The sequence below is a fragment of the Patella vulgata genome, chromosome 1 (assembly GCF_932274485.2).
Source record: "Patella vulgata chromosome 1, xgPatVulg1.2, whole genome shotgun sequence".
NCBI lineage: Eukaryota > Metazoa > Mollusca > Gastropoda > Patellidae > Patella > Patella vulgata.
In genome coordinates, this window is record NC_065879.2 from 64,262,785 (window position 1) to 64,549,946 (window position 287,162).

Here is a 287,162-nt window from a genome sequence, read left to right on the forward strand (position 1 = left end):
AAAAAAGTGAACAAGTTGCAAAATCCATAGAAAATACTCATAATTTGGATTTTTTTTATTTTTTTTTTATTTTCACAAATATAAATATTATTACCATGTCAAGTACAAATGTACAAAATTACATGTAGTATCTTTCAAAATGCCAGCGTAGGAATTAATAGTGAGCTGTGTCCATATTCATTGTTCTATATATAACCTTCTGTTACAGAGTTATGCCCACTTTTCCAAAAACCATTTGAACGCTATAGAGATTTTTTTTTTAATTTGTTTTGATGCATTGGGAACATGCGAGAGCCAATTGGTGTTTTTGTGACATTATTGCCACTTTAAATTGTACTACGTGCTAAATCAATTAGTTATGTTTTGACCTTTAAGGTGAATAAATAATTACGCGTGTACCTGGTATCGTACAATGTTGTGCTCTATCAGCAGTCCCTATAGTTTTATAAGTATAACACATTTTACGCTACAATCTTTACTACACAATGCAATACGTAAGCTTGTGCAATTTATATCCCAGCTGTGCAATGAACTATACGGTCAGTGTTTTGCCTACATATACTAGACATAAATTGTATACATAGAGTAGCCTATATATTATATCTCTCTATATATTTATAAATATATATATATATTATATGTTTATTACAGTTAGTGAAGTTATTGATATCGATTCTATAGTATATAATGTATATAAATAAAATATTTATATACTCTTGATATCCGTGGATACCTGTATTTAAGTGGAGAAGAACAGCAGGACGTTAAACCCCAAATTCATTTCAGTTCACGAATCTGAGAGAGAACGCGTCATTGAAATAGTAAAGACCAAGGATTAGGATATAACCCAATTATATACATGTATAGGTAAGTACATCTGCTCTTTAACCATGGGCTGGTCTTCTACTTCCAAAACACCTGTGGTATAAAATTACATAGAAGTATATTCGCATGAATACTGTGTAATACCTCGCTGGGCTTAGTATGTATATTTCATGTGGAATGATACTAAATGATGATATACAGGTGAATATTACATAAATATGATATGCTATTATCGTGTTTATTTTGATAAAAGCAACTGGTGATGCAATAAGTGACGTCTTCACAAAAAGTTAGAGCTTGTGTCAGTGTAAGAGTTAAGATGAGCCCCTTTGTCGGATGTTGAGGTTAGCGAGGATTACACATTGAAAGATATATTAAAGTTTAAAATTGTAACCCATGGTCCTTTTCGTTAAATAATTTGTTCTATTTGCATCTAAGTAGATTGATTGTAAGGGGGTCATTAAATGATTCGATGAGATAAGCACTTAAAATATAGTTTTTATTTAAATGTTTACCTCAAAACGTAACACTAACTCAATGACTCCGAGAGTAGTTTCACGCTATTGTTTACATAATCTCAGTTCATGGAAGTTTTCACATATTTTAAAATGGACCCCAATAGCGCATTTTTGGCGCAAGATAGTGCAACTGGAGATGACGTGCCACAAAATTAACAGTTAACACTTGGTGGAGGTCAAAAATATATGTGTAAAGTGATATGTGTAAAGTGATATAAAGTGATAATTTTCACAATATGTTGCTATTTTTCGTCTAAAATTATTTAGAATTAAAAGCCTTACATGATATATACGAACACGCATACTTTGGGGTTAAATGGGGTCAATTATGCAGAAATATGTAAATAAATTATCGAATTGGAAGCCATTTTTGAATTTCTTTTTTGTGACTAGTGTTATTTGGGGATCAAAACACTAGGATTAACACTCGAGTTACCTTACATTAAAAATTTAGTCTAACACGGCTTTTGACATCATCCAGTATCTAGTCAAAACAACTTTAGTTTATCATTTGGTAATGTTCTTTCAAAGGCTACATACTACAATACGAGGTAGGGAATATTGCCCGGACAGTGTTGTTTCTGCCTACATTCCTTTAGGTGCACGTCAATCTGTACGTGAGTGGCCCTCTGTTTTGGGTTTCATCCGAACATTTTGGCACATATTTTGTGTCCGCCCCACCTTACAAGTGAGAACCGGGCTTGAAATATCCCGAAGGTGATAAAAAAAAGCATAGCAAATAGCAACGATCATTAACCATGCATTATGCAAGAGCTAAATCTGCCTATTGCAGGTCTTCCTTTAGGCCTGAAATGTTATCTAAATTATTAAATAGACATTAATTAACTTATCCAGACCATAATAATCAGCTCTGGATATCATCGCTAGCCTGCTATATTTACTGGATTTAAATCCAATCTGCTGCACAACGCTCATTGATGATTAAATCCAAAAATGGATAATCGAGACTATGTTTTATTGTACCGACTTTAGTAATGGTAATGATGATCGAGGCTAGGCCTAAAATTCAAAACCAAATATCTCGGTTGAGAGGGGAGCAATTTGACTGAAATTTTTAGTATAATTCTATTTACGTTATCTATTTGTTAACTACTATAGTGAGAATTTCCAGCTCTTTATCTAACCTCCCATGATTCCCCTTTAAGCTGTGTGGATGTCATGTGACAATATATTATACATGTCCAACACAGTGATTCAGAAAGTGTGGTACTGGCTCAGTAATCAGGAGGTTCCGGTTTCAATTGCTCTCGATAATGTTCCTCGGAATTTTACAGTCTGGTTTCCCCTTGTCAGTAATGCAGGATGGGTAGATTGGCAAAGAAAGCTGTTCAGTCGTTCGGATGGTACCGGTATCAGATGTTCCGTGGGTAGCATGTTAGAGTCCCCCTGGCAAATGGAAATTGAAATAAGAGTAGGTCGTAGTGTCGTATTACATTTATAGAAAGATGTTACGTTCATCTACAGCATATAGATGTCTTTACCACTCATAACCTTAACAGGACGATTCCATGATAATCTTAAGGGGAGTCACTGTGTTTATTTGCTTCTAACTACGTATAGGCAGTAAGTGTTAAAACTTTGATCCATACTGGTTAGGCCTAATTAGGTTAAATTAGTTATTGCGACAATGAAACCGTACATCATATTTCGACTTTCTGCCAAAATTAATACTCTATTTTATAACAGATTCATATTATTAATTATGCTAATTTTCTATTGAGTCTTTTTAATTCTAATTGCCCTTTAGAATTGATATAGTTCTATATTTCATTTTGCCCATATTCTGGCTGGGATATTTTATACATATATTATGCTGATCATCTCTTTCTAGAGCCGGCATTCTGGATCTGATGTATTTATGGTTGATCGAGTAAAGCCGATGCGTGCACAGGCATAGTAGTGTATGTTGTGATTTTTCCCCTGGTCAATTTATTTAAGCAACTAGAGCTCCGGATTGGTGGTTAACTCTTATTCTTTTAAGAAAGGTCACATTGATAATCACAATAATCTGCGCTCTCGATGATACCAACTAGATCTCGGCGCGAGTCCTGGTTCCGTATTCAAAAGATATCTTAAGTCTAAGATAGTCACTTAACTACTAGATTTCACTTAAATATACGTAACTTCCTGTAAGTTAAGGGTAAGTGGTATTCAAAGGCAGTATTAAGTTTTAAATTTTCCCTTAAGCTGCCTTAATTTTTACGAGTTTAGTCTTTTAGCGGTTTCAAAGGCCAGTTTAAGTGAGAAAAATCCATTTAACTTTAAGTGACCTATGGGAGGTACCTTAAAGTTAAAGATACATTATGGGAGATTAGATAAAGAGCTGACAGTACTCACTGTAATAGTTAAAAACTAGATACTGTAAAGGGAATTTGCTGAAATTTCAGTTAAATTGATCCACTATGAACTGAAATTTTAGCGATTGAATTTTCGGCCTAGCCTCGATCATCATTACTGAAGTCGGTAGGATAAAAACATAGTCTCGATTATCCATTTCATGATTTAATTATGAATGGAAGCCGAACAGCAAATAATAACTTAATCCAATAAACATCGCAGCTTAGCGATGCCATCGAGGTTTGATTATGGTCTGGATAAGTTAATTAATGTCTAATTAATAATTTAGATAACATTTCAGGCCTAAAGAAAGACATGCAATAGGCAGATTTAGCTCTTGCATAATATATGTTTAAGTGAGATTATAACCGGAGTACACAATGTAGTAGCAGGCCCGTAATGGCGATTTTAAAAGTTAGGGCATTGAGAATGAAACAAAGAAAATGTGGCTGAGCGTTGCTGGCCGCAAACATTTTTTTCATTATCAGCTTTGATTTTGTAGAGCCATGATAGTGTATAAGGTTACTACCACCGAAATGGTCATGGTGTTTTCCCCGACCATCTATCATTTTCGTATTGCTTAATCATTCACGTTTTCCACGACTGTCATATAATAAAGTTTGGTGACATTGTAGATTTCAGCAAATATTAATATGGCCGCGAGAAGCAAGGCACGGTTTATATTTTGCAATTCATCCCCATATAATATTTGAATTAAGTTTTGATTGCTACATGTTCTTGTCTTCGTTTGTATAAATTTACAAATATGATGATTACTGCTGACCGAAGCGTGTCACCAGTGATTTACAATTAATTTCTTATGTTACCTATTGCGTTTTAATCGGTAGTATTCATTCGGGAATACAAAAAAGTGCCATGTGCATCTTTTGTACACGCAATGTACCGCCATGGCCAGGCCTTGGGGATTCTAAAGTGTAGGAACTGACACAATTTCTATGAATTTCTCAAATGATAGATTGAAAAACAACACCGAATGATTTGTTCAGTCTAACTTTAAAGCCAAAAGCCCCGCGTATTGCTAATTATGTTGGGGTTTTTTTTTATTCGTTATACATTGTTAAAATAATAAAGTTTACAATATCCTTCATTATACTACCACTATTCGATAACTGCTATTGAAATTTATTGTTTTTGAAAAACATCTAAAGAAACATCTGTTCCGGCGACTGATGCGTATTATCACAATTTATCATAAATTATAGTCATACTATTTTTATTCGTTACAATAATATTTCGACAAACATTTTCCTAGTAATGACAACTAAGATTTTAAAGGACAATATTGGTGTCAATTATTATCACATATGTGATAGAACTGGTTAAACACATTTCAGATATAGTATTAACACAGAGATCATTGCTACGATAGATGCGTTATGAAGCGTTCAAGACAGGGAAGGGACGAACGCAAAAGGAAAACACGAGTTATTCATAACACGAGTTATTCATAACTAACTGAAGTGACGAGTGATAACAGATTCACAGGCGAATTTCCGCTCACTAATAATTCCTTAGAAGACCAAAAGTTGTTATATGAGACTGTGGGAGGATATCTGACAATTCAAAAAAATAATTGACTCTCACTAGATAAGAGAAAACAAGAAAAAGTCCGTGCATTACCATGTTTTTTATAAAGTATAGAATGAATAGAAACAAGGGAATGTACGGGCTACTTATATTTTTCTCGTTTTCACTTATCTAGTGGCATTCAATTACTTTTAGCAATGATCTATGTATTAAAATTATATTTGGAACGTATTTAACCAGTTCTATCACATACATGAATATGGCTGACACCAATAGTGTCCTTTAATAGAGTATGCGGTGCTTTTTGGCTAGTTCCATATTTTAAGTCTGCAGTTAAGTTTTCACATATGTAAATTAGAGCCTTTGAATACCGATTTAAGGTAAGACACTTGGTTAAGTAGAAAAATTAAGTATGTTTACTTAACTTTAAGAAAACCTTTGAATACGGACCCTGGTCTTTTATATCACTGATATCTCGGGGGTTGGATGGCTCAATAGTTAGCACATGCGCGCTGCATCATAAAGTCTATCATTGAGTCAACTGGCGTAGTTTCGTTCCATTGGTAAAGACCCCTAGGCGCAAACGAATTATTGAAATAAAATTGAACCATATGTTAGTCCCGAAATGACCTAGTTTGTGTCGAGTGGAAGTTAAACCCCATTTCTCTCAATACTATATACCTGAAAACACCGGAAAGCAACCGGAAAACTACCGGAAAACACACCAAATACCGGAAACATCCTAAATAGATAACCCAGACCCTGGTCCTCTGTTTGCGGGGAGTTAGGGTTAGGGTTAGGTTTTTCCGGTGTTTTCCAGAGGACCAGCGGTGGTTTAGGGTTAGGTTTTTCCGGTGTTTTCCAGAGGACCAGACTCTGAGTTACCTATATTAGGGTGTTTTCCGGTATTTGGTGTGTTTTCCGGTATTTAGTGTTTTTCCGGTGTTTCCGGTATTCAGTAAAACATGGTGTTTTCCGGTAGTTTTCCGTTTTTTTCCGGTGCTTTTCGGTGTTTTTCGGTATATAGTATAGCCTTCATAAAGAATTGTCCAAATGTGGACTATGTAAACAAGAACAACCCGCCTAGAATCTAGATGGTATTTTATTTAATCTATCTGTTTGTGACTTGCGTCTACAAACAAGTTTATTGTGAAATAAGAATCATAATTTGAAAACTGGTTCATTACGATTTAAAATCACAGACTATTTTAACCCTACTCTGCGATATCACTTCTGTGGAAGCAGACATTAAAGCACCAGGTAGAACAGTGGGCGTCGCCATCATGGGTGCTGCTGCAACCCACTTTAATGAGTCCAAAATATGTTTTTCTATCAAAATGAGGTTTTGAACAAATAACTTTTTTTCGTACAGTAATTAGATATGTTCAGTCAATTATCGTTAAAATAATTGAGAACCCTTCCAACCATAAAAGGGCCAGTACGCCTTTACTCATATGTATATTTCTGGGACACTGTAATAAAATTTTAACAGGTATGTACATAACACACGGGAGTTTACGTTAAATGTATACCTATTGTTATACTTGGCATCAGATCAACAGTAGAATAGTTAGTGTAAGCCAACATCATGATTGACACCACCCCTGAACTCTCCAATTTATGATAACAAGAGGTAGACGTGATAACAAATAAAACATAAAGCATAAAATAGAATTTTTGATGGCCATGTTTTATTTCACTTATTACGTCATGCACCGATAACCGTTAAGATAATCATTCTTTATGAAAGATATATATTCGGTCATGTGATTGCAGAATATCATGCGCTATATTTCCAGAATAGGTTCTAGACTAGAACTATTAGGAGCAAGGGGTCGAGTCCCGTGTACCCGTTGGCTTGTGTGTACAGTTAGAATGAGATATAAGAGTAGGTCTTAGCGCCTCTGTCCGTACAAAATTTCCGCCCATAGAAGTGAAATGAAATGGGGTTTAACGTCCCACTGTTCTGCTCCTAAACTGGGCTAATGAAGACGGGCTGGTGTAGAAAAATAGGACTTTACATAGCGTGCATATTTTGGATCGTTTCCGTTCTTTCCACATTGAATCAGTGCTTCTACTGAAATTATTTGAGGAATTGTAGATCATTTGTCGTTATCTCCAATGAGTGCTTGTACTGTTTAGCAGCGGAAAAATAATGTACAAAGAAATGTAAATTATAAAATTCTTGTTTCTGTGGTGAATCCAAACAAGCCAACAGTGAGGCTGATGTTCACCCCGAAATCCCAAAATAAATAGATGACACATATTAATTAATCGCGCATTTTTTTTTCAAAAGTATCGGGCAATCAAACTACACACTAAGTTCCATCACTCTCTATCAGATAGAATCAAGATTATCTTGTCCAAAAGCATCGACCAATGAAATTGATTAGCTTTAGCTTGAAATGTTAATCATTGAAATCAGTCAAGACATTCACCTAATGAACATCTGCATCAGGTTTAAACATTCTACCTCAATTATAAGCAGAGTTTTTATGTTCCAAAATCTTTACCAATCAAATTGTTTATCGCTCCTTAGCCCAGACAGAAAATTCGCAAAATCGAACTTAGTCAAGGTTATGATATAATGAATCTATATTCAGAGTTTCATCGCTTTCACTTCATTATAACCAAAGTTATCGTGCCCCTAAAGCATCAGCCAATCAGATTGCTTATCTCTGCCTACCGAAAGCAGACAATGTTCATCATCGAACTCCATCAAGGGATTCACCTAATGAATGTCTACACCAAGTTTGAACATTCTACCCCAAGTAGAAGGAGAGTTATTGTGTTCCAAAGTCTCGACCGATCCAATTGCTTATCGCTCTGCTTACTCTTTCAGCAAAAAATGTTCATTATTGAACTTAGACAAGGTATTGATGTAATAAAGCTATACACCGAGTGTCCCCACTCTCACTTAATTAGAACTAAAGTTATCGTGCCCCAAAGCATCAACCAATCAAATTGCTTATCTCTGCAGAAAATGCTCATCTTCGAACTCCATCAAGGTATTGACCTAATAAACACCTACACCAAGTTTGCACATTCTAGCTCAATTAGAAAGAGAGTTATTGTGTCCCAAAAAGTGTGACGGACGGACGGACAGACAAACGGACAGACGGACGAACCCATTTTTATAGTCCCCTGCTTTCTTCGAAAGGCGGGGGACAATAATTAAAGGGGAATTATGGGAGATTAGATAAAGAACTGGCAGTTCTCACTATAATAGTTAAAAGCTAGATAATGTAAAGGGAATTTGCTGAAAATGTCAGTCTAATTGATCCACACTGAACCAAGCTTTTTTATTTTAGGCCTTGCCTCCATCATCATTACTGAAGTCGGTACGATAGTCTCGATTATCCGAGTTTTGGATTAAATCAGTAATGAGCGTTGAGCAGCAAATCGTATTCAAATCCAGTAAAATATCGCAGGCTAGCAATGACATCGAGGGTTGATTATGGTCTGGATAAGTTAATTAATGTCTAATTAATAATTTAGATAACATTTCAAGCCTAAAAAAAGACCTCCAATAGGCAGATTTAGTTCTTGCATAATGTATGTTTAAGTTAATAAATGTCTGGTTTACCGTAAAAACAAGAAGATGAAATAGCAATCAGCTCAACTCATTACTCATAACACCTCTAAAGTTGGAAAATTCGACTGCATAATACTTCAAACGTGAGCCCAACCTCTCTTCCAAGTGTTGGAGGGAGGGGGTGTCACTATTAGTGTGGCGCTCATTTGTCCTACAGGGATTGGCTGTGGCATTCTAATTACTGTGGGATTGGAAAATTCGACTGTACTATACTTCAAACGTGAGCACAACCTCTCTTCCAAGTGTCTGGAGAGAGGGTGTGTCACTATCAGTGTGGGGCACATTGGTCCTACGGGGATGGGTTGTGGCATTCTTAATATAACTGTGGGATTCCCCAATCTGAATTTATTTGGTTTACATTTTATCTGATTTGTCTTGGCACATTTCATTTGATCCAATGTTTTATAGAAATATACAATTCTGAATCTTCAGCATAAAATTACTAATCGAATTATCTTTGAGACTAAATTAGGTTCTTTCGGAACTGAACATATGACAGTCTTTATTTCAATAATTTGCTTCCTCTCATCGATTATTTTATTTTATAGTGGGTGTATTACATGATCAACATTGTTCTGTCTGACAAACTCTTAATAGCAAATGAAACAAATTCTTCCTGGTCTTCAGTACGTATTTAGCTAATTATAACTAATAGTAATTGATCATAAATGATTAATAATAATCTATTTATAAAGCGCTGAATATCCAACCAACTGGTTGCTCAAGAGCGCTATCTACACAAGATATCTTTAAAGGGACAATAAAACTCTTGCTGGATTGACAGCTCCAGAAAATAACAAAAAATAGCCTTATTCTAAGTACTAGATGTGTTAGTGTCCTACCTGTTGTGTAAATTATCCATTAAATCCTATTTTACTTGTCTAGAGGGTTCAAAAATATTTTTAAATCCAAGTCACATTTGAAAAGCTTTACGTCAGGCTTTTCAAATCATTTAGTTGAATTTTTCCAATTTTTTAAATTAGGTGTGTTAAGATGAAATTTGTATCATCAATTAATTGGAATATTGTAAAATAGTACAATTTGTTGACCAGAATAAAGATTGGGACATATTATTCAGTTACAACAAGAGTGGTATTGAGCCTTTAAAAGATGAAAAATAACCATGACACGATAAACATTTAAACACATTGAAGGAATGAACAGAATAAATGCCCGAACTGGTAAAATTACCATAAACAAAATAGTTATTGACACTAAGGGTAAATAGATTGAACGAGTTCAGTCTTAAGAGATTTCTCAAAAGATGTAATGTTTTTAGAGTCTTTAGTCTTTTTTGATAGCCTATTCCATAATGTTGGGCCACTATGGGCAAAAGTTATCTCGCCACTTTTAGTTTTCACTGCAGGACATATACGAGAAGGTTCTTATTCTATGAGCGAAGTGAACGCGAGAGTGTGTAGGGTGTAATGATTTCTTGAAGATATTTAGGAGAGTCCATATTATTCAGCGTATTATATGTAATAACATTTATCTTAAATATTATCCTTTCTCTAACCGGGAGCCAGTGTTGCTGTTTAAGCACAGGAGAAATATGTTCACGTGTTTTTGTTTCAATTACGATCCGAGCTGCTCGGTTTTGGAGCTTTTGTAGTTTGTTGATATACAAAGCAGGTAAATTGAACAGAAGAGAGTTACAGTAATCCAAGTTCAATAAAACAAAGTCATTAACCAATATTTTAGCAGTGTCGATGTCGATGTTATTTCTATTTTTGTACAGCCAGACACCATACCTGTGTCGTGTGTGTGTGTGTGTGAATAGCTTTTAACGTCCGCTTCCACAGAAGTGATATCACAGACACAACCTGTGTCGTACACATGGTGCTTTATGAAGCAAAGCTGGTGATAAATAAATCAAAATTCCAGTCCACCACCTCATTAGTGATCCAATGCCCAACTCAATTGACCACCGTGGTTCCTCATCTTGACCATAAGAGTAAACTCTCCGCGGTTTAACCAATATTTTCAATTGCAACTGTTGATTGTTGGAGCTCGCTTTATATTGACGTTACACGCTTGTTTCGTTCAACGTTTGCTGCACTTTGGATCACTTTATTTGGTGTTAGCACCATATGGGGTTAAATCGCTTTTTTCTTCTCTTATCTTCTCTTCCCTTCTTGTGGCAATTCGTTTGTGACCGGACTTTTGACAGCAACTTGACGAAGCTAGCTGAATTACATTTTGTTATTAATTACTCCGGGGCGTTAGCACCATTACGGGGTCCAATTCACTTATATGTTATATTCCCTACAATATGTGACAGCTTTGAGCCATTCATGGCTAAGTGGGTAAGACGCTAGCTCGCTAGCCTGGAGGTCGGGTGTTCGATCCCTGCGTTGGCCGAGAAAGTTCATCCAGATTTTCCGGCGTGGTTCTCCCTTGTCAGTGATGCAGGACGGAGGGGCTGACAAGGAAAGCTGTCTAGTCGTTCGGATGGGACGAAAAACCGAGGTCCCGTGTACACATTGGCGTGCACGTAAAAGATCCCTTGGCAGTTGGAATTCGATATAAGAGTAGGCCGTAGTGCCGCTGTCCGGGCAAAATTTCCCTCATAGCACACTGTATGGCGTATGCCCGTCTTCATTAGCCCAGTTTAGGAGCAGAACAGTAGGACGTTAAACTCCATTTCATTTCTTATATAATGAATTTCATTTCATTTCATTTCCATTCATGACCGCAACTTGACGAAGCTCGCTGGAAGCCACGTCGTCATTGTTCAATAGGGAATCGAACTTGCTAAAATTGATCTAAATCCACCATCATCGGATATAAGGACTGTGTCGCTGTAAATTATGTTACGTGCCTATGCAAAGATGGATACTGTGCCACGATTGGCGTGAGCAATGACAAATAAAATCCACGATAAGCATTTCGTGTCGTATTAAAAAGAGCTCTATTGATTTTATTATGTATCATTAGCTATAGTTGTCAGTCTAGAAATAGGCTTGGTGACTTTAACTTACTGACTTTTCTTGTGTGAAAAACATGTATGTCAGGGTACTCATAGAGTTTTAAGAAACGCAGCTATATCCTTAGTGTCCATTCACAGTATTTAAGAAAGACGACGATCGAAAAAGGTAAGGTTATGCTTTGTTCGTTATTCATCCTCAACACTGACAAAAACTGTTCGATTTATTATTCATTTATTAAATAGCACAGCATTACGATCAAGTTTTCGTCATTATTGTTGTAACGTCATTGCACTTAAAAAGCCAATTAGGTGATATTCAGATATCACATAATCTCATCACTGTAACTAAGACAAAATCTTTTTCTACGAGGAATTAAAAACTTTACACTATATACGAACACGGACGTGAATTTCTTTAATCATTCAGCTATTTCAGAATTGGACCATTTTATTAACAGAGATTATACGCTAACCATTTAATTTTAGTGCTAGTATATGGATTCTTTTAAACCTGATACCGCTTATTTGCTAAGCTCATTATAGGTAATAGTTTTCTATGTATTTTCTGTCGTACGATTGCTAACATTGGCATCAGAAACCGTGAAGTATTAGTTTTGGCCTATATGAACTTATATTACAAGATTAAACGTTTTTATACGCCCACGGGTATTTTGTCGTCGCCCCTGTCCGCCCAGACGTCCGCATTTGTGGACTCAATACATGTCACAATTTTTATCCGATTTTTATCCCATAGATCTCGGTTCCTTTCGATATTGGCATGCATCGGACCATAACTTCATGGATTATGGTCCTTGATTGTACGAAGCATTACGTTTGTAGCTTGTGGGCACTCTAGAAGTCACAATTTTTATCCGATTTTAATAAAACTTGTAAGTTTATAACTCAAAGATCTCAGTTCCTTTTGGTCCCTCTATAGGTCACAATTTTTATCTGATTTTAAAAACCGTTCAAGTATATCATCGTTACACCCTAATGACGGTTAAGTTCGAATTTCGTGAGAATGGGACCGAAATTGCATGAACAAATGACGCTCCTCGTTCGCAAATAGTGTAAAAGTATGTAATAGCAAGGTTGTGGACCTTTTAGGGGTCACAATTATTATCCGATTTTGATGAAACTTGAAATATATATTTATATCCCAAGGATCTCGGTTTCTGTCGATATTCGCGCATATCGGACACTTATTTCCTGGATTATGGCCCCTGGTTGTACGAACAATTGCTTTTAGCTTGTTCTCTGTTCATCTCTTGAAAAATGTGGGCGTATCTTGTTGGCAACCGATTGTCTGTCTTGTCATGTAGGCAGGTCCGTCTTAGCAGCTTTATAGACCAACGGGCAAAGCAGTGTATTGGGGCCCCTACCTACACAACCACTCACAGGAATGTTAATGTCCACTTGTAACACAAGAATAACAAATATTTATAGTATGGTATTTGTTTATTGACAGCAAGTTACAACATACATAGATTAGTAGGAGAAACCCGTGCTCGTGGGAGCCTCGGACAACTGCCCAGCGTGCCGATGTGTTACGAGTGTGGTATTTTTATTTCTCTACTTAATGCTAGATTCCCACTATCACGATTCGTGCTGCGATTGAAATCGTGGTTTTAATCGTGGTGTAATCGTGTTGATCATATATTGAGATAAGTCGTAGCAACCGTGTTGATATTATTGAAACGTATTCGAACGTATCTGCACGTACCAGATCGTGGACTCGATAGGGGCAATCCTATCGTAACGCATCGCACGAGAGTGAAAACCTAGTATTAAGTAAGAATGGATACAGACTTTGAAACCGATTTTTGAGACAATGACTATTTTCAATAATTAGTTTTAAAAACTGAACACTTATTCACCGTTTTGACCTCAACCATATTAGGGAAACGCAGGAGTGACGCTAGAGTTAGATTCAGTTCAATTAATCGGGCAACTAAAAGCTAAAAGAATGTTACAAATTTGGTTGACCTCAAAACAGCGAGTTAAACGTATTTAGGTAAATAATTAAAGGAACTAAACCTCTAACTCAGTATTATCCATAATATTCAAAATTAACAATACGAATAAGAATTCAATATTAGTCTATTTCAACCAATATTGATGTTGTTATCTTACCGTGAAAAAATGGGATCCTAATAACCAACATTTTTAAATCAGTATACGAGTCGTTTCGGCGCCATTCGTAATGGACAAAAAACATACCATTCAAGACAATGCGGAAGTAATTAGTAATGGTTGCTTCGCGAACAACAAAATAATAATTTTAATTTATTTATTTTATTTTTTTTCTTGAATGGACGAATCAGGTGTAAACGACTTGGGCGGGGGTGGGGGGGCGAATGGTTAACGTGTGCGTGTTAGATCACTAGGTATGTCATTGAGTAGTGTGGCATGGTTTGTCGATTCCCCGCTTGTACGTGGCAAGCAGTATGGTCGCCTGTCCAACCTCGTGGGTTTTCTCAGGGTCCCCCGGTTTCCTCCCACACCTAAAGAACCAAACTTTCCAGAGAATTATTGAAATAAAATTGAACCATATATTAATTATTAGTGCCGAAATAACCTAGTTTGTGTCGAGTGGACGTTGAACGATCTCTATCTATCTCTCTCTCCTGTACACGACTATCGTTCAGTGAACATAACCGATGAGAAGATACAATAGAAAACCTTAAAATTGAATACAAATCACTTTATATATATTCATATGACATTTTAAGGTTCCAACCATAGAGTTATACACCCTTTAAGTACAAAATTAAATTGTGACTATTTTTCTCACCTGAATCATGTAATTATCTAAATGTACTTATACGTAGATAGAACTAACTAATTATCGACTTTCAGTTTTAAAATTTAATATTTTTACCAAAGTGTAATCTTTTTTGCTAACGTGAACAGGGGCTCAGGTTAACTCTGTTACTGACACAAACTCTAACACTATTTGTTCTGACCTCACACAATGTATATTATATGTACGTAGGATATAACCAAACAGCGTTTATTGTAATTTTATTGTAATGTTCTCTTATATTTTAGAAGACTACAGTTATTTATTCTTGAGAATCATGTTTTGTTTTGTTTTAGAAGACTAAGCTAAACTCGTAATCTTTATTGTTGAGAATTATGTTCTGTTTTGTTTTACAAGACTAAGCTAAACTATAGTACTTTTTATTCTTGAGAGTGAAGTACTACCCAAATGTATTGTATCAAAAAGTTGAAATATTTAGATTAACTCTACTTATTGATTTAGCTGAAAATAAGTTTTATGTTATAACGTTTGTATATCTTTTAAAGAATGTTTAGCTTTACACGCATACTATACTTTTTTGCTTAATATTATACATAGCATGTGCAATGATATTCGATAAGCTGACCTTTGAAGGGATTAAAGCATTGATTACAATTGCCTCAATATATCCAAACATGTGTATCCATAAACAGAAAGCTTAAACGTAATGTATGTTATTTATGAAATTTTCTTTAGGTGAAATAGGTTAGCAAGTGCGTGACGAGAAATAACGACGAGAATTTCAAATTACAGTTTTATAAGACAGATACGGGTAGTAAGCATTATAAAGCCGATCAGTACGTTATTCATTGAATGTGGCAGTAGGCTGCTGCCGAACGAAGTTCAACGAACCCCAATGTAGGTATCATTGAAAATACCCTCGAGATGTCATTCTGTGGGCTTGTTTCTTTGCAAGGTGCGTGCATATCTCCGACACTACTGCACTGATCTTGACAAAACTTGCGTGTCATGTCTGAACTATGACTTAGTTCTGCACTTATATATGTCGTAACCTTTTTTTCTTTTTCCATATGGTGTTAAATTTCGAATCACATATGCCCTACTATTTATCTGAAAATTTATCTTCAGGCACACGTTTCAGGCTGTAATTGCATTTAATTATGGCGGTTAGAGGCAAAACACTTCTTCATGGTGCTAATTTGTAAAAAAAAACTATTTTACATTCTGGTCGTTGTGCCATTTTTGTGGTCCTTATTGGTTTATTGTCGGTCATTGGTGGGTTTAAAATATACGTGCTTCCTATGGATTTCACATGCATTCGGCAAGTTGATGTTACTAAGAATATTAGGATGGATATGTAGGGGTGTAGTAGAATGTGTCGCGGGGGAGGAGGGGTAGACAACAAAATATCAAATTTTAAATCCAGAAACATATCCAGCAACACAACAGCGACGTTGTTCAGTCAAAAAGCACAGAGCATTATATAGAGAGAATATTGTCTCAATGGGCATGTGAGTCTAAGCTTAGGAATGTATCTTTAAACTTACAGATTGGTTAACAAAATGGCGACCACGGAAGCAGTTTTCAAGACTCACTATGAATGGCTCTGTTGGCAGGGTTTGACGACCAAGTGCTGTAAGGCATATGCTTTTGAGCATCAATATATGGTCTATCTAGAAGTAAAGGGACGTTCCCAGAGTTGAACTTGACATGGAGTAGAGAGGATCGCCTGCCTAACGTCGTACCCTTTTGCCGCCCTCCCTCCTCCACACACACACCACATACAAGTGATAAGACCCAAGCGTGCAAGCGAATTATTGAAATAACGATATATCACATGCTATCCCAATATGTCCTAGTATGTGTTAAGGCAAGTCAACGTTATACCCATTTCAAAACAATATTAAGTGACAGCAAATCAATGTTGTATAAAGTAAGCGCTATTCACCATTGGTACATTTTGTTTTATAGGCATGATAATATATATAAATGGGTCGTATCAATCGTGTGTCAAATCAAAGTCAGCGAACCGTTCTCATGTACAATCGATATTGCTTATGTACTCTCTGACTAGTCATTAATAAATAAACTAACATTCTTACCGTTAATTCATCTTGTTTAAACGAGAACATTGATCTATATCTTTGTTCTGTAGACAAGGTTAAGTGCATCAAGATCTGTCCCGAAGTTCACAAAGCATTCTCTGATTTAAGTTAAGAATTTACTAAACTCTCAATCTCTGTTTATGAGAAATATCTTTGATCCAGAAACACAAAACTTTTCACATAGTTTCTTATTGGTATATTTGATACATTAAAACAACAAAAGTTTTATAAAGGGCTATATTTCAGTTGAAATAAGGCAAACAAATTTGAGTAAATTCTTATCTAAAGTCTGTGAATACTTTGTAAACTCGGGGCCTGATCCTATTATCTCTGAACCCTTCTCAAATCTTGAGCCAATAAAACTGATTTGAATATGAAGTTAACAACATAGATTCGACCTCAATGATGATTTTTCAAAAAATCTAAACTATATACATGTATATGTCATTTTCGATATCAAAGCTGGTATTAGTTCAGCTCTGAACGTAAGTCTCTCGCCTTCTACGTTCAGTGACGGGCCTATTGGCTCCTTGTCAAAACGTTTTGACACCCCGAAATGCATAAGGTCGCCAGCAAACGTGAACACAACGCGAGAAAATGTCCCCAATTACAAACTTGAAAAAAGTCGAGTTCTTACCGCGACCTGTGCGATTATACTGCGTTCTCATGGCGCGCTCGTCACGAACTCTCCGCGCTTATGGCGTTTCTATCGAGATCTGTTGGCTTGGCAACGGCGATCATCGGCGAATCGGGGCGCTCTAACCACACTCATGGAGTTGTCACCAGACGTCTTCTACGTGTATTACGACTGCACGTGCGTTTTTACCACGTTATCACGGCGACTATATAAGCTGGTCAGATTTTTGAAATTTCAAGATGACGACATACACACTGATGTATGAACTTTGAATCACCTGTTTTTATAGCAAGTGGTACACGAAAAGCATGGTCGCCATAGGAGCGTAATGCAAGCTTGGTAAACGCGCCATGGTCGTATTAAGAACTCCATAAACGCAGTGGGAACCCCATAAGATTGCCATAGGCGCACTGGGAGCCCCATGAGGACGTGGTGCCATCGCGCAATAGTGGGTAAATCATCGTAACAACGCCATGACAACACCCTAAGGACCCCGAACGCTTGGTGGGGTTGTGGCAAATGTTACAATTTTCGCAGCGTCTTTGCCACGTTTATTGAAATGTTACCACGCTTGTCTTGCGACCTTCGCAACCCCACTAGGTCCTCGATGGTTTCCAGGTCAGATCACAGAACCTTGGCGTTTGTTTGGAACATGCTCATTGGCGACCATGGAGACCACAGCATGATATCTGGCGTTTCCACCACGCTTTTACCACGCTTATGGCGATCTTAACGCGCTCTGGGGCCATTTTCCGTCGCCGAAGCAGCGAAGTAAGTGCACCTGTTTGACAGGGATATAAAGGTGAGAGAGAGAGCGAGAGAGAGAAAGAGAGAGGGGGGTTAGCGTCCACTAGGTCATTTCGGGACTAACATATGGATCTATTTTATTTCAGTGCTTCGCTTGCAGGGGTCTTTAGCAGTGGGAGGAAACAGGAGGACCCGGAGAAACCCCATGACGTTGGACAGGCGAGCTACTCCTTGTCACGTACAACCGGGAAATCGAAACCATCGCTGTTGACTCAATGACAGACCTTATGATACAACCCACACACGCTAACCATTCCCCACCACCACCCATTTTAGTTAGAAAATAAGATCCTGCTTATAGAAGACACAACACGCTATCAAAAATACTTAACCTGGGGAAAAAAATGGAATCTATGAAAAAAATAAAATTAAAAAGGTAGGCAAAGCAATAAATGACTGCAGATTCTAATTTTTTCAAAGATTCCAATTTTTTAATTCGTTTCGTCTTCGTATCGCCGACGTTCTTAAATTTGTGCGTTGATCACTATTTAAACTGCAATGGCCGCGCCCAAGCTACATGGCAGGATGAGACGTATTTTTAACAGCGTGTTGTGTCGCACATATTGACTCCAGAGAGGTAAGCAAGGTCTTATTTCCTCACTAAAATATTACTTTACATTGTACAGGCGTTCACGGGCTCTGACACGCGACCGTTTAGCAGTAAAAAGTTGCCAGTAAATTTACTGGGGTGGCTACAAGTTTCGACAAGACGCTAATAGGCCCGTTCCTGAACGCAGAGGGCGAGTGTAACAGACTTACGTTCAGAGCTGAACTACATATTAATAAACATTTACCTTATATCCCCCAATTACCTTTAACGGAATATTTAAACATTGATATGGTAATTAATTAATTTCATGTTTCAAGAAAATGTTGGAAGTTGAGATTCACTAGGTGTATAACGCAATGAAAATATAATTGGATTTTTAAGAAGCTACGAGGTAGTTAGACGTTGTGATTCTATATTAAAAACCGAACAACCGTTTTTTTATATAGAAAAAATCAATTGATCAATCTATTGTTAGCCGTTCTTTATTTGCCCAGTGAAGAAAACGCCATGCTTGCAGTTAACTAGGTCAGCAGTGTTTATCTAATGGTTTTTAATTGATTTTCTTCATATTATTTACTACTAATTCATAGCATATTTCTGTGTTACTATAAGTTATTATACACTCATTCACCCTTTAATCAGTTCTATGGCCACAGAATGTAGTAGGAAGATAAACATACCTATAGTTTTAAACCATGTGTCAACTTTTGAATTTTGAAAATGGTTGTTCATGTAATGATAAATTCCCTGGTTGTTTTTTTTATATCCTGCTAATATTATTAAGTTACCTGTATTTTTCTTATTTTATATAATTTTAAGATTGCGAAACAGAAAAAACCTATATAATCCCTCTCCCCAAAATTTTAACAAGAAATAAGACAAAAGAAATAAATCCATGGAATGGTGGAATCTTATATGACTGTCGATAGTTATGTTGACATTTATTACAACTGAAATGTCCACACTGTGAATCATTTTTAAAGGGATAGTCTAACTACGATGCTATTTCCCGTGGAGAAGAAAGTTGACGATGTAATCATACAACACCCAAATTACTGAAAGGTAGTTGAAGTTATTTCACCCTTAACGAGATCAAAGCTCATTCTCGCGAATGCATAGACAAAATCATGACGTTAATAATTATTTTGCGTAAGATTTACGTACAAATGGTTTACCATCATTTTGCGCACATTTTTAATGTTAATTTAACGTTAGCAATTTACTCTAAATTTACGTCAAGTTTACTGTGAATTGTCATAAATTTCGTTAATGCGTTGGATTATCGTCATTTTGGACGTTACTCTGTCGAAAAGTTTACGTTAAATTAAATACATTTCCAACGTACATCTAATGCTAAAATTACATAAATTATACGTATATAAAACGTTAATCTAACATCAAAACATACATTCTAATTTGAACATGTGCAGTTTATATCCACAGCAATCAATTTTATATACTCTGAAATGTTAATAATTTAGAACCAATTCTTCTTACTACATGTACATTGTTTAGAACATTTTTGCACGTTATATTCAAAATATATTCGCACAATTAGAGTAACTTAATTTTACACCGGCGTTAGTTAACCTTCTCGAAAACCACTAAAAATTGTACTACTCGCAAATTAAAAGTTAAAACATGTATAATTCTGCTATGTTTTGATATATTTTCCTAAATTTTGCATTCAATTTAAATATAATATTTTTACTAACCGCTAAAACCCCAAAGCACTTAAATGCATCTGTTTAGTCGTATTACAATTTCAAGAATTTTCAAAATCAAATGCCTACTAACATTAGTGTGGGTGATATTAAGACTTGCTTGCATCTTTGTAAATTAGAAACTAACAAAAGATATGACTGCATCTTTTGTTGGGGCCTTGTAAAACTATTCTGTGAAGGAAAGAGATCAGCACTATATCTCTCCAGAGTCCAATATTTTTAATTACGACATTTCTTTTGGTATATCAACTAAATACGAAAAGAGATTTGAAATCAAGCTCAAGCGAAAAAAAAAATCGATACTAACAAGATCATATCCAACACACTGACCCAGTAGCCGACAGAACTATATAGACTACATTGCAGCGTAAATGGGCCTACTTTCAAACAAAGACAGTAATATAAAGAAATATGAATCGATAACAGATCTACATACTTTAAATATATGTATATACGAACTTAATTGTATTTAATAAAGTTATAGTTTGTGTGTACGCTATTTCTGAATTCACGTTGATTGTATATTAATGTATATTAACAGGAAGAGGCTGAAAAGTTCTAAGCCTATCAGTGAAAGACCTGTGCAAAGTTCTAATCCTATCTAAGAAAGACCTGTACAAAGTTCTAATCCTATCTGTGAAAGACCTGTACAAAGACAATGGTTTCCATTTATTTGTCTACATAGTCCCCTTCGTGGTGTCCACACTCTTGCCAACGATGTTGCGAGACCTGAATGCCATTTCGGAAAAGAAAATTCTTCAGCCCCACCCCACCCCCAAAAAAAGTCGTTCACAACTGACATGACGTCATCATTAATAGGAAAATGATGACCGGATAGTTCCTTTTTCATTTTTGGAAACAGGTCTCATCCATGGTTGCAAATCTGGCCAAAACATTATCAAAACGGCGTAGATTGTCACCGGACGTCAAGAACCTGACACGTTTCTGATCGGCAGTCTGATCTTGCAGAAACTTTTTTCATTCCTAATTCGTTGCCCACAATCTTCGATCAGTCATCGCCATGTCATGAACCCGGTTAATGTTTTTTGAATGGTTGCTTTTGATGGTCTTATAGGACACGGGTCATCGTCAAGACTTTTTCCGCCGTGTTTAAAGGAATGGGCACCATACCCTAAAGTGGAGACTATGTCGGCATGTATCTGTGTTGGGGTTAGTCCTTTCAGTTGCAGGTACTTGATGACTGCCTTTTAGCCAGTTGTTTCCATTTCTGGTGATTTCAATGGGTAGGTTCACAACACTACGATTTCAGTTCTTATATTTATGATATATTATTAATTGGTTGTACTTGTTGGTGGCAATAGATCTGCCCCGTTCATGCTTAGAACTTTTCAACCAGCCCTCGTAAATACTGTATTTATGAATTACGATTACCACCAAAATACAATGAAGCTACAAAGCTTACACTAACTGTGTAATGTGTGTGTCATTAATTATTAAATGAAATTTATAGTGTATTACTACGGTATCTCTTTCGGCCTTGACGTGTTTTAAAATTTATCTCTTTGATAATAAGTATAAATATTAAAAAAAGTACATGCATATACATAAATAAGAAATTCAACACCAAATCAAAGATTTATATTGGCTTGAAAGCTCTCTAGCACATGATAAACCGACTGTTAAAAATATGTTTCATATGAAAACGGAGAACCAAATAGATACGTAACTGACTCTTGGTCCCGAGTTCAAATGTGTCATGTGTAACACACCTGGTACTGACGAGGAACGTCTCCATCTGTGCACACAGTGGAGTGCACTTTAAAAAAATGGACAGTTGGAATTCAAAGAGTGGATGAAAACACCACTATCACGACAAAATACTACTCGCTAACATTGTTCACGTTACCGCAGAAATACCATAGTATGTTAATCACTAAACGAGACTTGGAACTCCAGTCACATCCTATTCTGTTTTACTAGTCCCCTTTAATGCCTTATTGAAGAAATAACAAATTTAGCCAAAGAACTGACGCACGTTTTCAAGCGTATTCTCAAGAGTGTATTTAGTTCTTTCCGGGTATTTAAATTATACTACCAAGTTTACTGGGGTTTTTACGTCATATACATAATTCCGTGATCTCGAATCTTAGTCAGCAAATAAGAACGTGTTCTTCAACTTAGAGAGAATTTCAGGTCAAAGACCTCGTGCTGTCCTGATCTGAGACCAGACATGGTGTCCAAGGCGATTTGTGCTCCCAAGAGTTCGTTGGCACTTGACATTTCCAATGTAGAATGTTTCCGTGTAATGTCACGTCAGATAATTATATTAGTCTGTCGCGAGGACATTAATATAGACCTTTCACATGTGTTTTCATGGCGGTCATTATTAAAGAAGCAGTATATTCGATGGGTGTATGGACTTGATTTTTCTATTTAGGCCTATGTTGAGTTTGTGCATGTTTCTGTTATTGGATTATGCGTATATATTTCTCGTTTAATATGTAGAGACCGACTCTGGAGGATAGTTTAACGCATTGACCTATGTCACGGTAAAAATAACTGCACACTATATTGGTATATGCTTAAGGGGGCGGGGGTGCGAGTAGATCTGGGTAGTGCCATAACCAAATAATTTTAGATTCAGCCATTTCTTGGTCTATAACTTGTTTTTAATATTCCAAAGATCTTAATCTTTTAACCACAAAGGGCTCAATTTGTCCCAATTATTTGATAGCAATTTGGAAATGAAATGAAATGAAATGGGGTTTAACGTCCTACTCCGACTGGGTTAATGAAGACGGACATGCGCCATGCAGTGTGCTAGGCACTACGGCCTACTCTTATATCGAATTCCAACTGAAATGGGGATATTTTACGTGCACACCAATGTGTACACGCCTGAGTTTTTCGTCCCATTCGAACGACTAGACAACTGTCCTTGTCAGGCCCTCCGTCCTGCAACACTGACAAGGTGAAACCACGCCGGAAAATCTCGATGAACTTTCTCGGCCAACACCGGGAGCGAGTCAGCGTCTTACTCTTTTAGCCACTATGACTCTCAATAGCAATCTGAAACGAACCGTCTCTACGCGAGGTAAATATAATTTATAAGCCATGACTTCATTAATAGGCGATTTCTCTATTAAATGTCTGTTTTCCCCATGAGCCCCCCGCGTCAAAATCATGAATATTCTCCAAAAGCTGGTGGGAAATATAAATTCAAGTCTCGTCCTTCTTGTTGTAATTGATATTGTCACAAAAATATTTGTATGTAAGCTTAAAACATGTCCTTTTCTCTGCTAATAATGCATACGTCAGCAACTTTCTCGTTCGTCTTTAACGGTTGAAGAAACAATGTGACATCCTGATAGGTTTCTTCACTATACTTCGAACGCCTACTGACCATCTATTTTTGGTATAATAGGCTAACGTGTAATATATGGAAGACCAAACGGCACTTTATTCAGTGTTCTTAGTCCTTATTTCTTAATTCATAGTCCTTAATTCTTATTTCTTCATTTGTTGTCGTATTTCGACATTTGTATACTAAAATTAACATTTGTATCTTAAAATCAATATTTGTTTTACAAATCAGACATTTGTCATATTTGTAAAATGTATTTTAATTGTATTTCAAAATTAGCCTACATTTACATTTCATTAGAGAAATACAACGAAAAACAAATCTGGAACAACAAATTTCTAAATACAAATCTCCAAATACAAATCTTGCAAAATATTTCTCCAAATACATTTCTTCTATAACATTTCTCCCAAAACATTTCTCGAAATCCATCGAACCGGAATATTATGTTTGTATTTAGAAATTTGTTGTTCGAGATTTGTTTTTCGTTGTATGTCTATGATGAAATGTAAATGTAGATTATTTTTTTTGATTTACTAAAATAAATTTTATCTTTATATTAAAATAAAATTAAATTAAACAAAAATACATTTTACAAATCTGATATGACAAATGTCTGATTTGTAAAACAAATATTTATTTTCAGATACAAATGTTAATTTCGGTGTACAAATGTCGAAATACGACAACAAATGAAGAAATAAGAATTAAGAACTATGAACTAAGAACTAAGATAACTGAATAATGAGCTGTTTGTTCCTCCATAGCCATATGACTATCAATTTCGCTTTGTTTTTTGTCTTATAATAGACCTGACACATTAAGATATGTAGACATATTGTAATTGGTTCAGTAAATTAAAGATGCATTTTGCAAGAGCTAAATCTGCCCATTGCAGATCTCTTTTGACTTCAAATGTTATATTAAACATACATTACGCAAGACCTAAATCTGCCTATCGCAAGTGTTATCTAAATTATTAATTAGGCATTAATTAGCTTATCCAAACCATTAATCAACTCTCGATGTCATCGCTAGCCTGCGATATTTACTGGATTTGAATCCGATCTGCTGCTCAACGCTCATTGATGATTCAATCCAAAATTGGATAATCGAGACTATGTTTTTATTGTACCGACTTTAGTAATGAAATGTTCAGCATATTCCCTTTAAATTATTTTTTAACTATTATAGTGAGAACTGCCACCTCCTCATCTAATCTCCCATATTGCCTTTTTAATTGTTATTTAGGCATTGATTCACGTGGCAAGCCCATAATCAACCCCATAGATAGACCGTCGAATGGCCGTGATTGTGAATAGATTAAAACGCGATCGCCATATCATACTTTAATATAACATGGATAATTGGGCCTTTATTAATTATCGTAGCAATGGTACTTGACAATCGATACAATATTATGAAAACCTCAAAAACTTATAACTCAAAATACATTAATTTTTCATTGTCTATTTTTGAACTATTATTATAGAAAGAACTGCCATTTGAATCTGCTATGGTTTTGATACGCCATATTATCTAGCATCTGTAGTATAAAATTCGGTTTTAATCGAACTGTATATTACATGATCAATATTTCGTTTGACGAAAGACGCATTTCATTCAGGCATTACTAATTCTTTTGTAAAATATTTGGATTTGAATTCTATTTTCAATGGTCTATATTTACAGATTTAAACACGATTTCCTCTGAGGTTATTCGACCACCAGGTACCTTCATATCAGCATATTGGGTGTGTCTGTATAGAACTACCTACTGAAACAATTGTCTTCCTCAATTGGTTTTGGTAAAACAATCAAGACTGCTTGATGCTGTCATGAAAACGTGACCAATATAAATGTTCGAACTCCTGATATTGGATAATATCATTTCATTCGATACCATACACTTGTCTCTGCTGACACCATAGATACGTGTCCTCTAAGATAAGTGTTTAACGCCTAGTATCCCGACATGTAGGCATATAAAAATATATAAGGATTTTGACTCTATGTTTTAGATGTTACGGTACCAGTAAAGGTTTGGGTGTAAAAAAATCTTTTAAAACTTGGTCATCTATTGGCTTCGCGCACACTGCAGATATTAACAAAACAATACAAATTCAGGTGAGTTGGGTTGGGTTGGGTGAATTAAGTAAACGAGTGAAGTACAATCTGATTCCTCGTTAAATGATTCCTAGTAGTTATGTCAAGGACTCTAATCGTCGACTCATCATATTACATAATAAAAACAGATCTGTTTTACAAATTGGATGTGACCTCAGGCAATAGCTTCCGTTCGTTGTCATTAAAACAGTTTTGGCTACGTGGTGATTACGTTTTGGCATAAATGATGCCCTGGGATATAGGGGAAGCGAGCATTGCTCTTGTTTTTCTCTGCTAAAAACACCCGGAAACTAAATATGTCTGAAAATTAACATGATTCACGTAATTTAATCGTATGAAGAATGAACTCGCATAATTAAACGTATGACTATTAATATAAGACCTGTTTGTTTGATTAAATACTTTCGTAGCAGGACTGGCGACAGAATTGTCGTAAAAAGTATACTACGTTAATTGTCTAGAAATCAGATAAATTTGCGACGAAACTTTGGTAAAAGGTATGTTAAATTTTATCTTCCAAGAAATTAACTTCTTCGTTTAAGTCTGTCTTAATTTTACTCTGACCATTTGTATAGGACAATTTCTCAATTCGAACTGTAAGTAATCTTTAATTTTGTACTTTCTATTGGAGATGTTTGTTTATTATTGGAGCTTGTTTTATATTACGATCTGCCATTAATATATTGAAATCGATATATTTTACCAGAAATAGCGTAAGCAATAGTACTACGCTTTATGACCCGTTCGTTAACGTTAATGAGTTTACCATGCCGTTAATGGGAAAAACAACTTTTTTGTGCCACCATCTGAGCCGAATAATAATTATTTAGGAAATAAAAACTACTGAATATGAAACTGAAAAACAATCGGAGGAAGACAAATCTCCACATGATGTTTCTTGATAGTGATGACTTTAATCCTCTACATCTGTCATTCTACAAGTGGGAGTGATATTTTAATCTGTACTTAAGCGTGTCCTTGTAGATTTGTAATCCCTTGCGTGGACATACATCATATACCTGAAGCATGTTTCAAGAGTGATCAGTATTATTTGTGTTGAAAATTCCATATAGAACAGGGGTCGTTATTTTTTTCTTTTATTATTTGTTTTATCAAAATAAATTTAAAACTACTATTGAAAATGCCAGGACCTTGCTTTTTAGTGTATGTGATTTATTTGTTTTTTGATTTGGAATTTATTTGGAACCGGAGGACCCGGAGAAAACCCACGAGGGTGGACAGGCGACCCTACTGCTTGTCACGTAGGGAATGTTAGAGACAAGAGTTAACATTAAAATCAATAGGAACATATTTGGTGGTCTTTCTGTGTACTTACTAAAGCAGCGCGGACGGCAACGATGTTCTAGGCGTTTAGGTTGATTATAAAACATGACTTTGATTATTTATGGTAATGATTGAAGCTGGAAACTATGTAGTTGTAGAATAAAAGTGCATTTATGATGTCCTAGTTTCAAATGTATATCAGACCTCGCACTCGGAAGGAACCGTAACTCTTTAATTTTCTCACCAAATAATCCCGTAACCAGTTTAAAGTAGCTAAGTCTCTAACTCAATATCATCCAAAATCTTCAACATTGAAAACACGATTTATTTGTCGAATTAAATCAACATTCATGTTGTGATCTTACCGTAAAAAGGTGGGCTTTTGATATCCAATATTTAAGACAAAATAAACATTTTATCATTGGTACACGAATCGTGTACCATAATGCACTTCAGCCCCAGTTGTATCAAGAGACTCGAGGGACGAGGCTAGACACATTGCACCAAATCAAACGGCGTATGTAGACTGGAATAACCAGACGCTAGAAATTTGCACTCGCTTGAGACTGCTGGCTTATTTCGCCGAACATAACTGATTTGAAATTGGAGTAAAATCGGAAACCATTGAATCTAAATCAGTTTATATACATTCATATTACAGTATTATATGCGTTGCGACCCACTTTTGCCAATTTCTAGGTCCCAAATATTAGCGATTTAGCTCATTTAAACATTAACTTCCAGAAGTCGACCCATAACCAACACGACCTAACCAAGTTGATTACGACAGGTTTGAAAAGCTAATGGAATAAATGTGATCTTCCGTTACGTGGCCTTAAAGTGGATTGATCATTAAAGATATGATAAGAATAACAATGGCCGTTCCTTTCTTTTTGTAGCTTAACAGTGACAGTTTGTCTTTTAATGAACTTATCGAACGTGCCTCATTAACAGTTCATTAAGTGTCACACTCGTTAGCAAGTCTGAGCGATTTTTCGCATTGGTCTACAATATTCTTTTTTTACGTTGTACTTCTAGAAACCTATTGAAATAACAAATATCATTTCCCACTAGAGCTGTCATTGACATTTCTCATTACCAGTAAGCAATATTAATACGTTTTTTGACTTAGTGATAGGTTCAACTAAGTAGTTCAAATCAAGTGCAATGTAATGATATATAGATGGCTAAATATCTGCTCATTTAAATTGCTTAATGAAGAGAAAATTATTTCAGATTTATATGGATAGGCCTTAGCACTTTATTTAACCTTGTCGTCATTTCTAGGAATCAATTTGATTACGTAATATCTTCTTGACTGATATGGAGGTCAGTCAGCCTATTATATCTTACTTGTCAAATCATTGTTCAAAAAGAGAAAAAAGAGAGCGTCCAAGTAGATAAGACGCGAGAGTGTCAATAAACGTTGACATATAATGCAGGCAAACCTGTGTGAATAGGATAAGCTATGTGATAAAACAGCAGAGTTATCTGTTAGTGTTATTAGAAACGTTTAATAGGTTGATTCTATTTACGATTCGGAAAGTTTACATCTATCTATTTTTACATATCTAGTTTGTGTTCCATTGACTGTTAAAGATCTACTGTGTATACGTGCGTAGATAACAACTAGGTCGATATAAGAAGTGTTGATACTGACTGAGACAGAGATTACCTCGTAGCTGCGTACTTGTTCTGATAGTACACTATTCGCGTTTTTCTTACTTGTCGATTAAATGGATAATTGTAGCGGTTAATTCTGGATATGTGTAACAGGAATGTGAATTGATAGAATATCGAATAGGTAATACTTGAATTTATATTGTAATCTTTCTGATTATTCTGTAAAGTAGGGACAAATGTAATAATCTGTTAAAGATGCATTTTAGATAAAGAGCTATAACAGTTCAGACATAGATAATAAAACATGAATATATTGAAAATTTCGGGCATAATACTTTATTCTGAGCGAAGTTTTGGCAAGATATAGCCTAAACTGTCTCCGCCGATTGCCGATTGACGATTCATATTCTCGGTTGTCATGTCCACATTGGCACGATAACAAACGAGGTCTGGATATTCAGTTCTTCAAACGACAATCTACGTTAGTGGCGGTCATATCGTTTACTGAGCATATGGCAGATATTGTCTAATCCACTCAACATCTAAGCCATCCGATGGTTTATAGGGTTGATTACGGGCTTGCCATGTAATTAAATGTTTTATATATCATTTGAAGCCAAAAAAAAAGACCCGCAATAGGTAGATTTAGCTTATACATGCATCTTTTATGAATATTTGCCTATGAATAAATAATAGAGTAAACGAATTCATAATGAATAATTGAAATTGTAATACAGACCCGGTGTTAATCAAATTATATTATAATGGCTGTTAAATTTTAATATTAAAGTATAACAGAACGAAACCAATGTTATAAATGCGAATTATGTACAATATTTATGACATACATTGTATATAATATTTATAATGTTTCTGGTTTGATGCTTATATAATATATAAGAACAAGTATAAAAATCGGATGTCTATAGCAAAATTGTGTTATTTTGGCGTTTCATACTTTACCTATAATATTGTGTATTAGCATAAAATACAATAATTATTATTTCATATAGTTTGCCATTCGGCACCATTATTTTGTTTTAAAGGGGCTAAATCTCTAACTCTATATTTTCCATAATATTTGAAATTAAAAACACGAATTAGAATTCAATATTTCTCCATCCCAATCAATATTGGTGTTGTTATCTTGCCGTGACACTATAGGTTCCTAATATCCAATATTTAAGACACAATGAACATGTTATAATCAGTACACGAGTCGTGTATTCTATGGCTTCGGTACCATTTGCAATAAAGAAAGAAAAACATATCCTACAAGACATTGCTGAAGTAATAAGTAATGGCCGATTCAAAAACGACAAAATAATAATAAAACAAACGTGTAAAATGGACTAAGACGAAAACCATTGTCGTTCAGTTTGGACTGTTCATTTACTTCACTGAACATTATTGATTAGAAATAACAATACTTTATTAAAAAAATTGAATATAAATCACTTAATATACATTCATATTGTATTAATATGTGCTTTTAGACTATTTTAAGGTTCCAAGGAATAGAGCTATACGCCATTTAAAGTGTTGTATATTTTTTTCATAAACACCCCCATTAAAGTAACGAAGCTCCATTGACATTTGTCGATAAAATATCGAATTTCTAATTTCTTAATCCACGTTAATAGGTACTGAATTTTTTTATTTAATATTTAATTAAGGAATCAATATATCAACGCTAGATAATGTCCAGGCTTGGACCAATCTGATTAAAACACAGATCATATTTCGTTTCGTTTTACTTGTCTTTACTACACTAGGATCTGGAAAAGTTGTTATCATTGACGTGCTCTGGATAATGTTAGGATTAGCCAATGAAACGGTCTGTTACGGCGAGCTTTAGGCGTGTTTTGCCCGGTACTGTGGGTAATCCACTAGATACATCAATGCTGATTGGTTAATCAAATGTCTGGCGTCATAGGGCCAAAAGCCGCTCGTAAGACCTCTGACGCGACCTATTGCTACAACCGGTCAGATCTTCATGTAATGTAGAACATCGAAAGTAAAAAAAAAAAGAAACGAAAAATATAGATCTGTATTTTAATCAGATTGGTCTCGGACTCATTTGGATTTAAAACGGGTCTATCATTAAATTTTCGTGGACAACCAAATGGCGGCGGGCTTATTGCATAAAGAGCAGCATAGATCGATAAAATTTCAATTCCGCATATCTTTGTAAATACTGAACAAAATTGAACCATTTAGCACACATTATTAATGTTACATAAAAATTTTTATTTAAATATCCGACCTTTTTAGCCACTAGGGTTTAGTACCTGTACTTGATGGGAAATTCAAATTTCTGGTTATTTTGTTTACTGAATAAGACCCACAAAGAAGACAAATGGTTATTATTTTAAAAAAAGGTTTGTTTAATTTAATCTATCAAAATATACAAAGGAAGTAGAGTACACAAGTTTCCGTTCACAATGGTTACGATAATGTTTTCGATAGTCGAACGATCCGAAATCTCGCTTTCCATCTAAAAACCCATGGACTAAACGACACCCATTCAAAATATCCAGAATATTATTTGACATGCACTTTTTTAAACCTGGCAATTCTGTATTGGAGAGCAGGATAAAAAAAATAATAAAAGAACTACCGTAATCCGCCATATCGTTTCTTTAAAACTGGCCCATATAATTGCCATCTGTGTTTATAGTGTGGCGGTTCAATGCCCGTAAGGTGTATGTAAGAACCATTTGTCGATTCTGTTGAAACCAGATGGGACTAATAATAAAGCCAATAAATACCGAAAGTTGGCCCAATTAAGATAGAATTCTGGAAATAATTATTTGGTTTTAATGAACGATATATCTTTAATTAGTGTCGATCTAACATTTTGAATTAATAAGCCTGGAAAACATCTTTCTGAATTAAAAGCTGTACTTTTGTAGAGTAGTTAAGACAGTGGAGGAACTTGCTCACTAAGATTACTGCTTTAAAAATTCAATCGCAACGAGGTTGCCTTATCACTTATCAAAAAGGTCAGTAGCAAGTACAATATTAAAGGTTGGTGCCAGTTGTCAAGTTCATAAATGACGATTGATAACTTAAATTCGAAATATGGATTATCATTCATATTGATGGATCGCTTAGTATTGTATAACATTTTGGTAAAAATTGACAAAAGTAAAACAATACTATTATCTGTGGCAACTTGCCATTTATACCTTGCCTGACACACTTACCAATCTTGAGCGATAGATTTGTTTAAAACTTGTTATTGCCAGCAGAGGTTCACGCTCGGGTAATGAATAAATTAAACTCAGTATTAAAGAAGACATAGTGAATATTTTTTTGAGTGGTCATTCCAATAATAGAGAGAATATTTGGAATGAAAGTCGAAGCTTCTAAAATATATTTTTCAATGCGTACACAACACATTAACCATTTTAAAAGAAAATTATTGCTACACAATGGGGAAAAAGAAGAGTAAAACATGCGTATGGTGGTGCCTTGAGACCCGCTACTATAAATAGTAGTCCAGGAAACTATGGCTACCATAATGTATCCAAATATCTAGTCTGTAGTAGTGAATGAAACTGTAGAATTTGACTTGGTACCATCGGTTAATAATTATTTCCAAATTGAAGTCTTAATGAACTAGGAATCTACGATAGTAAAAGTAATAATTAGATGAAATGAGATTAATAGCTGACTTTATACAACACCTCAAATATTCGTTGGCACATGTATACATTTCTGCTATAAAACGATTGCTGATGGAGAATCATGATTATGAGATGGAACTTTGGGTCATTTTATAATATTAAGAGTGTGAAAATGGTTCATTACTCAGTGCTTTGAAGCCGAGGTTCGTCGTTTGTAGTTTTACGACACTCTCATTTTTACTGCCTAATCCACGCTAAAATGTTTTCAGTTGGTAGCTAATATGTCGGTTGTAATTAAATCATGTCGAATGTTGCGAAATTTATCATATGAAATATTGAACGGATTTCAACCATTTTTAATCTGATATTCTCTCAGAGATTCAACTTTAATGATATTGTAGTTTATAACTGATGATGACCAGTGACCTTAAAATAGCAAGTGCTTTCAGGATTTCCTTTAAACATTACAATGGTAAAATGGGGTTTTCAAAGATTTCATATCTTTTATTGAACATATAGTCCCAGACACTGCTGTATCATTGTATTTATTATTTCAGATTGTTATGTTCTCTATTGAGAGAATACCAGATAGTGAAGGGTCTACTATAAAATTAGGGGTGGTAGATGAAGGCTACACAGCACCATGGCCCGTTATGGCAGAACAGGCCAATCGAGTTCTAAATCTAACATTTAATTCCAATGACGTCATTCTAGCTGGTTATGCTAAATCTGGTAAGCAGAGCTTGGATAACCATTAAGCAAACTAAGCACATGCTTGGGGCGTCATGAGAGAGGGCGCACCACATAATTTTTGCTTTGTTAAATGATCAATTTAAAATATTTAATTTAAAAATTAATTAAGAGCTCTTAATTGTTTTCACTGTTTTTGTCTTACTGTTACCTGCCTTGTCTCAATTAATAATGACGTATATAAACCTCATCTTGACAAATACAAAGTTTGGTCGAAAAATTGCAAACAATAATTATTATTTCATCAGCGTAGAATTATTAACACATCTAAGCGAATATTTAATGAATTAAGTCAATAGAAATTGCATTTATCAGCACATGGCATTTCTACGTTTCGTTGTGAATAAAAAATACGCGGGAAATAAAGGAATCCCGATCATCAAGTCGCATTATCCCTATTTTTTGGCGTTGGCCATTTTAGGAGAATCACAGAATTCGGAATTTATGATATAAGGTGAACAGCTTGGAAATATTTTATTTTTCTTTCATGAATATTCTTCACACTTGTCACATATGTCTATTTTGTGGTTGTGTTGAACACCTGCCTGTAAGGATGCTGCTTACCGGGTTTCTTATTTTGAATTTCGCATTTTCTAATTCTATATAATATATAGAATTATTATTTCAGCAATGCGTTTGGCTACAGTAATGGGAGCTTCCCGATTTCATTACCCTATTGTCAGCTTTGGGTTCTTTCCTCCGCTTTGGGGGGGGGGGGGTCATTGCACTGTCCTTGCGGAACATAATTACAGCTGGGGAGCCATGAATATAGTAATAAAATGTTTTAATTGCAGACAGAAAATGAGATTTTCGATTAAAGATCTAGTTCACTTGCTGTTGCAATCCATTTTTAATACAGTAGGACGTTAAAACCCATTTCATTTCATTTCATTTTTAATATGCGCACATTTTCAAATTTGGTGGGAAGCATTGACATCTTGAGAGGATATCGATCAGCGTTCCGCGACTTTCGGTTCCGGAGTAATCCCTCTTTTATAAAAGAAAACCTTGTAACCGCGATACGGGCTGTGGTAGTTGTGAAGGGAGGGTGCGAGGGTGAATCCCAATGATTTTCAGTATTCTGCGGTTTTCCGTCCCAGAATTACCTCCACTCCTCCTTCCCCGCCCCCCCAAAAAAGCTTATGAACGCGATAGAGGCTACATTTTTTAAAAACATATTAGTTTCCAAATTTGGTTTAAAGCATTGGGGTCATGAGAGGACGAACCCTATCAAATTTCAGCGTTTCCGTTCTAGAGTTATCTCATCTTTTCCGAAAACCTTGGGATAACAGGACAGAGATCAGATTTATTGAAGGCACCCCGTATCAGATTTGGTTATTTCCACGCTTTGTAGGGCTATCCTTTACTTTACTGTATTGATACATGCATTTAAAGGACCTAAGTCTGTAACTCAAAATCCTCCAAAATCTTCGACATCGAAAACACGAATTATTGGTCAATTTAAATCAACATTGATGATGTAAACTTACCGGGAAAAGATGAGCCTCTGATATCCGATATTTGAGATAAAATAATTTTTTTAACATTGGTACACGAATCGTGTACCATAATGCGCTTCAGCCCCAGTTGTATTGAGAGACTTGAGGGACGAGGCTAGACACATTGCACCAAATCAAATGGAGTTATGTAGACTAGAATAACTAGACGCTAGAAATTTGCACTCGGTTGAGATTGCTGACTTATTTCGCCGAACATAACTGATTTGAAATTGGAGTAAAAACGGAAACCATTAAATGTAAATCAGTTTATATACATTCATATTACAGTATTATATGCGTTGCTACCCACTTTTGTGAATTTCTAGGTCCCAAATGTTAGCGATTTAGCTCCTTTAACATGAAAGGGACACGCTTTTAACAAATTGGGTAAATAAACCTCTATCGAAAGAGGTCTGTTCAACCATTTCCATTGTCAATACACATTGTGTCTTTACTTTTACAAAATTCATCACAAAAGTTTTTTTTTTTACTTTGCAGGAACACATTGGGTTTGGGAAATCTTATCTATGTTAATGAAAGGTAGAGCAGAGCCAACTCAATCCACCAAAGAAATGCTCATGTTTAGTTTCGGAACACAAGAAGGATTTGATCAAATTCCTTCACCTCGGATATTTAATAGCCATGCTCCTTATAATGGAATGCCTTATGTGTTAAGACCGAACGTGTGTAAGGCCAAAATAATATACCTCTTAAGAAATCCTAAAGACGTTTGCGTGTCATTTTACCACCATCTTCGTTGTGCAAAAGATTTTGATTACCACGGGTCATGGAATGGTTTTTATTCGCTATTTATTCAGGGAAAGCGTAAGTATAGTCATTGTAGTAAATTTGGTAAAAATTAAAACCGGATATTACATGTAACTTAAAATTTGGCCTACCTAGCAGTTTCGTGAACGAACGTAACCGTGTCTTTTAATGCCCTCTTCAATTGTATATGAAATGAAATTTGGTATAACGTCTTACTTTTTTTCAACCGGCTTAGAGCCAATTAGTGTGCTTTAAGTGACATTTACCCGGATAACCTAATGTCACCTGATCGTCAACACGGTACCTCGGTTTTCGTCCTCTCCAAATAACCAGGGCCTCAACCCTGCACCACCGACAGGGAGGGGGGGGCAGGCTGGAAATTGTATATTTATCTTGAGATATATTTTTATACGTCCACATTTCAGTGTGGGCGTATTATTTCTTGGCGCTGCCCGTAAGTCATCAATTTGCTCGTGAACATGATAGAGGCGATGGATTCTTTTCGAATTCTGTCCTCCGCGACATTCCGTCTCAGAATTATGCCCCCTTTTCCGAAAACCGGGTGATTGAGATAGAGGCTATAGTTGTTTACGTATTATTTTCAAATTTGGTGTGAAGCATTGGGATCGGAGAGAATGAACCCTGTTGATTTTTAACAGTTTATGTCTTTCTTTTTGGTCAACACCCAATATTTTTTTTAGAGACATAGCTACTGCGTGGGAGTATTTCCATGCTTTGCGTGGATATCTTTACTTCTGTCAAAGTAGATAAAAGTTCTTGAAATATGTTGAAGCGGGTGTCATAAACCAGGCAAAGTATATACATGCCTGATCTTTTGTTAGAAGAAATTTTTAATGATAATATCACTTTTCAGTCTGAAAGTACACACAGCTAGGAATAAACGTATATGATTGTATATTAAAATTTACAATTGCAACAAAACATTCTTTTTCGACATTTTCATCTACTGAAATATCTTGTATATATATTCAAGTATTAGAGAAAAAACATTAAAAATTAAATTTTGGGCTAGTACTTTCATCGTTATCAAACGAATCGTCAGGCCATTTTAAACTATATTCTTCAAAAAAAGTAGGAGATATTGAAATGCAAATACCTATGCAGGTTGTGATATGATAAATAGTCATGGACACTTGACATGCTTTGAGAGTATGTTCACAGATGAAGAACTTGTCGCCCCAACAGAACCACTGGGCTGCACATGCGACACGCAATAGCGCCATACACGTGGGAAAGGTTCATTGTCAAATTTGACACTTCAAGGAAGGGTTGATGAAAACTGCCGCGTGCTGGTTTATCTATCCATGTTTGCTTTCCTATCGGTTCTTGCATAAGATTTACCGTTTAGCGTGGCACTGCAAGAGGAGTGGGTCAGATTGCCTCAAACCGTGATTGGACGGTTGATTAGGAGTATGCCACGACGAATTGCTGAATGTCTGGGGATTGGTGGAGCAATTACTCATTATTAAGACATAAATCAAAAACTTCCATTTTCACTTTTGACGGTGTATCTCTTTGCGAGTGAAATGGGGCCGTCAGATAAGCCGCCCATATGAACTGTTTATGTTCATGTGTAGGCAATTGGCCTGTTATTAACATACACTGGTTACCTCTAATAAAAACAGCAGTGCATTTCTGCAATTTTGTATTGTTTCTGAATACTTTTTTTGAAGAGTATTATATATATATATTACGTTAATTTCAGTTCCTGGTGGTTCGTGGTTTGATCACATTGTGGGCTGGCAAGAAGCGATAGAGTCTACAACAGATAGTCCTATATTACCAGTATTTTATGAAGATCTCAAGCAGGTTTATTATAATAAGATCCTAAACAGCTTTTTTGTGTGTAATAATAGCAATAATAGTTTCTTGATATGGACACCTACAATGTACTAAATTTAAAGGGAGATAATTCTAAAACTCAATCCTTTTTTAATAGCCCACATTGTCATTGGACGTATAATATTGTCGTCTCCCCGGTCCACTCTGTTCAAATTTTGTTTGTGGACACTCTACAGTTTACAGTTTTTTCTCCGATTTTCTCCGAAACGTTAGATATATATATCCCAAAGACCTCGGTTCCTTTCGATATTGGCACGTATGGAACCGTAACTTCATGGATTATGGCTCCTGACTGTACGACAAATCACGTCTTTAGCTTGTGGACAGTCTAGAGGTCACACGGTTTTTTTTTATCCGATTTTGGTTAAACTTAACACATATGTTTATATCCTAAAGATCTCGATTCCTTTCCATATTGGCGCATATCGGACCGTAACGTCCTGGATTATGGTCCCAGATTGTACGAAGAATGGGACGTACCATCTTGCCCAACAAGCTCTAAAGAAAGATCTGGCTGAATATGGGATTAGAAATTGTAAAGCAGGTTTTCAATTGTTTGGTTCCATGGTAGCACCTATTCTATATCATGGATCAGAACTATGGGGGCTTGAAGTAAGACCACAAAATTGGGTTTGTAAACAAAATATATTTTGCAAATGGTTGTTATATACCAGAGAAAGGGCTACAAATTATATGATTACTGGTGAATGTATGTTAACTAGCAGGTTTATCAAATATTTTCTTAAACTGTAACTCATGGTTGATAATAGATTACCAAAATTATGCTATAAAATGTAGTTTAAACAAGACTTCTTGGGTAGAAAGAATTCGTGCACGTCTGTTAAGAATGTTTTATATAAGTATGGTTTTGGGGATGTGTCGATTAGTCTAGGTAGTATATTACATTTCATGTTTGTCCTCAAACAACGTCTTCGTGATACCAATCTACAGCCTTGGCAATCAAACATCAGTGTGCATTCTACTCTATCATGAAGTCAGATTTTGAATGTGAAAATTACTTAAATATTAATCTACCTCAATCACCTGGATGTTAGATGTTCAAAACATAAAATTAACATTGAATTAGGCCGTAGAAAAGGCATCCCTGCTCCTAGACGTATATGTGAAATTTTGTTATTTAGAATGTGTAGAAAACGAGTACCATTACATTCTTGTCTGCCCAATCTTGCAAGATATACTATTCAAAAAAAGTAGGGGATATTTGATTTTGCGGGCATAATACTAAAATATGCAAATGACTACGAAAAATGTCACTATAGAACCTAACAGAAGAAACATTCCCAGTTACATGTGACGCCCAAACGCACCAATAGCTACCGCATGGAATGCAGGTGATGCTTGGGATCATCATGGGGGTCCAACCCAAGATTTGCACGACTCTGACTTTGAATGTTACAGTCATTGTGGCATTGAATTCCAGGGTGGAAACATCAGTTTAATTGTTTTAGTGACCAGAAAACAAATTTTGATATGCGTCGGCTTACCCAAAATGAAAGGTTACGTGCCCTTGGCATGCTACAGATCGGCACAACACAGGCGGTTGTGGCGCGGACAATGAATGTTTCTCAGTCTGTCATAAGCAGGCTATGGTCCAGATACCGTGATACACAATCTGTACAGGACAGTCCACGCTCAGGTCGACCAAGGGCGACAACTCAAGCCCAGGATCGATTTATCCGTACCTTGGCCTTGAGAAATCGTGTCATCACAGCAAATCAGATCAGCGCTCGTCTTCAAACAGACACTGGTGTGAGAGTGAGTGGCCAGACGATTCGGAATCGACTGCATAGGGGTCACCTTCGCGCCCGACGTCCTCGCGTGATCCCTTGTTTGAGAGATCATCACATTCAGGCAAGACGTCGTTGGTGTAGGGATCGTCAACACTGGGATAATCGACGCTGGAGCAATGTGATGTTTTCAGATGAGTCAAGGTTCACTGTTGATTTTTTGGACAGACGTAGGAGGGTGCGGCGTCGTCGAAACGAGCGCTTCCAAGACGTTAACGTCATCAGACATGATCGATTTGGGGGTGGTTCTGTTATGGTGTGGGGAGGCATCACTGTTGCTGGAAGAACGGCTTTACATGTTGTTGCAGGGCGTGTTACAGGCCAGTACTACCGGGACAACATCTTGGCAGTCCATGTTGTGCCGTTCGCACGACGTCATGGCCGCCGTTTCATCTTCCAGGATGACAACGCAAGATGTCACAGGGCCAGGATCGTTACAGGTTACCTCCAACAACAGAACATCACCACATTACCTTGGCCAGCACTGAGTCCCGACCTCTCCCCCATCGAGCATGTCTGGGACATGCTTGGACAGAGGTTACGTCAACGTCAACAACGTCCTGCCAATGTTCAAGAACTTGCTGCTGCGTTGCAACAGGAATGGGACAATCTGGACCAAAATGACCTTAGACGTCTCATTAGGAGTATGCCACGTCGGATCAATGCTTGTTTGGCAAACAGAGGAGGATTTACCCGTTACCGACTTGGTTGTGATGCTGTGGTAACTTTGCTGTTTGACCCCGGGTATCATTTTACCCTTATAATGGTCAGTCTGTGCCTTACTTAGTCTAACGATCATTTGGAATAAATCGATGAATGTGAACTTCATTTCATTTTGTCATTTGTTTCTTCGTCAGTTTCATTAGGTGACTTTAATAACACTTAAAAATCAAATATCCCCTACTTTTTTTGAATAGTATATAAGAATAAACTTCATTCCGAAATATTGCCAAACGAAATGAATTGAAGTCGTTATTCCAATGTAACCAGCGGCTGCCAGGCAGGATACGCCCACATTTTCGAGAGATGGATAGAGAACAAGCTAAAACGAAAGTGATTTTTCCTACAATCAAGGGCCATAATTCTGGAAATTACAATTCGATATGCGCAAATATCGTAAGGAACCGAGATCTTTGGGTTATAGACTTACATTTTAAGTTTCAACAAAATCGGATAAAAATTGTGACCTCTATAGGGTCCACAACCTTGATATACCATATTTTTACGCTATTTGAGAAAGAAGGGCGGCCATTTTGTCTGTCAGTTTTGGGCCGATTTTCACGAAATTCGAACTCAGTCGTCCTTAGGGTGAAACGGTGATATAATAATACGGATTTTTAAATCGGATAAAAATTATGACCTCTATAGGGTCCACAAGCTAAAAACGCGATTTTTCGTACAACCAGGGGCCATAATTCAGGAAGTTACGTTCCGATATGCACGAATATCGAAAGGAACCGAGATCTTTGGGTTATAAGCATAGATTTCAAGTTTAAACCAAATTGGATAAAAATTGTGACCTCTACAGTGTTCACAAGCTAAAAACGTGATTTTTCGTACAATCAGGGGCCATAATCCATGAAGTTACAGTCCGATACATGCCAATATCGAAAGGAACCGAGATCTTAGGGTGATAAACATATGTTTCAAGTTTCATTGAAATCGGATAAAAATTGTGACCTGTAGACTGTTCACAAACAATTGTGGACGGACGGACAGAGGCGACGAAAATATACGTCCACGTGAAAATGTGGGCGTATAAAAATCGAAAATGATATTAAGAATCTTTGTGTATATCAAAAATGTACGGAAATAAGGGACGAATTACTATCAATATAATCTACGTAAATGTAAGATTGTATATTTTTCCTGCCTGTAATGTGGGTTCTTTGATTTCTCCGTTTATACTGATTAACTATGTGAGTTTTTTATATTGTATACATTTTGTACCATTGGCTTTTGACCACAAATTACTTGAACAAAGATATTAATATTATTATAAACATGAAATATAAAGCGCCTTTTTTATTTATATTGCAGAACTGTAGTTATCAGATTAAAAGAATGTCTGAGTTTCTAGGGTTTAATTATAATAATGATTTATTCGAAGAAATAACTGAAAAATGTAAGCTGGAAAATATGAGAGCAAACGACCAGAAGTTGAAAGAACAATATCCTTTACACACATCTGAAGATGGTAACAACTTTATATTTAGGAAAGGTAACTATTTGATTTTATCCTATTAGTTGTTGGGTCATGTTACTGACTATTTGTTAAGTTGGACTCCTTTGCTGTTTTACCCCCAGTGAAAATGCAGACCTGACTACGGGATAAAAAATATAATAGTAGAGTATTCAATCTTACCATTTGCCAATCAAATCATACGCTCCTTATTATGAGCTATTATATATTGGGTATATTTCTTCTGTTCCAGGTATTGTCGGTGATTGGAAAAATTGGTTTACAGTTTCACAAAATGAGGAGTTTGACCAAATCACCCAAAAACGATTACGTGGAACGAACTTAAAATTTCTATATTCCATAGATGATAAACAAAACTTTCAAAATTGAGATCTACCTATTTACTTAAGTGTTACCGGTGACCTCTTGTCGTTAGACCACAGACTGGGATAATCCATTTATCAGATTTCCCAAATGTCCATTTCCTTTTGAAACTTGTTATTCTTTTATACCCCGTTAAGATTTAATGTTTTTATTGACGATAATATGCCTTAGTTGAAGGTCTAATTAACTTAAAGAATTGCCCAAAGCTTCTGAAAGAAAGTGATACGTGATCTTGTAAAAATAAGAAAGTGACTCTTGCTCTATTCTCGGGGGAAATATAAGGGCGTTTCAACACAAAGTTGTATGGAGTTGCCCCGGCTAGTGAGAAATACCTGTTACCGAATCAAACCTTCGTTATCAATAAAATACAGAGGAATAACTTGCTTTACTGTTTGGTTAGTTTCAAAATCTAGCAAATTAGACACAAGTATATAACGACAAGCATAATTTGTTATTGGATATAATATGTATTATTACTTTATAGAAAATATTCTGGGGCAAGGACAATTCTTGGGAATACCATATTCTCATTTTTAATCAATCGATTGTTATTACAAGACCACGGGAACGTTTGGGTTTGTTTGTTTTATTTCGACTTGATCATGAGAACGTATAGAAACTCATGGCCTTAAATTTGCTAAATCTACAATAAAAACAAAACCCCACGAAGAATTTAGATGTCTGTTGTACGACGGCCAAAACGTTTGACTGTAGTAATCAAACCAGGTGAACATATCATGCCTTTTATCAACCTTTGTGTGGTGATAGGGTCCGAATTTTATTATATATATATTAGATTGTGTTGTAAGAAACTGGATCAAATAACTAACTTCTTTGATCATTTTAGTTTCGGGGGTACGCTCTTCTTGAATTTATTAATATTGATAATGGACGAGAGCCAAGATGGCTGACAGTAGGAATCACACAAAACGATGATCATTTCATGACTTGACAATATTTATAAGGTTTTGCTATTGTCTTTCATGTAGATTAAGGTTAAGATTCAGGATTAAATAACTAACAGTTTAGGATCCTGCAGGTTCTTTGTTCGTTTTATGTACGAAGGGGAAGTAACACTTTTCTGGATATATTTTAATTTATTAATGTTGACAATGAACGAAATCCGTTTATGTTTTGTGCCAACTTGAGGATAGCATCCCGTGTTTTTGGGTCCTATACATCAACAGCACAATAGGGATCAACCCTCAACGTCGCCTATAACATATACAAGTTTAATTTTACCAGAGGTTGTGATATAATATATCTAACTACTAACAATTTAATATACATGTAAATCTCCTTTAATCACCATTTCATATTTCATGCTAAGCATATAGTTTCGTGGATCATATGTTGTCGCCGTTTTTAGCTCAGTATTAGACTTGATTACATATCCAATAATAAATGTCTATTTGTACACCCCCCATCCTCGTCTAAAAATAACGTTCACAATTATATTATTTTCAGATGTAAATAATGTCTCATATTAACAAAGTTATTAAAATCTACAGCTTAAGATGTGGCTTGTAAACCATCTCCAAATAATTCAAATTCCCTATTTTTGCATTCAATATCCGCTACTCTAAATCCATATTGAAATTATGGTTGAGCATTTGCCCTGTTTGTGTTAAAATCCCAAACTTTCATAGTGATAAATCTAACGTCCATTTAAATGCAAAATGGTTATACTGTATTTTGTTGTGTTTGTAAAACATATTCCGATTAAATCATCGAATAAAGAAATTATTCTGTCTGTTGTGTGTGTGTGTGTGTGTTTTATAATATCTGTAAAGAACATTGCAGTCACCCATTTTCTTTTAATCCTTGACATCATGCATGGACAAGGGTATTGAACAGTGTGCTCTGAAAATATGGACACTAACTAAACGTAATATAATTACATATAAAGCATCGATGGAATGACGCGGGAAAAACGTCTAATAATACCCAATTACAGGGTTTCTACATATTCCTGAAGCAATGACCCGAGAAATTCCTCTCTGGCCATTGCTGGATTGGCTTCTGATACCTGAGCTTTTGAGAGATGTGTCTATTCTTCCCGTTTAATCAAATCTATCCCAAGTACAGCATCATTGACAGCCCTTCGTTTAATCTGGGGTCTTCCCTAAAACTTTGGACAGTGATTTAAGGTATTAAAAACGGCGAAAGTCTTGTTCATCTCCATACAGTATTGTTTATGTGTTGATAGCCTCGTTTGTCACGCAATTAGTTTTTCTGCAATTCACTGGTTAATCGGGCATAATAAAATCGTGAGTCATGACGTAACGTTGTGTAAACATTACTTGGTCCAATTTGGAGCTTTGTTTAAAGCGTAATGGTATTGTAACGCAGTTAGCTATTGGTTTTTAATCGGACTATTGACAGGTCATAATTTGGAACATAAATTTGCTTCCATTAAAGCAGTGTTTAGTGGGATTAGCTCTAATCAAACGAAACACAGCGGGTAGTATGGGGTTTCTGTGATGATGTCCTAGAATGTAACAAACATTGAGCACAACAGAAAGTTAAGCGGCCCATACACGATCAACTTTATTGTCAATAATTTTTCAATGTTGAATACTCACAATATTATTCGAATTCAACCTTCATTATGATGGAATGGCGATATATTTAAACGGTCTTTAAAATCGGATAAAAAAAAAATTGTGACCACTAGAGAATCCACAAGAATCGTTCAATCGGGGGCCATAATCCAGGAAGTTACACTCTGATATGCGCAAGTAGCGAAAGGAATCGAGATCTTTGGGACATAAACATATATTTTAAGTTTCATCAAAATCTGATAATAATTGTGACTTCTAGAGGGTCCACAACCTTGGTATTACATACTATTACACTATTTGCGTACAAGGAGCGGCCATTTTGTCTGGAAGTTTCGGTCAGAATTTTACGAAATTCGAACTCAACTTTCATTGATGTGTAACGCTGATATATTTAAACGGTTTTCAAAATCGGATAAAAATTGTGACCTCTAGAAAGGAACCAAGATCTTTGGGTTATAGATATTCAAGTTTCAACAAAATCTGATTAAAATTGAGACCTCTAGAGTAGAGCGGGAGCCCAGGGGGTTAACCTAGCTGAAAGTGTACCAATTTTCTCCTATATGATATCAATGCATGTATATCGAGTATCATCAGAATTTAAGTCTGCCGGGTTTCTGGTGGTGGGTGTGGTATTCCACGCCCAAAATGCCATGCACCCCAACTAGGCTAGATTTGCTCAAAAGTGTACCACACGAAAATCTTACAGCAGTGTACCGTACATCTTCAGGTGTTACAAAAACACTCTAACAGACATTTCTAGTAGTGGGTTACCCCTGACAGAGCTATGTAATTGTCAGACATTTGTAGTGGTAGAGTATCCCTGACAAGAGTTTTCTAATTTCCAGACCGCAGCTAGGCTAGATTAGCTGAAACCTGTACCACCTAAAACAGTTTTGGAGTTGTTCAGTACTACTACAGGAATCATGAATGACCACTGCCAGACAGTTTGTGCGGTGGGTTACCCCTAACAGACACGCCTAAAATGCCCCCCCCCCCCACTACGATAGATTAACCGCCACTGTTCCCGTGGTCCAAAAGATTAGAAATTGTGCCAGGGTGCGTAAAATACTAATACCTAGCACGTATGGAAGGGGCGATACTCTGCGGTATCAGGAACAATTCTTTTTTTCAAGATTGCATTTTTAGCCCCATAAAACGTTTTATGCCCAAAAATCAATTTCTTGTAACAGCAGTTTATCGCCTCTTCCATACGTGCTAGGTATTAGTATTCTACGCATCCTGACTAAATATTTAATTTTTTAGAACACGGGAACAGTGCCTGCTAATCTAGCCTAGTTGGGGGCGTGGCATTTTGGGGCGTGTCTATAAGGGGTAACCCACCGCACAAACTGTCTGGCAGTGGTCATTCATGATTCCTGTGGTGGTACTGAACAACTCTAAAGCTGTTGTAGGTGGTACAGATTTCAGCTAATCTAGCCTAGCTAGATAACTCTTGTCAGGGATACTCTACCACTACAAATGTCTGACAATTACATAGCTCTGTCAGGGGTAACCCGCCACTAGAAATGTCTGTTAGAGTGTTTTTGTAACACCTGAAGATGTACGGTACACTGCTGTACGATTTTCATGTGGTACACTTTTGAGCTAATCTAGCCTAGTTGGGGTGCATGGCATTTTGGGCGTGGAATACCACACCCACCACTGGAAACCCGGCAGACTTACATTCTGATGATACCAGATATACATGCATTGATAACATATAGGAAAAAAGTGGTACACTTTCAGCTAGGTTGGCCCCCTGGGCTCCCGGTCTAGAGGGTGCCACAACCTTGGTAAACCATTAGTCTATCATCATAAAAAATATTCTACGAAAATTAGTCTGGATGCGTTGGCAACATTTGAGAATAATAGGTCATTGGCTAGATTATCCGGTCTTTTACATTATCATAAACAGCGTCTAAGGGAGGCAACTCGTCCTAAAACAAGATGATGACGCCCATGAAATTAATTTAAACGACAATATTGGTGTCAGTCATTATCACATATGTGATAGAACTAATTAAACACGTTCCAAATATAATTTTAACACAGAGATCATTGCTACGATAGCTGAATAATACAGGTTTCCTGAATCGGAAGTGACGAACGCCAAAGGAAAACACGAGTCATACCTCTATTTAACTGACTGATGTGACGAGTGATAACAGATACAGGGCCGAATTTCTGCTCACTAATAATTCCTTCCAAGACCAAAAGTTGTTGTGTGAGACTGTGAGAGGATATCTGACAATTCATAAAAAGAATTGACTGCCACTAGATAAGAGAACACGAAAGAAAAACAGAAAAAGTCCGTGCATTACCATGTTTTTATAAGGTATAGAATGAATATAAACAAGGGAATTTACGGACTATTTCTATTTTTCTCGTGTTCTCTTATCTAATGACATTCAATTACTTTATTGAATTGTCAGGTATCCTTACACAGTCCCATATAAAAACTTTTGGTCTTGGAAGGAATCATTAGTGAGCAGAAATTCGGCCGTGTATCTGTTATCACTCGTCACATCAGTCAGTTATATAGAGGTAGGACTCGTGTTTTCCTTTGGCGTCCGTCACTTCCGATTCAGGAAACCTGTATTACTCAGCTATCGTAGCAATGATCTCTGTGTTAAAATTATATTTGGAATGTGTTTAACCAGCTCTATCACATATGTGATAATGATTGGCACCAATATTGTCCTTTAAGAATGCCATTTCAAATAATCCATTTGATTGCGTGCCAGTCCAATTTCCAACACTCTTAATTTTTGTTATTGTAAATTTTCTCTCTTCATGGGCAATATCTATGTTTTTAAATTAATCATATTTCGTCCTCACGATTCATGTTTGTTTATATTAAAGGAGCTAAATCGCTAACATTTGGGACCTAGAAATTCACAAAAGTGGGTCGCAACGCATATAATACTGTAATATGAATGTATATAAACTGAGTACATTTAATGGTTTCCGTTTTTACTCCAATTTCAAATCAGTTATGTTCGGCGAAATAAGTCAGCAATCTCAATCGAGTGCAAATTTCTAGCGTCTAGTTATTCTAGTCTACATAACTCCATTTGATTTGGTGCAATGTATCTAGCCTCGTCCCTCGAGTCTCTCAATACAACTGGGGCTGAAGCGCATTATGGTACACGATTCGTGTACCAATGTTAAAAAAATTATTTTATCTTAAATATCGGATATCAGTGGCTCATCTTTTCCCGGTAAGTTTACATCATCAGTGTTGATTTAAATTGACCAATAATTCGTGTTTTCGATGTCGAAGATTTTGGAGGATTTTGAGTTACGGACTTAGGTCCTTTATTGCAAGAAATATGGGATTTATTGCGGGAAGGGGAGCAACTCTTACTTGACTTGGCCAAAGATACTGGATAATCAACCACATTAAAAACCACGCATGGACAATGGACCTTACGTCAAATATTGACAACAGTCCCGGGCCCTCCGTACGTTGAAGACTAGGAGGTTCTGGGTGACCGAGACTAGATAAACCATATGTTTACACTATTTGCGTACGAGGGGCGGCCATTTTGTCCGGCAGTTTTGTTCCGATTTTCACGAAATTCGAACTCAACCAATATTACGGTGCAATGGTGATATATTCGAACGTGTTTTTTTTTTAAATCGGGTGACCTCTAGAGGGACCAACGTGATTTTTCGTACAATCAAGGGCCATAATTCAGGAAGTTACAATCCAAAATGCGAGAATATCGAAAGGAACCAAGATCTTTGGGTTATAAACATGTATCTCAAGTTTCATCAAAATTGTGACCTCTAGAGGATCCACAACCTTGATAAACCATATGTTTACACTATATGCGTACATGGGCGGCCATTTGTCCGGCAGTTTTGGCCCGAAATTCGAACTCAGCCAACATTACAGCGTAAAGGTGATATACTCGAACGGTATTTAAATCGGATAATAATTGTGACCTCTAGAGCGACCACAAGCCAAAAACGCGATTTTTTTCGTACATCCAAGGACCACAATTCAGGCAGTTACGATCCGATATTCGCGAATATTGAAGGGAACCAAGATCCTTTGGTTATAAACATGTATTTCAAGTATCATCAAAATGAGATGAAAATTATGACCCCGTACACTCAGAGGCCATAATCCATGAAGTTATGGTCCGATACATGCCAATGTTTTAGCTTGTGGACCCTCTAGAAATCACAATTTGTATTCAATTTTAAATATATCACCGTTACACCTCAGTAAAGATTGGGTTTAAATTTTGGCCATTTTATTTGATTTTGACGAAACCCGGTTCCTTTCGATATTCGCGTATATCGGACCGTAACTTCCTGGATTATGGCCCCTAAATTGTACGAAAAATCACGTCTTTTAGCTTGTGGAAACTCTATAGAGGTCACAATATTTATCTGATTAAAAAAACTGTTTAAATATATCACCGTTACACCCTAATGATGGTTGAGTTCAAATCTCGAGAAAATCGGACCGAAACTGCTTGACAAAATGGCTGCTACTTGTACGCAAGTAGTGTGAAAGTAGTAATGCCAAGGTTGTTGACCCTCTAGAAGTCCTAGTTTTTACCCGATCTTGATGAAACTTAAAATATATGTTTATATCCAGAAGATCTCGGTTCCTTTCTTTCGATATCCATGCATATCTGACTGTAACTTGATTATGGCCCTGAATGTACAAACAAACGCGCTTTTTGCCTGGCAACCGCTGGTTAAAATCGAAACTGGATACCAGCCACAATGAGTCGATAACCAGCAGCCTTAAATGGTTTCCTCTCCCACTGCGGCTGAAGGACGATTGACCTTGGATTAAGAAAATTGCAACAGGAAAAGAGATCACAATGTTGCCATCAGTGGAATGGCAATATGATGACAATGAGTATTGAGGTAACTCTTTCGAAATTTTAGGGCACTTTTTCCTAAGAGAGGGCACTTCTTCAGAAGAGAGGACACTTTATCGGAAGGGAGGGCACATAACCACACACACCCTGGTAGAAAATCTCACCGGATACGAGGGTTATCAATCATTTCCGGTTTCTTCTGTTTTTGCATTTATTGGGACAGGGAAGGAGGTTGCCTACCCGCCTCTGTGCATAATACCGCCTTAATGGAATATATAGGAATTGAGCTTTAAATATTATTTTGAGAACACCATACGGTTACATTTTTATAATATTTACAATGGTTATGTGGTGTAGTAATACCGGGCTTCTTTGTTGTGTTCTCTTCGTGATCGTAAATATAACTGATGAATTTTGCTCAACACCCTCTTTTATATCCCCCTAATTTCTTTACGTCATAGACTGATCTTGACGTTAATTTCCTTCCCAAATATGCAATAAACATTCCAATACCCCAAAGACCGGGAGGAGAACTTTACCTTATTTGGTCTACCAAACACATGTCATAACAAGTTAGTATTTGATGGTTATTTTGACAATCGAAGGGACAAAACCAATGTTTTTACCAAATTGCCACTGTTTTTATATATAAACACATCAGTCAATTTCATTTGAGTGCGTGAGATATGACTCTGTACAAAGTGTGAGTCTAATAATTATAGTTAAAGATACAATATGGATGTAAAGACCATATTACTACAGTGGTTCAGTGCGAGACTCGCTTACGAGCATGTGCCATCAAATTGCGAACCTTTAAAATATTGATATGCAGAATGAATTTCAATATCTAATAAATTGACATTTTTTAGAAGGTAACGGTTGGGGATTCTTCAGATCTGTAATGGAATATAAATATAATTCGCACCTTTATTTTGAATTGGTGGTACCAAGACTGAAAGACTGGCGGTCTTCGTAGTGTGCAGTTCAGTGGATGGCGGTTTTGATTTAAACATCAACTATATCCAACAAGTTGGCTAGCACTGATCGTCTTTCCTCCAACTTCTTTCCACAGAGAACTTCTCCTTCCCCTGTTGGCCTGTGCATTTGAGAAGATGGCAGGTTAAGGAATCTCCTTAGAGCTTTGCTGGATCTCGGCCGTTTCAGGACGTCCCCTTTGTACATAATCTGGGTGAGGAACCAGGCGACAATCCCTTCTTTCCACATGGAAAGCTCTATCCATTGCAAGGCATCAGTGGGTGAACACGTAGATTCCAAAGGATCGTAGGTGAAATTCGGCCAACTTCGATTAAAACTAGGACGTCCATGCTTTCGTCCACACTTTCACCCCGGTATACTTCCCAGGAACGGGCCTATTCCTCCTCACTTTTCAAAGGGTCTTTTAGCTCTCGGCACCACTGCAATACGAGGTTTCTTGTCTTGCCCGATGGTCCATTCAGGTGGGCTACAACTCTTTTGCAGATAGAGGGAAAACCAAGATGAATTGCTCTCACCCAGAAAGTCTTGCTCATGGTGTCTCAGAAATCCTGGTGAATACATGAAAGCCCCTGCAGAAGATACATACGACTTTCATCTTTCGGTGAGGTAAAGTGCTTTTTGGTATTGAAGGCTTTGGAATAATCATCCAGACCGCAGATATACTTGAAAGAAATGATGAATTTAACTCTGAATTTAAACCTGAAATGATAAATGTGGGACTGTTTACTACTATAATAATCAAATCACCAACGGAATATACGGTACGAAAACGATCTAAGTCACGAAGATTACCGGGACGCGAATACCATCTACCGCAGTAAGAAGTACACGGGGAAATACCATCATTAGTTGGTTATGGGAGTATACACCAAGTTTCATCATTCTCACTTAATTTGAACTAAAGTTATTATGTTCCAAAGCATCAACCAATCAAATTGCTTATTTCTGCTTAGCCTAAGAAGAAAGTGCCCATCTTGGAACTTCAACAGGGCATTGACCTAATAAACACCAACACCAAGTTTGAACATTTTAGCTCAATTAGGAGAGCTATTGTGTCCCAAAAAGTGTGACGGACAGGCAGAAGAACGGACGGACGGACCCATTTTAATGGTCCAGGAGATATTTATTTGACACTGGTAGGTTTGAATTGAAACCGGCAAGGTGCTATTTCATTGGACCGATGTTTCGCCAGCATTCATGCTTGAGGTACGCGTGGAATTTTTAAAGTTTTTACGACGTATATATTGAAATTGAAGTTGGTCAATTGCCTCCTGTACAAAACATCGAATAGGTTTGATTTCGTCAGGTATATCACATGCTCATGATCAAGTATGGTGGCTGAAAGCGTCCATTTAGATCGGCGGGTTTCTAGATACAACGCGAGAGTCGCCGTTAAGCCAGCACGACGAAAAAGGCGCCGATCGGCGAATTTTTCGTCGTACTAGCTTAACGGCGACCCGCGACTTTCACAACACGAAAGTCGCCGTTAAGCCACGCGACGAAAAAGTCGCCGAAAAAATCGGCGCCTTTTTCGGCGACTTTTTCGTCGCTCTGGCTTAACGGCGACTCTCGCCTCGGAAGTTTATAGTTAGTTACATGCGCAATGGCTACATTTTACTTCTTGTATATAAAATCAGAATGGAGGAGATTTTGGGCTGTCGAGCTATATCAACATTTTCAGTGACACTAGGGCAAATTAAAATTTATGAGTGTTACAGACACGTGTACTTTCAAAACCTGTTTAGTTACACTGGAATTAGATTTAAAATGTACACGTCTTTATATCACTAAATATTTCCCCATTGATTTAATGTTAATTCTCGTGTCTTAGACCGGCTCTAACTTTTTCCCAAATTTTCGTTGGGTAGAACGCTTTCTGCCACAGATGGAACAACATGTGGCAAACTCTCGCACAAAAGCATGTATGAGGTTCACCATGAAAAACCTGAAATACACAAGCTGGAAGTAGAGACAAGTAAACATGCAATTTTCGGCCCTACATTTCAACCTAACCGACCTCTCAAAATCATGAATATTCACCAAAACCTGGCAGAAAATGTATTTTCAAACCCCCTTCTTCGATTCTACACCAAAAATCGCCATGCAAAAGGGGGAAAAGAGAAAGGGAGAGAAAGACTAAAAATAACTTTCGCCCTACATTGGTGGGTGAATGCGTAGAAATATTTGGTGATCTATGTGCGTAAAATGTAGCCATTGCGCATGTAACTAACTATAAACTTCCGAGGCGACAGTCGCCGTTAAGCCAGAGCGACAAAAAAGGCGCCGATTTTTTCGGCGACTTTTTCGTCGCGTGGCTTAACGGCGACTCTCGCGTTGTATCTAGAAACCCGCAGAAAGTCGCGGGTCGCCGTTAAGCTAGTACGACGAAAAAGTCGCCGATCGGCGCCTTTTTCGTCGTGCTTGCTTAACGGCGACTCTCGCGTTGTATCTAGAAACCCGCAGATCTAAATGGACGCTTTCAGCCACCATAATCAAGCGTGACTAGTAATACTTTACTTTAAAAACGTTCTTATTTTCTCACGTAAATGGTTCTGCATTTGATTTTACAATTCTGCACGCTTTCCTTCGGTGCCGGAATAGTAGGTCTCGCACAGCCCACGAGAGTTTCGTTTTATACAAGGTGATCATGAATACGGTCAGGTTTGCGTTGAGATACTCCCTCTTCGTGTTCTGCCTACAGTAATGAGGTTATGTACGAGGAACGGAATTGGTGTGGTTAGTAACTGTTGATTGCAGCGCGGCGACCTTCCTGATAATGTTCAAAAGGACATCGAAGGGCGTAGTTCCTGTATACGTAAATGATTGTTCCGGAATGGGTATGATCACAGTCAGCAGGATTCTAACTTAACAGGAAACGATCCCTCTGATTATACCCCTAACCTTGACCCGCGGCCGTATACGCATCCTGATGCTGAGGGTAAAATATATTTTGATTTTGTTTTAATTTTCTCACTGTTAAATTATCAATTTAAGATATTAAACCGTGAAAATAAAATATTGTCCGAAAAATACATTTGAAGATCAGCTACTCTGATCTAGCCTATCAAGTCAAAATCATCTGATAAAGATTTTGACGGGTGTTGACGGAATTTTTAGAGTCTGGCGTGATTTACCTAATTCACATCTGTTTACTTCCTGGTCCTTCCGCATCAAAATCATGGCTATTCACCAAATATCCTTCTTCAATTCTAGACCAAAAAGGTCAACAAAGTATGCCATGTAAAATTGAGAAAGAACTGCTAGAAATAGAGAAGCTAAAATCAGGGGAAGCAATTATAAGTCTTAGTTCCTCAAGTTTGGAGTTATTTCCCATTCTCAAATAATTTAAATATTACAGAAAGGGGACGAACCCAAAGTCTGCTGTCTTCAATAATGACTTTTTGATTATTGTAAATTATGTGGGATTATTCGATTGATCGTACTATATCAGCAGAAGATGTTAACCCGTGTCACTGCCATTGGCATATAAGTATGCAAATATTTTCCAGGCAATCTGGCAGCAGGGCTGACAGGTGTGGCTGTTCCGAGGTAGTCATCAATTACTGCTTGTAAAGCCTGGCGCACACTATGCGACAACTTAAGCGACGAGTCTGGCGACAAATATCGCCTCAATATAAGTGGATTGAGCACACTACACGACGACTTTGGCGATCACGCAAAAAAAACACCCTGACACCTGTAAATTCATTCTAGTCGTCATCGCGTTGAATACTTCAGTTAATATTGTTTTGTACATGATGATCAGCAGGCGGCGTAGCCGTCATAGTACAACGCCCGTCGAGTGCAGTGCGTTTATAGTATTATAAGTAACTAGCTCAAATTGGGCGACTCTTGCATGTATAGAAAAACAAGCTACCGTGAGGATGAGTCCAGAAATATTCCAGAGAATCCTAAATATAATCAATCCTCTCATTGCCAAACAAACAACCAAGATGAGACAACCAATAAGCCCAGGTGGGCGATCGACGGTCACTCTCCGTTTTCTCGCTACAGGTACTGGAAAAATAACGCCCATTCTAATTACCATCCATGAATCCTAGGACTATATTATTATTGAGTACATTGCTATATAGACGGAACAATCCACTCTGCCTACCATATGTATTCGACAGCTTTGCCAGAATTCCAAACTTAATTTCAATTAGTTAGTTAGGGCTAAATTAGATTACCCGAGTCACTTAATATTATACATGCAACAAAAAAAAAATACTGAGAAATCTCGTGTGTGGTTATGTCACATGAGAAGAATGACCAAAAATGATTGGTTTAATAGGTGAATTTATTTTCTTCGTTGTCGCTTAACTTGTCGCCGAGGTGAGCACATTAAACGATTTGTCGCCGATGAAGCGACGACTTGGGCGACCATATCGGCGACCATCGCCGCGATGGTCGCTGGCGACGAAATATCGCTTGCGATCGAGTGCGCACACTAGGCGAGTTTTTGATTCTTCATCGTCGGCGACCGAAATCGCCTATGTCGTCGCGTAGTGTGCGCCATGCTTAAAGAATAATTGGCCTTAAATATGAATGAATATAGGCCTAGTGAAATGCATATCCTGCAATATATTCATAATTATCCTGTAACATTGGGGATCTCAAATTGGGCCCCGCATTTTCTACAACCGACCCTGGATGTGGGTATTTTAATAAGGACATTGGATTTCACAACTGTTAAAAAATTAACCCCCAAAACTAAATAACTCACAGCTGAACACTGGGAAATATTTAAAAGACTTTAGAGAAAATAATTCGGATCTATATTTTAGATCTCCAAACAAAAGGTATATGTCATAACAGCTTTAATTTACAGGATAAGTCTATATAAAATAAAACATGAGTAAAAATTTTAGTAAGGTGATCTATAGTATTAAATATCTACGACTTCATTAATATCACTCATCCTATGTTTTGTCTAATAATGTTATTTTGTAACCTTTAAAATTAAATATTATAATGCATCACTACGTGAAATGTCTTTGTACCAACCACCCATACTCTTGATTATTGTTTTGGTTGTGCTTTATCGGCAGGGGTCCCGATGCACGATGGAGGGCCTAACACGGGCGTCTGATCGTACACTGGGACGACAACCCGAGGGGCACTGGTGTACTTGTTAGTTTGCCCGTAAAATGAAAGTTGGACTTTGAGAAATAGTGGGTCTACTTGCACGACGTATTATAGTTTTCATTATCCCGGTTGGTGTAGAAAAGTAGGCCGTTAAACTCCATTTCATTCATTGCTTTATCGGTCCTGTTCAAATAAAGCTGTTTGTCCCCATATGGATGGGGGCAGGCGCACGCCTATGAGACATTTTCACAATGTGGACGTATACAGGGGAGATAACTCGTTAAGTCCTACAGTCCAATGTCGACGTATATCGGGGAGATAACTCGTTAAGTCCTACAGTACAATTTCCAACTCTCTGCACGCACGCCCAGAGATCAACTCGGACCGAAGCATGTGTGTATGCAGAAGTCAATAATGAGGAAAAGAATATAATAGTAATGTTTGTGTCGCAGTTTGACTCGGTACCCGGGTTGGTTAGATACCTTACCTGTTTATACGCCCACAGTTTAATGTGGACGTATATTGTCGTCGCCCCTGTCCGCCCTGACATCCGTTCATTTGTGCCTAAGGAAGAACCTTGTCAGAATTCGGATTTTTCGAACGCAAACCGTACAGTTACACCCTATTGAATAAGTCCTCTGTGGGTAACTTTATTTTAAATCAGTGAGATTGGTCATTGTGCCATTAGAAAGAAACCTACCAAATTTCAAAACCATATATTTTCAGGTAGTAATCGCAGAGTTTGGGGCTAAAGTTATATTATCAGTAAGTTTTTATCGATACATGGGCAAATTACAGCCGGCCTAATATGGCGTTCACGGTAGAATAGCCTTCTTTATTACAGATAGTCTGTTAACATATTCGATTTTTAACTGGTTCTGTTAACAGCCTATATAATGTTATCTATTATTTAATTACAGATGTTGTAGAATTGAATAATCATTATTATTAACTTTGGGTAGACTTCTCGGCAAATTCTTGTTTCAAACGTCTACCGTTTCGCTGTAATCCATCATTTTCCAATTATTAGTAAAACAGAATCTTCTTCTATTAGTGTCTAATGTCCGCGTCCACCGAGGGTGATATCTCAGACATTTTCAACGATTTCTGTTAATAACTATGCCAGAGTTATGGACCATTATCACTTTGAAAAATGCCGTGGACGTGTTAGAGGCCAAATTTATCATCCGATTGACTTTAAATTTATACAATGTGTTTTATGCTGATGAGTCAAAAAAGATGTTTGATTTTCAAACAATTCCGATACTCACTGTTCGAGTTATGGCCCTTGAACAATCTTCTGGAGGCGAAAGTTATTATGCCATTGACTTCAATGTTTACCCGGTGTTTAAGAGACGAAGACTTATTAATTTTCAACTATTGCCGGAAATTATTGTCTTTAAATTTGTGCAGTGTTTATGTTAATACGATGAAGAATCTGATAATGTCTTTCGACGTTATTACCCATGATCACTTTTTTTTAAAATCGTGTAGACCCTCCAGTAGTACCTTGTAAATTGTCCCATTACCTACAAAAGAATAACTATGTGACAATTTTACAGACTGCCCGGACGTCTTAGCAGCTGTGGACGGAAACGCCGCTGTCTGGCCAAAATTCCCCTTACAGCACACTGCACTGCGTATACCAGTCTGTATTGCAAATAAAATGAACTAGAGTTTAATGTCTTGGATATCTGCACCAACCGGGATACTAAAGATGTTTTTACGCTATGCAGTGTGCTATAAAATACCATCAATTATATACACGGAACCTAAATGTCTAGCCTAGTTTCCCTTTGTCAGTGGTGCAGAAAGGGGTAAATGCATCTAGTCGTTAGGATGGAACAAAAATGGAGGTCCCGTTCGTTAAAGTTGGAAATTAAATGAAGAAGTCATCTAGCACTGTGTTGTCGGGGCAAAATATCCCTCATTGAATAATACGTGGCGCATTATCTCGGTTGGTGAAGAAAGGTAAGTCGTTTCATTTTCTACGACATATTATTTTCACCCAAAATTGTTATTAACCAGTTGATATTATGGGGAAAATGTTATTGTAGTATAGGGGTTGTTAAAAGTTGTTTTCAGGTAAAGAGTTAACCGCGGCTTTTTTCTTTTTTATGATCATCTCACTACCCACGCGTTCTGCATGAATAATTCTATCTCAACTGCTCGCGGCCAAAGTATCATGTGTTATTATTAACGTTGTTCATAGCAGCCTAAAAATGCGTGAAATTACCTTAAAAGGTTTTTTTTATAAAGTTGGACAATTATTATTACATACTGGTGAGATGTAAAACTCTATTCTGTTGGAAGAGTGCACAGGGTGATCTGACTATTGAGAGAGAGACAGCGGGGGGGGGGGTATTATTTACGTTGTTTATAGCAATATGGGGGTTGATGGCCGAATAGTTAGCACGTGCGCGCTGTATCATAAGGTCTGTCATTGGGCAAGCTGGCGTTGTTTCGAATCCCTTGTTGTACGTGACAAGGAGTAGGGTCGTCTGTCCCACCTCGTGGGTTTTCTCCGGGTCCTCCGGTTTTCTCCCACTGCTAAAGACCCCTACACGCAAGCGAAATACTGAAAAAAATATTGAACCATGTTTTATTCCCGAAATGACCTAGTTTGTGTCGAGTGCACGTTAAACCCCATTTCTTTCTTTCTTTTTTAAGTTTCTATAGCAACATAAAAATGCGTGAAATTACCATAAAAGATGTTTTATAATGTTGGACAATTTTTATTACATCCTGGTGAGACGTAAAACTTTATTCTGTTGGAAAGGTGCACCGGGTGATCTGACTATTGAGATTGAGGGACAGAGATGGAGAGACATGAGGTTTTAACGTACACACGATATAAAATAGGTTATTTGGGGACTAACATGGTTCAATTTTATTTGGACACGCGACTCTACTCCTTGCCACGCACAAGCCGGAAATCGAAACCACGCCATTTGACTAATTGACAGACCTTGTGATCTAACGCACGCGCGTTAAACTATTCGGCCACCCAACCCTCTGGTCTGACTGTTGAGAAATAGTAATTCTGATATTGTCCACAGTAACTTCGGCTTCTGAAATCCGTGTACAAAATATGATTTAAATACATGTTTTCTATTTCTAGAACACCTGATACCACTTCTTGTTAATTTGAGTAGTTCATATAACAAACGAGTTGTTGTTGTGTTCTGTATTTCAGAGATTATTGTCACATGTAGCTCGTATCAGTTTCTCTGTAAATCAGTATAATCTACTTACAGGATAAGATAAATATCTCACAGATCTCACGGGATTAACCCCCCAAAACACCTTTAACCTACCCCGAGGGAATATTAGTCTGGACATTGGCCAATGGTTATACTTCACTGACCACTGACTGGTGTCAAATTTTGTCTTCAGTAACAGAAACCAATTTGTGTAAAGGTGTTTCTGTTGTGTGTTAGATTTATCTAACTGCCTATCCCCTTTCGTTCACTCCGGTTTCTCCGGTTTCCCCTAACCCTAAAGCCCCCCTCCCCCCACACACACACCAGCTGTCTAAAAATCAGTCCATTCTACGTAGAGGTATTTATAGACATGCAAACTATGGTAGCGTTACACAATAACAACACGCTTTTCATTTTTGAAATATGTGTCCGATCTGCATGGTTTGTTGTGCGTTTAATTTTGAAAATCTGATAGATAGACCTTCAGATATAAGGTCTAAACCATCTAAAGGAGATAGGATTCTCATACTTAGCTGATCACTAACCACGTATGAATACTGATGGTTACTGTCAATGACCAGGTATTATGTGTAGGATAAAGCACGATACTGAGGTTATGCTGAGGAAGAAAGACTGAAGAAAATAAACCGAGAAAAAGAAAAACCGAGACCGATGGTTTTTCTGTCGAGGCTTACAGGTTTTAAGAAATATTTTCAGAAGAATAAACCCCAAATTTCCATGTATATATCCAAAGTCGCCCCCGACTTTCAGACCGCAAGTTATTCCGGGCATAGAATATACCCCAAAGATCCAAGAGATTTACCGTTATAGATTTATAATACTACGTACGGCGATTATTTGTTGGTCGGTGCGTCAACAGCCGGGAAGTAGAATCTAAGCTAATAGTTAGTAGCTACTGGTTAGTGACGACTCCCTATGGTATTACACAGTATATTGCCATTGGTCAGTTGTTTACTCTAACAGAGCATTTTGTTTATTTATACAAATTCTTTACATATATGTTATATATGGGGTCATATACCATAGTCACCAAAATACACATTTATTGTTCTATATATTATATATAGATACGTGTTGTATAGCCAGGTATAGTTTTAAATACTACTATATCTACATTCATATATCGCAAGGAAGGGCGTCTAGCCCGATTGGTACAGAAAAATAGAACGTTAAACCCAATTTCAGTGTTTTGCTTTAATTGATGTGATAAAGTATTTCATTGTGTCTGGTTGCTCAAATTATGGTTAACAAGCCCAAGACATATTTAACTTTTATAAACGTAATAGTTACCTAACAGTTTTAGTGATTTAAATGGCTGCAAAATCAATCATTATGAAAAGACCTTTTGTATATATTTTTATATATTATTGATGTCGAAACCAAGTTGCCATTGACCGACTGTTGCTGTGTTAAGTCAGGGATAAATTTCTAATCTCTCCTGTTGCCTCAAAATGAACACATATAATTATCTGTAGCCATATTAAACCACCAATATTATGCCATCTGTCTGTCTATTAAATATAAATATTCAATTTATTAGTATCTGTGGGTGTTTTTTCTAGACGTCCTATATCCGAATTGCAATTGGATCCCTAGACTGAATATCCTTTAGCAGTATTTGATTAAATAACGGTGACATGATTTTATATATACAATTTTAGGATTTGAGAACACTTCGTCTGAAGAAAATTGCTAATCGCGAACGAAGACTGTGGAATAATGTTGCTCTTTGAATTCCAACTTGCTTGTGATGAAAACGGTATAGGGAGATATTGTCATCACGAACATACGAAAGTGCCTTTTAATTTAAAAAAATAATTCACTCCGCCATATGGGTCACATTTCATTTGTAAGATATTTCAAATATCACTAACGGTGAAATGACCGATTGACCTCATGTGTCCAGTTATCGGGCATTGAAACCCATGTAATATGTATATTTAATATTATAGGGAATATTGAATTAATATTATAATGAAGGGTTGACTTCTCTATTAGTAACAGGTGATAAACAAATCTATGTTAAATATGTTACTATTAATAACATATAATATGCACGAGATACACGAGGCGTGGTACAATAATGCTAGGTGTGGTGTAAATATTGATAAGTGTAGCGTGCAAGCTGCATTCGGGCTTCAGATACGAGAGAGAGAGAGAGACAGACAGAGACAAGGGGTGGGGAAGGGGTCGCAAAATCTAGTCATCAAGTTCGATACAGACAGAATGTATTCTGAATTTGTAAAGAATCTAGACCCATCATACGACATAAGCAGAATGCATATTGAATTTGTAAATAATGCAGGTTTGTACAAATAAACACACCTTTAGTCTTTTTTATCCGTTGTATCATGCCATCAAAGGCAGAACCAGCCAGGTCGTTCACAAATCTCTAAAGAGTCAAATATTTGTACTCTTCGCCGCCATCTTCGAATTGTGACGTAATATCGATGCACGTCCAAGTTTCAAACTTGAATAGACGGTTCCTTGGGCTTTTTTCGAAGTGAGTCAACCCCAAGAAGAAGAACAACGACAACAAGAACAACAAGATGAGTAGCGCTTGGGGCCCACTTCCTGGTCAAAACACCTTATGACGAAGCTTAAGTGTGAAAAAAATAATGCGAAATAAATAAGAACCTATGTAAAATTTAAGTTGCTATATATAACTTAAGTTAGAATTGGTTGATTTAAAAACATTTGGACAAAAATGAACTCTATCTTTAACATTCCAACATGGTGGGACTTTAAGTTTAATAGCACGCCCTGTTATAACAAATAAACATTTATTACTTTTGTACTATCATAAAGTATATTACCATCGATCTCATAGGGCAAAGTCCATAAACATAAAATAAACATAGGACGTTAAACCCCGTTTCATTACCTTGATATACACGTAGATTGCATGATGACTGTTTTGTAGTAGTCCTAAATGAAGTTTGGGTACGTGGCATCATCATGAGCTGTCAATGTTACCATTTGGTCCATACATAGAAAGCACGGGTTACTTGCTAATGATCGCAAAATCCTGAGTAATGTCATTAGAATTATTTTAGAATTTTGCCAATTTTCAATCTACACTGGACGATATCTTGTGGGTGGATAGTATCAAGTGTTCGGGGTGATCTATCAGATAACCAAGTGATGTGTGGAATCAGATGTTCCGAAGAACGTGCCCGTCACAACTATAGTTGTATAATATGTGCCCTTACAGCGATTTCAATCCGCTCCACGTGTTACTTTGTGTTCGAGTGAAATATAGCCGTTAGTGGACACGGGCTATTATGTTTCATTAGTTTAAGCGAACAATTTTTATGCAACTAGGGATGCACGACTATTAGTCAAACAACAAAAATGTGCCCCTCGAGAGATTGCTTGCTTCCCCGTTTATAGGGATTGGTGTACGATTTCAGAGCGACGAGCAATTCTTTGTCACCGAATATTAAAACTTCTTTGATATTTAGTGAATTATAATCGCCAGCGACAATCCGTCGATGTCCGTTTCCAAGATGCCCTTGTCTTCTAGATATGTCAACAATTGGAGTGTTGTCTTGAGTCCATGCATATATTACATGACAAGTAGTATTATATCGGGTCGGTCACCTAATCTCGTCGGTTTTCTTTTGTGTCTTTCGGTTTCCTTCCACTACTAAATAACACTGAATTATTGAAATAAAAAATATACAATATCAGTCCTGAAATGACCTCGTTCGCGTTGAGTGGGTGTTAAGTTCCCCTCTTCCCCTCCGTAATATTGATGTACAGTGAAATGAAAATGAGTCGTAGGAAGTCTAAACGTCTTCATATGACCTTATCACACTTATTAATTCTTGCATATTTTTGTGACGAGTCATTTAATTAATTATTACCAGTCCGGAAAATATCAAAAATATCAAATTAATTTAAATCACTTTAACCTTTGCCACAATACATATTATATCACATCACGAAGAAATGACATACTTCCAGTTAAAAAATTTCCAGTTCTCGGGCACAGAATGACCTAAGTAACCTTGGGGAATATATCTTTAATATATTGTTTTTGCAGTTTTTGGATTGACCAAGTTTATGAATAAATATCTGTAATAAATAGACAATCTTGATTCATTTCGTTCTACCAATCTGAGCAGTTATCATGCTAATAACAAGGACTGGCAAATTATGCGAATTCAGTAATTTAATCGAGAATATCAAAATTTATCTCATCCCTTGCATTGGTTCCCATCCATATCTCAGTCACACTGTGTGTAATTCATTAAGTTCAACCAGTCTCATCTTTTGTTATGCTAACAAGCCTACTCTTTCCAAGATTGTCTAATATGGGTGCCTTAATGAAGTGGTTTAGAAGAGCGAACCTTGGTTAACCCCTGGAACACAATACAAGCATATTACAAGAACAATAGCCATGTCCCAATAACCATCCGTGAGTCACTGGTGACACAGATCTTGACAAATGGTTAAATAATCGACACATTCTATCACTGTTCTTATCTGGGCCCTTTTTCCACCTTCACGGCTTGGTTGATTGAAAGACGAGTTCCCATCTTCACAAGCCAGGCACTAATCGGCTTAGTTGATCGAGTCTATGCTTCATCCATTCTATCATCGATAAGGGGCATTAGGGGACGGTATAATAGTTTTTGGATTGAGAGGTCGAAAGGTAAACGATTACACAAAGTTTGAATTCATTTAAACAGATCACAGAAATTTCTTAAATAAAAGCACAATAACGTCATCGTGTGTTGGAATCACATCATTCTATTGCATGCCACGAACAATTTATGGAAACAATTTACTTTAACGCACGTTAAACCGTGGTACCTTTTCTTACCATTATATTTAGACAAGTATTGTTAGGTCAACGCTGTTTTTTCGTTCTGTTTTTAAAGGAAGGCACATTGATAAATAAAGATCATCTGATTTGTAGTTTTAGAGTACACGTGTGGAGGCTAGTCTTTATTTTGTTTTTAGCATTGGTGTGTGTCTTCAGATTCTTATATACATGTATACATATATTAGTACAACTAAACTAAGTGTGTATAAACATATCAGCTGTTAACCTGTGATCTTATTTCCTAAGAGGTCATGGTGGCTCAGTGATTAATAACCGGGTGGTGGCAGGGTTTCGATCCCGGTGTTGGCCGAGCAAGTACCCCGGGATTTTCAAGTGTGATTCCCATTGTCAGTGGTGCAGGGCGGCGGACGTGCACTTAAAAAACCCATGACCGTTGGAATTCGAAATAAGTGTCGGCAGTAGCGTCACTGTTCCAGCAAACTTTCCCTCATAGCACACTGTCTGGTGTATGTCGGTCTTCATTATTTTTTTTAAAATTAGCAATTTTTTTTTTATCTATTTTAACAATTCTTTGTTCTTTAAGATTCTTGACAAAATCCGTATTATCTAACGGCAAATTTTTCCCGGTTGAAATTATTCTTAACATACTTAATTTGAAATAGACGGTAGCCCAGTTGGGCAAAAAAAAATTCATGGCACGCTGCATGGCATATGTCCGTCTTCATTTGCCCGGGGGGTGCAGAACAGTTTGACGTTAAACCCCATTTCATTTCATTTATTACCTACAGTATCTATATCTTGACTCACTTAAGGGACCAATATTCCGGAATAAAAGGCCGCTATAAACGTGCAGACCATACACAATAAAATGTAATATGACTTTTCTATTCATTTCTTCGTAATCCGTCTGTCGACTCGTTTGATTGTTATAAGTATACCATCGGGTTTGGCAACCAGGCAGGGTATGTGGTCGTTTCTCGGGGGGGGGGGGGTAAAGAATAGCTTAATCAAAACTGGCTTAATATTTTAAAACATTTCTCTTCAACTCATTGCAATACAATTCCTCATGACAAATTTAAAGTTAGATTAATAGTAGTTTGCCAGACAAGGTAACGTATAACCAGGTTGTTATAAGATTCTTCACCCTGTTCATTATTATTTTTTTTAATATTTTTTAAAATAAATTTCGTAAGGGATAAGGGGAGGGGTGGAGAGGGGTAGATAACTTGGTGAAAATTGTTCAAAAACTTTTAAGTCCATTAAGTTACTACAATAGGGAAATATCCTTAAGAAACAATCACGGAACAATAACTCTAGATATTCTTTTGTGAAAATAAAACAAAATGCTCAGGAACCATTTTGCTGACGATTCTACTGAAGTAATCAAAAAGCCATGTCGCGATCAGTTACGCATCTCTTTAGTTCAATATTTTCATTTCATTGCTTTATCATATATTGCTTCACCTGTATTTCCATTGTTTTAATAAAACACATTGCTAGGGGGCTTTTTAACAAAATAACTTTCCGTTCTAAGTATCTTATTTATTTGTATAATTTTTTGTTTTACTTATTATTATTAGGTTCTTTGGTCGATTGGGTACTGTATTGTATATTATGTGTGTGTGCACAGATTTTAAGGCGTTTTTTCTAACTAAAATACGATAAGGAACCATGCCAAACCGCGGGCATGATAAATCTCTAAGTGGACCACGCGCCCCTATACATTATTAACAGTTGAAAGACATATTTTCATCATTTTATCAATTTCTTATAACTGCTCTTTTTCAACAGAAGAATGCTCAGTCCAAAACCAATATCGCATTGACAACTCGGCGCGGTTTTTTTGTGTTTTTTTTACGGTCATGAACTTTGACACACTGGGAGGTTATCACAGAGTAAAAATACTCTGTGAGATATGTTTGTCCAACCGTGTCGCACTTCAAAGAAGAACGGAGGATTAGTTGTGTTCTACGTCACCAGTCTTGTGAACTGTCCCGGATGTAAGGTGCGCGCCTACCTGTGTTTTAAGGGTGACGCTTTGAATTTAGCCGACATTCAAACTGATTATTAACGTAAGTAGCTGATTTTAAATGTTGCTTTCTGCAGTTCATATTCAATTTAAACAGTTTTTTTAGGCTGCACAAGCTTGACTTCTAAATGAAAAGCGTGGATGTGCATCGGTGACATTGTTTATGTGCTAGACGAACGTGTCTCGATTCAGTAGTACGAGGCACTGGTTAAAGTTACCTGTAAGCGAGTGAGTTGGTGACCCAACCAAGCATAGGTTTTGACCTAAATTATTCTGTCGAGAGGTATTTCTGATCGGGTACATGTTTTCTGAGTCATATGTATGGAATTTAGATTTATTGATATATCAAGAGGATAATTCATCTATAACATTGTTGTAAATGTGTATATATGTAGTGTTAATACATGTACGTATATCGTACAAGTATACATGTGGTCAATGTAAATAATGTCTTTTTCTTCCTCGAGTCTGGCTTGAGTTTTCATATATGTACTGGTAATGTTTATTTATTATAGTATTTGCATGTATTTATTATTTTAAATACTTGAATACCATTGTGTTCCGCCAATGTTAACAATACTGGTATAGCAGTTCATCCTGTTGTACAGTGTATATCCATTTTAGCAAAAAATAATACATCAGTGTAAAGAAATGAATTGAAATGAGGTTAAACGTCCTACTGTTCCGCTCCGACTGGGCTAATGAAGACGGGCAATTGGGCATACAGTATGCTATGAGGGAAATGTACGGCACTGTTGTTGCCATGGCAAATAGTATGTACATGTAACTTGTCAACATGTTAGAAATGAAATGGTTTGCTACAAGGGAAAATTTTACCCAGACAGCGGCACTACAATATACTCTAATTTCAAATTCCAACTGCCAAGGATTTTTTTGTGTGCAAGCCAATATGTATATCCGAACGACTAGACACTTTCCATTGGAAGGCCTTCCATCTTACACCACTAACAACGGGGCACACACTAGAAATTTCTGATGAGTTTTCATTAAGCAAAAAATAATTTAGAAACAGGTCTGAATGTAAAGGATGTAAACCGAAAGTTAGTAACAAAATAGCCTTGTAGATTCCCTGTGGTTTCATCCCAGCCTCATGTAATTTGTGCTTAGGCTATGATTTTAATTGCACATTTCAAGGTTAATTTTACAATTATATTTACATTACAAATGGACTATTTTCTCAAAAATTTACCAGTAACAGAAAAGACATAGAAACCCCAATGTGACGCGATATAAAATTTTCAAAACCATCAAACAAAATTATATATTGTACTTACGCATGGAAGTACCTTCTTTGGGCCAATATTTTGGCAAAGTTATTACCCAAAATAAAATCAGTTTATCAAATTATGTGGTCAAAATGTCCATTGCATTGCTTGGTAAAATTGTTATTCTCCATTTTAAAATTGAAAGGTCACTGTGCTGTTTAATAAGCCATCCAATAGAGCCAAATAAATCGTCCAATAAGCTATTTAAAGAAGAAATAGCAATCAACTACATGTATATCAAATATTGTTTCTGCCGACATTTTGAGAACAATTTGTCTTTTCCATTAATGCTTTCTTAGAGAGTTAACCATAGGCCACATTATCCAGTTGGTCAAAGGTGTCAGTGTCACTATTTAATCAATGTTATGATCAAGCAGGAAAACCCCACATATATGTACATGTAATAGAAAGAAAAAGTTTATAAAAATGAAAATCCAAACAATTAAGTTGACTACACATGGTTCTCGTGCTATATGCAGGTCTCTTCTGGTTGATTCAAAATCATAAAACACTGACTGATGGAGAAGTATTCTTTCAGAAAACCGGGAATAAGATTGTCAGAGGACAAGTTTTGAGTAAAAGGGGAGTCTAGTGTTAACAATAGTACATAAAAGTGGGGTCTAGTGTTAAATAATACAAGTATAAAATGGTAGTAAATGTTAGTAGTATAGAGGGGATTGTAATGTCAACTAATCATAGTATAAAGGAAGTGTCATGATGCCAAATAATCTTAGTGTAAAATGAAGCTAGTGTTAAATAATAATATAAAAGGAGAGTTTGGGTGTCAAATAATAATAGTATAAAGGAGAGTCTTAGTGTTAAATAATAATATTGTAAAATGAGTCTAGTGTTAAATAATAATATAAAAGGAGAGTTTGGGTGTCAAATAATACTAGTATATAAGGAGAGTATAGTGTTCAATAATAATAGTGTAAAATGAGTCATAATGTTAAATAATCATAGTATAAAAGGAAAGCCTTAATGTCCAATAATAATAGTATAAAAGAACAGTATTAGTGTCAAATAATCATCATATAAATGGAGAGTCTTAGTGTCAAATAATAATAGTATAAAAGGAGAGTCTAGTGATAAATGCATGTACATGTAGTAAAAGTAGAGTGAAATAACCCAGGATGAACTGGTTTGTGGGAGAAAACTACCTGGATTGATGTCAAAGATAACCCATCTCTGTGTTTCTGTCTATTGTTCACAAACCCATCCAGTTTATTTGTGGCACTATTGCCGGTAGTAGTAGATGTTATTCAATGTTTACATAGAGATTTGTTGACTTGTCAGACAGGTAGAAACCCTTCTTTATACAGATCAATACTAGCAACACTACATGTACATGCACATCCTCTATTTATAGCAGAAATAAACTGGAAAATGTACAGTACTATGTACATTTTAATAAACACTCTAAACAGATCATCTATTAAAAATCATGTTCCAGGGCTAAACAAGGGCACTTAATGGGTCTATATACACTATATAATACATTGTACATACTACAGTAAATATAAAGTGCTGGATCATAGACTGTGTACAATGACAGATCAACTCCTTGGTCCATGGTTAGACCTCAATTTGTGAGCTGAAAGGCACCTGTGGAACTGTCTAGTAAAATCTTACATAGTCGGATGGATAAGGTCCTAATATGTACATGTATACATTTGTATGGATGTACGTGTACTGTAAAAGAAGTCTTGACAGTTGGATTTTAATGAATGGTTTACAAAAAAATTAATCTCCCTAGCATTGATAATCATGTACATGTATGTTACTCTCAAAAGGACTGAAGTATTTTCATTTGATTCTTTATAGAAACATTCTGTAGCCATAGGATTAATCATAGAAATCGCAAGATTAAGTAACCCCACCCAGGTTGTACAATGTTTTGACACTTAACCTGTGTTAAATGTTACAGTTAATGTTAGTTGTATTGTTCTATACATGTAGCTGATGATGAGTCAATTAACACAAGTCGATTAAGTACTGTTTCTTTAATTACCACCTCTGATTTAAATACATGCTGTCGACATTATATCAACAATTAACAATTAGCTTGTCAACTGCACCCGAAGATTATTAATGGAGAGGTAACAGATATATTTTAATGAATAAAACTTGTTAAACATTCATTAAATGCAAGAGCTAAATCTGCCTATTGCAGATCTTTCTTTAGGCCTGAAATGTTATTTAGATTATTAATTAACTGATTCAGACCATAATCAACCCTCAATGCCATCATTAGCCTGCGATATTTACTGGATTTGAATATATTTTGTGATGGATAATTTAACGTAAAAATGGATAATCAAGACTTTGTTCATTTTCATACCAACGTTAGTAATGAGGATCAAGACTAGCCTAAAATTGAATTGGTGATATCTTGGTTCAGAGTGAAGCAATTTGACTGAAATTTTCAGCATATTTTGTTTTCATTAATTATTTTTTAACTAATATAGGACGAACTGTCAGCCCTTTATATTATCTTACCTAATGCCCCTTTAATTAGGGTTGACTGATTCTTAAAGATTGTCAGTAGTTGATTTGAAGACCTTCGATATAAGTCTTGTCAAATCATGCCAAATTGAAAATCATTTCTTTATCAACTAGCAGCACATACATGTACATGTACATGTAGTCACTAACATGTATCGTACAAGCCCTGGGGCCACATAAGGGATGGCACTGGCACCACTGTTGAGACACAGTCATATTCAGATTATGAATTAAAGAATTTTCTGTAGATGCACATATTTGTGTATCTATTGGATAATCATGAGTGAGAATTATACATGAACATTCACTGTACATGTGGGATGGCTAGATTATTAAACCTGAATGATTAGGTACATTAATAATACATGACCATGTACATGTAGATGTACCACTGCTTAGTGCCAACTGGACGTAAGGTCATTCTTCTGGACAAACTTGAATTTATTTGCACAAACTGGTTATTAACTGTTGACTTATTGAAGTCTAACAACTTTATGTACTGGTAGTTTATATAGTATATAGATACATGTATTCACATTAATGTCATTTTAATAAATTTGCACTGTATATGAAGATAATCACCAACAAACTTTTTTGGGGGGCTATTAACAGTTGGCTTGTTGAAGCGTAAAGTCTCTTTATGTACTTCAACTTGAATTTCTATTGATTAAGTTTGAGTCATATGACCTGAAATTTTAACATGTACATTTTATTATAGTTGTATAATAATATATTCAAGTTTCACAAATGACATCTTGAATTGAATAATATTTAACCATGTCAATGACTCAATATAAGCTAAATAAACAGTGTAGCAAAAGTCAAGATTATAGACCATTGACAATCAATGTTAAAGTTATTGTCAAAGATCTTTGCAGCGAAATAAAAATATAATGTTTAAACATAGCTCTTTTATATTCTGCAATTTTGGTCAGCTTAACTCTTAGAAAAATTGGACTAGCAATGACATGCTAATTGATCGCTTTAATATCCAGAGGTTTGAAGTGTCTCAGTTTTGAATATAATTATTTATTCAGATTGACTGGAACCAATCTACATGTAGTAAACACTTTGCATAGAGTTAAACTGACATTTTCTTGTGTTGTACATGTATTAAGCAGGGCTTATGTACATGTTCACTCAATCAGTTGCAGGGGTGCTTATGTTGATCAAATCAGCCTACATATTGAGGGCAACTGAGAGCAACTGAATTCGGAGTGCTCATGTCGCCTCGGAACTGATAGTGATTACACTTAACACGTAACAAATACCTGAGAAGAAGCCCCGAAAGGCATGCTCAGTCTTGCCATTACATTATTGTCAACATCAACATATGAAAAGCGGATGCCTTCGTTTGCCTCCTTTTGACCTATTTATAAAGTCATGTGATGTTACATGTATTTGCGTGGAAACGAGTTGACGCCAGATGTAAGAGCACTCATGTAGTTGCCGCTAGTTGAAGCGAGATGCAGAAAGTTAAACCTGGACAACTTGGTTCAACTGACCGGAACTAGTTGCTTTGAGTTGTAAGAGGTGCTCAGGTCGACAGTTTTCAGTTGCAGCCGGTGGCATTCCGTTGCTGATACGCCAATTTAGAGGGTCTGCCAGTGAGTTAAGTGGTGTGGTTTCGATTCACCGCTTGTACATGTAAGTGACTAGGAGTAGGGTCACCTGTCCAAGCTTGTGGGTTTTCTCTGGGTCCGTCTGTTTCCTAACACTGCTAAAGACTCCTACACTCAAGCGAATTATTGAAATAAAAATTGAACCATGTTAGTCCGAAAATGACCTACATGTAGTTTGTGTTAGTGGACGCTAAACCCCATTTCTCTCTCTCTTTCAGTTGTAAGGTCAGCGTAGGCCCCGCTTTAAAAAAAACAATTGAATTAAATGCAGTGTAAAAGCTTTATACAAATGTCTTTTAACTTTTATTGTTTGTTAGTGAGGGCTTCATCAAGCAGTAGTTGGGAAAATAAACAATACCCAACATGTATTTAAAAAGTTTACAAGGTATTTCAGATTACAGATTATACTTTGACCATATACATATTTGTAGCCTTCATGTAGCAGCAACTACCAGTACATGTAATTATCTGATAAATACTTCCTGATCGAGTCTTTATGGTAAATGTTTAAACCAAGTGTGAAACAATTGTAAAACTTAAAGGAGCTATATTTCTTTTTTGATGTCAAATGGAAAAGTAGTGAATTTTGTTGATCATGAAATTTTGATACAGTAAGTGATTGAAAAACATATGATAGATTAAATGTTTCCTTCCAATATATAGAGCAGAAGACAATTTGTTTACTAATTTTGTTTTTGATTACATGTGTGACTTAAACTGTCAACAGTTGAACACAAAATAAGTTTATTTAACATTGGCTCTATCTGTGGACCTGAGTTTTTAAATGTGCACTGATACCCACTACACAAAGTAAATCAACACACAAAATCAACATTTTTATTTTTAAATTTAGCCTAATCAAAGGAAAATTGATTCTTTTCTTATGTGTCTGTATACTGAAGATTATGGTTGCCTCCCATTTCATTGATAAGTTTTAGTTCATGATGTTTCATTACTTCTACTAACGCCTTACACGTATCGTCAAGTTTATAACCTATGTAATACATTTATATGGAAATTATTATATAATATTTTGAATTTTATCATACATTTGTACCATGTTACATGTAAATTATTTTTATTCCTAAAAAGAGTTAATTAAAAGGCATGTGGAATAGATGTACATGTAAGAACTTGGTTTTGATTTTATTGGTATTTGCTACATATACAGTAAATAAAGTAGGTTATCTGTGTGATTAACTAACACCGATCATTCAAGGTGATGACTGCAAAAATTAAGGAAAGGTTTAAATATTTGCAGAAATGGAAAAAATTATCATTCATAGAAATATTTTGATATTAAAATTTTTTGGGAAATATATCTTAATCTAAACATAAATGTAGGCTACAATTACATGTACACTCACAGCCACCATCGATACCGTTTGATGATCTGACCTTTAACTGTGAAATATGGTTAGTCGTCTTTTTTTAAAAGTGATCTACATGTACATATACATTAGAATATCCCACCATGATTTAATAATCCACTGGCTACTTGACTCTCTACTTGATATTTAATTTGGTATCCACTTATTTATTATAGATATGCATACTGAAGGTCATAGATTAATCGACATTGTGTCAAAGGTCAGAGGTTATACACTGTAGCAAGTGTATGTTGAAGGTTAAATAGCTAACCTGCACCATGTGTGCAATAAAACAAAGATGTCAACGATGAACTTAAATGTAGATAAAGTAATTTTTGTTCGATCAGGCAGAGTATACGCATTGTTAAATATCTGTGCTGTAAGGAGTGTCCATTTAGCAGAGTATGCAAGATTGCAATGATAAGTGACAAGGCGGTTAACTTATTCCTTTCCATCCTACAGGACTATTGGAGTCGGGTACTGTTGTTGACCTCTTGAAGGTACATGTACATGTATGCTCAGGGTTCTTGGCATTCCTTCTACAGGAAAAGGTTCTTTTGAGCATGTGCGAAAAACTTTATTTAAACAAGTAGTACATGTATAACAATCTAAAAAATTCCATAATGATAAATATTAATGTTTTATACAGGGCTCAATACCACTCTTGTTGTAACTGAATAATATGTCCCAATCTTTATTCTGGTCAACAAATTGTACTATTTTACAATATTCCAATTAATTGATGATACAAATTTCATCTTAACACACCTAATTTAAAAAATTGGAAAAATTCAACTAAATGATTTGAAAAGCCTGACGTAAAAATTTTCAAATGTTACTTGGTTGGATTTAAGAATATTTTTGAACCCTCTGAACAAGTAAAATAGGATTTACTGGATAATTTACACAACAGGTAGGACACTAACACATCTAGTACTTACAAGAATAAGGCTATTTTTTATTTTCTGGAGCTGTTAAGCCAGCAAGAGTGTTATTGTCCCTTTAACATAAAATGAAAATGATATCTACATATATGTACATGTAATAAAGTAATATATATTATGTAGAATAGATTAAGATTTTATTTTTCTGTCAGCTTTAATAAACCCTGTTAGATCAATATTTAAACAATACAGTATTATCACAGAACCCTGCATTTGCTGATAATATTGTTGTCACTTTCATCCAGTACCAACACCTGGATTAGGCTTACAAATGATATCTTTGTCACAATCATCCAGCTCGATACATGTATGTACATGTACATGTATGTACATGTACATGTATGATCGTTGTAAAAGCTTTATCATACATGTAGCTTATAGAAACTGTTTACAACGGTCCCAGATAAAGCATACATGTACAATTCCAGGTCCGAATCTGGCTTAATTAAAATTCATCAACTTACTACCAGTGCTGTAACAGTTCTTGGTGGATTACAGTTTAGCCTTATTGTGATGGATGGAGGTGGAAGGGGTCTCACATGTGCTATAGATCATAAAGCCTGTTATCTGTGCAAGCCTTGGTTTCAACCCCTGATTCACAGACGTTTAACTAATCTCAGGGGTACTCTGAATTTACTTTTACCCCACTTTAAAGACCACTGCACATAAGCAAAAAAATATACATGTACATGTACCGTGCATGAATGTTAGTCCTGAAAAGGAGCTACAGGTACATGTAGGATCGAGTGAATGTTAAATCAAATTAATCATTGGTGAGCTAAAATTAGATCTGGTTAATTTGTGAAAGTCTAAATTAAATTTCTATCCTGTGATACATGTAGTGCGCCCTGTGTAGACATGGTAAAGGGTTTGATAAATAAGGAGGGGCATATCATAATGAGAGGGATTCCTTTCGTAAAGCCTCTCACCCACCCGACTCCCACTTTTGGTTTTATATCTTTTAGATCAGAAGAGATTTACTTTTCCTGCTCTGCCGTCTGTCAACGTTTTTTGTTGTTTATTTTTTTTTTAACAACACACATTAATTCACATTTTTGTATTAGAAAATCTATCACTATTCATAAGAATTGATTATGTGTGATCACATACATGCAATTCCAAAACATCATCAAGAAGTGAGTTGATTCTGTTCCCTACATATATGACATGGTATAATACATGTTACACAAAAGCAGCTAATTCCTTTGATGTTGTCATATCAATCATTTTATTAATTTCCTATACATTATATTCTCTATTACATCAATTAGGTTTGACTGATTGACTGGGTTAATAAACTTATTTCTTTAAATGTACATACAATATCTTCTAATCCATTCATAACAAGCGGACTATAGGAATGATGTACGTGTACATGTCCATATGTATGAATGAAAGGAGACTAGTACATGTAGACAACCCCAATATTATCTGCCCATGTACATGTAGTCATTTTCTTTGACTGTTGGCATCATTAGTGTTCATAGTCATAGAAAATAAAACATTCAGTTAGGTTATGATCTGGATAAACTGACTGTTAGAAATAGTTTCTCCTATTCTAAAGAGTTTAAAATGTATAATTGGAATGATAACAGCTTGGTTGATGTACATGTAACAATCTATATAGTACATTTATCAGGCCTTATGGTCTATATGTATATAGTACATGTATCAGGCCTTATGATATATATATACGTACATTTGTATCATTGCAATTTAGTCACAGATCCCACTTCATCTCATGTTTGTATGTAACACGGAGGGCGATCATCTGCCTAATCTTTTCTCCCATATGTTAAAAATTCCATAGATTTATCTGGACTGGATCCACTTAAAAAAAAATATGCAATAAGCACCATTCACCCATACCTTTTTAAAAAATCAATTTCTTTCTACCTTGCACACATCTCCCTTATGCCCATAGATCCAATAAATAAACCAGTGTATAAATACATGTACATTTATATTTGACAAAGCACAAATAAAATATTAAATTAAAATCATTCATCTTCACAATTTTGTCTTTGGTGCTTAATCTGTAATGGATAGGCTATGTAGTTGTGTTACGGACACATACTCATGTCCTACCAACATTCTAAATGGTTTACCCAGAAATGGAGGTAAATTGTTGCAGATACTAAGAGTGTCTGATTTATTAATTGTATAATTAGATCGGATGTTAATGCAACTCATCTATCTCTTGTTTGTTAAAAGGTATATAGCTAGCGTGTCATTGGTTAATTAAATTGATGGACAGCTACAGTAGTTTGTAACTTGACATCTCTCCGATATCATGAGAAAATGAGAATAGTTACATGTAGCTACTAATTGGAACAATTTCCTATGATCCTAATGTATCTATAACATTAAAAGAAAGCAAGTTTTAATTGTTTGATCGAAGAAACTTGTCTTTTCTTCATAATTGGTCTCTTATCAATGGGAGTTATGAGTTTATTCTGGGGTTGTACATGTACTAGCAAGGAAAAGAGTCGCACCGTATTTAAATAATCAGTTACTCCCAAAATGTCTGTGTTGAGTACATGTAGCTGTTAAAAGTCTGTTTCTCTCACTCTCCTCTCTATCTTTAAGTAGCCATATTAGAATATTGACATGATGCACCATTAAATTAATGTATTTTTGGTTAATCACTGTTTTTCATCCATGATGCTCAACATTCTAATGACTAATTAACCTCTTATTAATCAGATTTCTTCATACACATTCATTATTTAAAAATCAGCAGAATTTAAGGCCAAAACAAAAACAGGTTTTGTTTCTCAAAAAAAATTTATATTATAACTCAAATCGGAGTAATTTCAGAATCGGCCAATTTTTTCTACCACTCCAGCTTAAGCGGCAGACACATGTGGTGAAGTTATGCCCAAATCATTTTGTCGAACTTATCGGTGTCAAATTGAGGCCTGAAGTGAACACACTACATGTACATGTAGATGAATTCTCCGCCCGATTCAGTGGACACAGGCGAATTCTCCACTCGATTCACTAGTCGATTGCACCACCTTTTAGGTCACGTGATTAAACATGACAGTAACCAAGAAACATATAAAAAAGATGTGCAGCTGTGGTATCTTTTAAATTTTACACTGTACACTGGATCCGTCACGCAGGTTGTTTTTAAAAATCTTGTTTGTAAATTGGTTGAAGAAAACGTTATGCCTTGATAGTTGCCATTTTGTCTTTAAAAAAATCTAGTGACTCTCTCGACATCAGTGATTGACTAATATTCTACATGTGCAAATATAAACAAAGCGAATGAAAATTCACCGAAAATATGAAACACATTTGGTTCGGGCGAATACAAATTTGACATCGATTGATTCGCCTAGTGTGTCCCCACTTTACCAGAACACTGCCCCGTCACTGACTATATAATGCAGATAAATGTGAGTGGTGGATTTTAATCCCCTAATTAACATTGATAAATGGAGTTGGGTTAATTAGACACAGCTAATAAACAATATAATTTTTTCACTTTGTCTTGAAGAAAAGTATTTATATGATTTGGCCTGTAGCTGACTAATTACTGGTAATTGATTAGTAAAGTAATCATAGGGGCTGATTAAGGAATTCTACAACCATGAAGATGTAAGTGGAACAATTATGTAAGGCGATCTGATCACCTAAAGTTTTGTGGAGTTTCCTTTCTGAATGATATGGAATCTTGAACTTTAAAGACAAAGACAAACAAAATTCAATATATTTTCTGAAGCTTGAATACTTTCCCTCTCCTATTTTTCTACCCTATTTCCTTTGTCTTGGAGAATATTTTTGTATGATTTGCCCTGTAGCTAATCTGCATAAACATGATTGGTTAGTGAAGTAATGTAGTGAAGAAAATTTCTTTGTTTTATTTGACATTGATTTAAAGCAGACATGTTTTAGAAGATAATCCAGAATATTTTTCCTCAGGACCACTGTACATGTACGACAGGAATATTTGAATTTAGAAAATGCACTGAAAACTTTTAGTTCACTTGAATAGTAAAATCAGCATTTGATGTGACCACACTATATGTCCATTTTGTAGCATATATAATATTCTGTATGAGTATTTATATACTGTACCCTTGTTTCTTCTCTGTAGTATAAAACCTACAAGAGATTGACAATTTTCAGTCCCTTTTGTTTTATTTTTGTGTTTTGTACAATTTATATAATGAAAGTAAAGATTGATGAATTAGAAATAAGTGATTTATGATGGTGGGTTAAAGAGTTTATTTGAAATTGTCAAATTTGTGTTAGATTAATGGAGAAATCATGACCGTAACACGTGTGGCTATATTTTAGACCATATCCTATCTAAGTGACACCTGTGTTTCTATAATAACTTCTATATCCTATCCTAGTCCACCCAGCTTAAATTACCTATAGAAAGTTATTTTGTTGAATCAGCTATTTTATCTTGACAATAACATATTTTTACCGCTGGACCAGGGATGCATTAACTTGATTTCTTAGTAGTTTTATTATTTATTACTTAATATATCTGTGTATTGTGTGTGGTTCAGTTCTCTTGTGTGCAGCATGGTGCTATTACATGTATCTTGTGATTGCTAAATGTAGTATAGAGAGGTAGAAGTATATTGCATACATGTAGATACTGTCTTAACCTGCAAAATTTCTCAGATCATACATGTACCACCAATCCTACATGTAAATTAAAATCAAAAGTCCATACAAAATGACAAATTACAGTAGTGTTAAAACTATATTGTACATGGTACCTGTACATGTGGTTGGACAATGACCAGGTCAGATATATTTTAAAAAAACATTTGATATGTTTTGTAAGGAACCTCATAATAATTGTATTGTGTTGGGGTTTATTGGTCATTATATTTTTGTTATGGTACATACATGTTCATGTATATATAGAGTTTATTGTGTATAAAGTAAAACAAACACGAAGGTTTTATTGAAGGTCGCTGAACACAACCATACTTGTACATGTACATGTATTACCAAGCTAGAAATAACAGAAGTGTTAGGTACAATCATTTCATATTAGATATTGTTGGGAAATTCAAATTCATGTCTTTAACAAAGCTATATTGGGGATACAGTGTACATGTAATTAACTTTAAACAATATTAATATGAGTCTCAGCTGCATTATTGAGAATTGAGGAAATTAAAATAAAATGGGGAATTTGAGCATTCATTGTTGAATAACCTGGGATTGTATTTCCCATAGGGTTGACATCTACAGGAACCATTAGTTGATTTCTGCCTCTAATCTTTTTCTCTCCAGAACAGTGTGGATAATTTTATGGAAAAAAAAATATAATGTCAGTGTTGTTTTTATGAAACTTAAGATATATGGGTGTAGATACATGTACATGTAAGTCACTAAGTAATCTGTGGAATTCCTGCTCAGGTTAATATATATATTTGAGATCAGTGATCATACAATGGGTATTATGTATATATGCCACATTGTATGAGTTATGATATATACATGGTCAGTGTTCTGTTATTTACTTGAGGGTACAAAGTAGTACACACCCACATTTTATAATAAAATATCATCAATCATGTACTGGGCTAAATATGCTGTTTATCTTTTGAACAGTACATGTACATGTATATGAAGATCTCTTTTTCCAAATTGGGGGGTTGGATGGCCGAATGGTTAGCACCCGAGCGCTGTATCATACAGTCTGTCATTGAGTCAACTGGCGGGGTTGTACATGACAAGGAGTAGGGTCGCCTGTCCAACCTCGTGGGTTTTCTCCAGGTCCTCCGGTTTCTTCCCACTGCTAAAGACCCCTTGAAATAAAATTTAACCTTGGGTTAGTCCCGAAATGACCTAAGTTGTGTTGAGTGGACGTTAAACCCCATTTCTCTCTCTTTTTTTCCAAATTGATTAACTTCAGGGCTCTAACTTACCTCTTATGGGCCCTGAAGGCTACATGTACAATGTATGCCAAATTATGGGGAGAAATGGACAGGTTCATATCAAATTATTAAACTATATATCATTGATCTTAAAACAATATTTCATTTGCGCTTGAATTAATAACTATACTAGACCAAAGGTAAAAGAGCGGATACTGGTTGAAAGGATGTGGGCTAGTGTGGGGTTATATTCTATCTATGATTGAAAAAAAAGTTAAGTGATAATACATGTGCATGTATTGGGAAAGTGTTCACACTTCCTGAATACATCGGGGTAAAGATGGGTGACACACCCCCAAATCCCCCCTTTGGATATGTGCCTTTATTATATAATTTGAGATGGTGTTATTAAAGATACATGTAACCAGCATGATGATAATTGAAGTAAAAATAGAAACCATGGTAACAATATAAATATTTCTGTTTGTTTATTGTGGTTAAATTCCAGTGAAATTCTATGGTTCTTATGATGAGGTTACATAACAGGCCAGATTATTTTTTGAGCATTTTGGTACTGGTGCAAATTTTGACATCCAGCAAACTACATGTATATAGTCACTACAGAGGCAGGACAGCAAATATTGATCATTAGAGCATTATGAGGAGCTGGGTGTTCTATGAAAAAAGACACGAAATAAACTTTTGTTTGGTGGGCATTGGGTGGTCTGTCTCACATTCAGGGCCGTCGGTAATTTTTCACAGATGATTAGCAGCACTGCTAATCAAAAAGTCCAATTTTGCCAAATTTGATTAGCAAATTTAAAAATTGATTAGCAGTTTTTCAGTTTCAAATCAACATAAAACACCTAAATATTAATAACAAGATTATTTTAATTTTAATTGATAGCAAATGATTAGATTTCATTCTTAAGATTTTTTTTAGAATTTTAGCACTTCTACAGCTAGCTGTGAACATTTCTGAATGAATGTAGACTTTTGTTAGGCCTTATGTCTGAAGCCAATTCTTGGCAGTGGCTTCTTATTTCTTCGTTAGAAAACAATTTCATCTGCTTTTTATCGTGTGTTATTATTTTTGTTCAATCGGAAGCACGCGGTATTTTACGAATAATCTCGATTAACTAGACGCACGCGATATAAACAATAATAGTTTACGGAAATTTTTACTTTGATTTCTCACTTTACAATACCTTTACACGTATTTATTTTTTATATTTTATTTACAATACGTGGGGGATACACTGAATTTATTTTTTTTCAAATTGAATACTGATATAATTACTCGAAATTGACATGTCTCGCAACGTGAGTGGTACTACTTGATTCCCTATTTCCGGTTTAATAGTCCCGATTCATAGAGTTATGTCCCTGTATTATATAGTATCATGAATTGAGTCTGGATAGTTCGAGAAGAAAATGTCACACGGGGAATTCCGTTTTGTTTATAAAATTTATTTGATGTTTTATACACGTTGAAAGTGTTGAGAAATGTGGATAAATCTTTGTGTCAATATCCAAAATGACAGGCATATTAATGATTCGCAGTTACTGCGAATCAAAAACGTTAGATTTTAATTTTTGATTAGCAACGGACAAAATATGTATCGCAAATTGCGCTGCGATACTGGTTGTCGGCAGCCCTGCTCACATTGTAGGAGCGGTTGGATGGCCGAATAGTTAGCATGAGCACGTCGTATCATAAGGTCTGTCATTAAGTCAACTGGCGTGGTTTTGATCCCCCGGTTGTACTGACAAGGATTAGTGTCGCCTGTCCAATCTTGTGGGTTTTCTCCAGGTCCTCAGCTTTCCTCCCACTGCTAAAGACCCTACACGCAAGTGAATTATTGAAATAAAATTAAACCATGTGTTAGTTCCGAAATGACCTAGTTTGAGTAGAGTGGACTTAACCCCCCTCTCTCTCTCTCTCTCTCTCTCTCAGGTTGAAGATCTTAAGGTATGTTAAGTTATGTCTTTGTGTTCAATCCTACATGTACATGTATATGAAAAGGAATGCATGCACATGTACATACATGTATGGTTGGTCACCTGCCTACATGTATCACCCACAGTTCGGGGCTATTCTTGGTTCGAATATGCACCCAGGTGATACATATGTAATATTTCATACATATGGACAATTTGTAGATGTGGATGAGCTAGGATTGGGGGTGTATAGCTCATTACTGGAGAAGTATTCTGGTGAAGGCGGTCACTGTTCATTAAAAGTCCAATTCCAAATTCATTTCAATATTACTTTATATACAGTTTTAAAAATACATTATTTACAAATTATATACAAGGCATTCGATCTCCTTGTCTGTGTGTCTCTAATTTCATCTGCCCTCTTGTCTGTGTGTAGAGGTCTTTTAAAGTAACTAATTTGTAAACAGACAAAAGGACAATGATTTCAACAAATCAAATTAAAGATAAAAATATTGTAACACATCAAATGAAAAGAAGTTAAATAAATATATAAATTTCATTGGTTGAAAGTTTCATAATGAAATATAATTTATAGGATCTAATAAGCTTTAAGCCATAAAGAATTAAAAAGCATTGACACTTGATTGGCATTGATCAGACTGCATTGTTAACTGTATAAATCTTTGCTCAAGGTTTCTCTTAATAAGCCTACTGGCATCCAAAGATTATAAAACAGTCAAAGCCAATCATGCTTTTAGGCAATTACTTTTTATAGACTTTAAATCAAAATATTAACACTAAAAGTAAAGAATGACCAAATGATAACCTTACTATTAGCTATATTGTCTATATACTTTAAGAAATAAATTCTGTATATCCTTAAAATAAAATTTGAAAAAGAAGTAGAATTTAGTATCACTGTTCGGTGATACATGTATGTTGTGAATTAGTCTGGACCGATTAGTATTCAATTTTGAAAAAAAAAATGTAACTACATTGTTGAATATGGTACATTGTATCTAGAATAACATCATCTCAAATTATTTAATTATTTTGAAATGTGCATGTAGAAACTAGAATCACAGTGATCTCATATATTTTACACTGATACATGTACATTGTATATTAACAGAATCAAACAAATGAGACCCCCACTGTGAATTAAATTACTAAAATAAAAAATAAATTATAGATATCTTATTCCAAATTTGGACTCACTTGTAAAGGTACATGTAAATTAAAGTTACATTTACACCAGGATCAAGTGTTATTCATGAAGGGAAGTTGAATGATTCATCGACTAGTATTTTCATGTATGTCTCGAAGTCATGAGCTCTATTCCCTTCGACCAAGAACTTGACAATTTTGTGGCTATTATCTGGCTATGAATCATAAATTTATACCACAAAGGATAGATTTTTTTTTACTTTGGACTTTTCAAACTTAAATTATTATTGTTATCAGGGGCTGACATGGGAACTCTGTTAAACTCGATATCCTTACCTTACCATACAAATTCAATCTTCATTTGCCCAGTCGGCGTAGAACTGTAGGATAGTTAACAAAAAGGGTAGCTAAAAATTTAGTTTAGATCAAATTAAAAAAATAAAAAATGCATTTACATGTAGATGTTACATTAACAAGGTCTTTTTCACCACAAGCTGTGCATTAAGTTGCAAGATGTTTCTTCGAAATTTTAAATGCAAACAATGATAACCAAATATCAACAGCACCATATGTTTCAAACTGTAATAGAAAATTTCACGCTTTTTTGTTAAATGATGGAAATATTGAAAAAAAAAAAGGTTTATTTTTTCCTAGGGTCGAATAAAGATCGTGGGTATGAATACATTAAAGGAGTATGCATATAATCTATATTTTAATATAAAAGATGTCAATAATATATGATAGCATACTCTGATGAACGACTGTACAAATCCAATAAACACAATGACTTTATTTTGAAAACAAAATTGTTAAGTGAATGAATCATACTTGTATATATTACAAGATGAAATAGTACGTAATTTTTAGAAAGGTATTGATTTTTGAAATTTACATGTTACATGTAGTTATTATGCATGTACTTTGAAAAATTGTATTTATTGTCATTGACAAAATGAGAAGTTTGGTGGCTCAATTAGCCTAGGATTTGGAAGGGGCCTTCTCCCACTGGAACAGCTAAAGATTGTTCTTTCCTTTTATTCAGTTCTGTCACATGTAAGTACATGTACATCATCAAACTGCACGCAGCGATCCATCTACGTCATATGTCATTATGATCACTGCCCCAGTTAGCCGCCATTTAAAACTGCTCACGTGATCATTTTGGGGCGGGACTTATCGGCCGGACTACAGCTTTGTGTACACAACAGAGTAAAAATAACCCAATCATGCATGTGTTTTATGTAAACACATGTCTTTAGCAAAATGTCAACTTCTGCCAATCCGGTAAAAGCGATATATAATATGTGCTAGTGGGTAATATTGCAATACATTCTTTGCCATTGTAAACTGTCTTTAGAGTTTCAATCTGTTTATCTTTCAAAACAAGGTTAGATATTCCTAAATTTGTCTTTGCAAACAAAACCACCTCTGTGAAATACCTTTTATGGGTGCCCCCATATTGAATAATTAGAGGACTATTTTGTGATTTGGCTTTGATTAGTTTGACATCTTTCATACACACAGCGGCTAAATAAACATATTTAATTTCATTCAATATGACAATAGAAGAGAAATAAATACTTCTAAAATTACTAAAAGCATACTCGGTGTTTTCGACTAAAATCGTCGATGTAGGAATTAAAATGTCGGGTAATTAGCTTAGGGCCTGTTCTCAGGCGGAGCTAGCTCTAGACAGGCAGCCTAAGTTTGGGATGGTACATCATATGTGTACACTACCGGTACATGCATATGACCATACATGTATCTAAATTATAAACATGTAGCACTGATTACAAATATACTGAACATTTTGAAATAGGGCCTATATTAGCCTAGGCCAGATGGGATCAGACTGATGATCTGTGGTAAATTACAGTCCAACAGTTTGTCCCTAACATACATGTATTTCACTTTTTTACAGTACATGTACATGTAGGTGGGGTTGTTTAACATTCCCAAGTGCTTAATACAGATTCAAATGTGACAAGTCAACTTCAATTATAGCTAGAATAATGACTCAAGGAACATTGATAATTTGCAATAATTACTTTAATAATCACTAAGATTTAGACATGTTTTTCACATCATACCAACTAAACATTTATGTCAGGTAAACATTATATATTAAAATAATCAGTAGGTATATGGTGACGGACATTAATTACTGTATTTAGCTAAATAAATATATTACATGTACATGTATAGGAACTCTGCTGCAATATTTTAGTTTAATTACATCTATTGGCCAGTATTTACCAGTCTTTTCTCTGTTGATGGGGTGGTGTAAGGGGATCATTGTCATGGTGTCGATTGAGTTTTGTCGTCAGCCAATAAATGATATGAGTTTTTTCCCACTCCTAAAGAACCATACACACTACAGTAGTTGATTATTGAATAATGGTTCCCTGTATTTTAGCCCCCCCCCCCCCATTAATTTCTAAACAAGGTTCAAAAATGTTTTACACCACTGCTACACTTTGCAAGGTTGTGCTTTACAATCATGTATCCACCCATGATTAATAAAAGATACAAAAGTTTAAATAAATATTATGGATGGAATTTAGTTGACGATATCACTTTAAATTGAGTGCTTTACATGTAATTTAATTTCAAAACTTTGTTTATGGAAACATGACAGAGAAATATGTTAATAGGCTGGGAAACAATGACAATTATGTCATTCAGCTCAGATTATCTCATCCTGACCCCCAATTATTTCACAGGCCTGGTAATTCAACTTTGACATTTTTCTGTCAAAATTGAAAATAACTGTAAACATTATACTACATCATGTACATGTAGTTCTAACCATAGTACTCTTATTGTTTCAAATAATTTTTATATATTTGAAACTAAATTGGTGGGAAAGTACATGTAATACATGTAGTCATTGAGGAGTGTAACTAGGGGGCAGGGGGTAATGGTGGGAGATAATACTCAAGGGAAGAAGGTTATCGGAGTGAAGGGTAGGGGGTGTAATAATGAGGGAGGAGGTTATGTAAAATAATCATGGGAAAATGGTAATAATGATGGGTTTATTTGTATAAAACTATGCTGAATTCAACAGAATATTATGAATAATATGTAGCCAGTTTATCTATGATTCTTCCCAGGACCACTTGTCCCCAGACCACTTGTCCCTGATGACAATTCGTCCTAACACTATTCGTTCCCTAGGATTATTCGTCTCTGGACAACAATGCTTATTTTTACGATAGAATGTCGGTGACGAATAGTCTGGGGATGAGTAACAGTTGTCCTGGGACGAACTGTCCCATACCCCTAATCTGCTTTGATTTGGCATTACAATTTATGTGTAGCACTGGGTCAACGACTTGTACATGTTTGTGAAATAAATGTAAATGTGAACGATCTGACCCTTAAGGAAGTTTATTAAATATGATACACACATTACATTGTATCTGCAAAATGAATAACATTTATTTGTTGTGAAAGTGGAAGATAAAGCCTCTTTACATCTATTTCAGGGGAGACTACATGATTTAATTTTTTTTATTCAGCAAAAACTCTTGGTAATCTCTCTGTCAATTTGAAAGAAATCGTTCAACCATTTTCTTTTCCATTAATTATATCCAGGAATTCTTTTAGGAATCATGAAAGATATCAATGGTAAAATCTCTAAGCAATTCCTCTGAGGGTTCCACATTCAAAGACTGAATTATTTATCATGATTCAATATCAGACAATTCCACTGCACTTAGCAGGATACATGTACATGTAGGATGGAATGTGATGTTTTTGACTGCTTCCTGGAAGTATTGCAGGAAATGAAAATAATTATTCAAATACTCTAAGGTACCTGACTGCACTAAAGTCATTTACAAACAGATTCGGCTGTCTGTCAATACCATAAAGAGCCAATGGCAGTCTCTGATACAAATCATTAGCAACACATTCTTTCATCTCTACTCTTAATATCTGTCAACTATCTTTCGATTGATTAGTTTTATGACCATTGGTGGGAGGAGGAAAGAATAGCTGTTTTATTGTTTACTTGTGGCCAGGATAAAGAGAGCTGTTTTGTATTGGCATGTCAGTATACGACCAATGTCTATTGTTTCTGTAGGGACATGGTGAAGGTTGGTTTAAAGCGAGCTAGTTAAATGCTTCTGAAGCTGTGTTGACAGTATACATGTACATGTAGAAGAAGCAGACTATATTTAGTAGGGAGTTAAAAGGAATAGCTATTTCTACCATATATTGGTTCCTGCAGTTCTTTAATGGTATCCTGTTAGAGTAATTGGCACTGGTCATGTGGGGAGTGGGAGGACTCATTTTAATAACCTTATATGGATGGTGATTCGATGTTGACTCTTCTTCACATTGAGTCACGATTGTCCAAGCGGGTGTTGTTGTTTACTTTCTTGGTTTTGAGACATTAGAAGTTGTCACAGTTAAGTTTCCATTTATTGTCTGCTGTAATACATTTTATAATCACATCGAAATCTTTAAAATTTGTCTGACTTTCTTTTATTCGTTAGTTTATTTATGGATTGTCTGTATGGATCAATACATTGCAGCTTAAAGGATTATTGTTGGTGTTAAATGTGCCATTTATTGGAAAATCATCACTCAAGTAAATAGACTAACCGTTGTGTTGTTTATGGATTAACAGAAGGTAATCATTGATTCATGTGTCCACTGTTTCGGTGTCCACTGAGTCTCATAAGAATGCAACTTGATTAAAATCCGATTTTCACTTTTGGCATTTTATATTCTGTATTTTATATTTTACCAGACTTAATTTTAAGTGGCGATTTTCTAATCAAGCTTCAACGTTGTCTACTGATTTTTTTTTTGTAATTACGTTTGTACATCAGGATTTCAGCCATTCGACGTCCTACATGCATTGTATTTCCCACTGTTGAATTGTTTGGTTTGTGGAATCAGCACTGTCTGTTATTTTGATCATATATTTTTACCACAGCTAGAATGAAATACTTATACTTTGGGTTTATTCACAGGTTTTGATGTAAAACTGATTATCGAAACTGTAATGGAACATTATTAGTAATGGTATAAATGGTATTGTTATTTTAAATGGTTTATATTTATTCATTTACAGTATTTGGTGGACAATAAAACAGTGGATTAATGTGGACAAGATTACAGGATTAACAAGGAGTAATTATCACCTGTATTGATTAAAGGTAAGAACAAATATATACAACTGACATTCCTCAGTTACTTATACATTAAGAAGTGACAAGTTTCTGGCATTGGGCAGGGTATGCTTTTTTTTCTAGAACCTCTGAGACATGTACTGTACAAATGTACATGTCCGTAGACCACAGCATTTCCGAATTGTTTACTACATACATGTTTGTTGAAATGAAATGTTTTTTGGTGGGAGGGGGGGGGGGGGGTGTTTTTTGTTTTTTTTTAGCAAATTCAAACTTTGCCTATTCTGTGATCACTGGTTTTTGAAAATTCGCCTTGAGTGCCCCTTTTTGATTTCGGTCACCTAAAAATTAAATCTCAAAATGAAAAGTTAGGAATATTTTAAGATGACAGGACATGAATGTGTAGAATATTGATTATGATGCAGAAATATTTAACATGTAATAATCATTTACTATTGTGTAATATATGAATTTTCAGCATTAATCATCATTAGAATATATGACCTAACTGGACTGTCACAGTCATTCATTAGTAAGGTGGGTTATTATATGACTGGCTTCATTATTAGGATGAGAGTCAACATGCCCTAGGGTATAAACTTTCTGGAATTAAATCGTAAAAAGAAAACTTTAATTCTGCCTATTGCAGGTCTTTCTTTAGGCCTGAAATGTTATCTAAATTATTAATTAGACATTAATTAACTTACCAAGACCATAATCATCTCTCGAAGTTATTGGGTGGCTATGATTTATTTAAGTAGATTTAATACATTTTGTGGTTGAAGAAGTTACCGTAAAGATGGACAATCGAGGCTAGGTTATTGTAACAGCGGTAGTAATGACAATCAAGGCTAGGCCACATGTATACATCAGAGTAAAGTAATTTAACCCTTGTGCATATACAAGGTGTATTTCGGGACCTCACAACCGTATCCTTAACATCAGGTACATGTATAATGCTGCAAATAGAATGGAAATGAGGCAGTGGCAACATTCACCATTTGACAAGAAATTAAGAGTATTGGATTATCGAAAACAAGAGGTCTTGTGGACCTCCCTTTTCCTTTAAAGGGACAATAACACTCTTGCTGGCTTGACGGCTCCAGAAAAAAAATAATAACCTTATTCTAAGTATTAGATGTTTATGTGTCCTAACTGTTGTGTAAATTATCCATTACATCCTATTTTGCTTGTCCAGAGGGTTCGAAAATATGTTTAAATCCAAGTCACATTTGAAAAGGTTTACATTAGACTTTTCAAATCATTTAGTTGATTTTTTCCAATTTTTTAAATTAGGTGTGTAAGATGAAATTTGTATCATCAATTAAATGGAATATTGTAAAATAGTACAATTTATTGACTAGAATAAAGATTGGGACATATTATTTTGTTACATGTACAACAAGAGTGGTATTGAGCCTTTAAACATTTGGCTGGTTATAAGTGTCCAATCTGTTCTGTGCTCACTGCTAGCTTTGTATTTGGAATCTTTCTTACTGATGATATTGTGTTGGTAATTCTAGTAATCTAGATCTGAAAAAAAATCTAGGTACTCTACTAATCCCGTGAAAAGACGATTCTACATGGAAATGAAAATTAAGTTATTTGTACATTTTTATGGTTTCAAAAATACCTGATAATTCATGTGTTCACCCTTAATACATGTACCTCAAATATTTTTTTTTTTACTTTGATTATCATTCAGTCTTTATATGAAGCTGTAGTTTGATCGTATTTGAATAAAATTATGCATCCAAAAACCAATTTATGTCTGGGGTCTTGGATTACCCCTTGTTGCCGACAATGTTTTTCATGTGATGTGTCCGCACAAGAGTTAACTGAAATTTTCAGCATATTCTCTCATCATTATCTATTTTTTAACTATTATAGCAAGAACTCCCAGCTCTTTGCTTTATCTAATCTTACCTAATTCCGCTTTAAATTTAATATTTTTTCATTGTCGAAGAGCTTTAATTTGAAAAAGATAATATGAAGGCATCAGATCATGGTGACTATTTTAACATCATATTTTACTTCATGTACATGTATGGTCAGGAACTGTGAAACAATCATACAAATTTTAATGCAACAAATACATCTCTAATTGACTTGTATGTTTCTGGTAGTCAGGATGATCGACACTATTGGTAAATGTGTGTAAACACAGCCTTCATGTGTCTGAAAACTCTATTGGTAAACCATATTGATTTTAAAACGAAATAAATGACATCTATTGCATAATACACAAATTACATATATAACCAACATAATCATAATGTGGCTACATATAGTAATTGGAGAGTCCTACATGTACATGTAAGGTCAAGATTTGTATTATATCATCTCAGTATACGGTTATTTAAAATTGTCTACATTTAGATTAATCAGTTATCCATGTTTTGTCTGGATTCCCAGTTTCAATTAAAGATGGTATTTTAGCACATATTTTAAATAATTGATGCATGTACAGTAGACCTATATGTAGATGTTGTATATTATCTGAATGGTTTACTGTATTGAATAAAATTAAGGTATTTCTATTTCAATTATGTAGCAGATACATGTAGTTGAAATAATTTATATGCATATTGCATACATTTACATTTTATTGTTAAACAATATACATCATAACGTAATTCACTGATTCTAGAAATTTTAATGGTATTCCAATATAGTTTATATAATCAGTGAACATATTGGAATATAGACCCAGATTTATGATGGTAAGAACAATGCCAAGATGTACTGAAACTAGAAAAATAAGATCAAATACTGTTGATTTATATGTCTGCCTGTAAATGCTGGAATACCGGCATGATTTGGGAGCCATGGGGGCTCAGTGAGTAAGGTGCTGGCTCACTAATTAGGAGGTATGGTGGAGTTTGATCCTGATGTTTACAGAGAAAGTTCTCTGGGGTACATGTACATGTACTTGGAATAGTATATGTACATGTACATGTAATTCATTGATTAGATGAATTATGTCATCATGTTGTCTTGTTAGACCGGTGGGTACAGACACATGCAAGTAGGACATTATATTTCATCTTATTTCTGATAATATGTACTTGTGTTTATTAATCAGATAAAACTAATAATATTGTTATAGATGAATCTGTAATTTATCCTCCAGTCAATATTGATAGAGTAAAAGAGTCAGTGATTATCATCAGGTTCTAGTATTTACATATTATAACTTTATTGTCATTACTGTAGAAAATATGGTGTGTCAATAACATATTATTTATTATCTTGTCACTGTATTGAACATTTATAAAAATCATTGCAATCATTGTGTTTCAATATGCTGACTTGATCAGAATAGTTTAAAGTTAGAAACGCCCCTATATGAAACGGAGCAAATTCCTCTTCTATTGCACGCATAAACATAGAAAGAAAAATTACGATATGGTTGTCATAAAATGACTGAAATTTTTTGTTGATGAGAAGTTAAGCCTCATTCTATTCTTTTCCAATTGTCAGTATAAGAGGAGGGAGTAATGATGAATAATGGAACAACTGGTTGATATCAAATCAATACATTGGTAATAATATTACTGTAGCTGTTATCCTATTGTCAGCTGCTAATTGGGATTTTAACTTCTGTAAAATAGCTCATTAATTATAAATATCTTAGAGATTTATCTATTTTGTCAGGCAATCGGGTTAGTTTCCGGGGAAGTTTAAATCCAGAACCCAAGTGAACAAGATTTTCTCTGTTCATTCTCTTAAGAACCTTTCAGCATGCAAGAATTCTTGTAACTTTTTCAAATTTGCTGCCCAAAATTCTCCTCCTCCCATACCCACATCGCTCTCCCTGTATTCTGTAGATAGATGTACAATGAACATGACAATATAAACTATAACTTGAGGGCTTATGCACAAAGTGTACCCTCTAATACAGCCTTCACTTCCATGTAGTTTAATCCCACTGTCTGATTTACGCTTGATGGGTCCCTAAGATAAATGTATATAAAAATATACACATTGAAAGCCTCTTGTTAAAAAGTCTGACAAAAGAGCAGTAGGCCTAGGTGTAAAAGACAGTGCCCGAAATAAATAATGATTCTTGGAATCAATAAATTGAACCATAGAAAATAAATATTTCTTGTCCATGTACTGGAGGTCAGTCTTAAATTGTGTATTATGTTGACGAGATGTTAAGGCCAATTATTTTCATTTTCCACATCATATAAATGGAGTACAACTCCAAACTAATTTTTGAAGACACACCATTTAATTGAAAAATTTCTTTGTCTTTTTTACAATCTGGGCAGGCTGACAGAGAGCTGATGAAATCTTGAAATAAATCTGGACAAGACTCTTGTGATAAAACTGACAGACGTCTTGTCAATGGCTTCTTTAGTTGAAGAAAGAAGCCATTTTAATTCTTCAGGAGGGTTGGGTCGGTGGGTCCAGTTGATAATGATAAAATAATTTAATATGACTCATGCCTTATTATTTCAAGGGAAAATTCCAACAAAGATTCTTCTATAAAAACTGGGGGAATTGTTTTAAGAAATGTAGGAAAAGTGTTTTGTTTTGTGGGATGACCATTTGTCATCAGTATACAGTGTACATGTACATGTAAAGAAAATTATATAATAATGCTCTGTTTACATTATATTACCTTAAAATGTATATGCATAAACTGTATCTTGTGTTCACTGTTGATACAGTAAGCTAAAAGTTAAACTGAAATAAGTAATTTGTGATGGAAACAAGACACCATATCAACCCAATCCATTGCTTAGGTTTACTTAAATCTGAGTTTTATCTTGATCCTAGTGTTAGAATTTTGTGTTTCTGCTTATTCTTGCCTGGTCGGGTTTTTCGTATTGCGAATTTTTAGTCTCACTAAAAGCTGACGAATACATACGTATCATTGTAGAAGAGGACCAATCAAAGCATCATGAAGTGACAATTCTGTTTCTGAGACCACTTAACAATCACAGAGATTTAATAAGAGTTGTCATAGTAACTGAAAAATCTTATGGACCACCATTTTTATAATTGTCCAATTTTCTGACCAGTTCTCCCGGAAAATGTTTTAGATTTGTTTTAGTGGACTGTAATTTAATATAATTACGCTTGTCCGAAGTTTACCCTGCGGCAAATCACTAAAACAATGTCAATCTTTACCTCCAAAGCTTTTAAGAGGAATTTTTAAATGATTTTGTCAGCTGTTCTGAAATAATTTTGGTAACATTTGCTAATTTCTGGTGTTATTGTTGCTTTAAAAGCTTTTAAGAGAAATTATGAATTACAATAATGGGGATCTGGATTTTAGACAAAATTAGTTCATGTTAAATTTTTATGACTCTGTACATGTACATGCCTTTTGTGTTGACACTGGAACATAAAATCGGTAGCACTCTGGATTTATCTATATATTTTGAGGACAGAAATATCAGTTGTTTAACTATGAAGTTGTCATTGAATGCTATCTGTATGAGAGCATGTTCACAGCTGGTGAAAAATTGGTAATTAAATCACACTGTATCGCAGCAAATACAGGCCAGCCAGAAGATACTTGACATTAGTATTTGATTGGTTAATTTCATTGTACACTGATTTCCATTAAGTTTGTCGGATCTAAATTCTCATGCGATGTCTCGGAACATGAATAATAAATTTTTAAATGAACTGTTGTCCTCTCGGGATTACTTTTTTGATTTTCTTTAAGGAATTTTAAAAAGTATTTCACCAGTTATCGGCTAGATGTCTGTCTGTCCTTTCTGAAAAGACAGCAGCTAAATTTGACAGCTGGTCAACATTTTACTTGCAATGTGCGTTCTTTTGAGGCAAAACATGTAATATTTTGCTCTAAATTCATTAGCAAAGGTCTTTGCAGAATACTTATTCAATTTAAAAACAATTATTATAAATCCTATCTATAGGTTAGATACTGTACATGTAGACTAAAATGACTAAGACAAGGTGTAAAATTAATAGACAATGATGTGAACTTCAGAAGGCTGTATATATTTATCTACTTTTTTATGGAATATTTGGCCTTTAATCTATATTATCACTTTTGGTCCCTTCATTTTGCTGTGACTTAAATTTATATGTTAGTCTCAAAGTGACCTACATGTACAACGTAGTTTATTAAGTGAAGGTTAACATATCTCCTGAAGGTCGTTGATCTTTTCTAATTAGGAATTATTTATATGGACATGTGAAACTGGTTTTGAAATCTAGTCGTTTATTCATTATTAATTTGATTCCAATAAATAATTAAGAGAAATGTCTCAGTCTGTTTGAACCTAATACAGGACGTTATTGTGTATCATTTTACAGTATTCTGTCAGGCACCGATAGTCGAGATAAATAGATCTGACCAGATACCGTCCGTCACCTGTTCACTAGTTTATCCGACAAGAGAACAAAATGTCAAACGAGCGGACTTGCGAACCTCAACGAATTCCCCTTGTGAGCGCCAAAGTAGCGAGTCCATTGGGGACCTCGCCAAGAAAATTTTGAAAAATAGACTGTCGGAAATGCTCTACAACATGCAAGTTTATGACTGAGTGGGGATGTGGGATTTATTGATTACCGAAACGTATCACAAATACTTTTTTTATTTTCTTAAATTATTGGGGGGGCAAACAGAGGGCAGACCAGATTAATGCCCCCCGGCGCCGACACACTGTCTGAGCAGTACAGTTGGATTTTACACCCCATTTCATTTCATTTCTTTTTGATTACTTAACTGGATGAAATTGAGACTGTTTTGGACTGATATTTGTTTTAGAGATTGTAGTTAGCAAGAGATTAAAATTCGATCAAATTATGATCAGAGACTTTAATAAACAAATTTTTTAATATAGAAAATTTTATATACATCACAACTTCAAAATGATATAGATTAATAATCAGTAATAAATCAGAGATAAAAGTTCATTTCATTCTATTACAGACGTTATTGCTCATTTTGAATTTGTTGTTGAATATTCATTGATCAATATTGATTAAATTAAAACAAATTCTAAACAGAAATCAGCCTGCAGTCAAATTATACCTGTATGACAACTAGATACTAATTTTAACTCTAATAGAAGAAATCTTTAAACAAAGAAAAATGGATGGCATTAAGATAGCATTGGATTATTTTAAAAATGCATGTAGTTAATTTGACATGTAACATTACTAACATACATGCATTGGCATAGGCGTACAGGCTCGATGAGAGATAGGGGGGCAGAACCCAAAGTCCCTGAAAAAATTTTGGGTTTACAGACAGCGGCGTCGAGAGCTTACCTTGCGTGGACACACACACCCCCCCCCCCCCCCAAAAGAAAATTTTGGAATATTTGACGGCTGTAAACTGGGCCGTTAGCAGAAAATTTAACTGCCGCAAACGCGTTTTCCTGCTATTCCAGCCTCTGAATACAGCAACTTCAATTTGGTCCTAAATTTGTAACCTAAATCCCATTTTGAATTCCAACCATTCAATCAGACTGTTGGAGCTGCATTCACAAATAATAATCGATGCCCGAAAAATGTCGCACAAAGTAAAGTGGCTCCAGACAAAATGTTTTAATCCATAGTCAACTCAGTACAAATTCGTGGTATTCAATTAAAAGATAAGTAAAATTAGTGTTTTATTAGGGCTCGGTGACAGGGAAGCAAAACTAGAAATGCCCGAAAAAATTTCAGGTTTACAGACAGCGGCGCCGGTTTTCTTCGAGACGCAAAGAAACGGAGCTGACCTTGTAAGGACCCCCCAAGAAAAATTTTGGAATATTTGACGGCCGCAAACACGTTTTACTGCTATTCCAGCCCGTAAAATTAGTGTTTATTAGATTACGGGCATTTTATTTTGCCAAGTAGATGAAATAAAAATTTTTTTTCACTTTACCCATCTGCCCGAAAAGTCAGCTTGCCCGAAAGTTAGGGGGGCAGCTGCCCCCCCTGGCTCATACGTCTACATGTACATGTATGTACATTGGAGCAAGGGAAAATTCAGTTTAAAGCCATATCCATACTCTTATTTTCCCTGGTCATAGTAAATTTACGTAGGGAGTAATTAAAGTTTTGTTGGAGTTTTTTTTTCGGCAGGGAGGGTAGCGGGGGATTTGAGTGTTTATTTCAAGTGACTTTCGTAAAAACAACTGGCAAATATGACCAAAAAGACAGTTCTATAATATATCACATCCTTTAATATTTGTGTAGACCACCAAATAGTCGATAGTTAGAAATCATAGAGGGGACATTGCACATGTACAATGAACATGTAACCATAGAAATAACAACCGTCCTAAAATGATTGAAATACTGTAATGACCGACATGAAACCCCATTCTTTTCTATTTGTTCAGGGTTTTCAAAGTCACTTTGTAGATTACTACAAAAAAAAATAATAGATTTACCTGCAGTAACAAATGACCACCGACTAAGTTTATTCTGTTTTAATGTATTATTTTTATTAATTATTTAGCTGCAAAACCATAAAGTTAGTGAATTAATTTGTAATATTGTTAGTCATGCATGTCCAGGTATTGTTAATGTGGAGTGTGTATTTGTATCCATGTTTCACCAATTGATAATGTGTGAAAACTCTGTGTTGATGTGTAGTAGACTAATGCTTGATGGTATAATTGTTGTATGACTAAACTTTTCTCTCCGAAGATTATGAATACAGGTGTATAATTTTGCTGTGTAAACATTTTTTTTATATCAGAATGAACTGTTTGAATAAATTAATTATTGTTTATGCAAGTGTCTAGTCCAAGTTAAAGATTAAAATTTTGTGTCTGGCTAAAATTTTAGCTTCTGGGTATGGTTTACATGTATGCTACCATAAAGGAACAAGACAATGGTTTTAAGTCTTTTCTCAATCCTGTTGCCCCACAAGCTATTGTTTACCCAAGTGTCTAGCCTAAGTTAGTAAATATAAATTTTCTCTTACTATTGATTAAATATAATGGTTTATTTATGTTTTCTTACTTGATTCACTCAAATTAATTACTTAATCAAGTAGTCTAGATTAGACAGATTTAACACTTGATAATGTTAGCTATTGCATTTTAAAGTCTGTTTAAGCAAGACTACATGTACGTGGCCAGTACCTATCAAGGTGTAAGACTTCCTTGTGATCATTAGATAACCATAAATATAGCTGACAGGTTGCCCCTAAGGGTCACTAAGGAGATAAAATAATTATCCGTTAACAATCTGTAATTACTAGGTGTTACAATCATTATGTAATGTTGCTTCAACCCCCTTTATTATCTACTAAAATAAAGTGATAAAGAGGCTGCCAATAAATACAGTAGATCCCCTGACATATTGTGTCTATAAGGCCCTGACCTTTGGCCCCTAGGTGTTGACCTTTCACACCTGGTTATGAGGTCCATGTAAACAAACCAGCTAACATAAAATTAAATTAACTCAATTTGAATAAAAAAAATACTGCCATTTCTAACATCTGGGGAAAAGGCTATCATTTTGGAAGCGACCAATGCTTTCTATTATGTTGTAGAAGATTATCAGATTAAATTTGTTGTTACATGTAGTGTTGTGCAGATAATAATAAGTCCATTTATATACCGCTAACTCCACTTTGTGTCATGCTCATAGCACTTAGACAAACAAAGTTATGTTTATAGCATTTATAGAGAAGTTCTTAATTGTGTCTTGAACAAAGTGACAAGCATGATTTGAGGTTTTCGGGTACATGTAAGTCTAGTGAATACATGTAGCTGTGGCAGTCCCCATGAACTACAGTCCTACAATATGATGAGCTGTCTTGGCTAAAATGTCCCCAGTTTGTCTTTGGTCATGAGCTAACCTGGAGAATGTGTCTGTATGTTTGGATTAATGTACATTAATGTGCACATGAAAGAATCTTTGAAAATGCTTGTCAGAAATCTCCTCGGCAGTGCACATGTCAAAATTGTAATGTTAATAAGTCATTCCATTTGGACAGGGCATTGCTAGCAAAATTTAAAAATTACAAGGTATGACTAATAAAATGAGTGGGTTTTAAAAGCTTATATTACTGGTACTTGAGAGAAAGCTAAAACTTTATCTCTGCTCAATGTCAAAACATCCTAGACTGAGTTACAACTGTTTCAAGGGCTTATTTATCAAACTTTTAAAACATAAAGAGGTAATTTCTATGGTTTTAGTTGTTAGACAACTCCTACAATACATGCAAACAGTGGATTTGAAATTTACATATCTTTGTTGTCAGGCATGTCTCCTATAATCATTGGACTGCACAAAAGTTAAAGAAAAAATTTGATTTGTTTTAAAACTGGTATTGGTGTATTTAGATTTAGACCTTTGATACATGTAGTTCAGTTTTGTGTAAAGATGCATTATGTAAGAGCTAAATCTGCCTATCCGCAGGTCTTTATTTTGGTTTGAAATGTTATATAAACTATTATTTAAACATTTATTACTGTGCAAGCCTGTAATCAACTCTCTAGGCTTTTGAATTGCTCCATTTTAAGTACATGTAGATTAGAATGCTTCGGCCATTTAATGATTTAATTTAGAAATTGTGAAGCAATGCTAAGTTTCAAATGATTAAGTACTGTTGTTACGATATTAAACAATCAATGCCACATCTTGTCAGAACTCAAAACTGTGATATTTTTGCTCAGAATAAAGTTATTAGAATGGTATTTTCTATATATTCATTTTGCATTATCTATTTTTGAATTATTGTAGCAAGAACCGCCAGCTCTGTATCTAAATCTTACATAATGCATCTCTAAAATAGTGCTTGTTAGCAGGGCTGGGTGGGGTTTACTGGTTAACAAGTAAAAGAAAATTAATTAAAAACTTTTTGGACTGACTTTGTATCTATTTCAATAATTCACTTACATATCTGGGTCTTTAGACAAAACAAGTTAGGACAGGAAACCCTACTCCTTGTCACATACATCTACAAGCATGGCATCGTAAAAACGGACAGAATTGCAATATTTGGAAGCTTTGATAATCACCTGGCAAAATGGGAACAGAAATCAGAATCAAAATAATGAATCAGATTAACCCATTAGTCAATGTTTTATTTTTTAAACTTGCAACACGATGTAAAATTGTGTGGGTGGGCTATCCTAAATCCCTCCTACATGTACATACATGTATATATATACTATTGCTGTATTGCTTGTTGAATCATTAACAAAAAGTAGTAATAGTTGTATAATTATTACCTTTCCATTGAGGAGAAAACTAATTACAAGCTGATTCCATGAATATGTTATTGAGTGCCATCTGCATTATTTTTGGAAACTGCATTTACATATAGTAAATACATGCAATGCCTAAAATTATGGCTTTACCAGGGTGTTTCTTGTTTTAAAAAAAACAAATCAACGAGTGTACATATACATTGCATTATTGTTCACCTAAAACAGCCTTTTGCAGTTGGAATTCTGAAGATTAAGTCATCACACCACTGTCTGAGCAAAATTCATGCATTGCACACATACAATGTATAACACCATAGAAATTGAAATTACCATAATATGTCTGTCCCATTCCATTCTATTCTATATTCAATCACCATTACAATGAAATCATCTTGATCTATCAAATTTATGATAGAGACATAAGATATATGTTTATGTGTACTTTTAGTCATGAAACCAATAACAAAATTTAGCCGAGGTGCAATGTCCTTTTAAAGAGCTCAGAATTATATACTCTCCAGAATAATTGATGAATTATACATGTAATACACTGACTGTACAAAATGTCAATTGAATATAATATATTTTATATCTTTCCGGATGCAATGCTATTGACAATCTATATTTATGATATGTATTTGTGACTGTGTAATTGTCGGTGTTTATAGGATTGTCCTAGTGTATGATATACACTCCACACTATGTGATAACCTATTCACTCAGGTATTTCCCTCACCCAGCTCTCTGTACCTAATGAGGTCATCTTTACAATGTGTTTAATCATAGTGTTGGTGGCTGTGCCCTGAAGGCAGCTCGGTCAGTTACTAGTAAAACTTCAGTTAGAGTATCTTTGTATATATTATTTGGAATATCCATAGGAATTTACAGGTAAATTTACAGGTTTTTACTGGTTTAAATTAAAATTGGATATTTCTACTGTACTGTGTTGAATCATACATGTCCTGTACCCATTTCATTTGTTACTGTGTTTTGGGGATATTCTACTTTAACAATGTGAAATCTGGTAAGTGTTCTATGAACACAGGCAACATGATCTAATTGTGGATATCTAGTCATTTGGATAATGATAATATTTGGTGGACTTGTCTTGGTTAGATTTCTGATGTCAAAAGGAAATATTTTTATTACATTAATTTCAGCTGAAAGAAACTACCGGTATATGATTCATTTTGAAGGAAACATTACTCCAGTAATGTGAGCTTTACAGTGAATTTCTCTTTTTCTTGTTTTGTTTATTGTAAGGAAACAGATTGTATTATAGGAAATATTGAGAAATTGATGAAATTGTGAGTCATTATCTTTTAGATAGAACATCATTGTGTCTCACTATGAGTTCATTGAAGATTTAGACAGTGTGTTTAAGTGTCTAATATATTTTTTATCATATTGAATCTTTAAGGTACAGTATGTGTTATTTTTATACCCTATTGAATTTTCACATTTGAAATCTGTTGATATTTTTTACTTTTAGAGCTTAGTACAGTGGTCATATACATATACATGTAGGTTTTGTGAAATTTAGATTTAGCATGGACTACTTTTCTGTGAGACAGCGTTGTTTTAAATACATGAACTATTTTCCAACAGCTATTTGATAGTATTTAGGGTATCAGTATGTCACGGTTGAGCTGGTAGAAAAATTACTCATTCAAAGTCAACCGACCGTGTTGAACACTCATAAGTCCTACCTTTTTTGCCTCCTTATAAATACATGTATCTCCTCTTAAATATAACAAACTAATCTCCCTTCAACAACAGCTCAATGTATAACAGAGTTTCAGATCTGGGATCTCTCCTTTAAAGATGCACAGAGACATGATCGTTGTTATATTACTATAATATTTTAAAAATAGATAATGAAATATTGATAGATTGAGCAAAAATATAACTGTTTGAAATTCAATTGACATAATAAACAAAGTCTCAATTTTCAGTAGTTCAATCAGCAGTCGACTGTGTGACTGATATCCATATATCTAATCCACTGAATATCTTAGCGATCCGATGTTCTAGCGAGTCGTCTATAGGTTGGTCATGTAAATAAAATAAATAATATAACATTTGAGCCAAAAGACCAGCAATAGACAGATTTTGCTCTGATTAATGTGATCTATAAAATACTGCTTTACATCATTGATTTTCATCATGAAGTTGAGTTGTGAGAGGGAGAGAAAAATGGGGTTTAACGTCCACTCAACACAAACTAGGTCATTTAAGGACTAACATATGGTTCAATTTCATTTCAATAATTCGCTTCCGCGTAGGGGTCTTTAGCAGTAGGAGGAAACTGGAGGACCCGGGATAAAACCCACGAGGTTGGACAGACGACCCTACTCCTTGTTACGTACAACCGGGGAATCAGTTGAGTTATGAGTACGTCAACCTCTGACATGTACATGTACTTTAAGGAATTTTCCAATAGCTTTAGGGTAGAACTTATATGTACTGTACATGTAATAATACTAGTATCAATTTTTTTTCCCGTTTGTTAAGTGAGAATTTGTATGACCTATTTGAAACTTTCTCACAGTTGGACGTTTATAAATATTAATGTTACAATCATGACATTTACGATTTTTATTGTGAGTTATGTCCCCTTATCTCTTTATTGAACTGTCAATCAGCATGAATGATTGACAGTGGAGGTCGCCACCTAGTGGGAGAAAGGTCAAACCATGGAACTTCCAACAGTTTTGTTGAACTACTATGGGAAACAAATCAAATTAGTTTCACTAATTTCATATTTAATTAGAATTTTAGAGTTTTGTGATTATGATGCATGGGGAAGATCTGCGATGCTAGTTCAGGAGATTTTATTAATTTGTTTCTGAAGTACTGTAAATGTAAGCTGCATTCAAAGTGGTCTTTTCCGTATAGGCCTAAGGATCAAGTCTAGATCAACCCCAATCGAACCGGTTTCCAAACTGTTTTTACATTTAATTACAGTCTAACACATACCCGGTATTTATTAATACATGAAGTATTTATTTGTGAATGAAATGTCGTTTTAAAATCATTGAGATATAATTTCTTTCTCGAAAGGTAATCGACATCTGATTTTAATCAGTTAGTGATGATATAAATTTCCATTGCAATATTTTCCATAGACATTGTTGAAACAAGATGTGTGATATGTATGTTCATGTAATTATGCCAACAGAATCCTAGTATCTGGTATTTCTCTATAATAGTGGTTACATTTCTTATAAATTTTAGATGTATTGAACAAGTCAATATTTATAATCTATAAAGACTGCATTCTTGAAATTCCATTAGCCTTACTTGATAGAAATAATCTATATCATTACGGTAAATATATATGGTACTGTGGCTATATTGTCTAGGATCAGCAGAAATATAGATGGTAACTAGTAGGTACATATGTATCAACAACTGCTGGCTACTTCTTAAATTGTATTACTGTTAAAGCATCTATACATGAACATCATTTGAGGGATTGTTGATCACTTGTATTGTAAACTACAATACTGTGACTACAATACTGTGAAAGTGGAATCTCTAACAGGAATATCAGTCCAAAAATGGTTTGAATTCTGTCGGTACATGTATGTAAATGTACAAAGATACATGTATGATGAATTGACAATTTCATAACATGCCCTACAGACAATAAAACTTTTATATGTTCAAAATCTGAACTGTGTAAAACTCCATAATCATACTCTAAACAGCCTGTTTACATGCCAGGAACTATGCCGAGAACTGAATACCGGTAGTTAATTTTTGTATGCTCACATTTTCATGTGGACGTATATTGTGATGTATGTCAGATTGTAATATCCTGGATTATGGCCTCTTTTTTTAGCTTGTTCTCTGTCCATCACTTTTAAAATGTGGGCATAGATGTATCATGCATGACAACCGCTTGTTTTGTAGTGTAAACGGGTCGAATATAAGCATGACGTACTGAGAACTGTGCAAATCTGGACCACTGCAGTGAGGTGGTCTCTGTACGGTTCTGGGTGTTGCACAGTAACATTTTGGTAGTGTAAAAGCTATCCGGTCTTAGAATGGAACATTTCCTGGTACACATTTCTTTGCATGGGTCATTATTAGGCTTGGACCTTTGATCCTTTCTGTGCGTCCTTGTACATGTATATGTAGGCTACAGGTATTTATAAACGATATCACTTTGATTTTGTCTCCTTTCGTAGGGCAATATCAAGATTAGCCCAAATCATTTATTCATGCTTGAGTGACTAACAATTTTATCCTGGCCTGGAAAAGGTTAAGGCTCATTGCCACCAAGTGTTATAATAATAGTCTAATTATTGTAAACAGGGATTTGAACTACTGTAGACCTACATTTGCTATGGGCATGTACGTTGTACCACCACAATCATCATGGTATACTGCTAAATATCTACATGCCAGGCTTCAATTTAGACTGAAACTTTTGAATAGCAAATGTTTTTGACCAACTTTTTGGCTAATCAATTCTAAATTTGAATAGCATTTCCTGAGAAATGAAGATCACTGCTGTTTTGATTATGTCACAAAAATTTAACTTTGTAATAAACAACATTAATAATTTTTATCAATCACTTTATTGACAAAATCTATTTTTTGGAAGGTCATGTATTTGGTTGTATTGATTTTCGAAAGTTTTTTTCAACACAGTTGACTCAAACTCTTTTGCTGGTGGTCCCTCTCATTTAATATGCACTAGATTTCCAAGGGTTGCTTTTGAAACATCTGTATACCGTTTATTTTACTTTCATGTTTCAAGCATAACATGCTCATAACTTGACAATGTCGCCAGTTTCTAACTCATATGCCAACCACTAACATTCTTTATCATACTTACATTGTATGTATCCATGAATAAATCATGGCCAATTTTATCCCCATACTTTGTCTTTTACTAGACAACATTTTCAATTTAACGGGTACAAGCTAGGTACCATAAGCAAGATCACAAGCTTTAGGTAGTCATGAATACTATTAGAAAATCATAGTATAGTATTGCACTGGAAGATACCGATAACATAACTCGGGATGTACATGTACATGTAGTTACGTAACGCTACAGTTACTGTACATGTACATGTAGCAACCAATGGTACAATAGGGTATACGTAGCATGGTTTGATTTACCATTCATATTGTCCTTATTGACAAAGTTAAAAATTTCTATCTGGGAGATAAAAAAGAAGGAAATTTCAGTGAACTTGTGTAAAGAAAGCAATGGAATTTAATGTAACAATGAAATTCTAATAAAAATATTTCTTACAGATTGTATGAATCGCGTTTCAGACTCTTGGAATGGAAGTTTGGCTAATCAATAAAATATTTCTATCGCTTGGTGATTCGAATCGCCTTTTGGGATGTGATACCACTTAAATTGAACCCTGCTACATGCTGGTGTTATTACATCAATGTTACCAGACTTATAAAATATATTTATTGACTATCTGATGTTATAGTCAGCATTCGGATATACATGTAAACATATGCAGGCATATAACCATGTTGGATAGAGTACGGAAATGACTATTGTCCGTCAGCCTGTTATAGCCAGCCCACTTTTCTATAGCACTGTAGTTGTCGTAGTTCGTTGTATTTAACATCTACTTCCACCTGGGGATTACAGACAATATCTTGGCTAGGAGCTGTGACTCGTGCTAGAACTCTTTTGACTGGGTTTAAGTCTCTCCTGTTTTGGGGTAAATGTGGCGCCAACCTGTAAAGATCACTCCTTTCTGGTTTGGCCGACTTTCTCGCACCAGACAAATATTTCATCACCCACAAACAATATCCTATTGACTATACACATTGTTTGGGGTCATGAGGCAAGGAAGCTATGTGATTTTCACCAATTTCAGATAATTACTGCCAGAGTTATTGACCTTGATCACTTTGAAAAATCTTCTGGAGGCTCTAGAGGCTAAAATTAATATCTGATAAACTTTAAATTTACGCACAGTTTTCAAGGCCATGAAATAAAGAAGCCTAATGATTTCCAACAAATTTCCAATATTTACTGCCAAAGTAATGGTCCTTGATCACTTCAAAAAAACATGTGGGCCCCCTTATTAAAGACAAAAGTTATCAAAAAATTACTACATGTACAAGAGTTACATTTAAGTGGAAGCCTATTGATCTTCAACAATTTCTGATGATTATTGCCAGAGTTATGTACATTGATAACTTTGAAAAATCAGGTGGATGCACTAGAAACTGTTAGCATGGGTTAGAACTAGAAGCCAAATAATTCCTAATGATAAATATTTCATGGTTTGTTACTCTTTATCAGTTTTTAGCGTCTAGTAATATGCTTTCATTACATGTACCAACAACTGAAATAATGTTTGACAACGTTTGTGAACTGCTCAATGCTTTGTTGCCAGGCAACCTATCTTTTTATTTTGGCATAAGGAAGGACCCTATTTAATTCTAAAATTTCCTGATCATGAACTGCAAATTGATTTCACATTAGTGTTTTTCCGTTCCAATTTTTTATTGCTACACTGATTTCCTGACAGATTTTTAACTACGTACATGTACATGTAGCTCTTTATAGGCGTCTTCATTAGCCCAGTTCGGAGTAGGACGTTAAACCCCATTCATTTCATTTTCATTTCTTTATAGGATTTGTTGACAATGATTTTAAATTTATAATGAACAACTTTGCAGATTGTAGGCATTTAAGAGGCCTGACAAGCTCCCATCTGTACGTTGCTGATTACTTTGAAATTCCAAACTTAAGCTACATGTATGTTTTCTCCCTGTCCGATCAGTTTTGACAGTAACACACTCAAATGAAATATAGCAACCTTTCCGGAAAACTTTATATTAAACAAACGTTTTAACTAGAAAGCCTGAGACTTGGTATTTGTGATGATCAAGGAATCTGATAAATGTAGGTTCTCATGCTGGGTGAATATCAAATCAAATTAGTGCCGTAATAATCAGGGTATTTACATAAAGGCCTTGATAAGATGTATAGCGTTAAAGCAAGATCAAGCTGGGTACATGCACATGTAGGCTGTGATTGACAGATCTTCTTAATTAAACTTGTAAGAATGCTATAATGTCAATTCATTGTAAAACAATTAATATTTAGATTTATTTCTTTTTATTTCAGTTTGTTGAGGTGGTATTAAGGACGCGATAACTCCAGTATTAGTTGACTTTTTAACAGCACGTGAGAGGAGATGGCAATTATTAAAATGCACCAGTTATTAATTTTCAGTATTATGTTTTGTATATCTTATGGACAAAATAATAGTAAGTGTTTATTTGTCTTTTCTACTGGACAAAAGTGTATATGGTTGTTTGATTACGATAAATACATGTACAACACTCAAACCAAAATATTATATGTTTTAATCCTGGCGTAGGCTGTCTAGAACCTTTAGAATGTGGGATCAATAATGAAGTGTGTCTTGTTCTTTAGATGACAAACAAAAGCATGATTTTGTATTGAAATTAATAGTGCAATAGGAGTTCGCAGAAGGTATACGTAGAAATATTGCACTGATGGTGGACTCATTCCTCACCCCCTCGCATTGTAGACATAATCAAAAATTGTTATATATTAGGCCTACTCTCCAAATGGCTTTAGCTGACAGACATTAAATCTGATTCAATTTGATATTTTTAGGAGTGGACCGCCATCATCTTGACTGAAGCATAGTTTTTAGAGCGGGGGTTTATAAATTGAAGCCAATAACATTCAGAAGAGTAAAATTCTGTAAATCAAATTCAAATGGTGAAGCTCTAATGTATTTTTAACGTAGTTTAGTAATGTCCATTTAACTTGTAAATTTGTGAATGTTTGTCAATTACAGGACTTCTACCTCCAAAGATTACAGAACCTGATGTCGAGAAAACAATATATTACAAAGCCCAGGATGAAGTGATATTAGTATGTCAAGCAGAAGCAAATCCTCAAGCTCAGTAAGAGAAATTTTTACAGATGTAATATATAGTTGGTGAAGCACACCTATAAGGGGGGGGGGGGGTGTCTGTCATTGGTAATTTAGTCTCTGATTTTTATACATCTACATGTATATTTATTGATATGTGGTGATATACTGAGTGCCATGGAAAACGCATCACTTAGTTTTTCGTATAACAAAATGATCCTGTAAACATATCTTATTTATTTTGCTTCTTATTTTGAGCAATAATCAAATGGGAACACATCAATAACAACACATTTGTACACTTATGGATGTTTAATCTGTAATCAAGGGTACAAAGTCAGAGGGGTCAAAACCAAAAGTACGACACAGATATCAGTAGCGCGTGTGTCCTCCACAAGCCATCTTCACGGTAGGCTACAGCATTAACGCGACCCCTGCAAATGCGTAGGGCAGTCCAGTGATGAAATGTGAAACCTCCCCACACCATTACACTTCCCCATCGATTCGTTTCGAAGACGCAGCAGTCTTCAAGACGTTCCCCAAAACGTCTCCACACACGTTGACGGCCATCAGCGTGATAAAGATGAAAGCGACTCTCATCACTGAAGAGCACACTTTGCCAGTCTACTCTTCTCCATGTTTGGTGTCCTTGAGCCCATATCAAACGACGCTGACGGTGATGACCCCTGAGGATAGCTCCAACATAAGGTTATCGTGCACGGAGTCCTACTTCTCTTACACGACGTCTTACGGGGTTGGCACAAACTGGTCCTTGTCTTCTGACGACTGCTGCACCTGTTCGAGTCACTGGGCGGAACCTGTCAAGCAGATGAGTGACCCGGATGTAGCGGTCTTGAGCCTGGGTTGTAACGCATTGTGGACCAGGACGTTGACGGTCATGTGTTGATCCAGTAACTCAAACACGTTCCACCAACCTTACAATAGTGGACTGATGACAATTGAAGTGTCTGGCAATAGCATGTGTAGACATGCCAGCCCGGGACTTTCCAATGGCTTCATTCCTTTGATTTTCTCTAGCTCTATTCCTTCACACGTCCAACAACAAATTACGACAGATTGACGTTTCACAGTTCATGTACTGCACATTAATTTGAAAACATGCTTTTAAAGGGCTCACACACAATGCTGCACGTGAATATTGGGTTTTTCATGTGCATCTCGTGCACTTTTTTTTGTGCACAGGGGCCGATATTTTTTGCATTTGGGAGCATTGTGTGAAACAATAGTTCATAGTATTGCATAATATTATACATACAAAACCACCTAGTAATAAAATATTTGGGAAAAAAAAGTGATGCGTTTTCCATGGCGCTCAGTATATTTCTGTCATTCCTGTACACTATTGGTTGTGGATGCTTACGTTACCATCCAATTAACTTGAACTGTATACAGTGTTTATGTTAATGAAATGAAAAATCCTATTGAATTGTAACAATTTATCAATTTGAAAAATATTGTCGATGCTCAAGGTACTAAAGGTACATATATTACCCAATTGAAATATATATATATATATAGTTATATGCATGAGACGAAGAAGCCTATTGATTGACAATGATTTAAAATACGTTGTAATTAGTTTTGAGTTATGGCCCTAACTTTGATGTTCATGAGATAAAGAAGCCTGCTGATTTTTAACAATTTCTGATACATGTAATTACTGTCTTGAATTTTCATCCTTGATTAATTTGATTGCTCGGGTGACTCATACATGTACATGTACTTAATTCAGACGTTTCAGCAACATTGTTTAACCCTAGACAAATGAAAGATTTTATTTTTATTTATAGATATGAATGGATGAAAGATGATCAGACTATAGTCAGTGACTATATAAAACAAGATCCAATTACTGGTGAACTGCAGATAGCCTCTTTATCTCGCAGAGAGATAGGAAAATACCAATGTTTCGCTTCTAATCAAATTGGAACTAAAACAATAAAATCCATGTCACCCGTCATAACAGTCGACTTGGCATGTAAGTACATCTATATCTAGTCAAAATAAACTAATTGTGGCATGTCTCCCCAAGGTTATCGTAAACCAACTAAACATGTACTGACAATATTATGCATGAACCAGAGTACATTGGACTCTGTCACATCCGACATCTGAATACTAGACATTCTGTGAAATCTGACATCATTTTTATGTCCCGATATATTTCCTTATTACTTCAGCCAAAAAACCTTTGAGTAATCCGTATTCTGAATATTCCGAATTAAGACATCAATCAGCCCGTCACATGAATTCCATGGTTCAACATTGTATAATCCGTCCTTCAATCGGTGGGTGTGAAGCCACAAAAGATTAACAAGCAATCACCAATCAATTATTGGTGCGATTAAAACTCACTCGCGTACGTCTTTGTTGATTACTTTGATAATTTTATAATCTCTTGTAAGAGAGCGCTTGGTATTTGATTTTAGTTTGTCATGTCAAATACGGTGACATGATATAAAAATTGCTGCGATGAAGAAGAATTATTATACAATATTATGTTCAAAATGTGGGATCGTCCTGCAAAGCATGCCCAAACGGACTTGACATTAGATGTCAGCAGCAACTTACAGCAGATTTCGAGAAAGTTCCACGACCTACATAGACGGGAATAACGTTCTGGGGATTCGGAGCTACATTATAACAATATTTTCGGTTTTCGAGGTTATAATAATACTTCAAGTTTTAAGAAAACTGAGTAATCCGACACTCTGCGTAATCCGACATACATGTAATGTAACGATCCCGTACAATGTCAGATTTGACAGAGTCCACTGTATAACTATCAAACACCTGATATTAATTCTAATTAACCTATTTGACAAATATTTGGTGATTATATTGCATGAGTGGTTTTTATTCAGACATTCTTCTTATAAACACTTTTTATAGAGTTAATTCCCTTCACTGAATCCCGGTAAACACTCATTATTGTCCCCAATAATTTTGCTGGTGTAGATGATTATTAGGTGACAGTCTTGGCTGAGTTTGAGGATTAAGAGGTTTTTTCCACAGAGGCTAAGCAGGGATAAGAAGTTTGTTTGTCAATGCTTTGTACACAATAACTTTTAATCTAATTGAAGGAGAGAGAAGTTGAAACTTGAATAGTTTCTGTATTTTATGCTTCTATTACAGATCTAAACAGTTGGGTGGACACAGGTCTGCCTCCTCCAAGGATACAAGCAACAGAAGGGGAAGCAGTTCAGCTGACATGTGACGATGTACCTTTATGTAATCCGCCTGGGCAGTTTAAATGGTATAAAGGTAACGACGAAAGTAGCGAAGTTGTACAGGATGACAGAATAGCTATAGATGCAGAGGGTACGTATACATGTTAATATAGGATGTTAAGTGGAACTACATAGCAAGATTATTATTGACAACGCTACGGCTACATGTAACACTGATTTGACTACGCCTGTCTTATACTCGGATCCTTATCACAAATGTCGCTAAAATCGTCAAGCACCTTGATAACAGTGTTATAATCCACTTGTTTATGCTAATACATGTATCATAGCTAAGATATTTGTAACCGTGATTGTAATTCCATTAGTTTGGAATGTTCAGGTTGACAGACAAGCTCCCCAGTTAGTTTTCCTATAACACTAATGTTGTGGACTGTGGTTTATTGAAACATCATATGACTTCAAATAATGTTGTATACACTATATGGATTGTCAGCAGACTGTGACTCTATATGTAGGTAAAAGTGGATTTTAAGCCCCACTGATTGACGGTGACCCTTTATTTTCACTAACATACTATCTAGGCCATACCTTAGTCCACTAATCAAGCTGTTATTATCATGTAGCTTTTGTGGAAAAGCCTGGACATTTTGATTGGATTTAGACAGAAGATATATCGAAGATTATTATGAAACGGTTGATAGCGGCGTTTACACGATACAACCAATCCATACAACTGTCTGATGAACTACTAACTTTATCCAATTTTGAGTTGTTATTTCTGTTCATGTAGGCCGCCATTTTGGATTCAAATGTTTAAAACAAATGATATTTTTAGCCGTTTGCTTTGATAATAAATTTATAAAATGCAGAACTATCAGGATGCATCCACAAAAACAACAACTGGCTCTCTATATTTATGGGACTTTTATAATGGTCTGTCCATCTGTCCTCGGTCACACTTTTTGAGACACAATAACTCTCCTAATTGAGGTAAATGTTCAAACTTGGTGTAGGTCTTTATTAGGTGAATACCTTGATGAAGTTTGAAGAAGAGCATTTTCGGCTTAGGGTAAGCAGAGATAAGCAATTTGATTGGTTGATGCTTTGGGACACGATAACTTTAATGATGGTGATGAAACTTGGTGTATAATTTTATTACATCAATATCTTGACTAAGTTCGATAATGAGCATTTTCTGCTCAGGGTAAGCAGAGTGATAAGCAATTTGATTGATGAAACTTGGTGTATAGTTTTATTATATCAATACCTTGACTAAGTTCAATAATGAGCACTTTCTGCTTAGGCTAAGTAGCGATAAGCAATTTGATTGGTCGAGACTTTGGAACATAACAACTCTGCTTTTAATTGAGGTAGAATGTTTAAACTTGATGTAGATGTTCATTAGGCGAATGTCTTGACTAAGTTCAATGATTAACATTTCCCACTAAAGCTAAGCAGAGCTAAGCAATTTCATTGGTTGATGCTTTGGGATAAGATAACTTTGATTCTGACTTCAAAACCTTGACTGAGTTTGATTATGAATATTTTATGCTTAGACTTAGTATAGATAATCACTGTTGGCTTGTTCCCCTTTTTTACAGGACAAAACATCTGTTTGTTGTGACCACATCACAAACTCAAGGATTTCTGTATTTACATATAAGCTAGAAAGGGGTTAACATGTGTAGGTAATGCTGGCATGCTTAGTCTCATTTATCCCAATCATTAACAACCTGACTATTATAATAGTGACCATTTCATGCAATTTATTATCTTATTATATATTTTCAGGAACTCTTCATTTCGTCTACGTAACAAAAGCTGATGAATTAAGTGGATTAAATTATCAATGTGCCATTTTTAATCGTCATCTTAATTCCATTAATTTAGGCAGTGGGAAGATTTTAGAGATTACGAAACTAAATCGTAAGTGTTTAAACTACACTTTACACACCAATAAGATAATTATGCAGTAAAGTTTGATTTAACGGAAAATGTTTTCTTTTCATACCTCCACACTTCCATGTGGACGTATATATACGTATATATTGTCATCCCCCCTGTCTGTCCATCCGTTCTCAATTTCTTTATGGAAACTCTACAGGTCACAATTTTTATCCGATTTTGAACAAACTTGAAATGTATGTTTATAACCCAAAGATCTTGGTTCCTTTTTGATATTCGCGCGTATCTGACTGTATCATGTTTTTAGATTGTGGTCCCTCTAGAAGTCACAATTTGTATTCAATTTTAAAAAAACAAGCATTTAAATATATAACTGTTACACCCCAATTTCATAATCTAGGTAGGTTGCCAAAGGATATGTTAGGAGAAACTTTGTTATCTACAAAACAGATGACCTAATTTTGCTTGAAGAAACAAATCTTTTAAAGGTTTTTATTTGTATTCTGTGTTCCAGCAATTCCAGATAGAGCACCCAGTGTGTTATATAGCAAACCAAATCAGAAAGCTCTTATTGGACATTATGTTGACATACAATGTATCTTTGGTGGCAAGTAAGTACAAAGTTATTCTTCATGATTTGATGTCACATTATGGTCCCTGCTATTTTTCATGATCTAAGGTCATATTTTGGCTCCTGTTATCTTTGATTTGATGTCACATTATGGCCCTTGCTATCTTGAATGATTTGATATCACATTGTGATGTCATGTTATTGGCCCCTGTTATCTTTGATGATTTGATGTCACTTTTTGACCCGTGTTATCTTTGGGGAGCCACGTTGGCTAAGTGGGTAAGACGCTTGCTCACTAACCTAAAGGTCGCCGAGGAAATTTATGAAAATTTTCTGGCATGGTATCCACTTGTCATTGGTGCAGGGTGGAGGGCCTGACAAGGACATCTGTCTAGTCGTTCTAGTGGGATGAAAAACTGAGGTCCCGTGTACACATGGGAGTGCACATAAAAGATTTCCAATTGTAATTCAATATAAGAGTATGCCGTAACACAGGGCAAAATTTCCGTCATAGCACACTGTATGGCGTTTGCCTGTTTTGATTAGCCTTGTCATAGCAGAACAGAAGGACGTTAAATCCCGTTTCGTTTCGTTTCATTTCTTGTTATCTTTGACATGTTAAATGGCCCGGGGGGGTTGGATGGCTGAATGGTTAGCATGTGCGCGCTGTATCATAAAGTCTGTCATTGAGTCGACTGGCGTGATTTCGAATCCCCGGTTGTACGTGGCAAGGAGTAGGGTCGCCTGTCCAACCTCGTGGGTTTTCTCCGGGTCCTCCGGTTTCCTCCCACTGCTAAAGACCCCTACGCGCAAGCGAATTATTGAAATAAAATTAAACCATTTGTTAGTCCCGAAATGACCTAGTTTGTGTCGAGTGGACGTTAAACCCCATTTCTCTCTCTCTCTCGTTAAATGGCCCCTGTTAGCTTTGATGATTTGATGTCACATTATGGCCCCTGTTAATTTTCATTATTTGATGATATTTATTGTTTTTGTTAAATTCCATGATATTTTTATGGTAGGTGTGGTGACCTCTGCTATTTTTCATAGCCCCTTTTCATGTTCCCATGATCTAAACACATGACTTAAACAATATTAATGTTTTGGACCCTGAAAATTTATGTTTTTGAAAAGATTTATAGATGATTTAATCAGAAGTCTCGAAAAATGTTTTCCAGGCCGATACCATCTATATCGTGGAAAAACAATGAGTTACAAGCAATTACAAGTAACTCTGATAAATATGAATTTATCGACACTTCACGACGAATTTTACGAGTTAAAAATATCCAGGAGTCAGACGAAGGAACTTTCACTTGTGAAGGTGCAAATACTCAAACCAATACAGCAACAACAGCTCTTAATGTCACATGTAAGTAACAATTACAGAACTTCGGTTTCTAAACTGTTTCTTTTTAAAAAAAACTCTTTAGGACAGTTTCTGCAACCTTTTTTATATGCTCACATTTTCATGTGGATGTATATTGTCGATGCCCCTGTCCGTCCTTCCACAATTTCTTTGTGGACACTCTATAGATCACAATTTGTAACTGATTTTGACACAACTTGAAATATAGGTTTATTGCCAAAAGATCTTGGTTCCTTTTGATATTGGCATGTTATGGACCATGACTTTATTGATTATGGTCCCTGATTGTACAATAAATCACGTTTTTAGCTTGTGTACACTCTAGATATCAAATTTTTTATCCAATTTATCGGACCGTAACATCCTGGATTATAGCCCCTGCGTTCACAATTTTTATTCAATTTAAAAAAACATTTGAATATATCACCGTTACACAATAATGACGGCCAATTTCGAATCAGGTCCTAACTGTCGAACAAAATGGCCACTCTTTGTACGCAAATAATGTTAAAGTATGTAATATCAAGGTTGTGGACCCTCTAGTGGTCACAATTTTGATGAAACTGAAAACGTGTTTACATTCCAAAGATCTAGTTTTCTTTCGATATTTGTGCATATCTGACTGTAACTTCCTGGTTGTACCTAAGAATCGCGATTTTAGCTTGCGGATACCCTAGAGTTCACAATTTTTTTCCAATTTTAAAAATCGTTTAAATGTATCATCGCTTCATGAAATTTGATTCAAACTGCCTGACAAAATGGCCGCTCCCTGTACCCATTATGTTAATAAATGTCTTAATCATTAATTTCCTCGTATATAACATGTGAGGCCTAAAGAAAGACCTGCAATGGGCAAATTAAGCCCTTGAATAATTTATCTTTAAGGAATATTAGTTTCTACAAGCGACTTAAAGGTCTTGAAGAATTATTTCAATTCAAATATTTGTTTGAGCACTTGGTTGTGGGGAGGGGACACTTTTGTTTTCTATGGTGTGGGCATGAAAATATAAATGTATAAAACAGAATAAGTGACACATCCAATATATTGTTCATATATTTATTCCAGCTCGTCCTATCTGGGAAAAGTCCTTATCGTCAATTACTGTTGCAGCAACAAGAGATGCTAGTATGACCTGTCAAGCAAAATCAGTAATAAGGGAGAATCCACCAGGACCCCCAGAATGGTTTGAAAATGGAGCCCCCATTCCAAACGATAAATGTAAGTTTCAAATATTCTTAAGATGCAAAAATCCATATCCAACCACACTATAGTATTGGCATTATGAAAGAGCCATAAGCTCTTTGGGAGTCTTGGCTGGTGGGTTAAAACAGAAATTTTCACTTGGATCTTATTTGAATATACAGTTAAATAAAATAGCAATGTTTAAGCTGTTGTAAAAAGAGCTGGTGTTTTTTGAAGGAGTTTAACAAATAATTTTGAAAAATGCCTTACTCTAGAAGAAATAGGTCAGCAGGCACAGATTTAAGGGGACGCCCCTAAGGTGTACAAAAAAGAAATCATTTTATGACATGAACTTTGTCAACTTGAATAAAACTGCTTTCCCGTTGAGATAACGATCGGCGAACTACTATAAAATCATGGATTCATAAATGACAAATTAATTATTAAAAAAACCTGTATGGAATGGACTAAGCTGGCACAAAAATCTGCCGTTCAATTTGACTGTTCACCTATTTCATGGAATATAATTGATTAGAAATTACAACAAAAAATTTAAATATCGAATGTAAATCACTTAATATATACTCATAATACATATATATTAATATGCTTTTAGACCCATTTTAGTCTTATTTCAAGTTTCCCAAATTTTGACCATATTACATGACCTTTGACCTGTATTTATCTTCTAATTCTAGTTGACAGTGGTAAATATGTGTTCAGTAATGATAAACAGATATTGATGGTGACAAATCTTGTAAAACCAGATGATACTACATGCTTCCAGTGTAAAGTTAGCAACTCGGAGGGTTTTCGATTTGCTGATGGATGTCTGGATGTCATAGGTAAGTTTAAGCCTTTTAATATCAAGCTGGTAAAGCAAACCTGATAGTATCCAGTTTTTTCAACCCTAAGAGCATTGACAATCGAGTGAATATGAGAATTTCATCAGACAAAACATGTACTGAGTCAATAAAAAAATATCCCTATGATGTCTCTCTTGTGTTACATTAAATCAAGATTCAAATGATGCGGTACCAGGTATCATGACTTAAAAAAAACATTGACCTGACTCAGTGTCAAGTATTTACTTGAATTCTACTCACACCAGATCAGGTATGGTAGCTTACACAACTGTCACACATTTTGATTGCATGATTTGAAGATATAGAACTTGAATCATACGTTTTATGATTCAAAACTTGTTTAACCTTAAGTGGCCCACAGGTTTGATGTCATAGCATTATAAAAATTCACATCATGATCAGGGGTATAAATTTTTAGGGCTGTGCAGTCGGTATCAAAATTATGCATCGGCAACTAAATAAATTAATGCCAAAATAGAAGGGAAAAATCCCAAATACTTAATTTATGTATGAATATATCTGTGTATATGTTTGATTGCTTTGATTGGATATCACAATACGCACCATTTTTTCAAAGCTCAAATTAATAAGAACTGCATTGCGTTCAGTATTGAAATGGGAACTCTTCGATGAACTATTGTCTCTTGTGTTTGAGGTTGACCAAACGGACGCGACTGATCTTGACAGAATCGCCAATTGATGGTCAAACTTGACTTTGTGCGGATGCTTGATGAAAATATGAGGACATAGTCATATCTTTGCTAATTAATTATGTATATTCACCATATAGATTCATGTATTTGATGTAATTATCACGCATTCACAGTACTTTGTTTGTTCTTGCAAAAGAATTTAATAAATAACATCAATTCCTATGCGTAGTACTCAATTTTACTTATGTTAGAAGTGTTTTCAGACCATCAGAATTCTGGAAAATCCAGGAAATTGCATGCCCCCGAACCCTCTAGAAAGCATGCACCTGTAGTGCTCGGCTCAAGGCTGCGTTGGTCGTATTTGGGGCCTCTGCATCTCATTTTTGCTATCCCCAACCAAAATCAAAATATACTATTCAAAAAAAGTAGGGGATATTTGATTTTTAAGTGTTATTAAAGTCACCTAATGAAACTGACGAAGAAACAAATGACAAAATGAAATGAAGTTCACATTCATCGATTTATTCCAAATGATCGTTAGACTAAGTAAGGCACAGACTGACCATTATAAGGGTAAAATGATACCCGGGGTCAAACAGCAAAGTTACCACAGCATCACAACGGGTAAATCCTCCTCTGTTTGCCAAACAAGTATTGATCCGACGTGGCATACTCCTAATGAGACGTCTAAGGTCATTTTGGTCCAGATTGTCCCATTCCTGTTGCAACGCAGCAGCAAGTTCTTGGACATTGGCAGGACGTTGTTGACGTTGACGTAACCTCTGTCCTAGCATGTCCCAGACATGCTCGATGGGGGAGAGGTCGGGACTCAGTGCTGGCCAAGGTAATGTGGTGATGTTCTGTTGTTGGAGGTAACCTGTAACGATCCTGGCCCTGTGACATCTTGCGTTGTCATCCTGGAAGATGAAACGGCGGCCATGACGTCGTGCGAACGGCACAACATGGACTGCCAAGATGTTGTCCCGGTAGTACTGGCCTGTAACACGCCCTGCAACAACATGTAAAGCCGTTCTTCCAGCAACAGTGATGCCTCCCCACACCATAACAGAACCACCCCCAAATCGATCATGTCTGATGACGTTAACGTCTTGGAAGCGCTCGTTTTGACGACGCCACACCCTCCTACGTCTGTCCAAAAAATCAACAGTGAACCTTGACTCATCTGAAAACATCACATTGCTCCAGCGTCGATTATCCCAGTGTTGACGATCCCTACACCAACGACGTCTTGTCTGAATGTGATGATCTCTCAAACAAGGGATCACGCGAGGACGTCGGGCGCGAATCGTCTGGCCACTCACTCTCACACCAGTGTCTGTTTGAAGACGAGCGCTGATCTGATTTGCTGTGATGACACGATTTCCCAAGGCCAAGGTACGGATAAATCGATCCTGGGCTTGAGTTGTCGCCCTTGGTCGACCTGAGCGTGGTCTGTCCTGTACATTTTGGGTAAGCCGACGCATATCAAAATTTGTTTTCTGGTCACTAAAACAATTAAATTGATGTTTCCACCCTGGAATTCAATGCCACAATGACTGTAACATTCAAAGTCAGAGTCGTGCAAATCTTGGGTTGGACCCCCATGATGATCCCAAGCATCACCTGCATTCCATGCGGTAGCTATTGGTGCATTTGGGCGTCACATGTAACTGGAAATGTTTCTTCTGTTAGGTTCTATAGTGACTTTCTCGTAGTCATTTGCATATTTTAGTATTATGCCCCCAAAATCAAATATCCCCTACTTTTTTTGAATAGTATAGATATATACACTGGTGGTCAGTATACATGTGTACTACAACTAGAAAAATAAGTTGTTGATTACTGCCATCACACTCTAATAACATAGAACTATTAACACCTACACGTCTATTATCACTGTCATAATCACTGAAAAAATATGAATCACCATCATTCAATTTTCACTGTTTTAACATAATTTTTTTAAGAAGAAACTGTAACATGAAGTTATAGGTATTGACGAGTGGTTAGGTAGGAGTTGAAAAGCAGAACCTTTGAACTTTAATATATAGTCCATCTGTATTCTGAATCAAACACTGTCCATCTGTATTCTGATTCAAACACTGTCCATCTGTATCATGAATCAAACACTGTCCATCTGTATCATGAATCAAACACTGTCCATCTGTATCATGAATCAAACACTGCCCATTTTTATCATGAATTGCAATCAAGCATTTGATTACTATATAAATAATATGATAGAGGTGTTTTTTTTTTCTTTTTAAGAACCCATTGTGATTACATCAAGACCTCCAGCTGTTCAGGAGATATTGAAAGGTGATATCGTCAATTTGACTGTTATGGCCCAGACTAACTCTCCATGGCCGATTCAGTATAAATGGTTCTTTAACAATCAGACTTATGATGATAAGCCACCTTTTGTTACTTACAATGAAACATCTAAATTCGCATACATCAACACAGAGGATTTATCGTTTGAGGATTATCGTACTATTAATGGAACGTACATACGGATGGTGTATAATGTACATGAAAAAATCAATGTTACAATTCAAGTTATCTTGAAAGAAGTTGGAAGTAAGTTTGTTTTAGCTTTTTATGCGCCTACATGGAAATGTGGTCGTAATTGCCGTCGTCCACACTTTCTTGTGAAAATCCTACAGACAACATTTATCATTTGATTGTTTTGAAATTGATATATGTTGTTTACATCACTGAGATGAAGAAACCTTTTAAAATTCAATAATTTCCGTTAATTTCTTCTAGAAATGTTATCATCTGATCTGTATGAAATTTATATACATCCTTTAAATTAGTGAAACATCGAAGCCTATTGACTAGCAGCAATTTCTTTTAATTACTTCTAGAGTTATGGCCCTTGTTTTACTTTGTTGAATTTTGTGAACTTTCGAACAATAAAATTTATTATCTGATCTGTATGAAATTTATATGCATCATTTAAATTAGTGAAAAAAAGAAACCTTTTGCATTTCAGAAATTTCTGTTAATACTGTTTAAAGTAATGGCCCTTGTTTCACTTTGTTGAACCTTGTGAACTTTCGAACAATAGAAGTTATCGTCTGATCTGTATGAAATTGCCCATTTACTACTTCACGAATTGAACCTTGTGAATGCTCTCACAACAAAAGTTATCATCCGATCTGTATGAAGTTTTCTGCATTATTTAAATTAGTAAGATGAAAGATCCTGTCAAATTTTAACAATTTCTGTTAATTACATGTACTTCCAGAGTTAAGGCCCTAGTTTCAGTTTGTAGAACCCTTTCGAACCCTCAAACGATGGAAATTATAATATGATCTGTATAAAATAATCTTGTAAATGTCCCCCTTTACCTACAAATGAATAAATATGCGACAATCCTTGTCGACCGCTTGATTGATTTAGTTACTGTGGGTGTATGTTTCATTGCCTATCTTTCTTTAATGGGGGGTGATGGTGGCTAAGTGGGTAAGGCGCTAGCTCGCTAGCCTGGAGGTCAGGTGTTCAATCCCTGCATTGGCTGAGAAAGTTCATCCAGATTTTCCAGCATGGTTCCTCCTTGTCAGTGATGCAGGATGTAGGGCCTGACAAGGACAGCTGTCTCGTCATTTGGATGGGACGAAAAACCGAGTTCCTGTGTACACATTGGCATGCGTGTAAAAGATCCCTTGACAAATGGAATTAGATATAAGAGTAGGCCGTAGTGCTGCTGTCCGGGCATAATTTCCCACATAGCACACTGTATGGCGTATGCCCGTCTTCATTAGCCCAGTTCGGTGCAAAACAGTAGGACGTTAAACCCCATTTCATTTCCTCTTTTTTTTAATGGCCAGTTTCCACATATGCATATTTTTTTTTTCGTGGGCTTAAAGTTGCCTGATCTTGGAATAACTTGAACAATTAATGCTTGGTACATGTATTAAAATAAAAACTGTAGCCCTTGTGTACACATGATGTCAGATTTTCACATTGTCTTGACATCTCTTTCTGAATTAATTAATTCTATGTAGATAAGCTACAATTATATGATAATCATATACAGACTATCTACATGTAATACATGTATGTAGAATATGACGAGTATAGTCTTGTATCATCTGATACTGACAGTTTTATTTATGACAATAATTTACATCTTTTACATTTAATAGATTCTACTTTTATTTTCAACCTTTTTCCATATTTATACTATATTTCAATATTGCAGTGGGGAAGCGATTATCCTGGTTACAGGTATATTTGAAATGAAAATATATACATACCTTACTTTGTATTTTAGTTGTTGGGCCAGCTACTGCTGCTGCTCCTGATCTGTGGTGGATAGCATTAATTATTGGTATATTATTACTGGTGTGTGTTATAGTTATTATCTGTGTTGTCTGTCGACGTAAAGCTCAGGAAGGTGTTTATCCATGTAAGTACACTTGATTTTACCACAAACAAGATAGAAGATGATTAGAGTGTATCAAGAACTTTCAGCGTTTTTTGTTAGGTAATGGGTAATTCCTGAATGACTAAAACAGAATGTATAAATTCCTAGTTTTTTAAATGCAACAAAAGACTGGATACAAGTTAAGAAGCCATGACGGTAGGAATTTGGTGTTAAAGGATTCGAAATTACCTCATAATTAACCCACCCTCACATTATTAGGCAAGTTTTAAATCCTATTGACTTGTAGATTCAGGCTTGAAAATATCCGACCACCCAAATTCTGGAAAGTTGATACTTTGTTTCTTGTCCCCATTTTCATTATCCTTGTTGATGCAGAAAAGTAGGATGTTATGCTCCATTTCTATATGTCAACTTTGACTAGAGAGACTTCTCGATGATTAATTAGATCAGAATACTATTGAATAGAACTATTGCTAAAACAGTAATATTATAGGCCTCTGTGGGTTAAAAAGCAAATTCTGTTTTATTAACAATCTGAAGTTTGTAAGAATTTATGTTATATATTATAATTTGTGATTGGTTGTATTTACAGTGGATAAGAAAGAAAGAGACAACGATTTAGATCCAGAGAAAGATTTAGCTGATAGTGGATTCCATGATCTATCTCGAGCGTAAGTGTTTTCCTGTTGTTTCGGAGAGCCACGGTGGCTCAGTGAGTAAGACTGGCTCGCTAACCAGAGCTAGCCGAGAAAGTTCCTCTGGACTTTCCGGTGCAGGCTTCCCATGTCAGTGGTTGGTGCAGGATCTGGCAAGGACAGTGTCTAGTCATTTGAATGGCACGAAAAACAGAGGTCTTGTCTACACATTTGCGTGTACGTAAAATAACCCATGGAATTTGAAATAAGAGTAGACCGTAACCCTGCTGTCTGGTCAAAATTTCAATCATAGCTGACTGTATGGCGTATGCCAGTCTTCATTAACACTGTCCGTGCAGAAAAGTAGGATGTTAAACCCCATTTTATTTCACCTGTTATTTCCATGACAAAGTACTAATAGATTTTTTGGAATGAGAAAGCATACTCTTGTCTGGTGTGACATCTGCTAGTGTTAGGGATATTGTGGATGAGTGATAGACTGCATTAGCTGTGGATCTTAATGTACATTACATCCCACTTCTACTCGTTGCCACTAGCAACCTTTGATAAAACTGTCCTGTTTATTTGCATTACATGCCTAAAAGTATCGGTGTATCAGAAATGTACAGAAAGAGTACTGTTCATTTCTGATACACAGATACTTTTACACCGTTTTAGATACCTATCCAGCAATAAGTAGCGGACGTTTAGTCCGACCCAGATCGCAATTGATAACGCTGTCTCTTATTCAATGTACATGAAACAACTATTCAAAATCATAGTAACAAAACAAAATGGGGGGGAACTACATGGCAGTTCAAAAACTAAATTAAATTAACATAACAACATATTACAAAATCAATTATTATACATATCAATTGGCATCTATTTCATAATTTGGTTTGATTTATATTAATATGCAAAATATATAAATTAGAATATTGAATAATTATTTTAATTAATTGTGATAGAAGGCGCAGTTCTCTTGCTGGACACTTCACAGGCATTGAAAATAAGCAGGATGAAAAAAAAAAACGCCTAGAAAGTCATAAACTTTATTACAAATAAATTTCAACGGAAGAACCATCCACCGATGCATACTTTTACCAGGAATGACCCACGTTTCGCATTTCCTTTACACTACATTTAATAATATCGCAGTCCTCTACGACATAGACATGTGGTCTAAACAAACACGTGATTGTTTTACGCTCAGAGTATCATACTCATAGCAAGACGCACGTGTAAATACTACTCAGGTCCTCTCTCCACTGCGAAATCATTCTACCATGAAATGTAACGGGAGGCTCAGAAAGGGATAAATAATGAAAGAGCAGAAAGTATTTGTCACTTTTCGGTTGAAATGACTCGATAATAAATACTATTTTTCACATTTTGCTTCACAATACTCGATAGAAATGTGATGTAAGTAACTTATTAGCACCTTTCCTCGGTGTATCGGTGAATATCAGGACAGTTTTGGTCGGGAGCCGCCTCGGCTGGGCCCCTCGACCAAAACTGTCCTGATATTCACCGATACACCTCAGAAAGTGTGCTAATAACTACTACTTACCTATTCAAGTTATGGATTTGATCCCAGATTTGTACTTGACAGGGGTTGGGTCACCGACCTAACCAAGTTCCCCAGTTTCCACCAAATTCTAATAAATTCTAAAGAATACCTTATGTAAGTCACAAATAAGCACCACTAGCAAAGTTCCGTAAACATACATTATGCAAGAGGTCTTTCTTTAGGCCTGAAATGTTATCTAAGTTATTAATTAGGTATTAATTAACTTATCCCAACCATAATCAACTCTCGATGCCATCACTAGCGTGCGATATTTAACGGATTTGAATACAGTTTGCAAATGATAATTAAACGTAAAAATGGATAATCAAGACTTTGTTTTTCATAAGACCTACTTTAGTAATGACCGACGCGAGCTTAAAATTCAATAGCTAATATCTGGTTTCAGAGTGTGGAGCCATTTGACTGAAATTTTCAGAATATTCTATTTACGTTATCTTTTTTTTAACTATTATAGCAAGAACTGTCAACTCTTATATCTAATCTCCCATAATGCCCAGTTAAGGAACCAAATATTTATCATACTATAGTCATTAGTCAAAGTTTCCATGACATTTGTGCCCCACATTAGTAACTCATATGAGCCTTCAACACTCCATATGACATTTTAATTGTCCCTCACCGTCCGTCCATCACACTTTTTGGGACACAATAACTCTTCTAATTGAGCTAGAACATTCAAACTTGGTGTCAGGGTTGGATGGTCGAATGGTTAGCATGTGCGCTGCGCTGTATCATACGGTTTGTCATTGAGTCAACTGGCGGGTTTCGATTCCCCGGTTGTACGTGACAAGGAGTAGGCTCGCCAGTCCAACCTCGTGGGTTTTCTGCGGGTCCTCCGGTTTCCTCCCACTGCTAAAGACCCCTATGCGCAAGCGAAATTATTGAAATAAAATTGAACCATGTGTTAGTCCCAAAATGACCTAGTTTGTGTCGAGTGTACATTAAACCCCATTTCTCTCTCTCTCTCTCAAACTTAGTGTAGGTGTTTATTAGGTGTATGCCTTGATGGAGTTGGGAGTTAGAAGATGAGAATTTTCTTTTTAGGGTAAGCAGAGGAGTTGGGTTGCCTGTCAACCTCGTGGGTTTTCTCTGGGTGCTCCGTTTTTCTCTGACTGCTAAAGACCCCTACGCACAAGCAAATTATTGAAATAAAATTGAACCATATGTTGCTCCTGAAATGACCTAGTTTGTCAAGTGGCCGTTAAACCCCATTTCTCTCTCTAATTAAGTAAGTGATGAAACTTGGTGTATAGTTTCATTACATCAATACCTTGACTTAGTTCGATAATGAGCTTTTTCTGTGTCACTGTTGGCTTGCTTATTTATTTTCTAGTGATGACAATGGTTTATTTATTTATTTTCTAGTGATGATAATGGTATGGAAAAGAAGGGATCTCCATTACAATTCACCGAAGAACCTTTAAGTTACGAAGATGAGGACAGTCTCGCAGAATATGGTGATGGAGAGGATATGGGAAAATTTAATGAAGACGGTTCTTTCATTGGTGTGTATATGGACAAGAAACCACCAGCGCCACCTGTGCGGAACGGAAACGAAACCCAGATTTAATCGAACCTCAGTGCTATAGACTATAATGTTATTATATACCATGACCTTATGACCTTCATTCAATCGCTGCCTTGCTCATTTCTATATATGAATCAAATGTTGATGACATCAAATCATTTGTAGGATATTGATTAAATATTGGAAACATTAACAATGGAAATATTATGTGGAAAAAGGGGCTCAGTCTATTCCTTTTCAAAATGGACTGATCTTAAAGAACATCTGGCTGATATTTGCTGAATTAATTGGTTGCTTATCAGTTAAAAATATCCAAAATACTTGATGTATCGGTGATACAAACAACCAGTATTAATTGTTTTCCATGGTTTGTTTATCTATATCTTTAATAAAGATTGATTGCTGCACGTACAGCCTGTAATAAATTGATGGTAAAATATAGACAATTAGTTCATATGATATATTTGTTGTATTTTGACATGTTGCCATGTGATATGTAACATGTTGTAATAGTATGCCACTTTATGCAGTGACATGAGATGATATAGTCATACTATGTTGTGAGATAAATGTCATAGGTGCATGACATGTCATCCTATACTGTATCATGATGCTACTGTTCTTGTGACATGTCATGTGACATCATATTGTCATTTAAACGTTGTGAAATTAGAATTTGTATCACATGCTGTTTAAACTTTAATTGTGACTTTAGATCATGACATAGAAAATATGTTGTGGTTAGAATTTTATTTTTTTTGTGAATTAATATAAGTACATGTATATTTTATTTGTATATTAAAGAATTTTAAAATTTGAATTTCGGTGTGAAATATAATATATATTTGATAATTTTTCTTGGAATGAATTAACTGTGTATGTAATAATTTCTTCTATAAATCCGCTACTGAATTAATATTTATTTAAAAGTATAAATTTTAATTTAAATTGAGAAAAAGAAAAGATGTTTGATACACAAGAGAAGAATAAAATTTGTTTTACTAGGAATTGCTCAAATATTTTGACTAGCTGCAACTACATAATAGGAGAAAAAACATAATTCTGTACATGAAAAGAAGATTCAGAATTGTTGCAAAATTTAATGTTAATTTTTACTGTGAATAATAATATATTTCAAACAAAATCATTTTCCTGAATATTTGATTCAAGATATCTGAGCATTTACTAGTTAGTAGAAAGGGGTTATTTATTTTTATAATGTAAAGATTAAGAAAAGACAAAGTTTGCAATTTTTAGTTGACTAGTCAGTTTGAAATCATCCACAATCAAATTAAGATATTGTATTATTTTGTGTTGAATAAAACCCAGTCAATTACTAATATTAGTCTGAAAAGTTCAAATTAAGAATTTTACAATTATGTGTAATATCTATCATACTGTATGGTTGAGTATACATGGTAGTCACTGATATTGTGTCGAGTACAGTCCATTGTGGCCTTCACCTTAGTTTACTACTAAGTTAGTTTCTTTGGCTCATTCTGTAGCATATTGGATAAGCAAGACACCTGTCAAATTTATTTTGCATTATCTCAATTTATAGATCTAATTTTAAGTGTTTTACACATAAAAAAACCTATAAATTTTACTGCATTTATTGTGTTTAAGATTAAATTCTATGAAAGGAGAGATCTGGTAAGGATTTCAAACTACTGATTTGGTGTTTTGACTTGGTCATCCAGTAATACAACAAATATAGCTTCATAAAGGATTAGCTACATCAAGTCACTCATATGATTTACATAATTAGTAGTCACCTTAGAATATATCTAGTATGTTATTAAATCCCATTAAGAAAGAATAAATTTTGGTTGGTCATATTGGTAAAACAAATTGCTGTGGTATAGATTATAAATTTGTAAGAGAAACAAAAAGTGTGAATGTTTTAGTTGTGTTGTATTAGTGCTATTTTCATTTGCCGAAACTTTCCTTTAGCTCAGATTTAGATTTAGTGTATTTGTTTATGACAACTTGTTAACCACGATTTTTTGTCTTAATATGGAAATAGTTTGCTAGATCAGTAGATAGTCATAATTTCATGTATTCTGGGCTATAAATATATTTTGATAAAGAAAAAATAGATTGTCAATCTTTGAAAAATATCGATAGTCTTAAATACAGTAGCTTAGAGATCATCCTATATGCTATAAAATTGATTTGATCACGATAAAAATAGATAAAAAACAATCCTCTATTCAGAAAAAGAATTAAATAAGAAAATAGTGTGTAACTTGTACACATTGACCATCAGACATTTTTTAACATCAGCAGACTCAGCGCTTTGTTCAGATTCAACTGCTATGCTTTAATAACATTACCAAACTGAGCAAAAACTTGCATTGTATGTGTTTGGCTTTAGTATATGAAATAACATTATCAACAAAAATCTTGTGTGTCGACTTGAGTATAAATGTAATTATTTTGTTTGTAAAGTTTTGTATCTTAAAAATGAGCTCATTATACGATCGAAATTGCAAATGTAACATCAATTTTTTACGCAACATGTCGCTCATCTGTTTATTGACATCTATTTTCACTTTAATCAGATCTATCTAACTTAGTTAACATTATTTCAAGTTTCAATTTCATGGCCAACATTTCCTTTATTCAATTTTCATTGATTTACATATTTTTGTAACTATGTTGAATTCAGTTTCTTGCGATATCATGTGCCACAAATTTGAATAAAGGCACCTTTATCAACATATATAAAAACGTATGATTATGGAGTCATAAGGATGCCAAAGTGTGAAAATTGTACTGCTAAGTTCCATTACAATTTATACATTTTGACCTATACTTCATCTCATAAAGACTGTTTTTATATGTTGATAAATTATAGTATATAATAGAATGAATATATATTCTTGTATATAGTGTATATAAATTTAGCGATTCAGAATTTTCCACCATTTTTGTCTGCATCAAATAGTTTTACTTTGGTGTAGAAAACTTGGTTGAGAATTTTGCAATTGCATTTGTTATTCCACAAACGACTAATAGTATGCCCTCCGTGTATATAATTTATCAACAAATTTATTTATTTTTGTTTTTTTTATACACGTGCGAAAGGTGTTAGTCTTGTGGTAATTTTTCATCATTTTTATTCATATATATATATATACATATAGATTCTATTTACGCTTAGTTTTTTTTGTGAATTTCATTTTTATGTATTAAATTTAATCATTTCGACATTCCTTGTTGTATTTGAAGTGAAATTAGAACTTTTGTGATTTAGAAAAATCTCCATTTAGAAATTTTGAGATTTGGAAAAATCTTTGTCATTCAAAGTAATGAAATCTCTTTGAATTTTAGTAATATAAAGTTTAATTATAGAATTTGTAATCTTATTTTAATTAAAATACCAACTTATGAAATCTTGATGTTATTCAAAATCATTAGGCCTCGGATAACTTAAGATATGGCTTCTGTGAATATTTCATAAGAAGCCACCCATACTAATTCTGATAAAGTTTGTCTATTAATTTTTTTTTTTTTTGTAATGATTAACTTGAACAGTATTTAGAATTGAAAGGTAGAATTTTTTTATAATTTGAAAAAAAAAAAAAATCATTCCATCAATTTAATAATTAGTCTCATTCCATAAATTTTAAGTGCTGTATGTTTTGTGTATGAACACCCCTCTTGAATATGGTAATACTATCCTCTTTGATTGAAATTCCAAGTAATATGGATTAGTCCATGTGACTATAGGGTGGTGTTACATAGATATGGAAAGGAAAGTATATTTTTGAAATGTTTTTAATCGATTTCATTATGAGTTAGCTTTTAGTTGCATTCCATTAGTAAAATAATAAGATGTACATTAATAATGCTGTTACATCTGAAGATGCTGGGTTGAACCCATCCGTGACAGACCTTGTATTTCCACTGTAATATCTCATTACTAAACCAAATAAATCTGGATAAGCCAGGCATCAAGCAAACCATACGTCTGACATTTGATGGTTCCCGTAGGGCTAACATAACAGCAATCTCACCAGTGGAAATACTGGAACACGCCTTGGGGCTATTTTGATCCTAGTTTTTGTCACCAAGATCCTTGTAAATTGTAAAATACATTTGAACTGTTAAATGATCTATTCTTGAATTAAATTTTATAGATTTTTGACATTCGTAAACTATAATTAAACAGTAATATTGAAATGTTTTTAGATTTTTTGGAAATTCAAAATTTAATCTTGTTCCGGTTCAATTATTTTGATTTCTGTACAAATAAAACTGTCATAATTTGAAATTAGATTAAATTAAACTATATAAATCATAGAATTTGTATATTATATAATTGTAAAATGTTTGGATTATCAAGTGATTAACTTAAGAATAAGATGTTAATGTACATTGATAGATTGTCATAGAATCATCCTTCACCATCTTGACAAAACCAATTCCCATGAAATGTTTGGACATTAATTTTGTTCAGCACATTTTATGTTATCATATTTGTCTGTTATTTTGCAATTCTCCTAAAAGTATTCAGTTATTGAAATTAGTGATTGATTGTTCACACTTTATTAGATCTAACATATTCAGAAGGACTACCATGTCCATGTAAGGTTAAATATCTTGGTGTTCTTGGAAAAGCCAAGCTTTTATTGGCAGGTTACAGTACACAAATATGAACACCACTCATTGATAAGTAAAATTGAGTCTGTTAAAATTTATTATAGGAAAGAAAATGAATTGAAAAATGTCTGATTTTAATCTAATTGGGAAAAGGGTTTGGTTTTGTCAAGAAGGGTAATATATTTTAGTATTAGTTATTATAGGTGTAGAGATTTTTTGCTTGCCACACAAACTAACTTTTATATCGGAGGGATCCTTTCCACGTATATTTTATAAATTGTTAAAATCTTTTTATAAATATGTCAAATTAATTGACAATAAAAAATCTCCCTTCTATTTACTTGGGTTTTCTTTATTTTGATTAATTTATTGTTCCTAAGCACAGAATGTTGGGTACAGTGTGTTGTGTTTTTGTGTATGGGGTCAGGAATATGAATAAGAGTACCGGTATGTGACAATTTATCATCTTTTGTTCTCAAATGACACAATATTATATCCTCAATTCAACTCCTGCAATAAATCAACATGTTTATGGCATTTGACAGTAAACCAGCATGTTGTATAAAGTAGATAAAGAACAGGTACTTCTATGTTTACGGTAGATAAATACATAAATAAATAAAAAAATACAGCGACACTGGTTCGCTGCATTATTGATGAGGAGCAGTCGGTTAATTAGTTATTGAGGTTAGTGTATTGTTATTAAAACCTGTTAAAGGCCAGGTATTTGGGGAACCTGACAGTTGGAGAGACCCCCAAAAGTTGTCATTTGTGAATGCGGAATCAGTCCATAAGTACTCTAAATTAAAATGATTTTATATATTTGTATTAACCCCATTACGGTAAAAATAGGATATACCGTAAACCCGGGCATCCGGTGGGTAAAGATATCCTAGATGGCTATGTTTCAGGTTCGCTATCTAAAACCATTTAAATCAAATTATCTAAAACCAATATGAACTATTTTTGGACTTTGTCCCCTAGTCCAACAGGGCTATTTATTGACCATAATGTATGCCACTTGTAAAGTATCTGTAGTTCAGATATGTATCCAGACTGGCTAGAGCTCTTTGGGCTGGGTTAAAAATAAAATTGTTTATTTTACTGTTTTTTTTATGTTGGCTTATTTTGTTGGATGCCAAAATGTTTTCGTGGAAAATCTTAGGTCTATAAGCAAATGGCACTCATAGACTTGAGTAGTTGCCGGCTTCTGTATATCGGTTATATTTCCAAGAAAGATTGACCTTCCTAAATACCAAATCCGTCGACAAATTCGATGTAAAAATGAATGACGAAATCATAATAATACTTATATTACCGGAACCATGTAGAAGTATTTAAAGTTGAAGTTTGAATAAAACACTAAATTTATCTTCTTTTAATTTTAATACCATGGATTAAAACATTTAGCCTGGAGCGACTCTACTTTGTGCGACATTTTTCGGGCAACGATTATTATTTGTGAATGCATCTGCAGCAGTCTGATGGCTGAAATTCAGGTCGGCATATGGAATTTCGGTTACAAAACAATTGGAAAACTTTGAATTTGCTTAACTCTCGGGCTAGAATAGCAGAAAATCGCATTTGCGGGGGTTAATTTTTTCAAAATGTTCCCCGGGATGGCGAAACCACGCGACGATTGATTGGTTTTCGGGATTCAGGTCAGCCACATAAGGTAGGCTATATTGGACCATATTGAAATTGCTGTATTCACGGGCTGGAATAGCAGGAATCCGCGTTTGCGGCAGTTAAATTTTCTCCCGTCTCCGTCGACTGTAAACAATTGGTAGGTTGATTGGGATGCGAGCCAAGACACCTGAATTAAGCGATATTAGACCATTCTGAAGTTGCTGTATTCATGGACTGGAATAGAAGGAAAACGCGTTTGTGGCCGTCAAATTTTCCAAATTATATTTTTTTTTGCCGGTCGTGGTAGTTGGGTGGGTGGGGGGGGGGAAGCTATTGGTTGTACCAGTCAATAAAATTCCATAAAACGTTGTAGATTTCGCTTCACCACAACAAATCGCGTTAAAATTCAAACACATAGTGTGTATATTTGGAAATGAAATGGGGGTTTAACATGGGCTAATGGAGACGGGCATACGTTATACAGTGTGCTATGAGGGAAATTATACCGAATTCCCGCCAGGGGATCCTTTACGTTCACGCCAATATGTGCACGTGACCTCGGATTTTCATACCATCCGAACGACTAGAGAGCTGCTATGTCAGACCCTTCATCCTGCGTCACTGACAAGGGGGAACCACGCCGGAAAATCTAGATGAACTTTCTCGGCCAATGCAGGGATCGAACACCTGACCTCCAGGCTAGCGAGCCAGCGTCTTACCCACTTAGCCACCGTGACCCCCATGTATATTTGGTCTTTAACAATAGTGGTCAGTGAAGTACATGTATAGCCATCTAGAAAAAAAAAACATGCCCTGGGGGGGGGGGGGGGACAAAGGTGTGTTAGGTGTTATTGAGATATTTATCCTACCCTAGATTATACTGATTTACAGACACACTGACAATGACAATAATCTCTATAGAACGACTGATCTGTCGGGACGAGAGAGAAGAATAAGCGATTAGTTTTAGTGAAACGTCATGTTTCTCTGACATAAATTGAGAGAGCTCAATTTAAACTTGCGTTTGACTAACAAATAAACATTAAATCGGATGCTTATTGTTGGTCTGCTCTAGATAAGATCTAACTAAGTCTATTACTAGAGTCATTTTGTTTGAATCCGTGATCATTTTCATAGGCGTACGGGCTCGATGACAGTTAGGGGGGCAGAACCCGAAATGCCCGAAAAAATTTCGGATTTACAGACAGCGGCGCCGGTCTTCCTCGAGGGGCGAAGAAGCAGAGCTTACCTTGTATGGACCCCCCCCCCCCCCAAGAAAATTTTGGAATATTTGACGGCTGCAAACACGTTTTCCTGCTATTTCAGTCCGTGAACAAAGCAACTTCAAAGGGGTCTATTATAGCCTAATTAAGATGGCTGACTCGAATTCCAATCAAAAGATCAATTGTTTACAGTCCACAAAGACGGAACTTCAATTTGGTCCAATATAGCCCACCTGGCTGACCCGAATTCCAAACAACCAATCAATTGTCGCGGGGTATGGGGGTCTCACACTCATGGAGAACATTTTGAAAATTTAACCGCCGCATATGCGTTTTCTGCTATTCTAGCCCGTGTAAGCAACTCCAAAAGTACCCAATGGTTTTGTAACCGAAATCCCATTCTGAATTCCAACCATCCAATCAGACTGTTGCAGCTGCATTCCAAATAATAATCGATACCCAAAAAATGTCGCACAAAGTAGAGTGGCTCCAGACAAAATGTTTTAATCCATAGTCAACTCAGTACAAATTCGTGGTATTCAATTAAAAGCTAAGTAAAATTAGTGTTTTATTAAGGCTCGATGACTCTTAGGGAAGCAAAACTAGAAATGCCCTAAAAGATTTCAGGTTTACAGACAGCGGCGGCGGTTTTCTTCGAGAGGCGAAGAAGCGGAGCTGACCTTGTAAGGACCCCCCAAGAAAAAAATTGGAATATTTGACGGCCGCAAACGCGTTTTACTGCTATTCCAGCCCGTAAAATTAGTGTTTTATTAGATTTCGGGCACTTTATTTTGCCAAGTAGATAAAATAATTTTTTTTTCACTTTACCCGTCTGCCCGAGAAGTCAGCTTGCCCGAAAGTTAGGGGGGCAGCTGCCCCCCCCCCCCCGCCCCCCTGGCTCGTACGCCTATTTGTTCCTACGTATTCTTCTTGGTGGGTTTAACATGCGCAGCCAATTTGTAGGGGGGTGGGGGATACAATAATAGGTTTGTACGAAGATGAAGATATAAATAAAATTTGAATGATTTTATGTTCAATCCAAGAATGAATACAATCTGGATCAATTAATCAAAGGTTATTTGTACTTCCATTAATTTGAACATAGCAATCAAGTACATATCAGTGAATGATAAACAGAATTATATCCAACAGCTAACGGCACTCAAGAGGGTAATGAAGCTACTTGAATGGTCAGTACTCAGGCTATTTCAGGACTACCCATCGTTCATTTTTAATCTAATAATCACTACAGGTGTCATAACCCGACCAGTAAATAACACTTTAATATCAACTAATGTGCTACAGTGGTCATAAAGTAGTTCCATTGAGTGTCCATTTAATAAACCTAATCATCGTCGACGTGGTTTGGTTTCGGGGTTAACCCACTGCGTGTCTTCTATTGGTGAAAAAGACAATATTGGTGTCAGCCATAATCACATATGATAGAACTGGTTAAACACACTCCAAATATAATTTTAACACAGAGATCTTTTGCTACGACAGATGCGTAAGGAAGATTTAATGTTTTGCTACGACAGATACGTAAGGAAGATTTAAAAGAAACGGAAGTGACGCAAAAAATGGAAAAGAGTTACCCTACTATATAACGTACTGAAGTAACGAGCGATAACAGATACACGGGCGAATTTCTACTCACTGATAACGGGTCATAATTCAATTTTTAAAAAACCAATTAGCAAAGGGTATACTCGATTGAACGTTCCGGAATTAAATTCTCTCAATGCCAAAAAATAGTGTCAATCGAGTGAAAAGTAGAATTTCGGAGTGCAACGCACATGTCGACAGCTTAAAAATATCTCAACCAATCATGACAGCTGAAACATATTTGCTACTTAAAATACTCACGATTCTACTCACGCCACCTTAGCTGTTGGGACTGACAGAACTGTGACATGGCTGAATTTCCGTAACACTTGTTTGCAATTCTCTCAATTCGGGACGTTCCGGGCTGACAATCCAGCACCACCGAAATCACACAAAACATGAACTTGAAAAACAAGCCAACAGCGAGGCTGATGTCCAACGCCGAAATCCCGAAATAAATAGATGAAACATATTAATTAATGCATGTCTATCTTTCTCAAAAATATTGAGCAATCTAACTTATTATCAACTATACACTAAGGTTCATCACTCTCCATCAAAGTAAAAGAAATTGCTTAGCACTGCTTAGCTTTAGCTTGAAATGTTAATCATTAAACCCAGTCAAGACATTCACTTAATGAACATCAAGGTTAATTTTAAACATTCTACATTATACCTCAATTAAAAGCAGAGTTGTTATGTTCCAAAGTCTTGACCAATCAAATTGCTTATCGCTCTTTAGTCTAAGCAGAAAATTCTCATCAAACTTAGTCATGGTAATGATATAATGAATCTATACTCGGGGTTTCACTCTCGCTTAATTAGAACTAAAGTTATCGTGTCCTAAAGCACCAACGAATCAAAGTGCTTATCTCTGCTTACCCTTAGCAGAAAAATCTCATCTTCGAACTCCATCAAGGCATTCACCTAATAAACACCTACACCAAGTGTGAACATTGTTGCTCAATTAGAAGGGGAGTTATTGCGTTCCAAAGTCTCCACCAATTAAATTTCTTATCGCTCTGCTTACCCTGTGCAGAAAATGTTCATTATCGAACTTAGTAAAGGTATTGATGTAATGGAACTATACACCAAGCTTGATCACTCTCACTTAATGAGAACTAAGTTATTGTGTCCCAAAGCATCAACCAATCAAATTGCTTATCTTTGATTATCCTAAGCAGAAAATGCTCATCTTCGAACTCTATCAAGGCATCGACCTAAAAAAAAAAAATACACCCACGCCACGTTTGAACATTCTACCTCAATTAGAAGAAGAGTTATTGTGTCCCAAAAAGTGTGACGTACAGACAGACAAACGGACGAACCCATTTTAATAGTCCCCTGCTTTCTTCGAAAGGAGGGGGACAATTAATGACAGACAGACGGGCGAACGATTTTTTGTAAATCAACACTTTTTTAATGAGAAAAGTTTGTCGGCCGTGTGCTTTATCCTTTATCGTCAGATGTGGGACAGGATGGCCACTCAAAGCACTAGATAATGATATAGACATTATGTGATATCACAATTAATGCTTCGCATCCATAAAATTGAATCGGGGGGTTGGATGGCCGATTGGTTAGCACGTGCGTGCTGTATCATAAGGCCTGTCATTGAGTCAACTGGCGTTGTTTCGAATCCCCGGTTGTACGTGACAAGGATTAGGGTCGCCTGTCCAACCTCGTGGGTTTTCTCCGGGTCCTCCGGTTTCCTCCCACTGCTAAAGACCAATACGCGCAAGCGAATTATTGAAATAAAATTAAACCATACGTTAGTCCCGAAATGACCTAGTTTGTGTCGAGTGGACGTTAAACCCCATTTCTCTCTCTCTCTCTCTCATAAAATTGAATCACAATGTCAATGTATTAATTCATAATAAAAATTGACGTCAAACAGGATGTTGGATTTCTCTGTTTAAAAAGCTTAATGTTTATGCATATACGCCAAAATGACGACAGAGACCATGCGGGACGAGGGGGGGGGGGAGACACATTGTCTCAGGAATCTGGCAACCCCCTCCTGCAAAAATTCTTGGATCCGCCCCTGTGTATTCAAGTTATAGCTGATGTAAGTGATGATAATGCATATTTAAAGACATTATTGTGCAAGGTTGTTGTTGTTAATCATTCCGATTTTCCGAGAATAAATAAACTAAGGTATTGTAAATGCTTAATTAATACTGAATTCAACCCGGAGAGACAGCACCGAAGCTATACGGACGATAGTTGTTCAAATCTAGCAATTATTTCCAACGTTAATCAAGTCCCCGAATAGATTGATTGGGTTAGTTATCTGCAACATTGTGGATAGGGCTAATAAATATCACACCCATTAATAACATCGTCATCATTAATTATCCACACGTTCTATTAACATACAAAAGAACATTCCCAATAATGTGCGGAGAAATGGCTTGGATGGATGATGATTCAAAAGAGCGACAGCTGTGATGTTTAGTTTGCAGAGGTCATCGAGATGCTGTGAGGGCGTCGTTGTTTGACTCGGTATCCAATTTGACTCGATGCCCTGTTATCTTTTAATTACAAAAAGTGATTTTAGCGATGACATCATTGTAAGTAAAATATATAGATATAACCCAATACATAATTCAGTACAGTACAGCACTCAATGGACAATCATTAAACTGGAAATTGACACAAATGAGTCGCAACGCATATAATAGTGAAAATAGTCTCTACCATCCAGTAGAAAAAAAATATTCTACGAATATTAGTCTGGATGCGTTGTCAGCATATGAGAATAATAGGTCATTGAACTCATTGGCTCTTGAAAAGCATCACAAAGATGAACTTTACATCAAATTTATTACAAAGAAAGAAAATAATAAAATTACAAAAACATTGAGTGGTGCAAATATCGCGTACCATATTATATATGTCCTAGAAAGTAAACATTAAATTAGATTTTATATTCGTTCCGTTTCTTGGTCATTTTTGTACACCGCCGAAAATTAAAACGGAACGACATGTTGGTGGAATTTTAACAAGAAAACCATGTGACCAAACTGTTAGTTATAAAGTCGTAACAAGCAGTCTGCGATATCACCTCAGTAAAAGCGGACGTGAAATACAACTAACTAACAACAATTAACTGTTCTATTTACAACTGGATTTGGTATGCATTTCAGAAACTTTAGTTATATCCACCTGAATAACAATGTTATTTCCATCGTCGGTAAAACCTGCCACCGGATTTAACAACATTTGTATATCAATCTGAGATTGCCATTCATAATATTTGCCATATTCGCCCGAGGTGAATTTATAATCTTCTTGTTTAATAAGAGACCGACTGGGATTCTTTCTGTTCATAAGTTTTAATGTAAAACTACATTTACACGATTCCACGCCTTCACTGACCAATCCCAATCCAATACGTAAACATTTGACCTTACCGTTCTTTTCCTTTATACCCAGAGTCCAGGATAAATCACGCGCTTTATATGGATGACTGTCCTGCCACGTGTATGGCCTCCTATTAGAAAGGTTAAAACTGTGTTGAAAAGTGTGACCGTCAAAATGATGTCTCCGGTTTTGAACGTCTTTAGTGTTTATTGGATTACTGGTTAGCTGGTTCGTAACACCCCTGTTTTGAAATGGAAATGATGTTCCTCTTCGTAAATTCTCCACCATGCCAATTGGCGGTAATGAAAGCTGTGGTGTATCTACAGTGTTAAATGGCGTTCTTTGTACATTATGATCGTTGACGTTGGGTTGCAATGAAAATAGGCTCGTATCCTCAATTTTGAATGCAGCCGACGTTGTTGGTAAATTTTCCGCGTTGCTATTGGGTAGTGTCGAAGACTGGGACACACCTATAGTTTTGAACGGAGATGATGTTCTTCTTTGTGTATTCTCGATCTTGTCGGTGGCATGTACTGAAGTCTGGTTTGTATGCCTTGTTTTGAACAATTCCGGCGTTTTTGATAAATTCTGGACATTGCCGACGTTCTTTGTATATTCGCCAATATGCCAATTTGTTCAGATAACTGCGCGATATTAATATCACCCGGATTGAACACTGGTTCTGTTCTATCTGATAAATCAGGCAATGGTTGCTTGCATATTTCATCTGTTTGCTTCCGAATTACGCCAATGGCGTCAAATAACCCAACGGTTGAACTACCTTTTAATGAATGGGTTATGCGAAGTTTAGAACTTACTATCTGAAAAAGAATTTCCTTAGCCTCACGATAGTCTCTACTCATATTGTTCATGTCATGCTGGTGACTTGTTTTCAGACTTTCTTTTGCCTCATCACCAAGATTTCTGAGTGTTTTACAGATCGACTCAACCTGCTGCTCAATTTCTGCACCAATTGTTTTTGTTGATGTTTTCATCTGTAATATTCTGGTTTGAATTGAATCTGAGTAGGGCTGAAATTCGTTAATTTTATCTTCTAGATCCTGGTGTAATTGTCTTAACTCCTTAATGAAAATTGGTCGGACATCTGGTAAATTTTGAACATCATGTTTTGCATGGTTTGACTTTTCACACTCACAGCAAATAATTAATTGACAGTCACAACACAAGGTATCCAGTACTTGGGGAAAATGGTGAACACAAAATTCCTCATCGTATTTATCAGAATCGTTAGCATAAATATCTTGTGTGGCTTCGTCTTCGATATAAAAGTTGGCAGGAAAACCCTTCACGCCATTCCTGGGTATCTTGTTACTTCGTCTACACAGTGGACAATCGAACGTATAATTAACAGTAAATCAGTTGACATAATCTTCTAAGCACTGTTCACAATACGTGTGATGACATTCAATAATTTTAGGTTTAGTAAAACTATTTAAACAGATACTGCAACTGATTTTCGCGTTTTTCTCCATATTACTGACTAAGTGATAAACTGCGAAGTTATCAAGTAATATATAGTATACAGCTTCCGGTTTAATTTCATGGAAGACTAGAGTCAAGATCACAACTACACCAGGAACTCGTAATCAGAACAATACGACAAAATATGGTCAGCGTCACGTCGTGTAAGTAGAAATTCGGAAAACGACGAAATAGATCATCATTGATAAAAGAAACACAACAGCTATGTTGAAAGCAATTACTCTACGTTTCTTCAATGATTCTCTTGTCGTTTTCAAGCATAATACTGATACAGTTTGTGTATTACAATTTTAAAGTCCAATGATATGATATTAATGACATTATGGACTGTATTTAATTTGTTTGGTTTTTTTTGGTTTTTTTTTGTTTTTTGTTTGTTTTTTTTTTTTTTTTGTTTTGTTTGTTTTTTGCTTTTTTAGAATTCGCTTGCTTTTTGTGGAAAAGCGAATTGTTTTGAGTAAAAAAAACATATATCGGGACCTATTTAACAATGCCCCCATTACAATAGAAATACAATGAAATGGGGTTTAACGTCCTTATGTTCTTCTACCACTGGGCTTATGAATGAAGACGGGCATACACGGGATCTGGGTTTTCCATCCCATCCGAACAATTATACGCATACTGCACGCATCTACATCATACTTCCCAGAATGTGACACTGCCCTGATTACCCTCCATTTAAAACGCTCACGTGAGCGTTATCGACTAGACACCGTTTTGTTTAGACAACAGAGTAAAAATAACCCAAGCACGTGTGTTTTAGGCTGCGTTTCCACCAAGTTTCACGTGACACGTATCACGTGACAAGAAATAGAAACATATGATTTTGGTAGGAACCATTTCCATCAATGTCACTTTTCACGTTTCACGTTGCACGCGTGAAATGACACGTTTTTGAAGAATGAACATGTTCATTCTTTTTACCCGTGTCATGTTTCACGTGTGTCCGATCTGGGGTTTCCCCTGGGTTTTCCACAGCTTTTACTTTCCCTTTTGGTAACTCCACGTGTTCGTATCGAATGTAAAAAGAGCCTGTGTTTTGATCGTCTAAAATTAGTTATTTACGCTTGTCCTAAACATGAATGACTATAAGCACAACCTGATATGCCTTGTGCAGAAAACCCCACTTCTGTGGGACCCCAGAAATAAAGACTATAAAAACAAAGACCAAAGAAAACAGGTGTGGGAGAAGATTGATGAAAAGCTACAACCACCAGTAGAAGGTATTTAATTTAATTTAATCAAACATAAATCAAGAAACAGATGTATGAACTTGGATTGAACAGTTTTGGCTTGCATATAGTTTCAATTTTTGACCTTTCTAGTCCTCGAGAAGAAGAACATTTCGGAACACATTCTGATCTTGCCACATGACACTACCGCGAGGATCGTTGAAAAATTCTGCAATCAAATCACGGATTTCTGTAGCCTCATCCGAGTTTCTGCCACCTTGCTGGGGGCGCAGATTCATTAATCCTTGTTCATTGTTAGGCCTGATGTCATATGTAATTTCTGATGACCGATCTATCATATGTCCATCTCTTCTACGGATAAAATTGTGCAGAACGGTACATGCATTAGTAACTGTAATTGCTCTGTCTGGCTGTAGGCGCATCGGGCGTTTGAAAACCTCAAACATTTTTGCCATTATGCCATGAGATAGCGAAACGTTTTGGTAAATTCGCCCCTTTCTGGACGCAATAAGTATTGGTCCCTGCACCATATTGAGCGCCTGCTGCAGTTTCTCTTCCTAGCTCGCCGGTACAACAGACATAGAGCAAGAATTTCCTCGTCAGATGAGTCTGAACCGTCACCCATGGCGAACACAGGACGAATGACATGTGACATGTTCGATGTGAAATCCAGTGGAAACCCCTAATGTCACGTATCACGTGTCATGCATGACACATGACACGTGATACGTGACACGTGAAATTTGGTGGAAACGCAGCCTTATGTTAACACGCCATGTCGCTGACACTCGCGTAAAAGCGATATAATATGTGCTATGGGTAATATTGCAATAAATTCTTTACCATTGTAAACTGTCTTTAGAGTTTCAATCTGTTTATCTTTTAAAACGAGGTTAGATACTCCTAAATTTGTTTTCGCAAACAAAACCGCCTCTGTGAAATTATCTGTCATAGGCGCCGCCATATTGAATAATTAGGGAATTTTTTTGTGATTCGGCTCTGATTAGTTTGACATCTTTCATACACACAACGGCTAAATAAACATATTTAATTTCATTCAATATGACAATAGAAGAGAAATAAATACTTCTAAAAATTTCTAAAAGCATACTCAGAGTTTTCGACTAAAATCGTCGATGTAGGAATTAAAATGTCGGTTAATTAGGTTAGGGCCTATTCTCAGCCGGAGCTAGCTGTAGATAGTCAGCCTAAGTTTGGGATGCAATTATACGCTGTCCCTTGCCAGACCCTCGGCCACTGACAAGGAAGAGCCACGCCGAAAAATACCGATGAACGTTCCCGGCCAACGCAGGTTAGCGAGTCAACGCCTTACTCACTGAGCCAGCGTACCCCTCTCATTACAATAGAAATGCCCTTCGGGATTTAAGCCGTTATGAATTAACGCTCTTGCGATATTATTGTTATCCTCAGCAACTGTCGGAAGAGTGGTGTTTGCGTTGTTTGGGTTTCAGTGGTAATGCTATGAAATGTTTTTCAAGTTAATTCTCTCGGCTTAAAGAAGGCAAGTCGCTAACTCAATATCATTCACGACTTGTTGTTCAGTTTAAATCAACATTGATGTTGTTATCTTACCGTGAACAGATTGAATTTTGATGTCCAACATTTAAGACAAAACGAAAATTTTAGAATTGGCACCCTAATCGCGTGCCTGAATGCCATTAAGCGCTATTTGTAATGAAGCGACTCGATGAAAGAGGCTAAACATATCCCACAGGAGAATACGATCGATGTAGACTGGAATAACCAGAATGTCATTCAAGTTGGACTCTTTGCGTATTTCGCTAAACATAACTGTTTAGAAATTAGAATAAAAACAGATACGATTGAATGTGAATCAGTTATATTATGCATTCATATTACATTAATGCGTTGTGACCCGTTTTTGTCCATTTCTAGATGCCAAGGAATGGCGATTTAGCTCTTTTGAATCCACTGATCGTCATTTTTGTCTCAGGAAAACGTCAAATTTTTCATGTCTTAATCCACGGCAAATGTACTGAAATTTGACATTTAATTAAACATAAATTATGCAAGAGCTAAATCTGCCTATTGCTGGTCTTTCTCTGTGCCTGAAATGTTATATAAACTATTAATTAGACATTTATTAACATGAAAAAATCTTAATCAACTATCGATGCCATCTTATGTGTTCGATTTTCACTGGATATGAATCCGATCTGCTGCCCAACGCTCATTGATGATTAAATGCAAAAGTGGATAATCGAGACTATATTTTTTTTTTATCGCACCGACTTTAGTAATGATGGTCGAGGCTATGCCTAAATTTCAATCGCTAATATCAGAGTGGAGCAATTTGACTGAAATTTTCAGCATATCCCCTTTACATTATCTGTTTTTTAACTGTCATAGTGAGAATTACCAGCTCTTTATCTAATCTTCCATAATGCCCCTTTAAGTAAACAAAATCAAAATATCAAGAGTAGATAATCCCCCGGCTTGGAATTGGTGAGAATAACAAGAGGCCTATCAAATGTTTTGCTTAGGTGGCACATTGTCTTTACAGGATGCCGAATGTTGACTAATTTTCAATTCCTCTCATTGTGATTACATGTACTGGACGGATTTCAATCAGTTTTGGACTGATATTTGTTTTAGAGATTGTAGTTAGCAAGAGATTAATAAACCATTATTTTAATATAGAAAATTTTATATACATCACAACTACAAAATGATAAAGATTAATAATCAGTAATAAATCAGAGATAAAAGTTCATTTCATTCTATTACAGAAGTTATTGCTCATTTTGAATTTGTTGTTGAATATTCATTGATCAATATTGATTAAATTAAAACAAATTATAAACAGATTGGAGCGCTTACCTTATTAGATTATTACCTTATTACCTTATTATCATTAGTGTTTGTTATAAACTCTTTGAAAACCAATTAAAGAAATTGTGCAACTTGTAAATTGAAAGTAAATGTGTTATGGATTGGTAAATTTCACTCCAATTGCGCATACATTCTAATTCTAGTCAGGGAACCACGGTGGCTAAGTGGGTAAGACGCTGGCTCACTAGTCTGAAGGTAGGGTGTTCGATCCCTGCCTTGGCCGAGAAAGTTCATCCGACGTGGTTCCCCCTTGGCAGTGATGTAGGACAGATGTCTAGTTGTTCGGATTGGACGAAAAACCGAGGTCCCGTGTACCCATTGGCGAGCACGTAAAGGATCCCTTGACAGTTGGAATTCGATAATTGCAATTCGATATAAAATTTCCCCCATGGCACACTGTGTGACGTATGTCCGTCTTCGTTAGTCCAGTTCGGAGCAGAACAGTAGGACGTTAAACTCAATTTTATTTCTAATTCTACTCTAACTGTAGTCAAAATCATGTTAACAATGAACCCCTTGTCACATGGTACATAAATGTAGCTGTCTATACGATTGCCATCTCTTAGTAGGTTAAACTGTTGTTTCAGAATATAAAAATGTGTTTGAAATTGTCCATATATGATGTAGTACAATCTTGTATGTTGGTGTTAAACAATTATTTTGCATGGAAGTCAATATTTCAACCATTCAGCGGTGGGTTAAAGGTCATTTTCCCAATAACATCCTCATTACGTATAAAGCACTACTAGCATTTACTGGTACACATTTCAGAAATAAAAAATGTACAGTTTTAATGTAAAAACTTATTATATATTTAAGCACGTCTGAGCTTAAAACGACCTCTGTGAAGAATGGGCTGGCCTTTAATGTACAGTTCATGTAACAGTACCAACAGTTGTTTGAACACGTGACAAATTATTTCAGTTTAAAGCACTGACCATTCAAGTAGCTTCATTACCCTCTTGAGTGAAGTTAGCTGTTGGATATAATTCTGTTTATCATTCACTGATGTACTTGATTGATATGTTCAAATTAATGGAAGTACAAATAACCTTTGATCAATTGATCCAGATTGGATTGAAAATAAAATCATTCAAATTTTATTTATATCTTCATCTTCGTACAAACCTATTTTTGTACCCCCCACTCCCCTACAATGGCTGCGCATGTTAAATCCACCAAGAAGAATACGTAGGATCAAAATGATCACGGATTCAAACAAAATGACTCTAGTAATAGACTTAGTTAGATCTTATCTAAAGCAGACCAACAATAAGCATCCAATTTAATGTTTATTTGTTAGTCAAACGCAAGTTTAAATTGAGCTCTCTCAATATATGCGAGAGAAACATGACGTTTCACTAAAACTAATCGCTTATTCTTCTCTCTCGTCCCGACAGATCAGTCGTTCTATAGAGATTATTGTCATTGTCAGTGTGTCTGTAAATCAGTATAATCTAGGGTATAGGATAAATATCTCAATAACACCTAACACACCTTTGTTTTTTTCCTCAGGGCATGTTTTTTTTTCTAGATGGCTGTACTTCACTGACCACTATTATTAAAGACCAAATATACATGGGGTCACGGTGGCTAATTGGGTAAGACGCTGGCTCGCTAGCCTGGAGGTCGGGTGTTCGATCCCTGCATTGGCCGAGAAAGTTCATCTAGATTTTCCGGCGTGGTTCCCCCTTATCAGTGACGCAGGACGAAGGGTCTGACATGGCAGCTCGCTAGTCGTTCGGATGGTATGAAAAACCGAGGTCACGTGTACATATTGGCGTGAACGTAAAGGATCCCCTGGCGGGAATTCGGTATAATTCCCCTCATAGCACACTGTATAACGTATGCCCGTCTCCATTAGCCCATGTTAAACCCGTGTACACATTGGCGTGAACGTAAAGGAACCCTTGACAGGGAATTCGATATAAGAGTAAGCCGTAGTGCCGTTGTCCGGGCAAAATTTCCCTCATAGCACACTGTATGACGTATGCCAGTCTTCATTAGCCCAGTTCGGAGCAGAACAGTAGGACGTTAAACCCCCATTTCATTTCCAAATATACACACTATGTGTTTGAATTAACGCGATGTGTTGTGGTGAAACGAAATCTACAACGTTTTATGAATTTTTTTTAAATGGTACAACCAATAGCCCCCCCCCCCCCGCCCCCACCCCCGCCTACTACCACGACCGGCAAAAAAAATTATAATTTGGAAAATTCGACGGCCACAAACGCGTTTTCCTTCTATTCCAGTCCATGAATACAGCAACTTCAGAGTGGTCTAATATCGCCTAATTCAGGTGTCTTGACTCGCATTCCAATCAACCTACCAATCATTTACAGTCGACGAAGACGGTACCGACGGGAGAAAATTTAACGCGGATTCCTGCTATTCCAGCTCGTGAATACAGCAATTTCAATATGGTCCAATATAGCCTACCTTATGTGGCTGACCTGAATCCCGAAAAACCAATCAATTGTCGCGGGGTTTCGAGGCTTGCCCATCCCGGAGAAAATTTTGAAAAAATAACCCCCGCCAATGCGATTTTCTGCTATTCTAGCCGGTGAGTTAAGCAACTTCAAAGTTGTCCAATTGTTTTGTAACCGAAATTCCATATGCTGCAGATGCATTCACAAATATTAAAACATAGATATGACGTCTCCCTTTGATGTTTTTAACCAGTATAGGAGAATGTACGCTTTTCTATTATTAATAAAACTGTCCATTATGTATTGAAAATAATGGACAGGTTTACCAATAATAGACACTTATCTGAAAAATGAACATGTGTTTTGGGATAATTTATTCTCTGAATGAATTAAATTACAGTACATGAAATTACTTTAAAACCTAATAGTTACCAAAATGTCACATGACCGAATGTATCCCAAATAACTCAAACCATCGACTCAAACACCCCAGTTTGGTCTTATTAATGCTTCCACTTTCAAACGAATTCTTGTTGTTTAGCTGACGGTGCCCTAATCCTATAGAGTGACTATATACATACATCAATGATAGCATCTTGTGGAATCGGTGGCGTATACACTCATGCCCACCACCGACACGCATGAGTGCATCTTGATGTAGCATTGTGTGGACAGTACACAGTACAAGTTACAAGGCTTAAATAGTGAAGTGGCTAGGGAATAGATTCGTCTTTTCCCCATCATAATGCCTTGCTCGCCTTGACAATTTTCGAGTCGCATGTTCAACTGGCTTTTTTGCTCGATTTTAAGGCTCTTTTTCAACGATTTCCGAACGTTTACTTAGACGAAAATATCAGCCAAATAGCTCTTGGAATGGCTACAGATGCAAGGAAATGACGGATAATTTTCTTTGGGGAACCCATCCACCAAAAACCCCCCTCTCAGCGGCGTGCCCCATCTCCGCGGTCAGTGCCCTCATTTCGCGGCACCCCCGCTCCTTTTTCAAAATTCCTAGATCCGCCCCTGGTTATATGTCACTTGTCCGTTTAATAGTACGTTCGGCACTAGATCGATGGTACGTTTTTATACGCCCACATTTTCACACCTTCTTTGTGGACACTCTACACGTCATAACTTGAAATATAGGTATATATCCCAAAGATCTTGGTTCCTTTCGATATTGGCTTGTATAGGACGTAAATTGTACACACAAGAGGTCACAATTTTTAGCCCATTTTGACGAAACTGGACATGTGTGTTTATAACCCGATTCCTTGCGATATTGGCAAAAAAAACTTCCTGGATTGAACTAAAAAAATTTTTTTGATCCTGTGGAACCTATACAGGTCACAATTTTTATCCGATTTTAAAAATCGTTCAAATATATCATTGTTACACCATAATGACAGTTGAGTTCGAATTTCCTGAATTGGTTTGTGCCTTTGATCCTGTGTCCTGTCACTTATATCAGAGTATATATTAAATTTAAAATCAAAATTTGGACGGCTAGTACCCTCCACAGTACTAAGAATATTATTAATATCTAAATCATTTTCGTGAGCAGCCTTTCCATCACACTTTGACAGCTATTATCCCCCATATCAAGAACATCACAATTTTTACGGCTATTATCTTCCATATTGAGTACATTACCAAATGTAATCCGTATCCAAATGCTTATCACGTATATTCTCATTATTAATATTTGTTTTCGACTGGGTTATAAACATGTCGTCTCCATGTCGAATATTTTGGACTGTCTGTGTATGCTTGCATTGTACGACTGGAGTGTTTTGTCACATTCATGAGCATGTGTATGTTGTTTTAAGAATATATCCATTATTTTCTGACTTGTTCTTTTAGAAATCTATCCATTATTTGTATCTCTATATTTCTATGTTTTAAGTTTGATTATAGCCGAAGACTGTCCATTATGTAAATAGAAAGAAAAACTTCGGGGCCAGGGGCGGATCTAGGAATTTTCCTTGCATCTGTAGCCATTCCAAGAGCTATTTCCCAGACTGGTGTGTTTGAGTCGATGGTTTGAGTCATTTGGGATCCCTGAGAAAAGGCACTTTCAGCAGTAAAAAAGGGCACTGTCGAAAATTAGGGGGGGGGGGGGGGGCGCCCCTCGCGCCCCTCATTGAATCCGCCTCGGGGGGCTAACGCCCCTCAGTTATTCTTTCTATTTACATAATGGACAGTCTTCGGCCATTATCCATCACATAATCGTTGCCCGAAAAATGTCGTACAAAGTAGAGTCGCTCCCGGCTAAATGTTTTAATCCATGGTATTAGTATTTTATTAGATTTCGGGCACATTTTATTTTGCCAACTAGATGATATTTTGCCAACAAGATGAAATAATACACCTATGACCATAAATAGCACCATTAAAGCTGGTTATTATCAAGGTTTTGGTCTTTTTTGAATTTAGAAGTTCAACCGTTTGGTTTCGTGTAGTGAACCTAAACAAACTTGTACAACTGCTGGTATTTGAGCACTGTATCCGTTCATGAAATATTTGAATTAACAATAAGCAATCTATGACACTTAATACATGTACGTCTATACTTCAAATACTTCAACATGGTTCCGGTAATATAAGTATTATTATGATTTCATCATTCATTTTTACATCGAATTTGTCGACGGATTTGGTATTTAGGAAGGTCAAACTTTCTTGGAAATATAACCGATATACAGAAGCCGGCAACTACTCAAGTCTATTTGTGCCATTTGCTTATAGACCTAAGATTTTCCACGAAAACATTTTGGCATCCAACAAAACAAGCCAACATATAAAAACTAGTAAAATCAAAAATTTTATTTTTGACCCAGCCCAGAGCTCTAGCCAGTCTGGAAACATATCTGAACTACAGATACTTTACGAGTGGCATACATTATGGTCAATAAATTTAATAGCCCTGTTGGACTAGGGGACAAAGTCCAAAAATAGTTCTTATTGGTTTTAGATAATTTGATTTAAATGGTTTTGGATAGCGAACCTGAAACATAGCCATCTAGGATATCTTTACCCACCGGATGTCCGGGTTTACGGTATATCCTATTTTTACCGTAATGGGGTTAATACAAATATATAAAATCATTTTAATTTAGAGTACTTATGGACTGATTCAGCATTCACAAATGACATAACATTTGAGGGGAGCTCTCCAACTGTCAGGGTCCCCAAATCCCTTGCCTTTAACAGGTTTTAATAACAATACACTAACCTCAATAACTAATTGACAATTAACCGACTGCTCCTCATCAATAATGCAGCGAACCAGTGTCGCTGTATTTTTTTATTTATTTATGTATTTATCTACCGTAAACATAGAAGTACCTGTTCTTTATCTACTTTATACAACATGCTGGTTTACTGTCAAATGCCATAAACATGTTGATTTATTGCAGGAGTTGAATTGAGGATATAATATTGTGTCATTTGAGAACAAAAGATGATAAATTGTCACATACCGGTACTCTTATTCATATTCCTGACCCCATACACAAAAACACAACACACTGTGGCTAACATTCTGTGCTTAGGAACAATAAATTAATCAAAATAAAGAAAACCCAAGTAAATAGAAGGGAGATTTTTTATTGTCAATTAATTTGACATATTTATAAAAAGATTTTTTAACAATTTATAAAATATACGTGGAAAGGATCCCTCCGATATAAATGTTAGTTTGTGTGGCAAGCAAAAAATCTCTACACCTATAATAACTAATACTAAAATATATTACCCTTCTTGACAAAACCAAACCCTTTTCCCAATTAGATTAAAATCAGACATTTTTCAATTCATTTTCTTTCCTATATTAAATTTTAACCGACTCAATTTTACTTATCAATGCGTGGTGTTCATATTTGTGTACTGTAACCTGCCAATAAAAGCTTGGCTGTTCCAAGAACACCAAGATATTTAACCTTATATGGACATGGTAGTCCTTCTGAATATCTTAAATCTCATGAAGTGTGAAAAATCAATCACTAATTTCAATTACTGAATACTTTTAGGAGAATAGCAAAATAACAGACAAATATGATAACATTAAATATGCTGAACAAAATTAATGTCCAAACATTTCATGGGTTTTGGTTTTGTCAAGATGGTGAAGGATGATTCTATGACAATCTATCAATGTACATTAACATCTTATTCTTAAGTTAATCACTTGATAATCCAAACTTTTTACAATTATATAATATACAAATTCTATGATTTATATAATTTAATTTAATCTAATTTCAAATAACGACAGTTTTATTTTTACAGAAATCAAAATAATTGAATCTGAATAAGATTAGATTTTGAATTTCCAAAAAATCTAAAAACATTTCAATATATAACTGTTTAATTATAGTTTACGAATGTCAAAAATGTATAAAATTTAAAAATCAGTTGACTGAACTGGACTCCCAGTATCCCTGTTCCTGAATGACAAAAACTAGGATCAGACTAGCCCTAAGCTGTGTTCGAGTATTTCCACTGGTGAGATTCCTGTTATCGTTAGCCCTACGGGAACCATCAAATGTCAGACTTATGGTTTGCTTGATGCCTGGCTTATCCAGATTTATTTGGTTTAGTAATGAGATATTACAGTGGAAATACAAGGTCTGTCACGGATGGGTTCAACCCAGCATCTTCAGTTGTAACAGCATTATTAATGTACATCTTATTATTTTACTAATGGAATGCAACTAAAAGCTAACTCATAATGAAATCGATTAAAAACATTTCAAAAATATACTTTCCTTTTCATATCTTATGTAACACCACTCTATAGTCACATGGACAAATCCATATTACTTGAAATCTCAAGCAAAGAGGATAGCATTACCATATTCAAGAGGGGTGTTCATACACAAAACATACAGCACTTAAAATTTATGGAATGAGCCTAATTATTAAATTGATGGAATGGTTATTTTTTTCTTTCAAAATATAAAAAATTCTACCTTTCAATTCTAAATACGTGTTCAAGTTAATCATTACAAACAAAAATTAATAGACAAACTTTATCAGAATTAGTATGGGTGGCTTCTTATGAAATATTCACAGAAGCCATATCTGAAGTTATCCGACGCCTAATGATTTTGAATAACATCAAGATTTCATAAGTTGGTATTTTAATTAAAATAAGATTACAAATTCTATGATTAAACTTTATATTACTAAAATTCAAAGAGATTTCATTACTTTGAATGACAAAGATTTTTCCAAATCTCAAAATTTCTAAATGGAGATTTTTCTAAATCACAAAATTTCTAATTTCACTTCAAATACAACAAGGAATGTCGAAATGATTAAATTTAATACATGTATAAAAATCATGATGAAATGAAATTCACAAAAAAAACTAAGCGTAAATAGAATCTATATGTATATATATATATATATATAAGAATTAAAAAGACGAAAAATTACTACAAGACTAACACCTTTCGCACGTGTATATAAAAAAAAACAACCAGCGGCTGCCAGGCAGGATACGCCCACATTTTCGAGGGATGGATAGAGAACAAGCTAAGAAGAAAGTGATTTATCCTACAATCAAGGGCCATAATTCAGGAAATTACAATTCGATAGGCGCAAATATCGAAAGGAACCGAGATCTTTGTGTTATAAACTTACGTTTCAAGTTTCAATAAAATCGGATAAAAATTGTGACCTCTATAGGGTCCAAAACCTTGATATACCATATTTTTACGCTATTTGAGAACGAACGGCGGCCATTTTGTCTGTCAATTTTGGGCCGATTTTCACGAAATTCGAACTCAGCCGTCCTTAGGGTGTAACGGTGATATAATATTACGTTTTTTTAAATCGGATAAAAATTATGACCTCTATAGGGTCCACAAGCTTAAAACCCGATTTTTCGTACAATCAGGGGCCATAATTTAGGAAGTTACGGTCTGATATGTGCAAATATCGAAAGGAACAGAGATATTTGGGTTATAAACTTACATTTCAAGTTTCAACAAAATCGGATAAAAATTGTGACCTCTATAGGGTCCACAACCTTGATATACCATATTTTTACGCTATTTGAGAACGAATGGCGGCCATTTTGTCTGTCAATTTTAGGCCGATTTTCACGAAATTCGAACTCAGCAATCCTTAGGGTGTAATGGTGATATAATAATACGGTCTTTTAAATCAGATAAAAAATTATGACCTCTATAGGGTCCACTAGCTAAAAACGCGATTTTTCGTACAATAAGGGGCCATTATTCAGGAAGTTACGGTCCCATATGCGCGAATATCGAAAGGAACCGAGATCTTTGGGTTATAAACTTACATTTCAAGTTTTAAAAAAATCGGATAAAAATTGTGACCTCTATAGGGTCCACAAGCTAAAAACGTGATTTTTCGTACAATCAGGGGCCATAAACCATGAAGTTTCGATCCGATACATGCCAATATCGAAAGCAGCCGAGATCTTTTGGGGATTAACATATATTTCAAGTTTCGTCAAAATCGGATAAGAATTGTGACCTGTAGAGAGTCCACAAACAATTGTGGACGGACGGACGGACAGGGGCGACGGCATAATACGTCCACATGAAAAGTAGTGTTAGGTGTTTGGAAATATGTAAGCATACTCCTGCATTACATCCGCCACTTTGTTTAAAGTTTTTGAAGAAAGTTATCTGCAAGAGAATTAACAATGATCATAGGTTATACACCAGTAGAACGTTTACAGGGGGCGGGGGAGGGGGGGGGTAAGGGACCAAAAAGAAAACAAGCGTAACAAATAAAAACAATGAGTGATAGGAGGGAGAAATGAAATGAAATGAAATGGGGTTTAACGTCCTACTGTTCTGCTCCTAACCTGGGCTAATGAAGACGGGCATACGCCATACAGTGTGCTATGAGGGAAATTTTGCTCGGGCAGCGGCGCTACGGCCTACTCTTATATCGAATTCCAACTGCCAAGGGACATTTCAATAAAAGTATGGCAATTTTGGTATATATGGAAAATAAAAATATCCAATCTTACTAGAAAAATACTGCATTCCCTTAATAACACCAATGGAACGCATACAGGACAAAAATGTAAGGGTTTCCCTAATCGGCAGTACGACAATTAGGAATGTCTGTTCGCGTCACGTGAAAGCTAAAACGCTAGCTTTGGTTATACAAAGTTGAATACCGTATAGTATGTGTGTGTTACACGAACTGACTGTAAGCTTATAAGGGCTACATTTTTTTTAATACCAAGCATTAATTGTTCAAGTTATTCCAAGATCAGGCAACGTTAGGCCCACGGAAAAAAAAATATGCATATGTGGAAACTGGCCAATTAAAAAAGAGGAAATGAAATGAAATGGGGTTTAACGTGCTACTGTTCTGCACCGCACTGGGCTAATGAAGACGGGCATACGCCATACAGTGTGCTATGAGGGAAATTTTGCCCAGACAGCAGCACTACAGCCTACTCTTATATCAAATTCCATTTGTCCCATCCAAATGACTAGACAGCTGTCCTTGTCAGACCCTCCATCCTGCATCACTGACAAGGAGGAACCACGCTGAAAAATGTGGATGAACTTTCTCAGCCAATGCAGGGATTGAACACCTGACCTCCAGGCTAGCGAGCTAGTGCCTTACCCACTTAGCCACCATGACCCCCCATTAAAGAAAGATAGGCAATGAAACATACACCCACAGTAACTAGCGGTCGACAAGAATTGTCGCATATTTATTCATTTGTAGGTAAAGGGGGACATTTACAAGACCATTTCATACAGATCAAATTATAATTTCCATCGTTTGAGGGTCCGAAAGGGTTCTACAAACTGAAACTAGGGCCTTAACTCCCAAGTACATGTAATTTACAGAAATTGTTAAAATTTGACAGGATCTTTCATCTTACTAATTTAAATAATGCAGATAAACTTCATACAGATCGGATAATAACTTTTGCTATGAGAGCATTCACAAGGATCAACAAAATAAACAAGAGCCATAACTCTTGAAGTAATAAATGGGAAATTTCATACGGATCAGACGATAACTTTTATTGTTCGAAAGTTCACAAGGTTCAACAAAGTGAAACAAGGGCCATAACTTTAGACATAATTAACAGAAATTTCTGAAATGCAAAAGGTTTCTTCATTTCACTAATTTAAATGATGCATATAAATTTCATACAGATCTGATATATGTAATAAGTTTTATCGTTTCGAAAGTTCACAAGATTCAACAAAGTAAAACAAGGGCCATAACTCTAGAAGTAATGAATAGAAATTGCTGCTAGTCAACAGGCTTCGATGTTTCACTATTTTAAAGGATGTATATAAATTTCATACAGATAGGATGATAATATTTCTTGTTAGAGCGTTAACAGGATTCTATAAAGTGAAACAAGGGCCATTACGTTTAGACATTATTAATGGAAAATGATGAAATTTAAACATACATTATGCAAGAGATAAATCTGCCAATTTCAGGTCTTTCTTTAGACCCGAAATGTTATCTAAATTATTAAATATACATTAATTAACTGATAATTCAATCGCTAAATTTTCGGTTCAGGGGTTATCAATTTGACTGAAATTTTCAGCAAATTCCCTTTACATTATCTCGTTTTAACTATTTTAGTGAGAACTGCCAGCTCTTAATCTAATCTCCCATAATGTATCTTTAAAAGGCTCTTTCGTTTCATTAATTTAAAGGATGCATACAAATTTCATACAGATTGGATGACCATTTTTGTCATTGTAGCATTCATAAGGTGCAATAACGTGAAACAATGGCCATAACGCTAGAAGAAATTAACGGAAATTATTGAAATTAAAAAGGTTTCTTCATCTTAGTGATGTAAACAACATATATCAATTTCAAAACAATCAAATGATAAATGTTGTCTGTAGGGTGTTCACAAGAAAGTGTGGACGACGGCAATTACGACCACATTTCCATGTAGGCGCATAAAAAGCTAAAACAAACTTACTTCCAACTTCTTTCAAGATAACTTGAATTGTAACATTGATTTTTTCATGTACATTATACACCATCCGTATGTACGTTCCATTAATAGTACGATAATTCTCAAACGATAAATCCTTTGTGTTGATGTATGCGTATTTAGATGTTTCATTGTAAGTAACAAAAGGTGGCTTATCATCATAAGTCTGATTGTTAAAGAACCATTTATACTGAATCGGCCATGGAGAGTTAGTCTGGGCCATAACAGTCAAATTGACGATATCACCTTTCAATATCTCCTGAACAGCTGGAGGTCTTGATGTAATCACAATGGGTTCTTAAAAAGAAAAAAAAACACCTCTATCACATTATTTTTATAGTAATCAAATGCTTGATTGCAATTCATGATAAAAATGGGCAGTGTTTGATTCAAGATACTGATAGACATCTACCATACCTGATCTGGTGTGAGTAGAATTCCAGTAAATACTTGACATTGAGTCAGGGCAATGTTTTTTTAAGTCATGATACCTGGTAAAGTATCAGTAGTAGAATCGGGATTTAATGTAACACAAGAAAGACATCATAGGGATATTTTTTTATTGACTCAGTACATGTTTTGTCTGATGAAATTCTCATATTCACTCGATTGTCAATGCTCTTAGCGTTGAAAAAACTGGATACTATCAGGTTTGCATTACCAGCTTGATATTAAAAGGCTAAAACTTACCTATGACATCCAGACATCCATCAGCAAATCGAAAACCCTCCGAGTTGGTAACTTTACACTGGAAGCATGTAGTATCATCTGGTTTTACAAGATTTGTCACCATCAATATCTGTTTATCATTACTGAACACATATTTACCACTGTCAACTAGAATTAGAAGATAAATACAGGTCAAAGGTCATGTAATATGGTCAAAATTTTGGGAAACTTGAAATAAGACTAAAATGGGTCTAAAAGCATATTAATATATATGTATTATGAGTATATATTAAGTGATTTACATTCGATATTTAAATTTTTTGTTGTAATTTCTAATCAATTATATTCCATGAAATAGGTGAACAGTCAAACTGAACGGCAGATTTTTGTGCCAGCTTAGTCCATTCCACACAGGTTTTTTTAATAATTAATTTGTCATTTATGAATCCACGATTTTATAGTAGTTCGCCGATCGTTATCTCAACGGGAAAGCAGTTTTATTCAAGTTGACAAAGTTCATGTCATATAATGATTTCTTTTTTGTACACATTAGGGGCGTCCCCTTAAATCTGTGCCTGCTGACCTATTTCTTCTAGAGTAAGGCATTTTTCAAAATTATTTGTTAAACTCCTTGAAAAAACACCAACTCTTTTTACAACAGCTTAAACATTACTATTTTATTTAACTGTATATTCAAATAAGATCCAAGTGAAAATTTCTGTTTTAACCCACCAGCCAAGACTCCCAAAGAGCTTATGGCTCTTTCATAATGCCAATACTATAGAGTGGTTGAATATGAATTTTTGCATCTTAAGAATATTTGAAACTTACATTTATCGTTTGGAATGGGGGCTCCATTTTCAAACCATTCTGGGGGTCCTGGTGGATTCTCCCTTATTACTGATTTTGCTTGACAGGTCATACTAGCATCTCTTGTTGCTGCAACCGTAATTGACGATAAGGACTTTTCCCAGATAGGACGAGCTGGAATAAATATATGAACAATGTATTGGATGTTGTGTCACTTAATCCGTTTTATACATTTATATTTTCATGCCCACACCATAGAAAACAAAAGTGTCTCCTTCCCACAACCAAGCGCTCAAACAAATATTTGAATTGAAATAATTCTTCAAGACCTTTAAGTCGCTTGTAGAAACTAATATTCCTTAAAGATAAATTATTCAAGAGCTTAATTTGCCCATTGCAGGTCTTTCTTTAGGCCTCACATGTTATATACGAGGAAATTAATGATTAAGACATTTATTAACATAATGGGTACAGGGAGCGGCCATTTTGTCAGGCAGTTTGAATCAAATTTCATGAAGCGGTGATACATTTAAACGATTTTTAAAATCGGAAAAAATTGTGAACTCTAGGGTATCCGCAAGCTAAAATCGCGATTCTTAGGTACAACCAGGAAATTACAGTCAGATATGCACGAATATCGAAAGGAACCTAGATCTTTGGGATGTAAACACGTTTTCAGTTTCATCAAAAATGTGACCACTAGAGGGTCGTCCACAACCTTGATATTACATACTTTAACATTATTTGCGTACAAAGAGTGGCCATATTGTTCGGCAGTTACTACCCGATTCGAAATTGGCCGTCATTATGGTGTAACGGTGATATATTCAAACGTTTTTTAAATTGAATAAAAATTGTGAACGCAGGGGCTATAATCCAGGAAGTTACGGTCCGATAAACTGGATAAAAATTTTGACATCAAGAGTGTCCACAAGCTAAAAACGTGATTTATTGTACAATCAGGGACCATAATAAAGTCATGGTCCATAACATGCCAATATCAAAAGGAACCAAGATCTTTTGGCAATAAACCTATATTTCAAGTTGTGTCAAAATCGGTTACAAATTGTGATCTATAGAGTGTCCACAAAGAAATTGTGGAAGGACGGACAGGGGCATCGACAATATACATCCACATGAAAATGTGAGCATATAAAAAAGGTTGCAGAAACTGTCCTAAAGAGTTTTTTTTAAAAGAAACTGTTTAGAAACCGAAGTTCTGTAATTGTTACTTACATGTGACATTAAGAGCTGTTGTTGCTGTATTTGTTTGAGTATTTGCACCTTCACAAGTGAAAGTTCCTTCGTCTGACTCCTGGATATTTTTAACTCGTAAAACTTGTCGTGAAGTGTCGATAAATTCATATTTATCAGAGTTACTTGTAATTGCTTGTAACTCATTGTTTTTCCACGATATAGATGGTATCGGCCTGGAAAACATTTTTCGAGACTTCTGATTAAATCATCTACAAATCTTTTCAAAAACATAAATTTTCAGGGTCCAAAACATTAATATTGTTTAAGTCATGTGTTTAGATCATGAGAACATGAAAAGGGGCTATGAAAAATAGCAGAGGTCACCACACCTACCATAAAAATATCATGGAATTTAACAAAAACAATAAATATCGTCAAATAATGAAAATTAACAGGGGCCATCAAAGCTAACAGGGGCCATTTAACATGTCAAAGATAACAAGAAATGAAACGAAACGAAACAGGATTTAACGTCCTTCTGTTCTGCTATGACTAGGCTAATCAAAACAGGCAAACGCCATACAGTGTGCTATGACGGAAATTTTGCCCAGTGTTACGGCATACTCTTATATTGAATTACAACTGGAAATCTTTTATGTGCACTCCCATGTGTACACGGGACCTCAGTTTTTCATCCCACCAGAACGACTAGACAGATGTCTTTGTCAAGCCCTACACCCTGCACCAATGACAAGTGGACACCATGCCAGAAAATTTTCATAAATTTCCTCGGCGACCTTTAGGTTAGTGAGCAAGCGTCTTACCCACTTAGCCAACGTGGCTCCCGAAAGATAACACAGGTCATAAAGTGACATCAAATCATCAAAGATAACAGGGGCCAATAACATGACATCACAATGTGATATCAAATCATCCAAGATAGCAAGGGCCATAATGTGACATCAAATCAAAGATAACAGGGGCCAAAATATGACCTTAGATCATGAAAAATAGCAGGGACCATAATGTGACATCAAATCATGAAGAATAACTTTGTACTTACTTGCCACCAAAGATACATTGTATGTCAACATAATGTCCAATAAGAGCTTTCTGGTTTGGTTTGCTATATAACACACTGGGTGCTCTATCTGGAATTGCTGGAACACAGAATACAAATAAAAACCTTTAAAAGATTTGTTTCTTCAAGCAAAATTAGGTCATCTGTTTTGTAGATAATAACAAAGTTTCTCCTAACATATCCTTTGGCAACCTACCTAGATTATGAAATTGGGGTGTAACAGTTATATATTTAAATGCTTGGGTTTTTTTTAAAATTGAATAGAAATTGTGACTTCTAGAGGGACCACAATCTAAAAACATGACACAGTCAGATACGTGCGGATATCAAAAAGGAACCAAACATACATTTCAAGTTTGTTCAAAATCGGATAAAAATTGTGACCTGTAGAGTTTCCATAAAGAAATTGAGGACGGATGGACAGACAGAGGGGATGACATTACACGTATATATACGTCCACATGGAAGTGTGGAGGTATAAAAAGAAACCATTTTCCATTAAATCAAATTTTACTGCATAATTATCTTATTGGTGTGAAAAGTGTATTTTAAACACTTACGATTTAGTTTCGTAATCTCTAAAATCTTCCCCCTGCCTAAATTAATGGAATTAAGATGACGATTAAAAATGGCACATTGATACTTTAATCCACTTAAATCATCAGCTTTTGTTACATAGACGAAATGAAGAGTTCCTGAAAATATATAATAAGATAATAAATTGCAAGAAATGGTCACTATTATAATAGTCAGGTTGTTAATGATTGGGATAAATGAGACTAAGCATGCCAGCGTTACCTACACATGTTAACCCCTTTCTAGCTTATATGTAAATACAGAAATCCTTGAGTTTGTGATGTGGTCACAACAAACAGATGTTTTGTCCTGTAAAAAAGGGGAACAAGCCAACAGTGAGGCTGATGTCCCCCGCCAAAATCCCAAAATGAATAGAACACACATATTGATTAATTGCAAATTTATTTTTTTCAAAAGTTCTGAGCAATCAGACTGATTACCTATACTAAGTCTAAGCATAAAATATTCATAATCAAACCCAGTCAAGGTTTTGAAGTCAGAATGAAATTTATCTTATCCCAAAGCATCAACCAATGAAATTGCTTAGCTCTGCTTAGCTTTAGTGGGAAATGTTAATCATTGAACTTAGTCAAGACATTCGCCTACTGAACATCTACATCAAGTTTAAACATTCTACCTCAATTAAAAGCAGAGTTGTTATGTTCCAAAGTCTCGACAAATCAAATTGCTTATCGCTACTTAGCCTAAGCAGAAAGTGCTCATTATTGAACTTAGTCAAGGTATTGATATAATAAAGCTATACACCAAGTTTCATCAATCAAATTGCTTATCACTCTGCTTACCCTGAGCAGAAAATGCTCATTATCGAACTTAGTCAAGGTATTGATGTAATAAAATTATACACCAAGTTTCATCACCATCATTAAAGTTATCGTGTCCCAAAGCATCAACCAATCAAATTGCTTATCTCTGCTTACCCTAAGCCGAAAATGCTCACCTTCGAACTCCATCAAGGTATTCACCTAATAAAGACCTACACCAAGTTTGAACATTCTACCTCAATTAGGAGAGTTATTGTGTCTCAAAAAGTGTGACGGAGGACAGATGGACAGACCATTATAAAAGTCCCATAAATATAGAGAGCCAGTTGTTGTTTTTGTGGATGCATTCTGATAGTTCTGCATTTTATAAATTTATTATCAAAGCAAACGGCTAAAAATAACATTTGTTTTAAACATTTGAATCCAAAATGGCGGTCTACATGAACAGAAATAACAACTCAAAATTGGATAAAGTTAGTAGTTCATCAGACAGTTGTATGGATTGGTTGTATCGTGTAAACGCCGCTATCAACAGTTTCATAATAATCTTCGATATATCTTCTGTCTAAATCCAATCAAAATGTCCAGGCTTTTCCACAAAAGCTACATGATAATAACAGCTTGATTAGTGGACTAAGGTATGGCCTTGATAGGTATGTTAGTGAAAATAAAGGGTCACCGTCATTCAGTGGGGCTTAAAATTCACTTTCACCTACATGTAGAGTCACAGTCTGCTGACAATCCATATAGTGTATACAACATTATTTGAAGTCATGTGATGTTTCAATAAACCACAGTCCACAACATTAGTGTTATAGGGAAACTAACTGGGGAGCTTGTCTGTCAACCTGAACATTCCAAACTAATGGAATTACAATCACGGTTACAAATATCTTAGCTATGATACATGTATTAGCATAAACAAGTGGATTATAACACTGTTATCAAGGTGCTTGACGATTTTAGCGACATTTGTGACATTTGTATAAGACAGGCATAGTCAAATCAGTGTTACATGTAGCCGTAGCGTTGTCAATAATAATCTTGCTATGTAGTCCCACTTAACATCCTATATTAACATGTATACGTACCCTCTGCATCTATAGCTATTCTGTCATCCTGTACAACTTCGCTACTTTCGTCGTCACCTTTATACCATTTAAACTGCCCAGGCGGATTACATAAAGGTACATTGTCACATGTCAGCTGAACTGCTTCCCCTTCTGTTGCTTGTATCCTTGGAGTGTCCACCCAACTGTTTAGATCTGTAATAGAAGCATAAAATACAGAAACTATTCAAGTTTCAACTTCTCTCTCCTTCAATTAGAATAAAAGTTATTGTGTACAAAGCATTGACAAACAAACTTCTTATCCCTGCTTAGCCTCTGTGGAAAAAAACTCTTAATCTTCAAACTCAGCCAAGACTGTCACCTAATAATCATCTACACCAGCAAAATTAACTCTATAAAAAGTGTTTATAAGAAGAATGTCTGAATAAAAACCACTTATGCAATATAATCACCAAATATTTGTCAACTAGGTTAATTAGAATTGGTATCAGGTGTTTGATAGTTATACAGTGGACTCTGTCAAATCTGACATTGTACGGGATCGTTACAATACATGTATGTCGGATTACGTAGAGTGTCGGAATACTAAGTTTTCTTAAAACTGGAAGTATTATTATAACCTCGAAAACCGAAAATATTGTTATAATGTAGCTCCGAATCCCCAGAACGTTATTCCCGTCTATGTAGGTCGTGGAACTTTCTCGAAATCTGCTGTAAGTTGCTGCTGGCATCTAATGTCAAGTCCGTTTGGGCATGCTTTGCAGGACGATCCCACATTTTGAACATAATATTGTATAATAATTCTTCTTCATCGCAGCAATTTTTATATAATGTCACCGTATTTGACATGGGAAACTAAAATCGAATACCAAGGGCTCTCTTACAAGAGATTATAAAATTATCAAAGTAATCAACAAAGACGTACGCGAGTGAGTTTTAATCTCACCGATAATTAATTGGTGATTGCTTGTTAATCTTTTGTGGCTTCACACCCACCGATTGAAGGCCGGATTATACAATGTTGATTCCATGGAAATCGTGTGACGGGCTGATTGATGTCGTAATTCGGAATATTCAGAATAAGGATTACTCAAAGTGTTTTTGCCTGAAGTAATAAGGAAATCAATCGGGACATGAAAATCGGATTTCACAGAATGTCTATTATTCAGATGTCGGATGTGACAGAGTCCAATGTACTCTGGTTCATGCACAATACATGTCAGTACATGTTTAGTTGGTTTACGATAACCTTGGGGAGACATGCCACAATTAGTTTATTTTGACTAGATATAGATGTACTTACATGCCAAGTCGACTGTTATGATGGGTGACATGGATTTTATTGTTTTCGTTCCAATTTGATTAGAAGCGAAACATTGGTATTTTCCTGTCTCTCTGCGAGTTAAAGAGGCTATCTGTAGTTCACCAGTAATTGGATCTTGTTTTATAAAGTCACTTACTATAGTCTGACCGTCTTTCATCCATTCATATCTATAAATAAAAACAAAATCTTTCATTTGTCTAGGGTTAAACAACGTTGCTGAAACGTTTGAATCAAGTAAATGTACATGTATGAGTCACCCGAGCAATCAAATTAATCAAGGATGAATTAACTCTTGACAGTAATTATCAGAAATTGTTGAAAATCAGCAGGCTTCTTTATATACAAATATCAAGTCCATCCAAGTTAGGGCCATAACTCAAAACTAATTATCTAGAGCATCGACAATATTTTTCAAATTGATAAATTGTTACAATTCAACAGGATTTTTTACCTCATGAACATAACCACTGTATACAGTTCAAGTTAATTGGATGGTAACTTAAGCATCCACAACCAATAGTGTACAAGGATGACAGAAATATATCACCACATATCAATAAATATACATGTAGATGTATAAAAATCAAAGACTAGATTACCAATGACAGACACCCCCCCCCCCACCACAAGTGTGCTTCACCAATTATGTATTACATCTGTAAAAAATTCTCTTACTGAGCTTGAGGATTTGCTTCTGCTTGACATACTAATATCACTTCATCCGTGGCTTTGTAATATATTGTTTTCGCGACATCAGGTTCTGTAATCTTCGGAGTTTGAAGTCCTTAATTGACAAACATTCACATTTTTACAAGTTAAATGGACATTACTAAACTACGTTAAAAATACATTAGAGCTTCACCATTTGAATTTGATTTACAGAATTTTTCTCTTCTGAATGTTATTGGCATCAATTTATAAACCCCCGCTCTAAAAACTATGCTTCAGTCGAGATGATGGCGGTCCACTCCTAAAAATATCAAATTGAATCAGATTTAATGTCTGTCAGCTAAAGCCATTTGGAGAGTAATATATAGTAATTTTTGTTTCTTTGATTACGTCTGCAATGCGAGGGGGTGAGGAATGAGTCCACCATCAGTGCAATATGTCTACGTATACCTTCTGTGAACTCCCATTGTACTATTAATTTCAACACGAAATCATGCTTTTGTATGTCATCTAAAGAACAAGACACACTTCTCTATTGATCCCACATTCTAAAGGTTCTAGACAGCCTACGCCAGGATTAAAACATATAATATTTTGGTTTGAGTGTTGTACATGTATTTATCGTAATCAAACAACCATATACACTTTTGTCCAAACTTTTGGAAACCCTCAAATGACGATAAGAGGCGTTAAAGAAGAATTTTATCAGGTATTCTGGAATGAGAGGAGGGTAATGTGAGGGTAGAGATAGGGAAATTGGAATAAAGGGCGGGAAGAGAAATTAGGGGATAGAGCAAATGGTAGGAAACCGGTGTCCTGGGAGAAATATAAGCTTACTAGGGTAGAAAACACACGACTTGGCTCAATGGCAAACCTTATAATAAAAGCAAAATCGACACAGTGCTGTAGCATCATTGATAGAGATTATGGAAATGGTACCACTCACGCAATATTAATGATCTGTGGCTAAACAAAACGTCAAAATAGAGAGGTGATCTGTCTGTTTATAGCTATCAAAACTAAACAATGATAGAAAATCGATTAAATTGGTTTATTTTGTCGAAATTAACTGCTAATCGTGTTTCTAATCGTCCCGATTTAGAATTCTTATTGTTGGTTCCGCCCGTGAGTCACAAACGCTGTGTTTAATTTAGTTTTGTTTTAGAACGGTGAAGTTGATTCGGGCTATTGGTATCTGTTGTTAGAATATAAGAATAAAATGACCACCTTCTTTCGGTCTGCAATATTCATTACACTATCTTTAGTTCTATTATTTCAGAAGACACGCAGTTTACTACGACTGAAAAATGTGTACAGATATTGACTTTACTTCTACAACATGGAGCAGATTATATGGGCTTGGGGGGATATGCCCCCTTTCATATAGCTGTGTTGAAGAATAATTTGGCTGCTGTGAAACTGTTCCTGGAATTCGGTCACCTTGTTAACCATTACTGCCCAGATGACAAAAAACTGTCACGTGAAACACTCCCGGTTCCCGTCAGTCAGTCCCAGAGCTGGGGATACAACACCCCTATCAAGCGAGGAGAAGAGACAGAAGACTGACAGGATGAGAACCACCTGATCCTTGTCAGTGACCCAACAATGGCACTCAACAACAACATCCCATCTGGCATGCGCACAAAAGAGCTCACAACAAAAGTTAAAGTGGAAGGGAGTAACATGAGCTATGTGATCAAGGAGCTCAATAATGCATCGCCAATGCAGCCAAGGAAACCATCCCACGATGGGGGGGGGGAGAACTATACCCCATACTGGACAACACATCGGCAGAAAGCACATGATGAACTTAGTGCAGCAAGAGAAGAATAAAAGTACCACTACAGGAAATGAAAGGCAAAATTCCTCAAAACCAAGCTTGAATCTAAGAGGAAAAGCTGGAGCGAAAAAACTGCAAGCCTTAACTTGGAGAGAGACACCACAGAAGAACTTGACTCCATGCAACACGACCTCACATTGGTTTAACCTACAACATCCATCAAACAAATGAAGAAGAAAAAATCCCTAGGCCCCGATAACATCACACACGAGATGCTGCAACACAGCCCTCAACAAACTACCGAATGTCTTTAACCTGAGCTGGAAGCACGTTCTAGTACCTCAGTGCTGGAAGGAAGCCAGGATGATGATCCCAATTCTAAAGAAAAGGAAGAACAAAGCAAAACCAGCTAGCTACCGCCCCATCAGTCTGACAAGCTGCGTATGCAAAACCATGGAGCGCATTGTAAACCAGCGTCTGCAGTGGTACCTTGCCTTCCAAGCCAAGAAGGCCACACTGCAGAAGTGGAAAGACGGACTACTCGTGAAGCTCCTGCGAAGTGGCATCAGCGGCAACATGTACCGGCGGACACTGTGGCCGTAAAGGTTGGGACGATTTACCCAATACTACCCAATACCACCTCAATATCACCACATACTACCCAATACTATAACATAATGATGCAAAATGGACATATCATTTGATTTTTTTTTTCAAAAATAGAAGGTTGTATCGCGGGAAACGTACTTCAAATGCTATGCCGATGTCTGGCTGTTCATTTGCCTCCATATATCACCCAAAACAACCAAATAATAACCCAATACTACCAAATACTCATCAAATACTACCAAATACTACCCAATATAAGCAAATAACAACTTGATTTTGTCAAATAACAGCACATTAGTACAATTACTCCAACGAATATTAGAAATTTTGCAGAAAATTGAAATTTCTGTGCAGTTGTGTTGTGGGATTGGGTAGTATATGGTGATATTGAGATGGTATTGGGTAGTATTGGGTAAATCTTCCAACCGCCGCCGGCCGGAAAGGGCTGCTTCGACAAGGAGTCCCACAAGCGGAAGTACTCTCACCAATCCTTTTCATAAACGATATTGTGCCAGAGCTACCTAAGTGTATGCAAATGAAAAGATCCTCAAAATTATCTATCAGGGTCAGGGAACGGTAAGACCACATCTGGTGTATGGATCAAGCTAATGGATGACTGCAGTCAAGACACATCAAGAGTATCTTGACAAAGTTCAAAACTAGGCTGTTCGCATCATCACAGGTGCTATGAAATTTAAACCTATAGAAAAGATGGAACAGATAACTGGGATCTCCCACTAAACAAACGAAGAGAAAAGAAAGGTACTGATACAAGCCACCAAATACCAACATAGCTCAGACTACCGAATGAGAATAAAACGCCAGGAAAAGCTGCCTTCACTCATTGAGGTTAATACTCCTAGTGCTATCACAACTGCAAGATGCAGAACAGGTTGTCATCTTCCGACTCAGAACCTGGCACTTCAGACTAGCGTCCCATCTACAGGTGTGATCGAATAAAATCAAAAAAAAAAAAATCTTACTCCAAGTACGTCAATGCTTGGATTATAATCAATATTGTGTGATTTATTAAAATTGAAAAGGAATATGTATTTTAATGTTGGTGAACCTATGACCATAATCCTTGCCACGTACTAACCTCGGAAAGACCTTATGATGCAAAACCCAGGCGTTACTGCCCCCCCCCCCCCTCGCTACACACACCCTTCGCGTTTATGAAATGAAAATGAAATGAAATGGAGTTTAACGTCCTACCTACTGTTCTGCTCCTAACCTGGGTTAATGAAGACGGGCATATGCCATACAGTGTGCTATGAGAGAAATTTTGCCCGGACAGCGGCACTACGGCCTACTCTTATATCGAATTCCATCTGCCAAGGGATCTTTTACGTGCACGCCAATGTGTACACGGGACCTCGGTTTTTTGTTCCATCCGAACGACTAGACAGCTTTCCTTGTCAGCCCCTCCGTCCTGCATCACTGACAAGGGAGAACCACGCCGGAAAATCTGGATGAACTTTCTCGGCCAATGCAGGGATCGAATTTCGCGTTTATGAAAATATTTAAAAGTTTAACAGCGATGCATTTCCGAGGACAAACGGGTCGACTGAAAGTCGATTTTTGTACCGTCAACACTGTGAACGGTATCCACCAAACTCGATTTCTGAGACGGGGTGTCGGAATAACGGGCTATGTACTAAGGGACAGTCGAAGTAACGGGCTGACATATTTTGGGGGAGTAAACCATCAAAAGACAAGGAATAAAGAAACGTCGTTTATTACGGCCAACCGTACTGTCGTAATCGGAATTATAGAAAGCAAGAAAAACACCAACCCCGAAGTAAATCATTATTTTTTGTGTTAACAAAGAAGCCCAGCCTTAGTGTCTTAATATTCGAATATACACAGCACATAACCAATATGACCGAATATAGATCTGTAAGATAAAATAGTTATTGACGGAATTGGCTGGCAGTTGGTGCCATATCATCTATACATGTTCACCCTTAGAGCCAAATAACTTCAATTCTAACCGTTATATGTATATAATATAGAATATAGAAAGCCCAATTCCGTAACCTTAAAGATACTTTTCCCAAAAAAAATATTTATCGGGTGGTTATTTCCAATAAAAGTATGGCAATTTTGGTATATATGGAAAATAAAAATATCCAATCTTACTAGAAAAATACTGCATTCCCTTAATAACACCCATGGAATGCATACAGGACAAAAATGTAAGGGTTTCCCTAATCGGCAGCCTGACGATTAGGAATGTCTGTTCGCGTCACGTCAAAGCTAAGACGCGACGATTGAGCGCTTGGTGTATGTGTTGATAAACTTGATAAAGGGTTAAACGTACAACAGTTTCTGTGATAAAAACCACGGAAAAAGACGTGGGCGGTGGATAATCCGTGAATTTAATTAGGCTTCGATACTTATGATTTATGGATAGCGATTAAAGACAACATCGTCTTGTGTATGCAATGAATTCTTCTTCGCACCCGTTGCTAGGTAGTGCGTCAGCTAAGTCACGTGACACTAACATGACTTCTTTTAATAGATTTTTTTTATAGTAGGGGTATTCCTTCGCGAAAACAGTGTTTGAGAAGGATTTGAAACTAAATTTTGACAGATTAATTAGTTTGAATATGTTTTTAGTCCAATTATGCATATGTATATTTTTTTTCCGTGGGCTTAAAGTTGCCTGATCTTGGAATAACTTGAACAATTAATGCTTGGTATTAAAAAAAAAATGTAGCCCTTATAAGCTTACAGTCAGTTCGGTATTCGGTATTCAACTTTGTATATCCAAGCTTCAAAAAAAATATGCATATGTGGAAATGAAATGGGGTTTAACGTCCTACTGTTCTGCACCGCACTGGGCTAATGAAGATGTGCATACGCCATACAGTGTGCTATGAGGGAAATTTTGCCCAGACAGCAGCACTACGGCCTACTCTTATATCAAATTCTATTTGTCCCATCCAAATGACTAGACAGCTGTCCTTGTCAGGCCCTCCATCCTGCATCACTGACAAGGAGGAACCACGCTGAAAAATTTGGAAGAACTTTCTAGGCCAATGCAGGGATTTTAAGCCAGCGCCTTACCCACTTAGCCACCGTGACCCCCCATTAAAGAAAGATAGGCAATGAAACATATACCCACAGTAACTAAATTAATCAAGCGGTCGACAAGGATTGTCGCATATTTATTCATTTGTAGGTAAAGGGGGGCATTTACAAGATCATTTTATACAGATCAAATTATAATTTCCATCGTTTGAGGGTTCGAAAGGGTTCTACAAACTGAAACTAGGGCCTTAACTCCCAAGTACATGTAATTTACAGAAATTGTTAAAATTTGACAGGATCTTTAGTCTTACTAATTTAAATAATGCAGATAAACTTCATACAGATCGGATGATAACTTTTGTTGTGAGAGCATTCACAAGGTTCAACAAAATAAACAAGAGCCATAACTCTTGAAGTAATAAATGGGAAATTTCATACGGATCAGACGATAACTTTTATTGTTCGAAAGTTCACAAGGTTCAACAAAGTGAAACAAGGGCCATAACTTTAGACATAATTAACAGAAATTTCTGAAATGCAAAAGGTTTCTTCATTTCACTAATTTAAATGATGCATATAAATTTCATACAGATCTGATACATGTAATAAGTTTTATTGTTTCGAAATTTCACAAGATTCAACAAAGTAAAACATGGGCCATAACTCTAGAAGTAATTAACAGAAATTGCTGCTAGTCAACAGGCTTCGATGTTTCACTAGTTAAAAGGATGTATATAAATTTCATACAGATAGGATGATAATATTTCTTGTTAGAGCGTTAACAGGATTCTATAAAGTGAAACAAGGGCCATTACGTTTAGACATTATTAATGGAAAATGATGAAATTTAAACATACATTATGCAAGAGATAAATCTGCCAATTTCAGGTCTTTCTTTAGACCTGAAATGTTATCTAAATTATTAAATATACATTAATTAACTGATAATTCAAATGCTAAATTTTCGGTTCAGAGGTTATCACTCAACGAGTTTGAGAGTTTTAGTCAGGATGACATTTTAAAGATCATCAAATCCGCCAACAAAACGACATGTCCACTTGATCCAATACCTTCCAAGCTACTCATTCAACTGCTAGACATTCTACTTCCTGTTATTACTCTATTAGTCAACTTAAGTTTAAGTACTGGATGTTTCCCATCGGTGTTCAAACAGGCGGTGGTGAGACCACTAATCAAAAAGGAGTCTCTTGATCCCAATATTCTCAAAAACTATAAACCTGTGTCTAACTTGTCATGCCTTTCCAAAATTGTGGAAAGAGCTGTAAATCTCCTTCTTCAATCCCATATCTCGAAATATGAGTTGTTGGATAAGTTTCAGTCTGCTTACAGACCCCACCATGGCACTGAGACCACTGTGTTGAGGGTCCTCAACGACCTACAGTGTGCAGTGGATACAGGGAACGTAGCATCTTTGACTCTTTTGGATTTATCTGCAGCGTTCGACACTGTGGACCATCAGATTCTATACAATAGACTTAAAAACCAGTTTTGGATTTCCGGTACACCGCTTTTATGGAACACATCATATCTTAGTAATAGACATCAAACAGTTCTACTTGGTGAGGCTAAATCTCTACCGTTTAAACTTGACTGTGGCGTACCGCAAGGCAGTGTTTTAGGACCCATTTTCTTTGTTCTTTATACAACCGCTTTAGGGTCTGTGATCGATGGCTATGATCAGAGGCACTACTCTTACGCCGATGATACTCAACGCATTGGTGTGTCTAGTCCTATGCTAATCAGAAATGCCTTACAAAAAACTACTGACTGTTCGCTGGCAGTTAAACAGTAGATGAAAGCGAACAAACTAACATTGAACGACGATAAAACAGAGGCTCTTTTAGTAGGTTCATCACAACAACTCAAATTACTACCTGGTCTTAAAATCACCATTGGTAATTCAGAAATAAATTTCTCCAAAAATGTTCGAAACCTTGGAGTGATATTTGATCCTTCTCTGACAATGGAAGCTCAGGTTGATATGGTATGCCGTACATGCTACTATCATCTACGCTGTATATGCAACATCAGAAACTATCTCACTGCTGACGCTTGTAAACTACTTGTGAGATCACTTATTTTATCAAGGATTGATTATTGTAATAGTTTACTCTATGGAATCCCACAAGCATTTCTAGCCAAGATCCAAAAGGTTCTTAATACTGCAGCCCGAATAGTAACAAGGACACATAAGTTTGATCACATTCAGAATGTGCTGGCTTCTTTACATTGGTTACCTGCTGAGGCGCGAGTCAAATACAAAATACTAACATTAGTGTATAAATGTCGCAATAATGCAGCTCCTCAATACTTATCTGAACACTTATATGACTATAACCCTATTAGATCACTTCGCTCTCAAAATAAACAGTCACTAGTTGTTCCAAGATATAATTTGAAGTCATATGGGTATAGGTCTTTCAGTTCAGCTGGTCCTAGATTATGGAACGAACTTCCACAACAGATCAAGAATCAACAAACTTTTAATCAATTTAAATCCGCACTAAAGACTTTCCTGTTTCAACAGTTTTACCAGAAGAGCCATTACAAAAAGCGTTTTGAGCATGTGTCAACATGGAGAAGACGCTATATAAAACTTCATTATTATTATTATTATTATTATCAATTTGACTGAAATTTTCAGCAAATTCCCTTTACATTATCTCGTTTTAACTATTTTAGTGAGAACTGCCAGCTCTTTATCTAATCTCCCATAATGTATCTTTAAAAGGCTCTTTCGTTTCATTAATTTAAAGGATGCATACAAATTTCATACAGATTGGATGACCATTTTTGTCATTGTAGCATTCATAAGGTGCAATAACGTGAAACAATGACCATAACGCTAGAAGAAGTTAACGGAAATTATTGAAATTAAAAAGGTTTCTTCATCTTAGTGATGTAAACAACATATATCAATTTCAAAACAATCAAATGATAAATGTTGTCTGTAGGGTGTTCACAAGAAAGTGTGGACGACGGCAATTACGACCACATTTCCATGTAGGCGCATAAAAAGCTAAAACAAACTTACTTTCAACTTCTTTCAAGATAACTTGAATTGTAACATTGATTTTTTCATGTACATTATACACCATCCGTATGTACGTTCCATTAATAGTACGATAATCCTCAAACGATAAATCCTCTGTGTTGATGTATGCGTATTTAGATGTTTCATTGTAAGTAACAAAAGGTGGCTTATCATCATAAGTCTGATTGTTAAAGAGCCATTTATACTGAATCGGCCATGGAGAGTTAGTCTGGGCCATAACAGTCAAATTGACGATATCACCTTTCAATATCTCCTGAACAGCTGGAGGTCTTGATGTAATCACAATGGGTTCTTAAAAAGAAAAAAAACCCACCTCTATCACATTATTTTTATAGTAATCAAATGCTTGATTGCAATTCATGATAAAAATGGGCAGTGTTTGATTCATGATACTGATAGACATCTACCATACCTGATCTGGTGTGAGTAGAATTCCAGTAAATACTTGACATTGAGTCAGGTCAATGTTTTTTTAGGTCATGATACCTGGTACAGTATCAGTTGAATCAGGATTTAATGTAACACAAGAGAGACATCGTAGGGATATTTTTTTATTGACTCAGTACATGTTTTGTCTGATGAAATTCTCATATTCACTCGATTGTCAATGCTCTTAGGGTTGAAAGAACTGGATACTATCAGGTTTGCATTACCAGCTTGATATTAAAAGGCTAAAACTTACCTATGACATCCAGACATCCATCAGCAAATCGAAAACCCTCCGAGTTGGTAACTTTACACTGGAAGCATGTAGTATCATCTGGTTTTACAAGATTTGTCACCTTCAATATCTGTTGATCATTACCGAACACATATTTACCACTGTCAACTAGGATTAGAAGATAAATATAGGTCAAAGGTCATGTAATATGGTCAAAATTTTTGGAAACTTGAAATAAGACTAAAATGGGTCTAAAAGCATATTAATATATATGTATTATGAGTATATATTAAGTGATTTACATTCGATATTTAAATTTTTTGTTGTAATTTCTAATCAATTATATTCCATGAAATAGGTGAACAGTCAAATTGAACGGCAGATTTTTGTGCCAGCTTAGTCCATTCCACACAGGTTTTTTTTAATAATTAATTTGTCATTTATGAATCCACGATTTTATAGTAGTTCGCCGATCGTTATCTCAACGGGAAAGCAGTTTTATTCAAGTTGACAAAGTTCATGTCATAAAATGATTTCTTTTTTGTACACCTTAGGGGCGTCCCCTTAAATCTGTGCCTGCTGACCTATTTCTTCTAGAGTAAGGCATTTTTCAAAATTATTTGTTAAACTCCTTGAAAAAACACCAGCTCTTTTTACAACAGCTTAAACATTGCTATTTTATTTAACTGTATATTCAAATAAGATCCAAGTGAAAATTTCTGTTTTAACCCACCAGCCAAGACTCCCAAAGAGCTTATGGCTCTTTCATAATGCCAATACTATAGAATGGTTGAATATGGATTTTTGCATCTGAAGAATATTTGAAACTTACATTTATCGTTTGGAATGGGGGCTCCATTTTCAAACCATTCTGGTGGTCCTGGTGGATTCTCCCTTATTACTGATTTTGCTTGACAGGTCATACTAGCATCTCTTGTTGCTGCAACCGTAATTGACGATAAGGACTTTTCCCAGATAGGACGAGCTGGAATAAATATATGAACAATATATTGGATGTTGTGTCACTTATTCCGTTTTATACATTTATATTTTCATGCCCACACCATAGAAAACAAAGGAAATTAATGATTAAGACATTTATTAACATAATGGGTACAGGGAGCGGCCATTTTGTCAGGCAGTTTGAATCAAATTTCATGAAGCGGTGATACATTTAAACGATTTTTAAAATCGGAAAAAATTGTGAACTCTAGGGTATCCGCAAGCTAAAATCGCGATTCTTAGGTACAACCAGGAAGTTACAGTCAGATATGCACAAATATCGAAAGGAAACTAGATCTTTGGGATGTAAACACGTTTTCAGTTTCATCAAAAATGTGACCACTAGAGGGTCCACAACCTTGATATTACATACTTTAACATTATTTGCGTACAAAGAGTGGCCATTTTGTTCGACAGTTAGGACCCGATTCGAAATTGGCCGTCATTATTGTGTAACGGTGATATATTCAAACGTTTTTTAAATCGAATAAAAATTGTGAACGCAGGGGCTATAATCCAGGAAGTTACGGTCCGATCAATTGGATAAAAAATTTGACATCTAGAGTGTCCACAAGCTAAAAACGTGATTTATTGTACAATCAATAAAGTCATGGTCCATAACATGCCAATATCAAAAGGAACCAAGATCTTTTGGCAATAAACCTATATTTCAAGTTGTGTCAAAATCGGTTACAAATTGTGATCTATAGAGTGTCCACAAAGAAATTGTGGAAGGACGGACAGGGGCATCGACAATATACATCCACATGAAAATGTGAGCATATAAAAAAGGTTGCAGAAACTGTCCTAAAGAGTTTTTTTTAAAAGAAACTGTTTAGAAACCGAAGTTCTGTAATTGTTACTTACATGTGACATTAAGAGCTGTTGTTGCTGTATTTGTTTGAGTATTTGCACCTTCACAAGTGAAAGTTCCTTCGTCTGACTCCTGGATATTTTTAACTCGTAAAACGCGTCGTAAAGTGTCGATAAATTCATATTTATCAGAGTTACTTGTAATTGCTTGTAACTCATTGTTTTTCCACGATATAGATGGTATCGGCCTGGAAAACATTTTTCGAGACTTCTGATTAAATCATCTACAAATCTTTTCAAAAACATAAATTTTCAGGGTCCAAAACATTAATATTGTTTAAGTCATGTGTTTAGATCATGAGAACATGAAAAGGGGCTATGAAAAATAGCAGAGGTCGCCACACCTACCATAAAAATATCATGGAATTTAACAAAAACAATAAATATGGTCAAATAATGAAAATTAACAGGGGCCATAATGTGACATCAAATCATCAAAGCTAACAGGGGCCATTTAACATGTCAAAGATAACAAGAAATGAAACGAAACGAAACAGGATTTAACGTCCTTCTGTTCTGCTATGACTAGGCTAATCAAAACAGGCAAACGCCATACAGTGTGCTATGACGGAAATTTTGCCCAGCGTTACGGCATACTCTTATATTGAATTACAACTGGAAATCTTTTATGTGCACTCCCATGTGTACACGGGACCTCAGTTTTTCATCCCACCAGAACGACTAGACAGATGTCCTTGTCAGGCCCTCCACCCTGCACCAATGACAAGTGGATACCATGCCAGAAAATTTTCATAAATTTCCTCGGCGACCTTTAGGTTTGTGAGCAAGCGTCTTACCCACTTAGCCAACGTGGCTCCCCAAAGATAACACAGGTCATAAAGTGACATCAAATCATCAAAGATAATAGGGGCCAATAACATGACATCACAATGTGATATCAAATCATCCAAGATAGCAAGGGCCATAATGTGACATCAAATCAAAGATAACAGGAGCCAAAATATGACCTTAGATCATGAAAAATAGCAGGGACCACAATGTGACATCAAATCATGAAGAATAACTTTGTACTTACTTGCCACCAAAGATACATTGTATGTCAATATAATGTCCAATAAGAGCTTTCTGATTTGGTTTGCTATATAACACACTGGGTGCTCTATCTGGAATTGCTGGAACACAGAATACAAATAAAAACCTTTAAAAGATTTGTTTCTTCAAGCAAAATTAGGTCATCTGTTTTGTAGATAATAACAAAGTTTCTCCTAACATATCCTTTGGCAACCTACCTAGATTATGAAATTGGGGTGTAACAGTTATATATTTAAATGCTTGGTTTTTTTTAAAATTGAATAGAAATTGTGACTTCTAGAGGGACCACAATCTAAAAACATGATACAGTCAGATACGTGCGGATATCAAAAAGGAACCAAACATATATTTCAAGTTTGTTCAAAATCGGATAAAAATTGTGACCTGTAGAGTTTCCATAAAGAAATTGAGGACGGATGGACAGACAGGGGGGATGACAATACACGTATATATAAGTCCACATGGAAGTGTGGAGGTATAAAAAGAAACCATTTTCCGTTAAATCAAACTTTACTGCATAATTATCTTATTGGTGTGAAAAGTGTATTTTAAACACTTACGATTTAGTTTCGTAATCTCTAAAATCTTCCCACTGCCTAAATTAACGGAATTAAGATGACGATTAAAAATGGCACATTGATATCTTAATCCAATTAAATCATCATCTTTTGTTACGTAGACGAAATAAAGAGTTCCTGAAAATATATAATAAGATAATAAATTGCATGAAATGGTCACTATTATAATAGTCAGTTTATTACGGCCAACCGTACTGTCGTAATCGGAATTATAGAAAGCAAGAAAAACACCAACCCCGAAGTAAATCATTATTTTTTGTGTTAACAAAGAAGCCCAGCCTTAGTGTCTTAATATTCGAATATACACAGCACATAACCAATATGACCGAATATAGATCTGTAAGATAAAATAGTTATTGACGGAATTGGCTGGCAGTTGGTGCCATATCATCTATACATGTTCACCCTTAGAGCCAAATAACTTCAATTCTAACCGTTATATGTATATAATATAGAATATAGAAAGCCCAATTCCGTAACCTTAAAGATACTTTTCCCAAAAAAAATATTTATCGGGTGGTTATTTCCAATAAAAGTATGGCAATTTTGGTATATATGGAAAATAAAAATATCCAATCTTACTAGAAAAATACTGCATTCCCTTAATAACACCCATGGAATGCATACAGGACAAAAATGTAAGGGTTTCCCTAATCGGCAGCCTGACGATTAGGAATGTCTGTTCGCGTCACGTCAAAGCTAAGACGCGACGATTGAGCGCTTGGTGTATGTGTTGATAAACTTGATAAAGGGTTAAACGTACAACAGTTTCTGTGATAAAAACCACGGAAAAAGACGTGGGCGGTGGATAATCCGTGAATTTAATTAGGCTTCGATACTTATGATTTATGGATAGCGATTAAAGACAACATCGTCTTGTGTATGCAATGAATTCTTCTTCGCACCCGTTGCTAGGTAGTGCGTCAGCTAAGTCACGTGACACTAACATGACTTCTTTTAATAGATTTTTTTTATAGTAGGGGTATTCCTTCGCGAAAACAGTGTTTGAGAAGGATTTGAAACTAAATTTTGACAGATTAATTAGTTTGAATATGTTTTTAGTCCAATTATGCATATGTATATTTTTTTTCCGTGGGCTTAAAGTTGCCTGATCTTGGAATAACTTGAACAATTAATGCTTGGTATTAAAAAAAAAATGTAGCCCTTATAAGCTTACAGTCAGTTCGGTATTCGGTATTCAACTTTGTATATCCAAGCTTCAAAAAAAATATGCATATGTGGAAATGAAATGGGGTTTAACGTCCTACTGTTCTGCACCGCACTGGGCTAATGAAGATGTGCATACGCCATACAGTGTGCTATGAGGGAAATTTTGCCCAGACAGCAGCACTACGGCCTACTCTTATATCAAATTCTATTTGTCCCATCCAAATGACTAGACAGCTGTCCTTGTCAGGCCCTCCATCCTGCATCACTGACAAGGAGGAACCACGCTGAAAAATTTGGAAGAACTTTCTAGGCCAATGCAGGGATTTTAAGCCAGCGCCTTACCCACTTAGCCACCGTGACCCCCCATTAAAGAAAGATAGGCAATGAAACATATACCCACAGTAACTAAATTAATCAAGCGGTCGACAAGGATTGTCGCATATTTATTCATTTGTAGGTAAAGGGGGGCATTTACAAGATCATTTTATACAGATCAAATTATAATTTCCATCGTTTGAGGGTTCGAAAGGGTTCTACAAACTGAAACTAGGGCCTTAACTCCCAAGTACATGTAATTTACAGAAATTGTTAAAATTTGACAGGATCTTTAGTCTTACTAATTTAAATAATGCAGATAAACTTCATACAGATCGGATGATAACTTTTGTTGTGAGAGCATTCACAAGGTTCAACAAAATAAACAAGAGCCATAACTCTTGAAGTAATAAATGGGAAATTTCATACGGATCAGACGATAACTTTTATTGTTCGAAAGTTCACAAGGTTCAACAAAGTGAAACAAGGGCCATAACTTTAGACATAATTAACAGAAATTTCTGAAATGCAAAAGGTTTCTTCATTTCACTAATTTAAATGATGCATATAAATTTCATACAGATCTGATACATGTAATAAGTTTTATTGTTTCGAAATTTCACAAGATTCAACAAAGTAAAACATGGGCCATAACTCTAGAAGTAATTAACAGAAATTGCTGCTAGTCAACAGGCTTCGATGTTTCACTAGTTAAAAGGATGTATATAAATTTCATACAGATAGGATGATAATATTTCTTGTTAGAGCGTTAACAGGATTCTATAAAGTGAAACAAGGGCCATTACGTTTAGACATTATTAATGGAAAATGATGAAATTTAAACATACATTATGCAAGAGATAAATCTGCCAATTTCAGGTCTTTCTTTAGACCTGAAATGTTATCTAAATTATTAAATATACATTAATTAACTGATAATTCAAATGCTAAATTTTCGGTTCAGAGGTTATCACTCAACGAGTTTGAGAGTTTTAGTCAGGATGACATTTTAAAGATCATCAAATCCGCCAACAAAACGACATGTCCACTTGATCCAATACCTTCCAAGCTACTCATTCAACTGCTAGACATTCTACTTCCTGTTATTACTCTATTAGTCAACTTAAGTTTAAGTACTGGATGTTTCCCATCGGTGTTCAAACAGGCGGTGGTGAGACCACTAATCAAAAAGGAGTCTCTTGATCCCAATATTCTCAAAAACTATAAACCTGTGTCTAACTTGTCATGCCTTTCCAAAATTGTGGAAAGAGCTGTAAATCTCCTTCTTCAATCCCATATCTCGAAATATGAGTTGTTGGATAAGTTTCAGTCTGCTTACAGACCCCACCATGGCACTGAGACCACTGTGTTGAGGGTCCTCAACGACCTACAGTGTGCAGTGGATACAGGGAACGTAGCATCTTTGACTCTTTTGGATTTATCTGCAGCGTTCGACACTGTGGACCATCAGATTCTATACAATAGACTTAAAAACCAGTTTTGGATTTCCGGTACACCGCTTTTATGGAACACATCATATCTTAGTAATAGACATCAAACAGTTCTACTTGGTGAGGCTAAATCTCTACCGTTTAAACTTGACTGTGGCGTACCGCAAGGCAGTGTTTTAGGACCCATTTTCTTTGTTCTTTATACAACCGCTTTAGGGTCTGTGATCGATGGCTATGATCAGAGGCACTACTCTTACGCCGATGATACTCAACGCATTGGTGTGTCTAGTCCTATGCTAATCAGAAATGCCTTACAAAAAACTACTGACTGTTCGCTGGCAGTTAAACAGTAGATGAAAGCGAACAAACTAACATTGAACGACGATAAAACAGAGGCTCTTTTAGTAGGTTCATCACAACAACTCAAATTACTACCTGGTCTTAAAATCACCATTGGTAATTCAGAAATAAATTTCTCCAAAAATGTTCGAAACCTTGGAGTGATATTTGATCCTTCTCTGACAATGGAAGCTCAGGTTGATATGGTATGCCGTACATGCTACTATCATCTACGCTGTATATGCAACATCAGAAACTATCTCACTGCTGACGCTTGTAAACTACTTGTGAGATCACTTATTTTATCAAGGATTGATTATTGTAATAGTTTACTCTATGGAATCCCACAAGCATTTCTAGCCAAGATCCAAAAGGTTCTTAATACTGCAGCCCGAATAGTAACAAGGACACATAAGTTTGATCACATTCAGAATGTGCTGGCTTCTTTACATTGGTTACCTGCTGAGGCGCGAGTCAAATACAAAATACTAACATTAGTGTATAAATGTCGCAATAATGCAGCTCCTCAATACTTATCTGAACACTTATATGACTATAACCCTATTAGATCACTTCGCTCTCAAAATAAACAGTCACTAGTTGTTCCAAGATATAATTTGAAGTCATATGGGTATAGGTCTTTCAGTTCAGCTGGTCCTAGATTATGGAACGAACTTCCACAACAGATCAAGAATCAACAAACTTTTAATCAATTTAAATCCGCACTAAAGACTTTCCTGTTTCAACAGTTTTACCAGAAGAGCCATTACAAAAAGCGTTTTGAGCATGTGTCAACATGGAGAAGACGCTATATAAAACTTCATTATTATTATTATTATTATTATCAATTTGACTGAAATTTTCAGCAAATTCCCTTTACATTATCTCGTTTTAACTATTTTAGTGAGAACTGCCAGCTCTTTATCTAATCTCCCATAATGTATCTTTAAAAGGCTCTTTCGTTTCATTAATTTAAAGGATGCATACAAATTTCATACAGATTGGATGACCATTTTTGTCATTGTAGCATTCATAAGGTGCAATAACGTGAAACAATGACCATAACGCTAGAAGAAGTTAACGGAAATTATTGAAATTAAAAAGGTTTCTTCATCTTAGTGATGTAAACAACATATATCAATTTCAAAACAATCAAATGATAAATGTTGTCTGTAGGGTGTTCACAAGAAAGTGTGGACGACGGCAATTACGACCACATTTCCATGTAGGCGCATAAAAAGCTAAAACAAACTTACTTTCAACTTCTTTCAAGATAACTTGAATTGTAACATTGATTTTTTCATGTACATTATACACCATCCGTATGTACGTTCCATTAATAGTACGATAATCCTCAAACGATAAATCCTCTGTGTTGATGTATGCGTATTTAGATGTTTCATTGTAAGTAACAAAAGGTGGCTTATCATCATAAGTCTGATTGTTAAAGAACCATTTATACTGAATCGGCCATGGAGAGTTAGTCTGGGCCATAACAGTCAAATTGACGATATCACCTTTCAATATCTCCTGAACAGCTGGAGGTCTTGATGTAATCACAATGGGTTCTTAAAAAGAAAAAAAACCCACCTCTATCACATTATTTTTATAGTAATCAAATGCTTGATTGCAATTCATGATAAAAATGGGCAGTGTTTGATTCATGATACTGATAGACATCTACCATACCTGATCTGGTGTGAGTAGAATTCCAGTAAATACTTGACATTGAGTCAGGTCAATGTTTTTTTAGGTCATGATACCTGGTACAGTATCAGTTGAATCAGGATTTAATGTAACACAAGAGAGACATCGTAGGGATATTTTTTTATTGACTCAGTACATGTTTTGTCTGATGAAATTCTCATATTCACTCGATTGTCAATGCTCTTAGGGTTGAAAGAACTGGATACTATCAGGTTTGCATTACCAGCTTGATATTAAAAGGCTAAAACTTACCTATGACATCCAGACATCCATCAGCAAATCGAAAACCCTCCGAGTTGGTAACTTTACACTGGAAGCATGTAGTATCATCTGGTTTTACAAGATTTGTCACCTTCAATATCTGTTGATCATTACCGAACACATATTTACCACTGTCAACTAGGATTAGAAGATAAATATAGGTCAAAGGTCATGTAATATGGTCAAAATTTTTGGAAACTTGAAATAAGACTAAAATGGGTCTAAAAGCATATTAATATATATGTATTATGAGTATATATTAAGTGATTTACATTCGATATTTAAATTTTTTGTTGTAATTTCTAATCAATTATATTCCATGAAATAGGTGAACAGTCAAATTGAACGGCAGATTTTTGTGCCAGCTTAGTCCATTCCACACAGGTTTTTTTTAATAATTAATTTGTCATTTATGAATCCACGATTTTATAGTAGTTCGCCGATCGTTATCTCAACGGGAAAGCAGTTTTATTCAAGTTGACAAAGTTCATGTCATAAAATGATTTCTTTTTTGTACACCTTAGGGGCGTCCCCTTAAATCTGTGCCTGCTGACCTATTTCTTCTAGAGTAAGGCATTTTTCAAAATTATTTGTTAAACTCCTTGAAAAAACACCAGCTCTTTTTACAACAGCTTAAACATTGCTATTTTATTTAACTGTATATTCAAATAAGATCCAAGTGAAAATTTCTGTTTTAACCCACCAGCCAAGACTCCCAAAGAGCTTATGGCTCTTTCATAATGCCAATACTATAGAATGGTTGAATATGGATTTTTGCATCTGAAGAATATTTGAAACTTACATTTATCGTTTGGAATGGGGGCTCCATTTTCAAACCATTCTGGTGGTCCTGGTGGATTCTCCCTTATTACTGATTTTGCTTGACAGGTCATACTAGCATCTCTTGTTGCTGCAACCGTAATTGACGATAAGGACTTTTCCCAGATAGGACGAGCTGGAATAAATATATGAACAATATATTGGATGTTGTGTCACTTATTCCGTTTTATACATTTATATTTTCATGCCCACACCATAGAAAACAAAGGAAATTAATGATTAAGACATTTATTAACATAATGGGTACAGGGAGCGGCCATTTTGTCAGGCAGTTTGAATCAAATTTCATGAAGCGGTGATACATTTAAACGATTTTTAAAATCGGAAAAAATTGTGAACTCTAGGGTATCCGCAAGCTAAAATCGCGATTCTTAGGTACAACCAGGAAGTTACAGTCAGATATGCACAAATATCGAAAGGAAACTAGATCTTTGGGATGTAAACACGTTTTCAGTTTCATCAAAAATGTGACCACTAGAGGGTCCACAACCTTGATATTACATACTTTAACATTATTTGCGTACAAAGAGTGGCCATTTTGTTCGACAGTTAGGACCCGATTCGAAATTGGCCGTCATTATTGTGTAACGGTGATATATTCAAACGTTTTTTAAATCGAATAAAAATTGTGAACGCAGGGGCTATAATCCAGGAAGTTACGGTCCGATCAATTGGATAAAAAATTTGACATCTAGAGTGTCCACAAGCTAAAAACGTGATTTATTGTACAATCAATAAAGTCATGGTCCATAACATGCCAATATCAAAAGGAACCAAGATCTTTTGGCAATAAACCTATATTTCAAGTTGTGTCAAAATCGGTTACAAATTGTGATCTATAGAGTGTCCACAAAGAAATTGTGGAAGGACGGACAGGGGCATCGACAATATACATCCACATGAAAATGTGAGCATATAAAAAAGGTTGCAGAAACTGTCCTAAAGAGTTTTTTTTAAAAGAAACTGTTTAGAAACCGAAGTTCTGTAATTGTTACTTACATGTGACATTAAGAGCTGTTGTTGCTGTATTTGTTTGAGTATTTGCACCTTCACAAGTGAAAGTTCCTTCGTCTGACTCCTGGATATTTTTAACTCGTAAAACGCGTCGTAAAGTGTCGATAAATTCATATTTATCAGAGTTACTTGTAATTGCTTGTAACTCATTGTTTTTCCACGATATAGATGGTATCGGCCTGGAAAACATTTTTCGAGACTTCTGATTAAATCATCTACAAATCTTTTCAAAAACATAAATTTTCAGGGTCCAAAACATTAATATTGTTTAAGTCATGTGTTTAGATCATGAGAACATGAAAAGGGGCTATGAAAAATAGCAGAGGTCGCCACACCTACCATAAAAATATCATGGAATTTAACAAAAACAATAAATATGGTCAAATAATGAAAATTAACAGGGGCCATAATGTGACATCAAATCATCAAAGCTAACAGGGGCCATTTAACATGTCAAAGATAACAAGAAATGAAACGAAACGAAACAGGATTTAACGTCCTTCTGTTCTGCTATGACTAGGCTAATCAAAACAGGCAAACGCCATACAGTGTGCTATGACGGAAATTTTGCCCAGCGTTACGGCATACTCTTATATTGAATTACAACTGGAAATCTTTTATGTGCACTCCCATGTGTACACGGGACCTCAGTTTTTCATCCCACCAGAACGACTAGACAGATGTCCTTGTCAGGCCCTCCACCCTGCACCAATGACAAGTGGATACCATGCCAGAAAATTTTCATAAATTTCCTCGGCGACCTTTAGGTTTGTGAGCAAGCGTCTTACCCACTTAGCCAACGTGGCTCCCCAAAGATAACACAGGTCATAAAGTGACATCAAATCATCAAAGATAATAGGGGCCAATAACATGACATCACAATGTGATATCAAATCATCCAAGATAGCAAGGGCCATAATGTGACATCAAATCAAAGATAACAGGAGCCAAAATATGACCTTAGATCATGAAAAATAGCAGGGACCACAATGTGACATCAAATCATGAAGAATAACTTTGTACTTACTTGCCACCAAAGATACATTGTATGTCAATATAATGTCCAATAAGAGCTTTCTGATTTGGTTTGCTATATAACACACTGGGTGCTCTATCTGGAATTGCTGGAACACAGAATACAAATAAAAACCTTTAAAAGATTTGTTTCTTCAAGCAAAATTAGGTCATCTGTTTTGTAGATAATAACAAAGTTTCTCCTAACATATCCTTTGGCAACCTACCTAGATTATGAAATTGGGGTGTAACAGTTATATATTTAAATGCTTGGTTTTTTTTAAAATTGAATAGAAATTGTGACTTCTAGAGGGACCACAATCTAAAAACATGATACAGTCAGATACGTGCGGATATCAAAAAGGAACCAAACATATATTTCAAGTTTGTTCAAAATCGGATAAAAATTGTGACCTGTAGAGTTTCCATAAAGAAATTGAGGACGGATGGACAGACAGGGGGGATGACAATACACGTATATATAAGTCCACATGGAAGTGTGGAGGTATAAAAAGAAACCATTTTCCGTTAAATCAAACTTTACTGCATAATTATCTTATTGGTGTGAAAAGTGTATTTTAAACACTTACGATTTAGTTTCGTAATCTCTAAAATCTTCCCACTGCCTAAATTAACGGAATTAAGATGACGATTAAAAATGGCACATTGATATCTTAATCCAATTAAATCATCATCTTTTGTTACGTAGACGAAATAAAGAGTTCCTGAAAATATATAATAAGATAATAAATTGCATGAAATGGTCACTATTATAATAGTCAGTTTGTTAATGATTGGGATAAATCAGAATAAGCATGCCAGCATTACCTACACATGTTAACCCCTTTCTAGCTTATATGTACATACAGAAATCTTCGAGTTTGTGATGTGGTCACAACAAACAGATGTTTTGTCCTGTAAATTTGGGAACAGGCCAGGCTGATGTCCCCCGCCAAAATCCCAAAATGAATAGAACACACATATTGATTAATTGCAAATTTATTTTTTTCAAAAGTTCTGAGCAATCAAACTGATTATCTATACTAAGTCTAAGCATAAAATATTCATAATCAAACTCAGTCAAGGTTTTGAAGTCAGAATCAAAGTTATCTTATCCCAAAGCATCAACCAATGAAATTGCTTAGCTCTACTTAGCTTTAGTGGGAAATGTTAATCATTGAACTTAGTCAAGACATTCGCCTAATGAACATCTACATCAAGTTTAAACATTCTACCTCAATTAAAAGCAGAGTTGTTATGTTCCAAAGTCTCGACCAATCAAATTGTTTATCGCTTCTTAGCCTAAGCAGAAAGTGCTCATTATTGAACTTAGTCAAGGTATTGATATAATAAAACTATACACCAAGTTTCATCAATCAAATTGCTTATCACTCTGCTTACCCTGAGCAGAAAATGCTCATTATCGAACTTAGTCAAGATATTGATGTAATAAAATTATACACCAAGTTTCATCACCATCATTAAAGTTATCGTGTCCCAAAGCATCAACCAATCAAATTGCTTATCTCTGCTTACCCTAAGCCGAAAATGTTCACCTTCGAACTCCATCAAGGTATTCAACTAATAAAGACCTACACCAAGTTTGAACATTCTACCTCAATTAGGAGAGTTATTGTGTCTCAAAAAGTGTGACGGAGAACAGATGGACAGACCATTATAAAAGTCCTATAAATATAGAGAGCCAGTTGTTGTTTTTGTGGATGCATTCTGATAGTTCTGCATTTTATAAATTTATTATCAAAGCAAACGGCTAAAAATATCATTTGTTTTAAACATTTGAATCCAAAATGGGGGCCTACATGAACAGAAATAACAACTCAAAATTGGATAAAGTTAGTAGTTCATCAGACAGTTGTATGGATTGGTTGTATCGTGTAAACGCCACTATCAACAGTTTCATAATAATCTTCGATATATCTTCTGTCTAAATCCAATCAAAATGTCCAGGCTTTTGCACAAAAGCTACATGATAATAACAGCTTGATTAGTGGACTAAGGTATGGCCTAGATAGTATGTTAGTGAAAATAAAGGGTCACCGTCAATCAGAGGGGCTTAAAATCCACTTTCACCTACATGTAGAGTCACAGTCTGCTGACAATCCATATAGTGTGATGTTTCAATAAACCACAGTTATAGGGAAACTAACTGGGGAGCTTGTCTGTCAACCTGAACATTCCAAACTAATGGAATTACAATCACGGTTACAAATATTTTAGCTATGATACATGTATTAGCATAAACAAGTGGATTATAACACTGTTATCAAGGTGCTTGACGATTTTAGCGACATTTGTGATAAATGAAATGAAATGAAATGAAATGGGGTTTAACGTCCTAATGTTTTGCTCCGAACTGGGCTAATGAAGACGGGCATACGCCATACAGTGTGCTATGAGGGAAATTTTGCCCGGACAGCGGCACTACGGCCTACTCTTATATCGAATTCCAACTGTCAAGGGATCTTTTACGTGCACGCCAATGTGTACACGGGACCTCGGTTTTTTGTCCCATCCGAACGACTAGACAGCTGTCCTTGTCAGCCCCTCCGTCCTGCATCAACATTTGTGATAAGGATCCGAGTATAAGACAGGCGTAGTCAAATCAGTGTTACATGTAGCCGTAGCGTTGTCAATAATAATCTTGCTATGTAGTTCCACTTAACATCCTATATTAACATGTATATGTACCCTCTGCATCTATAGCTATTCTGTCATCCTGTACAACTTCGCTACTTTCGTCGTCACCTTTATACCATTTAAACTGCCCAGGCGGATTACATAAAGGTACATTGTCACATGTCAGCTGAACTGCTTCCCCTTCTGTTGCTTGTATCCTTGGAGGAGGCAGACCTGTGTCCACCCAACTGTTTAGATCTGTAATAGAAGCATAAAATACAGAAACTATTCAAGTTTCAACTTCTCTCTCCTTCAATTAGAATAAAAGTTATTGTGTACAAAGCATTGACAAACAAACCACTTATCCCTGCTTAGCCTCTGTGGAAAAAACCTCTTAATCTTCAAACTCAGCCAAGACTGTCACCTAATAATCATCTACACCAGCAAAATTATTGGGGACAATAATGAGTGTTTACCGGGATTCAGTGAAGGGAATTAACTCTATAAAAAGTGTTTATAAGAAGAATGTCTGAATAAAAAACACTTATGCAATATAATCACCAAATATTTGTCAACTAGGTTAATTAGAATTGGTATCAGGTGTTTTATAGTTATACAGTGGATTCTGTCAAATCTGACATTGTACGGGATCGTTACAATACATGTATGTCGGATTACGTAGAGTGTCGGAATACTAAGTTTTTTTAAAACTGGAAGTATTATTATAACTTCGAAAACCGAAAATATTGTTATAATGTAGCTCCGAATCCCCAGAACGTTATTCCCGTCTATGTAGGTCGTGGAACTTTCTCGAAATCTGCTGTAAGTTACTGCTGGCATCTAATGTCAAGTCCGTTTGGGCATGCTTTGCAGGACGATCCCACATTTTAAACATAATATTGTATAATAATTCTTCTTCATCGCAGCAATTTTTATATAATGTCATCGTATTTGACATGAGAAACTAAAATCGAATACCAAGGGCTCTCTTACAAGAGATTATAAAATTATCAAAGTAATCAACAAAGACGTACGCGAGTGAGTTTTAATCTCACCGATAATTGATTGGTGATTGCTTGTTAATCTTTTGTGGCTTCACACCCACCGATTGAAGGCAGGATTATACAATGTTGATTCCATGGAAATCGTGTGACGGGCTGATTGATGTCGTAATTCGGAATATTCAGAATAAGGATTACTCAAAGTGTTTTTGCCTGAAGTAATAAGGAAATAAATCGGGACATGAAAATCGGATTTCACAGAATGTCTATTATTCAGATGTCGGATGTGACAGAGTCCAATGTACTCTGGTTCATGCACAATACATGTCAGTACATGTTTAAATTGGTTTACGATAACCTTGGGGAGACATGCCACAATTAGTTTATTTTGACTAGATATAGATGTACTTACATGCCAAGTCGACTGTTATGATGGGTGACATGGATTTTATTGTTTTCGTTCCAATTTGATTAGAAGCGAAACATTGGTATTTTCCTGTCTCTCTGCGAGTTAAAGAGGCTATCTGTAGTTCACCAGTAATTGGATCTTGTTTTATAAAGTCACTTACTATAGTCTGACCGTCTTTCATCCATTCATATCTATAAATAAAAACAAAATCTTTCATTTGTCTAGGGTTAAACAACGTTGCTGAAACGTTTGAATCAAGTAAATGTACATGTATGAGTCACCCGAGCAATCAAATTAATCAAGGATGAATTAACTCTTGACAGTAATTATCAGAAATTGTTGAAAATCAGCAGGCTTCTTTATATACAAATATCAAGTCCATCCAAGTTAGGGCCATAACTCAAAACTAATTATCTAGAGCATCGACAATATTTTTCAAATTGATAAATTGTTACAATTCAACAGGATTTTTAACCTCATGAACATAACCACTGTATACAGTTCAAGTTAATAGGATGGTAACTTAAGCATCCACAACCAATAGTGTACAAGGATGACAGAAATATATCACCACATATCAATAAATATTCATGTAGATGTATAAAAATCAAAGACTAGATTACCAATGACAGACACCCCCCCCCCACCACAAGTGTGCTTCACCAATTATGTATTACATCTGTAAAAAAATTTTCTTACTGAGCTTGAGGATTTGCTTCTGCTTGACATACTAATATCACTTCATCCGTGGCTTTGTAATATATTGTTTTCGCGACATCAGGTTCTGTAATCTTCGGAGGTTGAAGTCCTTAATTGACAAACATTCACATTTTTACAAGTTAATTGGACATTACTAAACTACGTTAAAAATACATTAGAGCTTCACCATTTGAATTTGATTTACAGAATTTTTCTCTTCTGAATGTTATTGGCATCAATTTATAAACCCCCGCTCTAAAAACTATGCTTCAGTCGAGATGATGGCGGTCCACTCCTAAAAATATCAAATTGAATCAGATTTAATGTCTGTCAGCTAAAGCCATTTGGAGAGTAATATATAGTAATTTTTGTTTCTTTGATTACGTCTGCAATGCGAGGGGGTGAGGAATGAGTCCACCATCAGTGCAATATGTCTACGTATACCTTCTGTGAACTCCCATTGTACTATTAATTTCAACACGAAATCATGCTTTTGTATGTCATCTAAAGAACAAGACACACTTCTCTATTGATCCCACATTCTAAAGGTTCTAGACAGCCTACGCCAGGATTAAAACATATAATATTTTGGTTTGAGTGTTGTACATGTATTTATCGTAATCAAACAACCATATACACTTTTGTCCAAACTTTTGGAAACCCTCAAATGACGATAAGAGGCGTTAAAGAAGAATTTTATCAGGTATTCTGGAATGAGAGGAGGGTAATGTGAGGGTAGAGATAGGGAAATTGGAATAAAGGGCGGGAAGAGAAATTAGGGGATAGAGCAAATGGTAGGAAACCGGTGTCCTGGGAGAAATATAAGCTTATTAGGGCAGAAAACACACGACTTGGCTCAATGGCAAACCTTATAATAAAAGCAAAATCGACACAGTGCTGTAGCATCATTGATAGAGATTATGGAAATGGTACCACTCACGCAATATTAATGATCTGTGGCTAAACAAAACGTCAAAATAGAGAGGTGATCTGTCTGTTTATAGCTATCAAAACTAAACAATGATAGAAAATCGATTAAATTGGTTTATTTTGTCGAAATTAACTGCTAATCGTGTTTCTAATCGTCCCGATTTAGAATTCTTATTGTTGGTTCCGCCCGTGAGTCACAAACGCTGTGTTTAATTTAGTTTTGTTTTAGAACGGTGAAGTTGATTCGGGCTATTGGTATCTGTTGTTAGAATATAAGAATAAATTGACCACCTTCTTTCGGTCTGCAATATTCATTACACTATCTTTAGTTCTATTATTTCAGAAGACACGCAGTTTACTACGACTGAAAAATGTGTACAGATATTGACTTTACTTCTACAACATGGAGCAGATTATATGGGCTTGGGGGGATATGCCCCCTTTCATATAGCTGTGTTGAAGAATAATTTGGCTGCTGTGAAACTGTTCCTGGAATTCGGTCACCTTGTTAACCATTACTGCCCAGATGACAAAAAACTGTCACGTGAAACAATCCCGGTTCCCGTCAGTCAGTCCCAGAGCTGGGGATACAACACCCCTATCAAGCGAGGAGAAGAGACAGAAGACTGACAGGATGAGAACCACCTGATCCTTGTCAGTGACCCAACAATGGCACTCAACAACAACATCCCATCTGGCATGCGCACAAAAGAGCTCACAACAAAAGTTAAAGTGGAAGGGAGTAACATGAGCTATGTGACCAAGGAGCTCAATAATGCATCGTCAATACAGCCAAGGAAACCATCCCACGATGGGGGGGGGGGAGAACTATACCCCATACTGGACAACACATCGGCAGAAAGCACATGATGAACTAAGTGCAGCAAGAGAAGAATAAAAGTACCACTACAGGAAATGAAAGGCAAAATTCCTCAAAACCAAGCTTGAATCTAAGAGGAAAAGCTGGAGCGAAAAAACTGCAAGCCTTAACTTGGAGAGAGACACCACAGAAGAACTTGACTCCATGCAACACGACCTCACATTGGTTTAACCTACAACATCCATCAAACAAATGAAGAAGAAAAAATCCCTAGGCCCCGATAACATCACACACGAGATGCTGCAACACAGCCCTCAACAAACTACCGAATGTCTTTAACCTGAGCTGGAAGCACGTTCTAGTACCTCAGTGATGGAAGGAAGCCAGGATGATGATCCCAATTCTAAAGAAAGGGAAGAACAAAGCAAAACCAGCTAGCTACCGCCCCATCAGTCTGACAAGCTGCGTATGCAAAACCATGGAGCGCATTGTAAACCAGCGTCTGCAGTGGTACCTTGCCTTCCAAGCCAAGAAGGCCACACTGCAGAAGTGGAAAGACGGACTACTCGTGAAGCTCCTGCGAAGTGGCATCAGCGGCAACATGTACCGGCGGACACTGTGGCCGTAAAGGTTGGGACGATTTACCCAATACTACCCAATACCACCTCAATATCACCACATACTACCCAATACTATAACATAATGATGCAAAATGGACATATCATTTGATTTTTTTTTTCAAAAATAGAAGGTTGTATCGCGGGAAACGTACTTCAAATGCTATGCCGATGTCTGGCTGTTCATTTGCCTCCATATATCACCCAAAACAACCAAATAATAACCCAATACTACCAAATACTCATCAAATACTACCAAATACTACCCAATATAAGCAAATAACAACTTGATTTTGTCAAATAACAGCACATTAGTACAATTACTCCAACGAATATTAGAAATTTTGCAGAAAATTGAAATTTCTGTGCAGTTGTGTTGTGGGATTGGGTAGTATATGGTGATATTGAGATGGTATTGGGTAGTATTGGGTAAATCTTCCAACCGCCGCCGGCCGGAAAGGGCTGCTTCGACAAGGAGTCCCACAAGCGGAAGTACTCTCACCAATCCTTTTCATAAACGATATTGTGCCAGAGCTACCTAAGTGTATGCAAATGAAAAGATCCTCAAAATTGTCTATCAGGGTCAGGGAACGGTAAGACCACATCTGGTGTATGGATCAAGCTAATGGATGACTGCAGTCAAGACACATCAAGAGTATCTTGACAAAGTTCAAAACTAGGCTGTTCGCATCATCACAGGTGCTATGAAATCTAAACCTATAGAAAAGATGGAACAGATAACTGGGATCTCCCACTAAACAAACGAAGAGAAAAGAAAGGTACTGATACAAGCCACCAAATACCAACATAGCTCAGACTACCGAATGAGAATAAAACGCCAGGAAAAGCTGCCTTCACTCATTGAGGTTAATACTCCTAGTGCTATCACAACTGCAAGATGCAGAACAGGTCGTCATCTTCCGACTCAGAACCTGGCACTTCAGACTAGCGTCCCATCTACAGGTGTGATCGAATAAAATCAAAAAAAAAAAAATCTTACTCCAAGTACGTCAATGCTTGGATTATAATCAATATTGTGTGATTTATTAAAATTGAAACTGATATGTATTTTAATGTTGGTGAACCTATGACCATAATCCTTGCCACGTACTAACCTCGGAAAGACCTTATGATGCAAAACCCAGGCGTTACTGCCCCCCCCCCCTCGCTACACACACCCTTCGCGTTTATGAAATGAAAATGAAATGAAATGGAGTTTAACGTCCTACCTACTGTTCTGCTCCTAACCTGGGTTAATGAAGACGGGCATATGCCATACAGTGTGCTATGAGAGAAATTTTGCCCGGACAGCGGCACTACGGCCTACTCTTATATCGAATTCCATCTGCCAAGGGATCTTTTACGTGCACGCCAATGTGTACACGGGACCTCGGTTTTTTGTTCCATCCGAACGACTAGACAGCTTTCCTTGTCAGCCCCTCCGTCCTGCATCACTGACAAGGGAGAACCACGCCGGAAAATCTGGATGAACTTTCTCGGCCAATGCAGGGATCGAATTTCGCGTTTATGAAAATATTTAAAAGTTTAACAGCGATGCATTTCCGAGGACAAACGGGTCGACTGAAAGTCGATTTTTGTACCGTCAACACTGTGGACGGTATCCACCAAACTCGATTTCTGAGACGGGGTGTCGGAATAACGGGCTATGTACTAAGGGACAGTCGAAGTAACGGGCTGACATATTTTGGGGGAGTAAACCATCAAAAGACAAGGAATAAAGAAACGTCGTTTATTACGGCCAACCGTACTGTCGTAATCGGAATTATAGAAAGCAAGAAAAACACCAACCCCGAAGTAAATCATTATTTTTTGTGTTAACAAAGAAGCCCAGCCTTAGTGTCTTAATATTCGAATATACACAGCACATAACCAATATGACCGAATATAGATCTGTAAGATAAAATAGTTATTGACGGAATTGGCTGGCAGTTGGTGCCATATCATCTATACATGTTCACCCTTAGAGCCAAATAACTTCAATTCTAACCGTTATATGTATATAATATAGAACATAGAAAGCCCAATTCCGTAACCTTAAAGATACTTTTCCAAAAAAAAATATTTATCGGGTGGTTATTTCCAATAAAAGTATGGCAATTTTGGTATATATGGAAAATAAAAATATCCAATCTTACTAGAAAAATACTGCATTCCCTTAATAACACCCATGGAATGCATACAGGACAAAAATTTAAGGGTTTCCCTAATCGGCAGCCTGACGATTAGGAATGTCTGTTCGCGTCACGTCAAAGCTAAGACGCGACGATTGAGCGCTTGGTGTATGTGTTGATAAACTTGATAAAGGGTTAAACGTACAACAGTTTCTGTGATAAAAACCACGGAAAAAGACGTGGGCGGTGGATAATCCGTGAATTTAATTAGGCTTCGATACTTATGATTTATGGATAGCGATTAAAGACAACATCGTCTTGTGTATGCAATGAATTCTTCTTCGCACCCGTTGCTAGGTAGTGCGTCAGCTAAGTCATGTGACACTAACATGACTTCTTTTAATAGATTTTTTTTATAGTAGGGGTATTCCTTCGCGAAAACAGTGTTTGAGAAGGATTTGAAACTAAATTTTGACAGATTAATTAGTTTGAATATGTTTTTAGTCCAATTATGCATATGTATATTTTTTTTCCGTGGGCTTAAAGTTGCCTGATCTTGGAATAACTTGAACAATTAATGCTTGGTATTAAAAAAAAAAATGTAGCCCTTATAAGCTTACAGTCAGTTCGGTATTCGGTATTCAACTTTGTATATCCAAGCTTCAAAAAAAATATGCATATGTGGAAATGAAATGGGGTTTAACGTCCTACTGTTCTGCACCGCACTGGGCTAATGAAGATGTGCATACGCCATACAGTGTGCTATGAGGGAAATTTTGCCCAGACAGCAGCACTACGGCCTACTCTTATATCAAATTCCATTTGTCCCATCCAAATGACTAGACAGCTGTCCTTGTCAGGCCCTCCACCCTGCATCACTGACAAGGAGGAACCACGCTGAAAAATTTGGAAGAACTTTCTCGGCCAATGCAGGGATTTTACACCCAACCTCCAGGCTAGCGAGCCAGCGCCTTACCCACTTAGCCACCGTGACCCCCCATTAAAGAAAGATAGGCAATGAAACATACACCCACAGTAACTAAATTAATCAAGCGGTCGACAAGGATTGTCGCATATTTATTCATTTGTAGGTAAAGGGGGACATTTACAAGATCATTTTATACAGATCAAATTATAATTTCCATCGTTTGAGGGTTCGAAAGGGTTCTACAAACTGAAACTAGGGCCTTAACTCCCAAGTACATGTAATTTACAGAAATTGTTAAAATTTGACAGGATCTTTAGTCTTACTAATTTAAATAATGCAGATAAACTTCATACAGATCGGATGATAACTTTTGTTGTGAGAGCACTCACAAGGTTCAACAAAATAAACAAGAGCCATAACTCTTGAAGTAATAAATGGGAAATTTCATACGGATCAGACGATAACTTTAATTGTTCGAAAGTTCACAAGGTTCAACAAAGTGAAACAAGGGCCATAACTTTAGACATAATTAACAGAAATTTCTGAAATGCAAAAGGTTTCTTCATTTCACTAATTTAAATGATGCATATAAATTTCATACAGATCTGATACATGTAATAAGTTTTATCGTTTCGAAATTTCACAAGATTCAACAAAGTAAAACATGGGCCATAACTCTAGAAGTAATTAACAGAAATTGCTGCTAGTCAACAGGCTTCGATGTTTCACTAATTAAAAGGATGTATATAAATTTCATACAGATAGGATGATAATATTTCTTGTTAGAGCGTTAACAGGATTCTATAAAGTGAAACAAAGGCCATTACGTTTAGACATTATTAATGGAAAATGATGAAATTTAAACATACATTATGCAAGAGATAAATCTGCCAATTTCAGGTCTTTCTTTAGACCTGAAATGTTATCTAAATTATTAAATATACATTAATTAACTGATAATTCAATCGCCAAATTTTCGGTTCAGAGATTATCAATTTGACTGAAATTTTCAGCAAATTCCCTTTACATTATCTCGTTTTAACTATTTTAGTGAGAACTGCCAGCTCTTTATCTAATCTCCCATAATGTATCTTTAAAAGGCTCTTTCGTTTCATTAATTTAAAGGATGCATACAAATTTCATACAGATTGGATGACCATTTTTGTCATTGTAGCATTCATAAGGTGCAATAACGTGAAACAATGACCATAACGCTAGAAGAAGTTAACGGAAATTATTGAAATTAAAAAGGTTTCTTCATCTTAGTGATGTAAACAACATATATCAATTTCAAAACAATCACATGATAAATGTTGTCTGTAGGGTGTTCACAAGAAAGTGTGGACGACGGCAATTACGACCACATTTCCATGTAGGCGCATAAAAAGCGAAAACAAACTTACTTTCAACTTCTTTCAAGATAACTTGAATTGTAACATTGATTTTTTCATGTACATTATACACCATCCGTATGTACGTTCCATTAATAGTACGATAATCCTCAAACGATAAATCCTCTGTGTTGATGTATGCGTATTTAGATGTTTCATTGTAAGTAACAAAAGGTGGCTTATCATCATAAGTCTGTAGTAGTAGTTCTTGGTGTTTAACGTCTGCTTCCACATAAGTGATAAAGAACCATTTATACTGAATCGGCCATGGAGAGTTAGTCTGGGCCATAACAGTCAAATTGACGATATCACCTTTCAATATCTCCTGAACAGCTGGAGGTCTTGATGTAATCACAATGGGTTCTTAAAAAGAAAAAAAAAACACCTCTATCACATTATTTTTATAGTAATCAAATGCTTGATTGCAATTCATGATAAAAATGGGCAGTGTTTGATTCATGTTACTGATAGACATCTACCATACCTGATCTGGTGTGAGTAGAATTCCAGTAAATACTTGACATTGAGTCAGGTCAATGTTTTTTTAAGTCATGATACCTGGTACAGTATCAGTTGAATCAGGATTTAATGTAACACAAGGGATATTTTTTTATTGACTCAGTACATGTTTTGTCTGATGAAATTCTCATATTCACTCGATTGTCAATGCTCTTAGGGTTGAAAGAACTGGATACTATCAGGTTTGCATTACCAGCTTGATATTAAAAGGCTAAAACTTACCTATGACATCCAGACATCCATCACCAAATCGAAAACCCTCCGAGTTGGTAACTTTACACTGGAAGCATGTAGTATCATCTGGTTTTACAAGATTTGTCACCTTCAATATCTGTTGATCATTACCGAACACATATTTACCACTGTCAACTAGAATTAGAAGATAAATATAGGTCAAAGGTCATGTAATATGGTCAAAATTTTGGGAAACTTTAAAATAAGACTAAAATGGGTCTAAAAGCATATTAATATATATGTATTATGAGTATATATTAAGTGATTTACATTCGATATTTAAATTTTTTGTTGTAATTTCTAATCAATTATATTCCATGAAATAGGTGAACAGTCAAATTGAACGGCAGATTTTTGTGCCAGCTTAGTCCATTCCACACAGGTTTTTTTAATAATTAATTTGTCATTTATGAATCCACGATTTTATAGTAGTTCGCCGATCGTTATCTCAACGGGAAAGCAGTTTTATTCAAGTTGACAAAGCTCATGTCATAAAATGATTTCTTTTTTGTACACCTTAGGGGCGTCCCCTTAAATCTGTGCCTGCTGACCTATTTCTTCTAGAGTAAGGCATTTTTCAAAATTATTTGTTAAACTCCTTGAAAAAACACCAGCTCTTTTTACAACAGCTTAAACATTGCTATTTTATTTAACTGTATATTCAAATAAGATCCAAGTGAAAATTTCTGTTTTAACCCACCAGCCAAGACTCCCAAAGAGCTTATGGCTCTTTCATAATGCCAATACTATAGAGTGGTTGAATATGAATTTTTGCATCTTAAGAATATTTGAAACTTACATTTATCGTTTGGAATGGGGGCTCCATTTTCAAACCATTCTGGTGGTCCTGGTGGATTCTCCCTTATTACTGATTTTGCTTGACAGGTCATACTAGCATCTCTTGTTGCTGCAACCGTAATTGACGATAAGGACTTTTCCCAGATAGGACGAGCTGGAATAAATATATGAACAATATATTGGATGTTGTGTCACTTATTCCGTTTTATACATTTATATTTTCATGCCCACACCATAGAAAACAAAGGAAATTAATGATTAAGACATTTATTAACATAATGGGTACAGGGAGCGGCCATTTTGTCAGGCAGTTTGAATCAAATTTCATGAAGCGGTGATACATTTAAACGATTTTTAAAATCGGAAAAAATTGTGAACTCTAGGGTATCCGCAAGCTAAAATCGCGATTCTTAGGTACAACCAGGAAGTTACAGTCAGATATGCACAAATATCGAAAGGAAACTAGATCTTTGGGATGTAAACACGTTTTCAGTTTCATCAAAATTGTGACCACTAGAGGGTTCACAACCTTGATATTACCTACTTTAACATTATTTGCGTACAAAGAGTGGCCATTTTGTTCGACAGTTAGGACCCGATTCGAAATTGGCCGTCATTATTGTGTAACGGTGATATATTCAAACGTTTTTTAAATCAAATAAAAATTGTGAACGCAGGGGCTATAATCCAGGAAGTTACGGTCCGATAAATTGGATAAAAAATTTGACATCTAGAGTGTCCACAAGCTAAAAACGAGATTTATTGTACAATCAGGGACCATAATCAATAAAGTCATGGTCCATAACATGCCAATATCAAAAGGAACCAAGATCTTTTGGCAATAAACCTATATTTCAAGTTGTGTCAAAATCGATTACAAATTGTGATCTATAGAGTGTCCACAAAGAAATTGTGGAAGGACGGACAGGGGCATCGACAATATACATCCACATAAAAATGTGAGCATATAAAAAAGGTTGCAGAAACTGTCCTAAAGAGTTTTTTTTAAAAGAAACTGTTTAGAAACCGAAGTTCTGTAATTGTTACTTACATGTGACATTAAGAGCTGTTGTTGCTGTATTTGTTTGAGTATTTGCACCTTCACAAGTGAAAGTTCCTTCGTCTGACTCCTGGATATTTTTAACTCGTAAAACGCGTCGTAAAGTATCGATAAATTCATATTTATCAGAGTTACTTGTAATTGCTTGTAACTCATTGTTTTTCCACGATATAGATGGTATCGGCCTGGAAAACATTTTTCGAGACTTCTGATTAAATCATCTACAAATCTTTTCAAAAACATAAATTTTCAGGGTCCAAAACATTAATATTGTTTAAGTCATGTGTTTAGATCATGAGAACATGAAAAGGGGCTATGAAAAATAGCAGAGGTCACCACACCTACCATAAAAATATCATGGAATTTAACAAAAACAATAAATATCGTCAAATAATGAAAATTAACAGGGGCCATAATGTGACATCAAATCATCAAAGCTAACAGGGGCCATTTAACATGTCAAAGATAACAAGAAATGAAACGAAACGAAACAGGATTTAACGTCCTTCTGTTCTGCTATGACTAGGCTAATCAAAACAGGCAAATGCCATACAGTGTGCTATGACGGAAATTTTGCCCTGTGTTACGGCATACTCTTATATTGAATTACAACTGGAAATCTTTTATGTGCACTCCCATGTGTACACGGGACCTCAGTTTTTCATCCCACTAGAACGACTAGACAGATGTCCTTGTCAGGCCCTCCACCCTGCACCAATGACAAGTGAATACCATGCCAGAAAATTTTCATAAATTTCCTCGGCGACCTTTAGGTTTGTGAGCAAGCGTCTTACCCACTTAGCCAACGTGGCTCCCCAAAGATAACACAGGTCATAAAGTGACATCAAATCATCAAAGATAACAGGGGCCAATAACATGACATCACAATGTGATATCAAATCATCCAAGATAGCATGGGCCATAATGTGACATCAAATCAAAGATAACAGGAGCCAAAATATGACCTTAGATCATGAAAAATAGCATGGACCATAATGTGACATCAAATCATGAAGAATAACTTTGTACTTACTTGCCACCAAAGATACATTGTATGTCAACATAATGTCCAATAAGAGCTTTCTGATTTGGTTTGCTATATAACACACTGGGTGCTCTATCTGGAATTGCTGGAACACAGAATACAAATAAAAACCTTTAAAAGATTTGTTTCTTCAAGCAAAATTAGGTCATCTGTTTTGTAGATAATAACAAAGTTTCTCTTAACATATCCTTTGGCAACCTACCTAGATTATGAAATTGGGGTGTAACAGTTATATATTTAAATGCTTGTTTTTTTTAAAATTGAATACAAATTGTGACTTCTAGAGGGACCACAATCTAAAAACATGATACAGTCAGATACGTGCGAATATCAAAAAGGAACCAAGATCTTTGGGTTATAAACATACATTTCAAGTTTGTTCAAAATCGGATAAAAATTGTGACCTGTAGAGTGTCCATAAAGAAATTGTTGACGGATGAACAGACAGGGGCGATGACAATACACGTATATATACGTCCACATGGAAGTGTGGATGTATAAAAAGGAACCATTTTCCCTGCATAATTATCTTATTGGTGTGAAAAGTGTAGTTTAAACACTTACGAATTAGTTTCGTAATCTCTAAAATCTTCCCACTGCCTAAATTAATGGAATTAATATGACGATTAAAAATGGCACATTGATATTTTAATCCACTTAAATCATCAGCTTTTGTTACGTAGACGAAATGAAGAGTTCCTGAAAATATATAATAAGATAATAAATTGCATGAAATGGTCACTATTATAATAGTCAGGTTGTTAATGATTGGGATAAATGAGACTAAACATGCCAGCATTACCTACACATGTTAACTCCTTTCTAGCTTATATGTAAATACAGAAATCTTCGAGTTTGTGATGTGGTCACAACAAACAGATGTTTTGTCCTGTAAATTTGGGAACAGGCCAGGCTGATGTCCCCCGCCAAAATCCCAAAATGAATAGAACACACATATTGATTAATTGCAAATTTATTTTTTTCAAAAGTTCTGAGCAATCAAACTGATTATCTATACTAAGTCTAAGCATAAAATATTCATAATCAAACTCAGTCAAGGTTTTGAAGTCAGAATCAAAGTTATCTTATCCCAAAGCATCAACCAATGAAATTGCTTAGCTCTGCTTAGCTTTAGTGGGAAATGTTAATCATTGAACTTAGTCAAGACATTCGCCTAATGAACATCTACATCAAGTTTAAACATTCTACCTCAATTAAAAGCAGAGTTGTTATGTTCCAAAGTCTCGACCAATCAAATTGCTTATCGCTTCTTAGCCTAAGCAGAAAGTGCTCATTATTGAACTTAGTCAAGGTATTGATATAATAAAACTATACACCAAGTTTCATCAATCAAATTGCTTATCACTCTGCTTACCCTGAGCAGAAAATGCTCATTATCGAACTTAGTCAAGGTATTGATGTAATAAAATTATACACCAAGTTTCATCACCATCATTAAAGTTATCGTGTCCCAAAGCATCAACCAATCAAATTGCTTATCTCTGCTTACCCTAAGCCGAAAATGTTCACCTTCGAACTCCATCAAGGTATTCACCTAATAAAGACCTACACCAAGTTTGAACATTCTACCTCAATTAGGAGAGTTATTGTGTCTCAAAAAGTGTGACGGAGGACAGATGGACAGACCATTATAAAAGTCCCATAAATATAGAGAGCCAGTTGTTGTTTTTGTGGATGCATTCTGATAGTTCTGCATTTTATAAATTTATTATCAAAGCAAACGGCTAAAAATATCATTTGTTTTAAACATTTGAATCCAAAATGGGGCCTACATGAACAGAAATAACAACTTAAAATTGGATAAAGTTAGTAGTTCATCAGACAGTTGTATGGATTGGTTGTATCGTGTAAACGCCACTATGAACAGTTTCATAATAATCTTCGATATATCGTCTGTCTAAATCCAATCAAAATGTCCAGGCTTTTCCACAAAAGCTACATGATAATAACAGCTTGATTAGTGGACTAAGGTATGGCCTAGATAGGTATGTTAGTGAAAATAAAGGGTCACCGTCAATCAGTGGGGCTTAAAATCCACTTTCACCTACATGTAGAGTCACAGTCTGCTGACAATCCATATAGTGTATACAACATTATTTGAAGTCATATGATGTTTCAATAAACCACAGTCCACAACATTAGTGTTATAGGGAAACTAACTGGGGAGCTTGTCTGTCAACCTGAACATTCCAAACTAATGGAATTACAATCACGGTTACAAATATTTTAGCTATGATACATGTATTAGCATAAACAAGTGGATTATAACACTGTTATCAAGGTGCTTGACGATTTTAGCGACATTTGTGATAAGGATCCGAGTATAAGACAGGCGTAGTCAAATCAGTGTTACATGTAGCCGTAGTGTTGTCAATAATAATCTTGCTATGTAGTTCCACTTAACATCCTATATTAACATGTATACGTACCCTCTGCATCTATAGCTATTCTGTCATCCTGTACAACTTCTCTACTTTCTTTGTCACCGTTATACCATTTAAACTCCCCAGGCGGATTACATAAAGGTACATTGTCACACGTCAGCTGAACTGCTTCCCCTTCTGTTGCCTGTATCCTTGGAGGAGGCAGACCTGTGTCCACCCAACTGTTTAGATCTGTAATAGAAGCATAAAATACAGAAACTATTCAAGTTTCAACTTCTCTCTCCTTCAATTAGAATAAAAGTTATTGTGTACAAAGCATTGACAAACAAACTTCTTATCTCTGCTTAGCCTCTGTGGAAAAAACCTCTTAATCCTCAAACTCAGCCAAGACTGTCACCTAATAATCATCTACACCAGCAAAATTATTGGGGACAATAATGAGTGTTTACCGGGATTCAGTGAAGGGAATTAACTCTATAAAAAGTGTTTATAAGAAGAATGTCTGAATAAAAACCACTTATGCAATATAATCACCAAATATTTGTCAACTAGGTTAATTAGAATTGGTATCAGGTGTTTTATAGTTATACAGTGGACTCTGTCAAATCTGACATTGTACGGGATCGTTACAATACATGTATGTCGGATTACGTAGAGTGTCGGAATACTAAGTTTTCTTAAAACTGGAAGTATTATTATAACTTCGAAAACCGAAAATATTGTTATAATGTAGCTCCGACTCCCCAGAACGTTATTCCCGTCTATGTAGGTCGTGGAACTTTCTCGAAATCTGCTGTAAGTTGCTGCTGGCATCTAATGTCAAGTCCGTTTGGGCATGCTTTGCAGGACGATCCCACATTTTGAACATAATATTGTATAATAATTCTTCTTCATCGCAGCAATTTTTATATTATGTCACCGTATTTGACATGAGAAACTAAAATCGAATACCAAGGGCTCTCTTACAAGAGATTATAAAATTATCAAAGTTTTAATCTCATCGATAATTGATTGGTGATTGCTTGTTAATCTTTTGTGGCTTCACACCCACCGATTGAATGCCGGATTATACAATGCTGATTCCATGGAAATCGTGTGACGGGCTGATTGATGTCGTAATTCGGAATATTCAGAATAAGGATTACTCAAAGTGTTTTTGGCTGAAGTAATAAGGAAATAAATCGGGACATTAAAATAGGATTTCACAGAATGTCTATTAAATATTCAGATGTCGGATGTGACAGAGTCCAATGTACTCTGGTTCATGCACAATACATGTCAGTACATGTTTAGTTGGTTTACGATAACCTTGGGGAGACATGCCACAATTAGTTTATTTTGACTAGATATAGATGTACTTACATGCCAAGTCGACTGTTATGACGGGTGACATGGATTTTATTGTTTTAGTTCCAATTTGATTAGAAGCGAAACATTGGTATTTTCCTATCTCTCTGCGAGATAAAGAGGCTATCTGCAGTTCACCAGTAATTGGATCTTGTTTTATATAGTCACTGACTATAGTCTGATCGTCTTTCATCCATTCATATCTATAAATAAAAATAAAATCTTTCATTTGTCTAGGGTTAAACAATGTTGCTGAAACGTCTGAATTAAGTACATGTACATGTATGAGTCACCCGAGCAATCAAATTAATCAAGGATGAAAATTCAAGACAGTAATTACATGTATCAGAAATTGTTAAAAATCAGCAGGCTTCTTTATCTCATGAACATCAAAGTTAGGGCCATAACTCAAAACTAATTACAACGTATTTTAAATCATTGTCAATCAATAGGCTTCTTCGTCTCATGCATATAACTATATATATATATATATTTCAATTGGGTAATATATGTACCTTTAGTATTTTGAGCATCGACAATATTTTTCAAATTGATAAATTGTTACAATTCAATAGGATTTTTCATTTCATTAACATAAACACTGTATACAGTTCAAGTTAATTGGATGGTAACGTAAGCATCCACAACCAATAGTGTACAGGAATGACAGAAATATACTGAGCGCCATGGAAAACGCATCACTTTTTTTTCCCAAATATTTTATTACTAGGTGGTTTTGTATGTATAATATTATGCAATATTATGAACTATTGTTTCACACAATGCTCCCAAATGCAAAAAATATCGGCCCCTGTGCACAAAAAAAAGTGCACGAGATGCACATGAAAAACCCAATATTCACGTGCAGCATTGTGTGTGAGCCCTTTAAAAGCATGTTTTCAAATTAATGTGCAGTACATGAACTGTGAAACGTCAATCTGTCGTAATTTGTTGTTGGACGTGTGAAGGAATAGAGCTAGAGAAAATCAAAGGAATGAAGCCATTGGAAAGTCCCGGGCTGGCATGTCTTCACATGCTATTGCCAGACACTTCAATTGTCATCAGTCCACTATTGTAAGGTTGGTGGAACGTGTTTGAGTTACTGGATCAACACATGACCGTCAACGTCCTGGTCCACAATGCGTTACAACCCAGGCTCAAGACCGCTACATCCGGGTCACTCATCTGCTTGACAGGTTCCGCCCAGTGACTCGAACAGGTGCAGCAGTCGTCAGAAGACAAGGACCAGTTTGTGCCAACCCCGTAAGACGTCGTGTAAGAGAAGTAGGACTCCGTGCACGATAACCTTATGTTGGAGCTATCCTCAGGGGTCATCACCGTCAGCGTCGTTTGATATGGGCTCAAGGACACCAAACATGGAGAAGAGTAGACTGGCAAAGTGTGCTCTTCAGTGATGAGAGTCGCTTTCATCTTTATCACGCTGATGGCCGTCAACGTGTGTGGAGACGTTTTGGGGAACGTCTTGAAGACTGCTGCGTCTTCGAAACGAATCGATGGGGAAGTGTAATGGTGTGGGGAGGTTTCACATTTCATCACTGGACTGCCCTACGCATTTGCAGGGGTCGCGTTAATGCTGTAGCCTACCGTGAAGATGGCTTGTGGAGGACACACGCGCTACTGATATCTGTGTCGTACTTTTGGTTTTGACCCCTCTGACTTTGTACCCTTGATTACAGATTAAACATCCATAAGTGTACAAATGTGTTGTTATTGATGTGTTCCCATTTGATTATTGCTCAAAATAAGAAGCAAAATAAATAAGATATGTTTACAGGATCATTTTGTTATACGAAAAACTAAGTGATGCGTTTTCCATGGCACTCAGTATATCACCACATATCAATAAATATACATGTAGATGTATAAAAATCAGAGACTAAATTACCAATGACAGACACCCCCCCCCCCTTGTAGGTGTGCTTCACCAACTATATATTACATCTGTAAAAATTTCTCTTACTGAGCTTGAGGATTTGCTTCTGCTTGACATACTAATATCACTTCATCCTGGGCTTTGTAATATATTGTTTTCTCGACATCAGGTTCTGTAATCTTTGGAGGTAGAAGTCCTGTAATTGACAAACATTCACAAATTTACAAGTTAAATGGACATTACTAAACTACGTTAAAAATACATTAGAGCTTCACCATTTGAATTTGATTTACAGAATTTTACTCTTCTGAATGTTATTGGCTTCAATTTATAAACCCCCGCTCTAAAAACTATGCTTCAGTCAAGATGATGGCGGTTCACTCCTAAAAATATCAAATTGAATCAGATTTAATGTCTGTCAGCTAAAGCCATTTGGAGAGTAATATATAGCAATTTTTGTTTCTTGATTACGTCTGCAATGCGAGGGGGTGAGGAATGAGTCCACCATCAGTGCAATATTTCTACGTATACCTTCTGCGAACTCCCATTGCACTATTAATTTCAATACAAAATCATGCTTTTGTATGTCATCTAAAGAACAAGATACACTTCATTATTGATCCCACATTCTAAAGGTTCTAGACAGCCTACGCCAGGATTAAAACATATAATATTTTGGTTTGAGTGTTGTACATGTATTTATCGTAATCAAACAACCATATACACTTTTGTCCAGTAGAAAAGACAAATAAACACTTACTATAATTTTGTCCATAAGATATACAAAACATAATACTGAAAATTAATAACTGGTGCATTTTAATAATTGCCATCTCCTCTCACGTGCTGTTAAAAAGTCAACTAATACTGGAGTTATCGCCTCCTTAATACCACCTCAACAAACTGAAATAAAAAGAAGTAAATCTAAATATTAATTGTTTTACAATAAATTGGCATTATAGCATTCTTACAAGTTTAAATAAGATCTGTCAATCACAGCCTACATGTACATGTAGCCATCTTCAATAGAAAGCTCGATCTTGCTTTAACTCTATACATCTTATCAAGACCTTTATGTAAATACCTTGAATATTTTGGCACTAATTTGATTCGATATTCACCCAGCATGAGAACCTATCAGATTCCTCGATTATCACAAATACCAAGTCTCGCGCTTTTTAGCTAAAACGTTCGTTTAATATAAAGTTTTCCGGGGAGGTTGCTATATTTGATTTGAGTGTGTTAGTGTCAAAACTGATTGGACGCTACTGTTCACGTGTCTGCAGTAAAGGGAGAAAACATAGCTATAATTTTGGGAATTCCAAAGTAATCTAGCAACGTACAGATGGGAGCTTGTCAGGTCTCTTAAATGCCTACAATCTGCAATGAACCTTTTGTTTGGGAATATGTACAGGAATGTTCGTTTAATAATTTAAAGCAATCTTTGGCATGTGCATGTACATTAGGTTATTTTAATAGGCATGATAGAACTTTTGTTATTACTGATGCTAGTCCTGTGGGTTTAGGCGGAATTTTGATTCAAGAACAACAAGGTGAACATAGGGTTATTTCTTATGCAAGTAGATCACTTACCGAAGTCGAAAAGAAATATTCACACACTGAGAAAGAAGCGTTGGGTATAGTTTGGGCATGTGAACGTTTTCATATGTATTTATATGGTACCAATTTTGATTTGCTAACTGATCATAAGCCTCTTGAATTTATTTATTCCAAGCGATCTAAGCCAAGCGCAAGGATAGAACGTTGGGTATTAAAACTCCAACCTTATACATATAATGTTCATTATATTAAGGGTTCAGACAATATTGCTGATTGTCTATCAAGGTTAACTCAAAACCATAATTCTAAGCATAGCTCAACCGAAGATCATTATTATGTTAAATTTGTTGCAGAAATGTCTACAGCAAAAGCACTATCTACTCGTGAAATTGAACGCATTGCTTCTAAGGACGAAGAATTGTTAAATTTAAGAGATTGTATTAAAACTGGTGTATGGCATAAGCTTAAGAATAAATTTTATTTAGCAATTAGAAATGAACTTTGTGTAATAGGATATTTAATATTAAGAGGTACTAGAATTCTTGTTCCTAACAAATTAAGAGATACTGTCTTAGCATTATCACACGAAGGACATCCTGGTATTGTTGTCATGAAGAGACATTTAAGATCTAAGGTTTGGTGGCCAGGTATAGATAAAGATGTAGATAATTTTTGTAAATCATATAAGTCATGTCAAATTGTTAGCGTAACACAATCTCCGGAACCATTGAAAACTACTGATTTACCTAATGGACCTTGGCAACATATAGCAGCAGATTTGATGACTCCATCTTTACCTTCAGGTGATCATTTATTTGTTGTCGTAGATTATTATAGTCGTTATATTGAGGTGGAATGGATGAAGTCCACAACATCTGATAAAATTATTCTTAGTCTTAAGAGAATGTTTCTTATGCATGGGTTACCACTATCTATTACCACTGATAACGGTCCTCAATTTATTAGTGACCAATTTAAGGATTATTTAGAATGTAATGATATTAAGCATAGGCGTACCACACCAATATGGCCTCAGGCAAATGGCGAGGCTGAGCGACAGAATCGTTCATTGCTTAAGCGATTGAAAATTGCTTAAGCGATTGAAAATTGCTCAAATTGAACAACGAGAGTGGCATGAGGAATTAAGTAAATATCTTATGATGTATAGAACCACACCTCATAGTACTACTGGTGTTAGCCCTGCAGAATTAATGTTTAAACGTAAACTTAGAACAAAATTGCCAGCATTGGATGATTTTGATTATACCCCTGATGATTTAGCCGTTAGGGATTATGATTCCGAGCGTAAAGGGAAAGGGAAAATATATACTGACTGTAAGAGAAAAGCTTGTGAAAGTAATGTTAAAGAGAGTGATTTAGTTTTATTGAAACAAAAGCCTGAGAATAAGTTAATGGCAAATTTTGAAGCTTATCCATATCATGTCATATCTAAACATGGTAATAGTGTAACTGTAGAAAATGAACAAGGTGTGAGGTACAAGAGAAATTCGACGCATGTTAAAAAGTTTATTGATAAGTTGAATCAAAGTACTAATGATTTCAATAATGGTGAAAGTTCTGCAAGCTCTGAGTCTAAAAATAATAGAATGTTTGATTTTGATGATATTATTATTGAAAAGACAACTGGTCAAAATGATAGCAGTAATACTGTGTTAGATCAGAGTGATGTTAGTGAAAATGTTGTACATCAAGATAGTATACCTAATCAAGATAGTAATCAATCTTCTACCGATTTACATAAGTCAGAACGTGAATGTAATTTACGTCCTACTAGTACTAGATTGAGACGAATGCCTAACAGGTATCAAGATTTTGATATGGTTAAATGACGATTGTTAATTTGTTTGTTGCATGTTTGTAGTTAAATAGTCTTATAGTATTATAATAATTCTTAATCCAAGGCAAGGATTTATCTACAATATTCATTTACTGAAACTTTATATTTTATCATTATGCATGTAATGTTTACATTTTAATTACGATATTTGTTTTCAATTCTTTTTTATTATTCATAGGTATAATATTTGTAGATTTAAAAGCAATACATGTAGATTACTTTTAAAGTAAAAAGGGAGGAATTGTAGTGTCTGATGAATATGAGTTTAACAGAGTTCCCATGTCAGCCCCTGATAACAATAATATTAAGTTTGAAAAGTCCAAAGTACAAAAATATCTGTCCTTTGTGGTCGTATAAATTTATGATTCATAGCCAGATAAAAGCCACAAAATTGTCAAGTTCTTGCCCCCCCCCCCCCCCAATATGACAATATATTTCATTATGACTCAGTGATTTTCAATCAGTAATATCTGTCGCTGCATACATGTACACGTACATGTGGATCTGGCTATAGTTTTGTTACCTGTATTGCAACATATCAAAATCCATAGGTTTAGGGTTACTCTAACCCTAAACCCTAACCCGGCAATGTACACATTGACTGGTATATTTCAGGCACTGTACACATTGCCTGATTGTAGACATTGACTGTCACATATACATCATACCCATTGTATGATCACTGATCTCAAATTTATTAACCTGAGCAGGAATTCCACAGATTACTTAGTGACTTACATGTACATGTATCTACACCCATATATCTTAAGTTTCATAAAAACAACACTGACTTCATTATTTTTTCATAAAAATATCCACACTGTTCTGAAGAGAAAAAGATTGAAATTTAATGTCTTGTCAACACAATACAGTACTTATACAGTCTTGAGACCAACTAGAAATCAGCCAGATTTCTTCATGTTTGGGAATGTGAACTCAAAGATTTGTTGAAGAGAATCCTGTCATCAACCTCTCAAAGACAATAATTTGTCGCCAAATTATTATCTATTCAGATGGTTATTGTATAAGTGTCATATTACACTGCTCTATATTTAGAATGTAAAACTAAAGCTAGATGGGTTTGGAATCAGATTCTATAAGATTTGAATAAGAGAATAAGAAAAACTAATCAAATTAAACACAGAGATAAACAAATTTAATAACAATTTAATATAATAAAAAAAATTGATTCAAATATTACATAATGTAATAATAAGCTTATTAATTTGATGTAATATCTACAGCAGCTTGTCTAAGCCAGGGTATAAAATATCTTACATTATTTTACTCATATACTTTGATATTGACCAAGACCAATTAAATGATTTTGGAACTTTTTCTTGTGGAGATTAATATTCATAAGTAAAACAAGGATTGTTGAGCACATTACGATTGTATAACTCTTGTCAATTATATATTGATTTCTATAGAAAGGGTTCAATATCGAAATATTAATTGCCTATTGATCCATCGTACAATACTATTTACGAACTTATCAATTATCAGTAAAAGAAAATTTGATCCAAAATTATCATTTACTGATTATTTACATACAGGGAAAAGGTCACCCCAAAACAATCTACATGTATTTGTTATTTAAAGGAGCTAAATCGCTAATATTTAGGACCTAGAAATTGACACAAATGGTTCGCAACACAAATAATAATGTAATATGAATGTACATAAACTGATTTAGTATTTATTGCGCATGCTCTCCAGATAGGAATATGACGTAACCGTTTGAATTACTTGTGGAATATATCTAGCCCCGTCCTTCGAGTCCCTTGTTATAAATGGCACTTAAAGACATTCGTGAACCAATGGTAAAATGTTTATTTTGTCTTTCAATTTTATGGAAGCCTATAACTACCATTCATAATTTCTACTTTTCACCCCTTCAAAACACGAAAGTCGAAAAGTGACCTTGAAAGTAGAGACTACATCAACTTCCGAGGCGACAGTACGACAGCAAGCCTAATTCAAAGGTCGCTAATATCGCCATTAATACTAGACTTTATAGACTATTTTGTTAACTCGAATTAATTGTCAATGTCAACAAAACAGTACACCTTCAATAATGTATTATAACAATATCACTTATATTCTCTGTCACCACAGAGTTCTTGGTGTGGAAATTTACACGGAAATACTTATTTACGGCTAGGGATATGATATCATATCTTTCTTATCTAAATTACATCCTGCTTATTGTTGATATAGAGTTCTTGATGTGGAAATTTACACGTAAATATTTATTTATGGCTGGGGATATGATATATCTTTCTTATCTAAATGACATCCTGCTTAGTGTTGATATATGTATATATGAAAGTCGATGACACAACGAAAAGGAAATTAATGGAAACCCATTTTATTAAAAAAATACGTTCCACGACTTAATAGTCAATAAGTAACAATTGGCCATTAGCTTCATTAATTTTCTTAAATCTATCCCATGATTATCTTCCTCTCATTGTTCCAAAATTGAACCCATATACTACAGATTAACACACGTGTGTACATGTTTTCAATTAGTTAACGATATACTATGTAACCATAGACAATGGTAACTATAGCCAATTAAAACCACAGTGTTACTATGTAAATATGTATAAATATACTATACTGTCCATCTTTATACAATGGCATTATTTATGAATAGTCCCAAGACGGACGAAAAGTACTTTAAAATGTTAAAATGTTATTAAACCAGTGTTGAAATCAGTTTATCTCGGCATACCTTTTATCTTTTCATCGTTTACCGTGAAACAAAGTAGTGCAGCTTTACGGTTGGCACAATACTGGATCAACGACCAGTTGGTATATACTTCAAAGGCGGCATTGACAAACTTCGAGACCAATGACGTCTATATCCGGTTTACTTATTCTTTCATACAATAGTTATCTTCCCGAGAATCGAAAGAAGAATGTTGTCTATTATTAGAGCAGTATCTTCGCGCTTTAATATCTTATGAGTTTCGCGCTTTCTGAACGCTAGGCTAGAAGTAGAGAGAAGGACTTCGTTTACCACTACCAGCGTTCTTATTAGGCCTATAGGCCTATTTTTATCTACAAACAGTTGTCTTTTATTTCTCAGCATAGGAGACTTTCTGGTCTGGGTATGTATAATTATAAAGTTTAAATATGATGTTGCTAATGCTAATCATAGTAGGTACTAAATATTTAGTTCTATGGTCTAGACTGCTGACTTCATGAATGTGAAGTGGAATTTAGAAATTATTAAGAAAAGTGATATATATGATCTTGTATTGGCCTTGGTCAGGGTCTCCAGTCGCTAGGCCCAGGTAGACACCGACTGACCGACCGTACACATTAACTTTATACTTTATTTCAATTTATTTATTTCAAGCATATTAAATTAATAATATAAGTAAGAGGCCCGTCTATAGCCACTGCCCAGCATGACTTGATTATTATTAATAAATATTTTAAGAAAAACAAATATATAAATATAATGAATTCAGTTCTTATCATTGTCATTATTATATCAAATATTATTATTCACTCACTATATTATAATTAAAATGCAATTTGATGTCTGGGCAGTAGGTGACATGACTAGGCCCATCTTCAATAGAACTTTGAAGGCTTGAACTCGCCGTAACTAATTAATTAAGTACTTACATCTTAGATGTTAACACAAGGTACAATTTTGTGAATACACAATTACTGAGTTTGACGTGTACTTAAAAGATCCCTTGGCAGTTAGAATTCGATATAAGAGTAATCCGTAGCACTGCTGCCCGGGCAAATTTCCCTCATGGCACACTGTATGGCGTATGCCCGTCTTCCATTAGCCAAAGTTAGGTGCAAAAGAGTAGGACGTTAAACCCCATTTAATTTCATTTACTACAATCACCGGTATCTACGTGTTTAACTTAGGTTAGAAGTAGTTATACTTTATAGTTTAATAAATGCCATTTTTTCTGTTTCATGATTCATCACTAGTAGTTTTGATAACCAATTGGTTTCAAAGATATTTAGTCTATTTATTCCAGTATTTGGTAAATATTTAGGAAATTAAGACAGGTGAGCAAATTACATTGTATTTAATTAATATGGCTTTACAAAATAGTAGTAGTAGATTTAATCTGTCTTTGCCCAATAAAACTTTGCCTGTTGTTATCTGTTGACTCTATGATATTAAACGAAACGCAGCACATATTAAACTCTCTAAATGTGAAGACTCCAAATACATGCCCCCAATAAAAGATTTGGATGAAATTATCAGGCTTTTGAATACCGGTAATGACAAAGATTTTTATGTAGATTTACCATATGGCAATTTCAGTTTTGAAGAGATCAAGCTTTTTCGAGATTTTTACATTGCTAAAAGCTTAAGACAAGAATTAGAAAATGAAAATAAATACATTTTGAATTGGCAACCCTTATTTACACCGATAGACAATATCAACCATGAACAGGTTGTTGAATTTAAAAATATTCTCCAGAACAATCCCAATTCTTTTAAACCAAAAATTCCTGGTAATTATCAGTTGCCAGTGTCAGAATTAAACACTTTGTTGTGTGATAGATGGCTAAGCGATTCAGTGATTGATAAAATTATTGAACTGTTAAAAGATTGTATTTCTGACTCAGATTATGTTGGTTATTTAAATTCCATTCATGATCTTCAAAATACAGGCTCTAGGTTGTATACTAAGCATCCTAACATAACAAAGTTTGTTTTTGTTCTATGTGTGAAATCCTTAACCCATTCAAGTACTGGTGAAACAATCACATATTTGGCTGGGAAAGATATAAATATTGATACAGGAGAACAAATCATCAATGGGAATCATTTTTCTTTCTGTGTATATGATGTAGTTATTAATAAAGTCATTTATATTGATACATTAGGTTTAGCATTACCAGATAGTTTAATGTTCAATTTAAACAACTTTATTAGTGGCTATAATTCAAGTTTGTTGGACAATTTAAGCATGGCAGAAATACAAATAGCTCATAGTCCAAACTTAAATGGCCATCCTCATAATGCATGTGAAGAAATGTGCTATTTATATCCAAAACAGAGTTGCGGTTCAGTATGTGGGCCGTCTGTTATATTAGGGATAACTGTACTTTTACTTCGACAAGACATTTTTAAATTTATTTTGTCAACTACCTATCAACAGGCTAATGATATTAATATTACAAATGAAGTACAAGCATTTAAACACTTTATACCAGATTTTTCTTTACATGCGAAAAGTATTCGGTTTGCAATCATTTCATGGTTAATGACTGGTCACATAAACATAAATAATATATTGCAAAAATCTGATGAAGAAATAAGCTTACATATAAACAATAATGATACTAATATAATTGAACAGAATATTGATTCTGATGATGACTTTGTACCTGTTGGTTTTAAACCAAAGATCCTCAAAACAAAAGGTAAACAGACACTTCCATGTAATTCAAACAAAACTAAATCAAAAGAAAATGTTACAACTACAAGCAAAGATATAAGCAATTCATGCATAAATGACTATGTGACAGGAGCTCCTTTAATTGTATTTTCAAAGAAATCATCCAGTCTTATATTGAAATATAAATTGAAATCTACTCATAGATATTTATCTAAAAGTTTTAAGTGTTCCCATTCAGGAAAAGAGGATTCATATACGATGAATCAAATACAAGAATTTATTTCGAGTGAAAGTGCATTATTATGGGTAGAAAATAAGATAAAGTCAGATACAAACAAACAGTCCTTAGACTTAACGTTAACACCTGAACTTCAGACTATATTTGGAAGGCAGCCATTTGTTTATTATTGTAAACAGTCAAATAAACTGAAGTTACAATGTTTTTTGAAAACTGGTAATTTTATAACAAAATCATTTCCCTGTACCGCAGAAAGATTAGGAGATCCGGAAGCAATTAAGAACATCCGTTCGTTTTTTTACAGCCGTGCAGTCTATGATTGGGTCAAAAGTAAAGATGATCCAATGTGGAAAGAATGCGGGGAAGTAACAGTAGGAACTAATACTAATAACTATTTTGATAAATTTGGTTTTGATTTTACTAAAGATTTAAAAATTGCTTCAGGTGTAACATCCACTTACCAAACTAAAAACACAATGAAAGTTTCTGTCACTGAAAATGATAACTGGGGTAAAACACACAGATTTGATGAAATATATCAGTTAACAGGAGATACATATTCAGATAAAAATGTTCCAGTTGTTACTATGTATATTAAATGTGCATCAAAATCTAATATTTGCAAGACCAAATGTCATAATGCTTTTATTAAAGATATTTCTGGTTTTAATGGAGATGAAATAAGTTGTCCTGGATGTGATACATTAATTTCTTGTATTAAATCTAAGTGTACAAATTGTACTGTAGAAACCAGTCCACTTTGGTCTTTAATTGATGGTAAAGCATATTGCAATGCTTGTTATAGATATTTCTACAAACATAAAATTATGAGACCAGCTGAATTGATGTTAACATCTACTTCTAAAAAAGTCAGCCAAATTAATTATGAGCATTTTAACTGTGGTTGGGAAATCAAACTTAAAATATTTAGTAACAATTTAAATGTTTGGAAAATATATGAAAAAAATTCAAATAATAATTTTCATCCATCAGATTTAAAATCAGAGAAGTCTAGACCAACACTTTCAACTAGAGATTTTTGGGATCAACAGAGAATATATGTCAGAGCCACACCAAAACAAATTTTATCAGCAACTAATATCCAAAGTAATTTACATGTGTCAGGTAATATTACATACGGAAATAAGGACGCAAATTTTAACCTAAGACAAATTTCCAATAGAGTTCAGTTAGTTGACAGGCATGATGTGAAATTAAGTTTGAAAAATCAAGATGAAATTCCTTTGCCAGGTTCAGATTGGCGTAACACTGAAAAATTATTAGAAGCCAACTATGAGTCTGTTCTTTTATTTCAAAGAGGTAATGATAACCTTAATAGAGACTATCACATTATCTTTGCTACACAAGAAAGTCTCTCATTTCTGAGGAAACTGGGTAATTTTATCGGAATGGATGTAAAACACGACTTTATGGCAGCAAGGTTTAAAACTACATGTTTCACATTTTGTGATGAAATGAATACAGGTCGCGCAGCTGCATTTGCTATATGTAATAGAGAGACCCAATCAGCACATGCCTTGTCTCTTAAACTATTACTAGCCAATGTGCCTTGTAATGATCCAAATTGTGATCATCCAAGTGAACTCTTCATTTTTGATGATATGAATGGCTTTTTTACAATAAAATCTTGCGCTTTGTCACACCCTTTTAAACCAACCATACAGCATGATAAAGATTCTGCTACAAGAAGTGCTGTTGATCAAATTGGTCTAATTTCCATTCTATGCAATTTTCATTCTTTACAAGCCTTTAGACGGAACATTGTAGAGAATCCACAAAGCAAATTATTCTTGAGACCGCTAGAAACTGGCTTTAAATGTGTAATGTGAGCATGGGATCAAGAATCACGTGTGATCTTGATAAATAATTATTTACATTTTATTCAAGACATTATACCAAATAAAATGATGTCTACTTCCTCAAAAAATGACCTAATAAATTACTTGAATAAATATTGGTATTGCTCTTTATGGTCAAAATCATTCACAGCTGAACAGATGTATTTAGCAAATCCATCTGAACGCCGCAACCCACTTATTTTGACTGATAATGTCACAGAGCGAAAATTTCTTGATATTGACAGTACTTATTTAAATAGTCAGTTGAATAGATTAATGTTTAGTTTCGTTCAAAAGAGTTTGCACAGAATTCTTCCAGATGATAATAATAGTTGTAAACGTACACTTAGTACTGACAGTTTATTTCGGAAGGGCAAAATAATAAACAAGCCATTAGAACGTACAATTTGTGACAGAGCATTGAATCTTGTCCTGAAGGGGTCTGTGTATAAGATAGATCTTGAGGAAGGTTGGGCTTTAATCAGAAGTGAATCGCATTCATGTAGTACCTCGGATGCTAGTAGTGTTCAAGATAACTATTTTACTGGAGGTCAAATATCTGATACAAACCATGTATTTGATATTGGAGAACAATTTCCCTCCTCACAAATAAAAAAATCTATATTTGATACTGCGAAAAGTGTTGATAATGATCATTCTTACAATGTTATCTCTAAATGTAAAAATATACTATCACAATTAGATGTACAAGTAACTCAAATAATGCATGATCATCTATTTGATCTTTTACCTATCGAATTCCAAAATTTTATGGAATCTTATTCACACATTGTAAATTTAACATTAGGAGTATGTTCATGCACTGCTTTTATTATCAAAGGTCAGCCATACCTTTGCAAACACCTGTACGCTTGCTTAGCTATCAAGCATAACATTTCTACTATTGATACTCTGTTACATCAAGGTCAGTTGTTTTTCCCATCACTTGTTAATGTATCAAATTTAAATACTGGTTCCAGTGCAAATGTTTCAATAGATGACCCACTCATTGCACTACAATTAATGTCACATAAAGCTGAGGAAAAAGAAATAGATAATGCAAAATCAGGAAAAATTCTTAGTGTGTTGCATGATCAGAGTCACACAAGAATATCAAGACCAAAGGGAAATTTAGCTACGCGTCTTCCACACAATCAAGGGAATCGTAGACTAGGTGACTGTGTAAAAGATCCAAAGTATGATTTATTATTACCAGTCCCTAGTCAAAATTTGAGTGATGGGATCCAAGATCCATACAAACCAAATGTTGTATTTCCAGATAATTCTAAAGAGAGACATGGTGGTAGAAAGAGAATCCCAATAGCCAGTCGAGGCATAAATTTTGATAAGGTAGTACAATAAGCAATGGTATCTTTGGGCATTACGTTAAAGTCATCAGAACAAGATTCAGTTAAAGTTACAGATACCGATACACAAAACATTGATATAAATAATGACGTGCCTGATATTTGTATTGATACAAAGAGTAAAACCGCAAATAAGATAGCTATAGATAGTTCCCAGGCTGAATGTGTGAAGCCTATGTTTTACTTGTATTCAGTTAAATCAAAAACCTCCTTATACATGTAAAACACAAACTGAACTTTTAAAACATATATCTATTTCTCACAACCTTAGATTACTTACATGTACCAAATGTTTCTCTGATAGTGGTTCCATTATTCAATTTGAAAATGAAAACCAACTTAAAAAACATTCTCGAATTTCTCATTCTAAGCTGAAATTGAAAAAACGTCCAATGGCTGAAAAAGATAGAGAAACTACGCTTATTGCCCACATACCCAATATTGTTGATAACAGCTGTACAAAAATAAGGAAAATCGATGAAAACGACTGCAAAAGAAATTTGTGTGCACTAAACAACGCAACTGATCAGGAGTTAGAAGATATAGTGAAGTCGAAAGGAAAACCTGGTTTAAGAAATTTGGCGAAAGCTAAATTTGAGAAAATTTCAAGAAAAACATCGACTGCTTCAGAATTTCTATCCAAAGAAAAGAAATCCAAAGACCTTTTCAGTTGTTCTGTTTGTAATTTAAAATGCTCGTATGATCCACCGACTATTTTCTGTAACAAATGTGAATATTGGTTTCACTGGCATTGTGTGTCAATAATTAGTGAACCTCTAGAGGAAGAATGGTTTTGTCTTGAATGTTCGCAAAAATGCTAGGATTTTAAACACATTATTAGGGACCTCATGCTGGCGGATCAGTCGCATGATTATTTAGGGTGATAGGGTTATTTATTTTGGAATAGCATATTATTGTATTTTAAAGGTGTTAACCCTCGGTCGTAGCTCAGGTCCTAAAAATCTTTATGTTTTTCAAAATCTAATTGATGGAACTGTTTTAATCCGATGGATCCTTTGATTTTGTTTTCTTAATTAAATCAATCTGAGTACAGGTTAGCATGGATTAAGCAAAGAGAAATTTGATATTTTATGTAAAATTCAAATCACAAACAGCTATTTTAAAAGTTTTAAGCATGGTGTAAAGCCCTGCCTCACCACCTTCAGTCAGTCATTCTTGTATGTAAACAGGAGTAATGTAATCATGCATTTATAAATCTCCCAACAGAAATGCTAGCTGCTATTATACTTACTAGCAAACAACACATATTATGAACATTAATAGTTTATCTTCAAGAATATTTGTTCTTATGACTGAAAAACCAGCATATGAGGATTTTTTTGCTAGGCAGTATAAGAAACAAATATCAATGAGATACACACAAAAAGTAACACAGAAAGGGTGTTGATTCATGTGACTGAACAACCAGAGTGATGAATAATTTATTTAATAGTGGAAATATTATTTTTATGCAAACATATACCGGAAATTCATTCTATCTATTCATATGTCACCCAATCCTAACTGATGTAAATGTATTTTGTGGTGCTCTGGAAGATTAATAATTTTTCGGCCATGTAGATTTATTTTGTGTATATTTATAGGATTGAGAAGTCATGTCAAGATAATTTTAAAGCTTGCTATCAAACCCAATGGTCTATCCAAGGTAAGTACTATCTATTTCAGAATATAAAATTGCAACATTTCATAATGACATTGATGCAGAAAAACTAGCTCTTGCTTAATTAAAATATGAAGAGTTATTTTGTTAGGTGTTTAGACTAGTTTAGAGTGTTTATTATGCCATCATGTCTTATAATATAGAAATTGATGTATTTTATTTATATCAATTTGATCAGGATCTTTAAAATATGAAGATACAGAATGCATCTACATTTTCTATTGCAATTTGATTTATGTAAAAACCAATTCCTCTTTTCAGATGATGGCTGGCCTAATGAGAGTGACAGTGTTGAAAATTACACAATTAAAACAGAAAAGTGCCTGTTACAATCTAAATTCCCATTAATTGTTAAAGACTTTGAAAAACAGCAAGACGAAAAAGTAAAACAAAAGTCTTCAGGTAAAAATAATTGATTTCTTTAATTTATTTACATCATTTCGTATTCACAGAATTCTATAATTGACAGCCTTGTCAACTTCAATCAAGTATAGTTGGATTTTAGACACACCCACAAATGAGTTAAATTACATTATAAATAAATTTGTCAGAGCTGAATATATATTTTTTTTCACGATTTTACTATGCAATTCGTTAAGTTTAATGAACTTGTGTATTTCTGATGATACTTACTATTCTTAAATTGTCATTTCAGAAAAGCAAAAGAAGCCTCAAATAAAAAAGGACCCTCATCAAATGACAATGGATAAGTTTTTTTCTTCAAGAAAAAGATTAAACTTTGACAGTAGTAGAACAAGTAAAAAGAAAAAAAGTTAATGAGACCAATTGATCATGTAAAGAAATTGTGTAAGACTAATACTGTGATATAACAGGCAACATTATTGTGTCTAACTTACACCTCTGACATATAGGGCCCTAAAATTAAAATTTATATTATTTTAAAATCAAAATAACAGAAATTGGTTCATTATTTTAAAATGTCAAAAATTGTGAATCTTTTTCAAAAGTACTTTTTTTAAAGATATATTTAATGTGTACAGGTCACAATTCTATGGAATACAATTACTGCTTATTACTGAGCGACGTTTCGACTAGGCTTCTCTAGTCATTATCAATACAGTAATTGTATTCCATAGAATTGTGACCTGTATACTCTAGTTCAATTACTAAATGCCATTGAAACAGTTTATATTTAATGTAATCTTGGCAGATTGCGTCATCCAAAGTATTTAGTTTATCAGGTCCGAGTTCACAAAGCATTCTTAGCCTTAAGTTAAGAATTTACTCAACTTTCAATAACTGTTTATGAGAAATATCTTTCATCCAGAAACACAAAACCTTGCACATATTTTTTGTTTTGGGGGGGGGGGGGGTGTAGTCAAGACATTAAAACAACAAAAGTTTTATTAAAGGGACCATTCTGATTTTAACAGTCTCAGAAATGGTGTATTTACCTTGTCTCAAATTTCAGCTCAAAATGTTGAGTCGTTTGGACGTGAACATCAAAATCGCTTATCTGGACACGTAACCTTTTGAAAATTTCGGGTCAGTTTTTTCTTTGGGTTACCTGATAATCTATTGCCGTCCCTTTAGAGGTCTATACAGTGCATGACCCACGTGCTGTACTTGATAATGAAAGGTAAATTTTACCTACACCTTATTTTTATAAAATAAAAGTATGGTTTTATCCAGACACTGTATAATACAGCTTGAGACACTGGTCTCCATTTCCAGATGAAGGCGGATGGGTTCAAGTTGTTTGAAAATGTATCATGCATATTGAGTTAGATGCTCGGCCCTAAGGTAGAAGATTTTAAGGGCTTTTAACACAAAATTAAGCAGTTTTATTCTCCAAAATATAATCGAGATTGACCCTTTAAGGGTTATATTTTAGTTAAAATAAGGCCATTAATTTTGATTAAATTCTTAACTTAAGTCTGTGAATGTTTTGTAAACTCGGGGACAGGTCCTAACAGGTGTAATGAAAGTTTACATTCCAATTACCCTAAGCATTTTCTAAATCTTTTATAATTTTATATACTTCATAGTTTGTTCTAGCTATATAGTCCCTTTCATTTTTTCCTGCATAATCCATCCCAGTTGATTTCATTTGGGATGATGGAGGAATATCAATTATTATTAAAATCTCTTCTACTTAATATTTATCATTAAAATGCAGTAGTCATAAAATATACTCTTCAAAAAAAGTAGGGGATATTCAGAAACAATACAAAACTGCAGAAATGCACTGCTGTTTTTATTAGAGGTAACCAGTGTATGTTAATAACAGGCCAATTGCCTACACATGAACATAAACAGTTCATATGGGCGGCTTATCTGACGGCCCCATTTCACTCGCAAATACATACACTGTCAAAAGTGAAAATGGACTTTTTTGATTTTTGTCTTAATAATGAATAATTGCTCCACCAATCCTCAGACATTCAGCAATTCGCCGTGGCATGCTCCTTATCAACCGTCCAATCACGATTCGGGGCAATCTGACCCACTCCTCTTGCAGTTCCACCGCCAATTCTTGCATTGTTGTCGGTTGACGTTGACGAACACGTCTTCCGATCAAATTAAACGTAACACACTAAAGCAAAGATACGCTAAACAGTAAATCTTATGCAAGAACCAATAGGAAAGCAAACATGGATAGATAAACCAGCACACAGCAGTTTTCATCAACCCTTCCTTGAAGTGTCAAATTTGACAATGAACCCCTCCCACGTGTATGGCGCTATTGTGTGTCGCATGTGCAGCTCAGTGGTTCTCTTGGGGCGGTAAGTTCTTAGGCATTTCAATATCCCCTACTTTTTTTGAAGAGTATATTATACCAAAATTTGACACTGCATATGTGCAATGACTTTCATATAACATACAAGTACATGTATGATAAAGTCCACAATGGTCACATCTGCCATTGTATATCTGATGTAGGCTTTTATGAATATGTACACGATATAAAAAATTGATAACAAATGAATATTAATAAGGTGTGCCTATTGTTATTATATAATATAAAATAATATACATGTATGACACCTTTTATATGGCCTGTACAGTATAGAAACTACTGGACAATTTAATGCATGTACCAAAACTTTTGAAAAATAAAAATTAAACTAGAAATACCTTCTTTTTTTCCTCCGCCTATTAAAATGGGTTCGTCCGTCACACTTTTTGGGACATAATAACTCTCTAATTGAGCTAGAATGTTCAGACTTGGTGTAGGTGTTTATTAGGTCAATGTCTTGATGGAGTTCGAAGATGAGCATTTTCTGCTTCGGGTAAGCAGAGATAAGCAATTTGATTGATTGATGCCTTGGGACACGATAACGTTTGTTCTAATTAAGTGAGAGTGACGAAACTTGGTGTATAGTTTCATTACATCAATGCCTTGACTAAGTTCGATAATGAGCATTTGATAAGCAATTTGATTGGTCAAGACTTTTGAACACAATAACTTTCATTCTAATTGAGTTAGAATGTTCACACTTTGTGTAGGTGTTTATTAGGAGAATGCCTTGATGGAGTTCGAAGATGAGAATTGTCTGCTTAGGGTAAGCAGAGATAAGCAATTTGATTGGTTGATGCTTTGGGACACAATAACTTTAGTTCTAATTAAGTGAGAGTGGGGACACTTGGTGTATAGATTTATTACATCAATACCTTGATTAAGTTTGATAAATAACATTTTCTGCTTAGGGTAAGCAGAGCGATAAGCAATTTGATTGGTCAAGACTTGAACACAATAACTCTACTTCTAATTGTGGTAGAATGTTCAAACTTGGTGTAGGTGTTCATTAGCTCAATGCCTTGGTGGAGTTTGATGATGAACATTGTCTGCTTACGGTAAGCAATCTGATTGGTTGATGCTTTGGAGCACGATAACTTTGGTCATAAAGAAGTGAGAGCGATGGAACTCTGAATATTGAATCATTATATCATTACCTTGACTAAGTTTGACGGTGAGAATTTTCTGCTTAGGCTAAGGAGCGATAAGCAATTTGATTGGTTAAGACTTTGGAGAGAGAGAGAGAAATGGGGTTTAACCTCCACTCGACACAAACTAGGTCACTTCGGGTCTAAGCATGGTTCAATTTTTTATTTCAATAATTCGATTGCGCGTAGGGGTCTTTAGCAGTGGGAGGAAACCGGAGGACCCGGAGAAAACCCACGAGGTTGGACAGGCGACCCTACTCCTTGTCACAAACAACCAAGGAATCGAAACCATGCTATTTGACTTAATGACAGACCTTATGATACAACGAGCACGTACATGCTAACCATTCGGCCACCCCCCCCCCTCCCCTTAAATAAAATGACCTTCAAAGAAAGCACACCAACAACTACATGGATGGACCTCAGTTTTCCATACCAGTTTAAACTGTATTACAAAAATATTACCCATCACCACAGTTCACACATCCTTTCTAGCTTTATCAACATGACTCCAAGTAAGTTCAGTAATTACGCCACATGGTGAATGAAGACAATCTCGGCATGGTTTGCGAATCGCGCATCTTCCACGCTCCGTCCGTGTGAATTCCAGGTACCGATAGATATTAAAATAACAACTGGATCATACATTGATGGATTAACTGACCAGTTGTTAGGTAAATTTAAATCTTCATTGAATATAATTCCCTGATAGAACATTGAATACACGGAGAGAGAAACAGTGGATATTTTCCTAACAGAATCTCGAATGGCGAATTCCAATGACACGTGACATATCGGTTGGAATTAGGTCAATAAACCAGTTCTAAATAGTGTTGACCATTATGATTTTTTATTTTATACACATCCTGACAGAGACTTAATTTTAAAAATATTATTGAAGGCTATATCATAGTCATACATAACTTTATTTTATAGCAACTTTAGTTATGGTTGTCACATGATCATTGTGCCGTTTGTCTATCATCGACGAATGAATAAAAACTTTTGCAAGTAACGTGACTAATTACGTGATGGACAAAAGACTACAAATTGTCCTATGAAGAAATGCCATGGTGCTGTATTAGCTTATTTTGACTATGGCATTTTCTGGATATTACTTTTGACACAATTTAAGTGTTTACCAATAACTCCATCTAATTGTTTTATTTTTATCATTGTTGTTGTACTTTGGTGTTTAGGATAACACAATAAACACAATTTTGTTTTTTTAGACAGTATTATTAATTAAGATTCGGAGGATTAGCGCAGATTCCATACATGAGAATCCTCTTAGATTCCTCCAAAAAATGACAAATTTCTAGCCCTATGTAACACTTGAACAAAATTTCTGTTCAAATTTATTCTACACACACAATAAAAACAATGTTTAAGATTCTTTCAATTTTTAAAAACATTCCACAAATGTTCTTTACTTTCCAAGAACCACAACAAGATTTAGAATCTCCTTCATGGCACTTTGTCTTTTTCTATATTGTGATTTCCTATGTAGATCTTAGTATGTAGTTCAATGCAATTCCTGTCACGTTCCAAAGAATTCAATACCTGTACTAGGTTTATACTATCTAACACCACTTCTAGAACTCACTCTACCCAAACTTTGACTTCGACCTTGTTTTAAACCCTGGGAAATAAAACAAAATATATGAATAAAAGAATATTTAAAATGACCAACAGCAATAAATTTTGATCATATTTTTGTAAATACCATTTTTGGACTGATTTCACAATATTCCACTTTCACAATATTTCTCAATCCCTCAAATGCCATTCAGAGACTTTAATTGATAAAGTAAAGTATGATTGAATCACATGTACTTTGTACATTAATTTACAATTTCAAGAGAGAAAAAAAAAAATCAGCTGATAAAGCAAATAATCCAGTATGTATAATATTTTATCACCCAATAATACATTCTACAGTAGATATTGCTTGTGTGATATATTTCATAATCTACTGCGATATCTCCTTAGGAGATATCGCTTTACATGAATTTGATTGGTCAGTTGAAAAGGAACTACTTTTTTTTTTATTTTCAAAGAACAGTTCATTTCTTATTAAAAGTAATTTTCTTTTTATTAAAAATGAACTATTGTTATTCAATTGACCTAGATGGAAACACTGGGTCAATATAAAGGACTTTGCAATGGTTGAATTGCTGTCAAAAAATGATGTATCACTACGCCGTAATGTTCAGTAAAAGTGAAATCTACAGCAAACAATTATATTTATCTATTTGCGTATGTAAGAAGAAATTGGGTGATAAATAAAATCTCCTACTCGTCTTTTTTGATATCAAAAAATATCAACACTCGTTGATAAAGTAAAAAAAAAACTTGGCAAGCCTCGTTTTTTGTTACTTTATCAACTTGTGTTGATATTTTTTGATATCAAAAAAGACTGGTAGGAGATTCTCTATATATTTAGGACTGAAAGCTTCATCACAGATCTAGGTCTTCAGTTACTCTTGGTTTTTCTTCCCAACCCCTGACTATACTAATAAACTTTGAAGCTTCTGTATTATAATAATTATATTTAGATTTAATTTCTAATCATGAAATTTGATAAAATATTTTAAGACCGAAAATTGATGTACCTGATAGTATCCTGTGTGATAACCATTCATATACCAAGATATTAACATACTATATAAAGCTTCATTATCGTCATCTACATCTTCATCTAAAAATGGTGGAGGTGGTGGCAATGAAGGTATTCTCGAAAACAAAAACAAATAAAGGTAAATGATGAATAAATAATACATCTTAATGCATTATGTAAGAATTAAAGAAAGCGCTGGTTGTTCTTGTTATAATAGTTCAATGAATTAATGAATATATTGAAAATTTCAGTCAAATATCTTCATTTTCATTTTTCATGTTTGGCTGATTAACCGTTCATATTCTCGACTGTCAAGTACCATTGCCACAACAATAAACAAAGTCTCAAATCTCAGTCATTCAATCAATAGTTTCAAGGAGTAGTAGCATATCGTTTAACGAAGATATGGCTGGCATTGTCTGATTGATTCAATATCTAAGCCATCAGATGGTCTATAGAGTTGATTATAGACTTGTCTTATGAATAAATGTCTAAAAAGTAATTTACATAACATTTGAAGACAGGAAAAAGACCTGCAATACGCAGATATACATATCAATTTATTATATGTAGATAGAAAATCATAAATTTCACTTCTGTACGTAGTTGAAATACTATACATATTCTGCTTTTCAGACAGGATATTTAAGACTGGTTCTCACTTGTCACTCAGAGATTATGTCTGCAGGGCTGACAAGGAAAGTGTGCCTAGTCATTTGGATGGGATAAAAAATCATCCAATGTCATGGTACACAATAATTTAAATTTGTTGGGAAAGGCAGACCTAAATGATTAAACTTGACTCATCTTTTATATTAAGAACTTTGTTTTTTTCTTTACGCTAAAACTAATAACTTACTGGTGAATGAGATGCTCTATAACTGGGCATATGAGAACCAGGTGGAAATGGTGGCTGTGAACAAAAAACAATAGTATTAAATAAATATTTATTATATAAGACTATCAAAATTTCTTCAATGAAACTGTAGTTCAACAATACCAAAGGAAAGATGGGACTTGTTCTGTTTTTAGGCTACAAGATTAATTGGAAAATCGTGCACAAATACACAGACTTTGTATTGTTAAGGCAAATGAAATACAGCCGGAAGAAATCAAATTTGATGCAGTGTCCACTCAATCTATTAATGTAGGAAACAACAAGTATTGCCTAATTCAGAAACCATTTATATAAATATATACAAAATTAGATATTCTATTAGGTTTTCTGGACCATAATTACATGTACATTATTATATTTATACAATTAAATTATATACATACAAAACATCTTTCTCCCTAAATAATGATGGCCCTAATCATAAAGAGACTGGCTAAAAGGCAGCAATGTCCAGCAAAGTTTTTCTATACTCACTGGCATCATTCCTGGAAATGGTGGAGGTGGAGGATGAAAACCAGGATAGTTCCAGGAGTTTTGATTAGCTGCTCCTAAATCTGGTCCATCAGAATAATTATGTTTAGAATGTCTTTCATAACCAACACTTTCAGTCTACAATGAAAAACATCAACAACTGTACCTAAATTAACTATTCCTTTAATCTATAATATTTCTTACTTAATTCAGATATATAATTGTGTCAGAAAGAACACTTTAAAAATATTTAATATCTGCGTGATCAATATTAAAACTGTGAAATATAATGAGGTGCTCTATTGAGAAAAACTGATTTTCAGATACTGAGATCACACTATGAAGAGTATTACAGGAGTAATTATGGCTCCCAGGTCCTTTTTACATAAAATATGGTGAATTCATTAACCATCTCTTAAATCTGACACCAAACTGAAAGTTCTATAGTATTTCAGAATTGTGAACTTTAACAAGCTACACCAATATCTGAACTGACAAGCTTTCAATCAAGCATCTCCTTTGAATTACCTCACTAGCAGACGTGAGTTTATCATTGAATGAGTTTGAGCTGGGTCGTTGAAGATCAGCTAGATTTTGTTCTTCTTCGTTACCATAGTCTATATATTGTACTACACATGTATTATTACTGGTATCTATAGAGATTATTTTAGCATTATAAACAAAATCGTCTTCTGAATATACTGCCCTACATAGATCACCAACTTGCCACTGAAACAGAATTGTTCATTGCTTAGACAAGTACATACAATTTGTGTATATGTGATATATGATGGTTGTATTGATTTTTATCAGTCAATAATATATATATATACACGTAACGGTGCTTTTATTTTAAATTAAAACATTTACCACATATGGTTTTGTGTGTCAGTATCTTGTAGTGGCAATGTACACACTTTAAATCTAATACTGTTTAAGGACAATATTGGCGTCCGTCATTATCACATATGTGATAGAACTAGTAAACACGTTCCAAACATAATTTTAATGCAGAGATCATTGCTATGATAGATGCATTATGAAGATTTCAAGAAAGGGAAGTGACAAACTCAAAAGGAAAACATGAGTTATCCTTCTATATAATTGACTGAAGTGACAAGTGATCACAAGTACATAGACGAATTTCTGCTCACTAATAATTCCTTCGAAGACCAAAAGTTGTTATATGAGACTGTGGGGAGGATACCTGACAATTCAAAAAAAAAATTGACTGTCACTAGATTTATTCAAGTATGTTCTCTTATTCTTACCTTTTGCTTTTTTCTTGGTTTATTTTTACTTTTACTCTTCTTTTTTTTTTCCTCTACCACGTTTCACTTGACCAGTAGCTGATGTTGCTGCTGTGTCCTCTATTTCTCCTCCATTTAATTTTGCCTTAAAAATTTTGTTCACGTTACTTTTTATTTTCTTTTATGAATCAAAAAATCATGATATGGCTTATCAATCAATCTAATTTCAGCTATTCTATAGAAATAAATGGATATTAACTAGATATTAATTAAAGAAACGTATAATTCCAACTCGCTCAAGAATAGGATCCTACGTGTACCTATTATAACCATCAATTTAGAAATATATTCAAATTCGAAAAATATATTGTTGCCAAAAACATTATGGCATACTCCAAGCAAAGCTTGACTCGTTTCAAAAGCTACAAATTTGAATTTCATTATCATATAATATAGTTTATAATTTAATACATTTGTAAAGGACATGCCGCACACACCAGCTAGATAGCTGTTCAGTGGTGCAGGTTATTATGTATCTGATAAATAAACCCTTAACATATGTCAAATGTGAATACAGAACTTGTCACCAACGGCGGCAATGGCAGAAATATGAGCGAGATATCTGTATCTTGTCATTTTAACAATTGTGAGCTTATTATAAAGTAAGTTTTCTAGGTTAAATAATGTCTTTAATTGGGTTAATGAGCATATCTTTTATAACCAGAATGTGATTTATAAAATTTGTTTGATGAAGCAATCTATCACAATACAAAATAAAATCATACCTTCACAGCTGAAACTGCTTCATCATTTTTGTAAAGCCATATTAATTAAATACAATGTAACTTGCTCACCTGTCTTAATTTCCTAAATATTTACCAAATACTGGAATAAATAGACTAAATATCTTTGAAACCAATTGGTTATCAAAACTACTAGTGATGAATCATGAAACAGAAAAAATGGCATTTATTAAACTATAAAGTATAACTACTTCTAACCTAAGTTAAACACGTAGATACCGGTGATTGTAGTAAATGAAATTAAATGGGGTTTAACGTCCTACTCTTTTGCACCTAACTTTGGCTAATGGAAGACGGGCATACGCCATACAGTGTGCCATGAGGGAAATTTGCCCGGGCAGCAGTGCTACGGATTACTCTTATATCGAATTCTAACTGCCAAGGGATCTTTTAAGTACACGTCAAACTCAGTAATTGTGTATTCACAAAATTGTACCTTGTGTTAACATCTAAGATGTAAGTACTTAATTAATTAGTTACGGCGAGTTCAAGCCTTCAAAGTTCTATTGAAGATGGGCCTAGTCATGTCACCTACTGCCCAGACATCAAATTGCATTTTAATTATAATATAGTGAGTGAATAATAATATTTGATATAATAATGACAATGCTAAGAACTGAATTCATTATATTTATATATTTGTTTTTCTTAAAATATTTATTATTAATAATCAAGTCATGCTGGGCAGTGGCTATAGACGGGCCTCTTACTTATATTATTAATTTAATATGCTTGAAATAAATAAATTGAAATAAAGTATAAAGTTAATGTGTACGGTCGGTCAGTCGGTGTCTACCTGGGCCTAGCGACTGGAGACCCTGACCAAGGCCAATACAAGATCATATATATCACTTTTCTTAATAATTTCTAAATTCCACTTCACATTCATGAAGTCAGCAGTCTAGACCATAGAACTAAATATTTAGTACCTACTATGATTAGCATTAGCAACATCATATTTAAACTTTATAATTATACATACCCAGACCAGAAAGTCTCCTATGCTACCATATATTATATATATTAGAAAATAACATTTAGGACATATTAATGCTAAGTGTATATAATAGACAAAAAAAATTATAACCATAATAAAATATCGCACACTGGGCTAACTGAGCACGCAGAAAAGGGTACGTCCACTTTGCAACAAAAAGTATTCAATCCAGCTTTGGTGGAAAATTGTTTGGTTTTTTTTTTATTTCACAGAATCAAGTGATGAATAAACTACTTGAATGCAAAATTTCAGAAGCCTCCTATGTTGCATTTTCGATAATATATCTAGGTAATATATCTTAAAAATGCAACATGGGAGGCTTCTAGAATGTTGCAGTCTAGTACTTAATTCCTCCATTGATTCTGTGAAATAGTAAGATTTTGCCAAAGCTGGTATGGGTGAATTTTGTTTATTCAACCCACGAACCTCGCCTCGAATCCGGAACTTTGCGATGATATAACTCGATAAGCCAGAATAGAAAGTTACCTTATGCATCTGTCACCAAAGCTAGTTTAGAAGTTACCGTGTACGCTGCGAGCCTACCCGATTCCCCCACATTTTTAGTATGTTTACGGTAAAAATATCTCGAAAATCAACATAGGCTTCTGGAATTCTGCAGTCTAGTAGTTTATTCATCCCTCGATTCTGTCAAATAAAAAACATTTTGCCACCAAAGCTGGTTTGGGTCTTTTTTTATGCAGCTTGGGCGCACCCTTTGTTTATTGAACCCACAAATTTCGCCTTGAATCCGGGTGCTAGGAACATCTCTATGATACAACTCGATAAGCCAAGGTCATAGGAAGTTGGTGAAATTTGGATTGTTCATACCTTACACGTCTGTCGATTTGGTGAAATAAAGATCTTCGAGCCACCAAAGCTAGTTTAGGGCAGTGACCCAAACCCGATTCCCCCATATTTTTAGTATATTTAGGGTAATATATCTCGAAAATGCAAAATAGGAGGCTTCTGGAATTTTGCAGTCAAGCAGTTTATTCATCCCTTGATTTTGGAAATAAATAACATTCTGCCACCAAAGCTGGTTTGAATACTTTTTGATGCAATGTGGACGTAGGCCTACACACTTTTGTGCATGCTCAGTTAGCCTAGTGTGAGATATTTTACTATTTTTACGGCAATTGTTTGTTTTTTCTACTACCCCGGTATATAAACTTTGCATTAATATGTCTTAAAATTTTATTTTCTAATATAAAGGTAACAATTATTTTCGTGATAAATACGGTATATTTTTTTTTTTATTGGCGCCAGGAATATGTTTGCTAACTTCATTTCGAATTCAGGTGTTGGAACACGGGTGAGAGATTCCGCTCGATGTCAAAACTACGCTACGGACAATTATTGCCAAAACATAATACGGAAATAAGCACGTCCCAAACTGTTTAATTTTAACAAATTGCTATTTTAAGCGCATTCCCGCTAATAACCCTGTTGTTGGAAATATAACCGAGTCAGAATTAATTGTTAATAATTCATCTGTTTTATTTCAGTATCGGTATAGTTACTGCTAGGAATACTAGGATGGTCTTTTTAGCAAAAAGTGGGCTATCTTGTTTTTGCTTTGAGCAGGCAACAACTTGGGTAGAACATCAGATTATTTACAACACAATAGCCGAGAGTACTTCACAAACCAAAACATGGGTTGAGGTGCGCAGGGAAAAAGTCTCGATTTATGATGTAAGGGAGCTAACTACATTAAAGGAAGTATCAAGTCGGATAGAGTTATCCGGTCCTTGAGATGGCTGCTTCGACGCCATTTTGGCGTGAATAAGACCGAAATAATTTGGAACTTTCCCGATGTTTGCCCCGTACAGACGCAGTACAGCTTTTCAAAGTTCATTATCGACATCATATAAACTTTGTACGTGTCAGGAAGCTTCAAAGCCATTTTGGAGCTTTCGTTTAATCGTGAATGGAGTAATATGAATCTTGACTGTTTATCATGTGCTTTGGCTGAAATTAGTTATTCAGTGGCAAACCTAACAAAGAAAAATTTCAAAGCCGTCGTTACAGAAATAAACCACCTTGTAAGCCAGCACGGAGCAGACGCTGATAGGCATCTGTTCCGTTGCCTATTTTCTCATATAGAATTTGGAGGAGACGGGAAAGGCAGTGGCAAAGATTTTCATCAAACTCAGTGCTTAATTCAAGAGTGTAGCACACTAATAAATAAACCAGACTTTGTTTCAATCTTGTGTAACGCTATAGACAACCCATTACAACAACAGAAGAGCCTAAAGCCCTCGTCACACCTATTTCCTCAGCTAAGTAAAGTGCTGAAGTTAAGTAGGGTTCAAGAAGTGGCCTTTGGTTTAGCGTTATTACATTCAACCAATCAAAACATCAGTACGCAAGCTGGACAATTTGTGAAGCAGAAATTTCCTGATCTTGTTCATTCATACGTGGATGTAGATAGTGCAAGTCATCAAGAAGGCGGCCTGCAAGATACAGCCATAGAAACTCTACATTTTCTTCTAAGCCACTTATTACATGGAAAAAACCAGTTGGGTGTAGGAGTAGAACAAAAAGAAGCCTTATTGAAAGCCTTACGTAGAGATTTTCCTCGAGAACGTGTACCAGCTGTGCTTAATCTTATTCTCTACCCAGAATTAGAGGACATACCAACAAACAAACTTTTTGATACATCAGTTTTACCAAGTTCTATGATGGCCGCTTCTTTAGCAGATTTGATATTGGAATCAGGATGCGGTTGCACAGTTACAGTAGAAGAATGCCGAAATCGGTTGATGCAGTTTGGTGTGAAAGAAATAACTCCGTCATCAATTGCAAAAGTCTTAGGAATGATGGCCCGGTACCCCAATGGCTTGAATGAACAGGTGCCGACAAATCCTGGCTGGAATGACACTCAAGGTGAGACAATTTGGAACGAAGAAGTATTTGTCTTAGTAGTGAAAGATCTCGCTCCACACTTGAATTGGAAGGAAGTTGTAGCTAATTTAGACTACCCAGGTTTTATTGTCTCTAATAACAAAGGCCTTCGTCTGCTCGTCCAGGCACTATTCCGTGGATTGCAAGCCATCTTCCCTGTTGAGTATATCTACAAGTCATGGCATAATGTTGAAGGTCAGCTGTCTTTTATCAATAATGCTCTACGCTCCCCAGATGTGTTCAGTTTTGCTGATTATCCAGGTGACACAGTGCTTATTGACATACTCAAAACAACTCCTAATGAAGACGATCGTGACATTAAAACTTGGAAATCTCTTGATCTGGTAGAAACCTTGCTGAGATTGTCTGAATCTGGACATTACCAACCAATTCATGATTTGTTCAAAGTCCCCATTCAAAAATGTCCAGACATTTTGGTTTTGGCACTACTTCAAACAAAAACCTCATGGAATATTTTGAAACAAGAACTTATATCAACATTGATGCCAGTATTCTTGGGCAGCCATACCAATTCAGCCGTTGTACTGCATTATGCTTGGCACCACCAAGGCCATTCAAATAATATCAGAACCCTTATAATGCATTCAATGGCAGAATGGTACATGCGTGGAGACCAACATGATCAGATGAGATTATCAAGAATTCTAGATGTAGCCCAAGACTTGAAAGCACTTTCTATGCTCCTGAATGCCACACCATTTGCATTTGTCATAGATTTAGCATGCTTGGCATCGAGAAGAGGATACCTAAAATTAGATAAATGGCTGTCAGATAAAATCAATGAACACAAGGAACCCTTTGTTCAGGCATGCGTTAATTTCCTTAAAAGAAGATGCCCCCAACTGCTTGGAGCACCTTTAAAAGAAGATCACAATCAATTGAAAAGTCAGCAGCTGCTGCCAGAAACTGTGGCAACCATGCTTAATCATCTTAAAACTTGGTCAAGCCACGTTTCTCAAGAACTTGCTGATGCCATATCTGCCATGTACAGCAATGCAGGTTCCCTGTTTAAAGCAAGGCAAGCTCAGCCCCCACCTGGACCAACTGGTGGTCAATTTCCTAATGTCAGCCCCCTGGATGTTTTGTCTGGAATAGGTGTCCTAGGAGGACACAATCCTGCTGTATCACAGACATCAGTTTCGTCAGCTTTTCCGCAAGTTTCATCAGGATTTCAACAAACTGCTCCTCCATTGCCACCTGCCAACACAGCTACACCAGGTTCTCCCTCTAAAGCTTTCCCTGGACTTTCTCAAAGCACACCTGGTTTTAACACTATCCATAATTTGTCATCTCAGTTTCAGACCTCTTCAACTGGTCCTCCAGGTGATATGTCAGGAATCTTCCCAGAGATGAATCAACAATTCAGCAAGGATGTAGAAGACAAGGCTAATACATACTTTCAACAGATCTACAATCAGCCACCCCATCTTACCATGACAATAGATGAAGTCTTGGACATGTTGAAAAGATTCAAAGATTCCCAAAATAAGCTGGAACGAGATGTATTTGCTTGTATGTTGAGAAACCTTTTTGAAGAATACAGATTTTTCCCCCAGTATCCTGAAAGAGAACTTCACACAACTGCTGTCTTGTTCGGAGGAATCATAGAACAAGGGATTGTCACATATTGGACCTTGGGAATAGCTTTGAGGTACATTTTGGAAGCCTTACGCAAACCCCATGGCAGTAAGATGTATTATTTTGGAATTGCTGCACTTGACAAGTTCAAATCCAGACTTAAGGATTACCCCCAGTACTGTCAGCACTTGGCTGCTATTCCACATTTCTCCCGTTTTCCACAACATCTGATTGAGTATGTGGAATATGGAGCCAGATCCAAAGAGCCACCTCATATGCCACAAGCAGTCCCAGGATCGCTTTCACAGTCTTTATCAGGTTTATCTATTCAAGGTGGCCCAATGGGCAATATGCCACCAAGATCAACTGCCACACCCCAAGAAGGATGGCCGGATGTAAGTGGTGGAACTGCTCCTAAGATGACATCAGCTCCCACAGCCCCTGCTACACCAGCAACTACTTCAGCTGAGATCAAACCCCCTGTTGGTGCTACATTCCAAAAGCCTTCAATTGCTACAGCTACTAACATTGATACATTGCTTGCTGGTCAACAGAAGGATGAAGTTGCTGTACCACCTGAAGCACTCCAAGATAAAGTCTTCTTTATTTTTAACAACCTTTCTCTGGCTAATATGAGTCAAAAAGGAGAAGAGCTGAAGGAACAGATTGGTGAAGAATACATACCATGGTGTTCCCAGTATCTCGTTATGAAAAGAGCTAGTATTGAACCAAATTTCCACACCCTGTATTCTAACTTTGTAGATGTTCTGCAAATACAGGAATTGACTGATCTCATAATCAAAGAAACCTTCAGAAATATCAAAGTTCTGTTGAGAAGTGACAAAGGAGTTGCTAACTTCTCTGATAGAACCTTATTGAAGAATTTAGGACACTGGCTTGGAATGCTTACATTAGCCAAAAGCAAACCCATCCTACAAATGGAAATAGATGTCAAGTCTCTAATCTATGAAGCTTACCAAAAAGGTGCCCAGGAGTTGCTGTATGTGGTGCCTTTTTCAGCAAAGGTATTAGAATCTTGCTCTAAAAGCAAAGTTTTTAAAGCCCCAAATCCTTGGACACTTGGTATAATGAATGTACTAGCTGAACTTCACATGGAACCTGATTTAAAACTGAATTTGAAGTTTGAAATTGAAGTGTTGTGTAAAACACTGAACATAGACATCAATGAACTAAAGCCCACCAATTATTTGAAGGATCCAATGAGGATATCAAGTATAGAGCCCCAGTTGTCAGCACCACGTCCACAAGAAACTGTCACAACCCCAACACCTCAACCATTTGCAGGTGCCTCAAATTCTTTGATGAATACACTTCTACCACCCATGATCACAACAATAATGGGTTCTGGAACAAGCACTACAACTACCATCTCAGCCACTACTCCAAGTCTGCCGCCACAACCCCAGTATAGCTTCAATGAGATCAATACCCACTCATTATCAGGGCTGGCTCAACATATCATCATAAGTGACCAGATTGCATTGTTCCATACTAATCCCCAACTCAAGCAATATGTCAGATCTGCCTTGGAAAAAGCTGTCCAAGAACTCCTTCCTCCAGTTGTTGAAAGATCCATAAAAATAGCTTTAACAACATGTGAACAGATTGCCAAAAAAGACTTTGCCCTTGATCCGGAGGAAGGCAGGATGAGATCTGCAGCTCACTCAATGGTTCGAAATATAACATCAGGTCTTGCTCTCATCACTTGCAGAGAGCCTTTGTTTATCAACATCTCTAACAACTTGAAGACTGCATTCATGGCAACATTAAGAGGAGCAAATCCTGCTCAAAAAACAGTAATTGAAGAGGCAGTCCAAGCTTTAGCCCAAGACAACACAGAACTTGCCTGTGCATTCATCCAGAAAACAGCTGTTGACCGAGCAATCCCCGAAATGGACAAGAGGCTGTCATCAGAATTTGATTTGCGTAAACATGCAAGAACAGAAGGAAGAAGATACTGTGACCCTGTTGTTTTGACTTACCAAGCAGAGAGAATGCCAGAACAAATAAGGCTTCGGGTAGGAGGTGTAACACCTCAGCAAATAGCTGTTTATGAAGAATTTGCAAGAAACATTCCTGGCTTCCTGCCAATGACTACTGACACCAATTTTCCACCAGGAGTTACTAAACCCATACCGTCATATGCCCAGGATGAAATAATGATAATCTATGAAAAGATAGTGCGAGAGATTGAGCAACATCTACAACAGATGATCAACATCCCATCTAGTAATCCTATGATAGCACAACTCAACAGTTTGATGGAAGCAATCATCCTTGCCAGACAAAATCGAGAAATGGTCACAGCTGTAGCACTGCTTCAAAAAGCAGTAGAGGGCTTACTTGATCAGTACACTTTAACAAGTATGTCTGAGCAAGAACTGTTCTTAAGATACCGGGAATGTCATCTTTTAGTTCTACGAGGGCTTCAAGACCAACGGGCTTATGGTAGTCAATGGGCAAGCAAAGAAGTTACAAGATGCCTTATCCAGTGTCGAGATGAATACAAATATAATTTAGAAGCTGTGGATCTGTTGATCAGGAGTCAGTTAGTCAACTTGCAAAATTACGACATTTATCTTGCAAATCTCTTGCAAAATGGCATGAACATCACAGCATTACAGTTTGCCATGCAACTTATTCAGAAATATTGTACTGATGATAAGAGCCCCGTTTCAGATGCAGATTTTGCCACTACTGTAGAAACATTGACCATGATTGCAGCTAGATCCAGACAACAACCTGAAGGACTTACAACCTTGATAGAAATGATTCGTCAAAAGACTCAGCAAAACAGCGAGACAAACATGGGAATGGATCGTTCCTCTGGCAGTAGCACAACTTCCATGATGCAGTCAGGCATTTCACAAGCTAGAGAGTTTGATGATCCTCCAGGACTTCACGAGAAAACAGAATATCTTTTACGAGAATGGGTTACCATGTATCACTCTCCTGCTGCTGGACGAGACAGCACCAAAGCATTCACAGCCTTTGTACAGCAAATGCATCAACAGGGAATTCTCAAAACTGACGATCTCATTACCAGGTTTTTCCGTCTTTGTACAGAAATGTGTGTGGATCTTTGCTATAGAGCTTTGAGTGAACAGACCCACAGCCCAACTTTGATCAGAGCTAAATGTTTCCACACTTTGGATGCATTCGTTAGACTCATTGCATTGCTTGTGAAGCATTCTGGAGACTCTGCCAATACAGTCACCAAAATTAACCTGTTACACAAAGTTTTAGGAATAGTAGCTGGTGTGTTGATTCAAGATCATGAAGTTCGCTGCACAGAATTCCAACAACTACCCTACCATCGTCTCTTCATCATGTTGTTCATTGAGTTGAATGCACCAGAACCCATTCTGGAAAGCATAAACTTACAAGTTCTTTTGGCATTTTGTCAAGTTTTTCATATCCTGCGTCCAGCTAAAGCTCCTGGGTTTGCTTATGCCTGGTTGGAGCTGGTGTCCCACAGAGTTTTCATAGGTAGACTACTGGCTCTCACTCCACAACAGAGAGGATGGGGAATGTATGCCCAGCTCCTGATGGATTTGTTTAGATTTCTCTCACCTTTCCTGAGAAATGCAGAACTAAGCAAACCTACGCAGTTGATTTACAAAGGAACATTAAGAGTGTTGTTGGTGCTACTTCATGATTTTCCTGAGTTCCTGTGTGATTATCACTACGCCTTTTGTGATGTTGTGCCGTCTAACTGCATCCAGATGAGGAATCTGATCTTGAGTGCATTCCCAAGAACCATGCGCCTTCCAGATCCTTTCACACCAAACCTTAAGGTTGATAGTCTACCAGACATTGCACAACAACCTCGCATATTAACAAACTTTGTCTCAATGATTCAGCCATCATCATTTAAGAAAGATTTGGACTCATATCTGAAAACAAGAGCTCCTATCAACTTTTTATCGGAGCTCAGAAGCAATCTTCAACAGTCTGTGGAACCGGGATGTCACTACAATATTCCTCTAATTAACGCTCTGGTTTTGTATGTAGGTACTCAAGCCATTCATTTCATCCATGGTAAGGGTCAATCATCCAGTATGGGAACCATAGCTCCATCATCCCACATGGACATTTTCCAAAATCTGGCTGTGAACCTTGACACCGAAGGTCGTTACCTGTTTTTGACTGCAATAGCCAATCAACTAAGATATCCAAATAGCCACACACACTACTTCAGTTGTACGATCCTGTATTTGTTCGCTCAGGCTAACAATGAGCAGATCCAGGAGCAGATAACACGTGTTTTGCTGGAGCGTCTGATTGTCAACAGACCTCATCCATGGGGTCTTCTTATTACTTTCATTGAAATGATCAAGAATCCAAATTTCAAATTTTGGAATCATGAATTTGTCCATTGTGCTCCAGAGGTAGACAAAATGTTAGAATCTGTTGCTCGATCATGTTTGCAGACCCCCAAACAACCTCCACCGGCTCGCGAACCAGAAAATGCAGAGGTTCATTAAACACTGTGTAATTGAGAAATCAAACTTTGGGTTGATTTTGTGACCTTTGACCTGTGATCTATTTTGTGTGATTTGTGATTGACTAAACCAAAGTGCTGTTTTATTTAGCATCCAAGACTTAAGCATCTAATAGTTTAATAGTATCTGATGGGAAAATAACTAAATAAGTTAATGTTTAAAAAACGGCCTAGAAACTCAAAATTTAATTGTATTTTAACATCTAATAATAATTGAGTGTCTTGTGTGAATTAAAGTTAGATTTTATTTTTATCTGAAACTGGTATATAATTTAACCTCTTCACCAGATTGGTAATAAAATTTTAGGTTTAAATGGCTATTAATGTCTCCTTATTAGTCCTTATTCAAATTAGATATTTGTTTTTCATAATTTTATGGTTTTTTTAGGAAGTTAATATTGATGTTTGTGAAATTTTATTTACTGCTAAGTGCTAGCTTTATGTCGAAGATAATTTGTCATTTATTTATTGACATTCATACATGCATGTGTATGTCATTCTTCTTTACTGCAGAATTTTTTTTTATAGCTGAGTCTATGCTATTGTAGTACACAGTTATATAATAGATTGGTTTGGCAACATTTGGTCAGCTTTCCACATAGGTGTGCTGGGTCTGTTATCTTTTTTAGGGCTTTTACCCAAATTTGGCCCAAAAAATCTGATTATTACATGAAAATAAAATTTATGTGCTGTTCTGAAATCTTCATTCTTATTTTGGAATCCTAGTTTACATATTACTATTATTTGAAAGAAATCTTGTTATATTTTTAGGGTTTCGTATCCCCGGTTGTACGTGGCAAGGAGTAGGGTCGCCTGTCCAGCCTCGTGGGTTTTCTCCGGGTCCTCCGGTTTCCTCCCACTGCTAAAGACCCCTACGCGCAAGCGAATTATTGAAATAAAATTAAACCGTATGTTAGTCCCGAAATGACCTAGTTTGTGTCGAGTGGACGTTAAACCCCTTCTCTCTCTCTCTCTCGTTATATTTTTAGCCTAAAGATCTACGATTTTAGGTCACAGCCAATGAAAAATGCAGTATTCTAAATTATTTAAGTTTTAATGAAAGAGGATAGCCTTGATTACTCCTGTGTAAAATTGTCTCTAATTGTTAACGGTCATGCACAGTTTTGCTTATGTTTTACGGTTGGCCGAGAAGAAGTTTGACTTCTGTCTGAAGTATGCAGAATGCATTGTTAACTGTTTGCTCAAAAAAATTTCTCAGAATTCTTGGTGTGATATGAATGCGAATAGATAATTGCAAGCAATGCCATTTTGTCCTCACTAATATTCATTGTCGTCGAAACTGAGGAAAACTAGGCTGGAGTTATCGAGACAGGAGTGCGACGCTGACCACTGTTGTCTAATGGCGACTTTAGTTGTAAAAACTTCCAATCAGCTAATTTAATAAGGCCTATCATTTACATATTTATATTCTACTTAACTTAAATCACTATGTTCATTCTTATTGTGTCATTTATCAAAGATTCAAATTTTTTTTAGTCTACATTTAGATGTTCATCAAATACAGTTGAAAGAATTATGTTCAATTATGCCTTTGCAGTCACAATTGTATTTGCTTTTATTCTTTAATGGTAAATATTTCATCAATTTAATCTTTATTGAGCATTTTGAAGTTATAATTGTTAAGTTGTTATTTTTGGAAAATTTATATCATCTATGCTTAGAATGGTTATGTATGTGTTATGCTGGATGTCATTGGCTAGTTTGAAAAGCCATTAAATTGTCCCTATCATAAGATCTTAAGAGATTTGTTAGAATAAGCTACAAATATTTGTTATGTTGGTGATTGGTTAATTTGAACAGAATTTCAACCAATCTGATTGTCTCTATTATCATATATGTATATAAACATGCTTCATTTTCCCCATTGATATTTGCTATATGTGTGAATATGTAAATATTAAGATACTAGTGGAAATAATAAAGCCGGGTGCACACTAAATTTTTGTCTGACCTCTTAGATTTTAATAGGGTTTGAAAAACTGTTTTGATGGACGGGACTAGAAATTAAAATCTGTAGTATTCCATTGCTTTGTAAATGTGGGATTACAAAAATGATGGAAGGCACCCAACTAAGTTTGACAGAAATGAAAATGTCCAGTGTGCACTCGGTTTCATGGGTATTTTTGTGATTACAAGTGTAGATATTATCCTGTGTATTAAATATGTTGAACTGTACCAGTGGGTACATGCATCGTAATATTTTTTCCTGCTATCATTTATATATTATACTATAATTGTTATTACTTTATATTATAATGTAAACACAACCCTGTGTGGTTTGACGAAAACAAAAAACAAACCTTTAACAAGAATATAGTTTATAGGTCAATTATAGTCGAGTTTGATTTTTTTTTTTTGTCTCGCTAATCAGGCCCCGAGTTCACAAAACATTCTCAGACTTAAGTTAAGAATTTACTCAAAATTATTCACCTTATTTTAACTAAAATATAGCCCTTTATAGAACTTTTGTTTTAATATATCAAATACATCAGTAAGAAACTATGTGCAAAGTATTGTGTTTCTGGATCAAAGATATCCCTCATAAACAGTGATTGAAGGTTGAGTAAATTCTTAACTTAAGTCTGAGAATGCTTTGTAAACTCAAGGCCAGGTTTCCTGGTGTTGGCCAAGAAAGTTCCCAAGGATTTGCGGCGTGGTTTCCCCTTGGTGCAGGCAAGACGAGACTGACAAGGAACTGTGTCCAGTCAGTTGGATGGGACGAAAAACAGTGGTCATGTGTACATGTTGGCATGAACTTACAAGATTCGGAGACAGTTAGATATCCGATGTGTGTTTATAACTGCATAATGCATAATGACTTTATATCCCACTTGAGATCTATGGGCATAAAAAGCAATTGAAAATCGATATATAAAAAAAATGAGTGGTGTGGCAATAGCTACAAATGTCGTACCGTTAAACTGCGTTTAAAGCTACAATTGATACAGTCTAATACGCAAGTACAAATAGGTTCAAACGCACAATTGTCAACACGTCATAACAGTTTGTATTGACATAGGTAATTCTATAACAAATAGAGAAGACTGGACCACTAAAATAGTTATTGAGCAGTTTTTATACGCCCACATTTTCGTCCGGACGTCCACAAATTGTTTGTGGACACTCTACAGGTCACAAATCTTATCCGATTTTGACGAAACTTGAAATATAGCTTTATCTCCAAAAGTTCTATGCTGCTTTCGATATTGGCATGTATCGGATCGAAACTTCATGGATTATGGCCCCTGTTTGTACGAAAAATCACGTTTTTAGATTGTGGACCCAATAGAGGTCACAATTTTTATCCGATTTTGTTGAAGCTTGAAATGTAAGTTTATAACCCAAAAATCTCGATTCCTTTCGATATTCGCGCATATCGGACCGTAACTTCCTGAATTATAATAATAATAATAATAATAATAATGTATATTTGTAAAGCGCCAATCCATCCACAAATGCATGCTCTAGGCGCCTGATTGTACGAAAAATCGCGTTTTTAGCTTGTGGACCCTATATAGAGATCATAATTTTTATCCGATTTAAAAAAACGTATTATTATATCACCGTTACACCCTAAGGGCGACTGAGTTCGAATTTCGTGAAAATCGGCCCAAAATTGACAGACAAAATGGCCGCCGTTCGTTCTCAAATAACGTAGAAATATGGTATATCACGGTTTTGGACCCTATAGAGGTCACAATTTTTATCCGATTTTGTTGAAACTTGAAATGTAAGTTTATAACCCAAAGATCTTGGATCCTTTCGATATTCGCGCATATCGGACCATAACTTCCTGAATTATGGCCCCTGATTGTACGAAAAATCGCGTTTTTAGCTTGTGGACCCTATAGAGGTCATAATTTTTATCCGATTTAAAAAACCGTATTATTATATCACCGTTACACCCTAAGGGCAGCTGAGTTTGAATTTCGTGAAAATCGGCCCATAATTGACAGACAAAATGGCCGCCGTTCGTTCTCAAATAGCGTAAAAATATGGTATATCAAGGTTATACAGGTCACAATTTTTATCCGATTTTGTTGAAACTTATAATGTAAGTTTATAACCCAAAGATCTTGGTTCCTGTCGATATTCGTACATATCGGACCATAACTTCCTGAATTATAGCCCCTGATTATACGAAAAATCGCGTTTTTAGCTTGTGGACCCTATAGAGGTCATAATTTTTATCCGATTAAAAAAAAACGTATTATTATATCACCGTTACACCCTATAAGGACGGCCGAGTTCGAATTTCGGGAAAATCAGCCCAAAACTGACAGACAAAATGGCCGCCGTTCGTTCTCAAATAGCGTAAAAATATGGTATATCAAGGTTTTGGACCCTATAGAGGTCACAATTTTAATCCGATTTTGTTGAAACTTGAAATGTAAGTTTATAACCCAAAGATCTTGGTTCCTTTCGATATATGCGCATATCGAATTGAAATTTCCTGAATTATGGCCCTTGATTTTAGGTAAAATCACTCTCTTTTTAGCTTGTTCTCTATCCATCTCTCGAAAATGTGGGCGTATCCTGCCTGGCAGCCGCTGGTTCTTTGTGGTAATGCGTTCTACATTTTCAAAGCGACATTTCTTTCCATGTAAGCCGCCATGACATCAGCCAGATGAAATCTCGCCAAATTTCGCGTAACAGTTTGGTTGCATCAAATCATATTATTATGCGGTAAGACTTTACCTTTATTTTAATGGGAATTGGTTTATTATATGTTAAGCTATGTGCAGTACAGTTTGGGGTCAGTTTGTTTGTAAATTAAGGAGGCTATAGGTCAGTAAACTTTTTGTAGTAATTTGACTAAAAAAAAACTTGCTGGAGTAAGGCAGAAGACACCAATAGTGGAACCATTTCTAGTGTGGCAAGTGACACGATTCCCATGGGGTAATAATAGCCTACTAATTCAATTCATTTGATAGTGTAGGCCACCTAAAGGTGCCCGAGGGATCGATATAACACACATGTACATTATATTCTAAAAACAGACCGGCGAGAATGGTATTAAAAGGATCTTTCAATCTGGGCGACCTTCGTATGCAAACTATGTTCGCGACTACAGTCTGAACCAGCACCCGAACGCAAAGCGCCCATGTCAGTTCACTCGGCAAACCTCGGCTGATTCCGTTACTCTACATATACATGTAGATGTGGGGTACTGGAATCTCCTGAGGGTTGCCGAGTGCGGGTCAAGTAAGCAAAACGCAAAGGCTCCCCTTCAAGAGACAAAGTTAAGAATTAGCCAGAAGGTACTCTAAATGAGAGATGTCAAAATTATACTAAATGCATATTAATTAACAACAAATTACAATTATATTATTAATGAAGACCTGACAGGTGTTTTTATACATGTAGGTTCAGGAGTTTTATTGTGAATCAAACTTCCAAGTATAAGTTCAATAATAATAAACATGAGAGAATGAACTGTTTCAAAGGCTGAATAGTAATAATACGGTCAAACATGGATGTTATACATATTTGAAATCACCGAAACATACTACAGATTTTGATAATACAACTAAATATAAATGAATCAGAAATATATACATTATTTACATAAATCATTCAGTAAATGGACATGAATATGGTTATCTACCCTTATAACGATTGGTTCGTGGACTTCAGCTACAACCAAGGCCAGGGCAGATAATTTGAAATCGTGGAAACCCTATGGATTAAACCAGGGTATAGTGAAGTAGAATGGAATGAGTACACTGGGAATACCGAGGATGAGCCATGACCTGCTGCCAGAGTGCCTTATGAGCTGCGGGGCTTCTTTCTAGTGTGGGACCCAATTTTGGGAAATTAGTCAAATGTGACAAAAACGGGCCCTGTCTGTAGTTATGCCCTCTTTTCCTAAATATTTTTAACAATATTTTTTCAAATCATGCGTGAAGTATTGGGTTCATTAGAGGACAACCCCCTAAGGAAATCAGTGTTCCGCGACCTTTCCTTCCAGGGTTACCCCCACCCCTAGATAACAAACCTTATCTCTCAACCCTCCGTGTTTCGAGATAAGAGATGATGCTATTACCTTCAACGTAGCACATGCGGAAGCGATTCGCACCCGGCATTTGTAAACAAAATTGACAATATTTTAAATCAAAACAACGATTGATTATTGTTATTTATAATATTTCTGCCACACCCAACTACAATTAAGCATATAATCCTACCTGAAACGGGTACAAATCCCCTCTTGTTAAATCAAAGCGACAGTAGATTGCTTTTTACGACATTTTAAATTTACGTCTGTAACACATAAAGGCGGGGCCTCGTGTGCAATAGCCAATCAAAGTACTAATCTGATCAGAGTTGCGCAGTAGTAATACGTCGTAATTATGAACGTCCGAATCAATTTTGATAAAAACAACGCTTGATTTACTTTATTGTCAATATTTGCTGATAAATGAATGTTGTTTCAGTAGATTGGACTGCGTATGTGTAATAAGTACTAATAGTATAAAATTAACTTATTTTTAAGATGGCACATACATTAATAAAGAAATTGAGTTTGCCACTTAGAACTAAAGGCTTCCAATCGTAGCTAAAAACAAGCACATCAATATATCTCAGCGTTTTCAGTTACGTTCCCGTAGCTACCCCACCCCCACCCCGCCTTTCCCTTTGTGAATGCAGTAGAAGCCACAGTTTTTATACACCCACATTGAAATGCTGTATATTGTCGTCGCCCCCGCCCGTAAGGCGTCCTCAGTTGTTTGCTAAAGTTAATCTCCGATTGACTTGAAATTCATACACAGTGTTTAAGTACATCAGACGATTGTTATCCAATTGTATGTAACCTTCTGTAACAGGTTGATTGTACAATGAGTGTCCTCATTGAAACGTTGCAGTCAATAAAAAAAATAAAGTGATTGACTTTAAATTTATACACAGTGTTTAAGATCATGAAACGAAGAAGCCGATACTGTCAGACTTATAGTCCTTGACCTACAAACTAAAGATATCAACCGAATGACTTTAAATTTATACATACTATTTATGTTCCAGAGACCAAGAATCTTATTGATTTTTTTTAAAGAATTTCTGATAATTATTACTGGAGTTATGAGCCTTGAGGGCTTTGAAAAATGTCGTTGATGCTCTCTAGACCAAAACCATCACACGATTGAGGTCACGAGATAACAAAATTATTGATTTTCAACGATTCCCGATAACTTGGAACAGCTAAATTCATGATATTTAATGTTTTGTATACTAAACGTTAGCATGTGGCGGAACGAGAAGCCAAACAAACTCTAATGATTTCTAATTATTACTTTATCAGATTTTAGTGACACACCTTGTTGTCTACTCGGATGACTTAGCTGCTTATGCGTATGTTTTGTTGCCTGGCAACGTATCTTTATCCGATTTGGTCTAAGCATTTGGTTCATGAGAGGACGATCCCTATCGATATTTCTTGAGTTACCCACCTTTTCAGAAAACTTGGTGAAGGATAGAGGCTACCTACAGTTGTTATACGGCCACATCTGTATTACATTTTCATGTATTATTTAAATCAACAAGCGGTTACCATGCAAGATACGCCCACATTATGCAGGGGGTGGACAGAGAACAACAGGATTTTAACCTATCTTTAAGGTTTCATCAAAATCGGAATTTGGTAACAACCCATTAAGTAATTATCAGAAATCATTAGAAATTTATATTAACTTTTTTTTAGCCCATCCACGGGATTTCTCATGTAATCAACGGCCAAAATCCTGGCAGTAATTATCGGAAATGAATAGGATTCTTCCCCTCGTGACCTTAACACTGTGTATAAATTTAAAGTCGATCAGATATTGCCATAGCCTCTTAGGGTGTCCACAACATTTACCAAAGTGATCAAGGGCCATAACCTTTGCAGTAATTATCGTCTCATTGAAGTGGGTTGGATGGCCGAATGGTTAGCACGTGCGAGCTGTATCATAAGGTCTGTTATTTAGTCAACTGGCGTGGTTTCGATTCCCCGGTTGTACGTGACAAGCAGTGGGGTCGTCTGTCCAACCTCGTGGGTTTTCGCCGGGTCCTCCGGTTACCTCCAACTGCTAAAGAACCCTACGAGCAAGCGAGTGATTGAAATAAAACAAGCCAACATCGAGGCTGATGTTCAACGCCAAAATCCCAAAATAAATAGATCACACATATTAATTAATCACACATTATTTTTTTTTCAAAACTATCAAGCAATCAAACTGATTATCAACTATACACTAAGTTTTGTCACTCTCTATCAGATAGAATCAAAGTTATCTTGTCCCATAGCATCGACCAATGAAATTGCTTAACTCAGCTTAGTTTTAGCTCGAAATGTTAATCATTGAACTCTACGTCAAGTTTAAACATTCTACCTCAATTAAAAGCAGAGGTGTTACGTCCCAAAGTCTTGACCAATCAAATTGCTTATCGCTCCTTAGCCTAAGCAGAAAATTCTCATCATCGAACTTAGTCAAGGTAATATTATAATGAATCTATACTCGGAGTTTCATCACTCTCATTTAATTATAACCAAAGTTATCGTGCCCAAAAGCATCAACCAATCAGATTGCTTAATTCTGCTTACAGTAAGCAGACAATGTTTATCATCGAACTCCATCAAGGCATACCTACACCAAGTTTGAACATTCTACCTTAATTAGAAAAAGAGTTGGTGCGTTCTAAAGTATCGACCAATCAAATTGCTTATCGCTCTGCTTATAACCCTGAACAGAAAAATGCTCAACATCGAATTCCATCAAGACATCGACCTAATAAACACCTACACCAAGTTTGAACTTTCTAGCCCAATTAGGAGGGTTATTGTGTTCCTAAGTCTCGGCCAATAAAATTATTTATCGATCTGCTTACCCTGATCAGAAAATGTCCATTATCGATCTTAGTTAAGGTATTGATGTAATGAAACTATACACCAAGTTTCATCACTCTCACTTAATTAGAACTAAAGTTATTGTGTCCGAAAGCATCAATCAATCAAATTGCTTATCTTTGCTTACCCAAAGCAGAAAATGTTCAACTTCGAACTTCATCAAGTTTGAACATTCTAGCTCAATTAGAAGGCGAGTTATTGAGTTCCAAAGTCTCGGCCAATCAAATTCCTTATCCCTCTGCTTACCCTGGGCAGAGAATGCTCATTATCGAACTTAGTCAAGGTATTGATGTAATGAAACTCTAAACCAAGTTTCATCATTCTCACTTAATTAGACCTAAAGTTATCGTGTCCCAAAGCATCAACCAATCAAATTGCTTATATCTGCTTACCTTAAGCAGAAAATGCTCATCTTCGAACTCACTCACACCAAATGAAATGAAATGGGGTTTAACGTCCTACTGTTATGCTCCTAAACTGGGCTAATGAAGACGGGCATACGCCATAGTGTGCTATGAGGAAAATTTTGCCCGGGCAGCGGCGCTACGGCCTACTCTTATATCGAATTCCAACTGCCAAGGGATCTTTTACGTTCACGCCAATATGTACACAGGACCTCGGTTTTTCGTCTCATCCGAATGACTAGACAACTGTCCTTGTCAGGCCCTAGCTCCGTCCTGCATCACTGCCAAGGGGAAACCACGCCGGAAAATCTGGATGAACTTTCTCGGCCAATGCAGGTTATCGAACAAATGAAATGAAATGGAGTTTAACGTCCTACTTTTCTGCTCCTAACCTGGGCTAATGAAGACGGACATACGCCATACAGTGTGCTATGAGGGAAATTTTGCCCGGACAGTGGCACTACGGTCTACTCTTATATCGAATTCCAACTGCCAAGGGATCTTTTACGTGCACGCCAATGTGTACACGGGACCTCAGTTTTTCGTCCCATCCGAACGACTAGACAGCTTTCCTTGTCACTGTCAGCCCCTCCGTCCTGCATCACTGACAAGGGAGAACCACGCCGGAAAATCTGGATGAACTTTCTCGGCCAATGCAGGGATCGAACACCCGACCTCCAGGCTAGCGAGCTAGCGTCTTACCCACTTAGCCACGTGATCCCCAGGTTATCGAACACCCGACCTCCAGGCTAGCGAACCTACACCAAGTTTGAACAGTCTAGCTTAAGTAGGAGAGTTATTGTGTCCCAAAAAGTGTGACGGACAGACAGACGGACGAAACCATTTTAATAGTCCCAAAATGACCTAGTTTGTGTCGAGTGGACGTTAAACCCCATTTCTCTCTCTCGTCTCATTGAACTTAGACACTGTATAAATTTAAAGGCAATTCGCTTCAGAGTGATCAAGGACAAGAACTCTGGCAATAATTATAAATTTAAATGTATAAATTTAAAGTCCATCGGATAGTAACTTTAACTTCTAGAGCGTCCACAAGATATTTTAAGGTGATCAAGGGCAATAACCCCGGCAGTACTTATCGGAAATTGCTGAAAATCAAAAGGCTTTCTTCGTCTAGTGACCGAAAACACTTTAAATTTCAAGTCAATCGGATATTAACATCAGCCTCTAGGGCGGGCTAAATCTATTTGCTAAGGCCAGCTCAATTTTTGTCAAGGTCGTTGAGCTGTAAATAAGGTTAGGGTACGCGATTGTTGGCTAGGGTAAGTATTCGGGCTAGGTCCAGGGTTAGTGTTGGGATTAGCGCTAGCCCTGTTTACATCTCGTGACCTATGACGAAAAATTGAGCTGGCCTATTTCTCTAGGGCTTCAAGATTTTTCAAAGTGATCATGGGGCCTAACTCTGACAGTAATTAACATTAGTCTCTTGAACTTCCACAAGCAATTGTTGACGCCGGACAGGGACGACGACAGTACACGACGCCACTTCAATGTGAGCGTACAAAAAGAAGTCTATTGAATTTGAGCAATTACAGTAAATAACTTCCAGTTATGAAATTGATATTAATCTCTTGTAATTGTTTCTATTAAATACAAAAGTATAACTATGTGACAGCCCTTGTCGAGTGTCGGCTGCTGGAATGATCAAGCTACTTTGGGCCTATATTTTGTTGACTGGCAAACTATCTTTAATTAAATACAAAAGTATAAATATGTGACAGCCCTTGTCGACTGCTCGAAGGATTAGGCTATTTTGGGCCTTTATTTTGCTGCCTGGCAAACTATCTTTACTTCAATTTTGGTGTGTAGTACTGGGTTCATGAGCGAACGAACCCCTATTGTCAGCGATCCTTTACATTTCATTCTTAAGTGTGCGTGTATTCTTTAAATGAACAAAACTAAAAGTTATGCCGTCCCAGCAAAAAAAGAAGTTCCTATGCACACAACCCTTAAGCCAACACTGATGAATATTTTGAAGGCACAAGCTCGAGTTTTGACAGCTACGAGATCGCAAGTTGGGGTATATAATATTAGCCCAGATGGAGCAGAAAAGTAGGGTGTTCAATTCCATTTTCATTTCATTGCAATCATAAAAAAAAACCCCAAATAGATTTGATGCAATATTTTTAACTCATTGTGAAACAGAACAGAACAATAATCCATTCTTTGAATGCTTGGGTATTACAATGTGGGCGTATAAAATACAATAAGGGGCCATAATCCAGTCCAATAACTGAAGGAAAACGGGTCTTTGGGATAAAACTATGTTTCAAGTTTCGTCAAAATCGAATAACTATTGTGACCACAATGAACAGACAGGGGCGACAATATACGTCCACATGAAAATCTGGGTGCATAAAAAGGAATTACTGCAATCTAGTTTTCAAATAACCTTTTTTAGAATGTTTGTAGGATTCTGGACACTTTACCCATCCAAATGGAATCGATTTCAACACAGCATGTGCACCACAAATATTTAGTTTCTTTTTTGGCCCCATTGACAATCCTTCCTCTATGAGAACTCTCAGTTAAAAAAAAAAAAAAAAAATTATAAGATTTTAATCGGTAAACTTCTTAACCAGACAGGACCCTCCAGCATCTACTGGCTCTCATCAATTGAAGTTTACTATTGTTGCAGTGTAGTTTTCGACAGATCAGAGAGAAATGGGGTTTGAAGTCCACTCGACAAAATCAAGGTCATTTTGGGACTAACGTGGTTTAATTTTATTTCAATAATTCGCTTGTGCGTAGGGGTCTTTAGCAGTGGGAGGAAACCGGAGAAAACCACGAGGTTGGACACGCCAGTTGTTCGACAGATCAGAACCAACCACAACAAATATCAAAAGGTTGATTGGAATGGGATATGTACATGTAATCACCAAATCATGATTTTCTATGAGAATGGTCCTTTAACGGTAAGGGTTTGATTAAGGCAAATTACATATCGTGGCATAGCAGGCTCAAAGGATTGGACAGAGCATAGCAGGCTCAAAGGATTGGATGTTAGCACTCGGGCAAATTTTCACCTGTACAATAAACAGACAACCGTCACAATGATTTACAACAATATGAAATACACATGGGTCTATAAAAACTTATTGCATTTTTTTTTTTTTTACATATTTTTATTTTCTTTTATACTAGAAATCTCTGGTATTTAGTCAAATAGACCTGAAATTAGAAAAAAAAATAGTTCATAAATTTAAACGAATACAGTCAAGAGGAGGGTTCAGATACTACATTGTGGTAGCTTTTCTAAAAAAAAAATAAATGGTGGTCAAATGAAAACAGAAATTAAAATTGATAATTCACTACCATATCAAAAGGAAATGAATTATAATAAGCCATTAGTTTCGGGTCATGTAAGGAAGGACAATTATTCACAACCTGCTTTCATTGGAATATTTTCTGACATTAAATTTTGAATAGCTGTGTCTGGAAGAATCCATTCCTTCAACTATTTCTATTTTCCACCTTTAACACAAGTAAAACTGTTTTTTTTTATTGTAAATTATAAACGTACCAAATCCCATGTCATCATCAGATTCTTCAGATTCTACTTTCTTTTCTTCTTTCTTGGCTTCTGAAACAATAAAGTACATAACATTATGATCACATAAGTCAATTTATAAATGAAATGTGTTTAACATCTTTCTGCACAGACCCCAAATAAAGATGAGCATGCATGTACATCATGTATCTCAACCCTGCACTAATGACTAGGGGAATACAAGACTGGAATATCCCAAGGAATTTTCTCAGCCAACACCAGGATCAAACCTTGGACCTACTGGTTGGCAAGCCCAACTTATCTGTAAATCTAATGCCATTGCTACCTCAGAAAGACTAATCTAAAGCACATTAAGATTCACATTCTTGGCAAATCATCATTGGTAACAACAGCTTCAGGGAGCAATTATTAATTTGATTCAACTGAATTTTTGATGTCTAATTTTATTAAACCTTTAACTACATGATTTTTGGAATGTAATTACATTTCCATTACTTTTGAAATATTCCATTACTCATTACATTCCATTATGACAGCCCTGCAAATTTGAACAGTCTAGCTTAATTAGAGAGTTATTGTGTCCCAAAGTCCCAACCAATCAGATTGAAGTCTCTACTTTGTCTAAGCAGAAAATACTAAGCATCTAACTTTGTTACTTAAGGTATTGATGTAATGAAACTATACACCCAGTTTTTGTCACTCTCACTTAATTAGAACTTAACCCTTCCTGAGCTAATCCCGACGATTGTCGGGATAATTTTATAGTCTGTCAGAGCGGCACTCGACGATAGTCGGGAAGTTTATTTAACTTGGTTTACTCCCCTGTAAAAGCATGGTTTTAACCTTAGATGGTGTATAACACGAGTTTTCATTACGAGGGGGTTTCCTCTATTGACGGAACAACCATCAATAGTCAGAACAGCCGAGGAATGGCGTCCTTCACAACAAAAAGACTTCGGCTGAATTTAGCCGTGAGTCCCTATGTCGATGACGTCACGCCTATATTGGATTCGGGTAGTGACTATACTATTAGTGGGGATTCTTCTTGTGATGAAAATTCAGATGTTTGTCACAAAGTAAAGACACAAAAAAGGGAGACTTCTCAGGAGGAAATTATTCGTCTGCTTTTATACAGTCGCGCACTTAGATCGCTACCAATATAGACGTAGACGATATGGTCAAATTGGTTACCATGGCAACCCTAATGTGAATATTTCGGTATATATTATTGTTATTTTCCAAATATTTAATTTATTTTTATTTTATTGTTAATAAAAACTTGTTACTGATGATTTTTATATGTGTGTTGCCTACCGCAAAATTGTCAATACTGCTCGTTTACATATAATTATTTTTAGAAAAAAACATTATCACAATTTAGTGACTTTTCCCAAAAAACCTATACTATTCTTACAAAAGAGATATCTATCATGTTAATAATCCATATAGCTTTATTCCTGACCATCTTGAATTTTTTAATGACAAGAAAATATCCAATATTTCATTTATGACAATAATATGGCAGCCATTTTGAATCACACTGGTAACCATAGTAACCATAAAATCTAAACTAAACATATGCAAAATCCCAAGTCATATATAATGGATATACATTTGCAATTTTACAGTTGTAGTCGCATTCATATTCAAGGTATGCATGGTTTTTCACAACAGGATCTAAAGCTTGATTTTTACTCAATATTTGCATAGCCCTCTATGGGTATGAAGTGGTTAGCTCAGGAAGGGTTAAGGTAAAGTGTCTTAAAGCATCAACCAATCAAATTGCTTATCTGTACACCCTAAGCAGAAAATGCTCATCTTCGAACTCCATCAAGGCATTTACCTAATAAACACCTACACCATGTTTGAACATTCTAGCTAAATTAGAAGAGTTATTGTGTCCCAAATAACAGACGCACAGACAGACATACAGATCCACTCTAATAGTCCCCTGCTTCCTTCGAAAGAAGGGGGACAATAAATATACCAACACCTAACAAACTGTTGCTGGCTATTGTTTTCATGAATGGTAATGAATTAAATGATAGAAAGTACATGTATGTCTTAATATCAATGGAATGAAGACAACCCAACCATCAAGTATATTGAATATAGTGATATAAAAAGATCCACTCTGCAGAGGATTGCACAGGGGGTTGATGTAGTAAAATATTCAGCTTTATTTTTAAACATAGTGAATTGAATGACAAGACGGAGTGTTGTTACCTCAGAAAGACTAATCTAAAGTACACATTAAGATTCACATCCTTGGCAAACATCATTGGTAACAACAATCAATCTAGATGCATTCTAAAATGTCCAAGTTACGAAATTAGGACTATACTGTGCAATTGGAGTCAGTTAATGACAGAAATAATCATAATCTATAGAACTGTGTCCCAAGTCATTGAAATAATGAAACATAAACCAGTCTTTGCTTAAATAATTACCTGCGGCAGGATCAGCTTCACCTGCAGCTGGAGCAGCAGCTGCTGGGGCAGAACCAGCGGCACTACCAATATTGGTGATCAATTCTTTTACGTTAACACCATCTAAAGCTTTACTGAACAAGGCTGTTAAAACAAAGGGTAAAATACCTTGTATATGTAAGATGGAAAAGTGAAACTGACAAAGGTGGTTTACCATAATCCATGCAGTGGAGACAGTAGATTACGTATTAGTCTACAATTCCCATAATGTTATCAACACAATACCCCACTCTTAGACAAATATTGCCATTTTCATGCTTATGATGAAAGATGGGGAGGGATTTTGAAGTATTTCCGGCTTTCCGCCTTTTCTACTTCAAATTTCAAACTGCTGCAGCATCTTTTCCAGAGGCAATTTATATGCAAGACCTCTTTCGTCTCATCCGAATAAATATACAACCTTCCATATCAATGACAACCCCCAAAAAGTGCAAAGACAGACTTGAGGTAACAGAACCAGGGCATTAGTGTTGAGTAGGGTCCCACATGTAATCTTACAAACAGCATCTCTGTTCCCAGTAGATTGTTACTGGAAGGGTGATCCAAATAGATATACTTGTCCCATTTCATCTTCCATCACCAGCATGGAAGAAATATGGATAACCACAGATTGATTTAAAGCAACCAATTTTAACATAAGCATATACATGTATCACGATTTAAACACAACTTACATGGCCAGTATGGTTCAACTGAAACACCAGCAGTTCTTAAAATGGTGTTAATTTTATCAGCCTGAAAAAATAATATATATCAATAACAATTCCTGTGAACGGTCTTAAAACAAAGCAGCTGAAAATCAGGTAAAAGAGGACCCAACTTTTAGTCAAAACGACAATGGATTAGTCACAACAGTGATAACAAAATCTCAAAAGGATTTAATATTTGTTATTTAATAGGAATCCAATGACGTATAGGCCCATTTAGATAAATTTTGACCAGACATTTGGTTGTTTAAGTTAACTTTCATTTTGATAATGTTTAGTTTGTTGACTGCACTTTTTGTAATCTGCAGATGTCAAATATTTGCGAAATTTTCAATTACTATCTTTGCAAATTATACTAAAACATATATTGGACCAATATTCCTTCTGAGATTCAACTTTCACTCTTTTGTTGTTAGCAAATAAACTATTAATTAGACATTTAATAACATGACAGAGCCATAATCAACTCTCGATGCCATCAAATGGGTTAGATTTTAAGCAGATTAGACCGGTTCAGCCACTTTAAAATGATTTACGTAAAAATGGTGAAGCAAGGCTTAGGTTCGAACGATCCGTACAGTGCTTGCAATCAGTTTCAAACATTCAAAGGCTTATTATTTTCGCTCAGAATAAAGTAATTTGAATGAAATTTTCAATATATTCATTTTGCATTTGGGTAAAACAAAGTATTTGTCCAGTTTCAATTTTTTGATGTTACAGTTTGGAAACGATATAGAGAATTTACAGTCCATTTCTTATATTCACCTTTTTCAATAATGATCTCTCTTAAAGACAACCAAATTTCAAGTCAATATACATGTGACACTTGTCACAAATACATGTACTGTGTTTTAGCTGATTATCTGTTTATGAACTATTATAGCAGGAACGGCCGGCTCTATATTTAAACCTTACATAATGTATCTTTAATATACATGTATATGGTACTGTCCCGTATATACAGGTTAATCGCCAACTAAGTTTAAAGTAACACACTATGACAACTGAAACTTAGGGTTAAATGTCCTACTTTCATTCACCCACTGGGCCAAGAGGATGGGCACTATGACAACTGTTTGGTGCCCAACACAGCCAAAATTCCTAGTGACTAGTCCCAAACTGATTTCTGGCTAGGCATCCAGTGAGAGAATAACCAGTAGTCAATGAGGTTATAAATAGCCATCATCCCATGTGAAATTTTCAACTCATCTATCGACTATTAAAGCCTTAGAAAAAAAATCTATAGTTAAAATTCTGAATAAAAATATTTAACCAATTCTTTGTTACAGCAGCTTTAGAAAATTACCTTCATTTTGGTTTTTTTTTCAAATTTGCTATATTATGAATTATACCATTAGAAGCAGCATCTTTTGGTTTAGTAAGCGCCGTTTTTTAGGAAATAAAAGCAATCTAGTAGTATTTTGCTTTTGTTTTTACAAGGTTCTCAACGTGAGTGTTTCTAAATTAGATTTATTGACCTAGCTTTCTGCAATGTTTCATAGAGAATCTTTGTTGAAAAAGTATCGGCCCTCACTCAATTACATAGCAAACATTCGTGTGTCAGTCTTTGTGAATGCCTGAACAATGTAAAGGAACATTTTAGTGAGAAAATAAGACCTTGCTTACCTCGCTAGAGTCGGTATACTGTTAAAAATATGCCACCGTCTGCTTAAAGGTTTGGCAGAAGCCATGAAATCTAAATATTGGGTAATGCACAAATCTACGGAAAATGCAAGATTGGAGACAGTCCGGCACATAAAACGTCATACATATGTGGATTGTGGGTTAGGGTAAAGGTTAGCGCGAGCCATGTTTACATCCCGAGACTTGCCCTAGTGACAATCGCATAGGACTTCATATGTGCTAAAATGCTGAGGACCGTCTCGGATCTATCGTTCTCCCAAATCTACATAACTCAGCCATATAAGACAAAACGAAATTTAGGTAAGCAGGTGAAACAAAATTGGATACAAAATGTTAAATACAACACAACTGTTTGTTTACTACTATTTTAGTATTTAGGGATTATAAAATAAATTTGAGATGGTAAGTTAAGACTTGTTATCAATTGTATATACCATTGTTTTGGTATAAATGCGGACATATTTGGAGATATTGATTTATGGTGGGGCACCCTAATAGGGTGAAAGAACATGATACTAGCAGTAGTTTCATTTTACTTTTACAAGGTTTTTAAAACAATTGTTGAGTTGCCTAACGTGCGTGATTCTAAATTCAATTCATTGTTCCAGCTTTGTCATGTTTCGTAAAAAAGTAGTCTTGATTGTCCTGGCCTATTAGGCCTAATCAAACGTAGAACGATCGGTCGACTGGTTAAGCGAGAATACTTTCAAAACAAGGGCACGTAAACTATTTTTTACTCACACGTGCTTGAATGTTATGGGCGACATTCGGAACCATCTTTCAGTGTATTATTTATGGATGATTAAAATGGTCATAGCTATTAACTTTAAGCACAGCATGACCCTTTATTAAGTGACTATAAATGTTTGAAACTGATTTAAAGTAGCTAAGTCTCTAACTCAATATCATCCAAAATCTTCAACATTGAAAACACGAATTATTTGTCAAATTAAATCAACATTCATGTTGTGATCTTACCGGAAAAAAGATGGGCTTTTGATATCCAATATTTAAGACAAAATAAACAATTTACAGTTGGTACACGAATCGTGTACCATAATGTGCTTCAGCCCCAGATATATCAAGATACTCGAGGGACGAGGCTAGACACATTGCACCAAATCAAACGGTGTATGTAGACTGGAATAACCAGACACTAGAAATTTGCACTCGCTTGAGACTGCTGGCTTATTTCGCCGAACATAACTGATTTGAAATTGGAGTAAAAACGGAAACCATTGAATGTAAATCAGTTTATATACATTCATATTACAGTATTATATGCGTTGCGACCCACTTTTGTCAATTTCTAGGTCCCAAATGTTAGCGATTTAGCTCCTTTAAGGCTTGGTGTATATATAGTTATTGTCGAGATATTTGGAGATATTGATTTATGGTGGGGCACCCTAACTGTCACTAACAAATTGGGTGTTGGATTGATAAAAAAAAAAACCATGTAAATCTATATTCCACGTGATCGACTGGCTACTTACGGTGATGGCAACGTTGTCGTCTGACAACAGAAGAGCTGCATAAACGCAAGCAAGTTCGTCTTGAGAAGCCATTTCTTTTTTAGTTTATTTAAGTGGTCGGATGTTGTGAAATAATAGTGTAAGTCGCCTGATTGGCCTTAGCTCTTACGAGAACAGAACACTTTCCACAGTAGCAATGGCGGAAAAGAACGATTGCTGGGTCGTGGTGCAAAACTTCCGGTTTTACGACAACAAAATTTTTGACATTATAACAGTATTTATCAAAATCAAACACAATGATTAAACACCAATGCTTTTTTCCACAGTGCTATATATGAATTAATGAAAAGCAAGTTTTCTAGAATATGATTAAAACTTTAACACAAAAAGAAAACCCGTTTACGACAATCTCAAACACTTTCAAAAACCAATATGTCGGCCTCCAGTGTTTACGTGTTGCTTCTCAGTTTATTCTCGTGTGTTGCCCTGTATTTAGCCGACGGTGAACATGGTGACCAAGTAAAATCGCTGAAAGCAGACACTTTTGAAGAAGCTGTCAGCTCTAAACGTTATTTCATTATGTTTTATGCACCCTGGTGGGTGATTTTATATCGTTGTCTGAAGTGTTTACTGAATAATAAGACCGTACCGGTCGGCCTAATTTATTGATGTTCAAGGAAATAATAGTGGCCCCGTTCGCTCGTTTCTGGAGTTTAACAAACGAACGAACAAACGGGACCACTATTATTTCCTTGAACATCAATAAATAAATTAGGCCGACCGGTACGCGAATTTACTTATCTCGACTCGACTTTGGTGGTTATTCCCAGCACTTTCACGTTCGATGATATTATCGAAACCATCTATAACTCAACAAGCGAATCAAATTATAACTGGAATGTTTCCATTGTATTTTAACACAAGAATACGGAAAATTTATATCAAAATATGGTTATTTCATTTTTTAAAAAGTTAAACAAAGAAGCCACTTGTTACCAAATTTTAGTTTGTTATTAAATTTATTTAATTAAATATTATCTGTGTTTTTATTCTAACCAATAATATAACTAGATTATTTATAATATTATTAAAAATGGTACACAACCCTCAGACTATATAGGTATTATGCCAGACCACTTTGTGTTTTGAAACCCACTTTGTGTTGTGTTTACCGCACTACCGCACATGATTGCCAGAGTGGTGGCAGGAGAAACAAGGAATCAATTCAACACGGCCTAATAATACTGTCCAAGAATAGAAACTCCCCTTCTCATGAATTCACTCCCCACCAAAACACACACCCTCCAACTCTACACCATTGTTTTTTTTCTATATACTGGTATTTGATTAATATAGAGCGAAGCTCTAAAGTGACGCGAAGAGCTCTTTTCGGGTAACACAGGTGCATAACCTAAACTGTCACAGACATTTGGTTAAAAAAAAAATCAGACCAGAACCGGATATGTAATATGTAACAGGCATTGCCTGAGTAGAGCGAAGCTGATTATTGTCAAATATAAAACCTTCATAATTAATTTTCTCAAGTGATACAAAAAATGTTAAATAATTTAGTTTTTCCAAATTGATTTTCATTTAGATCTAATTTGTATACATTAATTTTGTTTTTTAAAAAAGAACAAAAAAGTGTGAGAATTATTTTCATTGACGTCAAAATATGTGACGTCATTGATTAGACGCGTCATAGAAATAGTTCTATGAGGCGCGTAATCTCGCTTGGGCGAGATTTGGTAAGTTGACATGCGCATTGCCTGTTTTGCCCAGTGTATCCGGTTCCTGTCTGAATTTTTTTTTAATCAACAGTCTGTGGGTGACAATTTCAGTTACGCTCCTGTGTTAACGGAAAAGAGCTTTGCTCAACCACCGCGCTTCGCGCGATGCTGTAGAGCTTCGCTCTATATTATGTTGAGCGCAAATTTCACCTCACAGACAGATTACCCCCGCCCATGAATGAATCACTGCCTGATTTCCATTGACTAATCTGTGCGGGCAGAGTTAAGTCTGTGCAGGGTATTTAATGGATTACTGCGATGATAATGGATCACCGTGTTAAGTTTTATTCGTTTTAATGTATTTTGTGACAGTCAGTTTACTGGTAGGCCAACAGGTATGAGCAAGGCGATATGGAAAGAAAAGTATATTCGCACAGTTAATTACCTTAAAGGAAGAAGCAGTAGCAAGAATTCAGAAACACATACATTGCACTTTGATCAAATATTTAAAAATCTGTCAACATTGTGCATTGCCTGTTTGGACCAGTGTATTTGGTTCCTGTCTGAATTTTTTTTTTTAACCAACAGTCTATGATAGTTTTGGTTATGCTCCTGTTTTACCGGAAAAAAGCTTTGCTCAAGCACAGTGCTTTATAACATGTAATAATAATATGTAACAGGCATTGCCTGAGTAGAGCGAGTCAGATATAGAAAATCTTCATAATTAAGTTTCTCAAGTAATGCAAAAATTGATTTTAATTTAGATCTACATGTATATTAAATAGGCACGGGCTAGGAGTTTGCTCTCATTATTCTGTAACTACAATAGATAACAAGAGTTACGTCTCGTGTCTATCGACTTCGTTTGAGATAGTAAATCTCCAAAACTTGAATGAACACAACAAGTTTTTGTTTCTCTTGCCCGATTATTGTCAAATATAAAAACTTCTCAATTAAGCTTAGCAAGTGACGCAAAAAATATTAAATAATTTCATTTCATGTGAAATTTCAATTTTACTTTGATTTGAATTATATACGAGTATTGGATAAATCACCAATTCATTCTGCTAAAAACAAAGAAGAAGAAAACATGTGTGAGAACTATTTTCATTGACGTCATATATATGTGACATCATCATTGATTAATTTGGTAAGACGCCTAATCTTGCAAGATTTGATAAAGGAGAGATAACTCTGACTATGTTGACATGCGTATTGTTTTTTTTGCGCAGTGTATCCGGTAATTCTGTTCTGAATTATTTTTAAAGCCCACAGTCTATGGCAGTTTCAGTTACAATTATATGCTCCTGTGTTACTGGGAAAGAGCTCTGCAATACTTTAGAGCTTCACTTTGTATAAAATATAGGGTAGGGTGCCCCATCATAAATAAATATCTCCAAATGATTTGACAATTATACCACAATATTTATATATATTGTAATAAGCCGTAACTTAGTTTCTCACATTTATAGTTATGTACATTGTATTTAACATGTAAACAACAAGCAGCCATTACATAAAGGCATTTTTTAGTGCAAAATAGGTTACTTGCCCTTGTTTTGAAATTAGTCGCGCTAAACCAGGCAAGTTTGGCAACTCAACAATAGTTATGAGAACCTTATAGTACTAGTATTCTATTCTCGCCAAACCATCAAGCTTCAGAGATATTTATTATACTGAACCAAAGTACTAACTAATAAAGCTGCTGTAACAACCAAAGAGCTAAAGTTAACAATGTCTTTTTTACAGCTTTAATATATGATAGATGTGTAAAAAATTTCATGTGCGATGGCTATTTATAGGCATAGGCATACGAGCTGGGGGGGGCGGCCGCCCCCCCATTTTGGGCACCAAATGCTGGGAAAATTTGGGCACACAGTTGTATAAAAAAATGTTGTGTTCTTGAATGTGTCCAATTTAACAGCAAATTTATTATCATTATGTAACATACTAATTTTTTGGGCACCAACCACCACCGCCCCCCCCCCCAGTCAAAAATTTCCCCGTACGCCTATGTTTATAGGTTAATAGAACCTACCCCAGATTCGACTTATAGGATGTATAATTGTCAAATGTACATGTTTCTCTGAGCTGGCCAGCTGTGGCTACTCTCATGTATGACTGCTTGCTAGTAACTTCCAGTCTAAGTAGCTCTTGGCCATTGTATATGAAAATAGCCATATTTGTTGTCATTATACAGCATTTTGCTCAACTTTTCCACAGGAGTATGTGGTGGTGGGTCTTGTGCTGACACATTCATAGAGTTGCTCAGTATAAATTGTTTCAACCAAACTGACAAGGCTATCCAAGAATTCAGTTTTCTTAGTAGATATAATGTAATGTATAATATTCATTCAGAATAGCCATTTTCATTAAATTTAATATTCTGTCTATCTTCTTACCTTTGTGAATTCTCTTGTCATTCTTCCATTGTTTTATTGTAGGTGTGGTCATTGTAAGAGATTAGGACCAACATGGAATGAACTAGCTGAATTATATAATAATTTACAAGATAGTCCAGTTGTTATTGCAAAGGTAACTTACATTTAAATAGCTATTTCGGTAAAGATCTGTGTGATGTTATTAAGGACATGCATACCAAAATGACAGGTGTTGTGCACAAATTAACCAAACAGGATATGCTTACCTGATACCACTTATAATTTATATATGACAATCTTTTCATTTGTCTTGACATTCAGATTAATGTATTTGATATAATAATCAGGCAGGTGTTTTACAAAAATGGGCAGCGCCAAGTGCCCAACAAAAGCACAGAACAACACTAAAAATGAAACTTAAGGTCTATATTCATGGCATAAAGAAGAAAATTGATTTCTGAAGATGACTTACAGAGTTATAGCCCTTGAACATTAAGTTGAAAACTTTCTGATCCTAGCTGTTAAGTCATTCAAAATTTTGTGAGCTCTGTGACCACAGAAAACTGCTTGAGCGACTAATGTGCAGTAAGCTTATGCATTTTGATAAAACTGCTTTTTATTGTGTATGATCTTAAACTCTATATTTGCTTTTCAGTGTGGAATATTTAGCGTTTAAAGATGTTTAACTCCTAGTACTCTTTTTTCTTATCATAGGTTGATTGTACAGAAGAAACCCCATTATGTGCTCAACAAGATATCACTGGTTATCCTACATTAAAATATTTCTACGATAGTCCTACAGATTTTGTACGATACAAAGGCAACAGAGATTTATCTTCATTTAAATCTTTCTTAGAAGACCAACATAGGGTAAGTTACTGTCTTAGAGGGCCAACATAGGGTAAGTTACTATCTTAGAGGGCCAACATACATGTAGGGTAAGTTACTGTTTTAGAGGAACAACAATGGTTGAGTTGCTGTCTAATAGAGGTCCAGCATAGCATAAGTTACTTTCTTAGAGGATGAATATAGGGCAAGTTACTATCTTAGATTACCCACAGAGTGTATGTTACTCTCTTAGATTACCAACATACATGTATGGTAAATTACTTTTTAAGAAGACCAACATACATGTAAGGCACATTGAAAGACACAGTGACCAACACATCGTCAACAGCCTTAATTTTACATACCTTCAGCTGTACAACAAATTTGGCTAATGCTGTCAAGGTATCCCTGCTGCACTTTCTTAATATAGAATTCTTCACATATTAGTAAACACTTGTTGAATGTGACGAAAGCAAATTTAAAAATATTTCGATCAAAATCCTTTTGTACGACCGCATCAACTTTATGGAATTTTGTTCTCGAGCATGTTAGACTTCCTCTATCCTTATATGTTTTCAAGTATTGCTTAAAAACTTGGTTGTTCAAATACTGCAACTTGCTCATCATTGAGAGCAATATAAATGCACTTTGAGCAGCAGGCTTTTTTTAAAAAAAAAAAAAAGTGAAGAATGCACTATATAAATATCATTATCTATAGAATTTTATCAGTACATGTAGATGGTCTGACAACATGATTATGCAAAATAAATTTTATTGTTCCAAAACATCCTGTCAAACTTGTTTTCAAAATTTGTTTCACTTGGTTGACACATAATGATTTGTTTTAAAATGTAGGCAAATGAAGAAGAAGAAGATCCTCAGCCTCCGGAACCCAAAAAACAATTACAAATTTTGGAGAAAGACATGGACGAAGTGATCAAGTATGGTCATTACTTTGTTAAATTCTACGCTCCATGGTGTGGACATTGTCAGAAGTTAGCTCCAGTGTGGGACGATTTGGCTAGAACATTTGAATTCAACCCTGACGTTAATATTGCTAAGGTAGGCAATCATTTTTTTATTAGAAACTAGACATTTTCTGTTTCTCCAAATTAAGATTTTCAAAAACCATACAACTGTGTAGTGTGTACATTCATCAAACAAAACATTACAATTACAGGTACAATGGTGTTCTAAAAACTATACCTAAAATACAGTATTGTAGTGTGTAGATTTATTAATTGAAACACTAGAAGAAGAATGGGATTCTAAAAACTTAGTAATTTATCATTAGTATCTTTAAAGTAACAATGATAATAACTAGAACTGCGTAAAAGCAGTATTGACGTGTTTCGGTACGTGGGTAAACCACTAGAAACGTCAATGCTGATTGATTAATCAATGTCTGACATCATAGGGTGAAAGGCCACTCTTACAACCCCTGCCGTGACCTTCCAGTGCAACTAGTCAGATCTTCATGTAGTGTAGTCCATCGAAAGTTTAATAAAAACAAAAAATAGATCTGTATCTTAATCAGATTGAATCAAGATATCAGTTTTGGAAAAAGATGTTTTCAATAAAAATGGGAATTAAGATAAAATGAAGTATTAAATGTAATAATTTTGAATAAGGCATCTTTATTATAAAGAATCCTCTGTGTAAGGGGATGCAAATCGAGAGAAGAAAATAAAGAGGTGGATGGAGTTACAATGGGTGCATCAAAAATTTCATGTACTTCTTGCTGTCCTGTTTTGTAGTTTTAAAAAAAACAATGTCCAATCTACTTTTGGTAGCACTTCCCCATACAACGATGTGTCATTTGATTTTTTTGCTAAAATATCAAATATGTACTCAGACTGATTATTTAAAGGGGCATTATGGGAGATTTTATAAAGAGTTGACGGTTCCCGCTCTAATAGTTAAAAAAAAATAGATAATGTAAATAGAATATGTTGAAAATTTCAGTCAAATTGCTTCACTCTGAACCAAAATATTAGCATTTGAATTTTAGGCTAGCCTCGATCATCATTACTAAAGTCAATATGATAAAAAACAAAATGTATTCCAATACGCTAAATATCGCAGGCTAGCGATGGCATCGAGAGTTGATTATGGTCTGGATAAGTTAATTAATGTTTAATTAATAATTTAGATAGCATTTCAGGCCTAAAGAAAGACCTGAAATAGGCAGATATAGCTTTTACATAATGTATGTTCAACATTTAATTAAGAAAACTGGTTTGTTTGTATTATAGTTAGATTTCCATGTATATTATAATCTTTGTTTATATTATAGATCCGTCTTCATTATCCCAGTCAGAGCAGAATAGTAGGACGTTAAACCTCATTTCATTTATATTATAGATTGTCATGAATGTTGTATTTGTATATTATAGATAGATAGCAATGTATATTATGATATTTGTTTATATTATAGATAGATTGCCAGGAATATGGAACTGTTTGTGGCATGCATGATATTACTGGTTATCCCACTTTGATATATTATATAGATGGACAAAAGGTAGGCTAGTACCATGCATTTAGTATAAGCATATCCAAAAATATAAAGCTATGAGAATAGTATCCGGTCATGTGATTAGGACATCCTAGGAGGAGCTTCACAAGCTGCACATATATGTAGAAAGGTGACTTTCATAGATTTGTCACAGTCATTTATACAAAGCTTTAATTAGGTTTAATGAAACACCGGGTCAATATATAAGACTTTTGTAACAGGTGACTTGCTGTTAAAAAATGATGTATCACTACGCCCTTATGTAATCGGGTTCAGTAAAATTAAATCTTTGCCATAGATTGATATTTACTTATTTGTGCTCGTATGAAAGGGCTGGGTGATAAATAAATCTCTATTTATTAATTGTCAATTGCTTTCTCTTTCTGAAAAATACAAAGAACATCAAAAATGGTTTACCCGCTGCATAGCATGGACAGTATATAGTCATTGATACATTGTGCGCATTGAGGTGGATGTAAATGAACCCTTGACAGTTCAAATATGGCATAATCCGTCTTCATTATCTCAGTTAGTGCAGAAAAGTAGGATATTAAACCTTCATTTCATTTCCAAATTATGTGGATTGGTGTAATCTTATTGTCAAATTAATCAAATAGAAAGATTATAATTACTGTTTGTTGTGTTTAGGTAGAAACGTATAATGGTGGTAGAACCCATAAAGAATTAAAAGAGTTTGTAAGTCGTATGATATCAGACAAGAATGATGAAGATAAAGAGAGAACGGATGAAAAAATACCTGAAGAGATCGAACCAGAGGTAAGTACATCCATTATTTATCTCCATCACATTCTTCTTGTGTCTCGATGAGTGTCGAGTAGTCAAGATTTGTATATCATTAGGTCTGTTATCTATGCATGTCATGGGTTTGATCCCATGATTGTACAAAGAGTAAGGGGGGTGCTAACGTGTGAGTTTTAGATTATAAGACCTGTCATTAAGTCAAGTGGCGTGGTTTACACGATTCCCAGATAACGAGGATTGTAATTATTTGATTAAAAACCAGTCACAGATATATTATGTTTAAATTCTTTTTTTTATTGTAGTCAGAGATGATAGAATTAAGTGATGCAACATATGATGAAGTTATATCAGAAAAAACAGTTTTTGTTAAATTTTATGCCCCCTGGTAAGTACACATCAATAGAGTAGATATACATGCTACTGCTATTCAGATTCAAAACTACTATACATTTCTAAAAAATAATAATCAATGCCCATTTGAGTGATGTATAACAGTTGTAGGTTTAATAATCAAAATGCCACACTATTGACTACATGTAGTTTGATAAGCCTTCAAGCGAACCTTGTAGCTCAACACTGACATACTCTATGATTGTACAACCACCAGTCATTGGCACATACTAAACTTACGCTATCTGTCTAGAATTAGCTCCGCTTGAGAACATACACTAAGCTAGTTGACCAACATTTTAAATCCGAAATCAACGATTTTAGTCGAAAACACTAAGTATACTTCCACAGTTATTTATTCTGCTTCCATTTAATGTTATTTCAAATGTTTATTTAGTCCTTGTGTGTATGACATATGAAACAGAGTAGAACCGCTTGCAAAATAGTATACTAGGTTTTGGATATAGCGGCCATTCAGGGGATATAATTATTCTGGAAGTAGATAGTTCTCTGTGTGTAGAATGTCATTAGCATTGGTAATCATCAGATTCAGGCAACTAACTGATTCAGACTTGGACTAACACTTAATGCCATTGATAATATAAATAAAATAGTCCAACTGTTAGCCCCTTTTTGCCTACAGCACATTAATTGAAGTTTCACAAGGAGACAAAAACTTGCTTAGTTTAAGCTAGTTTTAATAAAACTCTTTCATTTAGGTCACAAATAAGACTATCAATTTCTTTGGATTTCATATGATTTGTTTTGTTGAATACTTGGATGATAATCAGTCCTTGTTGAAAATTGTTTAGCTATTTATTTTCTTGTTGATATTTTCTATAGGTGTGGGCATTGTAAAAGATTAGCACCAACATGGATAGAATTAGCTCAGGTATATTCTGGTCGAGATGATGTTATTATAGCAGATGTAGATTGTACAAGACATTCAGATATATGTAAAAATAATCAGGTAAGCCAGTGTCACTAATATTTAGTGTAAAATAATGTAAAATAAAAAAGGAAGCCACGGTGGCTCAGTGCATTAGATACTGGCTTACTAACCAGGAGATCCAGGCTTCGATTCAGGTGTTGGTGAAGAAAGTTTCCCTGAGATTATCCTGAGTTGTTTCCCCTTTATAGTTGGTATTGGAAATATGGCCACACAAAAAAGAATATTCTGGTTCTCAGATACCGTCATCAAAATCATCAGGGATGCAGGACAAAGGACAGGTGTCTAGTCATTCGGATGGGATGAAAAACTGAGGTCCCGTGTACATGTTGGCATGCATGTAATGGATCCCCTGGCAGTTGGAATTCGATATAAGAGTAGGCCGTAGTACCGCTGTCCGGGCAAAAATTCCCTCATAGTATGGCGTATGCCGGTTTTCATTAGCCCAGTTCAGTTCAGAGCAGAACAGTAGGATGTTAAACCCCATTTCATTTCATTATTTCGTCATCAAAATGGGCTGTATAACACATTTTTATTTAAAGAAAATAAAAAACAAAGTCAATAATTTCCGCTTGTTCATATTTCCTGTGATCAACGATTCTTGATAACAGGAAGTGAACACTAATCTCGGCTATCAAGTATGTAACAATGGGAAACACTATTGATAATCACAAACGGCTATGAATAATCAAATGTTAATTTATTATTCACAAAGATGGCGACAATTTTGCAGTCAATCTGTCATTTTTTTACAATCAAAGTGCCTTATCTCTCTCAAGAAATATGACTGTGAGAGAGATGACCGAAAATATTCTCTGTGGGGAGATTACTTTCGCTTACTTCGATTTAAATTGCCAGCAAAATCCATGCTTTAACAATGAGTCACCAAAATAAAAACCAACGGATTTGAAACATTTTCCAAGGAGTAAATGTAGATAGATAAGGACACAGAATTATTCGGCCGATATTTCAAATTCTTACTTATTTTTTTTTTTTCTTATTAAGAGTTGAATAAATATTGAATTTATAATAATTTTGTGTTTCTTAAAAATGACAAACTAGCTAGATTTTGACAAAATATAAACAAAATACAAAAAATGCCCTCCCAAATCAATTTTTTAAAAAGGATTGTCTGAGGACCAGAATGGGTTTTTTTTTGTGTGGCCTAAGACTATGTTGTTGCAGCAGTGCCCACATAGCACACTGTAAGGCCATGGCATATGCCCATCTTTATTAACACAGTTGGTGCAGAAAACCCCAGTTCATTTGATTCATAATGGTTTCATCTGTATTATTTAAAATATGCTTAGCTTGAAAAATAAGATGTTTTTATCAACAAATATATTTTCCCTGGTACCGGTAGTTGCTATATATTTTCCGATCAATGGTTATGTATTTCGGATCTCAAGTTTGAGGAAATCACTATATTTTATTTTGATACCTTTCAGATTAGAGGTTATCCAACATTAATATTATTCCGTAATGGAGTCAAAGTCCAAGAATACAGTGGATCTCGTACATTAGATAGTCTTCAATCATTCGTTGATTCTCATCTCCACGACAGGGATGAACTATAAAATAATATTAGTCATAATTGTTAGTAAAAAATTGTTTTAGCCACACCAATTTGATTTTTAATTCTGTGGAATCTTGGTGAACAGGCTTGAAAATTTGGAACAAACAGCTTTTGTCAAAAAAAGGTCAAAACTTCACATGAGAATAGTATAGTTTTATTAAAAAAAACAAATGGTAGCTATCTTGGCAAAATGTATCGGTACACAAATAGTGTATTCCAATAAAGTAAAAATCAAATTGGCTGTCATTATGTATTTACCAGTGTTGACTGACCAGTGATGAAACTGACTGGCTGATAAATGTTCCTATCGGTCTGTTTAGGTTATATTAAATTATTTAATCTTAAAGCACTCTATAAATACAGTTAAATTTGTAAGTTTTCAGTATAAATTGAGGTAATACTTAAAATAGTTGTATTGTCTTGAAGAATTTCCTAGGAAATCTGAGTCAAACAAAAGGCGAGATACATACATGTAGACTGACAAATATTTGAAGTTAAAGATGTAAGACCATATGAACAATATTTTGTGAACAAAAGCTTGAAAAGAGTAAAACTTTAAAAAGTAATTCCACAATTGAAATTAATATATTTGGCCCTCTCTTATTCTGAAAATTTGTAGCTTTGAAAAAAGTAAAAAACTGACGTCTTTGCCTTTGAATAAATATTTGTATTAAAATTATATTAAAATTAATTATATTAAAATTGTATTAAAATCAGTTATATTAAAATTATATTTCTTCAAGCATAATTGTGCCAGATACATGTATAGTGCATCAACCACTTTGTTGTATGCATTACTCAGATGTGAAATAGTTTTTATATGGTTTAAGACTTGTTAGGGAAACATATCTTACTCAATCACATAATATACTCTTAATGAATTATTCAATTCTCTAAACACTTGATTTATTAGCATTTGAATTATCTTCTATTCTGTTCATGTCTACACCCTTAAATATTTGTTTTATATAGTCAGCATACAGACCACTAAACGTATACTACTTTACATGATAAATATCTATGCTAGGTAAAAGTAAGTGAAATATTAGAAAAGGCACTATATTACAGTATTTATGAAAGTATTAATGATTGTGAAATTGTTTCAAACTACTATATATATATTTTTTTTGTGTCCATATGTGCTTAATATAGAAATGTAAAATCTTTTCAGTAAGATAGTGCATTCAAGTATGTTTGACTCTATTGGGATACTCAGTTGAACATCCTTGAATAGAATTCTCTCAATGCTTCAAAAGGTGTCAATCAAGTAAATTTCAAGCAACTATATACAATACTATACACCATTGCTACATCTCAATTCTGCTCACACTGCATCTGTTTCAGGACTGACAGAACTATGACAGGAGTCAATTCTTCCTCACTTGATTGCAGTACTGTCAGTTCAGAACACCTATGTATGTTATGGGCTTTCATTATGTAATTCCTAATTGTGTTCAAGGGCAGCCAGTTGTTATGGGCTTTCATTATAAAATTCTTTGTGTGTTCAAGAAAACACTTGGTTATGGGCTTTCATTGTGAAATTCTTAAGCCCATTTTCCATGTACGCTTTCATTATGTGCTTTCATTATGAAATTCTTTATGCTTTTAAGAACCACCAGTATTCTTTTTTTATAACTGGAATTAAAGAGACTATCCCGATTTGAACATAGTCTCAAAAATAAAAAGTGTGAGTACCAAATGTCAGCTCAAAATATTGAGTTGTTTGGACATGAACGTCAAAACTGCTTATCCGGAACCCTTTTAAGATTTCGGTTCAATCTTTTCGTTGGGTTACCTAATATCGATTCCCATTCCTTTAGAGATCTGGATAGTGAATCACCCATCTGATGCACTTGATAACGAAAGTTATATTACACCTACACATTTTTATAAAATAAAAGTCTGGTGTTATCCAGACACCGCATAATACAGCTTGGGACACCGGTCTCCATTTCCAGATGAAGACTGATGGGTTTAAGTTGTTTGAAAACATATCACATATTTTGAGTTAGTTGCTCAGCCCTAAGGTAAGGGATTTTAACACAAAATTAAGCAATTTTATTCTCCAAAATATTATCGGAATTGGCCCTTTAATGTTGAAATTAAAAAGAAAAGTGAAATATTCATAATAGCTATAGAAGTAAGGCTGTATACAGTCTGGTAGTATCTTTAATATTTGCACAATAAGATTATTGCACATTCTGTTATTAATTATACATTGTATTTAGAGTTGTTTAATATTAAAAAAGGTAACTTTGTCAACAAAATAAGTATATTTAGTTTTAGATCATATATCAGAAATCTTAATATGAATTGGTGTGATCAAGCTCAAATGCAATCTAGAACTATTATCTTTAGTGATCAGCAAGTATTTGGTATTCCTATAGTGGGAATACCCTTTTAAAGTGATGCTACACTATAAAAAATATCAGTAAAATTACAGGAAAAATATAAATCTGTGCCAGCCAAAATGATTGGCACCAGTGGAATTGTGCCTGGTAATTTTCAGTGACAAGCTGTTTACTTACAGGCTTGCTTAAAGTAATACATGTATATGAAAATGAAAAATATGTTTTAAAAGACTAAATATTTTTCTTAGAGTGAGTGTAGATGGTGATTGGAAAATAAGGGGATCCCTTCCAGATCCACCTTTATCAATAATTGTGTTAGTTTCTGAATGGATTTGTAAATGGTGATTTTTTTTCATTTTTTTTTTCATATTATAATTATAATAACTGTATATAATCATGTTTCGGATTATGAAATTTATTCATTTGCTTACATATCATCAACTATAACTGTGTTTAAAGGAGTTATTTCTATATTCTAATAAAAGGCAGAGAATGGTGACAGCTACTTGGATCACCTTTCAAACAAATTTTAGGTTCTACAACCCGTGTTACAAAATATATTAGTCAAATCATCAATACAACCAGATCTGTCAATATGGCCTCCCCAAGCTAAAAAATAGCGATGTTTTTAGTAAATCATCCATCTTGGAGCTTAACATCGGATTCTACTTAGGGTAATCAACCTTATTTATTTTAGGTGATAAAATTTAATGTTAGTTTTGTTTCTTCTCACTCCAAATGACAATTGCTAGTTCTGGATCTGTCAATGACACCACAAATGTAATATTTAATTTAGTGTTTGAACTGCATCGCCATTGACATTAGGGGGGTTGGATGGCTGAATGGTTAGCATGTGCACGCTGTATCATGAGGCCTGTCATTGAGTTAACTGGCGTGGTTTCGAATCCCTGGTTGTACGTGACAAGGAGTAGGGTCACCTGTCCAACCTCGTGGGTTTTCTCCGGTTTCCTCCCACTGCTAAAGACCCCTACGCGCAAGCGAATTATTGAAATAAAATAAAACCATGTGTTAGTCCCGAAATGACCTAGTTTGTGTCGAGTAGACGTTAAACCCCATTTCTCTCTCTCTCGCTTTCCATTGACATCACATGAGCAATATTTAGATTAGTGTTTGAACTGAGGTTAGAGTGTTTTTAATATTTGTCATGGTTGTCTATTGTTAGAATATAGACGTGCCATCTTCTTTAATATAGCATTACATTTATTGTACAGGGTTATGTACTTGTATTGCACTATTGTCTTTATGTTCATGTATATAATTTATAGCACCTTTTCTGTAATGTATAATTTATTTGTCCTGGGGTCCCTTAGCTGTTGTTTGTGTTTTACTCAACTCTATTTTCATTTGTCTAGAGCACAATAGAATCGGAAGATAATAATGATGAGGATGCCAAATGGTAGATATTTAATGTCATATATCATTATACTAATCTATATTTTTATTCATCTTTTATTCGGTGGGTTTGTTTTGCCCAATTGCCAAACACTGCCAAATGCCACAAATGTATCTTTTGATTGAGATAGAAGGTTGTGTTAAAAATCAGAAATCATTGGGCAAAATGAACCCACCATCTTTCATAGGAGGTGTTCAGTATACTGTTCATTATTTAAGTCTAAGATTACTTAGTGCACCCCTTTTATTCTTCTTCAGTGGATAATGTTCTATATTGTACAAATTCTTAATGTCATAATAAATATCTTGTTTTGTGTTCATATTATATTATAAACAGACTTACTCTTGTTATGTAGGGTGTGTTGGGTAGCCCAATTATCTAATGCATGGATTTGAGATCATATGGTCTGCCATTGATTCAAGTGGCGTGGTGTCTCCTACCTAACCTTGTAAGTTTTCTCTGGGTCCTCCGGTTTCCTCCCACTGCTAGCGAATTATTGAAATAAAATTGTACCATATGTTAATCTCAAAATGGTGTAGAATGGACGTTGAACCCGATTCTCTCTCTCATGTTGTCTCTTGTCTACTTCTAGGTCTAAATATATACACTAGAATTTTGAGACTTGTGCGACGTCATCCTTTTTGCGCTAAGCTATGTTGGTTACCTCACTGCTCTCTATCCTACAGAACTGTTCTTAATCGGATGGATATGGCGCCAGCAGACCTATCAGACGACACCTGGCAGTAAGGCTTCAGGACAAGCATGGTCCCGAATGAGTCAGCATTATTGGTCGGATAAGAGTCACTTTCTCTTGTTCATGACGGATCATGACATATCCAGAGGAAGATCCCAGTGCAGGTTCCATTCGCCGGCGGTTCTATATTAGTATGGTGTTGTCTTTCATATGACAATAAGCGTCCACTGGTAACAGAGGTAACGGTACCAAAGAGAGGTCCAGAACATCGTTGTAGACGTAGTAACCATTTCGATTAGGCACTACACAAGTAATGGAAAAGCCTAACGCAAGCTGCTATCCAATGTCTCATTCAGTAGGCTAAATGTGGAATACAGTTCAACAGGTGACCCATGCTGGCGGAGGCTACACCTGATATTGACTCTGTGGACAACCTGAACATAAAATGATATGAGCTGGATAGGATTTCATATTGACCTGTACCAGCCATAGTTGTTCGGATGTAGTTTCACTCATTTTCCGCCTCTGTTTTTGAACATTAAGTCCCCTACTTATACAGTCTGCAAGAGCTAAATCTGCCTAGTGCAAGTTTTTATTTAGACTTCAGATGTTATAGAAATTATTAATTAGACCTTTATTTACATGAAAAGCTCAAAATCTATGGCTTGGATACAGCTTGGATTTAAACAGTCGTCCATTTAAAATTAAATCAAGAAATGGCCGGCCAAGCTAACGTTTACCGTTAGTCACTGGCGTCACTACCGGAAACTGGCGATGAAAGGCCCACAAAGCGAGGGTTACTTGTTACTTGATAATCGAGAATATGTGGGTGGAGTTATCGTCTGTCGATCAAACGATCGGCAATGCTCGTAGACACAGTGTATGCCTATTTCTAGTCCAAACTTCGCTTTCCTAAAATACAATTTGAATTTGACTGATCTATGTACTATTATCAGTCTACATCTCTTTAACAATTAATGACATTAATGGACTGTAACTTTTAGTAAAAATCACCTCAAGCTTCACAAGGATACAAAGTAATAGGTTTGATTATTGGATGCTTAAAGGATGAATGGCTTTATTTTTTAAATAGACGAAAATGGTTCTTAGAGCACATATTAATGTAATATGAATGTATGTAAAGTGATTTATGTTTAATTTTTGAAAAATATTGTAATTTCTTATCAATTATGTTCGGTGAAATACCTGAACTGTTCAAATTGAACGGCAGTCGTTTACGTCTGCTTAGTTCATTCTACACATTTTTTAAAATTATTATTTTGTCGTTTGTGAATCAGCCTTTACTAATTACTTCCACATTGTGTTGTAGGTTAAATATTTTTAATTGTTCATTACAAAATGGCCCTCGAAACCATAGGTTACACGACTCGTGTACCGATTATAAAATGTTAATTGTGTCTTAAATATTGGATATTAGGATCCTATACTTTCACGCTCAAGATAACAACATCAATGTTGATTGAAATTGATCAATGTTGAATTCTAATTCGTGTTTTTAATTTCAAATGTTATGGATAATATTGAGTTAGAGACTTAGCTACTTTAAATAATATGCAAGGTGAAGTACCCTACTAATTAACGGCGACTGGAGTACATCTCTCCACCCTGCGTGTAAACTCATCAGTATATCTCAACGCGTTTACGGGTCTTTAGAATTTGGAGGAAACGGGGGACCACACCTTGTCACCTAGTCTATACAAGCTAGGAATCGAAACCACGCCGCATGACTCAATGACAGACCTAATGACTTAAAGCACATGCGTTAGATCATTCGGCCACCAAAGTCGTTTCAAAATATCCCATTCACAAAAAAAATCATTATTAATCGTAAGTGTATTTGAACGTTATTGTCTCTTGGTTGAAAAATCTGTTATTAGTAATGTGTTTAGAGTTCGTAATAATGCAAACCACGCCAGACGAAACGAAATTTGTATAAGGGGGGGGGGGGCAGGGTAAGAGAATCAAAGTGGGGTTCCGTTGGCGGATCCAGGCTGCAACAAACTGCTGTTCCACGCTGGTAATGCGAAACATGTTTTGTTTTTAACTCTTGGTCTAGTTTCATTTTATTGAATACACCATCATAATATCATTATTTATCATAAAGTCCATGAAATATCAATTTGTAACAAGACGGAATATTAATAAGGGCTCTCGAACTAGAATTAACAGCATCTTTAGCATCAAAACTGTACACTTATGGGATTTTTAGGTTACGGCTGAGAATCGTTGGATGACAGCTTCCTTTAAAAAAAACTAGGATCCGCCCCTACATTTTACCGTACCTGACCGGCAATTGAAACTAGTGAAAGTAAGTTGTAAAAAGCTGTCCGTGTAAGTATTTAAGTAAGACATTAATGTATCTACACGAAACAAAGGTCGAAAAGAATTGATGTATTATGGTTTATCTATTAACGATAGATTGATAATAAATAAAGCTTTTCATGCAAACAATTTAAACGGAAGTTTGAAATACATTTCCATTAAAGCCTTTAGGACATAGAGTAGGCCTACTTATCGGTATCGTTTTAAATCTTCTTTTGATAGTTTCTCGAATGATATATATTGATAAGTCACGGGCATTTTCTCATGATTTCATTACACGGTTTTATATAAAGATTAATGTTGGGCTATTCTTCTTCATCTCTTGTTTTTCACCGGAACAACTTCCATTTAGTAAACAAACATTTTGAGATCTGAGAGTTTATTGATTTTAGGAATGAATATACAGCCATTGTGTTAATAGGAAGAAATATTAAGGCATGGTGTTAAGGTGTATACAATAACATGTCAATGAGAATAGACAACAATTCTAACAGTAGGGCGTGGTAGTGCTTGTGAATTACCAGAAAGCTTAATCACCATCATGAAAGGCTATTTTCTGATTCTGCAGTCGATTTTCATTTGTGCGATTTGTACAGATTCAGATTCTCTTTACATAAAGACAAATGTCATTCCAGAAATGCATTCTTGTACGGAGAAAAGTTACAATAAAGCCTTCATCCACCAAGAGAGTTTATCAAAAATAGTCTGTGGTCAACTATGCTCATCTGATCAAAATTGTCGAAGGTTTATGTTTGATAAAGAAAAGAAAATGTGCTCTTTGTTTGAATCTGGTGAAAACTGCATAGCATCTGAAGGTGTGAATAAGAAAGTTTGCTACCGACAGGTAAGATTGTAAGAATGCTACAGTTTGTTATAAACAGGTAAACGTCGCTTGACAAAGTTTATTCTATACAGGTGAGAAAGATAAACTTGTACGAACGGTCATTATGTGACCAAGATTTTTATAGTATGTAAGAACGATTAGATGTCTTATAAACATATGGAAATGGTATTGTATGTTATAGAAACATAAGACTGATATAGTTTGTTATAGAAATATAAGAATGATAAAGTTTGTTATAGAAAGACAATAATTATATAGGAATGAAAAAATTTGTTATAGACATATAAGAATGATAAGGTATGTTTTAGAAATAGAAGAATGATATCGTTTGTTATAGACAAATACGAATGATAACGTGTGTTATAGCAATTGTTCACATGAGCGCTTCCAGACCAAACTAATGTAATTAAATGAAAAGATAGTCACACAAAGTCTGGAAATACGTCCTCACACGAGATTTATCTCGAAAAAACGATGCGTATACAATTTGTAGCAGTTTGACATATATCATTAATCTTTGTATTTCTCAAACCATGTTCCCAAGTGCCCTTAAACTTGCTAAAATTATTCCTATACATAAGAAGGGAGCTAAAGATGATCCGAACAATTATAGGCCTATCTCAATTCTCCCTACAATTTCAAAAATATTCGAAAGGCACTTGAGCACTCAAATTCAATCCTATTTGAAAACATTCAATGTTCTTTATGCGTACCAATCTGGATTTAGATCAAATGATTTATGTGCTACTGCACTGATCCGAATAAGGGATAATTGGCTTGATGCTATCGATAATGGTGCGATGAGTGGTATAGTGTATCTTGATTTTAGCTAAGCATTTGATCTCATTGATCACAAGCTTATTATCGAAAAACTACATCTTTATCGATTTGAAAAATATTCACAAATTTTGATTGAATCATATCTTGACTCTCGGAAGCAAAAAGTCTGTTTAGGACCCATTACCTCTTCAATTACTATAGTCAAATGCGGGGTTCCACAAGGGTCGATGCTAAGTCCTCTCACATTCCTTATTTTTAAATATGATCTTCCACTCAATATTGAATCAAGTCAGATAGATTTGTTTCCTGATGACAGTACCCTGCATTGTTCACACAAAGATATTTTATCCATCGCCAATAAACTCCAAAATGATCTGTATTTGGTTGCTAAATGGTGTGAAAACAATGGGATGGTAATCAATCCTTCGAAAACAAAATCAATGCTGATTTTATCAAAACACAAAAGAAATCAGAAAAATCTAACTTTATCACTCCATGGTGAGAAAATTGAGACGGTTACTACCGCAAAATTACATGGAATTTAAATTGACCAAGACCTTAATTGGGAAGCACAGATAGCAGACATGTCTAAAAAAAACTTGCATCAAAAGTATTTCTCCTAAATAAGATAAAAGATCATTTACCTTACGAGACAAGAATTTTGTTTTATAATAGTTACATACTACCAATATTTGTTTATTGCTCTATTATTTGAGGGAATTCTACCAAAAGTAGATTAGGCATTCTTTTAAAATTACAAAAGAGGGCAGCAAGAATTATTCTTGATGCACCAATTGAAACTCCGTCCACCTCTTTATTTTACTAAACTCGGTTGGCTTACCCTTACATAGAGGATTCTTTATAATAAAATTGTCTTATCATTCAAAATTATTACATTTAATACTCCACTTTATCTAAATCCCTATTTTATTGAAAAATTTCTTGTTTCCAAAACTGATATCTTGCTCCGTTCACAGACCAGTAAATCTCCTTTTCTTCAAAAATGCAAAACGGAATCAATGAAACATACTTTTCATTATTCTTTTATGGAAAAATCTGCCTTTTGATATAAAGATGTGTAAAAGTGTTGAAAATTTTAAGATTAAACTGAAAACTCATTTATATTGAGCGCTGAAGAAACCATAATATTCAATGCATTTCAAATGATTTTGAATTTATCCTGATATTACATGTATATGTCTTTGTAGCTTAGGAGGGACTTATGGAAGATTTTTTTTTTTTTTTTGCTTCAAACTAAATAAGCTGCTTCATTAAATAAAGTTTTTATTATTATTATTATTATTATTATTATAGCAGCAGCTTATCCGAAGGGAAAACTTGGATGTTGACCAAATTTGATAAGGATTCCTTCATAAAATCTGACCACAAGCTTTTCCAAAGACGTAATATATCTCTAGGAAACAAGTCTTAGAATGCTAAAAATCAAACAGGTTCATCTTTTTTCACGATCCCAATGCTTCGCACTATATCCGTAACGGATATATATTGCATGAACAAGCGTGAAGAAAAAAGAAACAGAGCGTGAAGTAATTGGGAATTCAATATGGCAATTAAGTAATCTTTCAGGTTTTATGCGAATTTAAAATAAGATAGGACTAAATTGGCATTCTGTTCAATTAAAATGCAAGGAATTCGTGAAAAGAAATATAAAACAATAAAATATATACATATTAATATCTACTTCAACTATAGTGTAGTTTTGTTATAATCCCGGTATATATAAGATGTGCCTTGCCCGAATTCCATTCTATAAAATTGAAATATAGTAAATCCACTTGAGGAAATCCATAGGAGCATTGATCCGCCTCTGACAAGAGGTCAGATTTGACGGCAATAACTCTCTGATTCACCCCATCGGAGTGTAATATGAAACTTTTAGAGGATGTTCAAAATTTATGTACGGTCAGCAAGGTATTACAGCGTGACTTAAAATATCTGTTACACATTTTCGATAACTTTTTGAACATTTTTATTAGGATTCTAATGCTTGATATCTTTCGATTCGATAACTATTGTCCTTTAATATTAAATAACAGACCATGCAAGGTATAAAAGCCTATAACTACCATTCATAATTTCTACTTTTCGCCTCTTCAAAACACGAAAGTCGAAAAGTAAGAAATAATACACTGCGATAATAGCGCCCCTCGTTTTATCCTAATTTCTTATTTTCAACTTGCATTTTGGCTTGTTTTGTCGACTTTATTGATGTCAGTAAGAAGGCGCCAACACGCATACCAAGCCATATTGCAACTCGAAAAGTAGAAATTGGGAAATAAACACAACGCCCTAATTTAGCGACCTATCATTTTGGCTTACTGTCGTACTGTCGACTTTTCGAGTTTTGCAAAATGCAAGTCGAAAATAAGAAATTAGGAAAAAACGAGGGGCGCTATCGCAGTGTATTATTTCTTAATTTTCTATTTTCGAGTTCATTTAGGCTTGTATAGCGTGCTGTCGCCTCACATTTTGTCGTAACTTCTACTTTTCGACTTTCGTGTTTTGAAGGGGCGAAAAGTAAAAATTATGAATGGTAGTTATAGATTTATAGGCTTCCATAGCAGGTGGCCTAGTTTCTTTTGACCAATAACAGAGGTAACATTGGCGTCTAACTTATTTTTATACGCCCACATTTACATGTGGCCGTATATTGTCGTCGCCCCTGTCCGTCCGTCCACAATCTGTTTGTGGACACTCTACAGGTCACAATTTTTTTTCCGATTATGACGAAACTTGAAATATAGGTCTACCCACCAAAGAACTCGGTTCCTTTCGATATTGGCATGTATCGGACCATAACTTCATGAATTATGTCCCCTGATTGTACGAAAAGTCATGTTTTTAGCTTGTGAACACTCTAGAGGTCCCAATTTTGATCCGATTTTGATGAAACTTGAATTGCGTGTTTATAACCCGAATATCTTGTTTCCTTTCGATATTCGCGCATGTCGGATATTGACTTCCTGAATTATGGCCCCTGCTTGTACGAAAAATCGCGCTTTTAACTTGTGGTACCTCTAGAGGTCACAATTTTTATCCGATTTAAAAAAAAAAAGTTTTAGTATATCACCGTTACACCCTAATGATGGTTGAATTTCGTGATAATTGGACGTGGCTAAGTGGGTAAGACGCGGGCTCGCTAGCCTGGAGGTCGGGTGTTCGATCCCTGCATTGGCCGAGAAAGTTCATCCAGATTTTCCGGCGTGTTTCCCCCTGGTCAGTGATGCAGGACGGAGGGCCTGACATGGACAGCTGTCTAGTCCTTCGGATGATACGAAAAACCGAGGTCCCGTTTATACATTGGAATACATGTAAAAGATCCCTTGGCAGTTGGACTTCGATATAAGAGTAGGCGATAGTGCCGCTGCCCGGGCAAAATTTCCCTCGTAGCACACTGTATGGCGTATGCCCGTCTTCATTAGCCAAAGTTAGGTGCAAAAGAGTAGGACGTTAAACCCCATTTAATTTCATTTACTACAATCACCGGTATCTACGTGTTTAACTTAGGTTAGAAGTAGTTATACTTTATAGTTTAATAAATGCCATTTTTTCTGTTTCATTCATTTCGATAATCGGACCAAAACTGTCAGACAAAATGGCCGCCCCTTGTTCGCTAATAGTGTAAAAAATATGGTATATCAACGTTGTGGACTCTCTAGAGGTCATAATTTTCACCTGATTTTGATGAAACTTGAAATGCGTGTTTATAACCCATACATCTTGATTCCTTTCGATATTCGCGCATATCGGATCGTAACTACCTGAATTATGGCCCTTGATTGTAAAAAAAATCGTGTTTTGAGCTTGTGGTCCCTATAGAGGACACAATATGTATTCGATTTAAAAAAAACGTGTGAATATATCACAGTTAATCACTAATGATTTCGTAAAAATCAGAAAAAAAATTGTACGCAAATTAGTGTAAAAATATGGTATGTCAAGGTTGTGGACCCTCTAGAGGCCGCAGTTTTTATCCGATTTGGATGAAACTTTAAATATATGTTCTTATCATAAAGATCTTGGTTCCTTTTGATAATCACACATATCGAAACGTAACTTCCTGGATTATGGCCCCTGACTGGTCGAAAAATCGCATTTTTAGCTTGTGGATTCTCTAGATTATATCACCTTTCCACCATAATGAAGGTTAAATTGGAATTTCAGCCGGGAAAATCGAAATGAAAGTGCCCGACAGAATGAAACTTAAAATATAACTTTATATTCCAAAAATCTGAGTCCCTTTTGATATTTGGTAGACCATAACTTTCTGGATTATGGCCCCTGATTGTACAAAAAATCGTTTTTGTTTTTAGCTTGTTCTCTATCCATCTCTTGCAAAATGTGGGCGTATCCTGCCTGGCAGCCGCTGTTTTTTTATGGTTATGCTTTTTTTCTTTTTGTTTTAAAGAAATACATATGTGGAGATGAAAACTGCACAAGATGCCCCATTGGTTACCATGGTGATCGTTGTCAACACGTTATACAAGGTGATTACACGTAATAGAAGTAAAACAAAATGTGCTTGAACGTCTTACTTTTCTACACCGACTGGGGTAATGAAGACTATATAGTACACGCCATACAGTGGATCAATTCAAGTCCCCGGTTACGCTTGTGTTAAGGTTTTGTTGTAGTGATGTATGGCGTTTTATAAGCCTCAACCCGGGCCTTTGTTGCCATTTCTGGGAAAAAAACATCATTTTAAGCCTGAAAACTAAATCTGAAAGCCTAAAAAAAAACTGTACTAAATGACTTGAACTGAGATTTTTTTAACACATGGGGGTTAGTGTTAGAGTTATTTTAAACAAGATAAAAACTGTTATCAAGCTGTTGTTATCTAACAAGTTTTTATGTAATTAGAAATAATATTGCACAAAGCTCCTTGCCTTATTATTTTTTCATGTACATTTGTTTTCTTAAATCGAGAAATTGATATTGAAAATATAGACAACCTGAGGGGCTCAGGTATAACTTAGGTAACACAGCTACGACACTAGTGTTCATGTTGTGTAAATATATCCATGTTTAACACAACCTCAACACCACATACCTAACCTCGGGTTGGTTTCAAATACAGCAGAGGTCTGAGGTTGAGATAGCACAGCGTTACACAATACACTGAGCTAACTGGTGTTAAACACTAAACCCATGACTTGAACTGACCTAGTGTGCAACGAGGAAAGTTTTGTCCGGGCAGCGGTGCTATACGGCCTTCTCTTATTTCGAATTCCAACTGACACGCCACTGTGTACATGGAATCTCTATTTTCGTCCTTGTATGGTCCCCCGTCCTGAACCTCTGGTAGAACCACGCCAGAAAATACCGAGGTACATTCTCGGCCAACACCTAGAGCGAACCCAAGATTATTTTATTATTGTTATTGAGGGATTTGAGTGGGGGGTTGGCATTTGATTTTTTTACCAAATTTCCTGTTGCAACTATCTACTGGTCGCGATAACAAGATTTGTCCACTACTCAGATTTGTATGGTTGACATTCGATTACCTCTCTGGTATGAATAGGAACTTGCTAAGCGCCTTCTCTTTAGGAACGTTCCTGAACACCCGAAAGTTGGGTTAGATCTATTTCTTAAGGCCACCTCTAGATTTGGTCAAAGGTCACCCTAATCCTGGACCTAGCCCTAACATTAACCCTTACCCAAACCCTAGCCTACATTCTCGTGAACAATCACGTGCCCTAACCCTATTTACATCTCAGCGACCGTGACGAAATCTGGAGGTGGCCTTAAGAAATAGATCTAGACCGAATGTTCACTTACGTGACACGTAATGTGACCATCTCACGACAAACCGGTCCTATTTGTGAGTACTCGAGGACAACTATGATACGAACATAGCCCACCACCAGTCACAACATAAAAGCTGAAGCAAAAAATGGTTATATCAATCTCCCAAACAGAGTTGTCTTCCCTTGCAGTCGAATGCTGGATAGCGAGACTTGTGTGGAGAGTGTGGTTATATATGTATCGTTGTTGTAAAATGCTCTTAGATCGTATTTAGTGATAAATTGCCATGCCCAATAAGATGCACTGACTATGATAATTTAATAAAAGATCCCATGATGATAAGAGTACTATGGGCCATAAACCGAGCAGGACGTCATCGCAGTCATCTTGGAATTGTGAAACGCCAAATCAAGGTTGTATGTCGATCGTACTTGAATTAGGGATTTTTTTCATGACCGTCTTCCCCATAAAGAAGAACAAGATGGGTAGCGCTAAGTGACCAGTGAATAACTTAGGCAGAAGCTTTTCAAAACCAATCAGCTTGTCCCGTTTATCCAGATGAGCGATGAATTAAACTAGTTAATATCGTATTGTTCAAATCTAATTTCAATTATTGTATATGACTCCTGTCATCTTCATTGAGCCAAAAGCTCGCCGTAACAGACCGTTTCATTAGCTAATCCCTCACATCATCAAGAGTACGTCGATGATAACAACTCCTCCACATCCTAGTGTAGTAAAGACAAGTAAAACGAAATTTTAAACTGTTTTAATCAGATTGGCACTTATCTTGTTGTACTAAAATTGATCCAAATGAATTTGTTTGTTTTAGATTGCAAAGAGGGCCGGGACAGAAAGCTAACTCCTGAGGGAATTGTGCTGTTGTCATTTATACAGCCATCAATGAATGGAACGGTGGTGGAAGTAAAGTGTGATTTTAGATCGGCGTCAAGAACATATGTTTATGTCAGAGAGACTAACTGTCTAGAAATCGACCCTAACAAAACGTTCGCCGAGTATACGACTGGATTCGGCAATACTGTAGGTAATTATTTTTTGGGTCTGGAACATATCTATAATATTCTTCAAATTGGATATTTTTCATTGGGCATTCGGTTTGAATTTGATGGACAGGTCGCTAAAGGTTATTACCACAAGTTCGTTATTGATTCAAAGTCCAAAGCTTACCGACTTTCGATTAATTCCTTTCAAAACGACAGTAAATTCTCCTGTGGCGATTCTCTCATCAATGGAGCATTCAGTCTTAACGGAAGACCATTTTCAACATTTGACCATGATTTAACTACTCACAGTTGCCCAGTACGTTTTGGAGGTGGATGGTGGTATCTTGATAATCCCGTGTGCAGTCGTAGTAACGTCAACGGTAGAAGATCTGGTGATAATTTTGAATCAACATGGCACTGGCAAGACGACCTTGGAAACACATCATTTTCCTCAATGTATATGTTTCTGAGATACAAAAACAATCAAAATTAAATAATTATGTTAAATATTAACAGATTACTCTCAATGTTGTATTTACGACATAGAGAACGATTTTTTTTTTCAAACGAACCCTAACCCAAAGAGAGAGGGGTAGAGTATGTAACGTTTCAGAAGTAGGTTCGAGTTCAAGGCTCAGACAAGACTACATATGCATGTCATAGCTGTTGTAAATTATGTAGTTTCTTGTTTTTCTCATTACAACAAAGATTTAGAACAATACGGTGTTCATTGAGTTTTATTGACAATTTGAAAGTCAGAATATTGAAGTACATAATATTGAATTCCAAAGTGAAGTTGCCTACAAAATAGTAAAGTGCTACTATGGTATAGAATCTGGGCCTGTTGTGGAAGATGCAGGGTCTAATGTTAATATATTGCACGCATGGGCGTCACACATGGATGGGGGTGTCCGTCGGGGGGGGGGGGTCCGACCCCCCAATTGTTTTTCGGGGGGGGGGGGGGGGCTGAATATACTTGCCTCCCCCCCCCCCCCAAAAAAAAAAAAACAATTAAGAAAATTTTTTACATAGTAGGCCCTAACTCCTATTTATTTACAACAATTATTCGGATTAGTTAAGATTTTATCTGTATAAAACAATGTACAAATTAAAACACAAACACTTATGTTTACTTTTTGAAATCCATTTATAATACACAAAATGTACAAAATACTTTAAATATCTATACAACTCTCTTGTAAATGTCAATGTGTATATGTAGAAAACAAGGTGATTGTCAAATATGCATCCTCATAAACTAATGTTATGTGAGAAAGCTTTGTTTCATTTGGACCCTCTTCATACAAATTCCCCTACTAAACTTTGTCGTGTTGTTCATAACTCAAGCGTAACATTCAATATGTAAAAGTCATGAAAAAAATATGAATATTGGTGTGATGTTTTAGTTTAACCCCGTAAAATATGCCAAAACAGTGTTTACAGAAGACTGAAACTTTAAAAAAAATTTGGAGGGTGACTCTCCCACACTCTCCCTATCGCGCTACATCGGCGCTACAGATTGTCAACATTTTATATAATTTCATTCGCGGACCCATCAATATATATTTCACGGCTACGCCTCTGATTGCAGGACATATGAATACCTTAACATTCATATTTAAGAGGGGATCACGTGGCTAAGTGGGTAAGGCGCTGGCTCGCTAGCCTGGAGGTCGGGTGTTCGATCCCTGCATTGGCCGAGAAAGTTCATCTCGATTTTCCGGCGTGGTTTCCCCTTGTCAGTGATGCAGAACGGAGGGCCTGACAAGGACAGCTGCCTAGTCGTTCGGATGGTACGAAAAACCGAGGTCCCGTGTACACATTGGCGTGCACGTAAACAATCCCTTGGCAGTTGGAATTCGATATAAGAGTAGGCCGTAGCGCCGCTGCCCGGGCAAAATTTCCCTCATAGCACACTGTATGGCGTATGCCCGTCTTCAATTAGCCCAGGTTAGGTGCAGAAGAGTAGGACGTTAAACCCTATTTCATTTCATATTTAAGATCAACTATGCTTTACTTCAGAATTAGTAAATGATTAAAGTCTGAAAATAGCCACACCTGACAGACCTACTGCCAGATTGTCTGAAATTGGGGAAATTGGTCAAATGTGCCAAAAACCGGCCCAACAAAGAATAGTCTTTCATAGTTTATGTGGGCTGTTGTGGTCCACCAGCGCCACACCTACTTCTCCGCGGATACTGTTTCTCTGGCCAAAGTTTCAATTGTTTTTACATATTCCCTATTTTTTGTACTGATGTCATGAAACATAACTACTTGTTTACTCTTAAATGTCTAAACCCGAACCTGCTAACCTGTGCATTAAGCTAAACAGAGAGATAGCTTGGCCTTGGGTTTCGGAAGCCAAGGCGAATTAGTAGAATATGTTGGAAGATAAACACCTGATACATTAATGAATCCATAAATGTTCTTTGCATGATTACCACACATGATTACAGATTGAGAATAAATGGAGATCCAGGATTACTTAAATGTCATAAAGTTCGTTTAAAAAATAAAACAGGCAGAAATAACAGGCAAGCCTCGAGATTCTGTCCCATAACTTATCCTCTCGTTCACGAGAATTTGCCCCCATTTGCCATGACATTCCAGTCCCAAACAATTAAAAACTCAGTTACATATTATACTTTGCTATCTGAAATGTTTTCGCGCCTACGACGCTCAATTCCATTATTGCATCATTCTTGCACTCCTCTGTAATCTTATTCTATCTCAGCGCTATCATATTCACGGTTATGGTGAACCGCCCAGTTAGTACCGCTAGTGCGTGGGTAATGAGGCGACAAACTGTACAAATGTTCTGTCAACTGTTACAAAAAAGGCGGATCTTAAGATTCTGTCACATTGACTCCTATTTCTGATCCACCCGTTCACAAGAAGTTGCTCGAAATGGCCTCAAAAGCTAGGATACTGAATCAATTTTCCAAAATTTTCTCATGAACTTGATGTTAACTTGAATAAAACTTCTTTCTAGCGAGGTAACGATCGGCGAAAAACTGTATAGGCAATACGATCTATGTTCTTCCGGGATGCTCAGTGCTATAGCGCGTATTTTGTTGACACTCATTGTGGTTTGGGATTGTGGATGGCGCCATGGATTTGGAACCGCCCCCTATTCTCAGCTTCTAGATGAGATCCGCTACTGTTTTAAACAATGTAGACTAATGCTGTGCCTGGGGGGGGGGGGCCTCCACGACTGGGTCCTAAAACTTAAGTTTCATATTTTATTAATGAATATACTGCTACTACGGACAGCTAGTGTCAACCATCTTCAGTACTTTGGAAGATATGGGCAATAAAGGGTGCCCCGTGGTTGTGGATTAATTTTGTCTAATCTTCTTAGTGCTATGTAATTCTACAGATCCTTACACAATTCCGTCTTATGCAGAACTATCATTCTGTTCGTTCAATGACTCATTGTTTTAATTTTTTATTTTCTATTGTCGATCTGGGTTGGGTGGTCGAACGGTTTAATTTATTTAATTAATAAAGTGGCGTGGTTTCGATTTCCCGCTTGTACGTAACAAAGTGTAGGGGTGCCTGTTCAACCTCGTGGATTTTGCCCGGTGTCCTTCCTCAGCTGGCAAGCGAAATTATTGAAATAGAATTTAATCGTGTTAGTTCCGAAATTATCTAGATTCATTATATCATTAACTTGACTAAGTTCGATGATGAGAATTTTCTGCTTAAGCTGAGGAGAGATAAGCAATTTGATTAGTCAAGACTTTGGAACAGAACAATTCAGCTTTTAATTGAGGTAGAATTTTTAAACTTGATGTAGATGTTCATTAGGTGATTGTCTTGACTGAGTTCAATGATTAACATTTCAAGCTAAAACTAAGCAGAGCTAAGCAATTTCATTGGTGAATGGTTTAGGACAAGATAACTTTGAATCTATCCGATAGAGAGTGATCAAACTTAGTGTATAGTTGATAATCAGTTTGATTGCTTGATACTTTTAAAGATAGGTTGCCAGGCAACGAAACATACGCCCACTGCAGCTATATCGTCCGGGCAGTCAACAAGAGTTGTCGCATATTTTTACTTTTTTCTGTAATGAAACATTTATAATACATTAAAATCTGATTGAGAGTAACAACTCATTAAGTAATTATCAGAACACAATTAGAATTTGTTCGGTTTTTATAAAGTTCTGCCCCATGCTAACGTTTAGTATACGAAACTTTTAACATCATGGATTTAGCTGTTCAAGTCATAAAGATTCATTGAAAATTAATATACTTGTTCGTCTCAAGACCTTAAACACTGTGTATAAATTTTAAGTCAATCGGATATTAACTTTACCCTCTAGAGCGTCCACAAGATTTTTCGAAGGGATCAAGGGCCATAACTCTAGCTGTAATTATCGGAAATCGCTGAAAATCAATAGGATTCTTCGTCTCATGACCTTAAACACTGTGTATAAATTTTAAGTCAATCGGATATTAACTTTACCCTCTAGAGCGTCCACAAGATTTTTCGAAGTGATCAAAGGCCATAACTCTAGCTGTAATTATC

General features: G+C 35.6%; 7 protein-coding genes and 2 long non-coding RNA genes across 19 annotated transcripts; 5 read left to right on the forward strand and 4 right to left on the reverse strand.

Annotated features, from left to right (window-relative positions):
* The first annotated feature begins 470 nt into the window (after window positions 1-470).
* On the forward strand, window positions 471-43,358 carry LOC126825832 (sulfotransferase 1B1). Of its 6 annotated transcripts, none has more exons than XM_050555546.2 (7): window positions 471-539; window positions 652-867; window positions 32,909-33,083; window positions 35,099-35,425; window positions 37,095-37,198; window positions 41,080-41,260; window positions 41,475-43,358. In XM_050555546.2, exons 3-7 carry the CDS (start codon window positions 32,915-32,917, stop codon window positions 41,609-41,611), a joined length of 918 nt encoding a protein of 305 aa, XP_050411503.1. In that variant the 5' UTR covers window positions 471-539; window positions 652-867; window positions 32,909-32,914; the 3' UTR covers window positions 41,612-43,358. The 6 variants fall into 6 exon arrangements, with proteins under 6 accessions (XP_050411503.1, XP_050411523.1, XP_050411490.1 ...); XM_050555566.2 differs by having other exon boundaries at window positions 507-539; window positions 787-867; XM_050555533.2 differs by lacking the exon at window positions 652-867 and having other exon boundaries at window positions 520-539.
* Window positions 43,359-65,103: 21,745 nt separating this feature from the next.
* LOC126824460 (neuroglian) lies at window positions 65,104-128,907 on the forward strand. Of its 4 annotated transcripts, none has more exons than XM_050553728.2 (15): window positions 65,104-65,191; window positions 86,928-87,012; window positions 105,268-105,410; window positions 105,974-106,082; window positions 107,863-108,050; window positions 109,208-109,393; window positions 111,055-111,189; window positions 111,683-111,779; window positions 112,918-113,111; window positions 114,175-114,327; window positions 114,990-115,136; window positions 118,079-118,390; window positions 120,093-120,227; window positions 120,799-120,877; window positions 123,801-128,907. In XM_050553728.2, the coding sequence occupies exons 3-15, from the start codon at window positions 105,338-105,340 to the stop codon at window positions 124,003-124,005; spliced, it is 2,013 nt and encodes a 670-aa protein (XP_050409685.2). In that variant the 5' UTR covers window positions 65,104-65,191; window positions 86,928-87,012; window positions 105,268-105,337; the 3' UTR covers window positions 124,006-128,907. The 4 variants fall into 4 exon arrangements, with proteins under 4 accessions (XP_050409685.2, XP_050409830.2, XP_050409752.2 ...); XM_050553873.2 differs by lacking the exon at window positions 65,104-65,191 and adding an exon at window positions 65,413-65,431; XM_050553795.2 differs by lacking the exon at window positions 65,104-65,191 and adding an exon at window positions 86,337-86,480.
* Window positions 81,821-174,302, reverse strand: LOC130010857 (neuroglian-like). Of its 3 annotated transcripts, none has more exons than XM_056099010.1 (16): window positions 174,217-174,302; window positions 173,640-173,736; window positions 172,598-172,791; window positions 171,561-171,713; window positions 170,750-170,896; window positions 170,047-170,358; window positions 161,573-161,681; window positions 160,877-161,064; window positions 159,595-159,768; window positions 157,706-157,840; window positions 157,128-157,224; window positions 156,104-156,297; window positions 154,889-155,041; window positions 154,079-154,225; window positions 153,374-153,685; window positions 81,821-82,420 (listed from the first exon to the last, which is right to left on the reverse strand). In XM_056099010.1, the coding sequence occupies exons 4-16, from the start codon at window positions 171,649-171,651 to the stop codon at window positions 82,416-82,418; spliced, it is 2,064 nt and encodes a 687-aa protein (XP_055954985.1). In that variant the 5' UTR covers window positions 171,652-171,713; window positions 172,598-172,791; window positions 173,640-173,736; window positions 174,217-174,302; the 3' UTR covers window positions 81,821-82,415. The 3 variants fall into 3 exon arrangements, with proteins under 3 accessions (XP_055954985.1, XP_055954978.1, XP_055954970.1); XM_056099003.1 differs by lacking the exon at window positions 81,821-82,420 and adding an exon at window positions 140,998-141,183; XM_056098995.1 differs by lacking the exon at window positions 81,821-82,420 and adding an exon at window positions 147,993-151,067.
* A 2,186-nt stretch (window positions 174,303-176,488) lies between these two features.
* LOC130010756 (neuroglian-like) lies at window positions 176,489-204,118 on the reverse strand. Its single transcript, XM_056098761.1, has 11 exons — window positions 203,972-204,118; window positions 203,299-203,407; window positions 201,333-201,520; window positions 185,055-185,240; window positions 182,936-183,070; window positions 182,359-182,455; window positions 181,317-181,510; window positions 180,280-180,432; window positions 179,469-179,615; window positions 178,766-179,077; window positions 176,489-176,499 (listed from the first exon to the last, which is right to left on the reverse strand). Exons 1-11 carry the CDS (start codon window positions 204,042-204,044, stop codon window positions 176,489-176,491), a joined length of 1,605 nt encoding a protein of 534 aa, XP_055954736.1. The 5' UTR covers window positions 204,045-204,118.
* A 5,346-nt stretch (window positions 204,119-209,464) lies between these two features.
* LOC130010800 (uncharacterized) lies at window positions 209,465-218,467 on the forward strand. The gene is made up of 5 exons (XR_008786090.1): window positions 209,465-209,748; window positions 210,602-210,679; window positions 217,094-217,155; window positions 217,432-217,572; window positions 217,826-218,467. It is a non-coding gene; the product is annotated as an uncharacterized LOC130010800 (long non-coding RNA).
* Window positions 218,468-222,299: 3,832 nt separating this feature from the next.
* Window positions 222,300-227,223, reverse strand: LOC130013572 (uncharacterized). Its single transcript, XR_008788759.1, has 7 exons — window positions 227,104-227,223; window positions 226,340-226,463; window positions 225,597-225,797; window positions 225,072-225,206; window positions 224,559-224,612; window positions 223,695-223,815; window positions 222,300-222,721 (listed from the first exon to the last, which is right to left on the reverse strand). It is a non-coding gene; the product is annotated as an uncharacterized LOC130013572 (long non-coding RNA).
* Window positions 227,224-229,872: 2,649 nt separating this feature from the next.
* LOC126824370 (CCR4-NOT transcription complex subunit 1) lies at window positions 229,873-239,499 on the forward strand. The gene has a single exon (XM_050553616.2). It carries the CDS (start codon window positions 230,056-230,058, stop codon window positions 237,127-237,129), a length of 7,074 nt encoding a protein of 2,357 aa, XP_050409573.1. The 5' UTR covers window positions 229,873-230,055; the 3' UTR covers window positions 237,130-239,499.
* Window positions 239,500-249,576: 10,077 nt separating this feature from the next.
* Window positions 249,577-256,516, reverse strand: LOC126809692 (60S acidic ribosomal protein P1). Its single transcript, XM_050534423.2, has 5 exons — window positions 256,318-256,516; window positions 253,148-253,208; window positions 252,435-252,557; window positions 249,997-250,056; window positions 249,577-249,644 (listed from the first exon to the last, which is right to left on the reverse strand). The coding sequence occupies exons 1-5, from the start codon at window positions 256,387-256,389 to the stop codon at window positions 249,631-249,633; spliced, it is 330 nt and encodes a 109-aa protein (XP_050390380.1). The 5' UTR covers window positions 256,390-256,516; the 3' UTR covers window positions 249,577-249,630.
* Window positions 256,517-256,728: 212 nt separating this feature from the next.
* On the forward strand, window positions 256,729-271,514 carry LOC126825468 (thioredoxin domain-containing protein 5). The gene is made up of 9 exons (XM_050555143.2): window positions 256,729-256,892; window positions 260,471-260,561; window positions 261,122-261,277; window positions 262,091-262,297; window positions 263,673-263,759; window positions 264,402-264,530; window positions 264,818-264,900; window positions 265,749-265,875; window positions 267,303-271,514. The coding sequence occupies exons 1-9, from the start codon at window positions 256,729-256,731 to the stop codon at window positions 267,429-267,431; spliced, it is 1,173 nt and encodes a 390-aa protein (XP_050411100.1). The 3' UTR covers window positions 267,432-271,514.
* The last annotated feature ends 15,648 nt before the right edge of the window (window positions 271,515-287,162 follow it).

Excerpts from the sequence above, each read along its gene's own strand:
- LOC126825832 (XM_050555533.2), top strand. Across the intron at positions 35,426-37,094 it reads GCTATTTATTCAGGGAAAGC|TTCCTGGTGGTTCGTGGTTT; the intron begins GTAAGTATAGTC and ends CGTTAATTTCAG. Across the intron at positions 37,199-41,079 it reads TTTATGAAGATCTCAAGCAG|AACTGTAGTTATCAGATTAA; the intron begins GTTTATTATAAT and ends TTTATATTGCAG.
- LOC126824460 (XM_050553728.2), top strand. The coding sequence starts at position 105,338 with ATGGCAATTATTAAAATGCACCAGTTATTAATTTTCAGTATTATGTTT. Across the intron at positions 109,394-111,054 it reads AATAGCTATAGATGCAGAGG|GAACTCTTCATTTCGTCTAC; the intron begins GTACGTATACAT and ends ATATATTTTCAG. Across the intron at positions 118,391-120,092 it reads TATCTTGAAAGAAGTTGGAA|TTGTTGGGCCAGCTACTGCT; the intron begins GTAAGTTTGTTT and ends TTTGTATTTTAG.
- LOC130010857 (XM_056099003.1), bottom strand. The coding sequence starts at position 171,651 with ATGACCTGTCAAGCAAAATCAGTAATAAGGGAGAATCCACCAGGACCA. Across the intron at positions 159,769-160,876 it reads CATAACAGTCGACTTGGCAT|ATCTAAACAGTTGGGTGGAC; the intron begins GTAAGTACATCT and ends CTTCTATTACAG. Across the intron at positions 141,184-153,373 it reads TATCTTGAAAGAAGTTGGAA|GCACAGAGAAAGACCAGCAA; the intron begins GTAAGTTTGTTT and ends ATAACATTTCAG.
- LOC130010756 (XM_056098761.1), bottom strand. The coding sequence starts at position 204,044 with ATGGCAATTATTAAAATGCACCAGTTATTAATTTTCAGTATTATGTTT. Across the intron at positions 182,456-182,935 it reads AGAGATTACGAAACTAAATC|CAATTCCAGATAGAGCACCC; the intron begins GTAAGTGTTTAA and ends TCTGTGTTCCAG. Across the intron at positions 180,433-181,316 it reads AACAGCTCTTAATGTCACAT|CTCGTCCTATCTGGGAAAAG; the intron begins GTAAGTAACAAT and ends TATTTATTCCAG.
- LOC126824370 (XM_050553616.2), top strand. The coding sequence starts at position 230,056 with ATGAATCTTGACTGTTTATCATGTGCTTTGGCTGAAATTAGTTATTCA.
- LOC126809692 (XM_050534423.2), bottom strand. The coding sequence starts at position 256,389 with ATGGCTTCTCAAGACGAACTTGCTTGCGTTTATGCAGCTCTTCTGTTG. Across the intron at positions 253,209-256,317 it reads ACGACAACGTTGCCATCACC|GCTGATAAAATTAACACCAT; the intron begins GTAAGTAGCCAG and ends TTATTTTTTCAG. Across the intron at positions 252,558-253,147 it reads AGTTGAACCATACTGGCCAT|CCTTGTTCAGTAAAGCTTTA; the intron begins GTAAGTTGTGTT and ends TTGTTTTAACAG.
- LOC126825468 (XM_050555143.2), top strand. The coding sequence starts at position 256,729 with ATGTCGGCCTCCAGTGTTTACGTGTTGCTTCTCAGTTTATTCTCGTGT. Across the intron at positions 263,760-264,401 it reads ATTATATAGATGGACAAAAG|GTAGAAACGTATAATGGTGG; the intron begins GTAGGCTAGTAC and ends TGTTGTGTTTAG. Across the intron at positions 265,876-267,302 it reads ATATATGTAAAAATAATCAG|ATTAGAGGTTATCCAACATT; the intron begins GTAAGCCAGTGT and ends GATACCTTTCAG.